General features: G+C 37.1%; 19 protein-coding genes, 3 long non-coding RNA genes and 5 pseudogenes across 49 annotated transcripts; 15 read left to right on the top strand and 12 right to left on the bottom strand.

Annotated features, from left to right (window-relative positions):
• Positions 1-5,422: 5,422 nt before the first annotated feature.
• On the bottom strand, positions 5,423-8,682 carry LOC147506687 (GDSL esterase/lipase At5g33370-like). Its single transcript, XM_086558739.1, has 5 exons — positions 8,042-8,682; positions 7,499-7,626; positions 7,148-7,390; positions 5,890-6,142; positions 5,423-5,796 (listed from the first exon to the last, which is right to left on the bottom strand). The coding sequence occupies exons 1-5, from the start codon at positions 8,286-8,288 to the stop codon at positions 5,564-5,566; spliced, it is 1,104 nt and encodes a 367-aa protein (XP_086414865.1). The 5' UTR covers positions 8,289-8,682; the 3' UTR covers positions 5,423-5,563.
• Positions 8,683-12,481: 3,799 nt separating this feature from the next.
• On the top strand, positions 12,482-20,447 carry LOC147506688 (RNI-like superfamily protein). Its single transcript, XM_086605816.1, is given in 17 exon segments — positions 12,482-12,596; positions 12,669-12,780; positions 13,008-13,078; positions 13,166-13,340; positions 13,431-13,504; positions 14,503-14,605; positions 15,274-15,316; positions 16,339-16,401; positions 16,913-17,142; positions 18,266-18,386; positions 18,465-18,568; positions 18,924-19,037; positions 19,128-19,252; positions 19,255-19,294; positions 19,404-19,550; positions 19,628-19,773; positions 20,167-20,447. Coding segments are annotated over 17 exon segments (1,884 nt in total). The 5' UTR covers positions 12,482-12,532; the 3' UTR covers positions 20,319-20,447.
• Positions 20,448-21,265: 818 nt separating this feature from the next.
• Positions 21,266-35,876, top strand: CLASP (CLIP-associated protein). Its single transcript, XM_086558740.1, is given in 22 exon segments — positions 21,266-21,696; positions 22,475-22,630; positions 23,269-23,331; positions 24,280-24,348; positions 24,473-24,638; positions 26,125-26,286; positions 26,656-26,753; positions 27,962-28,036; positions 28,111-28,179; positions 28,265-28,301; positions 28,304-28,352; positions 28,438-28,555; positions 29,149-29,247; positions 29,335-29,680; positions 29,844-31,642; positions 31,777-31,878; positions 32,851-32,955; positions 33,064-33,138; positions 33,213-33,281; positions 33,913-33,981; positions 34,891-34,992; positions 35,457-35,876. Coding segments are annotated over 22 exon segments (4,326 nt in total). The 5' UTR covers positions 21,266-21,360; the 3' UTR covers positions 35,619-35,876.
• Positions 35,877-36,884: 1,008 nt separating this feature from the next.
• On the top strand, positions 36,885-39,143 carry LOC147506690 (putative disease resistance protein RGA3). The gene is made up of 2 exons (XM_086558741.1): positions 36,885-38,828; positions 38,972-39,143. The coding sequence occupies exons 1-2, from the start codon at positions 37,183-37,185 to the stop codon at positions 38,988-38,990; spliced, it is 1,665 nt and encodes a 554-aa protein (XP_086414867.1). The 5' UTR covers positions 36,885-37,182; the 3' UTR covers positions 38,991-39,143.
• A 268-nt stretch (positions 39,144-39,411) lies between these two features.
• On the top strand, positions 39,412-46,347 carry LOC147506691 (CLIP-associated protein-like; annotated as a pseudogene). The gene is made up of 11 exons (XR_015221161.1): positions 39,412-39,605; positions 40,107-40,183; positions 40,926-41,282; positions 41,454-42,326; positions 42,450-42,580; positions 42,715-42,816; positions 43,614-43,733; positions 43,842-43,924; positions 43,999-44,076; positions 45,486-45,535; positions 45,977-46,347. The product of XR_015221161.1 is annotated as a CLIP-associated protein-like (transcript).
• A 1,021-nt stretch (positions 46,348-47,368) lies between these two features.
• Positions 47,369-49,602, top strand: LOC147506692 (uncharacterized). Its single transcript, XM_086558742.1, has 6 exons — positions 47,369-47,475; positions 47,600-47,734; positions 47,840-47,953; positions 48,059-48,164; positions 48,240-48,303; positions 48,406-49,602. The coding sequence occupies exons 1-6, from the start codon at positions 47,463-47,465 to the stop codon at positions 49,501-49,503; spliced, it is 1,530 nt and encodes a 509-aa protein (XP_086414868.1). The 5' UTR covers positions 47,369-47,462; the 3' UTR covers positions 49,504-49,602.
• Positions 49,587-52,323, top strand: LOC147506693 (large ribosomal subunit protein uL13w-like; annotated as a pseudogene). Its single transcript, XR_015221162.1, has 4 exons — positions 49,587-49,756; positions 49,840-49,946; positions 50,035-50,122; positions 51,866-52,323. The product of XR_015221162.1 is annotated as a large ribosomal subunit protein uL13w-like (transcript).
• Positions 52,324-57,150: 4,827 nt separating this feature from the next.
• Positions 57,151-79,209, bottom strand: LOC147506694 (uncharacterized). 7 transcript variants are annotated; one of them, XR_015193864.1, is made up of 15 exons: positions 78,445-79,209; positions 77,611-77,732; positions 77,459-77,527; positions 76,600-76,802; positions 65,804-65,876; positions 65,193-65,254; positions 64,206-64,274; positions 63,916-64,081; positions 62,424-62,473; positions 61,127-61,240; positions 60,816-60,987; positions 58,278-58,472; positions 58,102-58,176; positions 57,566-57,679; positions 57,151-57,411 (listed from the first exon to the last, which is right to left on the bottom strand). XR_015193864.1 is itself a non-coding variant. In XM_086558769.1 (12 exons), exons 9-12 carry the CDS (start codon positions 63,773-63,775, stop codon positions 57,282-57,284), a joined length of 372 nt encoding a protein of 123 aa, XP_086414895.1. In that variant the 5' UTR covers positions 63,776-63,803; positions 63,916-64,081; positions 64,206-64,274; positions 65,193-65,254; positions 65,804-65,876; positions 76,600-76,802; positions 77,459-77,527; positions 77,611-77,732; positions 77,809-78,092; the 3' UTR covers positions 57,151-57,281. The 7 variants fall into 7 exon arrangements, 5 of the variants coding, with proteins under 5 accessions (XP_086414895.1, XP_086414896.1, XP_086414898.1 ...); XR_015193865.1 differs by lacking the exons at positions 76,600-76,802; positions 77,459-77,527; positions 77,611-77,732; positions 78,445-79,209 and adding exons at positions 65,988-66,153; positions 66,239-66,414; positions 66,502-66,574; positions 74,617-76,046; XM_086558769.1 differs by lacking the exons at positions 57,566-57,679; positions 58,102-58,176; positions 58,278-58,472; positions 60,816-60,987; positions 78,445-79,209 and adding exons at positions 63,698-63,803; positions 77,809-78,092.
• LOC147506695 (uncharacterized) lies at positions 70,114-73,302 on the top strand. Its single transcript, XR_015193868.1, has 4 exons — positions 70,114-70,252; positions 70,763-70,874; positions 70,988-71,109; positions 73,085-73,302. It is a non-coding gene; the product is annotated as an uncharacterized LOC147506695 (long non-coding RNA).
• A 1,422-nt stretch (positions 79,210-80,631) lies between the features above and the next one.
• LOC147506696 (uncharacterized) lies at positions 80,632-81,276 on the bottom strand. The gene has a single exon (XM_086605818.1). It carries the CDS (start codon positions 81,274-81,276, stop codon positions 80,632-80,634), a length of 645 nt encoding a protein of 214 aa, XP_086461944.1.
• Positions 81,277-81,727: 451 nt separating this feature from the next.
• LOC147506697 (uncharacterized) lies at positions 81,728-89,128 on the top strand. Its single transcript, XR_015193869.1, has 4 exons — positions 81,728-81,897; positions 81,984-82,095; positions 82,209-82,330; positions 88,769-89,128. It is a non-coding gene; the product is annotated as an uncharacterized LOC147506697 (long non-coding RNA).
• An 871-nt stretch (positions 89,129-89,999) lies between these two features.
• LOC147506698 (uncharacterized) lies at positions 90,000-90,771 on the bottom strand. The gene is made up of 3 exons (XR_015193867.1): positions 90,667-90,771; positions 90,498-90,576; positions 90,000-90,365 (listed from the first exon to the last, which is right to left on the bottom strand). It is a non-coding gene; the product is annotated as an uncharacterized LOC147506698 (long non-coding RNA).
• A 464-nt stretch (positions 90,772-91,235) lies between these two features.
• Positions 91,236-94,454, bottom strand: LOC147506699 (chaperonin CPN60-2, mitochondrial-like). Its single transcript, XM_086605819.1, has 7 exons — positions 94,174-94,454; positions 93,459-93,651; positions 93,274-93,328; positions 91,814-91,891; positions 91,636-91,731; positions 91,416-91,515; positions 91,236-91,336 (listed from the first exon to the last, which is right to left on the bottom strand). The coding sequence occupies exons 2-7, from the start codon at positions 93,590-93,592 to the stop codon at positions 91,236-91,238; spliced, it is 564 nt and encodes a 187-aa protein (XP_086461945.1). The 5' UTR covers positions 93,593-93,651; positions 94,174-94,454.
• Positions 94,455-97,233: 2,779 nt separating this feature from the next.
• LOC147506700 (uncharacterized) lies at positions 97,234-98,517 on the bottom strand. Its single transcript, XM_086605820.1, has 2 exons — positions 97,782-98,517; positions 97,234-97,603 (listed from the first exon to the last, which is right to left on the bottom strand). Exons 1-2 carry the CDS (start codon positions 98,515-98,517, stop codon positions 97,398-97,400), a joined length of 942 nt encoding a protein of 313 aa, XP_086461946.1. The 3' UTR covers positions 97,234-97,397.
• Positions 98,518-101,289: 2,772 nt separating this feature from the next.
• Positions 101,290-111,917, bottom strand: LOC147506701 (CLIP-associated protein-like). Of its 12 annotated transcripts, none has more exons than XM_086558757.1 (15): positions 108,922-111,917; positions 108,711-108,834; positions 108,503-108,625; positions 108,273-108,419; positions 108,077-108,186; positions 107,679-107,912; positions 107,466-107,598; positions 106,763-106,877; positions 106,314-106,510; positions 105,133-105,288; positions 104,433-104,493; positions 103,438-103,506; positions 103,148-103,327; positions 102,918-103,035; positions 101,290-101,432 (listed from the first exon to the last, which is right to left on the bottom strand). In XM_086558757.1, the coding sequence occupies exons 10-15, from the start codon at positions 105,238-105,240 to the stop codon at positions 101,408-101,410; spliced, it is 561 nt and encodes a 186-aa protein (XP_086414883.1). In that variant the 5' UTR covers positions 105,241-105,288; positions 106,314-106,510; positions 106,763-106,877; positions 107,466-107,598; positions 107,679-107,912; positions 108,077-108,186; positions 108,273-108,419; positions 108,503-108,625; positions 108,711-108,834; positions 108,922-111,917; the 3' UTR covers positions 101,290-101,407. The 12 variants fall into 12 exon arrangements, with proteins under 12 accessions (XP_086414883.1, XP_086414881.1, XP_086414886.1 ...); XM_086558755.1 differs by having other exon boundaries at positions 105,760-106,510; XM_086558760.1 differs by lacking the exon at positions 106,314-106,510 and having other exon boundaries at positions 106,763-106,819.
• Positions 111,918-117,473: 5,556 nt separating this feature from the next.
• Positions 117,474-124,198, bottom strand: LOC147506702 (uncharacterized). The gene is made up of 8 exons (XM_086605821.1): positions 124,171-124,198; positions 123,975-124,058; positions 122,921-123,097; positions 122,116-122,180; positions 120,202-120,268; positions 119,394-119,445; positions 118,008-118,076; positions 117,474-117,899 (listed from the first exon to the last, which is right to left on the bottom strand). Exons 1-7 carry the CDS (start codon positions 124,196-124,198, stop codon positions 118,034-118,036), a joined length of 516 nt encoding a protein of 171 aa, XP_086461947.1. The 3' UTR covers positions 117,474-117,899; positions 118,008-118,033.
• An 8,581-nt stretch (positions 124,199-132,779) lies between these two features.
• LOC147506703 (chaperonin CPN60-2, mitochondrial-like) lies at positions 132,780-134,924 on the bottom strand. The gene is made up of 6 exons (XM_086605822.1): positions 134,903-134,924; positions 134,719-134,817; positions 133,333-133,412; positions 133,155-133,250; positions 132,936-133,034; positions 132,780-132,860 (listed from the first exon to the last, which is right to left on the bottom strand). The coding sequence occupies exons 1-5, from the start codon at positions 134,922-134,924 to the stop codon at positions 132,975-132,977; spliced, it is 357 nt and encodes a 118-aa protein (XP_086461948.1). The 3' UTR covers positions 132,780-132,860; positions 132,936-132,974.
• On the bottom strand, positions 134,873-233,445 carry LOC147506704 (chaperonin CPN60-2, mitochondrial-like). 2 transcript variants are annotated; one of them, XM_086558767.1, is made up of 10 exons: positions 137,930-138,106; positions 137,503-137,779; positions 137,385-137,412; positions 137,160-137,291; positions 136,606-136,764; positions 136,142-136,493; positions 135,464-135,568; positions 135,228-135,314; positions 135,028-135,113; positions 134,873-134,902 (listed from the first exon to the last, which is right to left on the bottom strand). In XM_086558767.1, the coding sequence occupies exons 6-9, from the start codon at positions 136,178-136,180 to the stop codon at positions 135,051-135,053; spliced, it is 294 nt and encodes a 97-aa protein (XP_086414893.1). In that variant the 5' UTR covers positions 136,181-136,493; positions 136,606-136,764; positions 137,160-137,291; positions 137,385-137,412; positions 137,503-137,779; positions 137,930-138,106; the 3' UTR covers positions 134,873-134,902; positions 135,028-135,050. The 2 variants fall into 2 exon arrangements, with proteins under 2 accessions (XP_086414893.1, XP_086414894.1); XM_086558768.1 differs by lacking the exons at positions 136,606-136,764; positions 137,160-137,291; positions 137,385-137,412; positions 137,503-137,779; positions 137,930-138,106 and adding an exon at positions 233,137-233,445 and having other exon boundaries at positions 136,142-136,237.
• LOC147506705 (protein PIR-like) lies at positions 137,963-146,268 on the bottom strand (annotated as a pseudogene). The gene is made up of 10 exons (XR_015221164.1): positions 145,370-146,268; positions 144,572-144,784; positions 143,809-144,020; positions 143,279-143,423; positions 141,857-142,033; positions 140,002-140,078; positions 139,791-139,893; positions 139,044-139,163; positions 138,822-138,963; positions 137,963-138,133 (listed from the first exon to the last, which is right to left on the bottom strand). The product of XR_015221164.1 is annotated as a protein PIR-like (transcript).
• Positions 163,734-181,155, top strand: LOC147506706 (CLIP-associated protein-like; annotated as a pseudogene). The gene is made up of 15 exons (XR_015221165.1): positions 163,734-163,751; positions 171,714-171,788; positions 171,863-171,931; positions 173,663-173,797; positions 174,374-174,472; positions 174,554-174,776; positions 174,851-174,973; positions 175,137-176,933; positions 177,068-177,169; positions 178,130-178,249; positions 178,358-178,432; positions 178,507-178,575; positions 179,207-179,275; positions 180,164-180,265; positions 180,732-181,155. The product of XR_015221165.1 is annotated as a CLIP-associated protein-like (transcript).
• On the top strand, positions 182,153-188,773 carry LOC147506707 (putative disease resistance protein RGA1). The gene is made up of 3 exons (XM_086558750.1): positions 182,153-185,232; positions 185,307-185,383; positions 188,669-188,773. Exon 1 carries the CDS (start codon positions 182,377-182,379, stop codon positions 185,128-185,130), a length of 2,754 nt encoding a protein of 917 aa, XP_086414876.1. The 5' UTR covers positions 182,153-182,376; the 3' UTR covers positions 185,131-185,232; positions 185,307-185,383; positions 188,669-188,773.
• Positions 185,951-189,900, top strand: LOC147506708 (CLIP-associated protein-like; annotated as a pseudogene). The gene is made up of 7 exons (XR_015221166.1): positions 185,951-186,311; positions 186,475-187,590; positions 187,725-187,826; positions 188,654-188,773; positions 188,882-188,964; positions 189,047-189,116; positions 189,727-189,900. The product of XR_015221166.1 is annotated as a CLIP-associated protein-like (transcript).
• Positions 190,444-192,945, top strand: LOC147506709 (uncharacterized). The gene is made up of 7 exons (XM_086558751.1): positions 190,444-190,592; positions 190,819-190,929; positions 191,025-191,159; positions 191,265-191,378; positions 191,484-191,589; positions 191,665-191,731; positions 191,834-192,945. Exons 1-7 carry the CDS (start codon positions 190,469-190,471, stop codon positions 192,929-192,931), a joined length of 1,755 nt encoding a protein of 584 aa, XP_086414877.1. The 5' UTR covers positions 190,444-190,468; the 3' UTR covers positions 192,932-192,945.
• On the top strand, positions 193,028-214,846 carry LOC147506710 (large ribosomal subunit protein uL13w-like). Its single transcript, XM_086558779.1, has 4 exons — positions 193,028-193,184; positions 193,270-193,378; positions 193,466-193,553; positions 214,501-214,846. The coding sequence occupies exons 2-4, from the start codon at positions 193,356-193,358 to the stop codon at positions 214,642-214,644; spliced, it is 255 nt and encodes an 84-aa protein (XP_086414905.1). The 5' UTR covers positions 193,028-193,184; positions 193,270-193,355; the 3' UTR covers positions 214,645-214,846.
• LOC147506711 (putative disease resistance protein RGA1) lies at positions 201,691-208,793 on the top strand. 5 transcript variants are annotated; one of them, XM_086558749.1, is made up of 8 exons: positions 204,602-204,762; positions 204,855-204,931; positions 205,229-205,306; positions 205,603-205,680; positions 206,038-206,142; positions 206,251-206,333; positions 206,416-206,484; positions 207,900-208,793. In XM_086558749.1, the coding sequence occupies exons 2-7, from the start codon at positions 204,926-204,928 to the stop codon at positions 206,441-206,443; spliced, it is 378 nt and encodes a 125-aa protein (XP_086414875.1). In that variant the 5' UTR covers positions 204,602-204,762; positions 204,855-204,925; the 3' UTR covers positions 206,444-206,484; positions 207,900-208,793. The 5 variants fall into 5 exon arrangements, with proteins under 5 accessions (XP_086414873.1, XP_086414869.1, XP_086414872.1 ...); XM_086558747.1 differs by lacking the exon at positions 206,038-206,142 and having other exon boundaries at positions 201,691-204,762; positions 205,586-205,680; positions 206,408-206,485; XM_086558743.1 differs by lacking the exons at positions 205,229-205,306; positions 205,603-205,680 and having other exon boundaries at positions 201,691-204,762; positions 206,408-206,485.
• LOC147506712 (uncharacterized) lies at positions 209,454-212,408 on the top strand. Its single transcript, XM_086558752.1, has 7 exons — positions 209,454-209,587; positions 209,807-209,917; positions 210,042-210,176; positions 210,282-210,395; positions 210,500-210,605; positions 210,681-210,744; positions 210,847-212,408. The coding sequence occupies exons 1-7, from the start codon at positions 209,464-209,466 to the stop codon at positions 211,942-211,944; spliced, it is 1,752 nt and encodes a 583-aa protein (XP_086414878.1). The 5' UTR covers positions 209,454-209,463; the 3' UTR covers positions 211,945-212,408.
• On the bottom strand, positions 225,759-227,662 carry LOC147506713 (putative disease resistance protein At3g14460). The gene is made up of 3 exons (XM_086558766.1): positions 226,635-227,662; positions 226,186-226,334; positions 225,759-226,094 (listed from the first exon to the last, which is right to left on the bottom strand). The coding sequence occupies exons 1-2, from the start codon at positions 227,468-227,470 to the stop codon at positions 226,304-226,306; spliced, it is 867 nt and encodes a 288-aa protein (XP_086414892.1). The 5' UTR covers positions 227,471-227,662; the 3' UTR covers positions 225,759-226,094; positions 226,186-226,303.
• Positions 233,446-239,200: the final 5,755 nt, after the last annotated feature.

The following is a 239,200-nucleotide window of genomic DNA, read 5'->3' on the forward strand; positions in this document are numbered from 1 at the left end:
TTGACTAAACAATAACGCCGAAGCTTGATAAGAGACTGCTGGCCTTGGTACGCCCTCGTGGAGCGGGCCGGATATAATCGATGAGACTGCGATCCATGTTCTCCTCACGCAAGAAATGATGTATATGTACCGCTTAAAGGAAGGCAATAAACTTGTCGATGAACCGACCAAAGATACTTGGAAAGATTACCTTCGTGGGTAGTGTACTCTTTTTTGCAACCCGGCGAATCGACCGGGCGAACCACTGAGTCACTAAAGACTTGGAGCTCTTCGACACCGAGCTGCAGCGCCATCCTTAGTCCCCTAATTAGTGCTTCGTACTCCGCTTCATTGTTGGAAGTGGCAAAGTCAATGCGAACTGACTTTTCAATCATATTTCCGTCGGGGGAAACTAAGACGACTCCGATGCCGCTTCCACCGAGGTTACTCGAACCATCCACAAAGAGAGACCAGGGTGATTTGACTCGCGTTTGCGTGTTTGGGAGCTCGGCTTCTTGTTCCCGGTTAGTCTTCGACCGAAATCATGCGAGGAAATCAAAGAACGACCGACCTTTCCGAAGAAGTGCGGGGGACGAACTCGATGTGGTGTTCTCCGAGTTCTTCGGCCCAAACTGCCATTCGAGTAGTCTTGTTTTCTTTATGAAGGACTTTCTTCAATGGAAGGTCGGTGAGAACTTTGATTGATGTGCTTGAAAGTACGGTCCTGAATTTCCGTATGAATACAACAAAGCGAAAGTACGCTCGCTCCAGAAGGAGTAATTCTTTTCGGTCGGGCGTGAGTGTCTTACTCGTGAAGTAGATCGGCTTCTCTGAATTGTTCTCCTTTTAAAGAGAACTGAAATGATGGCGAAATCGATACTGCCGATAAAGCCCCGATGTCTCCCATGTAATCGGGCTTGGCTAAGACGGAGGCGCAGGTGAGATACTCTTTGAGAGTAGCTTAATGCATGATGATGACATTGATCGCTTCCATGAGAACGGCTCGCCTTTTTGAGGTTTGTAAACGGGTCCGCGCACTTATCCGAGGCCCTTTGATATGAACCGGTTGAGCCGCGACCATTCCCCCGACAACTTCGTATCTGTTTCTTTGTGCGGATCGGGCATATCCAAGAACGCCGGATCCGGTCGATTGGCCTCGATCCCACGCCGCGACACCGATACCCTAAAAACTTCACGGAGGATTTCCAAAGAGGCATTTTTCTGGGTTCACTTCATGCCCGCACGGGCGAAGTCCGAGAGAACGCTTTGCTCGAGGTGGGTGAGGTGATCACCAGATTTTTGCTTTTGACCACCATGTCGCCAATGTAGACCTCCATGGTGTCGCTTTAACATGTCTTTGAACATGTCCGCGACTAGGCGTTGTATCGCGGCTCAGCCGTTCTTCGACCGAACGGAGGACGCCAGGTAACAATAGATCCCTTTGTTCCGCTATGAACGGTCTTCTCTTGATCTTCGCCGGCGAGCGGATTTGGTTGTACCCACCGCGTGACGATCCATAAAGGAGAGGAGTTCGCGGACCACAGGTTTGGTCGACCACGGGTCAATGCGAGGCAAAGGAAAGCTATCTTTAGGGCGCTGGCCCGATTGACATTCGTGAAATCGACACATACGTTTAACCGCCCATTCTTTTTGGGGACGGCGACAATGTTGGCAATCCACTCGGGGTAGTCTACCTTTCGATGAAACCGACTTGCTTGAAGTTTTTCGACCTCGCCATTGACGGCTTTTTGAAAGCCGCAGGATAGTCGACGAGGTCGTTGTCGAACCGGTGCCGCATTGGGGTTCACATTTAATTTGTGGCATGCGAAGTTAGGATCGATTCCGGGCACATCGATATACCACCAAGCAAAACATCTTTATTCATAGATAAGAAATTTACAAGTTGTGATCCGAAAAGGGTCGAGGTTAGCCCCTACATACACAAACTTGGGGTCGCTTCGTGCCAAGATTCACTCTTTTCTTTTTCTCGCCGAGGCTTTTACACCTGATGACGCCGGGCACCGCTTAGCAACTCGCCATCGGAGGAGATCCGAACACCGGTGGGACGACTGACCGTCACCGAATGTGGAGCGACCTTCTAAAACGCCGCCAGGGTATCCACGACACGGGGGGGCCCCGGGCCGCAAGCACATTGATGGAGCGGTTCGCGCGGACAAATTGTGGGCGGCTTGATATGAGCTGGACGATCTCAAACTTTAACCGACAAAGGTATCGACAAAGGTACCGACGCGTTGTTCGATGCTAGAGGTCCACGGCGGGCGCATCGAGGACTCGGGTGCGAAAAGTGCGGTATCGGCAAATGGAGAGAACTTCGCCTGGAAGAGCCCCCTTACGCTCGCTTTGGCGGGGTTGGACTTCGCGACTAAGTCCCGTGCTATTGTGGTAGCCGAGGGGCTCCCCAGTGGGCGGGAAGCAATTCACGAAAGCAGTGCATTCGCTGATTGGACTGGTTGCAATGGTACGCCTAAGAGTTGATTGCTCAAGCTCCATCATGCCTCGAGGTCCGGGAAACGGAGAACTTGATGTAAAGTGGATGGTACGGCCTTTGCATCCGATGAATCCAAATACGTCCCGAGGATGGCATTGTATGGATTAATTTTCGTCACGAGAACGCAGAACCGAAAGTGTTACAGGTAATCTTATCTTCACGAGATCCCACCGATACCGGTAAGATAATGTCACCAATGGGTCGGCTCTCGAGCCATTGAACCCGTAAAGCGGGGGCGATTGGGTCTACGGTGAACCGACTTGGGGAGGTTCATCTCTTGCATAGTGTGGTAAAATAGATGTCACAAGAACCGCCAGTGGTCGATCAGACGCGCTTTGATCCGTCCGGGCCGCTGATTTTGACATGAACGACCAATCGTCATTATGAGGAAGGCAAACTTTGCTTAAGTCGGCCTCGCGGAAAGTGATATCGCCGCTACCAAGCGACTGAACCACGCTGGGCGGAGAGCCTGCGAAGTAAAATGATAGACTTCCCCGGAAGAGCCCAACCCGACGCCTTTTCTCGAAGAGGTCACTTTAATCGTCCGGAAAGGTAATCACATGAATAGTGCGAGCATTGTCACGATCGGACGAAGTGCGCTTCTTCTCGCGGACGAAGATCGATCACGAACGCCCTCACCGCGAGGACGGACGAGCATTGCATTTTGGCGGTAACGGTGAGGTGGAGATCGACTACGCATTACGACGAAGCTATCAACTTATGACGCAGTCGCCATCGAATGCTAGTGTAATGTTTGATATAACCAGCTTCCACCGTGTCTTGAGATAATGCTTGAGCCCCCAAAGATGCATCGGGCCATGGCACTTTGCTTTATGAAATGCACAAAAAGGCTTGCCAGTCGATCCGCGGTCGCCCCGATGTTTGGCCGAAAAATGAGGCGCTTGATCTTATCCAAGATGTGGGGGGGAGCGAGACAATAAACTCTCTCTCACCGTTATCCGACGGGCACGAAGCCGGGTGCAAGCGACCGGAGCTTTCTTGCCCCGCGGGGAACGACCGATCCGACTTCGGGCGACCTGCGGGCTCGCTAAACCACGGAGTTTTAAGGTTTCCTCTGAACTTGATGTATTTGTCGACGCTGAAATGTAGAGCTCTGGACAAAGGTCTCTGGCGTTCCTTCATCAACGACCTAGCAAGGTCAGCCGCTCGACTCCTCGGCAAGCATTAGAAAAAGCCGCCAGTGGCGAAAAGATTCTTTCAAGCCACTTTCCATGCCCGCCAGCTCGCCTTGAACCGCCCTAGAATTCACGAATAGTTTCGCCCTCCTTGAAAGATAATTGAAACAGAAATCAAGATCGCCTTCTTCCCTCGCTGTTATAATGCATCGGCCGGGCGAACAAATCGATAAGTCGCTTCGAAGGTGTTGATAGAATCAGACTCCAATTGAGAAGAACCAATCGAGAGCGCCATCCTTTGAGGTCGGCCGGAAATAATCTGCAGATGGAGATAATCGAACTCCGGGCGAAATGTAAAGTGCCGACTTTGAATATAGCCCGACCACATACGACCCGGGCGAAATGTTTGCCGCCGTGCACATGAAAGCGTGGCTGGATAAAGTCGCGGTGGAGAGGATTTGCCGAGGACCTCTGCGGTGAACGGAGATGCGCCGATACGCCTTAAGCATCTTGTGTACAACTGCGGTCGAAGTCTTTCTTCGCAGAGGTCTGCCAATTCTTTTGGACAACTCGTTAAGCTGCTGATTAACGTCATTGATGCTGTGTTCAGCTCCGTTTCCGACTTGTTGTTGCTGATAACTATCCACCTGAGCGCGTAAGGTAGCATTTTCCTCCCTGAGCAAGGAAATGCTCTCATTCGCTATTCCCAACCGCAAAGCAAGGTTCTGAACTTGAGCTTCTATGCTAACCATGCTTCGTGGGCTGGAGAATTAGAGATGATCTCAAGTGGCTCTCCAGTAATCGAAACCACAGACGGCGCCAATGTAAAGGAGCGTTTTGGTCTTCTCCTAATTACAACTAGGGAAGAACGGGAAGCGGTTAGGATTTTGATGTGACCGAGGTCGCCGTGAAGCTTAACCGCCTACGATCTCTCTCTCGCTTTTTCCTTTTGTGGGGAGAGAAGAATCGTCCGGACGAAGTTCCAAAGAGGTGGTATTTATAGAGTTTTGAGAGAGGAGATCCTTCCGACACGGTATTCTTTTGTACAAATGTAGGGTGGAGATCGCGGATGAAAGTGTTGAATTGATCCGTTATGATTGGGGGTAGATGCGGTAGTCCCTATTTCCGGTGTTGAGATTACCACTAAGATCTTGGCAATCATTACACCTGGTGGAGTGTGTTTCTATTCGCCGCTCAGATCCGGCAAAGTGTTCGTGACTTGAGATATCTTCGATCGCACCACCTACTCGAAATGCTTCTTCGGTCGGTCTTGAGGTCGCCATTCATCTATGCCGCGACACGCAGGTCCGCTAGTAAGGCTTTGTTCTCGTGTTTGTCTTGAGGTCGATATCTTCGGTTAAGCTTATGCTCCGCGAAAAGCGATGCCCTATGAGGATATCGCTCCCCTACAATCGGTGTACTAAAAAAACAATATATATAATATATATCGGATATATCACCGATATTTTGGGCCTTGGTTCTATGAACCCACACATCCCCATTAATTATCAGAACGTCCATATTTTGTAGCCATCCAATCGTACACAGGATATTCAACTGGAATCACGTAAAAATTAGCATAATTGTACTTTCGTATATAGCTTCTCTTTTGTACATCCATTGGGTTAGAAGTTAGATTACCCAAAGGAGTTCTGTACTTTGTAAGTTTTCTATATATGGCCCATTGAGAAAACATGCCCATCTTCTTATACTTTTGCCAAGGCTTCAGAACATATTTCATGAAAATGATCCATAACATAAAATCTAAAAATCAAAGTAAGCAAAATTGAGATAATTGTTGCCCATAACATAAATGTAGACATATATTTTACTAGAGGGATCAATCAAGGAAAACATGTGTTTGCTGGTACACTAATAATTTTAGAAGAGAATGCGATCATTGAAAAAGTAATATATTAAAGGTTCCTGGAAGAATTAGTTAGGTCTTAGCGTCCAAGGCCAAAATGGTGCTGAGATTCATGGGGTGCATGTACTTGTTTGATCCAGTCATGATTTGTTGAACAATGATCCTGTTTGCTCTCTCACTTGGATGGAATGGGTCCCAAAACGCATATATGTCGCGGTTGGGGCACAAGTTTGAAGCTGCCGTGCATAGTCCAATTCCATTATATGGCCCTTGTCCACAGCATGCTATCCTTGAAGTAACAAAGCCTAACAATATACATTGAAGAAGCAAAGTGAAGCTTAGTAAGAAAAAAAAACTGTCAAGACTATTATTGGATGGCATTATAGCGCTCAACTTACCATATGCTTGAGGGTTGGAGACGAAGTTCAAGGCCATATTGTTGGTATTGGCAGCAATGAAGACAGCTGAGCCTATTTCACTGTTGATTTGGTTTATCATTTGTACAAGTTGGGGGTTGAACAGTCCCGCAGCTCTTTGTAGCTCAATTGAACAACCACCATTTGTACTTCTTTGGGCTAGTTCTGCAGGAACACAACCCATTGGCCCAGTTCCAGTCACAAGAACTCTACGGGCTCCGAGATTGTACAACCTCTGTAAACAGTAACCAAGAGTCGAATATAGTCAACAGTAATTCTAAATTTGTAATAAAATTGGACAAAATTATGTGGAAAAGCAGACCTCAGATTTGTTTGCTCTTGTTGTACATTTGGTGAACATACTAGTAAACGTAGTGCTCAATAATTTATCAAGTTCGCAATGTCAATTGCTTATGACAGTCATCCTAAGTTCCTAACTACTCTGATTGAAACAAAACCCTATATAGGTTTGAAATTATACTGTACTTTCTTATATGCATGATGCATCTCCATGCACAATGAACAGATGGTTGGTGGGTCATTTTCTCCTATTTAGATGGGGTGGATGCCACTTTTGCGTTACTTACTGTGTAGCGTTTGCATTCTTAGTTGTGCAATGCTGGTCAAATGTACTGGAAATATATGCAAACTCAAACATCAGATGGTGGTCTATCAAATTCTATCTTTTAAATGAAAGATCAGATGGTTTGTTGGGATTACAGACCAGAATGGACTAGACATAAACACGTTGTGTGCTCCCTTACTAACATGAGACACGGCGTGTGTATTGCTGGAAACAAAATTATTGTGGTCCTTAGGGTCCCTATTATTTTATTTTTTTTCAATTAAATGAAGCTCTGTCAACCTCATTAATTCATGGTTAATTGGTTATGTAAAGATTTCAATGCACACATGGAAGAATTGAATATCTCACCAACCAATCACGTTATTGTAATTTGTAAGTACGAAGTAGTAACAACTAAAACAACTGAACTTTAAGACTCTTGGTATGATGGTATCACAGTTTCCTACCCATCCATTGCCTCTGGCGTACGTTATGGACTGCATCTACTTCTATAGATGGAGAAGATAGGCTGATATGATTTACACAAGTGCTAAACTTTTAAGACGCCCAAATTACTCATGGATGCATGAAAGTTGTTCTTTAATTAATGAATTTCACTAATTAAATGCAAGTATAAAATGCAGTAAATGATAGTAACTAGAATAACCAACTTACGACTAGAACTTTTCTGTATTCGGAAATGACAAAGCGAACGTAGTCTGGGAGAGCAAACTGGCGAGATCTTGCCGAGAACGGGACCAAAAAATAGTTGTTAACAAAGTCATTTCCACCACAAGTGATGAGAACAAGTGCTTGATTCACTAGTCTCTGTGTCTGAGCAGCTCCAATGAGCCCACTTACTCTTTGCTGATACTGTTGGAAGTACTCTAATTGCCTGCCTATCCTGATTATGTTTATCTGTAGGCATTTAATTCAATAAAATTAGTCATTTCGATTAATATTTAAATCGATTAAGGTCCATCACTGTTGGGGATTAAAATTTTGGATGTGATAGAGTTGGCTTACAAATTGGATCCCAGTGTCATTGAGGACACCGATCCCAGCGGAGGCGAAGTTGGCACCAACAAGTAGTCTCTGTCCTCGGAGGTCTGGGCTAAGATATGGCAATGTGGATTCGGCACCAATTGACTGACCTGTTCCATTACAACGTACATAATTTTGATCCAGTTAGTTATAGACAATTAGACAAGCATATAAACAGTTAAACATGTTACCCTACATATGTTATAGACATAAATTTGGACCACTTGATTAATTTTAAAACAAATCGGGGCACAAATTGAAGTTTTAGCATATAGTGCCTCAACAGACAGGGCCAACTAAAACATTAGAAGTTGTTCATTACTTCATTTACAATAAATTTTCCGTGTAAAACATCCACCAAAAAAGAGAGAAGAAAAGAGTTCATGCAAAAGCGTAATATGTTTACTTCAAATTCTATCATATATTCATTTCCTATAAATTGTTATAAAGGTTATACAATCCAAATTCTTACGTTTAAATCAAAAGAACTAAAAGAAGAAACGGCAAGGGGTAGAGATATATTACTAATGAGATCTGGGATGTTGAAGCCATTTGAGAAGCGGCCAGTGGCGCGGTGAGTTGGATAGTCAATTCCGTAAGGATATGCGTCTGCGCGAGCAGTGGTGGCCAGGTAATTGTTGTTGCCATTGTCCACGAGTGAATCACCAAATACAAAAAATGCACGAGCTTCAGCTTGATGAACTACATTAATGCTCAGCACTAGAAGTAGGACAAGTACCATGGAAGCAACAAGAGCTGAAGAGCTAGCCATGAAAGATAGATAGATGTTTGAATATAGCTAGATGGTTGGTTATAGGAAACACTCTAAGAACAGTTCTATGTGTTTCCAGTTTGGCAGTTTCTCCACACCCAAGTCTGACACTGAATATATGCAAGATTAGAGGAGCGTCCTTATATAACAATTTTGGTCTTGTGAGTTGTGACACTATTTTGAACTTAATTGATTTTTTTTTTTTTTTTTTTTTTTTTTTATCTATTTTTGAGAGAGAGAATGAGATAAAGAGGTTGTTCGACTTGTATTTTTAGGCTGCCACATATGCATGAGAGTATAATTTTGGCTGTAAATATATAGGCAGATTTTTTTCCATATTGAATGGCATTCTGCAACAGCTGCCAATGCAAGCTTATGGACAACCAATTGTGTTGCAAGCTAAGCAATTTGTAAGCTGAATGAGCAAATAAACCCTATAGGGATTTGGGTCGCAATCAACTGGCATTGTACTTTTCTGCCGAGACATGATTTTCCCATTAAATGTACGTACTAATTGTGAGACTTTATGAGATACATGCATGATGGGGTTGAAATTACACTGGAGAGGACGGAGGAGGGCTGCGCTGCAAATCCTCCGACACAGTTTTGTGGATGAGATCAGGCTAAATAATCATAATATCATTCTTGTCTCTTTTATTAGCACTGGTTTGCACTTTGCACAACATACTTGCTTTGCTGAAGGATATTTCTGTTTCTGAGGTTAAATTTGTACCTTAAAAAGGATCAAATGAATGTAAGTAGTCCTAGGAGACTAAAATTTAAATAATTCAATGGCATTTACAACACCTAAAGAGAAGTTCATTTCCAATGATATAAGCATGAATCGGTACTGTTTAAGATAAAACACACCAAGGATTGTGCTTGTGGGCGCAAATTACAAACCTGTTGGGGACAAAACAACGTTTTGGTCAGGTATGGTATATTGGTATGGATGATCTGACAGAATCCTATGAAGTATGGATGATCTGTCCATTTTATCTTTTAATTTTATTTTCTATGGCGAAATTTTAAGACCTTTGCAAATCTGCAAGCATGGACTTTCAAAGATTTGATTACACTAAAAGTACATGAATTTTGTCATTTTACATGGTTTTGTGCAATATCAAAACACTGCCAATTGTTTGTTGGAACTTGGAATGCTAAATATCAAATTGGATTGGGACATATACAAATTTGACATGTAATTAAAGTGGTGATTCTTAGTGCAATTGCATGTTTTAGATTAGATAATATTTTGTAAGTGTGATATCCTAGTTGTTCTAAACCGTTTTCACAAATAAATTAAATAGTTTTTAAGTTTCTAACAGTGCACCGTGAAAAAGAACTAACGGTCTACAATAGTTTAGTTTGTTAAGTACATTCAAGCAAAAAAAAAGGTTGTTAACTACACTTCTTATTCACATTTCATAAGATCCAAGCTCAACTGCTCAAGCACACTAATTAACAAACTTATATGGTGTCAACTACCGCACTTTTTTAGTTAGGGCCCAATGCTCGTGTTTATTTTGCATTAAGAAGCACAACAATACGATACAACTTCAAATAAGAAACACTTGGTTGTAATTATCACGTACTGTAACATTTTCCCTCTAGATCGATTACTAAAACGAATCCTTACTTTTTTTTTTGCCTTGAAGAATCCTTACTTGTGTGCAAAGATTTCAAGATTTTTGTTTGTTATGCATCGACCAATGCGTGAGTGCATTGACGTCACCTCCACATTTTTATACAAAATCCAAGCCTAATGCAACAAACTATTTGACCTAAAATCAGGACCAGCTCAAGTTAGGCGAGGTCTTTATTTGCGAGGCCTTTATTTCCTAGGCCATTTATAATCACTAAAAAAATCCACTCTATCTATATTGGGAAGACAGAGATGGCAGATTCTAGCCAAGTCATTGAAATTGACTTCCATTATCCTCTCAAAACTTTAGCAAAACTCAGTTTTCAAAATCATTATCAGCAAATCCACATATTTACTATTAAATTGGCAATGAATAAATGTGTCTTGGAGAAAACATTGAATGTGATAATGACAACGAAACTGATGAAGACTGTGATCGGGTGTGCGGGTGCGCTGGCAATAGAAGAATCTAATATGTTAATACCTAAATAAAGAGGAACTAACAAAAATATTGTACGCGAGTCACTTGAACATCACCATAAACGCAATTATTTTCATCTAAATAATGTATCAAACACAGTAGCGCAGGAAGGCATGGTTCGATTGTTCGTTTATAGGATTTTGAGGGCTATAGGATTTTCATGGAGGAAACAGCCATATATTTTACTGAATGTTAATCAGAGTATGAACTTTACGTTGCTTATGGTAGATTTGTGCATGAGCTGATGAGCCTACCTAAAACATAGATCTATGACCCGTAAAATTAACATTTCGCCTAGGCTTGAAACTGACTTATTTATGAAGGTGTCAGACTTGGATAAAAGTAGGAATATGGAGCCATGTGAATAGCATAAATTTGTGACCTTGTGGGGATAAAATTTTAATGTGAGTAGATGAACTCAAAGCTGGATTTGCTTTTTCTCAAATGGTAAAAAATACAGTAAAGCTTTATGAGGTTCACTTAACACCACCTACTCCTACAACAAACCCCACACACAGGGATGAACTATCAATCAAACCAAGCAAGCACAAACACCATAATTACAACACCATCTCTACTTGTTCAGTTGTTCAGTTGTTCTTCCCTTTCACAACCAAACTATGAGGAATCTATTCAACTCGTTTCCCGGCCATTAATTCTCCACCGGTACTAGAAACTTAAAGTACTCATGACCATATGCAACTTTTTTTTTTGGTTAAGGACCATATACAACTTATATTTGCCTATACTTTACTCCCTTGACATTAAATTGACAACCTGTAACTGACACTATGGTCTTGTGCTTGCATTTATGTAAATTTAACTAGCAGAAGTCCATGGTAAATGATATGTCAATGCATTTACAGTTACATATTTCAGGGGAAACGTACGTCTAAAGTCTAAAACATCAGGAAAGAAAAATTCTATACTTTTTTTCACAAGTTTTCGCAAATGTTTTTTTTTTTCCTTTAATTTAATGCACCGAACAACCATTTCCATGCTCCACATGAAATAGATGTTGGACATAGTGGGGCAATTTAATTTTTTTAATATTTATTTTTCGCTAAGAAGTAATTGTTCGTATTGACAGCAAAAAATGAAAAAGTTAATTTGTTTTTATTTCCTTCCATGGTAACACGTTGGCTGTGAGGCTGTCAATGCATTCAACAACGAGAACTATCCCAGTGACGTCTCTCTGCTTCTTGTAGTGATAAACCATGTACAAAACGAGCATGCCTCACAAAATTCAAACCCGACCCTTAGTCCCCAGAGCATAGTCAACTTTGTAACTCTTTTATTACCCTCAAAGGTTTATATGTTTATATAGTAGAAAAACAGCACATCAACTTAAAAAAAACACATAAAAGCTTCTCGTGCAATTATGTGATGGGTATTTGGGCCTGGTGAGTCTTGGAGCTAGTGATAAGAGTGTTGCTATGATAGGTGGACCAAGGAACGAAAACAAGTGTTTATGGACAAAGTTATGATCTAGGTGGACATCGGCAAGAGCCTTCGGTAAGGGTGGAATTCGAGCTAAAAAGCCGAAGTGTTTATGGACAAAGTAGAGGTGGTTGAGTCTACTCAAAATATAGCACATCGGCAAGAGCCTTCGGGCTAGGTTCTCTTCAAGCAACGTAAGCCTTCGGGCTAGTGTCCCTCCCAACCCTCCGGAGTTGATGAGCCTTCAGTCATGTAACTGGTGTGGGTCAGCCCTCTAAATATTTGAAAAAATAAAAAAAAAAAAACCTTAAAAAAACATCAATTTATACAAATAAAAAACTTTGCAAAAATTAACTAATTTGTTTTATGTATCATAGAATTTCGCAAGTACCACTGTACCAGTAAGACATGGATATATATATTTTTTCATCAGATTACAATACTTCGAATTTGGGAGTTGGGACAAAAGAATTTAAATGACCTGATCAACAAACATTTTTGTGTCCTCTTTGCAAAGCTGTCCAAACTCTCGGGCCCTGGGCCCATAATTTGTCGGACTTGGGCCAACATAGTTATTCAATCTGGATTGGGCTGGGCTGGGCTTCATTTCACTCTAAAATACATTTTCAGAAAAATTCTCCATCCTCAAAATACAAAAAGCTCCAACACTATAAAATAATGGAGAAAGTTCCCTCTCTGGTTTCCTTGTGCATTGAAGCAGTTTCAACTCAAATCATAAATGGTAACTAATCATATACTCATTACACTAATTACCATATTAATCATGATTAGCATCATTCTGTTTTTGTTTCAGGTAATCATCATTATTATGACTTGGAAAACATATTTGAACTTCCTTCAGAGCTGTTTGATAGCTTAATTACGAAATTACCAGCATTGGGTCTTCACAAATTGCAACAACACACGTTAGTTTTCTTCTTCTTACTTAAATTTATGTTCTTTTATGTATTTAGTAGAAGAAACATAGGCAAGTGTTACATGTTTTATGTTTTTTTTTTTCAACTTTTTAGCTTGTAATAAAGAATTATGCTTTAAGGGTATCTACAAAAATGAATGATATTACAAATACATAGAGTAGATGAAGTCCTATATTCAATCTTGTTTATTGTGCTCCTATTCGTTTTATGAACAGGTCGTTGTCTACGCATTGCAATGGGCCAAGCAATGATGGATTTAAGAATGGGAGAAAACGTGGAAGGTGTCGTAGTTGTGTTTCAGTTACAAACATGCAACAATCATTCAATCCTTGTATCTTTACATGTGAACTCTCTATTGTATGAGTTTCTGTAGATATGATGATGATTTCAATATGGCATGGAAGAGGTTATTTAATATCGCGGTGGCCTGAACGTGCGAGACAGATTTATCCAGCGGATCAGTTGACGACGCAAGGAGTTGTAGGATTTGAACAAATGAGCTGTAGTTCTGAGTGGCATCAGATGTACTGGGAATCACATTTACAAGAGTATGAAAAATGTATTGAAATGAGCATTGGTCTGGTTCATTAAGTCCAGTGCGAATTCAGCTTATTTACAAGATTGTTTATTTGTAACAGATGCTTGGATCATGTGTCAGAGAAAGCAGTCCTCCCTTCTTTTGATGGACGTATTGGTGAAATAGCAATTCCAGGTAAAACTATACTAGAATAAGGTCATATACTTTGTTTTTGTTGTTGCTTGTGATGGTAGTGGTTCTGCATTTAGCATGTTGTAACTTTGTAAAGTTCTAGAGTTCAATTTCAGTTGTTCGACTTATAAAATATGTGAACTTCTGTATATATGTTCATCTTAATGGCTGAAAAACTTATTTAATTCTGGAATCTGGAGGCATACCTTCAACCAATAGGAATCAAAACGATAAGGTTGCAAGGAATGCTGGATCATTTCAGTCAGTCGTGAATATCTTCCACTAGTTTAGGGCTAAAAGTAACTGGAGTTGAGTTTATTCAATTTATAAGATGAAGTGTACATAATTTATTAATCTATATAAACTCGTCTTGCATGCTTTCAAATGGTAGGGTACACTGAACATCAATCCAATCTTGATGTTGAAAGAAAAACAAGAAGCAACTACATTAACAACCTCTTCTATTGCTGACTCCACGGAACCTAAAAGTATGTTGTGCATACTTAGGTTGACTGCTTATTGCAGGGAACCTGGTTTTTCCGTCTACTGTCAACTTTCCGCTCTTTTGCGAAATGAATGGTGAACATCTTAAGATCTATACAAAGCATACAAACAATTTGTAAAACATCCACTCTCGGAGTTATTTAGGTAGTTTGTTGTGATGTTTCTTCAGATTTATGTATAATTTGGAATGTGGATCGTGGCAATGCTGAGTTTGTTCGATAGTGGTATCATTTTTCTGTTAGGATTGATGTCGTATGATAAGTTGCACAAAGTGTAAAATTCGATTCAAGGATCTTATCAGAAGTACAAGTAACATTGATTTTTTTAGGGGACTATTATGCACTTTTTTTTAGGCCTTATATATTTATATAGAAAAACTACTTTGATAATCATCAGCAAACGATAATATGATAATTTAGTCATCAAAGTGCTTGTTTGTGTTGCCATAGTGTGCTGAAAGTGAAGGAAATCTGATCATCATATTTGATTTTCTACAGGCAGTATTATGGAGGGTATTGGTCATAAGATGTGCATGTGTGGCTCAACCTGTGATTACTCGAAACTGCATTATCATTGTCAAGAATATGTGTGCTATGCCAGGTATTTATTTATTTATATTTTATTGTGATGTACTACTCATTTTGATATTGTTTGTCTTTTAAATATGTCTTGTTCAATTGTCTAAGGATGCATGAACACATTCTTCCTAAAGTTAATCTTTTATTTGGCGGGCGACTGGGCATCACATATTGTTAACTACCACTCTGACTTAGATCTACCAGAGGCATGCACATTCTGACCTTAGGACCTAGGCAAATCTTCAATTCTTTCTCTCCAGCAACAGGATGTACCTTACTTGTAACAATAATGATTTTGAGGTCAGATCCCACCTTAAAGAAGTATAGGAGACCACTTTCTCTCACAAAACTATGTTTCATACAAAATAAGAATGATATACTCTGGTATCATCTCTACTAACCCCTGAGTGGTATTTCCCCCAATTTTGAATGTTTATTTGATGATAGACTGATAGTCTTGTACCTAGATCATGCTAAAATGCTACTAGAACTCCTGAAAAAACCATTGGAAATCCATTCACCGGAAGAAAATGAGTTTGCAAATATCCTTATTTTTTTTTGTGTGCACGTAGATGTCAAGCCGCAGAATATTTTAATTCCATAATGATTACTATCACTTTATTTCTTTACTTATGCATATGTTGTATATCTTAACAATCAATGAGTTGTGTGTTTGTTTCCTTTATGCAGATGTCTAAGACTTCAAAATGTCCTTTGTGTTTCAGAAACATGCGTAAGTAACATCTATTACACAATAACAAAATGCAAACATCGTTGTGTCATAAAGGACTACCTAACCTTACATACAAATGTTTTGGTTGGCGATCTGTCCGGTCTACAAGAAATAGGGTGTACTTTTAATTTGATGTGACTTTTATGATGCATATTTGTTTTACTTTTTTTCTAGTATTAATTAACCTGTAAAAATGGAAAAAAAAAGGGGTTAATTAGAGTCCAATATCAGTTGGTCAGTTAGGTCAGACATACAATATGAAAGTTATAAAAAGACATAAATATGAATATATTGAGGGTCCTCATATATATAGGTGGCTCCCACTAAGAGCTAAGCAGGGCCTGTTGCTAGTAAACAATTGCTCAATTGTTTTTCGGATTGAATATGTGATTCCAACGTGTGAACCTCACTATTGATGCCCAGAGTCATTTTCTTTTCGTCTCGCAACTTATTCTTGGTGAAGCCCTCAGTCTTGACATCTTTCTCAGCACTACTGTCTGAAGCTTTTATATGTTCTTCAAGTTTACTAAGCTTCCAAAACCATTTTCTTCCTGTACTTTCTAAGGTCTTTCGTCATATTCTTTTTGCAAATTTGCTCCCCAATTTTTTTTTTAATCTCTGTGCCTTCAGGGATAACATCCTTCACCTAAAACTAGCCTTTTTATTTTAAACAGAAAGTCATCACATATAACATTCTTGGTGCCATCACATACCACTGTCACTTTATGATTGCGGGCAACAGCATTAATTTGGATAATGAGAAAAGTATTACTATCATGAATGAGGAACTCGAGAAGGCATGACATAGCAACAAGAATAACAGCAAAATAGCCACTCTATGTCATTTCTGATATTGGGATAATCTGTATTGAGTGATGTGATTATGGGTGAGAATGGTGACCTGCAGATGTCTCAAAGTTAAAATGCAGGAAGGAGAGCTTAAATACGTTATTTGTGAAAATCCACTTTATATTTGCAGCCCATGCAGTTCCATTGCTAACATCCCTATCATTTCATTTCAGGATTTATTGAAGGGCAGCAAGTTGCATAGTTTGGTTCTACGCAGGATAAAGTCGCAAGAGCATGTAAGGATATCTTCTTGTTCTGTATCTGTACATATGCAAGGATATCATCTTCTTCTGTATTTGTACTTATGCAGTCAAAGGCTCACTGGCTCAGTTACCTGGCTCTAGGCTCTAGGCTCAATCAAGCATCTTGTGCTAATGTCTCCCTAGGCTCGGTCCTAGGGGTGTCTAGTGTCCGCATAGACCTCCAGACTCACCTCCAGTGCCTAGTTACCCTTTAATTGCATAGTAGACAGCTGAACATATGCTACCAATGCATTCATTAGTAACTGTTATAATAGGGTATAACCAACAATATCTTCTGATTACATATTGTTTATGCTCAACTGAATGATAATAAGAAACAATGAGAATAGAAAACCAGAACGCCTGAATGTGAAATGGAACTCCAATCAGTTGCCTGCATCTAGAAATCACATAATTTCTAATAGTAAAACTAGACGAAGTTGATAATTTTCTCAAGTTTCATTTCATGCTTGTGATTTATGAGTTTCTATATGCAATATCACAGGTTAACGGAGTGTGCAATCTTCTGAGACAGAATAGTGAAACATTGTCAGTACTAGACTTCATATATTGCAAGCTTCCTTCAAGTGCTTGGCATGCAATTTGTGATTCTCTATCCACAAGGGGCCTTCTAACACATGGGATTAAAAACTTCTCTGTCAAAGCATCACACATTCTGGAGAACCATGAAGTTTCATTGCCTTCTGGATTTCTATCTTTTCTATCATCAGGAAGGTAAATATGCTACTATTTTATTGCAGTTATTTCTTGATTAACTTGTGATTTTAATCCACCCCATCTTCTTCATAGCACACTTCAAAACAAACCTTTTCCAGTTTAGAGTTGAATGACTTCAGTGTTTTAGTTGAAAAGTAATTATTCTTGTAACTTTTTCTTATGAAAAGAGTTGTTTTCTTGTACTACATGGTTCAAAATTTTGCGGTCATTGGAAATTGTGTAAAAGCATTATTCTCTTTACTAAAGCCGTAAAGCATTCTGTTGGAATACAACTGCAGTGTAAGTAATGAACAGTGGAATATCATTCCGGAAACTGTTTGTATGGATCCAAAGGTTCTATGTTACATACTTGCCACATGTTACCAAATCCATATTGCAGATAATTGCCAATTTCCATGTCATGAATCCATGTTGGCATAAACTCAGTTCTCGTTTATAATTTTTTGTTTTCACTTAAAGTACCCTAGCTTGGTCAAACAGATGTTAGTTTCCAAACAAATAGAGGTCATGAGCTCTTCATGTCCCCGGTAAGGGACTCAAGAAGAGCAGATAATTAATGTGGTCCCTATATCTGGTATCTCATCCTATTGCTTTGTATTCTCTTATTAAGTTATTATATATATAATATTTGTATTCTCTTATTATACATATAATACATCTCTATCTTTACCGATAAAAAAAAAGAAAAAAAAAGATAAGTCTCGGCAGTAAAATCTCTAGTTGTAAATGTTTGAGTTCTAGGAGGACATCTCATGAGGGTCGGACTGTTAAAGTGCTCACAATAACTGTTAACGTGCTCACAATAACTGTTAACGTGCTCACAATAACTGTTAAAGAGTTCTATACTTGGTATAAGTTTCTCTAGCTGAGGAATATAAGGATGAAGCATTATATTATAAATAGAAATGAAAGTCTGTATAGTGCTTGTTAGAGTTCTAGGAGGACGTCTCCTGAATATTTTAGGCAGTTTCTATTATTGTAAACCCTTATTTTTCATGTATATATATAGTGAAGTGATACGAGGCCAAAACTAACAAGGCCGCATCCTCTTTTTTCAAAACATTTTCTCCATTAACAACAATACAATTTTACTGTAAACTTGCATGGTTTCTCATCTCAGGTCTTTACACTCGCTAAACCTTTGTGACAATCACTTGGGCCCAAACTTTGCGAAGTTGGTTTTTGATACCCTTCTTGGTGTTTCTTCTGGTCTTTCTATTCTTGACCTATCTGAAAACAATGTGAGTTGTGCATGCACTTGATGAGCTTATTTGTCAATATTAAGCTATAACAAGAGAAATGATTGAATATCCTTGCAGATTTCAGGTTGGCTTTCTAGTTTCACTGGGAAGTTCTCAAGCAGCATTCCTTCTTCTTCAGTGATAGGAAATTCATTGTGGTCATTACAGGTGCTTAATCTAAGGTATCAAGTAGATATATTTGGTTTTCCCTTCCATTTGCTCATTGTTACTGATGTTACTGATGTCATTGTAGTTGTTGTTTGACTATATTAAAATACAATATGTGATAGCCAACCAGAATATCTATGTATCCATTGGGCTTCTCTGCATGTTTAATTTCTTTACTGGTCCCTAGCATGATCCCCTGGTTGAAATCCACATGTTCACCAAGTTCTTCTACAGATTTAGCCTCTGTACAGATATATGACACGGTTGGCTAACATGTATACCTTTCTTTACCTTAGATACTTAGAAATGAATAATTTTTAGAGGATATTAAAACCACAGAGATGACAAGGTTGCTATTTCTTACATCAGAGGAAATAACCTACAGAAGGAAGACATAAGTAGTCTTAAACACTGCCTTCTTCACATGCCTAAGTTGGAGCGTTTGGATATCAGTGATAATCCTATTGAAGATAATGGAATAAGGTCAGTTAGCCAGTTTGGTAGTACATGTTTCTGAAACTTTTGTATGTTGATAGGCCAATGTTCTTACTTGACGTGATTGAAATGTTTCAGGAATTTAGTTCCCTATTTTGAGGAGATCTTGGAAAGAGACCTTTTATTGTTTGATTTGAAGATAGAGAATTGTAACCTTTCTTGCAATGGAGTGAGTGAACTGTTAAGAAGCCTTTCACAATTGAAGCATTTGAAAGTTTTTCAATTGCCAATAATGACCTTGGAAGGTAAATATCTCTCTGTTTTGGCAAAACGTTAATATGTGTTCCTTAGTTTTCTGTGTTTTGGAGGATTAATTCTTTCTTTCATTCTTCTTTGTCAATATTTTTATTCCAGTGAAGTAGCAATACCATTGGCAGAATTGTTGGGTGAATCTTGTCTTAGAGTTCTCAGTATTGAAGATATTGAACTTGGATCATCTGGCTTCCTGGAACTAAGCAAGGAATTACCAGAGAAAGTAAAACTAATGGAAATAAACATTAGGTTTGTATTATGATTGAAGTTCTTCTGTATGTGTGAAGCATTGTAATGGGAACTGATATGTTCATAAATTTTTACAGTAAAAATCGTGGAGGAATAGAAGCTGCAAGTTTTGTCTCAAAACTTATTTCACGATCTCCAGAACTTGTTACACTCAATGCTGGTTATAACTTTATGCCTTCAGAATCACTGGTGGCTATATGTTCTGTTCTGCAACTTTCCACAGGTAGTCATCAAATTCCATGTTGTGTTTTTTTCTTTTAAAGTTGATTTTATTGTCTTCCATTTGGTTTCGCATCCCAAGTTTATACACCCCCATCATATGTAACTATGAAACGATCTCTAAATTTCCACTTTTTATCTTTCCCAAACCCAGCACTTAATTGCCTTTTGTTTAAGGTTTTAGCTCCATAGAATTTCTCTTGTATTAAATCCATATTCAATTATTGATGTTATTTTGTCCTGAAACTAATTTTCTGGTTATGAATCATGTTGTTATGTGAAAGAAAGGAAGTGTTAGGTTTTCTGTCACTCTATTGTCTTTGGTTGAGCAACAACAATAAAAGTGAGATACAAATATATTCCTAATCCTAACTTAATCATCTGTGATATTGTTCAGGTAAATTACAGCGATTGGACTTGACCGGAAACGGTGGGTGCTACCAACCAACACATGCTTCCATGCTTGCAGAGTTCAATGTTCATGGAAGACCTATTGTGATTCTTCCATCAGTACCTGTATTAGTTACTCCACATGATGACGATCCATAACTGATCTCTCCATCATCACTTATTTTGTATATTTGTACTGCCACATGAGAAAAGATGATGATACGAGCCATGTACTTCACTCATCTGATGATCTTATCAATGTATCTCATATATATTGTTTTAAACAAACTAAAATTTATTATTATTATTTATTAATTAGTGGATAATGGCTTAGTTAAAAGAGGACAAGAATAAGAGGAAGTGGTTGGGTCAAGAAGGGAAAAGACAGTGGATCTTGGAGTCTGTTAAAACGTCAAAACCATCATCCTCAATTCCACACTAATCAATGGCATATATTAGTAAATAAACAAGAACCCAAGGGGTAAACATAGTAATTAGCAACTAAACTAAACCAAGGCCCAAAATATCGAATTTGGTGAATATTTCAATGTACTTAAAACCAACCGATATATATTGAATATATCCGATATATATTAAATATATCGGAAATATTGGAGATATATATAAATATTTTTACAAGTCAAAATTTGTTTTGTATATTGATATATTATAAATATCGTCAATTATATTGAAAATATTGTCATTATATCGGTCAAAGTCAATAATATTTGGTTAAAATCAATAATTTATATCGGATATATTATATATATCAGTCGATATATATCATTATATAGGAAATTGCGATATATATCGGGAAAAAAAAATTAATATTCGGTTAATCAAGTGAGCGGAGCGAACTATCTTGGCAGAAGGGAGATATGCGAACAAAAACCAAGTTGGTTGGTTTCTGTCATCAACTTCTCTCTCATTCCTTCTTCACCCAACTACTTTTTACTTCTTCACCCAACTCTTTTCTCAGCTCAGTTCCTTCCACTCTCCACTCCACACGCAAGATACTAATATATATCAGTGATATATTAAATATATCGGTGATATTTTGGGCCTTAAACTAAACTAATAATCAATTGGTCCCCAAACTTTACTCTCTCTAAAAAAAAAAAAAAAAAGCAGGACCAGTCTCATTTCTTCACTCCACAAAAAAAAAAATTCTCTCCACTCGGATCTAAAAAAAAAAAAAAAAATGGAAGAAGCATTGGAGATGTCGCGTTCAAAAGACACGAAAGAAAGAATGGCAGGAGTAGAAAGGCTTTATTCACTTCTAGAAGCATCTAGAAAATCACTAACATCAAATGAAGTGACTTTATTAGTAGATTGTTGTTTAGATCTTTTAAAAGATAATAATAATTATAGAGTTTCTCAAGGAGTTTTACAAGCTTTAGCTTCTGCTTCTGTTTTGTCTGGTGAACATTTTAAACTCCATTTCAATTCTCTTGTTCCTGCTGTTGTTGAAAGGTTGGGTGATGGTAAACAACCTGTTAGGGATGCTGCAAGAAGATTGCTTCTCACACTTATGGAGGTAATTTTTTTTTTTTTTTACTTGGTTCGATTTGGTTGTTGTGTTTTTGATACATTTGTGTTTGGGTAATTAGTTATATCAAGCTGGATTTATGGAAAGATAGTGGCTTTCTAGTTATTATTACTTGCACGTTTTGTTTTGAATCAAGGGTACATTGGATTTAGTGAACAACTTGTTAATTTCGCAGTTTTTGACCGTGGGTTGGATGCCAATCTGTTGAAATGTTCATTAGAAATGCCATGTCCATTTTGAGTGTGATACGCGTGCCAGTGTAGTGGTGGTAGGCATGTGCTTTAAGTCTTATTTATTGTGAAATCACCTGGAAAAGGGGGGGAAATGATTTATGGTGATGATTGTCTAGCACAGTTTGTTTGAGAGGAAAATGAATATAGTATCTTTACTTCTGTTTATCCTTAGATGATAAAATTGTGATGCATTTGTATATGTTGAAATGTTCACTTGAAATGCCATGTCCATTTTGTGTGTGATCCGCGAGCCAGTGTAGTGATTGTAGGCATGTAGCATAGATGTTGTGGAAATAATGCCGTTGTTTTTAGAACATGTGCTTTCAGTCTTATTTATTGTGAAATTACCTGGAAAAGGGGGGAAATGATTTATGGTGATGATTGTCGAGCACAGTTTGTTTGAGTGTTCAAGAGAGGAAAATGAATGTAGTATCTTTACTTTTGTTTATCCTTAGATGATAAAATTGTGATGCATTTGTATACGTTGAAATGGAAATGTTAAAGTTGGGACTAAAGTACATTTTATGATATAGGTTTCTTCACCAACAATTATTGTTGAAAGAGCCGGATCTTATGCCTGGATGCACAAAAGTTGGAGAGTCCGCGAAGAGTTTGCACGGACTGTCACGTCGGCAATCGGTCTATTTGCTTCTACAGAGCTTCCCCTTCAGAGAGTTATACTTCCTCCTGTAAGTAACTTCTCGATTTTGTATCAAACTTTTGATAAACTACTGTCAACTGTCAGCTTGAGGTTATCATGGGCATCATTATAATTAGTGGCTTTATAAAGTTACAAGGTATACATTTTTTCTCATTCACCAATGTAGGACAATATGGATTGGTGGGCTTGTATATTATTTCCAAAGGAGTGGATTTTATAATGGGGAATAGTAGGTGAATCTCTGGACTAGGATATATTTTTCTATGGTATTATCAGAAACAGTATTATCATCTGCGACGGTGGAGGAAATAGGTGATTAAATCTGATGGCCGTTTTAAAGATTCTCCCTGGATTCTCTACCACTGTTAAAACCTGTTTCAAATGAATGAAAATAGTAAAATAACCCTGCAAATAAAGTGTTTTTCTTTTCATACATGAAATGAACACACCATCCCAGATTGACAAGTTGGAAGGGAATTGGTCACGAAGATCGGTCTTGACCCAACCAACAACTGATCCCTTAGTAATTTTTGCTTCTTGAATCAATGTCACGTAAAATACCGATGAGGAGAGGCATGAAGCTCATTCATATCGTCTACAAAAATGAATTTTAAATGCTTATTACATTTGTGTATCTATGTTTATATAGTTTTTTTGTATTATCAGATTTTGCAGATGCTGAATGACTCAAATCACAGTGTAAGAGAAGCAGCAGTATTTTGTATCGAGGTGAGTGATGTGGAAATGGTTGTTTGAAGAACTAGATTACTGTAGTGATTAGTTATTTTGAACAGTACTAATAAGATCTATTCATCCCTGTTGAGTTGAAATATCTCGTGCCCTTTTTTCTCATTATATATATATTTTTTTTCTTTTGATCTAAAACTATAAAATTACTAGTAAACCCTAGGCGAGGGAGTAATCTGATGAGGACTTTGCTTGATTGTATTGTTTTCTATACCTCGTTCGTTTATGTTTTATCCGTAGGTTCCCTTGACATTCGTTGTGTATCTTATCAAATTATAAATTTGCCGACCCAAAAGAATTAATCAATTTCAAGTAAAAGGTAACCAATGTAGAAGATACAAAGCATCCTACATATGTGAGAGATTCATGTCGGCAATCTCCAATACTTTCAACTCTGAAGTTATTAGTTATTTCAACTCTGAAGTTATTAGTTATGACTTACATCCAGCGCACGACAAGAATGTTAAGAACAAACTACTTATGTTCAATCCAAGAATAAAAAAAACTACTGTATTTATAATAGGATAAAAGTTATTTGTTCCGGAATGTTACTCAAGCCTGAGCATGGCCCTTGGCAACCAAGGGAGTCTTGTACCTACTAATTTCAATTACGTTCAAGCAGTTGGTTTGTGGATTCGCCAGCAAAGTGCAATGAGTGTAGAGTAACTTACATTTTTTTTCCTGCTTCCTACCCTTTATGTGTTTGACTATCTCATTATAAGATGACACCAGACAGCCTTTGTGTCTTTGCTTTGTCTTTTAATTAAGTTGAAATTTACATAAGTAAAGTTACAAAGTTGTTCTCTAAGTTCTCTAGATGTGTATGGACTTAACATCTCTTATTGATTGAAAGGTTGCATGTTCTTACTACTATAAAACTGGGTTTGTGGGCGTATTTTATTTGACCATCTGTTTTTTTTTGCTCTTCAGGAAATGTATGCACAAGTTGGACCTCAATTTCGAGAAGAGTTGCAGCGTCACCATCTTCCCTCATCTATGGTGATCATCACTGTTCAACTTGCTTCTGCTGGTTTTAAGCATAGGATTGTCCTTTCATGAGAGAATAAACTTTATTATACCCTGCCTGTGGTGTTATTAATTCTGTTCAGATTTTGAATTTCAGGTCAAAGATATCAATGCTAGATTGGAAAAAATTGAACCAAAGATTCGATCTTCAAATGGGGCTGCAGGTCATTTTTTGCCAGGGGAGATGAAGTCTGCAAGTCTTAGCCACAAAAAGAGCAGTCCGAAGAATAAAAGCCTTACACGTGAAATCTCTCTCACTGGAGGTAACTTTGTTGCGACTTTACTATTAGTTTCTTTGTTCCCTCTTCTTCGTTTGTTGCTTTGCTTTTATAAAATCTGCTAGTAACTGGTGGTTCTGTCCTTGCTATTAGCCTATCATGTTTTTGTGGTGGGACTTTGGTTCCAGACAGTTCGTACAAAATATACATGCTTACAGACACTCTCACACATGCTCAGTTGGTTTTTGAACCCAGGTCTGTGGTAAGAACTCCCACAAACTTGAGGTGGATGGTATCCTATTCAGGAGTATCTTTAAAATGTAGGCGAGTTTTAGTGAAGTGTATTTTTGGCTCCTCTGTCACTTTAGCTAGAAACTAATAACCTAAGACAAAGAAACTGAAGTGACAACTTTACCCTTAAACTTAAAGTGTAAGTCACTTAATGAAGGGTACTTTTGACATTCACTTCAAGAAAAGACAAACTGCAATATAAGACATCTCACTTTTAACTTTTCAACTTTACCCCTAATCTTCTACATAGTTTAGGTACTTTATCTCTAAGAAAGAGCATAGTTGTTACTTCTTTTTTTTTTCAAATTAAATTGGTTACAAAAAGTCTACTTCGATTTATTCTTTTTATCACTATAATTGTCTAATGTAGTCATTGTATGTTAATAACTTAATATATTAATATTTTTCGATAAAATTGAATTATCTATGCTAATATTTTAAAGGATCTCATTGTTAAAATTTTGTTATTGGTATAATTAAGTATGATGTTGCATTACTAAATGAGATATTTTGTGGTTAAAAATAACAACACTTTTGTCAATGTGTTAGGATTAGCTAGTTAACTGTATATAAGAAAGAGGCAGGACATGCATGATCGCATAAGAAACACAAGTTTTTCTTAGCCTCTTAGGAACATGATACTAGTTTACAACGAAAGAACCCAAAGAAAGAAAAAGCAATGCAAGCACGGAGATGTAGACCATATACAACAAATAGACAAAAACGAAAAGAAAAGAAAGAAAAAAAATTTGGCATCCCAGAAAGAGCCACCAGGCTGACCGATCAACTTCCAGGGCATCACCCTCCAAGCCACCCTTTTCCCTTACACTAATCCTCCTCCATCAACTCTCATAGCCACTCTCTCCCTCTTCCTCACTTTTGATCTCTTTGGAGCATTTAAAGTTGAGTCTACCCTCTTCCTCATAGTCTTCCAGGTCATCAAAATCTTGATTGTCTTCTGTTATGATCCCATCCACCTCCTCCTTTACCTGGCATTGATTCTTCTCATCCACCAACTTCAACAACTTCCCTTTGCTCCTATCCACATTAACAGCCCATCTCTTGGACTTTTACTACTGCTTTCTTTATATGTTTTGCTAGGTATATGAACATACTATTTGGAACAGGAATAACTGGGAATGCTTCTCTTTACTTTATTACTAATTTTTGTAATCCATTTGCTTTTGTGTCTACTTCTCAATCCTTTTCGCTGAGGGAGTTCAGTCTTTTTTTCCTACAGGAGAAAGTGACGTCACAGAAAAACCTATAGACGCTGTTACAATATATTCTGAAAAAGAGCTAATCAGGGAATTTGAGAAAATTGCGTCTACTCTAGTACCAGAAAAAGATTGGTCTATCCGGATTGCTGCGATGCAAAGAGTTGAAGGTCTTGTATTTGGAGGTCCGTATATTATTATATATTTACATTTCATCTTCTGGAATATCTTTTGAATTCAGCCTCTACTTTAAACTTTATACATCAAAATTTTGCTGAATTATATGAATATTTAAAGCTGATGTGAGACTTCTGTAATTATGTCATTGAATTATTCCCTTATTTTTAATGCTTTTATATCTTCTGAAAATAGTCTCTTCTACTCTGACAAAAATTACATCTCCAATCTTTTTATGATAGAGTTTACAGTACAGTTCTCTATCACGATGGTCTAGACTCTAGAATATGAGCGCATTGTGCACACACACGAGGACACACATGGGGATATTTTATTTTCAGAAGAAATTTATTGTGTTTGATATATTCCTTTATCAGGTGCCACAGATTATCCCTCTTTTCTTTCACTTTTGAAGCAACTTGTTCCACCCCTCAGCATTCAACTTTCCGATCGACGTTCTAGTGTAGTAAAGCAGGTATGCTGCAAATTTTGGGATATGTGTTTACACCTTATTGGCGTTGGCATCATCATAATCATCAACATTATTTTATTATTATTGTTGTTGTTCCCATCCTCATCATTATCGTCATGATTATTTTACAATTTGTGTGGCTGCTGCTGCTGGGAATGTATTGACATTATGTTTGATTTGGTGAAGGTAATTTTAAGCTAGTTATGGTTATTTAGAAATAGCTTAGGGTTAGGCAGATCCTAACCTGTATTAACTTATATAAATACAAAGTTACAGTTCCATGTTTGTCTTCCCGTGTAAGAACAGACAAAGTTTGCATAAAAGGGAGCACAAAAGTACATTACACATACCTTATCTATACTAATAGATGCTAAGTAGTCTCCACACTTATTTGATTCCTGTAGGCATGAGATATGACTTTAGAACCTAATACCAAAGTCTATGTCGATTTTGGGGATTGACAACCTTGTTCCTCGCGAAGAACACCTGAGAAAACCTTTCTCTAACACTCAAACTTTACTATTCATCAACTATAACTATCTATGGCCAAAGGCCTACAACTCAAATTTTAACTTTCTACAACTTCCAAAGTAGAAACCTAGTCTAAAACCAATTCTAATCAAAATAGAAACATTAAATTCGTAGTTAAAATAACCTCAAAAATAGAAACATTAAATTCATAGTTTAAATAACCCCAAAAATAGAAATAGCCTAAAATACTCGAAAACACTAATTAGATTCAATTCCCAAAAATCCCTAAAAATACTAATATTAATAGTAACTAATTTGGGAATGATTAACTCTAGGATGCATCAAGACTTGAGCTACTTCTACCTCTTGAATCCTGTCCAATAGAATCTTGATAGATGCTTGAAGGGGTTTTAGGTTTTCGCCCAATACCATCGGGGTTCTTGTCTATCTCCAAGGATCATAATGGCTCTAAGGGAGTCAGATTATAGTCTGATGTTATCTATACTCTATACCATGTAAAATGCATTCTTTTAATCCAAGTTCATTACTGCTCATTTCTTGAACAAGAACATTCTTGTGTCTGTTAGCACCTTGAAAGGCAAACAAAACATCTGCATTAGAGTTATGTGTCTTCTCACCACACTTAAATCTGTCAACTTAAATTACTTGATCAGGTGTATTGAAAATGATTTGAACCATTTTTTCAACCAACAAACCTTTTTATCGTTTTCTCACTGTAGGCTTGCCATCTGTTGTGCTTATTATCGAAGGAGCTTCTGGGAGATTTTGAGGCATGTGCTGAGATGTTCATTCCAGTAAGTTCACCTTTTCTTGGACAAATTCTCTCTTTCTGCTATTGCTTCCACTGACATTATCATCTTACTTTCAGGTTCTTTTCAAGCTTGTCGTCATAACTGTACTTGTGATTGCTGAGTCTGCAGACAACTGCATAAAGACGGTACTACTAAATTGGTTCTATAATTTTCTAATTTCTTTTAATCTATATGTATGCTATTTTTGATAAAATAATATTCATATTTCAGATGTTGCGTAACTGCAAAGTTGCGCTGCGTGTTATCCCTCAATTGCTGATTGTGCTAAAAATGACCGCAATGCAGTGCTCCGTGCCAGGTATATTTATCTGTGCCTCTTGTTTCAGGTGGAAGGTTTTATTTATTTATTTTTAATTAATAAATAATTACATTTTATGCTGCAGGTGTTGTGACTATGCACTTCTGATACTCGAGTACTGGGCAGATGCACCAGAAATACAACGAGCGGCAGATCTTTATGAAGATCTAATAAAGTGCTGTGTAGCAGATGCAATGAGTGAGGTATTATTTTTTTGGTTGATGGGTTATGACTACAATTTTATATGAGAATTTTGAATTCTAACTAAGACTATCGGAGTGTGTCTTAGGGAGAGACGAATGCACATGCAGTTGAATAGGATTTTATATATCTTTCAATGTCATAAATCCACGTTTTGTGGAAATGAGTGTGCACACATTTATGTACACGACTTGGTTAAGAAAACCAAGTTTGTTAACACCTTTAAATTTTGGTCTTAAAGCTTTTCATTCATTTTATTTTTCCCTTTTGCATGTGGGTCTTTTTTGAACACGTTTTCTGCTGATAAATTAGTTAGAAATAAAGATCCTGGTGATTTAATGTGAATTCAACAGTTAGTGAAGCTTTACCTACGTAAAATAAGTAAAGACAAGTATTTTGGTTTATAGTTGGTTGTTTTTGCTTCCTTGGCATTTAGCTATTGACTTAATTACACATTTAAAAATTTGAATTACATCTTCTTTTACGGTAGAAAAGATGCCAATGAATAAAATATTTGTGGCAATTATTTACTGGGGAAAGTAGATATTTTAGTTTGTCAGTTAATATAAACCTAGTGGGAAATGAAACTTTGCAGGTGCGATCAACTGCGAGAACTTGTTATCGGATGTTTACAAAAACTTGGCCAGAACGTTCCAGGCGTCTATTCTCATCTTTTGATCCTGTCATTCAAAGGGTATTTGTTTCCATCTATTCATGGGATCCCTTATTGATGATATGAAAACTTAGTACTTGTACTTGATGTTGATGCATTTCCGTATAGGTTATAAATGAAGAAGAAGGTGGTGTCCACAGGAGATATGCTTCTCCTTCACTTCGTGATAGAGGGGTGCAATCATTGCGTACTCCATCCCAAACACCTACTTCTAATGTACCTGGGTACGGAACTTCTGCAATTGTTGCAATGGACAGGAGTGCAACTCTACCGTCAGGAACACCTCTCTCTTCTGGTCTTGTTTTATCGCAAGCAAAATCTTTAGGAAAAGGTACTGAGAGAAGTCTCGAAAGTGTGCTGCATGCAAGTAAACAAAAAGTTAGTGCTATTGAAAGCATGCTGAGAGGTTTGGATATCTCTGACAAGCCTTTGCGATCGACTAGCTTGGACCTTGGTACGGAATGTTTCAGCTCAACTACATACTTAATATTACACAGTAATTATTCATTCTGAATAAGTTTATCCATACAGAACTTTATTTTAACAATTTACTGCATTATGGATTTATTAACCATTTCTTTAATGTCTAAGCTTTAATCACTGTTCCCCTAGTGCAGGAGTTGACACTCCATCAGCTCGTGATCCACCATTTCCTCTTGCTGTTCCTTCTTCAAGCCATCTCATGGATTCAGTATTGGCAGATTCAACTGCCTCCAATATTTCTAGAGGTAGTAGTCAGAGCAGTGGTTTAATAACATCCGATCTTATCAGTGCTCAGGTTCATGCTTCCAAAGATCCCAGCAAGTTTTCCTACCGCAGCAGCCTGTCAACTGAACCTTTTTCATCATATACTGCCAAGAGAACTTCTGAGAGACTGCAGGATGGGAGTCACATTGAAGAAAATACTGATATGAGGATCAACAGAAGATATTTAAACACACATATGGATAGGCAGTATCTAGACACACCTTATAAAGATCCCTGTTTCAGGGATTCACAAAACAATTTTATCCCCAATTTCCAGAGGCCGCTTTTGAGAAAACATGTGACTGGACGGGTATCTGCTAACAATAGAAATAGTTTTGATGATAGCCAACTTGCAGTTGGTGAAATGCCAAGTTACATGGAGGGTCCAGTGTCTCTTAATGATGCTTTGATGGAGGGTTTGAGCTCTAGTTCTGACTGGTCTGCCAGAGTTTCTGCTTTTAATTATCTCCGGACTTTGCTGCAGCAAGGACCAAAAGGTGTCCAAGAAATTACACAGAGTTTCGAGAAGGTTATGAAGTTGTTTTTCAAACACTTAGATGATCCTCACCATAAAGTTGCACAGGCAGCTCTTTCAACACTTGCTGAGATGATTCCTTCTTGCAGAAAGCCTTTTGAAAGTTATATCGAAAGGATCCTGCCTCATGTTTTTTCAAGGTTAATCGACCAAAAAGAGTTAGTTCGCCAGTCTTGCTCAACAACTCTAGAAACTGTGAGTAAGACCTATGGTATAGATTCTCTCCTTCCTGCTTTGCTTCGTTCTCTTGATGAGCAACGTTCACCAAAGGCGAAGTTGGCTGTTATTGAGTTTGCTATCAACTCCTTCAACAAGAACTCAATAAATTCTGAAAGTTCTGGTAACAGTGGCATCCTGAAATTGTGGCTTGCTAAGTTGGCACCTTTGGTCCACGACAAGAATACAAAACTGAAGGAAGCAGCTATAACGAGCATCATAGCGGTTTATTCCCATTTCGATTCAGCATCTGTCCTGAATTTCATTCTTAGTCTGTCAGTTGAAGAACAAAATTCCTTGAGACGAGCGCTTAAACAGTTCACGCCTCGTATAGAGGTCGACCTCATGAACTTTTTGCAGAACAGAAGAGAGCGACAACGTTCTAAATCTTTTTTCGACCAGTCTGATGTTGTAGGAACTTCTTCAGAAGAAGGATATGCAGGAGCATCAAAGAAAAGTCAATTTTTCGGAAGGTATTCTGCTGGTTCCGTCGATAGTGAAGGTGGAAGGAAGTGGAATTCCATGCAGGAATCGACTCTGATCACAGGCTCTATTGGGCATGAAGGTTCAGATGATACTCGGGATCAGTTATATCAGGGTCTTGATTCTAGTTATTATCCGGAGGTTGTTACTTCCAAAAGCATGGACCTGACATCAAATGTGAATGGTGTGGTTGAAAATATGGGATTGTGGACAACCCATCTGGAAAATACTGATCCAGTCATGGGTTTAGAGAGGTCATTATCAACTCCAAGACTAGACGTTAATGGAATGGGGAGCTCTGGTCATGGAGAAGTTCCAGTATTAACGCTTGGTAACGGAAGTTCAGAACTGGACCTTAATCATGAGAATCTAACAGTTACCAAGACCAGTTCCACTCCAGACGTAGGGACTAGCATCCCTCAAATTCTGCATCAGGTAAGACCTGAAAATATCAAGCTAGAAATATATTCTTAGAGAAATGCTATTTGCTCTTGTACATGAGAATATGTGAAACTCATCACTTGTTTGGAAAACTCCTGTCTGGAATCATGTTTTGTATTTATGTGCAGATTTGCAATGGCAGCGATGAGAATGAAAGTGTTAGCAAGCGTGTTGCACTTCAGCAGCTGATTGATCTTTCAGTGGCTAATGATCAATTAGTCTGGAGCAAGGTACCATTTCCTTGCATTCAAGCACTGTTCTGATTTTATGGTAGTTCTTTTTTATTACCAGGCTACGCCGTTACGCAAATCTTCTATTCAATGTATTTTTCTCCTGTTTCGGTTCTTTCTTTCTTTTTCATCCGAAATCTTCAGTGCTTGAGTTCATTACTTCTGTTTTCCTCTTCATAATCTCCATAGGTAGAATTGAATCCTGTGTAGAAGATAGATATTCGCTCGTCATGTGTCTGTTGTTGGTGTTTAGAGGAATTTACTTCATTGTGTTACCAGTCCAAGATTGATATCCCCATTCCAAATACCTAACGAATTCTGCTCCAGAATCAATATCTTTGAAGCTTCTTATGACTGGCGAGATATTATTGAGCAATTTAATGCTACGTGATTCCACTTATCTAGAATGTAGGAACTGGGGGGGGTGTAAAATAGATTGCTTGTGGGGAAGGAGCTACAAGAGTAATCAACCCTCATAAAGACTTACCTCATAGAAGATTCAACTTGCAACATAATTGTATCACAGTTACACACATGATCATGAAACCTCATCTCCTTAAGGACGGATATAAAAACATATTGGTACATGATTACATTACAGTTGAAACAATATAATATATGTGTACAGCGTCTTAAGAGGTTCTTAAATGCATTGGTTGTCAACATTACCCTTTTAATGCTATAGAGACGTATCAAATAGTAGGAACTTATATTATTTAGAAGTGTCAGTTTATGATGGTTCTGGAACTTAGATACGGATTACATAGACTCTTAAGTGTCCAGCTCTCAAGTTCTTTTGGAATCTCTAGAATTTTCTCGTATTCCTTCTCTTTTGGTTATCATTAATTTTTCTTCGGAGTCCATGGTTTTTCAAGAGCAACAAATATTCTTTGTGACCTGAACGTACTTATCAGCACATACTATTTAATCATTACATTTCTTACTAATATTATTTAGGCCGTCTGTGGGCAGTATTTCAACCAGATTCTCACAGTTGTATTGGAGGTGCTGGATGATCCTGATTCCTCGATCAGAGAACTTGCACTTTCATTGTTAGTTGAAATGCTCACCAATCAGGTCTGTTGTTTTTTCCAGATCCGGTGCTGGATTAATTATGTTCATTTGCAAAAGTTGTTTTCACAAGACTATTAATCCTAAATATACTGTTATTCTTGATACTTTCAGAAAGATTCCATGGACGATTCTGTTGAGGTTGTGCTAGAAAAATTACTTCATGTTAACAAGGATATGGTAGCCAAGGTATGTTTTTCCTGGGATACTTCCCTATGATTTTAATACTTAAATCATACTTTGACAAATCTCTTTTTGTTCAGGTTTCTAGTGAAGCAGAGCGATGTTTGACCATTGTATTATGTCAGTATGATCCATTCAGATGTTTAACTGTAAGTCAATTGAGAAAAATTATGTTGTATACAAGTTTTTTAATATTTGTGTTGATTCCGTTTGTCATATATATGTATGTCTGAATGTAGCCTCTGATCACTGAATGCTGAACAGAAGGGTGGTTGCACGCCTTCGTTCATTATGCAAAGGACTCAATGTAGATACCCAAAAATGCTTGCAGCACAGTGTGTAACAAGTCCTTAAATACCTGTTGCAGTGTGTGTTTACACACTAGTGGTTGCCAGTGCTCACGTCAGTCCCAGCCGACCCGATAGGTCAAATCATATTTTCTACAACCCTTGTGCCTCCAGGGCATGCTTTTGTGCTTTTAAACACATCACATGCCTTTTAGAAATAAACAAAATTGTTGTTTTGAATTTGTTATTTGATAGATCTCGTGGATCACAAGTTATGACCTTAAATTAATCTGAAAAGTACATAATTTCTGTCACATGCCAATGCCTCTGTGTGTACACACTATCCCTCAATTTCACTTTTGTAGTATCAAGCTTTTCAGTTTTCCCATCATATATAATATATTTGTTTTCGTTTACTGCTTACAGTGTGCCTTTGCCTTTGTTTGATAAATTTTTCCTTTGCTCCAATTTACCCCTTTTATTAACTTTGCAGGTTATTGTTCCTTTATTAGTAAGCGAAGATGAGAAGACTCTTGTGACTTGTATCAATTGTTTGACAAAGGTATTTATATGAGAGATCATTAGAGTATGTTGCCGTGTTGTTTTGGTTATTTGATTCAATTTACTATAAAGTTAGATGTGACAAAGGGCCTTATTTTGTAGAGATTGCACAGACTCACACACCAAAAGTCCTATCACTTTTACTGATAAAGAAAAAGTCCTATCACTTTAAGGACTTCATCCAAGAATCACATACAACTTACTCATAAAACTTTGCTCCCTCTCTCTTTTTGGCTGATTGGTTCAGTTAATTATATGAGTTAATGCTTAAAAAATCCAATAACGTCTAACGTTGACTTCACATACATGCATATCACGTGATATGCACTGTCAGACGATACTTGCAGCTTAGAGCTTTTTTTTTGGATGGGCAAACCTGTTTTAAATGATATCAGTAACTCTTCGATACTGGTGGGGTTCCAGCCCAAGACCTCTGGTATCATCATCCAAAGGTTTCTTTGTACTTACAATTTTGCAATTGGTAGCAGTAACAAAGCTTAGTTTTTCTCCACTTTACATGTACTAGTCGTCCCATCACTAGCATTACCACACTAAGGAAATTTAGCTTCCTTACTTCATAAATGGATAACTTTTTCAATTTGAAGTCATGGATAAATCCCAAGTGGTTGAGTGCAAGCAGGCCGTGATGGACGACCATAGAGATAGACCGACTGTATTGCCATAATCTTGTCAGGGAAAAATGGTATGGTGTCATAGCTTCTTCAGCATGATGACTTTGGTGTTTATCTTATAGTGCTTTGGCAGTTGATGAGTTAATGTCGCAACTTAATTCAGATATCGTTAGATCCTGATCCAATTGTTCTAGCTCGAGTTTTGGAGTCGGAGAAACTTTTCAGCATTTGGTTTGTGATATTGTTATTTTTCTGTTTTCTTTTGACATGTTTTTCAGTTAGTTGGCCGACTCTCACAGGAAGAACTTATGGCACAATTGTCTTCGTTTCTGCCTGCTCTTTTTGATGCTTTTGGAAATCAGAGTGCAGATGTTCGTAAGGTACTCGTTCTCATTGATTTGTAACATTTTGCTTAATATGGGGAAGTGTTTAGCGAGTTCATTTTGTTCAATGCACATTCGAGGACAGACAAAAACCCATAAAGAGTGGGAAGTGACTCTTCATTTACTTAATCTTGAAATGTGATTGGACCTTAGCCTCTTCTGTTAAGATTTAAGGTCATAGTTTAATGAGAATGGATCACTTGATCCCAGAACCAGATCTAACCTTCTTTAAGATAACACAACATTTGCCCTTCAAATGGGGACTTCCTGATACCAGGAGTTTCCTGTGAGGTGTGCTATGTCATTTCCTAGATGTATAGATAAGAATTACCTGTGTTGTCAGTTTACTTGAGTTTTGAGTTCTGTTATTGAATTTTAGACACATGGAAGTGTTGGTCCTTTGCATATCTGTTGTCTTATTATCTGTTATCTTGATTTTTTTAAACTTTTGCATGGCACAGACTGTGGTTTTTTGTCTTGTCGACATCTACATCATGCTTGGGAAGTCATTCCTACCATATTTGGAAGGGCTTAACAGTACGCAGCTGCGATTGGTGACTATTTATGCCAACCGGATTTCACAAGCCAGGTCAGGCACCACAATAGATGCTAATCATGGATAGAGGCTTTGATCTGGTTTTGTTCTTTTGTTTATTCCTTTGTTGTGTATTTTGTATAGTGTGAAATGTGTGATTTTAGATGGGGTGATTGGTTTCTATTGTGATTTCGGTTTGTTGGCAGTGAAGTGAAGTTATGAAAGTGTACCATTATAAGCCCATTTGTCGAGTGTGGGGTGTTTATGTTTGAAAATATCATCTGTAACAAATCCAAACAATATCCCATTTCGGGTGATATGAATGAAATTTGATTTGATTTTTTCATTTCTATTATTTCTGGCTACTAAGGTTAAAATACAGTGGTACTTTTCCCAGCAGACCAGAGTTGCCACTTCACAGACGTATTGCAGATGTTCTTTCATCTGTTGCATGGAACGTATTGCTCTTACTCTGATGTTCTTTCATCTGTTGCATGGAATAACTTGCTGAAAACGAATTTCAACCTTTGTTGCCTTTGTTGCTTAATGAATCAAGCCAGCATGAATCACGAGAAATATCTTGTGGTTACTACGGAGATGATGCTGGACAGCTATGTTTGATGGATTCTCTGCTTTGAATAGAACCATCTTTGTTTTGGCGGCTTTTATTTAATGGGCTGATAACTGTACTATACTCTACACTATCTTGTGCTAAAGTTTCTATACTTTGTGGATTCTTTGTGATCCTAATATGAATGAACACATAGTACACAGTTTATTCTCATCAATGTGTGGTATCGCCCTTCATAGTCCATTCCAATGTTTGCCTTAGCTTTACTTTCCTTACTGTAGGACAGTATGCAAAAGAAAATGAACTGATACAACGAGCTTGATATGTTGCACGATTCTGTCGTTTGACTTCTTACAATATGAAGCCACGGCCTGTTGATTTATCATAAGATTGTGAGTCCAATAATCTGCATATATATAGGAATGAAGATAATAAATTTCATAAAATTGGCCCCTGTCCTGACCACCAGGCACCAGTACTTGTTCACTCACCAATTCACCATGAGGCAATTACATGGTTAAAAGCAATCATCCAAAAGTATAGTAACTACTAGCTCATTGCATTACCAAATAAAGGCTTCCTTGAGTAGTAGATAAATCAAAAAATCATCGAAAAAAACAGGAGTAGACAAATCCAAAAGACAAGTAGACCCTTAATTACCTTGTTTTTTTGTTTTTTTTTTACTCTGGCCTAAAAAATAATTATCATACATTTGTTTGGGCATTTTGAATGTAGTAGGAAATGTCAACATTTTACGCGTAATGTGATTGAAAGTTTAGAAAACATCGGCACTTACCAAAATAGAGTTACAGTTAAAACCATCGCAATGAACAAGAAACCAACAAATTAGAAAACATCATCGCGCTATTATCAGACACGTATTTTCATTGCATCCACATGCATGTTCACCTAATATCAATAATTCATTTGGCTTGGATGGTTCACATTGCATACTTGACTCCAGTGTATCTTTCCTTGATTTCGTCTTCCTATCCCATTATTAGTCTTCACACTTCAAAATCTACTAGAGCAGCCTAAGCTTCTTTGTATCTCATTTCTTCTTTGTTGATCAATAAAAAAAATGGCTGAAGCGATACTTTCTGTTGTCCTGGATCAGTTGACCTCATTCATCCGAAATGAAGTTGAACAGGAGGTGAGGTTAGTGGTTGGCGTTCGTGAAGAATTAAATAACGTCCACATTCATCTCACTTTGATCAAAGCGGTACTTGAAGACGCTGAAAAGAAGGAAATACAGGAGAATGCAGTTAAGCTTTGGTTGGGACAGCTCAAAGATGTGATGTATGATGCAGATGATGTTTTGGATGAATGGAACACACGAAATCTCATTTATGCTAATGGCTCTCATGTTTCCAACAGGGTGCGTTCCTACTTGTTATCTCTGTGTGCTTGCTTTAAACATCTTGGTGTACGCCACGACATTGCTCATAGGATTAAAGGCATAAGAGAAGGACTAGATGCAATTGCTCTCAGCAAGGATCAACTAGGCCTCGTTCAGAGTCATGGTCACAAGGAACCTCCACAACTCACTAGCTCTGTTGTGGATGTATCGGAGATATTCGGTCGGGATCAGGACAAACAAGAGATACTCAGCAAGTTGCTATGTGAGACTAGTCAACAAGAAACTCAGGTCCGTACACCTATCTTGTCAATAGTTGGAACTGGCGGGTTCGGTAAGACAACTCTTGCGCAGCTAGTGTATAACGAAGAAACTATCGCGACCACCTTTAAGCTGAAAATATGGGTTTGTGTTTCTGAACCTTTTGATCGTGAAAGGGTTGCCAGAGAAATCATTGAACAAGCTACTGGGGAGCGACCAAAAGTGGTTGGGTGGGAACTTCTACATCAGCATTTGTGCAACTCAGTAAAGGGAAAACGGTTTTTGCTCGTGCTAGATGATGTTTGGACAGAAGATTCCAACTGTTGGGAGCCATTGAAGTTATCTCTGAATGGGGGTGAGCTAGGAAGCAAAATCATCGTCACCACACGTAACGAGGTAGTTGCGAAGAAGATCGGCTCAACTTATACACACAGACTGGTAGAATTGTCAGAAGATGATTGTTGGCACATATTCAGACAAATAGCTTTTTCGGAAAGATCGGAAGAAGATTGTGAAAGACTGAAGGGAATTGGACAAGAACTCACGAAGAAATGCAAAGGTGTTCCACTAGCTGTCAAGACATTAGCAAGTCTAATGCGATGCAAACAAGCAAAAGAAGATTGGATGGGTGTATTAGAAAGTGACATTTGGAAAACACAAGAAACAGGTTTTTTACCTGCTCTTATGTTGAGCTATCACGCTTTGCCGTCAGTTTTGAAACGATGCTTTATGTACTGTGCAATCTTCCCAAAAGACCACAACATAGGGAAGGATCAGTTGGTGAAGCTATGGATGGCTCAAGGTTATCTCGGCTCTGATGGAGCAAGAGAGCTAGAGAGGGTTGGTGTGGAGTATTTTGATGCTCTGGCGATGCGTTCATTCTTCCAAGATTTTGAGAAAGACGATGATGGAAACATTGTTGAATGCAAGATGCATGATCTCGTACATGACTTTGCCGAGTTCCTCACAAAAGCTGATTGCTCTGTTTTGGTGAATAATGAGAAAATTAGCAGTCACAAGATTCGTCATTTGACAGTTGATGATGTAGAGAATCCATCTATCTATGAAGCGAAGAAGTTACGCACGCTGTTAGTAGGAAAAAAAACCAGGTCGGTACCTTCTGCATTACACCAGTTGACATGTCTCAGGACTTTGGACTTGAGTTATAAATATAGTAATCATGACTTTGAAGTACTTCCAAGTGAAGTGAGTAGATTATCACATCTTCGGTACCTTGATTTGTCGTATACAGGAGTGAAGGAATTGCCTGAGACAGTGAGAAGTCTAGTTAATTTACAAACATTGAAGCTTAACTGGTGTAAAAGTCTTTGCAAACTGCCAGAAGGAATTGGGGAGCTTTCTAACCTAAGACATCTGGAAGTTGAATACACTTGGAACCTAAAGTATTATCCGCGAGGAGGCATTGAGAGATTGAGTCAGCTTCGAACATTAAGTAAGTTTGTTGTGAGTGATGGAAGCAGCAAAGGGTCCGTGATTGGGGAACTAGGAAATCTCAATTTTCTAAAAAGAAGCCTATCTATTACGGGGTTAAGGAACGTAAAAAGTGGGAATGAGGCTAAAGAGGCACAATTGCAGAAAAAGGAAAATATTTCAAGCTTGGTGTTGAATTTCGGATATTTAGACTATGGGGGAGATATTGGACACGTCAGCAGCGAAGAGGAGATACGAAGGATGGAAGGTGTTCTTGAAAATCTGGAACCACATAAAGAAAGCTTGGAACAATTGGAAATACGAAACTATGTTGGCTCCACGCTCCCTACTTGGATGAGGATGATGTCCAATATTACATACTTGTCCCTTTCTTATTGCCCAAATTTGAAGGTGGAACCGCACTACCTTTTTCCTCCTCGGCTTGAAACTCTCTGGTTAATGTACGATGTAGGTGTTCTTTCAAAATCGTTAATGTCCCTCACCCACAACAACAACCTCAAGACTCTTTGTATCGTACATTCACCTCATTCCTCTCTCCCCCAAGGATTAAACCAACTCACGTCACTTCAACAATTGATTTTTCAATTATGCAATTCCCTTGATTTCAAGCCAGAGGAGTTGAAACCACTCACTATGCTTCACAAATTGGAAATCTTCTTTTGCTGGATTATTACTAGGAGAGAACGTAGCAGAGAGGAGGACTGGAGCATCTTAACCCACATTCCCAAGATTGTCATTGATGAGAAAGATATTAGAAGGGGCAGAAATTGAGTTAGTTCTTCTGGCGGAAAGTTCATTTTTGATTACACAATTGAACGAAACCCAATTGAAGAAGAAGAAGAGGTCCTTCCCTTTTTCTTCATTTCAGTATTCATTAATTATATTTATTTTTTCAATTAATAATAAAGCTTAATATTATCTCATTTGTCTGACAGTGAAACTTATTGGGAAATTGCAAGATGGAACTGTGTTTCTGAAGATGATGAGCTATTTGAGTTCAAGATGGATGAAGGTAATTTTTCACGTCGCTGGATTTGGCATGCTTTCTTTGTTATCATGATTAAACTTGATAGATTCAACACCGAGTCTCAGCTACGTATTTCTCCTGAGCCAGACATGCACTTTGATGAAGTTCCTAAAACCCTAAGTACAAATGCTATATCTGATTTTGATGGGAAAAACTTCAGGAATATTTTTTTGTTTTGTTAACATCTTATATTTTGGTCCTAAAGCTTTTCATTCATTTATTTTCCTTTTGCATGTGGGGTTTTTTTTTTACACATTTTCTCCGGAAAAATTAGTTAGAAATAAAGATCCTAATGATTTAAGGTGAATTCATCAGTTAGTGAAGCTTTACCTGCGTAAAATAAGTAAAGACAAGTGTTTTTGGTTTATAGTTGGTTGTTTCTGCTTCCTTGGCTATTAGCTATTGACTTAATTACACATTTAAAACTTTGAAATTAGATCTTCTTTTACGGTAGAAGAGATGCTGATGAATAATATATTTGTGTCAACTACTTACTGGGGAAAGTAGATATTTTAGTTTGTCAGTAAATGTAAACCTAGTGGGAAATGAAACTTTGCAGGTGCGATCAACTGCGAGATCTTGTTATCGGATGTTTACAAAAACTTGGCCAGAACTTTCCAGGGAGTCTATTCTCATCTTTTGATCCCATCATTCAAAGGGTATATGTTTCCATCTATTCATGGGATCCCTTATTAATGATATGAAACTCAGTGTTTGATGTGATGCATTTCCGTATGGGTTATAAATGAAGAAAGAGGCGGTGTCCACAGGAGATATGCTTCTCCTTCACTTCGTGATAGAGGGGGGCAATCATTGCGTACTCCATCCCAAACACCTACTTCTAATGTACCTGGGTACAGAACTTCTGCAATTGTTGCAATGGACAGGAGTGCAACTCTGCCCTCAGGAACACCTCTCTCTTCTGGTCTGGTTTTATCACAAGCAAAATCTTTAGGAAAAGGTACTGGGAGAAGTCTTGAAAGTGTGCTGCATGCAAGTAAACAAAATGTTCGTTCTATTGAAAGCATGCTGCAAGGTTTGGATATATCTGACAAACCTTTGTGATCGACTAGCTTGGACCTTGGTATGGAATGTTTCAGCTCAACTACATACGTAATATACTAATATTACAATGTAATTATTCATTCAGAATAAGTTTATCCATACAGAACTTTATTTTAACAATTTACTGCATTATGGATTTATTATCCTTTTCCTTAATGTCTAAGCTTTAATCACTGTTCCCCTAGTGCAGGAGTTGACACTCCATCAGCTCGTGATCCACCATTTCCTCTTGCTGTTCCTTCTTCAAGTCATCTCATGGATTCAGTATTGGCAAGATTCAACTGCCTCCAATATTTCTAGAGTTACTAGTCAGAGCAGTGGTTTAATAACATCCGATCTTATCAGTGCTCAGGTTCATGCTTCCAAAGATCCCGGCAAGTTTTCCTACCATAGTAGCCTGTCAACTGAGCCTTTTTCATCATATACTTACCAAGAGAACTTCTGAGAGACTGCAGGATGGGAGTCACATTGAAGAAAATACTGATATGAGGATCAACAGATGATATTTGAACACACATACGGACAGGCAGTATCTAGACACACCTTATAAAGATCCCTGTTTCAGGGATTCCCAAAACTTATCCCCAATTTCCAGAGGCCGCTTTTGAGAAAACATGTGATTGGATGGGTATCTGCTAATAGTAGAAATAGTTTTGATGATAGCCAACTTGCACTTGGTGAAATGCCAAGTTACATGGAGGGTCCACTGTCTCTTGGTGATGCTTTGATGGAGTGTTTGAGATCTAGTTTAACTGGTCTGCCAGAGTTCCTGCTTTTAATTATCTCCGGACTTTGCTGCAGCATGGGACAAAAGGTGTCCAAGAAATTACACAGAGTTTCGAGAAGGTTATGAAGTTGTTTTTCAAACACTTAGATGATCCTCACCATAAAGTTGCACAGGCAGCTCTTTTAACACTTGCTGAGATGATTCCTTCTTGCAGAAAGCCTTTTGAAAGTTATATCGAGAGGATCCTGCCTCATGTTTTTTCAAGGTTAATTGACCAAAAAGAGTTAGTTCGCCAGTCTTTCTCAACAACTCTAGAAACTGTCAGTAAGACCTATGGTATAGATTCTCTCCTTTCGGCTTTGCTTCGTTTTCTTGATGATCAACGTTCACTTAAGGCTAAGTTGGCTGTTATTGAGTTTGCTATCAACTCCTTCAACAAGAACTCAATAATTTTTGAAGGTTCTGGTCACAGTGGCATCCTGAAATTGTGGCTTGCTAAGTTGGCTCCTTTGGCCCATGAGAAGCTAACAGTTTCCAAGACCAGTTCCACTCCAGACGTAGGGGCTAGCATCCCTCAAATTCTGCATCAGGTAAAACCTGAAAAAATGAAGCTGAAAATATACTTAGAGAAATACTTTTTTCTCTCCTGTACATGAGAATATGTGAAACTCCTCACTTGTTTGGAAAACCCCTTTCTGAAATCATGTTTTGTATTTATGTGCAGATTAGCAATGGCAGCGATGAGAATGAAAGTGTAAGCAAGCGTGTTGCACTTCAGCAGCTGATTGATCTTTCAATGGCTAATGATCAATTAGTCTGGAGCAAGGTACCATTTCCTTGCATTCATGGTTTTATGGTAGTTCTTTTTTTTTACCAGTCTTCTATTCAATGCATTTTTTTTCCTGTTTCGGTTCTTTCTTTCTTTTTCATCCTAAATCTTCAATGCTTGAGTTCATTACTTCTGTTTTCCTGTTCATAATCTCTATAGGCAAAATTGAATCCTGTGTAGAAGATAGACATTCACTCGTCATGTGTCTGTTGTTGGTGCTTAGAGGAATTTACTTCATTGTGTTAAAGATATCCCCATTCCAAATACCTAATGATTTCTGCTCCAGAATTAATATCTTTGAAGCTTCTTACGACTGGCGAGATATTATTGAGATATCTTTGAATCCATTATTGGCGTCGCAAAGCTTAGTTACATGTGATCATGAAACCTCATCCCCTTAAGGACAGATATAAAACATATTGGTACGCGATTATATTACAGTTGAAACAATATAATATATTTGTACAGCGACTTTAGAGGTTCTTAAATGCATTGGTTATCAACATCACCCTTTTAATGCTAGTGTCAAATAGTAGGAACTTATATTATTTAGAAGGGTCGGTTTCTGATGCTTCTGGAGAGTATATATGTATTATCTGGAGACTCTTAAGTGTCCAGCTCTCAAGTTCTTCTGGAATGTCTAGAATTTTCTCGTATTCCTTCTCTTTTGATTAACATTAATTTTTCTTCACAGAGTCCATGGGTTTTCAAGAGCAACAAATATTCTTTGTGACCTGAACGTACTTATCGGCACAAACTATTTAATCATTACATTTCTTACTAATATTATTTAGACTGTCTGTGGGCAGTATTTCAACCAGATTCTCACAGTTGTATTGGAGCTGCTGGATGATCCAGATTCTTCGATCCGAGAACTTGCACTTTCATTGTTAGTTGAAATGCTCAACAATCAGGTCTGTTGTTTTTTCCAGATCCGGTGTTGGATTAATTATATTAATTTGCAAAAGTTGATTTCACAAGACTATAAATCGTAAATATACTGCTGTTCTCGATACTTTCAGAAAGACTCCATGGATGATTCTGTTGAGGTTGTGTGCCTTGTGCTAGAAAATTACTTCATGTTCACAAGGATATGGAAGCCAAGGTATTTTTTTCCCCGGACACTACCCTATGATTTTAATACTTAAATCATACTTTGACAAATCTCTTTTTGTTCAGCCATTCAGGTTTCTAATGAAGCGGAGCGATGTTTGACCGTTGTGTTATGTCAGTATGATCCATTCAGATGTTTAACTGGTAAGTCAATTGAAAAAATTTATGTTGTATTCAAGTTTTTAATCTCAGTGTCTGAATGTAGCCTCTGATCACTGAATGCTGAACAGAAGGGCGGTTGCACGCCTTCGTTCATTATGCAATGGACTCAATGTAGATACCCAAAAATACCCGCCGCACAGTGTGTGTACCAAGTCCTTAAATAACTGTTACAGTGTGTATAGGCACACGCAAATACACACTAGTGGTTGCCAGTGCCTGCGTCACTCCCAGCTGACCCAATAGGTCGAATCATATTTTCTACAAGCCTTGTGCCTCCAGAGCATGCTTTTGTGCTTTTAAACACGTCACGTGTCTTTAGAAAAAAAACTGTCGTACATAATTTCTCTCTGTCACATGACACTGCCTCTGTGTGTACAAACTATCCCTCAATTTCACTTTTGTAGTATCAAGGTTTTCAGTTTTCCCTTGTAAATAATTTTTGTTTTCGCTTACTGCTTACAGTGTGCCTTTACCTTTGTTTGATAAATTTTTCCTTTGCTCCAATTTACCCTCTTTATTAACTTTGCTAGTTATTGTTCCTTTATTAGTAAGCTAAGAAGAGAAGACTCTTGTGACTTGTATCAATTTTTTGACATATGGGAGACCATTAGAGTATGTTGCCTTGTTGTTTTGGTTATTTGATTCAATTTACTAAAAAGTTATATGTGAGTATAAAAAGTTGATTCAATTTACATCATGTGACAAAGGGCCTTATTGTGTAGAGATCGCACCGACTCACACACCAAAAGTCCTATCACTTTCACTGATAAAAAACAAATCCTATCACTTTAAGGACTTCATCCAAGAATCACATACAACTTACTCATAAAACTTCTCTCCCTCTCTCCTTTTGGCTGATTTGTTTAAATTAATTATATGAATTAATGCTTAAAAGTCTAATAACTTCTAACATTGACTTCACATACATGCATATCATGTGATATGCACGATCAGACGATACTGACTGCATTCATGTTTAGCTTAGAGCCTTTTGGTTTCTTTGTACTTGCAATTTTACAGTTGGTAGCAGTAACAAGTCGTCCCATCTAGCATTACCACTCTAAGGAAATTTAGCTTCCATATTTCTTAAATGGATAACTTCTTCAATATAAGTCATGGATAAATCTCGAGTGGTTGAGTGCAAGCAGGCCATGATGGACAACCTTAGAGATAGTCCAACCGTATTGCCATGGTTTTGCCAGGGAGAAATGGTATGGTGTCATAGCTTCTGATAGTGATTTGGGAGTTGATGACTTAATGTCGCAACTTAATTCAGATATCGCTCGATCCTGATGCAATTGTTCTAGCTCGAGTTTTGGAGTCTCAGAAACTTTTCAGCATTTGGTTTGTGATATTGCTATTTTTCTGTTTTCTTTTGATCTGTTTTTCAGTTAGTTGGCCGACTCTCACAAGAAGAACTTATGGTGCAGATGTTCGTAAGGTACTTGTTCTCATTAATTTGTTAGCAAGTTCATTTTGTTCAATGCACATTCGAGGACACTGAGACAAATACCCATACAGAGTGTGGGAGTGACTTTTCATTGACTTAATCTTGAAATCTGATTGGACCTTAGCCTCCTGTTAAGATTTATAAGTTTATAGTTTAATGAGAATGGATCACTTGATCCCAGAATCAGACCTAACCTGCTTTAAGATAACACCACATTTGCCCTTCAAATTGGGACTTCCCGACACCAGGAGTTGTTTCCTGTGAGGTGTGCTATGTCATTCCCTAGATGTATACTTGAGTTTTGACTTCTGTTATTGAATCTTAGACATGTTATTGAAGTGTTGGTCCTTTGCATATCTGTTGTCTTATTATCTGTTATCTTGATTTACTGTTGTTTTTTGTCTTGTCGACATCTACATCTTGCTTGGGAAGTCATTCCTACGATATTTGGAAGGGCTTAACAGTACGCAGCTGCGATTGGTGAGTATTTATGCCAACCGGATTTCACAAGCCAGGTCAGACACCGCCATAGATCGTAATCATGGATAGAGGCTTTGATCTGGTTCGTTGTTGTGGTTTTGGGAGCTGGCTCTTTTGTTTATTCCTTTGTTAATGTGTGATTTTAGAGGGGGTGTTTCTTTTATGATTTTGGTTTGTTAGTGGTGAAGTGAAGTTATGAAAGTGTACCATTATAAGCCCATTTGTCGAGTGTGGGGTGTTTATGTTTGAAAAACATCATCTGTAACAAATCCAAACAATATCCCATTTCGGGTGATATGAATGAAATTTTGTTTGATTTTTTATATATTCTTTTTTTATGCCCAATGATGTCGACATATATATAGATATAAGAGCATCTCTAGTTTTTTTTGTGTGTATTTTTTTGGGGGGAGGTTGTGGTGGTTAATACTACTCGTTAACCCTTTGGAATTTTGTGAAAAAGCATCTCTAGGTGGAGGCAAATGTGGAAGTATCACCTATCTATTGCAAATTTGGGGTTTTGGATGTGGATTTCGCACGTCATTGCCAATGTCACATGGGTTTTTTTTTTTACTTTTTCAATTTTGCGTGACGGGAATGTCACGTGGGGGGTTTAACTTTTTTTAACTTAGGGCAACCGTGGTAATGTCACGCGATAGTATCAATGTCACGCATGGTAGACCCTATTCTAAATTTGCGACTGATATTTGCTTTCACCTAGAGTTGGTCAAATTTTGTAGATATTTATCTCAAATTTTGGCCTCAATTAAACAGGTGATACCTCCACCACCTAGAGATGCTCTAAGATATGTCATCTCAATAAAAGTCAAAACACGATATGGACTCTAGCGTTTGACGGGCCTTAAAACGCAACCACTGGGCCCATTTATGTGTTTTTTTCCCTTAAGCCCATTTAAAGGCTCGGCCCATTAAAAGGTGGAAAATGGCGCCAAACAGCTGATCTTGTCATTCTTTGCTGACAAGAAAGCAAAAAATGAGGAGGGCGCTGAAAAAGAAAGACGGAGTAGTTGAGATTGAAACATCTCCATTTCCAAAAACATTCAACACCTTCACTTCTTCTTCTTCTTCTACCGCATTTTCTCATCAACCTTCTTCAGGTAAACGTTTTTTTTTCTTTCTCCTATCTCATAATCTCAATAAACCTGATTTTTTTTTTTTTTTTTTTTTTGCTTTTGCCCTAATTTTTACTTCATTTGATCATTAATGCGTAACAAGCAAAAAACAAATGCCCAAAATGCAAGTTATAATGATTGGCTGTTAGATACTGGCCAGTCTTCAATAGAACAGACTAATTTTTGTAAGCCGGTATTTGTTTGTAGATGCAAAGAGATTGAAAAGAGTAAGATTTGAGGAACCAGAAACACTTGCCACATTGTGTTCCAAACCTGATACTTGTTTAAGAAGTGCGCCAGGAATCATGGACCCAAATTGTAAGCTACCTATTTAAACTGATTTTATTATAAAGCTTACATAAATTTTTTACTTTTTCTTCTTGAGAATCTTCCATGTAAACAAGTCGATTTGAGGTCCCGATATGAAAAAACCAATATGCAGGTAAAGAACCAAAGACTTCTGAATACAAATTCTTTAAGAAATTTCGTGAAGAGGCTGGACGCAGTTTCCGTTCTTATCAAGTTAATAAAAAGGAGTACCAATTGGAGAAATCTGAAGTGTATAACCACACTAAAGGTACTTTCTTGATAGAGATTTCCTTGGTTATGTATAATTGGGCTAGTATTCCAATGCAGCTTAACCCGACACACAATGATGATCTCGATTACCCTTATTATGCAGAGCGGATCAAGATGGTGCAATCCAACCATGAATTTGGATCCCTGTCACCCATAGAAAAGGTCACACCTATCAACACCATGGTGCCCCTTTCACCAGGAGTCTCAATGAACTCAGGTAAACTATACTATCATAAGTCATTATAAAATAGTGTTGCTGTTAGAACATAGAACATATACGTATAGCCAATTGAGTCACTTTGTTCTAATATTAATACCACAGGACCTGAACGCCAACAGAAAGACATATTTTCTGTAAAGAGACAAAATTTAGTTCGTTTGGCTGCTAAGACTGCATCTCTTGACATGAACGAGATCTGCACAAAGGGGTCAGATACTTTCCTAGAAATGAACTCCTTTCTATTTGTCTGATTTCAGTTATTGATTGGATTGAAAATTTTCAGGTATGATTTGGTCTCAATTCTTCTTGAGCGTTTGGTCCCTGAAGGCAATGTGGTTGCAGAAACCGTATGATCCTTTACCTCTTAGTTATCTATGTAAACTTGTAGCAACATGTTATTATAACATTCTAAACTGATGTTATTTGAAACAAAAAACTGCTGTTCTCAGAGTGACGCAAGATTCAACATCGAGTCTCAGCTACGTGTTTCTCCTGAGCCAGACATGCACTTTGATGAGGTTCCTAAAACCCTAAGTACGAATGCTATATCTGATTTTGATGGGGAAAACTTCAGGAATAATTTGTTGGAGCTGTGGTCCAGTAAGTCCAGAGAGTGCATTCTGCAACAAGAGGTTGACGTGGATTTGGGCTCTCTATTGAGTTGGCACCCCAACAAAATCCACCTTGACTATGAAAGACGGCAACCTGAAGATGTAGGTAGTGAGGGTGCTTTAAGTGTACATCCTGAAGAGGACTCTGCTTTTGTTCTTCACCCAAATGAGGAGTTTTCATTTGATAGAGATAGGTATGCGGCATTGGACTACACGCCAATGCCATCGAGATTGCTTTGCTCAACCCGCAAAAACTTCCTGTTTAACTGTGAGTCCCCAGATACCTTGTTTGGTGTGAGTAGCAAATCAAGCTTCGAAGAGTTGGATGGTCTTTGTTGTCCAAATGAGCTCACCTCTGATAATGACAGAGGTGCAAAGTTTCTCGGTTGGGATACTAACATTATGGAGTATGATCAGAACTTCTCGAGTACTTGTGGTTGGGCACCGAATTTCAGTCCCACTTGGAGCACTCCATCAGAAAATAACTTGCAAACTCGGAACTGTATATTCAATGCAACCACCCCTCCTTTTGCCCAAAGCATCCGTCAGTATTCAGATTTTACTAGGAGGGGCACATGTTCAGGAAGCTATCTTATTGATCCTTTTGGAAGACAAGCTCCTGAAGACGAAGAATATCAAGTTCAGGAACCTGATCATTTCCCACTGGCTTTATGTCATAGCCCAAAATACCTTTGTCTGGAAGAACAATGCAGGTTAGGCAGAACTATGGAAGAGACAAGTATCTTTCGTTCACCACTTAGTAAGAACAGATTTATGAGCATGATCTTCAGTGAGAAATATACTCCTGCTTTGGGTACTCTCCTTCAATCCTCTGAACAGATTAATGAATCAAGCCAGCATGAATCACAAGAAATATCTTGCGATTACGACGGAGATGATGATAGACAGCTATGTTTAATGGATTCTCTGCTTTGAATGTACTAATTTCAGTACCGGTCTATATACAAATATTTCAAAACTTTCGATATTTAAAACCATCACCTATAAAATGAAAAAATAGTTCCAACCCAAAAACCCTACGTTGTGAAGAGATATGTTTATCAGGTGGACTCGTTCATCAGAAAATGAAATACCTACGTTTTTTAAGAAAGAGAATGAATACTAAACCATCTCATGGTCCTATTCATTTCCGTTCTCCTGCTAAGATTCTCTGGCGTACCATTCGTGGGTAATGTTTGTTTCAAATATATATATTTTTTTTGTTTTTTGTTTTTATGTTTGTCTTACATTTGTTGTTGTTGTGTTTTTTAGGATGATTCCTCATAAGACAAAGCGTGGCCGCAGAGATTGAAGGCTTATGAAGGAGTTCCTCCTCCTTATGATAAGGTTAAGAGGATGGTTATACCTGATGCTATCAAGTGAGTCTTAGTTCACGCATTTTAGTTTGTTAGGTTGGAAATGAGGTGGATTTATATGTTTAGTGATAAGTGTTGTTGTTGTTGTTAGGGTGTTGAGGCTTCAACCTGGACATAAGTACTGTTTGATGGGACAGCTTTCTAAGGAGGTTAGATGGAATCATTATGACACTATCAAGGTTTGTATTATGCCTGATTTGTTTTGTGTATAAATTGTTACTGCACCTTATCTTATCCAATTTTAAGTAATTGATTCTTGTAATAGTTTCTTATTTGGGAATAATTTTCTACATTGTAGTGGGTCAATTTCATAATATTTTTCTTGTTCTCTATGTTGTCTCAATTTATGTTTCTTTCGGAATCAAAAGAGAAACTACACCTAAATTTTAAGTAGCATATATGGATATTGAGAACCAGTTTGGCAAGCTAGAATTTCACATTTTCCCATGGATGGTTTAACGTCGCATGTACGTCAAGTCTACAGAGACCTCCTAATACCATATACTTGGTTATAGATTAAGATGTTCTACTCATCATTTTTTTTTAAAAAAAATATTTGAAATGCAAAGAATGCTTTGATAAAATGACAAATTGTAACTTTCTAGAGTGGTTATCAAGGTAGAATGTCATTGGGGTGAAAGTTTGAGAAATTTGGTTGACGTTTCCCTTGGTCTTTGCATGAATAAGGCCTCAGTATTTGTGAGGGGCTAAATTAACAAAAGTAGTATCAATTGAAATTCTGGGGACTAAATCACCCTCGTCACGTGAGAGAGGAAACCTGGGGAGGACAACTCTATGATGTACATTAGGCTTACTTTTGGTAAACAAACAATGCCTTGGGGGGAATGTACATAAATCCTCAAAAATTTGTGTTGGGCAATGTGTATACTCATATGGAGTTCTTGAGAAGAATCATCTGGTATGATCCTCTCCTTGGCTGTCGTGGGTATGGAATGGTGCTCTCTGAACTTGTCATTTAATAATCTTGTCAAATGGCTGGTTTCTAGCCATATCCGGATGATTATATATATATTGTTGTGTGTGGTGGGGTGGTGGTGGGGGTGGGGGTGGGGGACATCTTGAAGTTGCTCTCAATTTTAATACGAAGTCTTTTAATTTTTTTTTTTTGGGAACTACTTGGGACTTGGCTTTGTTACCACTGAGATGTTGATTAAAAGAACAAAGATTGTGTCAGATGCTTGCTTTATAGTGTTTTTCTTCTCCTGAAAAAATGTAGTTTCACTTTAGAGTTATGACCACCTCCGAGGCTCCGAGAACCTATGAAGAGGATTGCTTGACTTTTTCTGTTTTTCCTACGTCAAGGAAATTTCCCTTGTTCTTTGCATGAATAAGACCTCAGTATTTGTGAGGGGCTAAATTAACAAAAGTAGTATTAGTTGAAATTCTGGGGGATAAATCACCCTTGTCACATGAGAGAGGAAACCTGGGGAGGACGACTCTATGACTCTAGTGACTCCTACCTTTCTCGAACATCTTGAAGTTGCTCTCATTTTTAATGTGAAGTCTTTTAATTATTATTATTTTTTGGGAACTACTTGGGACTTGGTTAGGGAGCAAGAGGTCCCCCTCCCACCTCCCTCTCTAGTATCTGTGATTGGCTTCGTTACCACTGAGATGTCTTTTTGTCGATTAAAAAAACGAAGATTGTGTCAGATGCTTTTGCTTTATAGTGTTTTTCTTCTCTTGAAAAAATGTAGTTTCACTTCAGAGTTAAGACCACCTCCGAGAACCTATAAGGAAGATTGCTTGGCTTTTTCTGTTTTTCCTATGTATGTGCTCGTACTTGTTGTCCATAACTTTGTTGGATGTATATACATGCATTACTAAGAAAGTTCTCTCATGTCTCTAAGGATGGAAACAAGGGCCCAGATTTCGTTAACAATCTCTTCTGCTTTGTGCAGGAACTTGAGGAGAAAAGAAAGGATAGAGCTCAGGTTGCATATGAGAGGAGGAAGCCGCTCACCAAGCTGAGAGTCAAAGCTGAGAAGACAGTGGAGGAGCAACTTGGTCCACAACTTGAAATCCTTGCCCCGGTGAAATATTAGACATGCGATGAAAATCTGTTTTTGAGTTATGATTTTGGTTTTATCGAAATCTATGACTTCTTCATCTACAACTACCCAGCATGTTTGTTCTTGATACATTAAATTGCATCCACGAATACTATATTATAAACTTTTGGAAAGTTGACGTCTGAATTGAATTTGTACAAAGTTTATGATCATTTAAGTTTATTCATATATAGCTTTGTATGAGGTAAATAAACTAGTGACTACGCATGTGTAGTTGAATAGGAATTCAATTAAGATGTCGTTCGTGAATTATCATATATTGCTTAGTGGAAATTGAGATGAGAAAATCAGAGTATTTTGATATGTAGGAGTGTGGGCATTGTGTTTTTCCTCAGTTGCCAATTCTCAAATCTTAGCAAGCCCTAAAGTAGAGGGCAGCAGCATCCTTTTAAAGGTCTGGTTAAAGGAGAAATATAAAATGAGGGACTGATATTGAAGGGGTTCTACAGTTGCACAGTGCAGAGGTTTAAAATGAAGATCAGTTCAACGTTCACCTTAGGTCTTCTCAATTTCTCTTAAATTAAGGTGCCTGAAAGAGTACTCGAGAACAAGGGCATTATCAAGATTAAAAACCATATTAAGCCCCTTCCATGTAAGATAATCAAACATGGCAGAAGACAATTTCATTCCCTCCAGTCTTTCTAAAAAACCTTTGGACTTGCACCAAATAATAGCATTAATTTTGTAACTGACATCATTCTGAACAACTCTTGGGAACACGACTTTAATTGATAACATGTTTACATCTGATATAGCTAATGAGATATATAAGATTAATCTTAGTAATGACTCTGAAGAACAACTTTGGATCTGGACGGTGTAAAGCAAATGGTAAGTTTTTGATAAAATCTACTTATAGGTTATAACTCGTTTATGGAACTTTCTAAGCTCTTAGCACAAGAATTAAACAATTTCTAAGGCCAGTTCTAAATTATACTCTACCCACTAAACATTTCTTTTGTTAAGAGACATATTGGTGAAGATGATTCCTGTCCAAGATGCAGTCAGAATCCTGAATCCATTGATCATGCTCTGATTAATTGCCCTCGTCTGGCTGCTATATTGTTTAGTAGCTCTCTTTCACTCAAAATCGAACATACTTCAACCTTTAGGGACTTCCTAATTCAAATCATAGCTGAACCTCATGACAAGGACACTATCCTCCATAATTTGACCCATTATGCAAATCTTTCCTACTTCATATTGGTTCAATAGAAACCAACTAAATGTTCACAGTAAGTTAGTAACTACAAACCATACCATTCCTCAACTCTTAGGACAAGCTAAAGCATTTTTCTTACCTTCACAACCTCGACCAACTAGTAAATACTATATTCCAAGGAACATGAAGCTCGACTTGCATTTGTTAACAACAGATGGAGGTTTTAGTTATGATGAGATGTAAAAAAAAGGTGGTATTGGCTTTACCATTTGTAAATGGTCGCATGATATTATGGTCGCAGGCAGCAGGGGGTGTGTTGTCTGTGGAGCCAAGGAAGCAGAATTTTGAGCTCTTTGTTTAGAAAAAGCTTTGCAACTTGCAATTGACAAGATCGTGGTCATCTCATATTGCAAAAGTATGGTTGATGCAGTTAATGGTCATCTTGGGAGCTAGAACATCTCAAGTTGATGATCCTAAACATCAGGAAATCTTTTGTTTTTGTAGGATTGTGAAGTTTTGCCCTCGCAATGTAACTCATCATGCTCACTTTCTTGCTTAGGCTGGAAAAAGTCACATAGACTTGGGATGTAATTGTACTGTTGTACCTGTCGGTCGGTCGTCTGTTTAATCGAGTCAAGGATGGGTTGTAATTTATTGTAATATCTTGATTATTCATGGATCGGTTTTGTGTTTTTTAAAAAAAATCTTTACGTTGGACTTGAGTTAACCATAGTTTAGGATTTTCTATTAAATTAAGAATGCATGCATGGTTTATGTACTTGTCACAGTTCTAATTTCATTAGGAAATCAAAAAAATTATATTTCTGGTCTGATGCGTGAGTATAAGAAGCAGAGTTGGATTTGAGTTAAATAAACATAGTTTAAGATTTTATTTTCTATCAAGTTATGAATTACCCCAAAAAAAACACAAAAGATAGTAAATGTAGTAGTAAGATTTGGAGTTGGAGCAACCAAGTATTTATATCAAGTTCATTATGAATTTCACTGTTGAAAATCGAATTACTAAGATTGTGAGTAAAAGCATCAATATGGAATCAGCAATTTTGACCAGCTAAAAGAGTCCCATACAATAGATCCTGTTACTGGGCAAGAATATACTATACAGCTGGTGCCTAGAAGGTGATTTTCAAATCCTCGGTACTTAGCTTGGCCACTAAATTGCTAAGACTGATTCCTGGGGACGTCTCTCATCCACCACATGTTAATAAAGCTCCTATAATCTTTAATGGAGCTCTACATTGTTGGATGATTAATGATCAAGAATACGGGAGAGTGTTTCAGGTTTGGCCACATTGTTCACATTCTATTGTGATATTCAATATGGAATGGGAGGAATTTTCCACAATGCCACACCCAGGAAGGCAATGTGCCTCGAAAAGAAGACACCATTGTAGGGGACTCTTAGAAATGGAAGGGCACTTATGCTTTCCAGATAACTCCTCTTCCGAGGTGATACTAGACATATGGATATTAGAAGACTCTATAAAGCAGGATATGGGTTTAATCTCCCTCCCTCAGAAACCGGTACGTTAAAACCCCTCAATTCTTTTCTCACCACAAAATCTCCCTACATTTAATAAAATAAGAAACTACCCAAAATACCCCCACGTGAATAGACTCGTGAACTTACTGTTTTCTGACCACACTTTCTTATCGCTCCCATCTCTCTGGCTAGCTTTTTAGATCTGAAGCATCTTCTACTACAAATTCTCATAGTACACGAGTAAATTCTCTATTTTCTCGTCAACAAAAAAAATGAAAGCAACAAAAGAGAAAAATAAAACTCTACAATTTCGAAAAAAGCTGAAAATCAAACAAAAAAAAATCAAACCTTCAAGTTTTAGAAGAGATGGAGATGAAATTGAAAAGATTGCTGCTCCAAAAACTACGAACAAACCAAATCTTGTTAAAATCAGTTTAAGTTTTCATAGTTTTGCAATTTCAAGTTTAGATTTTTATGTTTGTGTATCTAGTAGTTTTACTATGCATTTTTATATTTTCGTAGTTGTTTTTACTCTACATTCTTAAATTTGTATAGTATTTTTTATTTGCTTTTTCATGTTTGTGTAATGTGTGGTGGTAATTATACTCTGCATTCTTAACTTTGCATAGTATTTATACTTTGCATTCTTAATTTTGTATAGTATTTTTACTCTGCATTCTTAAATTTGTACAGTATTTTTTATTTGCTTTTTCATGTTTGTGTAATGTGTGGTGGTAATTTTACTATGCATTCTTAACTTTGCATAGTAGTTTTTCTCAAGATTTTTAACTTTACATAGTATTTGTACTCTGCATTCTTAAATTTGTATAGTATTTGTACTTTGCATTCTTAAATTTGCATAGTAATACATTTATGCATTTTAAAGTTTTCCTAGATGATATTTGTTATTAATTGGTTTTCTCTTATAATGTAAACAAGAAGGTGTACAAGAAATTCAGAGCTTCTGTAGTAGGGGTCATGTTCAAGATTTTAAAGAAACTTTTAGAGATGACCATATTGTAAATTGAAGCTGAAAGAAATACCATTTGGAAAGTTGTTTATGGTGTTTCACGATGGTATAATCACAAAGACAATGTTAGAGAAGCACAACCACTACACATAATCAAAATCTTACAAACATAGTTAAATAAAAGGCAAAAATTCAAATTCGAAAAAAATAAGTGGGTGGAACTGACTCAAAGCTGAAGATAGTGGTATTCCAGTCGAGAACCATCATAACTCGGGAGTGTTCGCTTATGCTGTACTATTACTGTTAATATATTCATAGGTTAACTACTATGAAAATATAAACTTTCATACGTTATCTCAAATTTACAGACATGTTCAGTTTCAATAACTACTATGCAAATGAACTTTCATATGTAAAAAAAATAAATCATGTTAACCAACTATGTAAATTTAAATTTTTCACAGGGAAAAATCATGTTCATGTTTGTTCAAATTTAAAAATTTGGTACAGTGCCAATTGTTATTCATTTTTTATTTTCCTCTTGTAACACTACTGCATTCATTTTATTTTCCTCTTGGGCATTTCCACAAATACGTAGTGAGCATATTCAACTTCTCCCCCACCTTGAATATATACCACTCAAATTTGTACCTATAAAATATGGTTATCCATGAACCCATTTTATATCACAAGAAATCAATGTTATTTTTTTAGTGTAACGAAGAATCTTCGCTGCTTTATTGGAAAAGGTAGTTTGTCTCCAAACGATCTTGATTTATTGAAAAGGGTATAATAGGAAACCAAAAATTTAAGGGGATAAAAATTAGACCGCAAATTGCTTACAATTTCAAAAGCGAGGAGTTTATTTGGCAAGGCCTAAATAATAGGGAGGTTTTACTTATACGTTCGTGACTGAGGAGTTTATATATAACAGGATTTGATTGAGGGGGCTGAGGCCCATTTCTTGCTCTTCTATAAAGCAGGTTTGGGCCAAAAGGCATGTCGTTCACACTGCTCCAATAAAGAGTTTATGCAAGGTCGTCGGTGGAAGGACTAGGTTTACTCTATGGAAAGAAGCAGAGGTGGAAGCCATAAAGGCGACAATTTGTTATTGCGTGTGTATTATAAAAACTTGTTCCTTTACAATAAGGCTGGGTACATTTGTAAGAGTTGGGCCAATCAGTTACTTCAGAGCTAAAAACGTTATGCTGGAGATCAATTTATACATGCAGTCGTATATAGTTGATTTGATAAATGTTAAAACTCCAGCAAGGAAAATGTTGTATTTCTCTACAAACTACATCACTTGTAACTAGCAAGCAGAACTTTAATTCTCACCTTCTTGTTAGGTTAGTTTAGCAGAACTTGTGCTGGTACATACTACGTGCTCAATGCAGAAGTAATTGACATTTGATTTGTGGTACATAGATTCAAGAATAGCTATTAGATGTGCATCATACAAAACCCACAAAGATAAGTAGAGGAGAACGTTGTCGACTTAATTAAATTGAATAACTTCAATTTTCTGAAACGAACTGAAGTGATATGAATCTTCATCGGTATACTAGTATAACAAATTGTTTAATACAGTTTGCTTCATAAATGATAATTACTCATCATGAGTTACTGCACCCATTTTGTCACTCGCACAAGATGTTGGGCTGTAGAGACAGATGCGTAGATCTCCCTGGACCATTAGGTGGTGAAAATGGCTTTTGTACAAGTCCCAAAACTCATCACTGTCAAAGGAAACAACAATAGTCTATACAGTGAGGATTTCAATACAAAAAGTTTTAGGGGATGTGAAGCAGAATTAATAACACAATTACACAAGAACACAAAAAAAAACAAGGCTCGGAATTTTTTTAAATCTATAGGGTTCCATAGCTATACCTGACTTGCGGTAGAGTAAGCAATGAATAGCATTTTGCATCTGTGTGCATGTCCATCACAATCACTGATAGCCTCGAAAGCCCCAAAGCATCCACGTCAATTAACTTTTTAATCCTGTACATAACATTTAGCACTAAGTCATTAGAAGATGGAGGTGCAGCATGTGCTCAGAACATTGATGCAAGTCGTTAGAAGATCCAAAATTTGGAGTCGATTCATAAGCCGTATATGATTCAGTAAGTATGCTCGATCACTAGTTGACTTGTGATAAGTTAATTAGACGATTAACTTAATTTATTTCGCTAATTTGTAATTTGATTAAGATCTTTGCACCAACTGTCATATGCTTATGTAGCCTGTATTTTGTTGGAATAGGAAGGTTTCAAGCCTCCTCTGGTGTAGAGAAATGCTCTTTTAGAGTACTGACTACAGATTATCTCTGATAAACTAAAAAGATATAAATGAAATACAATTTATAGTATGAAGGTAAAACAAATTTCTGATGCACTGTAGGTACAATATTGTTCACGAGTTACCTGATCCTGGAGTTTCATATGTTTCGCAAAGAGCTTTGCAGCACGGCATTCTACTCTGTTAACAGTCACAAACCCCTAGCAGAGATCCATAAATTAAACTTTTCAACTATTTGTAGGGAAAAGAAAATCGTGAATTTTCTTAATCTATAAATCATAATAATTTAGACATTATGAACCTGAGAAGCTCTAGAGATCTTATAGCAGATGCACTGATAACAAGAATAGCTGGGTTCCCAGGGTTAACAGTTCCCTCTAAAAGCTTCCCTTCGAAGAGCTCTTCTTTCCATGACGTTCCAAAGGCATCCTTCATATGTGTGCTTAAAGCTCAGGATCCTGATCCAGACCCTGAGATAGCTCCAGAATACATGTATCTGGACATTACAAAAAAATCATAGGACAAATTACAGCATGAGTTGATTAGACAAAAAATGTTAAGATGCCCAATATAAATTGGATTCAGAATCATGGAATAACCACTTAGAAACTGATTGTTGGTAATAAAAAAAAAACACGTACGAAGTTCACAATTTATATTTTTTTAACTTGGGCATTTACACAGCATAGAGTGCCAGAAACAGTTTAGAGAAGGCCATCATACAAAATGTCAGGAAATTTCTCCAAAACTAGTTATGAATGAGAAAACAACATTTTACAAAATATCTACATTACTTGGTATCAAAGTATCCAGAATGAATTGTGTCTGCCAGTTGTTTAGTAAACGATATTCGCAGCAAATGGTTTTTCATATTACCAACAAAGTAGCTATACAAACACTAACAAAGAACTTTAACACAAAGAAAAAACCTTTTTCTTCCGCATTGCCCATTGCATATAACTTAATAAACCCAACATTTATAAAACATGAAAAAAAGAAAAAGAAAAGGTGGTACCTTTGAATGATTCCAACTCAAGAGAAGATAGTTTAAGACCCTGGGTAGTTAAATCGCTACTCGGTCGCTACTCGATTGGAGGTGCGAGTAGCGAGTAGGTCTACTCGGTCGGGGATTAATCGGGATTACTCGGGCGATTTTTTAAACCGCTACTCGGTCGCTACTCGGTGGAGGATGAGTAGCGAAATAGGTCTACTCGGTCGGGGATTAATCGGGATTACTCGAGATGCCTTAATTTTTATATGTTTATATGTAGCATGTACATGACGCTGGGCAATGTGGCATACAACATGGTACAAAATTTTTGCTATCAATATGCTATAGAAATGTTGACATTGTCCATAGTTATTTGACTACTAAAGTTTCAGTCACTATCATTGTTTTTTCAATCTTTTATTTTCTTTAACTTGTCATAGTTACAAATGCAAAACATGGGTCGCACATTTTTTTTTTTTTTTTTTATATTAAGTTGTCATCAAGTATTCAAGTGGGTTCTCAAAAATCATAATACACCACATAGTGTTCAGTCAAAATACACCACACTTGTTCACTGAACATATTTTGTGAAGATTATTGGGGGAAAAAAAAATCGACGTTTTGCATTTGTAAAGAGAGTGGAGAGTCGAGATTGGAGAGGAGAAGAGAGTGGAGAGTGGGCGAGTGGTAGACTGGAGAGGAGAAGAGAAAGAAAGAAAAAAAAAAAAAAAAAGAGAAGAGAGAGAGAGAGTGAGAGATAGAGAAAAAGAAAAAAAAGAAAGTGGAGAAAAAAGAAAAACATATTTGGAATTAGAGCTTGTTTTCACGGGCTGAATTGAGAGAGGCTAGAGAAGAGGTTGGAATTGAGCTTGTTTTCACGGGTGGAGAGAAGCCCTAACTTGATTTCATGGGTTAGAAAAAAAAAAAAAATCTTGGTTTTCTTTTATATACCGATTTATGGTGAGTAACTCGCCCGATTCCGATTCCTCATAAATCGACAACTCGGCCGATTACTCGGTGATTTTTGGACCCCGATCACTTACGGGGAGTAATTGGTTGGTCGGGTCGGCTAGGTACCGAGTAGCGATTCCCCACCGAGTACTCGCCGATTTAATAGCACAGTTAAGACCATTAGCAGATTGAAACCGGTTCAGAAAGAAGCTGAGATGTTCTGAAGCAGGAAGAGAAGACGATGGAACAAGAGAAGCAACTGATGTTGGGTTGTTGTCTTGTTTTTGTTTCTTGTTCTTCTTATTTTGTTTGGAAACGACTCTTTTTTGCCCAGCAGCCATTTTCTGTGTGGTGTTCTTACTCGTTAGTTCTTACACCTTTGATTTTATTTGCACCCAAAACATCTTTGAGTACACCCACACCCAAACTATATATCGATATGACACAACAGTTGGTTTCAGGGCTTCTGACAAACTTGAAAACCTGGCTTGTCCTCACATTTCAGGGCTTCTGCCACTATTGTTTTGTACTGAATTGATTTACAATTCTTGACCATTCCACTAAGTTTTATTTAGTTGTTTATATGTTGATAGGGTATCTGTTTGATGATCACAGTTCTGCAAACGGCTCGACTGCCTTTGAAAAAGAAAGGACTGATATGTCTTTCTTTTCAAATTTGTCAACTTTCTGTTTGTTGCGCATTTGTGTACGACATATTTTGGGTCTTCATATCGCCTTTCTTTTTCAAAGGCAGTGTTCTTCATATTTTGGGTCTTTTTAAAAAAGAAGTAGAGAACCCTGCTGACTTAATTGAATTGAATAACTTTAATTTTTCAGAAACGAACTGAAGTGCAATGAATCTTCATCAGTATACTAGTACAACAGATTGTTCAATACCTTTGTTTCATAAACGGTAGTTACTCATCATGAGTTACTGCACTCTTTTTGTCACACGCACAAGATATTCGAGACAGATGCGTAGATCTCCCTGGACCTTTAGGTGGTGAAAATGGCTTTTATACAAGTCCCAAAACTCTTTTTTCTTTATGGTGAATCCCAAAACTCTTCACTGCCAAAGGAAACAACAATAAAGTCTATACAGTGAGGATTTTAATACAAAAAGTTTTGATGGATGTCAAGCAGAATTAATAACACAAAAAAACCAAGGCTCGGAATTTTTTTAAATCTATACAGTTCCATAGCTATACCTGACTTGCGGAAGAGTAAGCAATGAATAGCCTTCTGCATCTGTGTGCATGTCCATCACAATCACTGATAGCCTCGAAAGCCCCAAAGCATCCACGTCAATTAACTTTTTAATCCTGGCCATAAAATTTAACACTAAGTCACATATTACAAGATGGAGGTGTACTCTAAAAGAACCAAAATTTGGAGTCAATTTTGTTGACATATAAATCACTCATTCACTTGCCATAGCCAATCTGAGGCCCTTACTTATGGTTTCCTTAATCTATTTAAAACAATTAAACGATTAACTTAATTTATTTCGCTAATTTGTACTTTGATTAAGATCTTTTCACTGATTACTTCAGTACCATCAGTTAGCCTACACCAAACAACAGAAACAAATGTGATACATTACTGAATTTTTATCACTTCTAATGGAAAGCCCTATCGCCATCAAGATCTGATAATAGATTGATCTAGGAAAGATTTTCTTTTGTAAGTAAAATTTATTAATTAGGAAGTAACAAGGATACAAATGTGAGAGAGAATCTCACTAACATGGTGCAAACCGACATCCCAAGTCCTAGTGCCCGTTCTAAAGAACTCCTTAATTAAGGCTACGCCCCTCTGACAACCCACGTACAGCTCCCAACCAACTACATTCTGAATGTTAGACAAGAGATTCCAATTTTCAAGCCCATCACTAGCAAGTAAGTCATCACTAGCTTAATAGGCTTTGATAGTTTTGGTGATGTCATCTAGATAGTATTGTTAAGATGAAAGGTCCCAGAACTTTCTTAAAGTTGAAATAGGCATGCTACTTATCACAACTAATCACAACTAGCCAAAAAGTACTCTCCAAAAGGGTTCAAGTTTTTCCCTGTACGTTTTCTTTATTTATCAAGTCCAAATTTTCCAATACGTAAGTTGGTTTTTAATTAAAGAGTGCATGCACAACTAGCAACAAGATCACTCCTCAAGCATTGAAGTTTCCCTTTTCTATCAAAGTCTACAATTCTCAATATGTAAGTTGGTTCTTAAAAAAAAAGAGTATTGACAAAGGGCCACCTCATACTTACGCACATGTTTATTAGTAAATAACTTTCTATCCAACTCTACAATCTTCAATATATAAGTTGGTTCTTGAAAAAAAAAAGTGTTGTAAAAGAGCCACATCGTACTTACAACGATGTTTATTAATTAATTGTCTTCTCAACACTATCCTGCTAAAAATTTAGTGCTTAAGGGAAATATTCCTTTTAAGGTTTGAGCCAAGGGCAACAATTGCATAAATAGTCAAAAGCTTACATTCCTTACCTGCTTGGCGTACCACTAGCAATATTTACACGGCTCTTGAGCATGGAGACCTACATCAACCAAAAAAAGAATAAGATTTCATAAATATTACTGATCCAAGATAAGTACATTTTGCACCAAAAGAAAAAAGGTAAGGAGGGTGATCTGGTATCTAAGTTGCAGAATTAGACGTTAACAAAGATAACAACGTAGTACAGGAGTTTTCCATTCAATTACATGCTTCAAGTACGTACACTAAACGAATATGTTATTCAGTGAGATGCATGACCTATGTACCAGAATATACAAGGGATGGTAGACAATGTCACCTGGAGCAAACAATTTTTAACATACAGATAAAAGTATTACAACTTGCGAACTTATTCAATGTGCCTGAATTTTTGGTCCACCGTACATGAGAGAAAACATGAAATGACAAACTGACCGTTAAGCCTCCATAGCAAAAGGACATTCTGGATCCTTCTGCTACAAGGTGGAGCTTATTTGTGGAGATAAAGCAGCTTGTTAAAAGTTATCAAAGATAAAAAGTAGCATAGCTGATTAATAATAGACACGAGGTCATGCATTTCTTCCTGAGAATGTGAAGGCGCGTGTTCGTATAACCAAAACATTACAAAGAGTCAACATTGTTGTAATAAATACCATAGTAATGAATGATGAGATACGGCTGAAATGTCTTCTGATAAATGACTACAAATAGCATAAAGGAAAATAAGTGATAGTAAAAACGCAAGAAATGCTGACTTAACTTCCCTTGAAATGGTTTTCAGTTGAATGGTGTGATACACTGATATCATGGGAATGTGTTTTAATTACAAATGCAAATCATCTATACCAGGCAGAATGGTCCGAAACCTTGTCATTTGACAATATGTTTTCCATATTTTCTAAAACTGAGCGATTTCCCATGTATCTGGGAAGCACCAACTGTCATATGCTTATGTAGCCTGTATTACGTTGGAACAGGAAGGTTTCAAGTCCTCCACTTTGGTATAGACGAATACTCTTTTAGGGGTAAAGTTGAAAAGTTAAAAGTGAGATGACTTATATTCCAGTTTGTCTTTTCTTGAAGTGAATGTCAAAAGTACCCTTCATTACGTGACTTTCACTTTAAGTTTAAGGGTAAAGTTGTCACTTCAGTTTTTTGGTCTTAGGTTATTAGTTTCTAACTAAAATGACAGAGGAGCCAAAAATACACTTCACTAAAACTCGCCTACATTTTAAAGATACTCCTGAATAGGATACCAATCACCTCAAGTTTGTGGAGTTCTTACCACAGAACCAACTGAGCATGTGTGAGTGTGTATATTTTGTACGTACTGTCTAGAACCAAAATCCCACCACAAAAACATGATATGCTAATAGCAAGGACAGAACCACCTAGCAAATTTTATAAATAGATAAATGACACAGCAAAATAATGTCTGAAAGCAAAGCAACAAACGAAGAAGAGGGAACAAAGAAACTAATAGTAAAGTCGCAACAATTTTACCTCCAGTGAGAGAGATTTCACATGTAAGGTTTTTATTCTTCGGACTGCTCTTTTTGTGGCTAAGACTTGCAGACTTCATCTCCCCAGGCAAAAAATGACCTGTAGCCCCATTTGAAGATCAAATCTTCGGTTCAACTTTTTCCAATCTAGCATTGATATCTTTGACCTGAAGTTCAAAATCTGAACAGAATTAATAACACCACAGGCAGGGTATAATAAAGTTTATTCTCATATGTAAGGACAATCCTATTCTTAAAACCAGCAGAAGCAAGTTGAACAGAGATAATCACCATCAATGGGGGAAGATGGTGACGCTGCAACTCTTCTCGAAATTGAGGTTCAACTTGTGCATACATTTCCTGAAGAGCAAAAAAAAAACAAATGGTCAAATAAAATATGCCCACAGACCCAGTTTTATAGTAGTTAGAACATGCAACCTTTCAATCAATAAGAGATGTTAAGTCCATACACATCTAGAGAACTTAGAGAACAACTTTGTAACTTTACTTATGTAAATTTAAACTTAATTAAAAGACAAAGCAAACACACAAAGGCTGTCTGGCGTCATCTTATAATGAGATAGTCAAACACATAAAGGGTAGGACGCAGGAAAAAACAAAATGTAAGTTACTCTATGCTCATTGCACTTTGCTGGCAAATCCACAAATCAACTTCTTGAACGTAATTGAAATTAGTAGGTACAAGATTCCCTTGGTTGCCAAGGGCCATGCTCAGGCTTGAGTAACATTCCGGAACAAATAACTTTTATCCTATTAGAAATACAGTAGTTTTTTTTATTCTTGGGTTGAACATAAGTAGTTTGTTCTTAGTATTCTTGTCGTGCACTGGATGTAAGTCTTACAACTTCAGAGTTGAAAGTATTGGAGATTGCCGACATGACTCTCTCATATGTAGGATGCTTTGTCCTGCTTTGTATCTTCTACATTGTATCTCCTGCTTTGTATCTCCCTCTCTCTATAATTTGGTAAGATACACAACGAATGTCAAGGGAACCTACGGATAAAAAATAAAAGAAAGAGGTATAGAAAACAATACAATCAAGCAAAGTCCTCATCAGATTACTCCCTCGCCTAGGATTTACTAGTAATTTGATAGTTTTAGTCTTTTAGATCAAATTAAAAAAATATACATAATGAGAAAAAAGGGCACGAGATACTTCAACTCAACAGGGATGAGTAGATCTTATTAGTACAGTTCAAAATAACTAATCACTACAGTAATCTAGTTCTTCAAACAACCGTTTCCTCATCACTCACCTCGATAAAAAGTACTGCTGCTTCTCTTACACTGTGATTGAGTCATTCAGCATCTGCAAAATCTGATAATACAAAAAAACTATATAAACATAGATACGCAAATGTAATAAGCATTTAAAATTCATTTTTGCAAACGATATGAATGAGCTTCATGCCTCTCCTCATCAGTATTTTACGCGACATTGATTCAAGAAGCAAAAATTACTAAGGGATCAGTTGTGGGTTGGGTCGAGACCGATCTTCGTGACCAATTCCCTTCCAACTTGTCAATCTGGGATGGTGTGACACACTGATATCACGGGAATGTGTTTTAATTACAAATGCAAATCATCTATGCCAGGCAGAAGGGTCCGAAACCTCGTCATTTGACAATATGTTTTCCATATTTTCTAAAACTAAGCGATTTCCCATGTATCTGGGAAGCACCAACTGTCATATGCTTATGCAGCCTGTTTCAAGTCCTCCACTCTGGTATAGACGAATGCTCTTGTTGAGTATTGACTACAAATTATCTCTGATAAACTAAAAAGATGTAAATGAAATACAATTTATAGTAAGAGGGTGAAACAAACTTCTAATGCACTACATCTGAGATATTGTTCACAAGTTACCTGATCCTCAACTTTCATATGTTTCGCAAAGAGCTTTGCAGCACTGCATTCTACTGTTAACGGTCGCAAACCCCTAGTAGAGATCAATAAATGAAACTTTTCAACTATTTGTAGGGAAAAGAAAATCGTGAATGTTCTTAATCTATAAATCATAATAACTTAGACATTATGAATGCAAGGGAACCTGAGAAGCTCCAACGATCTTATAGCAGAGGCTTCAATTTGTAGCCTTACATATCTTTTTGAAGCCTTACATATTTTCCAGCTTTGAATGTTACATTTCCTTCCTCTTTCTTCTTACCAGAGGCTTCAATTTTCTCAGGTGTGTTCGTGTCCCACGATTCTCTCTCCTATTGATAGAAAAGGAAAATTTAAAACTCACTCATACCAAGCACAATGCAAGAGCCGTACAAAGAGAAATCACACTAAAGATACCTTGTTAAAGGATTCAAGCTCAACTTCATAGTATAATGTGGAATTTGGGGGAACAACAACCATTTCTTGCTTGGATTCAGATGAACCGAAACCATATTCTGGAGCAATAGTTGACTCTGCAACCTCCCCTTTCTTCATTGTCATGACAGCTCTATCAAGTCCATCAATAACTTGCTCTGCAAAATGTAAAGACTACACTTCAGTATCAAGTTTAATCATGATAACAAAGAAAGCATGCCAAATCCAGCGACATGAAAAATTACCTCCATCCGTCTTGAACTCAAATGGCCCCTCAGCAATCACAGGTACAGCTGTGACGACAAGCTTGAAAAGAACCTGAAAGCAAGATGACAATGTCAGCAGCAATAGAGAGAGAGAATTTGTCCAAGAAAGCCTATTGAAAATGTACTTTAGTCCCAACTTCAACATTTCCATTTCAAGTTTTCAACGTATACAAATGCATCACAATTTTATCATCTAACGATAAACAAAAGTAAAGATACTGAAATGAAGTAAAGATACTGAAAAGCATCCAAATGACATGGCCTTGTTTCAAATAGAATAGAAGTTTTGAGTAAGTACAAATCTATATTCTCATTTACACCAACAAAGTAGTAGAACGAGAAGAAAAACACTTACCGGGAAAGCGAAACCCCAACATTATTGTTATAAATTCTAATATAACAATGTAAGCCTAAAAATCTCCCAGAAGCTCCTTCGATAATAAGCACAACAGATGGCAAGCCTACAGAGATAAAAGATAAAAAGTTTATTATTAATTGAAAAAATAAATATAATTAATGAATACTGAAATGAAGAAAAAGGGAAGGACCTCTTCTTCTCCTTCAATTGGGCTTCTGTGAAACACCGTTCAATTGTGTAATCAAAAATGGAAAATTAATTTTCCGCCACATTAAAATTAATTTCAAAATTAATTTGAATGTTGGGAATGTGGGTTAAGATGCTCCAGTCTAACTCTCTGCTACGTTCAGAGAGGCCGCTGATGTACAATTTGCGAAGCATGGTAAGTGGTTTCAACTCCTCTGGCTTGAAAAGGAATTCACAGCTACGAAAACTCAATTGTTGAAGTGACGTGAGTTGGTTTAATCCTTGGGGGAGAGAGGAATGCGGACAAAACCAGATTTGAAGAGTCTTGAGGTTGTTGTTGTTGTGGGTGAGGGACATTAACGATTTTGAAAGAACACCTACATCCCAGTATAATTCCAGAGTTTCAAGCCGAGGAGGAAAAAGGTAGTGCGGTTCCACCTTCAAATTTGGGCAATAAGAAAGGGACAAGTATGTAATATTGGACATCATCCAAGTAAGAGGGAGCGTGGAGCCAACATAGTTTCGTATTTCCAATCGTTCCAAGCTTTCTTTATGTGGTTCCAGATTTTCAAGAACACCTTCCATCCTTCGTATCTCCTCTTCGCTGCTAACGTGTTCAATATCTGTCCCATATTTTGAATCTCCGAAATTCAACACCAAGTATGAAATGTTTATCTTTTTCTGCAATTCTGCCTGCTCGGCCTCATTCCCAGTTTTTACATGCCTTAACCCCGTAATAGATAGCCTTCCTTTTAGAAAATTGAGATTTCCTAGTTCCCCAATCACAGACCCTTTGCGGCTTCCATCACTCACAACAAACTTACTTAATGTTCGAAGCTGACTCAATCTCTCAATGCATCCACGCGGATAATAAATTAGATGAGGAGTATCTTCAACTTCCAGATGTCTTAGGTTAGAAAGCTCCCCAATTTCTTCTGGCAGTTTGCGAAATTTAGGACAACGGTTAAGTTTCAATGTTTGCAAATTAACTAGACTTCTCATTGTCTCAGGCAATTCCGTCATTCTTTGTTTGCCAGACAAATCAAGGTACCGAAGATGTAATAATCTACTCACTTCACTTGGAAGTACTTCAAGGTGAGGAGGACCACCATATTCATCACTACTCAAGTCTAAGGTCCTAAGAAATGTCAACTGGTGTAATGCAGAACGTACCGAGCTGAATGTGTTTACTACCAACAGCGTGCGTAACTTCTTCGCTTCATAGATAGATGGATTCTCTACATCATCAACTGTCAAATGACGAATCTTGTGACTCCTAATTTTCTCATTATTCACCAAAACAGAGCAATCAGTTTTTGTGAGGAACTCGGCAAAGTCATGTACCAGATCATGCATCTTGCATCTGAAAATGTTTCCATCATCGTCTTTCTCAAAATCTTGGAAGAATGAACGCATCGCCAGAGCATCAAAATATTCGACACCAACCCTCTCTAGCTCTCTTGCTCCATCAGAGCCGAGATAACCTTGAGCCATCCATAGCTTCACCAACTTGTCCTTCTCCATGTTGTGGTCTTTTGGAAAGATTGCACAGTACATAAAGCATCGTTTCAAAACTGACGACAGAGCGTGATAACTCAACAGAAGAGCAGGTAAAAAACCTTTTTCTTGTGTTTCCCAAACGTCACTTTTTAATACATCTGTCCAATCTTCTTTTGCTCGTTTCAATCGCATTAGACTTGCTAATGTCTTGACAGCTAGTGGAACACCTTTGCATTTCTTTGCGATTTCTTGTCCAATTCCCTTCAATCTTTCCTGCTCTTGTTGTGTTCTTCCCCAAAAAGCTATATGTCTGAATAAGTCCCAACAGCCATCGTCGGACAACTGTGCAAGCCTGTGTATATAAATTGAACCGATCATTGTCGCAACTGCCTCGTTACGTGTGGTGACAATGATTTTGCTTCCTCGCTCACCACCATTGAGAGATAGCTTCAATGGTTCCCAAAAACCAGAATGTTCAGTCCAAACATCATCTAGCACGAGCAAAAACCGCTTTCCCTTTACTGAGTTGCACAAATGGTGATGTAAAAGTTCCCACCCAACCACATTTTTGGCAACTTCACTCCAGTAGCTTGTGCAATGATTTCTCTTGCAACCCTTTCAAGATCAAAAGGTTCAGAGACACAAACCCATATTTTCAGCTCATAGGTGGATGCTATAGTTCCTTCATTATACACTAGCTGCGCCAAGAGTTGTCTTACCGAACCCGCCAGTTCAACTATTGACAAGATAGGTGTTGAAACTCGAGTTTCTTGTTGACTAGTCTCACATAGCAGCCTACTTAGTATACTTTTGTTTGTCAAGATCCCGACCGAATACCTCTGATACATCCACAACAGAGCTAGTGAATTGTGGAGGTTGTTGAGGTTCCGCGTGACTATGACTCGGAAGGAGGTGTAGTTGGTCCTTGTTGGTGAGAGCAACCTCAGCAAGTCTTTCTCTTATGTCCTTAATCCTACGAGCAATATCATAGCGTGCACCACCATGTTTAAAGCAAGCACATGGAGATAACAAGTAGGAACACATCTTGTTGGCAACGTGAGAGCCGTCAGCAGTAAATCCCTCTATTCGTGAGATGAGAATCCGTGTGTTCCATTCGTCCAATACATCATCTGCATCATACATCACATCTTTGAGATCTTCCAACCAAATCTTTACTGCATTTTCATGTATTTCCTTCTTTTCAGCATCTTCAAGCACCGCTTTGATCAGAGTGAGCTTAGTCTCCAGTTTTTTTACTTCTTTACGAACGCCAACCACTAACCGCACCTCCTGTTCAAGTTCTTTTCCAATGACTGAGACCAACTGGTCTATGACAGCAGAAACTATTGCTTCAGCCATTTTTGTTTTTCTTTTTTGAATCAAGGAGACACAAAAAGCTTAGGGAAGGAAGACGAAAGCAAAGAGAGATACAATGGAGGTCGAATGAATTATTGATGTTAGGTTGTGGAAAAGTGGATATTTTTTGTTGTGGAGGAACCGAATATTTAAAGCCAAATGAATTATTCATTTCTCTCTTCACAAGCAATAATGACTTCAACTTCACTTCAACTTATAAACAACTAACACCTCTTAAACCCCACAACCTCAACTTTTCACAAGAACAGAATCTCATTCCCTTCCGAAACTTGGCAGTATCCCTTGCACTGACGTTTCCTTCGCTGAAAGGTACTTCAAAGTATATATTCCATTCCTTTCCTCAATTTTGCATAACCCCTTTTGATAAATGACAAAAATGTATTCTTTTCTTGTTAATAGAGAAAATAGATGATTCCCACACTTAAAAAAATTCACATGCGAATTCATGGAGGATAAACTTTGGTTTTATATATGATGCTACAGAGATGTTGCCTTGACGCAGTCTAATATTCACTATTAATTCTCCATCGATTATTGAGAACGCAATAAAAGGTAGTCTTCAATGTGAATAGAAGCAATCTTAGAATAGTGTTAGAAATCCTACACCATGCATGTACTTAGATAGAGCTATGTTATAACGCACACCATAGTTGGCTTAAGTGCTGGATTTGGTGTTTCGCTGCCGAGTCACATGGATAGAGCTATCAAATTGCCAGCAGTTTTTGCTGATCCGGTTAAATATTGTTCTGATATGCTCCACTTGTCTTTAAGTTTCTTTTAGTTTGTTCTTTACTCTGTTTCTTTGATGTTTTCTGGCAGTTATCAAATTCTCTTGCCTTGTCCATACATGGAGATTGCGGCTTCACTGATAAGGCACAAGTTGCACAGTCACGAGGTGCTGCTGGCTTACTAGTGATAAATGAAAATGAAGGTAGCCATTTATGTTAACCCGAGGCTGATTCTTCAATCACAAATTGTCAATTATTCCGCTACTATTACTCGCATGAAGTCTCTGACTGAATTTTTTGTTGTCCGTTTTGTCAGATCTTTATAAAATGGTGTGTCCTGAAAATGATACTTCTCTAGATATTAGGATTCTTGTTGTGATATGATTCCCAAGTCTGGAGGAGAAGCTATCAAGAAAGCAATGTTAGCTGGAAAGAAGAGTGAGCCTTTTCATTCTCATTATTCTTTGTGTGTATCAATTGTCATCTTTTGTTCTTGCACAAGCTTATGATGTTTGGAAAAGATTGAAAATATGCATTAGTTATCATATGAGTAGAAATTTGTGAATTGTGTAGTCAAACTCATATAAAATCTGAGATCATCACGTGAGCAGTCACGTCAAACCCAAATAAAAAAGTGGAAGAGGTTAAAATTAAATAAAGTGAGTGTAACTATTGGATAGATGAAGGTCTGACATCAATGCACAGCTGTACCTGCGTTTTTAGAGTTTTAAACTTTTTGCTTCCCGTTCATCAAACTGGTGTACGCCACAAACAATGTGTTTGTGTGACCAAGCTGTTAATGAGGTTTAATGTTATGGTATTAATGGAATGTGAATGACATTACACCTCTTTGCATCACCTATCGTTCAGCAATTAACATTACAAAATATAAACTAAATCTTTTGTTGTACACATAATTTCTGGTGTCTTTTCTTATATGTCAGCATTTAGGATTTGAAAAACCTGGATCTTAATTTGAGTGGAGCGTGCCATCACTAGATTCATAGTTAAGTGCAAAGTCTGCTTATAACTCTTATCAGTCATCGGGTAAATATTTATCGTCTATTATCTGACTTCCTTTGTTTTCTCCTTTTATTTTTCCTATTCAGTCACATACGACCTACTGGATATTTTTCCTGGAATGCCTTCTTCTTTCTTGAGGTTGCATCATTCATCAATGTTCTTGGAGAGAAACAATGCTGCTTTTATGTGAAGGCAGCATATGCCCCTACATAGACTTCTACTTTTTCTTAAGAATTGAGATGGCTCAAACAATTATAGCCTTGGGTCTTCAGCAGAAGAGGACTAACTGACTAAGAGTTTTTTTCTTTCCTAATGTGTCCCTCGTCACCTTGTATGTCACTTTTGGGGTTTTGACCTTCTTTTGGATCTGAGCCCTTGAGTGTTAACTATGGAGGGTTGGTGTACTGAGCTCACCAGTTCTTCTCTTCTAACCTATGGGAACAGCTCTCCTACATCAGGGTGTAGAGCTTCAAATCCCACACCTTCAGTGAAGTAACCTTCTAATCTACAATCGTGTGTTAAAGAGTCACCGGTTGCAAGAGGATGTAGGTTTTTAGGCTGGTTTTGGGAAAGAGTGAAATTTGGAGCTTTCCACCTGGCAAGGATCTCAATTCCTATGTATTTCAGGATTTCCTAGGAAATTTAGAAAATAGATGTACTTATTATTAAGATTGAGAATAATGGGAAAGTGTTACCGGAATTAAGTGGTTTTAAACTTCTACATTTATGGTTCTTGCAATGGCTTACTTTGTGTAGCTCCAGATCATAACTTTTGAGCCCTGCTTCTGTCGACCCTGTTTTAATCTGCAACTAAATCACCCGAGAATACGTGAAGAACGTCTATTAGCTGTGCAAAAAAATATCATCAACTTACATATTTGCAGCAGCATATTGGCTTAAAAATCAATCATCCAAGTATCTTCTTTTTTAGTTCCTAACCCAACTACCAAACTGGTTGTTCCAAGCTGCATAGCGGTCCTAAGAGAAGATCAGAGACGTCGACTTGAGTGCTCAGTTGCACCTACAGTCTCCCGACTCTAGCTTTCCTGTAGCAGTCGAAAGCAGTGCTTAATCCTTATCTGTGCTTTCAAGTAAGGTTTGGTCGGGGTCGGCAATTGTTTTATTTTTTTGGCTTGACCAAGAAGTCTGATGTCCTCTTCGGCTATGAGCCCATGAACAACAACAATAAATTGGTAAAGAGGCAGGTATTCAAAGTACAGGCGGTCCATTTCAAACAAACAAGTTCTGTCGAGTTTGGTCTTCCCCAAGTCAGTCTATGACGACCAGTGCTCGATCATATAATAGGTTGCATATTTAGTTGTTGCTAGTTTAGAAAGTGAGGTAGTTCTTTGGTTTGCATTCTATGTTTTAATTTTTTTTATTTCTGCAGAAGTTTCAGATATACTGGAAACTTTCGTGAACTTGGGACGGAGAAAACAACTTGGAGTTTAGAATCATGCACTGCATATTTTTACAAAAATCAAATTGAGGATACTATGTTTTTTATAATAAAAAAGAAGTTCACATCGTGTTGAGCAATGGTACGGTGTATCTTGGAAAGTACTAAATCTAGTTAGATATATAAAATGGAAAGACGAATTTCAGATATTAACTGAGAAAAAAACACTCCGGGCTAGCCAGCCAGATTTACTGATAATATGAACTATCATGGTTTACTCCAACATCTCAATGGTCTATTCATTTTGAAAAGTTTTGTTCGCTCGAATCATTCACAAAATCACAAGTTATTAATACTTTGTTGCAACTTATATGTAGCTAATGCAGGTGATAGATCACAAAGAATCCTTTTTCAGAATCCAGCCATGAGAACGTGGTGAGAAACTAACAATAACACAACATATGTATAATATCCTCCGCAGAGCAAATATACGTGTAGTACAATCGTCTATAGTTGCCCTTGGGCTATCCCGTATCCGGTGAACAAGTTGGGTAAAAAATGCATAATTTTGCTTCGTGACTGCTCTGGCAATACACCCAAAGCGTATAGTGCTAAACTGTTTGCATATTGCTTCGAGTTGCTTATACCTGTTTAAATTTTACTAAGTATCCTAAATACTCGATTAGTACGACATTTTTGCTCATTCTTGTCCGAAGTATCCTCGGAATGTGAAGCCCACGAAAGTTATAGCAGCACAGAGCATCTGTTTTTTTTTTTTTTTTGGTAAGTGCCCAGAGCATCTGTTAGCATGACACCAATTCATTTTTAAAGATTGTGGACAACCATGTCATCAACTGATCAAATCTAGTATTAAGCTGAACAGCAATTGAGTTATGTATAAAATTCCAAATTACTTTGAAGAATGGTGTTTCTACCCAAAGTTCCTTCCGAATAGGCTTTGGTAGTCTTGAACTCAAATGGCCCCTCAGCAATCACAGGTACAGTTATGACGACAAGCTTGAAAAGAACCTGAAAGCAAGATGACAATGTCAGCAGAAATAGAGAGAGAATTTGTCCAAGAAAGCCTATTGAAAATGTACTTTAGTCCCAACTTCAACATTTCCATTTCAAGTTTTCAACGTATACAAATGCATCACAATTTTATCATCTAACGATAAACAAAAAGTAAAGATACTGAAATGAAGTAAAGATACTGAAAAGCATCCAAATGACATGGTCTTGTTTCAAATAGAATAGAAGTTTTGAGTAAGTAGAAATCTATATTCTCATTTACACCAACAAAGTAGTAGAACGAGAAGAAAAACACTTACCGGGAAAGCGAAACCCCAACATTATTGTTATAAATTCTAATATAACAATGTAAGCCTAAAAATCTCCCAGAAGCTCCTTCGATAATAAGCACAACAGATGGCAAGCCTACAGAGATAAAAGATAAAAAGGTTTATTATTAATTGAAAAAATAAATAATTAATGAATACTGAAATTAAGAAAAAGGGAAGGACCTCTTCTTCTCGTTCAATTGGGCTTCTATAAAACACCAAATCTTTTTCATGTTTTCGTTCAATTGTGTAATGAAAAATGAAAAATTAATTTTCCGCCAGAAGAACTAACTTAGTTTCTACTTCTTTTAATATCTTTCCAGTCAATAAGGATGTTGGGAATGTGGGTTAAGATGCTCCAGTCCTTCTCTCTGCTACGTTCTCTCCTAGTAATAATAGGGCAGTCATCGATGTACAATTCGCGAAGCATGGTGAGTGGTTTCAACTCCTCTGGCTTGAAATCAAGGGAAGAGCAATACATAAGGCACAAGTATGTAATATTAGACATCATCCTCATCCAAGTAGGGAGCATGGAGCCAACATAGTTTTGTATTTCCAATCGTTCCAAGCTTTTTTTATGTGGTTCCAGATTTTCAAGAACACCTTCAATCCTTCGTATCTCCTCTTCGCTGCTGACGTGTCCAATATCTGGCCCATATACATCTGAAACTCTGAAATATAACCTCAACGTTGAAATATTTTTCTTTTTCTGCAATTCTGCATGCTTGGCCTCATTCACACTTTTTACATGCATTAATCCCGTAATAGATAGGCTTCCTTTTAGAAAATTGAGATTTCCTAGTTCCCCAATCACGGACCCTTTGCTGCTTCCATCACTCACAACAAACTTACTTAATGTTTGAAGCTGACTCAATCTCTCAATGCCTCCTCGCGGATAATAATTTATATAATCAGTGTCTTCAACTTCCAGATGTCTTAGGTTAGAAAGCTCCTCAATTCCTTCTGGCAGTTTCCTAAGACGTCTACACCTGTTAAGCTTCAGTGTTTGCAAATTAACTAGACTTCTCACTGTCTCAGGCAATTCCTTCAGTCTTGTATTGCCAGACAAATCAAGGTACCGAAGATGGAATAATCTACTCACTTCACTTGGAAGTACTTCAAGGCCACAATCACTATAGTATGCAATACTCAAGTCTAAGGTCCTAAGACATGTCAACTGGGGTAATGCAGAAAGTACCGTGAACGATTAAGCAATAGGCCATTAACAATTCTCACTCGGCCAACAAGAAAATATTTAAAGGGTGTGAAATGCAAAGTACATTTCTACAAAAGAGAATGTCCACACGACAGAAACCATTACTACATGTCTTCATGATAGTAATCCTCGTGTGTTCTGACACATGCTACCCATCTCTGGAAACTAAAAAGCCCTACAATTCCGCCATTATAAATTATACAAATTGTCTTTCCTCTTTTATAATAATTAAAAAACAAATCCTAATGAAAGAAAAGAAAAATAGAGTAATTTTACTATAGATTTTGTTATCACCACAAAGTTATTTTGAAGATTAATAACTACTACAAAACCATTCAATTTGGCTATAAGACAGACAATAGAGAGTGAAGTTTCGTATGGCACATGCAGTGAAAAATCTAATTTCAACAACTTACAGCAATAGTAATAACACCCTCCTTGCCAACTCTCTCCATTGCCTTGGCTATCAATTCACCAATTTCTCTGTCTCCATTTGCTGATATTGTACCAACCTTCTCAACAAGAAGTTCAAATCAGTCCTTGGTAGTCAATGTAATTTAAGATAAATTTTTATCTCAACCATTACATACCTCACCAAAACTTCACAATTCTGTTGAACTAAAATTCTCCTTCACAATCCTTCAAACATAGCATGACTACAAATTATCTCTGATAAACTAAAAAGATGTAAATGAAATACAATTTATAGTAAGAGGGTGAAACAAACTTCTAATGCACTACATCTGAGATATTGTTCACAAGTTACCTGATCCTCAACTTTCATATGTTTCAAGAAAGAGCTTTGCAGCACTGCATTCTACTGTTAACGGTCGCAAACCCTAGCAGAGATCAATAAATGAAACTTTTCAACTATTTGTAGGGAAAAGAAAATCGTGAATGTTCTTAATCTATAAATCATAATAACTTAGACATTATGAATGCAAGGGAACCTGAGAAGCTCCAACGATCTTATAGCAGATGTACTGATAAGTGATAACAAGAATTGCTGGGTTCCCTGGATCAACAGTTCCCTCTAAAAGATTCCCTTCGAAGAGCTCTTCTATGATGTTCCAAAAGCATCCTTCATATGTGTGCTTAAAGCCCCAGCATCCTGATCCAGATCCTGAGATAGCTCCAGATCGAATACATGTATCTGGACACAAAAAAATCATAGAACAAATTACAGCATGAGTTGATAAAACAAAAACTGTTAAGATGCCCACTATAAAATTGGATTTGGAATCGTGCAATAACCACTTAGAAATTTATTGTTGGTAAAAAAAAAATAGCATACAAAGTTCATAATTTATTTGTAACTTGCGCATTTACATAGCATAGAGTGCCAGACACAGTTTAGTTTGCCATCGTACAAAATATTAGGTAAGTTCTCCAGAACTAGTTATGAATTAGAAAACAACATTTTACAAAATATCTACATTACATTTAGAGAAATAACTAGGCACATTGGCATTTGGTGTCAAAGTATCCATAATGGATTACTGCCTGCTACTTGTTTAGTAAACGATATTCGCAGCATTTTGAGGTAGAGTATGATCAAATGATCTGCAGTGCAAATGGTTTTCCATATCTAAGAAACAAATCCCATTAATTCTCTAACTACAACTACAAGTTATCAACAATGTAGCTATACAAACACTAACAATGAACTTCAACATTAACAGTTTCCATAGAAAGAAAAACCCTTTTTCTTCCGCATTGCAAATACCCCTTACAGTGAAATCAATTTCCCAACATTTATAAAACATAAAAAAGAAGAAGAAAAGGTGCATTATTCAGACTGCAGCTTACCTTCAGAACCCTGGACTGTTTCTTTTCCTCTTCACTGAAGTAGGTGTCATATTCAATAAATTTTCCAGCCTAATTACAGGGAAATTTTCAGTGAGTTGCAATAAAATGAAATCATCTCTAAAATTATTCAATCCTACTAAAAACTCTCTTACCTTTTCATATCTTTTTGAAGCCTTGCATATTTTCCAGCTTTGAATGTTACATTTCCTTCCTCTTTCTTCTTACCAGAGACTTCAATTTTCTCAGGTGTGTTCATGTCCCACGATTCTCTCTCCTGTTGATAGAAAAGGAAAATTTTAAATTCACTCATACCAAGCACAATGCAAGAGCCGTACAAAGAGAATTCTCACCTCAGTTTCTAATTCTAGAGTGTGTTTGGCAACTAAGATTGGAAACTAATTAGGAATAGAATGGAGTAGGAAACCATTGGAATGGAATCTATTAGAATAGAATTTGATTCTAACTTACAAAATGTGTATTTGGCAAACGTTTAGAAATCACCGGAATTCAATTCCTACTTCAATGTGTTTGGTTGTCGTATAGAATCCTCTAACAGACTCCAATTTTTAGTTTATTTCTCCATTTTCGGATTAGAAATAAAAAATCGATTCCCATATTCTAGGATTCCTTTGGATTAACAGGGTCTGTCAAAGACTTAATAAAAGGAATTAGAGTCCGTTTAGAATCCAATTCTATTGGATTCTATGTCTCCAAATAGACCAAAAGTGAGTGGTCCGCTAAGGATTCTAGTTAATTCCACTCCTCAAGTCGGATTCCTGGTAAACAAACATACCCCTAAATCATTTCCCCCCTTTTCCAGGTGATTTCACAATAAATAAGACTGAAAGCACATGTTCAAAACACAGTCCCATCTTGCAATTTCCCAATAAGTTTCACTGTCAGACAAATGAGATAATATTAAGGTTTATTATTAATTGGAAAAATAAATAATTAATGAATACTGAAATGAAGAAAAAGGGAAGGACCTCTTCTTCTCGTTCAATTGGGCTTCTGTAAAACACCAAATCTTCTTCATGTTTTCGTTCAATTGTGTAATGAAAAATGAAAAATTAATTTTCCACCAGAAGAACTAACTTCGGTTTGTTTTAATATCTTTCCCTTCAATTTCAATGATGGGAATGTGGGTTAAGATGCTCCAATCCTCCTCTCTGGTACGATCAGAGCAGGCGTTGATGTCCAATTTGCGAAGCATGGTGAGTGGTTTCAACTCCTCTGGCTTGAAATCAAGGAAATAGCATCCAAAAAAATTCAATTCTTGAAGTGACGTGAGTTGGTTTAATCCTTGGGGAAGAGAGGAATGCGGAAAAAAAGAGATTTTAAGAGTCTTGAGGTGGTTGTTGTTGTGGGTGAGTGACATTAACGATTTTGAAAGAACACCTACATCGCCCTTTAATGACAGAGTTTCAAGCCGAGGAGGAAAAAGGTAGTGCGGTTTCACCTTCAAATTTGGGCAATAAAAAAGTTTCAAGTATGTAATATTGGACATCATTCTCATCCAAGTAGGGAGCGTGGAGCCAACATAGTTTTCTATTTTCAAATGTTCCAAGCTTTCTTTATGTGGTTCCAGATTTTCAAGAACACCTTCATTTCTGGCGTGTCCAAAATCCAACCCCAAGCGTGAAATGTTTTTCTTTTGCAATTCTCACCTGCTTGGCTTCATTCCCACTTTTACGTGCCTTAATCCCGTAATAGATACCCATCCTTTTAGAAAATTGAGATTTCCTAGTTCCCCAATCCTTTAACCCTTTGTCGCTTCCATCACTCACAACAAACTTACTTAATGTTCGGTCGACTCAATCTCTCAATGCCTCCTCGCGGATAATACTTTAGATTAGGAGTGCCTAAAAGTTCCGGATCTCTTAGGTTTGAAAGCTCCCCAATTCCTTACGGCAGGTTGCAAAGATTATAACAACCATTAAGCTTCAATGTTTGCAAATTAACTAGACTTCTCAATCGTCTCAGGCAATTCCTTCATTAATGAATCCGACAAATCAAGGTACCGAAGATGTAATAATCTATTCACTTCACTTGGAAGTACTTTAAGGGCAGAATCACTCAAGTCCAAGGTCCTAAGACATGTCAACTGGTGTAATGCAGAAGGTACCCACCCGGATATTTTTCTTACCAACAGCGTGCGTAACTTCTTCGCTTCATAGATAGATGGATTCTCTACATCATCAACGGTCAAATGACGAATCTTGTGACTGCTAATTTTCTCATTATTCACCAAAACAGAGCAATCAGCTTTTGTGAGGAACTCGGCAAAGTCATGTACCAGATCATGCATCTTGCATCTGAAAATGTTTCCATCAATGTTTTTCTCAAAATCTTGGAAGAATGATCGCATCGCCAGAGCATCAAAATACTCGACACCAACCCTCTCTAGCTCTCTTGCTCCATCAGAGCCGAGATAACCTTGAGCCATCCATAGCTTCACCAACTTGTCCTTCTCCATGTTGTGGTCTTTTGGAAAGATTGCACAATTACATAAAGCATCGTTTCAAAATCCCGGACAGAGCGTGATAACTTCAATGTAAGAGCGGGGAAAAAAACCTTTTTCTTGTGTTTCCCAAACGCCACTTTTAATACATCCGTCCAATCTTCTTTTTGCTTTCGTTTCAATCGCATTAGACTTGCTAATGTCTTGACAGCTAGTGGAACACCTTTGCATTTCTTTGCGATTTCTTGTCCAATTCCCTTCAATCTTTCCTGCTCTTGTTGTGTTCTTTTTCCAAAAAGCTATATATGTGCGAATAAGTTCCAACATCATCGCCGGACAACCGTGCAAGCCTGTGTATATAAATTGAACCGATCATTGTTGCAACTGCCTCGTTACGTGTGGTGACAATGATTTTGCTTCCTCGCTCACCACCATTGAGAGATAACTTCAATGGCTCCCAAAACCGAATGTTCACCCAAACATCATCTAGCACGAGCAAAACCGCTTTCCCTTTACTGAGTTGCAAAAATGGTGATGTAAAAGTTCCCACCCAACCACATTTTCTGGCAACTTCACTCCAGTTGCTTGTGCAATGATTTCTCTTGCAACCCTTTCAAGATCAAAAGGTTCAGAGACACAAACCCATATTTTCAGCTCATAGGTGGATGCTATAGTTCCTTCGTTATACACTAGCTGCGCCAAGAGTTGTCTTTTACCAACCCCGCCAGGTTCCAACTATTGACAAGATAGGTGTTGGAACCTGAGTTTCTTGTTGACTAGTCTCACATAGCAGCCTGCTTAGTATACTTTGTTTGTCAAGATCCCGACCGAATACCTTTGATACATCCACAACAGAGCTAGTGAATTGTGGAGGTTGTTGAGGTTCTGCGTGACTATGACTCGGAAGGAGGTGTAGTTGGTCCTTGTTGGTGAGAGCAACCTCAGCAAGTCTTTCTCTTATGTCCTTAATCCTATGAGCAATATCATAGCGTGCACCACCATGTTTAAAGCAAGCACACCGAGATAACAAGTAGGAACACATCTTGTTAGCAACGTGAGAGCCGTCAGCAGTAAATCCCTCTATTCGTGAGATGAGAATCCGTGTGTTCCATTCGTCCAATACATCATCTGCATCATACATCACATCTTTGAGATCTTCCAACCAAATCTTTACTGCATTTTCATGTATTTCCTTCTTTTCAGCATCTTCAAGCACCGCTTTGATCAGAGTGAGCTTAGTCTCCAGTTTTTTTACTTCTTTACGAACGCCAACCACTAACCGCACCTCCTGTTCAAGTTCTTTTCCAATGACTGAGGCCAACTGGTCTATGACAGCAGAAACTATTGCTTCAGCCATTTTTCTTTTTCTTTTTTGAATCAAGGAGATACAAAAAGCTTAGGTTACTCTAGTAGGTTTTTTGTGTGAAGACCAATAATGGGAGAGGAAGACCAAATCAAGGAGAGATACAATGGAGCTCGAATGAATTATTGATGTTAGGTTGTGGAAAAGTGGAAGTGGGGACTTGGGATACTTTTTGTTGTGGAGGAAACGAATGGCTTTTGTTTAAAGCAATAATGACTTCAACTTTAAACAAGTAACTCGTCTTAAACCCCACAACCTCAACTACAACAACTTTTCATATAACATATTGTCATTTATACATGGTTCCTCGTGCTAATAAGAAATTATATATGATGCTACAAAGAATCTAAGAGAACCGATCATGGAGGTGTCGCCTTGAGGCAATCTAATATTCACTACTAATTCTCCATCTATTATTGAGAACGCAATAAAAGGTAGTCTTCAATCTGAATAGAAGCAATCTTAGAATAGTGTTAGAAATCCTACACCATGCATGTACTTAGATAGAGCTATGTTATAACGCACACCATAGTTGGCTTAAGTGCTGGATTTGGTGTTTCGCTGCCGAGTCACATGGATAGAGCTATCAAATTGCCAGCAGTTTTTCCTGATCCGGTTAAATATTGTTCTGATATGCTCCACTTGTCTTTAAGTTTCTTTTAGTTTGTTCTTTACTCTGTTTCTTTGATGTTTTCTGGCAGTTATCAAATTCTCTTGCCTTGTCCATACATGGAGATTGCGGCTTCACTGATAAGGCACAAGTTGCACAGTCACGAGGTGCTGCTGGCTTACTAGTGATAAATGAAAATGAAGGTAGCCATTTATGTTAACCCGAGGCTGATTCTTCAATCACAAATTGTCAATTATTCCGCTACTATTACTCTCATGAAGCCTCTGACTGAATTTTTTGTTGTCCGTTTTGTCAGATCTTTATAAAATGGTGTGTCCTGAAAATGATACTTCTCTAGATATTAGGATTCTTGTTGTGAAATGATTCCCAAGTCTGGAGGAGAAGCTATCAAGAAAGCAATGTTAGCTGGAAAGAAGAGTGAGCCTTTTCATTCTCATTAGTCTTTTTGTGTATCAATTGTCATCTTTTGTTCTTGCACAAGCTTATGATGTTTGGAAAAGATTGAAAATATGCATTAGTTATCATACGAGTAGAAATTTGTGAATTGTGTAGTCAAACTCATATAAAATCTGAGATCATCACGTGAGCAGTCACGTCAAACCCAAATAAAAAAGTGGAAGAGGTTAAAATTAAATAAAGTGAGTGTAACTATTGGATAGATGAAGGTCTGACATCAATGCACTGCTGTACCTGCGTTTTTAGAGTTTTACACTTTTTTTTTTGCTTCAAGTTCTGTTGGAGGAGCTGGAGAGAAACGGGGCGAATTCTGCATCGTGCATGTCGAGGCCCAGCCGATAGAAGCGTGCTTCGTTCGAGTTCGATAGGCTAGAAGCGACCGACGCCATATGGGCGCGACCACGGCCGGACTCCAAGACGTTGGCTAGCCAAGCCCTCGAAGACCCGTGTCTAATTTCGTGGGCCTTTGTTACAGTACCCGCGAAATTTGGTTTTTGGAGATAAAAACCAAAATCAAGGTTTTGGAAAAACCTAACCAGAGAGAACCAGACAAAAACAAAGAGAGAGAAACCCAATCTTGAAAGCTATCAAGATTGAGAGATAACCTTTACAGAGATACAACCCAGTAAAAGAGATAAAGAGTGATCTAGTAAAGTGAGAGACAAATGAGAGATTGTAATCTTCCTTCCCACTTTAATAAGAACCGGCTCTTGTGGAAGTAGGCATCATTGGCGAACCACGGTAAATCTTTGTTTTGTGGTTTGTCTTTTACCGCTTTTACATTATTATTTGTTGTTGATAGTTGTTTAGCGAGTTGGGCATGTTAAGATAGGTTGTAGTTGATATTTAGATTTTGTCCCGAGTTGAATTGTGTTCATACAAGTTATCCGTGGTAATGGGGAACCGATTGGTATTGGTATAATCCCCAACAAGTGGTATCGAGCCTTGGTTAGAATAGCCAGAGTGTTATCCGAATCTTGGTCGAAGGTGTTTGACGAAAATTCCCCGAGAAGATTTGAGGTTAAATAACTTGTAGAGATGGACCATTCAAGAAACACACGCATGATGAGTCTCAATAGGAAGAACTATACCATCCGGAAAGCCAAGATGGAAGACTTGCTTTACTCGGGCAGGACTTGGCACTACCCATCGAGAATGGGGGAGTAAGACCTAAAAGACCGAGGTAGCCGAGTGGAACAAGCTTGACGAAAAGCTATTGGGTACATTCGACAATGGATAGACGCACGGTGTCTTCCACCATGTATCCCAAGAGACTACCGCTTTTTGTTTGTGGAAGAAACTAGAAGACCTCTACGAGAGGAAGTCCGGGAAAACAAAGTGCTTGTCGTTAAGAAGTTTGCGCCACGAAAGTACCAAGAAGGTTCTTTAATGTCCGAGCATCTTAATGAAGTACGAATACCATCAATCGATGCATTTGATGAAGATCAATTTGGGAGACGAAGTTGAGGCTTTGTTTCTATTAGGCTCTACCCGAAAAGGGGGAGACATTAGCGCTTCTACATGGAGCGACCAAGGATGGAATTGTTACCATGGAGATGGCTACCATGGCTTTGTTGAATGAGGAGACTAGAAGGAGTGCAAAAAGCGGCTCCTCTCACTCGTAGATCCTTTTCACGAGAAACGGGGAGAGGTCAAAACAAAAAACCATCTCATTCTGTGAGGTGATGACGGGAAGTAAAATCTAGGGGTGAAGCTAGAACTCCTAAGGCAAAGAGGCAATGTTACTATTGTGCCACCAAAGGCCACTTCGATATGAGTCTGAAAGTAACAATCAAGAGGGATGAGAAGAATAACCGTATGTACATGAAGACATGGTGCGAGGAACGGAAACACAGGCGGAGATACTACCGCACTAGTCGAGGACCCAGTGGGAATTGTGTCGACAGGGTGGTGTGTCTTTGCCTTAGTACCTCATGTCGATACGAGTGGGTGATAGATACTGAGGAGCATCCTATCATGTCACACCGCGACGGGGATTCTTCACTACCTACCTATGGTGAATATGGTATGGAGGTGAGGATGGGTAACAATGGCGTCCTCAAGATTATAGGCATTGGAGATGTTCATATAGAAACCCATGTCGGCTACACCTTGACACTCGCGGATGTAAGACATGTCCCCCGACATACGGTTAAAGCCTAATTTCGGGCCGAAATTAGATGACGATGGCTTTGTAAACTCGTTTGGTAACGGGGTATGGAAAACCGAGCGAGAGGTTCCATTGTAGCGTTGGAGGAAAGAAAACTTGCTCTCTTTACAAAACACGTGGCTAGTTTGTGTAAAGCGTTTAAGCGAATCTTGTGAAGAAGAAGAAGCTTCATCCAACCGCGGGCACAAGAGACCGTGGTCACACGGGCATAAAAGGGATGGAAGTTCTTGCTAAGCAAAAGGCCGTGCCGGACATTAAAGGTACACATTTAGATACATGTACTCATTTGTTTGGTAGGAAAGCAACACGGGTGTCTTTCCAAAGATTCCCGTCTCACGAAAAGGACAATCGCCCTTGAACTAGTGCAATACGCACTTATATGGTCCTATGAGAGTGAAGTCCCACCAGGGAGCTTCGTACTTCTTGACATTCATTGATGATGCGTTAAGAAAGATATGGGCCTATAGTCCGAAGACCAGGATGAAGTACTTGGCGTGTTTGAGAAATTCCACAAAGATGGTGGAAAGAGAGACCGGAAGTTGTTGAAGTGTATTCGCTCGGATAATGGGGGTGAGTACATTGGGCCATTTGAAGAGTATTGCCGAGTCATGGGATTCGCCATGAGCGCACCGCTCCCAAGACACCGCAAATGTAATGGAATAGCGCAGAGAATGAACCGCACCATTGTAGAGAGGATGAGATGCATGCTATTTTACTCTAAGCTACCTAGAAGCTCTTGGGTAGAAGCAATGCGCGACAAACCGTACATGTGATCAACCCGTCGCCGCAAAAAGCCTCCGAATAGTGATTATCCGGAGAGAGTATGGTCGCAGAGATGTTGATTATGGATACTGAGTGGTATTTGGGTGCGTGGCATTTGTGCATATTCCGGGGATGAGAGATCCAAGCTTGATGACAAAGCCAAGCAAAGCATTTTTCCGGGTTATGGAGATGAAAAGTTTGGTTACAAACTCTATGATCCGATTAACAAGAAGGTAATCCGAAGTCGAGATGTTGTGTTCTTAGAAGACCAAACCATAGCGGAGACTTTGAGGAAGGTGAGAAGCTACGTGGCTTTCACCAATGATCTTGTTGATTCGTAACCGTAAGTTCCTACCGGAACGTCTGCGTAAGGCATTGAGAATGCAGAGAACCATGAGTTTGAAGCTCATGATGAGAATCCTATTGCTCATGATGGGATAAAACCTATTGGTATAGAAGATGCGGATGAGATGCATGAACCACCACCGTAAGCAAGCGAAGTGCATCCTCCCCGAGGCACCCGGCCAGATGGGGCAAGGAGGTCCGACAGAGGGAGACTAGCTTCAACCAGGTATCCACCACATAATGCACGCACTACCTATCGGATGGTGGAGAACCTATGTACTATCAAGAGGCACTTGAAGGTACGCATAAAAAGAAAAGTGGTTGAAGGCCATGCATGACGAGATGGATTCTTTGCATAAGAATCACACTTATGAAGTTAGTTGAGAAACCCACGAGGAGAAAAGTTCTCAAGAATAAGTGGATATACAAAGTCAAGCATGAGGAGAAACAATCCTCACCCAAGGCACAAAGCTCGCCTTTGTTGTGAAGGGATTCGGTCAAAGGAAAGGAATCGACTTTTGATGAGATTTTCTCTCCCGTAGTGAAGATGACTTCTATCCCAGTGGTATTGGGTATGACCGCAAGTATGAACCTAGAGGTTGAGCAGCCTAGATGTTAAGACATCTTTTCTTCATGGAGACCTTGAAGAAGATGTCTACATGGACCAACCCGCAGGGTTTGAGGTCAAAGGCAAGGAGCACCTAGTATGCAAGCCGATAAAGAGCTTGTATGGGTTGAAGCAAGCACCGAGGCAATTGGTACATAAAGTTTGACTCCTTTATGGCGAAGCAAGGATACAAGAAGTCTGCTTCCGATCATTGTGTGTTTGTTCAGAGATTTCCAGATGGGGATTTCATAGTGCTATTGCTGTATGTGGATGATATGTTGATAGTTGGCCCAAACATCAACAAGATATCCAAGCTAAAGAAAGACTTGAGTAAGTCCTTTGAGATGAAGGATTTGGGTCAAGCAAAGCAGATACTTGGGATGCGGATCACTCGTGACAGAAAGAGTGGGAAGTTATGGCTTTCTCAAGAAAGCTACATTGAGAAGGTGTTGAAGAGATTCAACATGGATCAAGCCGAAACCCGCCGGTTTATCCGCTTGGGTGGCCGGTTCCGCATGACCAAAGAGATGTGTCCTAAGGGTGAGCATGAGCAGAGTCGATGGAAAAGATTCCTTATGCATCCGCAGCCGGCGCTTTGATGTATGCCATGGTGTGTACTAGACCGGATATTGCTTTCGCCGTTGGGGTTGTAAGCGATTTCACAACCGGGTAAAGAGCATTGGGAAGGTGTTAAGTGGATATTGAGATATCTCAAAGGCACTTCCAAATCGTGTTTGTGTTTTGGTGGAAGTAAGCCCTTACTGAAGCGGCTAATCGACGCAGCATATGGCGGTGATGTTGACTCGATGAAGTCCACCTCCGGGTTATCCGGGTTACTTTGCGGGGAGCAGTTTCTTGGCAATCTAAGTTGCAAAAGTGTGTTGCCCTCTACTACGTAGTTTAGCATATTGCGGCCCAATCGAAAGTGTTGCAAAGAGTTGCTATGGATGAAGAGGTTCTTCGACGAACTAGGGCTAAAGCGTAAAACAGGTTTGTAGTTCTATGTGATACGAGGCGCCATCCACTTAAGCAAGAATCCGAAGTTTTCATTCTAGATCCAAGCACATACACGCGCGTTATCATCGATTTAGAGAAGTACTTTCGAAGACAAGCATTTGTGTATCGAGAAGATCCATACCGACAAGAACGGGTCGGATATGATGACCAAAGTCTTACCGAAAGGTAAGTTTGATGTTTGTTGTGCTATTGCCTAATGGCGCACACACCTCCCGCTGATTTGGAAATTGCATGGAGGAAGCCCCCTCACCGCTCGAGGGGAGATTGTCGAGTTATCCCTCACATGAGGAGAGAAAACAGAGCCGAGAGAAAACGGGCTAATTCGCATCGTGCATGTCGAAGATACCCAGGCCAGATAGAGGCCCAAGGCCAGTTCCAAGAGGCTAGGTGCGACCAGCTCATATAAGCCACCGACCAGCGCCGAACTCGATCGTTGAGTGCGCCACAAAAAGAGGGCCACCACGCTTCAGTCTAATTTCGTGGGCCTTTGCTACAGTACCCGCGAAATTTGGTTTTTGGAGATAAAAACCAAAATCAAGGTTTTAGAAAAACCTAACCAGAGAGAACCAGACAAAAACAAAGAGAGAGAAACCCAATCTTGAAAGCTATCAAGATTGAGATAACCTTTACGCAGATACAACCCCTCAGAAAGAGATAAGAGTGATCTAGTAAGGTGAGAGACTCAAAGGAGAGATTGTAATCTTCCTTCCCACTTTAATAAGAACCTACTTTGTGGAAGTAGGCATCATTGGCGAACCACGGTAAATCTTTGTTTTGTGGTTTGCCTTTTACCGCTTTTACATTATTATTTGTTGTTGATAGTTGTTTAGCGAGTTGGGCATGTTAGTATAGGTTGTAGTTGATATTTAGATTTTGTCCGGAGTTGAATTGTGTTCATACAAGTTATCTGTGTAGTGGGAAAACCGATTGGTATTGGTATAATCCCCAACAAGTTCATCAAACTGGTGTACGCCACAAACAATGGGTTTGTGTGACCAAGCTGTTAATGAGGTTTAATGTTATGGTATTAATGGAATGTGAATAACATTACACCTCTTTGCATCACCTATCATTCAGCAATTAACATTACAAAATATAAACTACATCTTTTGTTGTACACATAATTTCTGGTGTCTTTTAATTTGAGTGGAGCGTGCCATCACTAGATTCATAGTTAAGTGCAAAGTCTGCTTCTAACTCTTATCAGTCATCGGGTAAATTGGATCTTAATTTTTTTTTTTTGGCTTGACCGAGAAGTCTGATGTCCTCTTTGGCTATGAGCCCATGAACAACAACAATAAATTGGTAAAGAGGCAAGCATTCAAAGTACAGGCGGTCCATTTCAAACAAGTTCTGTCGAGTTTGGTGTTCCCCAAGTCAGTCTATGACGACCAGTGCTCGATCATATAATAGATTGCATATTTAGTTGTTGCTAGTTTAGAAAGTGAGGTAGTTCTTTGGTTTGCATTCTATGTTTTAATTTTTTTTATTTCTGCAGAAGTTTCAGATATACTGGAAACTTTCGTAAACTTGGGATGGAGAAAACAACTTGGAGTTTAGAATCACGATGATAATTGCACTGCATATTTTTACAAAAATCAAATTGACGGTGCATCTTGCAAAGTACTAAATCTAGATATATAAAATGGAAAGACATATTTCAGATATTAACTGAGAAAAAAGCTGAAAGAAAGGAATTAGTTAAATCCAACTACAGTCCAGTATTTTTTTCGGACTAGCCAAGTGCTAGCCAGCCAGATTTACTGATAATATGAATTATCATGGTCTACTCCAACATCTAGCCAAGTGCTAGCCAGCCAGATTTACTGATAATATGAATTATCATAGTTTACTCCAACATCTCAATGGTCTATTCCCTTGATTATGAAACGTTTTGTTCGCTCGAATCATTCACAAAATCACAAGTTATTAATACTTTGTTGCAACTTATATGTAGCTAATGCAGGTGATAGATCACAAAGAATCCTTTTTCAGAATCCAGCCATGAGAACGTGGTGAGAAACTAACAATAACACAACTAATGTATAATATCCTAGCACAACAGAAACACCGAAGGAACATACAGAAAATGCAAGCAGCAATTCAGCAAATAGACGTGTAGTACAATCGTCTATAGTGAACAAGTTGGGTAAAAAATGCATAATTTTGCTTTGTGACTGCTCTAGCCATATAGACAAAGCTTATAGTGCTAAACCAGTTTAAATTTTACGAACTTCTCTTTCTTTGTTGGAGTGAAAAGAAAGACCACGAAAGTTATAGCAGCCCAGAGCATCTGTTAACGTGACGCCAATTCTTTTTCAAAGATTGTGGACAACCATGTCATCAAATGATCAAATCTAGTATTAAGCTGAACATCAATTGAGTTATGTATAAAATTCCAAATTACTTTGAACGGTGTTTCTACCCAAAGTTCCTTCCGAAAAGCTGCAAAATACAAGTAAAATTCTCACTTCAGACACACCAGCTAAGTTCTCACTAATTTTGCATCCCTTCTTTCAAGTAAGTTTTGAGGGTGATATAGTTTTGGCTCCAGTTTCCATGGAAACAACTACATGCATACGAGCCACCTTATTTTCATTATCAATTCCAAATCTAATAAACATTTTACAGCGTGGCCTAGTGAACAAAAACCTTTTTTAAACATTACCTATTATATGTTCAGTAAAATTTTGCCTCAAATCTGAGAATCAATGAGTAGTAAATCAACGGAGGTGAAACAACCAACTATTATAGAACAAACGTCCCCATGAGCTAGTACTCGAGTCTCTCACTATGAATACATCCTGCCTCTTGACATGACAAGGGAAGAAACATTTTTTCCAAAGCAGAGATTTATCAAATCATATTGGAATATCAAAATTAAATCGAAAAAATGACTCGATTGATTTTCAATGCTCTCTCCAATTTAATGTCACTCATCAAAAGAGAGGGATACATGTCAGGTCCACGAGAACCTTCAATAATCCATGCCTCCCATGCCACCCATACCACCACCCATTGCTGAAGCACTGATGTTCTCTTCCTTTGGAAGCTCAACTACAACAGCCTCAGTTGTGGTCATCAAAGATGACACACTGTACAAAAAGAAATAAAAAACTCAGTCAACCAATCGAAAAGATAGGACCAACTATAATCTATGAATCAAGAGGAAAATCTGAAAATGTGCCTGAAGAGAATCAGCATTTTACAGAATGGATTAAAATTACCTAGCAGCATCCACCAATGCGGTTCTTATTACTTTCAAAGGATCAACAATTCCAGCCTTAATCATGTCCACGTATTCACCTGATCCCCAAAGCAGCAGGGAATAAAAGTTAAAATCAGATCAAACATCTAACAGTGAATCAAACTAAAACTACAAAACAAATTAGAAACCTTTGGCTGCATCATATCCAAGATCGGTATTATCCTGCTCCAACAGCTTGCCAACAACCACAGCCCCTTCCACACCAGCATTGGAAGCGATCAGATGCACAGGGTCTGAAGAAAAAAAAAATCCCCCCAAAAAGTCATGTATAGAGTAAACAGCAGTGATCAGGCACGACAAATAAACGGATGACAGCTTAACTTCACTTGGCATCTTTTGTACAGTGATTGCAATTTAAGAATCAGCTAAGTATGATCACAATCGCATACACACTTCATGTAACACAACTGACATATCCCAGTGGGGTCCAAGAACGATTACATAATGAATATGGACACTTCAAGAAGGTTTTGACGTATTAAAGTTGGAAGAACATTTACGCTAGCACGCTACAAAGCATGGGTATAATCACAGATACCAATACATTGGGATTACTTAATTGATAGTGTAATGAAGTATCATGATCAAGTATCTCCTTATGCTGGCTAGAAAACTGAGCCAACACAAACTCTTCCTTTTAAAACAAAACTTGAGAAACAAATTGCAACAGAAATATGGCAGTGTTTAGTATTTACCTTCAGAGCATTCTGATTATCTGAACCCCAATTTTCTGGTCAAAATTGGCTGTCTGCAGCTTGTCCAGCTCCCTTGATGCATAAAGAAGAGCAACGCCACCACCTGAAAAAAAAAAAAATTTAAGGATCCCACTGTACTGTAGAAACAAACTATGGAAAACAGAGAAATAATTAAAAATTACCTGGCACAATACCCTCTTCAACAGCTGCCTTAGTTGCATTTAGAGCATCAGTAACCCTATCCTTCTTTTCACCAACTTCAGCTTCACTAGCTCTACCAATCTGCAAAATAGTTAGCACAACTGAAAGTCAGTTCTTATGGACTTGCAAGCATCATGAATCTGATATCATCTGAATGAATGGAAATTAAGTATATCATTGACCAGGAAGAGGGAACTATACTTTTAAAACTGCAACACCACCAGAAAGCTTTGCCAGCCTTTCTTGTAGCTTCTCTTGGTCATATTCGGAAGTGCTTGATTCAATTGTAGACCTAAGCTGTCATCACAAAGACAACAAAATCAATTATAAAGGCTACTATAGGTCTCACGTTGACATTGAGTGATGAAATGCAACATACCAGCTCACATCTTTCTTTGATGGCTTTCTTGTCACCTGCCCCATCAAGAACAACTGTTTCATCTTTTGAGATTGTTACCTACATATTGTCATTAGAATTCTCAATCACTGTGAACATCAGTACAAATCACAGATTCACAAATATCTAGATAGTGCTCTAAGTTCGAGAACCAGCCCCCGATATGACACTATATTGATTTGTTCGATTATAAAGGATAAATGGCACAAACACCAATAGAAGATGATAGACAGAAGCATCTTTTGCTAGATGTGGAGAACTCCCACTGAGAGCATTCCCAATGCAAGGTAGCCTTACGAGGTGAGCAACTCTACTACCTAGGTGGGCAAAAAAGAGTGTCCCAATGCAAGGGTACCTCTGAACTTGGTAGCTCTATTTACCAAGAAAGCTACCAAGTTTACAAAACTTAAACTTCCCGCACAGAATGAAAGAATCCGTCCGACACTCTTTGCAATTTTTCTTTCTTTATTTAAAATGCAAATTGATTGGTGGGATTTTGTATTAAAATGCTCAAACAGAATGAAAGAATTCGTCCAAAAACAGAGCTACCTTCTGCATTGGGACTATTTTGTTGGTCACTATGTCCTAATGGCACCCATGTGCACTGGGAATGCTCTGATGAGAGAATTGCCAATGATGTAAGAGAACGACAGCAACAGGTAATTACATCCAAATGAGTAACTTCAAAAACTCTCTACAACCTTGTTCAGGAGTTCATTTTTATGCATCTAACAAGTCACAGTATAGAATTCAACTGACCAAGTAACTTAGTTACTTTTGTTCTGTTGTGGAACAGGATAGAAGATTATTGATATAGCTCCAAGAATGTTATTAAGAAAAGAAATTCCTTGAGAAAAACACGTCTGGACTACAGAGATCAAATCAAAAGTCACTCAGAAGGCACTTTAGTCAAGAATTAAGGTGGCAAGTAGATGCCATAAGTTGCACAGCAAGATCAGTGAGACAATGAATTTTAGAAAGATCAAACATAAAATGGGAATACTAGTCTATCAATATTCAGCATCAAAAACAATGAGTTTCTTGTAATCCTGTAAACCGTATCACCCAAATAGATAGTATCCTACAGACTACTGAAGCACATAGCTGTGGTTTAGATACAGACTGATTTATGGAGAAGGCGAATTTTTCAAATCCTCGGTACTTAGCTTGGCCACTAAATTGCTAAGACTGATTCCTGGGTACGTCTCTCATCCACCACATGTTAATAGAGCTCCTATAATCTTTAATCCACCACATGGCCACTAAATTTTGTTGGAATAGGAAGGTTTCGAGCCTCCTCTGGTGTAGAGAAATGCTCTTTTAGAGTACTGACTACAGATTATCTCTGATAAACTAAAAAGATATAAATGAAATACAATTTATAGTATGAAGGTAAAACAAATTTCTGATGCACTGCAGGTACAATATTGTTCACGAGTTACCTGATCCTGAGTTTCATATGTTTCAAGAAAAAGCTTTGCATCACGGCATTCTAATCTGTTAACAGTCACAAACCCCTAGCAGAGATCAATAAATTAAACTTTTCAACTATTTGTAGGGAAAAGAAAATCGCTAATGTTCTTAATCTATAAATCATAATAACTTAGACATTAGGAACTAAGGGAACCTGAGAAGCTCCAGAGATCTTATAGCAGATGTACTGATAACAAGAATTGCTGGATTCCCTGGGTCAACAGTTCCCTCTAAAAGCTTCCCTTCGAAGAGCTCTTCTTTCCATGACGTTCCAAAGGCATCCTTCATGTGTGCTTAAAGCTCAGGATCCTGATCCAGACCCTGAGATAGCTCCAGAATACATGTATCTGGACATTACAAAAAAATCATAGGACAAATTACAGCATGAGTTGATTAGACAAAAAACGTTAAGATGCCCAATATAAATTGGATTCAGAATCGTGGAATAACCACTTAGAAACTGATTGTTGGTAATAAAAAAAAAAAGCATACGAAGTTAACAATTTATATTTTTTAACTTGGACATTTACACGGCATAGAGTGCCAGAAACAGTTTAGAGAAGGCTATCATACAAAATGTCAGGAAATTTCTCCAAAACTAGTTATGAATGAGAAAACAACATTTTACAAAATATCTACATTACTTGGTATCAAAGTATCCAGAATGAATTGTGTCTGCCAGTTGTTTAGTAAACGATATTCGCAGCAAATGGTTTTTCATATTACCAACAAAGTAGCTATACAAACACTAACAAAGAACTTTAACATACAAAGAAAAAACCTTTTTCTTCCGCATTGCCCATTACATATATAACTTAATAAACCCAACATTTATAAAACATGAAAAAAAGAAAAAGAAAAGGTGGTACCTTTGAATGATTCCAACTCAAGAGAAGATAGTTTAAGACCATTAGCAGATTGAAACCAGTTCAGAAAGAAGCTGAGATGTTCTGAAGCAGGAAGAGAAGACGAAGGAACAAGAGAAGCAACTGATGTTGGGTTGTTGTCTTGTTTTTGTTTCTTGTTCTTCTTCTTTTGTTTGGAAACGACTCTTTTTTGCCCAGCAGCCATTTTCTGTGTGGTGTTCTTACTCGTTAGTTCTTGCACCTTTGATTTTATTTGCACCCAAAACATCTTTGAGTACACCCACACCCAAACTATATATCGATATGACACAACAGTTAGTTTTAGTTTAAATAAGATGAATACTCAAATGATAAAATGATTATTTCATTTACCTAATTGTTCATTACAATGTGTTTCCTATTTATACAAAACTACAAAACTGTTACAATCAGTTACAACCTGAAAATGAGCTGTTAGTCTGTTACAGAGTTTGTTTTAGAATTCTTATGTGTCCTTGCTTGACTAGTCTTTATGTTGACTCAGTCGAGTGCTCTTCAGATACGTTATTACCCCCCTTCAAACTGAAAGGAGATGGAATCACAGAAAGCTTGGATAATAGCATATTGAACCTCTGTGTAGATAGACCCTTGGTAAAGAGATCAGCTAGCTGATCTCTTTACCAAGGGTCTATCTACACAGAGGTTCAATATAGCTGATCTTTGGTGCATAAGTACTGTAAATCCACAACCTTGTTGATGACAAGTTCCCTAATGTAATGATAACCTATTTCCACATGCTTTGTTCTAGCATGAAAAACAGGATTATTGGCTAAAGCAATTGCAGAAATATTGTCACAATGAATTAAAGGAGGATGAGATAGAGAAATATGTAAGTCCTTTAAGAGTATACAAATCCAATAAAGTTCTGCAGCAGTGTGAGTTAGAGAATGATACTCTGCTTCAGTGCTTGAACGAGCTACTGTGTGTTGCTTTTTTTGCAGACCAAGAGAGAAGGTTGTTACCTAGAAATACACATAGTCCAGTGACTGATCTTCTGTCTACAGGACAAGCAGCCCAATCAGCATCTGTGTATGCATGTACACTGAAGTTTCCTTTGGTAAACCATACTCCATAGCTTATAATCCTTTTGACTGCTGCAAGATGCGATACTCTTGGACAATGCATGAATTGACACACCAAGTTAACAGCAAAAGAAATGTCAAGTCTTGTCCAAGTTAAGTATTGCAATGCACCCACTAGAGATCTATAAGCACTAAGATCTGACAAGAGTTCCCCTGAATGTGAATCTAATCTGCAACTAGATGAAACAGGCGTAGGAGCTGGCTTTGCATTAACCATGTTTGCTTTTTGCAGTAGATCATATGTGTACTTAGTCTGACATAAGAAAAGCCCTCTGTTACTCCTCTAAACTTCTAGGCCCAAGAAATAATGAAGAAGACCTAAGTCCTTCATTGCAAAAATTGAACTGAGTTGAGATATAACATCTGAATAGATTGCTTTTGAACTTCCTGTAATCAAGATGTCATCTACATAGACCAGAATGTAGGTGACTGACTTTGAGTCTCTCTTTATAAATAAAGAGTGATCAGCTTCAGAAGTAGTAAAACCAATGGACAGTAAAGCGTGAAAAAGTTCTTCATACCAAGCACGAGGTGCTTGTTTGAGGCCATAAATAGACTTTAACAGCTTACACACATAATGAGACTTGGTAGGATCAACAAATCCTTGTGGCTGTTTCATAAATACTTGTTCCTTCAAGTGGCCATGTAAAAAGGCATTTGATACATCCAGTTGCCTTATCTCCCAATCATAATGTACAGCAATAGAAAGAATTAATCTGATGGTTGTTGGCTTTGCCACAGGGCTGAAAGTTTGTAAATAATCCACTCCATATTGCTGATTAAACCCTTTGGCTACTAGTCTTGCTTTTATGTTTGTCAATAGTACCATTTGGCTTTGTTTTGAGTTTAAAAACCCATTTGTTATCCACTAAATTCTGAGATGGAGATGGTGGAACTAAAATCCAAGTATTATTCTTGAGTAAAGCATTAAACTCACTGACCATTGCATCTTTCCAGTTTGAAACTTTAATAGCTTGTGAAAAGCAAGTAGGGGTTGGAGGAAGTGAAGATAAGGTCGTTTGAAGAGCATGAGGTAATGGATGTTTAAAAGTTTGAAGAGCTTTAGGTTTGAAAATGCCATGTTTGGCTCTTGTTTGCATGGTGTGTGTGTTAGAAATGGAAGGAATTTGGTCAGTGGAAGGATTGGAAGTGTCATGACTTTCAGAAGTTGAATTAGAATTATGAGAAATGGATGTATCATGATTTTCAGATGTTGATACAGAGTTATGAATGAAAGGTTGTGGCGCAAAAGTAGAATTTAAAGTAACTTGTCTTGTAATGGAAGATGGAAAACTGGAAGTAGAATGGGGATTTAAAGATTTAAAAGGAAACTCAGTTTCATTGAATATGACATGCCTGGAGATGTAGACTCTACCAGAATTAATATGAAGACATCTATAACCCTTATAATTTAGAGAATAACCTATGAACACACAAGATTTAGACTTTAATTCCAACTTATTGGAAGTGTAGGGTTTTAACCGGGGTAACAAAATTTGCATCCAAATATTTTAAGCATAGAGTAGTTGGGTTTTCTCGTGAAAAAGTTTCTCCCATGGTGAAATAAAGTTCAAGGAAGATGAAGGTAATCTGTTTATGAGATATATTGCTGTAGAGAAAAGATCAACCCAATATTTTGTAGGAATGAAGGATTGTGAAATCAGAGTTCTAGACATGTCTAAAATGTGTCTATGTTTCCTTTCCACCACTCCATTTTGTTCTGGAGTGTGAGGACAAGTGAACTGATGAGAAATACCATAAACATATAGAAAATTTTCAAATTTATCACTAACAATTCCCCTCCATTGTCAGTTCTGACTATTTTGATTTTGTAGGATAAGAAGTTTTCAATAAAAGATTTGAAAGATTGGAAGACATGACAGAATTGAGATTTTGTTTATAAGGGAAAGAACCAACAGTATTTAGTGTAATCATCCACAATAGTAGCAAAAAATCTATTTCCACTAACATAAATAATAGGAGATGGACCCCATAAATCCATATGAAGTAACTGTAATGGAATAGTAGATTTACAGGTTGACAAAGTAAAAGGAAGTTTTGTTATTTTGCCTATAGCACAATCAGTACAAAAGGACTTCTTTGAATTTAAATGAACATCAATGCATTTTTCTTGAATGAGTTGGTGTAAGATAAGAGCAGCAGGATGACCAAGTCGACCATGCCATGTAGAACTTGAGGCTTTATTTGACAAAAATGCAGTAGGAGAAGATAGGCATTGACTTGAGAAATGCAAAGGATATAATCTATTCTCAATTTGTCCTTGAAAAAGCATCTTCCCCGATGCCATGTCCCTAACAAAAAAGGCATTGGGAGTAAAAATCAAAACACAGTTGTTATCAGAAACAAATTTGTGGACACTAAGCAAATTGTGTTTGATGTGAGGGACATGCAATATGTTTCTAAGATGAAATTTATGAGTAGAATTTGAAACATTGAATATAGTAGAACCAGTGTGTAAGATGGGCAAACCTTGTCCATTGCCAACCAGCACCTTATCAGATCCTTTATAATCAGTGTGAGCAGCTAGATTATTGATATTAGCAGTAAGATGATTAGAAGCTCCAATATCACCATACCAGCAAGAGTCATTTGGCTGCTGAGATGTTGAGGCTTGATTGGATGTATTAGAACCAGAAAAGTGAGCTTCATAGTATTGTGAGTCATTACTCTGATCAACAGAACCAGTGTCATTGAAGCTAGCTAACATAGCAAGTTTTGCAGGTGGAATCCTTCCAACATAACTGTGATTCATTCTATTGTGACAATCTAAGGTAATATGGCCAAACTTGTTACATATTTGGCATTGTGGTCTTGAAGATCCTCCATTGTTGTATCCTGAATTCTTGTAATGAGTACCACTGTTATTAAAACTACCACCATTTCCAGAATTGTAGCCTTGATAACCATTTCCAGAATTGTTATAGTCATTTCCAGAATTGGTATGACCTGAAGACTGTCCTTGATTATAACTTTGATAATTGTTTCCTCTTCCTCTATAATATCCATTTCCTCTGCCATTAGGATTTCCTCGTCCACCATTTCTACCAAAACCTCTATTTGAACCATAAGCACCTCTATTTGAAATATTGAAGGTTGCAAAAGCTTGATGTATCTGTTCAGTATTAAGTATTCCTTTATTTCTCTGCTCAATGGTAAGTTCCTCATTTAAAAGGAAACCATGTAATTCTTCAGTTGAACTGATCATTAATGCATCTTTGTACGGATTGATGTAGTGAAGGAATGATAATCTGTAGGTAGCCCTCTTAAAGTGTGATAAATGAGATCACCATCACCAACAGGAGAGCCAGATGCAGCTAAATTATCAGATATCATTTTAATCTTCTGAAGATATTCAGCCATAGTTGAATCACCTTTCTGAATTTCTTGTAACTGTGATTTCAACTGAATAACATGTGCTACTGAAATCTTACCCAACCTCTTTTCTAAAGTTAATCATAATTCCCTTGAAGTAGATACTCCAACAACATAAGGAAGTAATTATTCTGACAATGTTGCATTAATCCTATTAAGAGCATCTGATCACTTTTAACCCATACTACATATTGAGGATTAACAACAGTTGAATAGATTCCAGCATTATTCATAAGAAACTTGGGTGGCCGGACAAATATTAGTACCTTCAATAAAACCCATCAGACCATGTGTTTTGATAAGTGGTAGAAAGACTTGCTTCCACATCAAGTAGAATTAGGGTTTAAAGAAGGTAGATTAGTTTGATTTGTTCTCGTTATTGAGAATGATCAAAGAAAGAAGATGAACTGATGAATTTGATGAGGATTGAATGAATTTTGATTTGATCTCAAAGTTGTCGGATGGTACTATGAAACTATTTAAGAAGTCCTTTGGTTTGAAGGAGAAGTGCATACATACAAACAAATTAGGAAATTTGTGGAGAAATGATATGATTTATATAGTTATTATGCTATGTGGTACATAGTAATCACTGAGAACAATAGGTCATATGTTTTCTTGCCCCCTGTTAACTAGGCTAATTTTTGTGATGTAACAAGAAGGCGGAAGCAAATTCTGTTGAATTACACCATTAAAATAATTGAAATAAAGACCCAAAACTAGGGTTTCAATAGAAAAATGAATTTCACTAACTAAATCAACCGAAGTACAATGAGACTTCTAACCTCTATTTCTAAATCTAATACTAGTTCTAAATCTAATTTAATTGGAATAGGAAACTACCAATAACCTAATAACCTATTGTAAATAGAGACTAACTAAAACAATGCTAATCAATTAAAGGTAATTAATGATTGCTTCTTTGCTCCTGCATCATTTTGTTTCTTGGTAAAGAACAAAAGTTTGAAATGCCCATAAAACTGTTGAAGTGCTCTATAGTTGCTATAAGTCTCTATAGCCGAGGAGGATGAAGCATTATATTTTAAATGGAAATGAAATGTATAGTGCTCTATTGTTTCACTGTATCTTTTATGGGTTCACTTGGTTTATGTAGATATGACAGAAAAAGTAAGAAGAGCATCTTCAATGTATACATTTTGTGGTTGGTGATTGGTTATGGACTTGGTGAGTCTCAATTCAGCAGAATTCCTGAAAATCTGTTTCTGAAATAATTCCCACCTGTCCTCTCTCATTCTGAGTACAATAATCTCAAAATGCGCTTTGGGTTTCCTTTTCTCTGTAGTTATTTATATATCCATTTGTGCATTTATTAACAGAGGGTTTTTTTTCTACCTATTGCATGCAGGTCTCTTCCTTACATATCTTGGTCTATACTTGATGGATGGGCATGGCCAACCTGCACTCCTCTGCCTTGTTCCATGTACGTTAGGTATTGAAATGCTAGATGCCATTTGAAGTTGTTTTTTATTACAGACTACAATTTTTTATTTTGATCCTATGATGCACGGAAAAGGATACGGAAACCGATACAGAGACACGGGTACGGGGTAGGACACAGGACTTTCATGATCTGTCATACTGTGACGAACTCACTCACTGTATGTATCTCTTTGTGCCTTTGCACTACTTTTTAATAAAGATTACTTATCCACTAAAAAAGACTTAAGCATACAGTACATGGATTCAGATGAGAATTCGTTGATTAAAATCTTTTCACTTATTACTTCGGTACCATCAGTTAGCCTACACCACACAACAGAAACAAATGTGATACATTACTGAATTTTTATCACTTCTAATGGAAAGCCCTATTGCCAAGATCTGATAATAGATTGATCTAGGAAAGATTTTCTTTTGTAAGTAAAATTTATTAGTTAGGATGTAACAAGGATACAAATGAAAGAGAGAATCTCACTAACACGGTGCAAACCGACATCCCAAGTCCTAGTGCCCGTTCTAAAGAACTCCTTAATTAAGGCTACGCCCCTATGACAACCCACGTACAACTCCCAACCAACTACATTCCGAATGTTAGACAAGAGATTCCAATTTTCAACCCCATCACTAGCAAATAAGTCATCACTAGCGAATAGGCTTTGGTAGTTTTGGTGATGTCATCTAGATAGTCTTGTTAAGATGAAAGGTCCCAGAACTTTCTTAAAGTTGAAATAGGCATGCTACTTATCACAACTAATCACAACTAGCCAAAAAGTACACTCCAAAAGGGTTCAAGTTTTTCCATGTACATTTTCTTTATTTATCAAGTCCAAATTTTCCAATACGTAAGTTGGTTTTTAATTAAAGAGTGCATGCACAATTAGCAACAAGATCACTCCTCAAGCATTGAAGTTTCCCTTTTCTATCAAAGTCTACAATTCTCAATATGTAAGTTGGTTCTAAAAAAAAAAGAGTATTGACAAAGGGCCACCTCATACTTACGCGCATATTTATGAGTAAATAACTTTCTATCCAACTCTACAATCTTCAATATGTAAGTTGGTTCTTGAAAAAAAAAAGTGTTGTAAAAGAGCCACATCGTACTTACAACGATGTTTATTAATTAATTGTCTTCTCAACACTATCCTGCTAAAAATTTAGTGCTTAAGGGAAATATTCCTTTTAAGGTTTGAGCCAAGGGCTACAATTGCAGAAATACTCAAAAGCTTACATTCCTTACCTGCTTGGCGTACCACTAGCAATATTTACACGGCTCTTGAGCATGGAGACCTACATCAACCAAAAAAAGAATAAGATTTCATAAATATTACTGATCCAAGATAAGTACATTTTGCACCAAAAGAAAAAAGGTAAGGAGGGTGATCTGGTATCTAAGTTGCAGAATTAGATGTTAACAAAGATAACAACATAGTACAAGAGTTTTCCATTCAATTACATGCTTCAAGTACGTACACTAAACGAATATGTTATTCAATGAGATGCATGACCTATGTACCAGAATATACAAGGGATGGTAGACAATGTCACCTTGAGCAAACAATTTTCAACATACAGATAAAAGTATTACAACTTGCGAACTTATTCAATGTGCCTGATTTTCGGTCCACCGTACACGAGAGAAAACATGAAATCACAAACTGACCGTTAAGCCTCCATAGCAAAAGGACATTCTGGATCCTTCTGCTACAAGGTGGAGCTTATTTGTGGAGATAAAGCGACTTGTTAAGTTATGTTGAGTTCTTTCCAACTTAAAAGTTATCAAAGATAAAAAGTAGCATAGCTGATTAATAATAGACACGAGGTCATGCATTTCTTCCTGAGAATGTGAAGGCGCGTGTTCGTATAACCAAAACATTACAAAGAGTCAACATTGATGTAATAAATACCATAGTAGTGAATGCTGAGATACGGCTGAAATGTCTTCTGATAAATGACTACACAGCATAAAGGAAAATAAGTGATAGTAAAAACGCAAGAAATGCTGACTTAACTTCCCTTGAAATGGTTTTCAGTTGAATGGTGTGATACACTGATATCACGGGAATGTGTTTTAATTACAAATGCAAATCATCTATACCAGGCAGAAGGGTCCGAAACCTCGTCATTTGTCTATGTTTTCCATATTTTCTAAAACTGAGCGATTTCCCATGTACCTTGGAAGCACCAATTGTCATATGCTTATGCAGCCTGTATTTCGTTGGAACAGGAAGGTTTCAAGTCCTCCACTCTGGTATAGACGAATGCTCTTTTTAAGTATTGACTACAAATTATCTCTGATAAACTAAAAGGATGTAAATGAAATACAATTTATCGAAAAATATTAAGTTATTAAGTTATTAACATACAATGACTACATTAGACAATTATTGTGATAAAAAGAATAAATCAAAGTCGATTTTTTGTAACCAATTTAATTTGACAAAAAAAAACAAAAAAGGTAACAAATATGCTCTTCTCAGAGATGAAGTACCTAAAGGATGTAGAAGATTAGGGGTAAAGTTGAAAAGTTAAAAGTGAGATGACTTATATTCAAGTTTGTCTTTTCTTGAAGTGAATGTCAAAAGTACCTTTCATTAAGTGACTTTCACTTTAAGTTTAAGGGTAAAGTTGCCACTTCAGTTTTTTGGTCTTAGGTTATTAGTTTCTAGCTAAAATGACAGAGGAGCCAAAAATACACTTCACTAAAATTCGCCTACATTTTAAAGATACTCCTGAATAGGATACCATCCACCTCAAGTTTGTGGGAGTTCTTACCACAGAACCAACTGAGCATGCGTGAGTATGTCTGTAAGCGTGTATATTTTGTACGTACTGTCTGGAACCAAAGTCCTACCACAAAAACATGGTATGCTAATAGCAAGGACAGAACCACCTAGCAGATTTTATAAATAGATAAATGACACAGCAAAATAATGTCTGAAAGCAAAGCAACAAACGAAGTAGAGGGAACAAAGATACTACTAGTAAAGTCGCAACAAATTTACCTCCAGTGAGAGAGATTTCACATGTAAGGTTTTTATTCTTCGGACTGCTCTTTTTGTGGCTAAGACTTGCAGACTTCATCTCCCCTGGCAAAAAATGACCTGCAGCCCCATTTGAAGATCGAATCTTCGGTTCAATTTTTTCCAATCTAGCATTGATATCTTTGACCTGAAGTTCAAAATCTGAACAGAATTAATAACACCACAGGCAGGGTATAATAAAGTTTATTCTCATATGAAAGGACAATCCTATTCTTAAAACCAGCAGAAGCAAGTTAAACAGTGATAATCACCATCGATGAGGGAAGATGGTGACGTTGCAACTCTTCTCGAAATTGAGATCCAACTTGTGCATACATTTCCTGAAGAGCAAAAAAAAAACAAATGGTCAAATAAAATATGCCCACAGACCCAGTTTTATAGTAGTTAGAACATGCAACCTTTCAATCAATGAGAGATGTTAAGTCCATACACATCTAGAGAACTTAGAGAACAACTTTGTAACTTTACTTACGTAAATTTAAACTTAATTAAAAGACAAAGAAAAGACACAAAGGCTGTCTGGCGTCATCTTATAATGAGATAGTCAAACACATAAAGGGTAGGACGCAGGAAAAAACAAAATGTAAGTTACTCTACGCTCATTGCACTTTGCTGGCGAATCCACAAACCAACTGCTTGAACATAATTGAAATTAGTAGGTACAAGATTCCCTTGGTTGCCAAGGGCCATGCTCAGGCTTGAGTAACATTCCGGAACAAATAACTTTTATCCTATTAGAAATACAGTAGTTTTTTTTATTCTTGGGTTGAACATAAGTAGTTTGTTCTTAATATTCTTGTCGTGCACTGGATGTAAGTCATAACTAATAACTTCAGAGTTGAAAGTATTGGAGATTGCCGACATGACTCTCTCATATGTAGGATGCTTTGTCCTGCTTTGTATCTTCTACATTGTATCTCCTGCTTTGTATCTCCCTCTCTATAATTTGATAAGATACACAACGAATGTCAAGGGAACCTACGGATAAAACATAAAAAGAAAGAGGTATAGAAAACAATACAATCAAGCAAAGTCCTCATCAGATTACTCCCTTGCCTAGGATTTACTAGTAATTTGATAGTTTTAGTCTTTTAGATCAAAATTAAAAAAAATATACATAATGAGAAAAAAAAGGGCACGAGATACTTCAACTCAACAGGGATGAGTAGATCTTATTAGTACAGTTCAAAATAACTAATCACTACAGTAATCTAGTTCTTCAAACAACCGTTTCCTCATCACTCACCTCGATAAAAAGTACTGCTGCTTCTCTTACACTGATTTGAATCATTCAGCATCTGCAAAATCTGATAATACAAAAAACTATATAAACATAGATACGCAAAATGTAATAAGCATTTAAAATTCATTTTTGCAGACGATATGAATGAGCTTCATGCCTCTCCTCATCGGTATTTTTTACGCGACATTGATTCAAGAAGCAAAAATTACTAAGGGATCAGTTGTTGGTTGGGTCGAGACCGATCTTCGTGACCAATTCCCTTCCAACTTGTCAATCTGGGATGGTGTGTTCATTTCATGTACGAAAAGAAAAACACTTTATTTGCAGGGTTATTTTACTATTTTCATTCATTTGAAACAGGTTTTAACAGTGGTAGAGAATCCAGGGAGAATCTTTAAAACGGCCATCAGATTTTATCACCTATTTCCTCCACCGTCACAGATGATAATACTGTTTCTGATAATACCATAGAAAAATATATCCTAGTCCAGAGATTCACCTACTATTCCCCATTCTAAAACCCACTCCTTTGGAAATAATATACAAGCCCACCAATCCATATTGCCCTACATCGGTGAGTGAGAAAAATTTATATCTTGTAACTTTATAAAACCACTAATTATAATGATGCCCATGATAACCTCGAGTTGACAGGTGACAGTAGTATATCAAAAGTTTGATACAAAATCGAGAAGTTACTTACAGGAGGAAGTATAACTCCTTGAAGGGGAAGCTCTGTAGAAGCAAATAGACCGATTGCCGACATGACAATCCGTGCAAACTCTTCGCGGACTCTCCAACTTTTGTGCATCCAGGCAGAAGATCTGGTTCTTTCAACAATAATTGTTGGTGAAGAAACCTATATCATAAAAATGTACTTTAGTCCCAACTTTAACATTTCCATTTCAAGTTTTCAACGTATACAAATGCATCACAATTTTATCATCTAAGGATAACAAAAGTAAAGATACTATATTCATTTTCATCTCTTGAACTCTCAAACAAACTGTGCTCGCCAATCATCACCATAAATCATTTCCCCCCTTTTCCAGGTGATTTCACAATAAATAAGACTGAAAGCACATGTTCAAAACAACAACATTATTTCCACAACGTCTAGTGAGTGAGTAAACAAAATCATCAGATTACACACAAAATGGACATGGCATTTATAGTGAGTGAGTAAACAAGAATGAAACAATTCCAAGGTCAACTATTCTATTTAAACATTTAAACATATTGGCATCCGACCCACAGTCGCAATGACTTGAAGAGACTTGAGGTGGTTGTTGTGGGTGAGGGACAATAATGATTTTGAAAGAACACCTACATCTAGAATAATTCCAGACTTTCAAGGCTGAGGAGGAAACAGGTAGTGTGGTTGGGCATCTAAATTGTTAAGTTACTAGTGAATGCCCGTGCCAGTCGGCACTCTAGACACATTGTTTTTGAACAAACACCCCAAGAGACCATCTCTATGATAGATCTTAATCGATGATATAACCATTTCCAACAGTTTTATACTTCATAATTATTTCATGCGCATAGTCAAGTGAGTTTAATTATTGCAATTCTATACATTTCATTTCTCACAAACCAACTCAACACATATCAGAATGAGAATGAGGAAAATAAAGAGAGAGAGTCTTCAATTAAAAACATCGTCATTTTAAAAAAAAAAATTAAAAATCCAGCAGAATCTCCTTTGTATTTTCAACATTTCAAAAACCTAAATCTTGTCATAACCTGAAAATCAAACAATACAATTCTGATAGATCAACCATACCAAAATATATAACTTCATATTTATACATAACACAAATTACTTCTAAAACTAAAAGACAACTCATTAAACATTAAATAAGACTTTACATAATTTTTCACCTGGGGCTAATTCTAGTAACGAAAGGGAAAAATAAAATAAAATAAATACTCCAAGCCTACTGATCGAGTTCCTCATTTCTCTCATTCTCCCCTCTATGCATACTGCTCACACCATTCTGCTATCCTATGGATAAATGTGCCATGGAGCAATGACTGCAATCATGTCGCTGAAAAATTCTAGCAATTTAACTTGGTACCTGCAAGCAAACCACATACACATGATTTTTTTAGACTTGATACATTTAAACAAAAAATTCAAATACTGCCTAAAAAAATGGTGTTGACTAATAACATGAAGTAAAACAGTTTGCCAAATCTATGTTTTTTTTTTTTCTATTCAGGTTTGATAAATAATTGACAAATATCTAACGAAAGCAGTACCAATATAAAGCAGTCCAAAGCAATAAATAAATATATAAAGTAATGGTAGATATTGAGAAGAAGCGTACCCGAAAAGACTTGTTAGGTGTATACTGAGAGAATCAAGCTAGCTACGAAGTACGAACCTAAGCCGGGTAATCACAACATCATTTTTAACCTTCTTTGCTCGACCACCTAGTAAATCTATTCACATCTAAATATATAACAAAGAATATGTGACCGATAAAATCAAAAGTTTTTAATCGAGTAGATAAGGGGAGTTTGAGTGCTCGACGATGAGGTGAGAAGATGGGTATAAAACCCCAGTGAGAAATGGTATAAAACCCACCAGCAAAAAGGTAGAAAAGAAAACATTTAATGACATCAATCACTTGAGATAAAACTCAATATTCAACACCAACGATATAAAGAAGAATATAAATCAACTTATGCTAGCACTTGGGATAAAATACAATATATTTAACACCAATGATCTGAAGAAAACTATAAACCAACTTATGCAAATAATAAAAGTGATATTTCATCAGAAAGAATTTTGGACTGCAAGCTCCCAACCCCGGGTTACATCACATAAAGCTAAAAGCTTAGAAGATCAGTGAGTCCCACTCGACTATTTCTTCACTATTAAAGGGAGCGGCAAACAACAATACCTCCTGGATCAATCAACCTAGTAACAATGTAATCAACTTATTTTTATGCCCAAAAACTTTCCAAACTTATTAGTCCTTAACCATTCCAACTAATTTAACCTATAGCTCAATGAGACTTTACCAGTAATGGCGAAGTAATGGGCTTTTCGACAGCAAGCACAACACCAATGAGACTTTAACAGTAATGGCGAAGTAATGCGCTTTTCGACAGCAATCACAACACCTTCTTTAGTCTTCAAACCAATTGTACCCAACTACATAAAAGACATATAAAAATCATAATTTGACACAACTCCATTTCTTAAACAATGAAAATAAAGTAAGTTATATATACCTTGATTGCTTCAAGTGTTTTCCTTTTGATTTTCGAGAGAGATGAGAGATGAGAGATGAGATTTGGTTTCAAGGGTTTAATTTTCGAGAGATGAGATTTGGAGCAGAGTAGATTTGGTTTCAAGGGTTTAATTAGAAGTGACGACGGTTAGGGTTTTCAGGGAAGGTAATTGGTTGGTAGAGTTAATTTCCCAAAAAAATAAAATTTCGCATACGGTGAGTTGAACCCGCGACCCTGGCGTGAACAGTAGCCGTTAGATTTTCCTCAAACAGATTTGGACCGTCCTTTATTATAATTTTGTCTTTTAGTGAAAAAAACAAACCCTATCTTATTAGATAGATAGAGAGACATTGGACATCAATGAGTTAGCCGGTACAATAAAAAGGAACAATACATACCTGTTGTTGGGATCAATTTCCAATGCAACAAGGTCCAAATCGGCCAGCTGAATGTAACCTTGGGCTCGTCTATAGAGTGCCTTAACATTCGTACTCTCAAGTTCTAGCACCTACAAAATTATTATCGCAACATTAATCCTCAGGCCCCTTGGCTTGATGTGATTTGAGTTGTAGGTATAAGTTAATCCGCAGTTACCTTTGAGCAAAGCTTCTCTACTTGTTTGTAGTCCTTTAGCTTCAGCTTGCAAGCTGCATTATTCATATTGCAGCTTACCTTTAGAACCTTGGACTATTTCTTTTCCTCATCACTGAAGTTGGTGTCATATTCAATAAATTTTCCAGCCTGATTACAAGGAGATTTTCATGCAGTTGCAATAAAATGAAATCATCTCTAATATTATTCGATCCTACTAAAAACTTTCTTACCTTTTCATATCTTTTTGAAGCCTTAGCATATTTTCCAGCTTTGAATGCTACATTTCCTTCCTTTTTCTTCTTACCAGCGGCTTCAATTTTTTCAGGTGTGCTCATGTCCCACGATTCTCTCTCCTAATGATAGAAAAGGAAAATTTTAAACTCACTCATACCAAGCAAAATGCAAGATCCATACAAAGAGAAATCACACTGAAGACACCTTGACAAAGGATTCAAGCTCAACTTCATAGTATAATCTGGAATTTGGGGGAACAACAACCATTTCTTGCTTGGATTCAGATGAACGAAACCATATTCTGGAGAAATCACAACAGATGGCAAGCCTGCAGAGATAAAAGATAAAAAGGTTTATTATTAATTGAAAAAATAAATAATTAATGAATTACTGAAATGAAGAAAAAGGGAAGGACCTCTTCTTCTCCTTCAATTGGGCTTCAGAAAACACCAAATCTTCTTCATGTTTTTAGTCCAATTGTGTAATGAAAAATGATAAATTAATTTTCCGTCGGAAGAACTAACTCCATCTTCCAATTTCAATGATGGGAATGTGGGTTAAGATGCTCGATCGTCCTCTAAACTATATTTTCTCCTAGTAATAATAGAAAGCGATTACAAGATGTACAATTTGCGAAGCATGGTGAGTGGTTTCAACTCCTCTGGCTTGAAATCAAGGAAAGAGCAAAACAAAAGTTTCAAGTATGTAATATTGGACATCATCCTCATCCAAGTAGGGAGTGTGGAGCCAACATAGTTTTGTATTTCCAATCGTTCCAAGCTTTCTTTATGTGGTTCCAGATTTTCAAGAACACCTTCCATCCTTCGTATCTCCTCTTCTCTGCTGACGTGTCCAATATCTTGCCCATTTTCTTTATATCCAAAATGCAACTCCAAGCTTGAAATTTTTTCCTTTTTCTGCAATTCTGCCAGTTTAGCCTCATTCCCACTTTTTACATGCCTTAACCCCCTAATAGATAGGCTTCCTTTTAGAAAATTGAGATTTCCTAGTTCCCCAATCACGGACCCTTTGCTGCTTCCATCACTCACAACAAACTTACTTAATGTTCGGTGACTCAATCGCTCAATGCCTCCTCGCGGATAATAAATTAGATTAGGAGTGTTTTCAACTTCCAGGTGTCTTAGGTTAGAAAGCTCCCCAATTCCTTCTGGCAGTTTGCAAAGAAAACCACAACGGTTAAGCTTCAATGTTTGCAAATTAACTAGACTTCTCACTGTCTCAGGCAATTCCTTCAGAGCTGATCCCGACAAATCAAGGTACCGAAGATGTAATAATCTACTCACTTCACTTGGAAGTACTCCAAAGGTAAGCACAACTACTCAAGTCTAAGGTCCTAAGACATGTCAACCGTGTAATCTGCGAAGGTACCGACACGGATGCTTTTACTACCAACGGTGTGCGTAACTTCTTGGCTTCATAGATAGATGGATTCTCTACATCATCAACCGGTCAAATGACGAATCTTGTCATTGATAATTTTCTCTTTATTCACCAAAAGCGAGCAATCGGTTTTTGTGAGGAACTTCGGCAAAGTCATGTACCGGATCATGCATCTTGCATCCGAAAAATGTTTCCATCATCGTCTTTCTCAAAATCTTGGAAGAATGAACGCATCGCCCGAGCATCAAAATACTCGACACCAACCCTCTCTAGCTCTCTTGCTCCATCGAGCGAGATAACCTTGAGCCATCCATAGCTTCACCAACTTGTCCTTCTCCATGTTGTGGTCTTTTGGAAAGATTGCACGATTACATAAAGCATCGTTTCAAAATCGGCGGCAAAGAGTGATAGCTCAACGTAAGTCGCGTAAAAACCTTTTTCTTGTGTTTCCCAAACGTCACTTTTTAATACATCTGTCCAATCTTCTTTTGCTCGTTTGAATCGCATTAGACTTGCTAATGTCTTGACAGCTAGTGGAACACCTTTGCATTTCTTTGCGATTTCTTGTCCAATTCCCTTCAATCTTTCCTGCTCTTGTTGTGTTCTTCCGCAAAAAGCTATTTGTTTGAATATGTGCCAACAATCATCGTCGGACAACTGTGCAAGCCTGTGTATATAAATTGAACCGATCATCGCCGCGAAATCGCCTTCGTTACGTGTGGTGGTGACGATGATTTTGCTTCCTCGCCACCACCATTGAGAGATAGTTTCAATGGCTCCCAAAGACCGGAATCTTCAGTCAAACATCATCTAGCACAAGCAAAACCGCTTTCCCTTTACCGAAGTTGCACAAATGCGATGTAAAGTTCCCACCCACCACATTTGGTGGCTTCCCTCCAATAGCTTGTTCAATAATTTCTCTTGCAACCCTTTCAAGATCAAAAGGTTCGAGACACAAACCCATATTTTCAGCTCATAGGTGGATGCTATAGTTCCTTCATTATACACTAGGCTGCTTAAGAGTTGTCTTACCGAACCCACCAGTTCCAACTATTGACAAGATAGGTGTTGGAACCTGAGTTTTCTTGTTGACTAGTCTCACATACCACCGCTTAGTATACTTTGTTTGTCAAGATCCCGACCGAATATCTACGATACATCCACAACAGAGCTAGTGAATTGTGGAGGTTGTTGTGGTTCCGCGTGACTATGACTTCGGAAGGAGGTGTAGTTGGTCCTTGTTGGTGAGAGCAACCTCAAAGAAGTCTTTCTCTTATGTCCTTAATCCTACGAGCAATATCATAGCGTGCACCACCATGTTTAAAGCAAGCACATGGAGATAACAAGTAGGAACACATCTTGTTGGCAACGTGAGAGCCGGCCAGATAAAATCCCTCTATTCGTGAGATGAGAATCCGTGTGTTCCATTAGGTCCAATACATCATTTGCATCATACATCACATCTTTGAGATCTTCCAACCAAATCTTTACTGCATTTTCATGTATTTCCTTCTTTTCAGCATCTTCAAGCACTGCTTTGATCAGAGTGAGATTAGTCTCCAGTTTTTTTACTTCTTTACGAACGCCAACCACTAACCGCACCTCCTGTTCAAGTTCTTTTCCAATGACTGAGGCCAACTGGTCAATGACAACAGAAACTATTGCTTCAGCCATGTTTCTTTTTCTTTTTTGAATCAAGGAGATACAAAAAGCTTAGGGAAGGAAGACGAAAGCAAGGAGAGATACAATGGAGGTCGAATGAATTATTGATGTTAGGTTGTGGAAAAGTGGATATTTTTTGTTGTGGAGGAACCGAATATTTAAAGCCAAATGAATTATTCATTTCTCTCTTCACAAGCAATAATGACTTCAACTTCACTTCAACTTATAAACAACTAACACCTCTTAAACCCCGCACCCTCAACTTTTCACAAGAACAGAATCTCATTCCCTTCTTCTCATGATCCGAAACTTGGCAGTATCCCTTGCACTGACGTTTCCTTCGTTGAAAGGTACTACAAAAGTTCAAAGTATATATTTCATTCTTTCCTCAATTTTGCATAACCCCTTTTGATAAATGACTAAAAATGTATTCTTTTCTTGTTAATAGAGAAAATAGATGAATCCCACACTTAAAAAGTCACATGCGAATTCATGGAGGATAAACTTTGGTTTTATATATACTAGTAAACGGGCACGTGCGTTGCACGTGCTAGGAAAGAAAATTGGGATGGAAAAAATCAAAGGAATGAACACAAACTAATTTAACAAAAAAAATAGGTACTAAGAAAAATGCTAGTGTTCTTCATAAAAAAAAATTGTTACACTGATATTAAAAACTCTAATATTGCTTGCAATAGACAGAACTTCTATATGTAAAAGGTGGTATGTTTAATAAAAACCTCATCTACAAAATTGGGGTGGAAAAATAAAAGGAATGAACGCATGTAATTAAATTAGAATAGTAACATATTACATTTGTTTGAATGAATTATGTAAAATGTTTTAGAATAATACAGGCTTAGGTATGACAAAAACTTCAATAAGAAAAAATAACACTTCAATACGCTTAGTTGTATTCTTTGTTCGATTCGATTTTTGCCCCCTCGCCATGTTGCTTTGCGGATAAATATATTCGAAAATGTATTTAACCAACTGTAATTTAGTCAATATATAATTATTAGTGCATATGTCACAAACTAATTTAACAAAAAAATATGTATTAATTATGTTAATGAAGTTAACCTTTGTGCTACTAATTGTGTAATTATCTTGTCGAGCATTTATATGTGATTGAGGAACATTGTTGGATTCATATGAGTGTACTACCTGTAAGATATAAGAATATTATATCATGGTGTGCAACATAATTGTTATTCTACATTGGAGAAAAAAATATCTAAAAAAAATGCAAGAAGAACAACTTTTTTTTTATCATTGTCTTCAAAATGATCTAGCGAATCCATCAACTCTTTTTTTGGTCGGTTTAAATAAGTAGGTAGCTTGGACAGAGAAAGAATTTGTAGCTAGCTAACAAACGCAATTTTGTTTTTGTTTATTATTTAGAAACGATCACATTGGGAAACAATTAGAAAAATGCATTGGACACTTTGTTAATATTTGTTCTATAGATCTATTAAGTCGGATATAATATGTGGAGTAAATTGAATATGTGTAAATAATAGCTTTTCGAAGATGGCTATGTGGCAAGATTACAATTTAAAAGCTTTCAATATAATGTGGATCTTATTTTATGTGTATGGAGATTGAATGATTCAAATGATGGAGTGTTGATTTTTTTTCAAACCATCTGTATGGAGGTGACAAAAAGAAGAAATTATGGATGCCAAAATAGAATTTAAAAAAACCAAAATAGAATTTAAAAGGACACTTTGACATTCCCAATTGACTGCAGTAGTTCCTCCAGTTAAGGCTTTAGTGACACATTGAATGTCTCCAAATAGGTGTACTTGTTGCAGTCCTAGGCATTGTGTAGTGTTTATGTATAGCTAGATTTATATATAGCTTTTGGGCACGCTCGTTGAGCATGAACTGGTGAGGTGGTTTTGAATAATTGCTTCTATTTGACTGAGGACGTTAGCTCTGGTATTTCGCAACATTGATCTGTTGACATGATGACATGTGCTGGAGAACGTAAACATAACCAAAAATTTGAATTTTTAAACAAAATCTTCCTTGTGTATCTCAAATACATGGTAGCAAATTAAAAAATGACAAAGATATGTTGGCAAATACTCCGAGCAAGTAATATGGCACTTGGAGTAGCGTTAAAGAGAAGCACAAATTTATATATTTGATCACCACGATCCAATATGTTAACTATTTGACTTGCCAAAGCAATGGCACCAATCCCAAATATAAGAAGCACTAAAAGCCTTGCAAGTGATATACAAATTGTTGTTTTTATTCCAAGTTTACAATCTTTTGGCCATTCAGCAAGCATGCTTGCAAGAATTAGAATCACTGAAGGTACGATGCACCACTCAAAATTTCTAGACTATATGTGAAGAAGGATAGAGAAGCATCATATCCAAAATAGATCCTTTAGTGGTAACAGAGATGCTATAGTTGGGGGGTTGAAGGATATGTTGTATAGTCCAAACACGTTTTACGCTTTATTCAAACCTTCTGAAATAGCCCACCAATGTTTAACACTATATCTTCTGTAATGTTTTACGTTTTACGCTTTGCCCAGTGCCCGATTAATTCAGAATGGGTAAAAAATCGGGCCAAAATCCAGTCTTGGCCTATTCAAATTCCGGGCACCCATGTGCCACGTCCAAGTTTGGAGGTTGACCCAAAATTACAATGGAATTTTTTGAGCTGGTTCATTGCACTACCTTCAGTCTTCACAGTTCACTCTCTCCCTCTCCCTAAAAACATTGAAGTATACAACAAAATTGGAGATAAGTTAAATTAGTTAATGTATTGTTTCTTGAAGCGTAAGCCTTCTAAATGGATTTGATTTTTCGGTTTGCAAGAATAATGATGAAATAATGTATAGAACAAAACATAGCCATCTCGAAAAGAAGAAATAAAAAAATTCATTAATCTTCGGTTGACTTGAGGGTTTATCTCTAGCTAGCAATCTCTTTTGTGCAAAATGCAGATTCCGTGATTTTAATCCTAGTCCAGAACTCATCACCCCTTTCGTGGATCAAACCGGGTGTCACTGGATTATAGAGGTCCGGTTGTACGACGATGGGCGACCACGAGAGAAGAGCATTCTTTGGAATAGGATATTCATCTCTCCATGATTCAACAAAGCAGTAGACTTCGAAGATGGAACTGCTTGACCCAAGTACTGAGATGAGCCCGTCTTCACCCTTATGTTCCACATACCAACATTATCCCAACCCACGTAAATTGCATTCCATGACTTCGGATACACCTGCACGAAGAAGTAATAACAAAAATGAATAAAAATGTTGGGTTATAGGCCATGACTAAAAAGGCTTACATAATCTCCTTAAAATAGTTTTGGTTGGAGTCCAAGCAGAACACCATCCTCCAATGGGAATGTATATACATAACCTATCCTTCCATATGAACATTTTAAAAACTAATGGATACCATGTTCTGCAACTCATGGGCCATGCTCAGGAATGTGGGCAGTCAATGCGTACTGAGATCCATTCAATATTTGTATCGCATTGTGATTTGCCAAAAAAACAGTGAATAAACTTCCCTCCTTGTTGAGCTGGTTCATGCGATGTACGTGTTATGAAAATAGTTAATTTTTTTATTTGAGAGATGTCAATGTCAATAATTGCACTAGCAAACAGAAAGGCAGAATAGTTCAGTAAAAATATTTGAGTTTGAAAATGAGTTTGAATTCATCTTTACATAAAAATGCTTTGTTTGGAAATGAGTTTGAATTCTGGAACAGTATATGTAAACAATAGAATTGGTTTAATTAAGAATGAGACAGGGGATATAAAAAATGAAGAAGTAACCACATGGCTTAAAAGTTATATAGGAACAAAAGTAAAAATATAATTGAAAAGGTATTTAACTATTTGTTTTCATTCAATGGAAGAAAATGAGTACATTGCAACTAATAAATCAAATGCAAACTGAAAATCCAAAAGAAGTGAAAGCAAGAGAATAAAAGTATTCTCATTCCAATCCAATCAAGAAATAACAGGTGAAGATGACTTATGCGTCACTTTCATACTCTTCCAATCTAGAATTAAAACAAAGGTGGGGGCTGGATTGTCAAATGATACTTCTATTATCAATATGAAACCTTCATTCTGTGATAGTCTTTGAGTTGTTTTTTGACCATATTATGATTGATTTAGTCATTCTGCGGCAAACGGGTGCAACCTAGGATATTGAGGAACATAAGATAAGATAATGGGTGTCATTCTTAAACCCATCAATGCATTTCTCCACAAAAGCACTAAGTTTAACATATCCATATCCATAAGTCTATTGATCCATTAACTAATCCATATCCATATCTAAACTAAATCATATCCAATAACAAATACATATCAATTAACTAATCCATTGTTTTTAGAATTTGTTTTTTTAAAACAAATAATGAAATAATGCGTATCAGCATAACACATGAAAGGACAATTTTAATTTATATTAAATTAGAGAGCGTGCCAAATTCAGGGTTAGTTTGGTAAGAAGGTAAGTAATTATTTTTCAAATGGACTATTTTAAAAACTTTGCTGATGTTGCATCTTGGGAGAAACAGATATTAATATAGTGTAGGTCAATATCAATGCATTTCTCCACAAAAGTTTTAATAAAAAGAAACCATGGTTACATTATGAAAACAAATCACACATATGAGAACTTGGACTTACATTGCCTTTAGCATCAAATCAGGAGGCCATAAAACTGTTTACTATAAAACAGGTAATAAAACTGTCAACTTAGCAAGCCCGTTTACTATTCGATTTATAAAATTATGTGTTCAAAACGTTCACTCGAATTGTCTTGCTAAAATCATGAAGGCATCGGAGGTCATAAAACTGTTATATCTGACACCAAATGCCCAACCATTTACTAAGGCCATTGGATTCAATACATGAGAAGCTGAACTAACAATTCAGACCCATAATGCTTTCTTGTTTATGCCAAAAAACACATTAATATCACTCCAACAACTTTGGCTCTGCATACCTCCCACGTCTCCAACTCTGTAAGTCTATAAGAATCCGAGTACTTGTCTTCATCCTCGATAAACAAAATTAGACTTACGCCTTAGATATCATTTTATATCTGCAGATCCTGCACTATTCATCTTATCTTTGAATTCCACCAAGCCATGGCACCACGCAATTGGTTCATCGTCGTTTTCATAGTCACTCTGTCCCGTTCAAGCATTGATGTCACCTTAGCGCACGTCGTCTTTTGGCTCCAACATTGCCCACTTTTCCAACAATTCCTGGTTTCACCATGCCCACATTTCCATTTCCTACAATGCCAGTGGGTTCATCTCCATTTCCTACGTTGTCAGGAGGTTCAATGACGCCTTGGGGTCCAACTATATTTCCTACATTGATGCGGGGTTCATTGAGGTCCCTTCCGAGGAACCGAATTGCCTAATCTCTCTACTCCTCGTCTTTGGACTCATCCTTGGCAACTACGCCCACAATCCCTACCATCCCAACCATCCCCACAATTCCTACCATTCCCACCATCCCGACTATTTCCACAATCCCTCACTCTCCTTAATCTATGAACTGTTATAAATAATTATATCTCACGCGCAGAATAGTTGTCTTTACTTTATTTGGATTGTGTATAGATAGTGTGTTTAATTTGGTTTCTACTTAGTGAAGACTCGTGTGTGTGACCGAGGCTACTTGGCGTATCCAAAACACATTTCCTAAAGTCATTTTCTACACCAAAAACCAAACAGAGAACACAACACGATGGAACACATAAATTTCTAACAATCATGCCTGGTGGAGTACTTTGTATTACTATAGAGTTTTTGTGATAAGAGAACGCTCACCAAAAAACAATCATGCCTGGTGGAGTACTTTGTATTACTATAGAGTTTTTGTGATAAGAGAACGCTCACCAAAAAACCATGTTTCACATATTGAAATTTCATAGCAACTTCGAAGGAAGGATGTTTAAGCTTCAAGGCTATTCATGCTTCCATTACTATATCTTTTTCTTTGGGAGGCACAGAAGCCTTAGCACGTAAATGTCATTCATGAATGGGTAGAACTTTCATGTTTTTTGTTGTTGGTGACACATCTTCACATTTTGAGACGATGTGAACTTTCAACAGTGCATCCTCAATCAGTTCAAATTCACAAATATCCCTTCTTCAAGGTTGTTTCCTTTTACGAACTTTGGCCAACCTTTACACATATGAATGATCGTACACTTAAAACTGATCCATCCAACAACCTACTTACGCCCATTTGGCAACTTAAGTATTAAACTCCTCGAGCCATTTTTTAGATATCTGCTGAAAAAGCTTAATGGCACTGGCTACAAAACAAAAAAACTTAGTATGCAATTTATAATATTACATAAGAGCATGTATAAGACGGAATCCAAGTTTTGAGGGATAAGCTAATTAGTTTTTCACATAAAGACCTTTTCCTTGAAATATCAGGATGAATTCAAATAGTCCTTAGAACACCCTCCTGGCTCATCTGTCTAATGCTAAAATAAACAAAAAATTCCCAAATTATTTAAAATAGGTGTTGTGACGGAGTCATTTTCAACAAAGAGTTAAATTCCTAGTACATGCAGTTTTGGGGCATCCTACCATCTGCTAGTATCGTATAACAACAATATAAAGAACAACACAATAAAGATACTATTTATGATATATGAAAAGATATGAGGTTTTGGACCCTTTTGTGATTTGGAACCATATGCTTATAACTCCACAGTTCATACTATTTTCCAGCGGTAGGCAATTATCGACTATCAAAAGTAACAAATAAGGGTATAAATGGGACATCTGCCTGTTAAGATGAAGCTTATAAGTCACTTAAATACTACGAAAGGTTTAGTGCCGTTACATTGTTGTGTACTTGTGTTGATGAAGTTATAGAAGGGATTCACGGTTTCACCTTTAACTGAAGCTACTGGCTAGGCATACTATATAGAACGTTACTACTTAAATGAACTCTATCAGTTCATTACTTCATTGTACATATGTAATCTAATTTAACACCCCAACCTTCTTTTTGGGTTATCACCATATACTATAAATGATAATTAAAAGAATTTTGACAATAATAAGAATATAAGATGATGAAAAATTGCTTGAAAATCCTATAAGAATATGAGTTAAAGAAGGCCACACTGATATGCGACTGACTGTGGTTCACTTTAGCAAACGACTTTAGGAATCCTAGAAGGGAAGTCACCCGTCCTTACGATATGGATCTAATAAATAAGGAGCGGATGACTCCAAGGGGCAAACTATATTTTTGAAACATTGCATCTGTGCTGTTCATATGCACACTAAGCAAAATCATAACTAACATTAAAAATCACATAAGGTATTGACGTATTGTAGAAAAAATTCGGATCAAAACCATCCTTCTTTCCTTAGTTCCTTAAGTGCCCCATGTTATACTTACCCTATCAGTCAGGGACAGCTAGCCGACCACTATTAGAGTAGTAATGGGGCCGGGACTAGTGTAGCCTCAAGTAATGGTCATTTCTATTCCATAACGCCGTTAGCTGCGATAGTGTTGTGTGTTGTTTGAGGTAGCTCTTTAGCTGCCGATACGATGATACCTATTAGAATAAGTGAGCATTGGGATCCATAAAAAACAATAGCTATTTCAAGATACTCCATTCTATAGTAAGGCCTATGCAAAATCAAACACAAAACAATAACAGACTGTGTTTACTTCCAATTTCATAGGTGTTTGCACTTGCACGGAATATCTAAAGTACAAACAATGAACAATGAGCACAACACAATTATAGCCAATAAAGCAAGTATGCTTTCATCCTTACCAAATACTCGATGTAGAAAATGACATAGTCATCATCAAAACCTTCGAATTCCCTGCCATTGGAACATGCAGTTATCAAAAATATATCAAGTTTGACATATGACCTACTGTGCCAACGAATAAAAATGAAGCTTCGAATCAGAGAAATTAACACACATTGTAGAGTTTCTACAATCTTACACACACACCTTTCTTGCTGAAAATGTAACCATAAGAAAGCATAATAAACAATAATAAAGGGATTATAAAACAAAGGAAAAATTCAATTTGAACTCTACAGGAAATAGAGAACATGATCAAACAAAATAGATAGAATAAAGAGAGAAGTGATAGTAATACTGACCTGAGAAATGTGAGAGCAAGTGGGGACATTCATGACCGGCTGGGGAACATATCCGTTAGGCTATCCCCACCAAAATCTCCCCGAAATATAACTTTTCAATTTATTAGCTTAATAGATAAGGATGAGCTATTTAAATGATTCTGGCAAAGACAATGACTTACTTAACCTCCATCAATATAAAAAAATGGGTTTCTTGTAAATAGAGGAAATTAGAGAGCAAAAGAACGAAATAGTGAAAGATAGAGAGACAGGAAGACCTGAGTGCAATGCATTCATTATAGAGGGGTATGTGAGAAAGCCAGAGAGTGCAAGAGATGAGAACCCCACCATGCCTCTCCTATTTTCGGTTCTGATGAGAACCCCACCATGCAGGTGTAGAACAACAATAAAAGCAATGTTGTGTTAAGAAAACCCATAAAATTGTACCTATTTGAGCCGATACATGCTTAAAATTTATTTAACGAACCTGTTTTCATCCTAAAAAAATTCGAACTTCCTAGATCATAAAGCCAACAAAGCAACTCTAGGATTCCCTACAAAATAGTTAAACATGTGTAAGCAATAATATGCTGATAATAAGATTAAATATCGGTAGAGGCCAAAATATACTACTGAAAGGGCTTAAACGAAACTGAAAACAATATACTACTGAAAGGGCTTAAACAAAACTGAAAACAAATTACCTACACCCTCTTCTCACATCACGAGGAGGCTCATAGTACAAAATAGAAAAGTAGAACATCAAATGTTAGCAACAAATCCCCAAGAAAGCTTAATAAACCTCAATGATCACTTCACTTGTACATCATTGACGTTCAAAGCAAGTGAAGTCACATTCATCACGACCAAAGTAATTAACTTGCCCGACCTAAATCCTTTAAGTATGACTGAGTGACCCGCAAGAATGTACATGTTAAAGTTTTAAAAGAACTAAACACAAAATGTAGTAACTCAACAGGCTAAACCAATGTCTTACATCCAAAACCACCACAACAGCATCAGTGACAAACCTATTCCTAGAGCAACATGGGAATAGTTAGAAGTATATCCCATTTGAGAAGGTAAATAGTTTGGAAATAGGGAAACATAACATGTATAACTCCACCATAAAGGCTACCAAATAGATTGGTTATGCAGCTCTACGCAGATTAAATGATTCTGATTTAAAAACTCTCATCCATTACCATCGTTGCAAAAATTTGAAATGCATTGCCACCAAACCATCAAACTATAGCAATAGAAGTGATAGCAGTGAAGTCAGAAGATTTTATATAGGCTCAATAATTGGTTTTCTCAGAGTCATGTATGTGTTTTTTGCATCATCATCTAGCTACCAGTTGTAGAAAATCCAAGGCATTCTTAGAAATTACTTGACATAAACAAACATGGCTCGGTAAAGTAACACAACACACGCAACAATAATACACGTTATCCGTGACATTAGAAAAATATTAAGAAATACACATTAAAAAGAATATTGGAGGAGTGGATGGAGTTAAGAGGAAGAAGATCCTTTTGATTGGACTCGTCCTCATAAACCTTGAACATACACCAAGACGCCAACAAAGAGGAAAATCAGAGTACATTGGGAATTGAACTGAACTGCAATTGTTTACCGTGAAATGCAGTTTGAACGATCTGAACAAACTATAAAATGCATGGCAGATGGTTGAAAATGGACAAAATGTGAATTCCGTTTGAAATTATTGATGAGACGTTAAAAATGTTCCCATTGGCTGCCTTTTTTCAAAAAAAAAATTACAACCTTGTGTACGGAAACTAAGCCTGACATAATACTACATACAATAACTTAGACAACAATTTAGTCTGAACAATAGCATCGCTAAACATAAATGTAAAAGTGAATGGCCATAAACGAAGGAAAAAGTTAAATAGGCTACGAAGCACCTAACTATAAAAGGTAAAGAAGGGGAGAACTTTTTGGCTACGATGCATTTAAGATTGGTAAACTGAAATGATGTCAAAAGTAATGCATCCACCAAAGAGATGTCTTATTACATTGTGAGTCAACACTTAAAGAGATATACAAAGACCCACAAAAGAATGGTATGAAGCAGACACCCTAGTGAAGATTAATCTTATATTAAACAAATAATCCAGATACCATAATTTTATATATAGAGCACACTAAAATCATTCCTAGCAAAAAGAATATTATTATTTGGGGGAAACAAAATAGCAACATGTAACATAATGAATGATACCAACTATAAAACGAAAAACATAAGCAACAACAGTATGGCAATCCATTCTGATTCACACGGAATCAGTCCTAATAATAAATTAGTAGTACTTATTTATTAAGAATGCACTAAACTCTCGAGATAATCACCAAGGACGAAAATTGAATGGAACACACCTGAAAAATGGGAGTCGCAAAACACACTCCTGGATTAATTGTTGATAGCCTGATAGTGCTGCAATCTGAAAGTACAACAAAATCACTCTAAATGAATGAAAATCTATTGCAATCTGGATAAACGAATGAAAATGTGAAATAAAAAACTATGGGGCAGTCACGTACTAAGAAAAAAATGGAATACATATATTGAAAGGCACCATAATTCTGCAAGCGGAGGATATATGTAAATATAAATATATATACAATTTAACTCAAATATATATATTTGCTACTAATTTTTTCTTCATTATTTGAACTCGGATACAAAATGACTATTAAAAGTAAGGGAAGCATCAGTGAACTAATCTCAAAGTACTGTAGTGAAGGAGAAACATGCCAATTCTTGGCGGTAATGCCACATCATAGACCAGTTTTCATGCAGAAACAATGTACGAACACTTATCTCTGATAGAGTAGCAATAACAGTCACGAAAACAAAGACTCCTTGGCAAGACACCAAATTTACTCATGATGCCGTGTCTAGCATCGCATGTTGTCTACATAACTGAATCAACAAAATTCTATGAGTGACTACTCCACAAAAAGTTTTCTATAACTAACATTAACATAATAGGCTGTATCCGTAGAAATAGAGCACAATTACGCAACAAAGCTCACATTTCCCTCATGTGTTGCAACAAAAACTTGGTGCCTATTGCGAGAGTATTTGTTTCATGTGCCAATATAGCTTTTTGCATTTTTATATAGACCTATGTTGGCATCAGATCACGTGACCCTAGATATCTATATTTGTGACTATTACCTGCAAACCCACTGTCTCTGACAATATAGCCACTTCGTTGTATCCTTGCTGCAAATGAAGTGGTTGCGCTACACACAAAAAAAAAAATCGTGTGGAACATGAAAGTGATGAAGACGACAACGAAGACAATGAAAACGGGAGAAAAAAAAAAGCGAACCTGTTTTTTTCTGTGATTGCCTGCAAAAGAAAATCAATATAATTGAAAGTGGTTTCTGTGAAAAACATTTAATTCCCTTTCCTTCTTCCAAAAGTTTTGAAATAGTTTTGGAGGAGGGAGACGATGAAACGACAGTTTTGTAGGAAATCGGCAGAATCAGTGGAAGAAGCGCATGTAATTGGGAAAAAATTTCAATCTTCAATGACTTTTTTCGTTTGAAGAATGGAATACACTGGACGGAAATTGCGATTTTGGTATTTGGTGGAGGAGATGCACTGTTTTTTTTTCACGTACTGTTTGGATTATAAACGGTTGCAAAAAAATAACTGTTGTACATAGAATGACCAACATACCCTTTCACTTAAAGCTTTTTAAAAATTTAGAGGGTGAAACTTTAGGGTATCCTTTTGATTTAAAAGTTTGGTCTAAAACAGGTAATACGGGGCCTAATTGAGGAAATCAGGTTTTCCCATTATATATAAGATATTTTGGGATATATATATCTTATTTACTGTTTTCTGTTTGCTTAAAGTGTTAATAGTAGTTAGATAATGCCTATACATGGTTCCTCGTGCTAATAAGAAATTATATATGATGCTACAAAGGTGTCGCCTTGACGCAGTCTAATATGCACTATTAATTCTCCATCTCTTATTGAGAACGCAATAAAAGGTAGTCTTCAATGTGAATAGAAGCAATCTTAGGAATAGCGTTAGAAATCCTACACCATGCATGTACTTAGATAGAGCTATGTTATAACGCACACCATAGTTGGCTTAAGTGCTGGATTTGGTGTTTCGCTGCCGAGTCACATGGATAGAGCTATCAAATTGCCTGCAGTTTTTGCCGATCCGGTTAATTGTTGTAGTAAATCGTCTGTTAAGGCCATTCTCTTACCTTTGTCTATATTTCCATACATAGCTGATATTGTTGCGCAAGTTCTTAGTTCATGCCAAGTATTTTGCCTAAAATCCTGGTTAGCTGTTTATGAATGTTAGGCGTTAACGCTATTCACAGTAATCATTGTTCCCAAAGTCGGTTACATTTTGTTGGACAGGACTTGACACATATACACTTTTGAGCTACGGCTTACCCTGGCCCTCTAAGGATTTGAACCTCATTCTTTGATTTCATTTGTCCTACTGAATGCTTTATCACCTTACTAATCTGTCTTTAGTTTGGTTATTGAACACCATGTCTATTCATTTGAAGAAATGGAACGTTTAATGATGTGCATGGTAACTGTGAGGGAGTGATATTCTCCTTCAGGTATATCAGGCACGTGCTCAGCATGGTGGAAATACCGCACCGATCTTAGATACACCTCGACGACCTGTGTCACCAGCTCGCATCAACACGCTACGAGATCGCTCCAAAAACAGTTTCAGATCATCATACGCAGACCGATCTATAGCGTGACTCATCTTATCTTCTAGAAACAATCATGAAGGAATCTACAAGTACGTAAATCACTGCCGCCAGCTACTGACCACTGCCGCAAGCTATTAAGCCAGGCTACTAATCCCCATCATTACAGCAGACCTATAAGCACAGTTCTCACACGCCTCCGCAATCTTGGCCCTACATTTGTGTTGCTCTTTACACGTGTTGGGTGAGGATTCACTTGGATCACCTATAAATACTCTCCATATGAACTACGCCAGACCTGATTCTTCTCTCCCCCAAAATCGAGAGCAAGATATCGTGGCGATTAAGCTCCCGTGATCTAACTCGGGTCTCTACCATAATTAATCCCATTTTTCCTCCCCACCTTGTATGTAAAGGAAAGATTAAACGCTCCTTTACATTGGCGCCGTCTGTGGTCTCGATTACTTGAGAAACCAAACCACTTTCACATAAATCAGTAACCAAAAACCAAAAATCTCAAGCCCACGGCATGGCAAGCCTCGGCTCAAGTCCAAAGCCTCACAAACCAACTAGGTCTACAAAATGAGAGCATTTCCTTGCTCAGCAGAAAAAACGCCGCTCTGCGGGCACAAGTGGACGACAACAAAAACTAACCGATGGGTAACGTTGCTGAGAATGGCATCAACGGTTAATCAACGATTAACGAACTATCACAAAAAGATCGGCGAGCGCTTGATTTAAAAGACGCAACCCAAATCGCTCGAAAATGCTCAAAACATACCGCGCATCCCCTTCACTTGCCGGGTACTTAGCAAACCCCCCCAAGATTTCGTTCGACCACGCTTTCCGATGTATGATGGCAAAGACGCGTGCCCGGTCGACGCGGGCTCGCTACATTCAAAGCTTGGCACTCTACAGTGCACCTGAGTTTGATCATGTCCATTGTCGTCTATTTCCCGCCAGTCTCAAGGATGGCGCACTCGATTGGTTTTTCTCACTCGAGTCTAACTCGGTCAAGACCTTCGAGCAGCTCACTGATCTCTTCGCTAGTCAGTACGTCCACAATAGACGTAAAAAAGCAGATCTTGACTCACTCTTCCAGCTATCATTTGGCGAAGACGAAACCATTCGCCAGTTCCTAGGTCGCTTCAAAGCCGAACTGCTAGGCATGGAAAGCGGCCTTAAGGAGTCTTTCGCCACACTGGCATTCTCCAATGCCTGTCGAGTGCGTAACACAGATGTCTCCAGATCGCTGATGAGATCACGCCGGAAACGCTGTCCGAGCTATACGCTCGAGTCGACAAATATATTAAGCAGCAAGAAGAGGAAGTGGCAGCCATCTCCGATGAGCCCCCAGCTTCAAAAAAGCAACAAGCTACCAAAATTAAAAGGCCGGCCACACTAAATCGAGCAAAGAGGTCGCCATTTTCAATTCAGGTTATATTTCCAGGCCCAGGAAGGGTGCGAATTGTCGTGCTGAAAAAATCAAATACGATCAGTCAATCAAAGAAATGCTCGTTCATGGAATCGGTACATGAAAGATAAGTTATTCTATTATCACTACACATTTATGATCGAGCTGGCCTCGCCAAAAGATTTGAGCGACCTAGTTTCTTACTCAAGATCTTCATTTTGATCCTCTAGCTATCTCTGATCAACATCTTAGTTTTCTTTGATCTTGAAATCTTGTTGTTTCAAGATGGAATCACTGAAATCACTGATCTTGAAATCTATGATCTTTGATATCAACATCTTGCATCTTGCTTTGATCGCATCCTATATCTTGCATCACTAATTACATCTTGCATCTGGCTTTGCATCTTGCATCACTGATCTTGAAATCTTTGATATTTGATCTCAACCTTTACATCAGACATATCATTATTAGCCTGATCTTTGCGCATCACAATGTGATTTGCATCTCGTCTTACCTGTGACATTTATATGATCATTTCAACCTGCTTATTTCACATATCAGGGTGTTTGAGACTATGACGTCTGGCAACCAAAAATATTGTTAATTTCGAGGACTCCCTGCCTCTTTTATTAGGATCTCTTTTGTATAAATGTCAACCTGTTTATAAGAGGTCAATATGCTCACAAATTGATGTATCGATGAAAAGGTCGAATGTTGTGGACAACAACACCAGATATGAGTCTCCTATCTGCACAAACTCACATGAATAGGTAGAGTCATGAGCGACTTCCCAGTTGTTTTGGAACACATTAAAGGCATGAGGGATACTTAGTTGGTCTCCCCGACAGAGTGTATTGCTTTGCTTGCTTGAGTCAGAGCAACCCAAGAATTTCTCACTCTGTTCTCTAAGCCGCAAGGAAAGAGCTCTAAACCACAATGAATATATACCTCAATTATTTTTGTGGAGTTTGGATGATATACCAAGGAATGTTGACATTGATGTCCAAGCTTTCCTCCCCTCAGTACTTCATGTGATGCGATTGGAGCAATGTACAATCTATCTTGGTCCATCATCCGCTTACTTTTGTTTGCCATTCTCTTACACTTTCTCTGGCAAGATTATTCCTTTGGTCCAATCTATCTTCTTTTGTTAACAAGTCATGACTTCGGAGAAACTTCTAGCGGATCGTGCACACATTTCGCCCAATGTCGGTCAAGGCTAGCAACAAATATCGCCCTAACGGGATTGCGGGATCTCTACGCCAATGGGCATGGGTTCGACTAAAATCTCAACCTTGCATTCTACTACTAATTTCTATATCTACAGCTTGACTTACTGCAGGTCGATTACACTCCGAGCTGGGGCTAGCTATAGCGATAAGCGCAACTCTAGAACCGTCAATCAAGCTCCTAATCGGGGCCGACCCAAGGCATTCTCCTCGGATTAGGGGCTAGTCTACCATAACAATCTCCGAACTGGGGCTGGCTACAGCCACAGGGGAACGTTCAATCCACTTGATTTATTACAGGCCAATCTCCGAACTGGGACTACTCAGGGCAATTAAAACTTCAAAAATAAACTGGGGCTAGCTATTGACGATGATCTCCAAATCAGGATGCCCACACTCCCTCGGGTCACGACACCCAGTTGAGTATAACGCTCACTCGAGCTCAAACACTACATAACGTCACCACTTCTCTCCTGTTATAAACACCCCAGAGGTCGTCCCAGCTCCTGTTGACAATACCCCAGAGGTCGCCTCCACTCCTGCTCTCAAGACCACAGAGGTCGCCCCAACTCCTGTTGACAAGACCCCAGAGGTCGCCCCAGCTCCTGTTGACAAGACCCCAGAGGTTGCATCCGCTCCTATTGTCAAGACCCCAGAGGTCGCCTCCGCTCCTGTTGTCAAGGCTAGTTATCAACTGCGATCTCTGTGAGCAATACGCCTTCAGAGGCTAGATACGCTCTCAGTGAGCCACACGCCTTCAGAGGCTAGATACGCTCTTCGCGAGCAGCACGCTCTCATGAGCATACAGGCTCACAGCCTCTCCAATTTTCACTAAGTTGAGGACCTATACTTCTAGGATCAACTCAATGAAAACGTTCTCGATGAAGCGATGCGCGCCGGCTAGAAACGCCTCGATGGAGCGATGCCCGAGGCTAGAAACGCCTCGATTGAGCGATGCGCTTCAGAGGCCAAATACGCTCTTCGAAAGCGAAAGACACTCATAAGCTCCGCGGGCTCACAGCCTCTCCAATTTTCACTAAGTTGAGGACCTATACTTCTAGGATCAACTCAGTGAAAACGCTTTCAGTGAGCAGTACGCCTTCAGAGGCTAGAAACGCCTCTCGATGAAGCGATGCGCCGGAGGCTAGAAACGCCTCGGTGAAGCGATGCGCCTTCGAGGCTAAATACGCCTCTCGGTGAAGCGATGCGCCCTCATAGTCTAAATACGCTCTCCGGGCGCAGTACGCTTTCATAAACTAACACGCTCTCCGCGAGCAACGCTCTCTCTTGAGTTTACAGGCTCCATAACCTCTCTAATTCTCACTAGTAGAGGACCTATAATTCTAGGATCAACTCAGTGAGATCGCTCTATTGCGCAATACTTAACGAGCAAAACGTTTTCTTAAACTAAATCTCAGGCTCCATAGCCACTATACACCACAAGCAACTAAACGAACGACCTAACAACTTAATATCTAAGAGCAAGAACGTAGCAAAGAGCAGAAGATCAACAATGGTAGAAAACTAACCTGAAAGAAAACTGGGTAGTAGAGGTTTTTTCGCAGAGCCGCAACAACAAAATGGTGTTTCAGAGGGCCAACGTAGTTTTTGTATAATCGCCCCTCCAGTTCCCAAGGCGTTATGATGGCACCCTAGCCCTAGCCGCACACAGCTTCCAACAAGCTGTCTTGTCTTTTCAAATCCCGAAAAATGGGGAGGCACGTTTTCTCTGCAACTACTCAGATCCGCTCACGTGTTGTCCACGTGTTAGATGTTTTCGCCCATCAGATCACCAGATAGCACGGAGCGACCCCCACAGTTCGTTGGGTATTTCCACTTCCACCAGCTTCTCTCTTTCGCCATGCTCCACACGCGCTAATGTATTCTCTCAGCAACTCGCTTCAATGAGCGGCGCGACCTACTGAGAGGGGGCTGTGTGAGGGAGTGATATTCTCCTTCGAATATCGGTGCGCACGCTTCGGCATGGTGGAAATACCGCACCGATCTCAGATACACCTCGACGACCTGTGTCACCAGCTCGCATCAACACGCTACGAGATCGCTCCAAAACAGTTCGTATCATCATACAGGCCGATCTATAGCGTGACTCATCTTATCTTCTAGAAGCAATCATGAAGGAATCTACACGTACGCAAATCACTACCGCCAGCTACTGACCACTGCCACAAGCTATTAAGCCAGGCTACTAATCCCCATCATTACAGCAGACCTATAAGCACAGTTCTCACACGCCTCCGCAATCTTGGCCCTACATTTGTGTTGCTCTTTACACGTGTTGGGTGAGGATTCACTTGGATCACCTATAAATACTCTCCATATGAACTACGCCAGACCTGATTCTTCTCTCCCCCCAGAGTCGAGAGCAAGATCGTGGGCGGTTAAGCTCCCGTGATCTAACTTCGGTCTCTACCATAATTAATCCCATTTTTCCTCCCCACCTTGTATGTAAAGGAAAGATTAACACTCCTTTACAGTAACCAATTTCAAGTTGTTGGGGAGCACTTTGCAATTTGCTAATCATAGGTCTTGCAAAGGTGAGAGCCCATAAAAGTTTGATCGGTTAAGATAGATGAATCTCTGACTGAATTTTTTGTTGTCCGTTTTGTCAGATCTTTATAAAATAGTGTGTCCTGAAAATGATACTTCTCTAGATATTAGGATTCTTGTTGTGATATGATTCCCAAGTCTGGAGGAGAAGCTATCAAGAAAGCAATTATAACACCTGGCTATTTCTATTTATTATTTTTATAATATATGATTAATATTAATAATAAGAATAAATAAAATAAAATAAAAAGGATAATTATTAGAAAGAGATAGGGTAAAGAGGATAAACCCAATTTCCTATTTTTGAGGGGTTTTGAAAAAAGAAAAAGGGGAGGAGGAGTTTTACTGAGAGGAAAAAAGGGGGGCTTCTTACTGGAGATACGGAGAGCGTATAACGGTTTTCTATGATTTGTTGGGTTTAAGGGTGTTTACACGAAGTGGCTAGGTTGTTGGACTTGGGGATCTGCTTCATAAGCGTTACTGGTTCTTCATGGCATATATTCCACGTACAAGCGATATAGCGATACACTGTCATAGATGTTACAGATCTTCTATTAATTTTGGCTCTCAAGGTGCAAGGCAAATACCTAGTGAATTGTCACAAAGGAATTTAACGTTGTTTCGTGATGTTATACCCCGTTGGCAAAATATTCACCTGATTCGATTTTCGATTTTAGTGATTGGTTCTAACCCGGCTGATGCATTGACTCATGTTTACTGAGTTACAGTGTTAAAGCTTCCATTTTCAAGTTGTATATAAATCACGAATCACTGTAGAGATTCTTTGGTTTTAACTTTACCTTGTGAGCATTCATCATCTTTGACGGTCCAGATACTTAAATGATTAGCTAATCAAAGTATAGGTGTATGTGTGCCATCCACATCTGATTGGTTGTTTTGAATTTTGCTGAAAACGTAAAAAGAAAACTGAGTTCCAAACAACCAACCTGCTATTGAGGTCAACATCACATGCCTTAGGAAGGTGAACAGATTCGGACCATGATTTTACTTCTAAGTTTCAAGTTAACGAATTGCCACCACTGCTCATATGTTATACTTTATGTTGATGGTCTCCGAGTTTGCAAGTCATTGTTTCATTGAAACATACATGGAGTTTGGTACCCAATGGATTTTCGTCTCACTTATGGGTTTCCTGCTAACCGTGTGATTGGGTCGGGTACAAATTTTGATTCTTCGAGGTTTCGGTTTCTTATTGTTGATCAGCTTGATGTAAATGCCCAGGATGTTCAGGTACGTTTTAAATTTATTATATTTAGTTGATTATTTTTTTCTAAGTGCAAGATAGTGATTATTTTTTTCTAAGTGCAAGATAGTGATTATTAAAATTTGTTAAAAGTATATATTACTGCTGAATGTTGCCTTCGCTTTAGGTTGACTATGCTATGTAGTCCGTATATGAATTTGCCATATGCTCAGCACAACGAAACGTATTGGTGAAAATTCTATGCGTCAGAAATTCTATTCGTCAGAAAATAGTTTTCTGCATAGGATTTGATCACAAATTGCATAAAGCTAGGGGGAGAGTTAGAGTTTTTGTAAAACATGAAAAAGTGAGCTTTATGAGTCTTCTTTCTAACTCAATTTGCCTTGTCCAATTCCGAGTCCTGTGGAGACAACTATGATGTCTGGAAGTTTGGTTGACAGAAAACAGTGTGGCAGAATTCAGTTTCTGCGCAGTGTGTTCGAGTCCAGTTTTCATATAGTTAGAGTGAGAGTTAGATTTTTTGTAAAACATAAGAAAGTAAGTTCTGTGTGTTATCTTTTCAACGCAAAAAGCCTCGATGCATTTGGACACCTGTGGAAAATGTTGTGTCATTCGGAAGATAGTCCGTCAGAAATCTAGTTTGCTAAAAATTAGGATTTTACCGCTTTCAACTTAAGTTTTCTTCTAGATAGGCTGAGGTAGTCTCACATAGCAACTTGTTGAGTATCTCTTGTTTGTCCCGATCCCCGACCGAATATCTCCGATACATCCACAACAGCTAGTGAATTGTCGAGGTTCCTCATGACTATGACTCAACGAGGCCTAGTTGATCCTTCCCGAGCAATCACATCTAGTCCTTCTCTTATGCCTTGAATCCTATGAGCAATGTCGTGGCGACACCAAGATGTTTAAAGCAAGCACAAGGAGATAACAAGTAGAAACGCAGACCCCGCTGGTGGCAACGTGAGGCCATTAGCGTAAAATGAGAATTTGTGGTGTTCCATTCATCCAAAACATCCTCGCATCATACATCACATCTTTGAGCTGTCCTAAACCAAACCTTAACATGCATATCATGTATTTCCTTCTTTTCAAGCACCGCTTTGATTTTGATTGAGTTGATCGTCAAGTTTTTTTCTTTACGAACGCCAACCACTAACCCCGACCTCTGTTCAAGTTCTTTTAAAAAGACTGAGGCCAACTGGTCCATGACAGTAGAAACTATTGCTTCAGCCATTTTTTTTATTGATCAACAAAGAAGAAATGAGATACAAGAAGCTTAGGCTGCTCTAGTAGATTTTGAAGTGTGAAGACCAATAATGGGAGAGGAAGACCAAATCAATGAGAGATACAAAGAAGAGAAGAAAGCAGATACAAGAAGCTTAGGCTCCTCTGGTAGACTTTAAAGTGTGAAGACTAATGGGAAAAGGAAGACTAATCAAGGAGAGTTTTTTAAGTCAATTCCACAACCAAATGAATTATGGAAGTGGGGACAACAAAAGTTGGTTTAATCTCTCTTTTTTAATTAATTTTATATTTCTATCGTGGGGTCCAAGAACTGACATATCCCAGTGGGGTCCAAGAACGATTACATAATGAATATGGACACTTCAAGAAGGTTTTGACGTATTAAAGTTGGAAGAACATTTACGTTAGCACGTTACAAAGCATGGGTATAATCACAGATACCAATACACTGGGATAATGTGATACCAATACACTTTGGGATTACTTAATTGATAGTGTACAAATATCATGATCAAGTATCTCCTTATGTTGGCTAGAAAACTGAGCCAACACAAACTCTTCCTTTTTAAACAAAACTTGAGAAACAAATTGCAAATGTAAATATGGCAGTGTTTAGTATTTACCTTCGTGAGCATTCTCGATTATCCAACCCCAATTTTCTGGTCAAAATTGGCTGTCTGCAGCTTGTCCAGCTCCCCTTGATGCATAAAGAAGAGCAACGCCACCACCTGGAAAAAATCTTTAAGGATCCCACTGTACTGTAGAAACAAACTATGGAAAACAGAGAAATAATTAAAAATTACCTGGCACAATACCCTCTTCAACAGCTGCCTTAGTTGCATTTAGAGCATCAGAACCCTATCCTTCTTTTCACCAACTTCAGCTTCACTAGCTCTACCAATCTGCAAAATAGTTAGCACAACTGAAAGTCAGTTCTTATGGACTTGCAAGCATCATGAATCTGATATCATCTGAATGAATGGAAATTAAGTATATCATTGACCAGGAAGAGGGAACTATTCTTTTAAAACTGCAACACCACCAGAAAGCTTTGCCAGCCTTTCTTGTAGCTTCTCTTGGTCATATTCGGAAGTGCCTAATTCAATTGTAGACCTAAGCTGTCATCACAAAGACAACAAAATCAATTATAAAGGCTACTATAGGTCTCATGTTGACATTGAGTGATGAAATGCAACATACCAGCTCACATCTTTCTTCGATGGCTTTCTTGTCACCCGCCCCATCAAGAACAACTGTTTCATCTTTTGAGATTGTTACCTACATATTGTCATTAGAATTCTCAATCATCGCGGAACATCAAGATAAATCACAGATTCACAAATATCTAGATAGTGCTCTAAGTTCGAGAACCAGCCCCCGAAGACACTATATTGATTTGTTCGATTATAAAGGATAAATGGCACAAACATCAATAGAAGATGATAGACAAAAGACATCTTTTACTAAATGTGGAGAACTCCCACTGAGAGCATTCCCAATGCAAGGTAGCCTTACGAGGTGAGTAACTCTACTACCTAGGTGGGCAAAAAAGAGTGTCCCAATGCAAGGGTGGGTAGATCTGAACTTGGTAGCTCTATTTACCAAGAAAGCTACCAAGTTTACAAAACTTAAACTTCCCGCACAGAATGAAAGAATCCGTCCGACACTCTTTGAAATTTTTCTTTCTTTATTTAAAATGCAAATTGATTGGTGGGATTTTGTATTAAAATGCTCAAACAGAACGAAAGAATTCGTCCAAAAACAGAGCTACCTTCTGCATTGGGACTGTTTTGTTGGTCACTATGTCCTAATGGCACCCATGTGCACTGGGAATGCTCTGATTAGAGAATTGCCAATGATGTAAGAGAACGACAAAGAATGTAATTACATCCAAACGAGTAACTTCAAAACTCTCTACAACCTTGTTCAGAGTTCATTTTATGCATCTAACAAGTCACAAGATAGAATTCAACCGACCCAAGAGCTTATTTACTTTTGTTCTTTGTGGAACAGATAGAAGATTATTGATATAGCCAAGAATGTTATTAAGAAAAGAAATTCCTTGAGAAAACACGCCCGACTACGAGAGATCAAATCAAAAGTCACTTTAAGGCATTTTAGTCAAGAATTAAGGTGGCAAGTAGATGCCGTGGGGACAAAGAGAGCTTCCCTAGCACTTGTCGACAACTCAATCCATACATGCTTTGTGTTTTAGTTTCATTTTTGTTTCCTTTTGTCTTTTCCTACTTGGCTTTTGACTTGTTACTTTTCCCATCCTACTTTTCTAAAATTAGTCCTTTTCCTAATACAGTCCATTGACTCCATTCACATCAACCAAAGAACACACAACCCATTACAATTAGAAGTTTTTAAGAGAAGAAAACGCATAAGTTGCAGTAAAGAAGATCAGTGAGACAATTAATTGTAGAAGATCAAACATAAAAAGGAATAAGTCATCGAACTAGTTTATCAATATTCAAAGATCGAAAAACAATGAGTTTCTTGTAATCTTGTAAACCGGGATCACCCAAATAGATAGTATCCTACGACTCATCAAGCACATAGTCTGGGGTTTAGATCTGCACCTTTTACATGTGCCTAGCATCTCCAGTTCTACCTTCTCTAGGTCCATACCAAGTTCTTCAGTTATGAGCTGCAACCCAAAAGTAGGGAGAATTTTTTCAACTGTTCATAATTTTAAGGAACAAATGGGAATTAAAATGTACAGAACTGCAAAATGTCCAAACCCAGGCGCTTTAATCGCACAAACCTATATTAGATTCACATGGCATCCGTGAAAAAGGTTCAGAGAGTGGTTACACCCCAAAAGATTATGTATCCAGAATAATGAAGGAACAAACATTCCATTGTCTATGCTGGCAACAACAAGTTCACCTTGATTCCAAGTCGAAGCTAATTTAAAACAAGGCTAGTACTTCACTTTCCAGATCTTCAGCAACAATCAACAAGGGCCTTTGCTTCTGCAAATGCATAATGATTTGAATGGAAAAAAAGAATTAATTTTGTTCAGATTCCCACGCCCTAAAAACTATCAAGTGGAAGAAATTTATCATAAGAAATGCTTAGGTGCTTACCTTTAGGCCCAACTCAAGAACTTTGACCACAGCATTTAAGCTTGAAATTTTCTTCTCGTGAACTAAAATGAGTGGATCATCTAATTCCTGCACGATTAAATAATATCCAATGACGCTCACTAAAAGAAATAAATGGTTGACTAATGCAAATAGAAATTATACCAATAATCCCCAAATTAACACTAAACTTATGTGGGAAATATGTTATTAACCCATCTCAAAGGCTAGAGGCATACACATTTCTGGTTCTTCTGGTTAGTGATGAAGTAGGGGGATATATAGCCTCTGTCCAGCTTCATTCCCTCAACAACTTCCAATTCATTGTACAGGGTCTTCCCATCCTGCAATAGTTTGAGAGGAAGATTGGGTATCAACAATTATTTGCTACAAACGAATCAATATAATATACTGGGTCCTCCCATCCTGGAATAGTTTTATAGACAGACTAGGTACCAACAATTATATGCTACAAACTCGCGAACATATTTACTGAGCAATAGGCCATTAACAATTCTCACTCGGCCAACAAGAAAATATTTAAGGGGTGTGAAATGCAAAGTACATTTCTACAAAAGAGAATGTCCACACGACAGAAACCATTAATACATGTCTTCATGATAGTAATCCTCGTGTGTTCTGACACATGCTACCCATCTCTGGAAACTAAAAAGCCCTACAATTCCGCCATTATAAATTATACAAATTGCCTTTCCTCTTTTATAATAATTAAAAAACAAATCCTAATGAAAGAAAAGAACAATAGAGTAATTTTACTATCGATTTTGTTATCACGACAAAGTTATTTTGAAGATTAATAACTACTACAAAACCATTCAATTTGGCTATAAGACAGACAATAGAGAGTGAAGTTTCATATGGCACTTGCAGTGAAAAATCTAATTTCAACAACTTACAGCAATAGTAATAACACCCTCCTTGCCAACTCTCTCCATTGCCTTGGCTATCAATTCACCAATTTCTCTGTCTCCATTTGCTGATATTGTACCAACCTTCTCAACAAGAAGTTCAAATCAGCATGTGGAAAAAAAAACAGCAATGATACAAACAGTTGGAACTACGGAATGTAGTAATGAACTATTTCTTCAGATGTGCTGATCATCCTTGCGCTGGCTTTCAAGCTTGTGATTACTGAGTCAATGGCCATCGTGATCCCACGTCTAAGGTCCATCGCGTTCATTCCAGCAGCTACCGACTTGCAACCTTCTGAAAATATTGCACGGGTAAGGACTGTAGCACAAGTAGTACCTGCAAACCATCAAAAAGAGTCTGGTCAGAATCAAACAAACAAGAAAAAATCAAATTGACATGGATACGAACGTCAACTATTAACAAGGCCAGCCATGTAATAGAGCCTTACCATCACCAGCAACATTATTAGTTGCATTTGCAACTTGCTTCACAAGGCTTGCACCAACATTCTTAATTTTGTCCTTGAACTCAATGCTCTTTGCAACGGTAACACCATCTTTTGTTACCTTGGGTGAACCATAGCTTTGTTCGATTATGACATTACGTCCTTACAAAAAACCAAAACAAAAAACATTTGTCAAATCATGTGAAAGTCAGAAGAAAACAAGTAACCTGGCAGACTTCTTACAAGCAGAAGAAACAACAATCTTGATTAACCCGATCGAAAACCAAAACAAAACAAAACACCTATCCTTGGTCCTCTTTTTAGAGAGAGAACCTACCTCCTACAAATTTGTATCTTTCGGATCTCTTTTGTTATACACTTGCTAGTTACCCTAAACAAACAGCATTCAAAGATTTCATGTCACTTTTTCTTCTGAAACTTATTGTACTACTATTTCTATAGACACTACAACTACATAAAATTAAGATTGCATCATGTACTACAAAACTCAAAGTACAGTAATCAAGAGAGATCATATAAAAAGATGCAAAATATACCTTGGGTCCCATTGTAACTTTAACAGCATCAGCAAGTTCCTCAACACCTCTAAGCATCAAAGCACGAGCATCAACTCCAAATCTAATATCTTTCGCAGCATAGTTTCTACTCCAACTCAACCTACTACCAACCTAAAACTCAAAAACAAAGAATAAAAAACCAATCTTTAGAAGAAAAAAAAATGTAACAAATTCCCATTTAATGAAAAAAACCCAACTGCTTACCAGATTAGTATTGCTCCTGCTAGCAATCCTACAATGCAGAAAACAAAAGGAAACATAAATAGATTGTACAATGAAATGAAATAAATAGTACTGAGATGAGTAAAGTTAGAGATCTTGCCTAGGTTTGGAAGCAAGATTTGCAACGACAAATATCACCTGATTCACCTCGAAGACAAAGAAAGAAAGGATTTAGTGGTTTCAGGCACCTTTCTGTGGCAGGATTTCAAAAGCTGAGACAGTGTTCTCGAATTTGATCCGATGCAATGGGGCACCACTTTGCTTGATTGCACAAGACGTTTTGTCCTCTAGTGGGCAACGTGCTCTCTCAGCATTGAGAAAACATGATTGTTCAACCTCCTCTCTCTTTTCATAACTTCCAACAGGTTTTCACGCCCCTACATGGAAATTTAATGTCAATTTTCTGAGGGGACAAATGCACCTTCCATAAATAAATGATGCAGTAATGATTTCAGACAAAATTTGGGAAAGTATGAGGAAAAGGGAAACTTCAATCATCACACAGTTTTCTGTGGTACTGGTAAAACCTGCATATAGTTTGGATTTCTAAGAGCCAAAGTTTATGCAGTTTCCACTTCTGCAACTTTGAGTAGTTGATAGGAAAAATCAAATAACTCAAAATGTAGCTGCTGCCCGAGCAAGTATATTATAGTACAACCCCCCCTAGCAACTGAATCACCCAACACTTCGTGATGGTTTGGCGGTAACTGGACAGATTCCTCAAGGTAGCCCTGCAATTCGAGGCGACTCACAAGATCATCAACAAAACGATTATCAAAGGCCTCATGTATCTAGTATGACTCTATGACTAATGTTGGCACGAAATTGCATTGCAGCGAGGTCAACTTTGAACATGTATATTTGGTATCTCAACAAGAAACAAACAAATAATATCGACATAAATCAGAAATACCAGTAAATCCCTATCAGTTCGTCATCCATGGTAAATTACTACTATGAAGATTATGTTTCTCTTTTTGTCTTTTCATTCTTTAGCGAATAAGATTGGAAAGATTTTATTTATGACCCAACATACCCAAGACGCACCCGCATGCACACACTAGCCCATGGTGAGAAAGGCATTTTTCTAATAGACTCTCATGACGATGAAAAATGGTCCCCGCTTACTTCGAGGTGAAGCACATACATACACATCATAAGACACAAAAACGCATAAAGGAAAGCATATTTATAAATATCAACAAGTTGATACAACGTGAAAACTCTGCTATCTGTAAAGAATCATTTTTTTTTCTTCTACTGTAGGATCTTTCTCACACAGAAGGTTAAAGTCATCTGAGAAACTGAGAATTAATATGACGAAATGTATAATGAGTTGGGCGAGCATAGGACTATCACAAAATACTATGAATTACGAGCAATAAGGTAGAACTATAAATAACTTCGAAGAGGCCAAACCTGAGAAGCAAGACGACTAGAAAATGAGACGAGATATATTTTCTAGCATCTCATTCAACATTAGAGTGAATGAATCTACTGAAAGCTCTTCTGACAGCAACTCATGCGAGTGTTTTAAAACATCTAGGAGCTTCTCCAACTCCTGGGGATACATCTTCATTAGAATCGACCAATGACAAATGACTAATATATAAAAGCTAGATATGGGTAACAGCTACTTACCACAACAGCACATAAATCCTGCAACTCAAAGCGGTCAATAAGAAACTCAAGGTTCTCTCTAAACATTTTATTCATCCGTTCAGCGATTAGACTCCTAAAGTTGATAGTCCTCGCAAGTAGCTTCATATCATACAGAAATTTGTCAGTCTGTTTATGGATTAAATCTAGAACAAAAACAAGAGTAAATTATGTAGCTGGTACGTTGCTGGTGAGAAATAGGAATATATCACTTATGTAGTTTTTGCTTTTCCAAATATTTGAATTTGTATCTCGAAAACGTTAAAAATAACAGTATATCCTAACCAACTGCCACAAAGATCCAAGATCAATTTCACAAATTTAGATTACAATCTTCGAGTATCCTGAATCTATAAGAGTAACATAGACATCTTGCAAACAACCTCCAGTTCATACAAATCATTTGCTGCAATGAAATTCTTTGATTTGAAGATCTCATTAGTGTTATTATTCCACTAACCAAACACCCCAGAGTGAAAATTATTTTTGGTGTGGGTGTGGGATTGACAGTATCACGACTTCAATTATAAACAATATATCGCCAAAATACAACATTCACTTTTCACAATACTATCTACCTATAAATATTTTAGCATGAATTGTTGCCACAAATCCTCATTTGGAAAAGTATTTTGCAATTTTTTTGCAAGTATTATAAGTATTAAAGCATATATGACTTGACCAAAAGCATATTTAAAATAAAGTTACCTATGATATAGCATTACTCACCTTTACTCTTGTTATTCTAAATAACACACTGAATCTCATTGGTCGGATAGAATATTTTTCACCATTATCCAAGGCAAAGAGGAATGACGGATCAAGTAGCTCACTGCAGGAAAAATAACAACAGTCAAATATTATATGAATGAATCGTGATAAAACTATATCTGAAAAAGCAAACTAAAACTATCTTGCAGTACATGAGAAGAAACTGTACCTGGCTGTCCAGCTTTTGTAGTATGTGAAAATAGTCTCACTTAATTTCAGAATGAGCTGATCAAAGCAAAGATCTACCTACAAAATAAAACTATCGCTCAAGAAACAAATGAAAACGTTTTGAATCAAATCACAAGAACATCTGCGACAAAATACAAAATGTTCTATGAAAGTAGTAGCACCTAGAACACATTCAATAAAAAACACTGACAACAGTGTTGTTGGGTATGATCCCACCACGTAGCATTGTTAGGTATGCCGCCCCTTGTTAGGCCTAAATCCCTTTGACAAACCTAGTTGTCCCTTTTTCTAACAGCTCAGGCTTTTGGAGCCAACTGCTAGTCAACATCGTATCACTGTATCAGGTTCAAGAATTCTTTCCACTGATAGCACTAAAGATTAATAAGGGTATATACACGCACACCCCCAGTTTGGTGTTAGGCGCCTGCTTGCCTTCTCGTACACCAAATGATCCTTTGAAACAAAGAGTCGAGTGTTTCTATAATAATTCGGGGAATTTGAGAACTGTGGTACTTGACCAAAAAGAAAATTCAAACAGAACAGTTTACCGCAACGAATATGGTCAAAACAACATTTAGAAACAGATTTGGTGGCACTTCAATAGTCAGTTTGGATTGCACGCTGCTGTTTGAGGTCTTATTGCTTTTCAATTTCTGCTGTATGAATCATGTCATAATCGTCTCGTTGCTTTGAAGAACTTGCACATTGGATTGATTAAGGTGTCCATGGTAGAAGTTAAAGAGGTACAAAATTCTAAATGCAAACAATTTCTTATTCATGAGAACAGTGACGGATCCACAATTGGGATTGGTTTTGGACTGACATATTCCTGTGTTGAAGTTTTGCAACACAATCCCGTTGATATTTTAGTCCATGTACAAAGCAATGGAACCACTCATGTTTTCTTGAGAAGAAACAGGTACGTTAATTCTTCCTTCCAGACAACTATGAATCAATGGCCTTTTAACATTGTTGGGGCTGGTGTCCAGCCCATGCTAGTTGTTGTTTCTAAAGGAGTGGAGAATCAGCTTGCTCCAAAGAAAATTTTGCCCCAGGTCTGCCGATGCTATGATAAAAGTTCATCAAGGATGTTTGCAAATTATTCCAAACTCTAGGGTGTATGGAATTTGACTCCTTTTCCTAGTGTGATTACATTGTCGCGGGGTACTGTATTCAGCGAATATGTCGACCCTTATTTGGTATATCACGATCAAGATTTTTCTCCGTTGACATACACAATTCTTCTGCGCATATTTCATGGATTGGAACCTTCCCATCTATTTGTTGAATGGCAAAACATCAACATTGTGCATCACTATTGATTTTAAGAGTAAATATTTAGGCAAAATTCGCAATAGAATTTTCTGCAACCAAGGGAGGTGACAGACACGACTATGTAGAGCTTTAATGCATTCATGGATTTTCATAACAACAAACTCGAGGACTAGTTTCTTTCAAGCAGGGGAGTATGATGCAGGAGCATGGACTGAAATTAGTATTATTATTAATCAATAATAGGTTCTTGTTATTAGTTTCCTTATTGTTTTAGAATTAGGTTAATTAGCAAGGTTTCTATTTTCGAGTCCAACTAGAATTAGGAATATGCTTTATTGTTATATAAAGGCATCTAGGCCTTCATTGTTGAGAATTAAGGTACCAAAATACAGGAGTTGAGCAGAGAAACAAAAGAGAAAAGGAAGAGAAAGAGTAGAGTCGGCTTCACATTGTAGCTGGGTCTCTCATATATTATTAATATTATAATAGATATGTGTAAAGACAAAATTGCCCAAGTACACCCTAATAATATCTCCAACAGTTATTAACATAATACTAACCTGTATGGCTGTATAGTCCAAAATATGAAGGAAAAAGCTAAGCTTGTAAAAGAAAGTCTCCAACTGCTTCAGATCACTAACAGAATGCTCAGAACCAGTGTTCCCAAAGAGCCCACCAGGCTTCCATAAATTACCACCAGAGACGAGGTCATATATCAGGAACTGCAAGCAATGGATCTGCGAAAAAGGAAAAAGAAAATATATTCACTAAGTTATACATCAAACTTCTACTCAATAAAGCATCAAATTAGCTCTATCCAAGTTTACTATATCACATCTGTAGTGACTCCCTTAAATGCCAAGAACTCTCAAGATAATATTAGTGCTAATGCTATACATGGACCATCTGGCTGGAAGAAATCATTTTTTTTTAGTAAATGTTATTTGTAATTGCAAATGTGTACTTTGGGGATGGGTATCTCATCGTCATACTGTTAGGAATGTGAGGCTTGATTTTATTGACCCTCTCACACAATGATATATTAATGAAACCTTGTTTTGTCGGCCAAAAGAAAATGCCAAGAACATCTAGAGAAGTAGAGATATAATTGGTTTATTGTAATACCCCAACTCCCCAAGGGAGGACGCTGAAAAGGTGTCTGTTATGTCTCAATAAAGACCTGGGATTCTTACGAGACAATCAGTAAGGGGCTTTCCATCAATAGTGAACTCTCCTTGTCATGTATACACTATACAATATGGAAAGCATGTATTTAAGAAAATATCATGTAACAAATGTAAAGTCCAGATATAACCTTTTAGTAAAATACATAGTGATACGTGAGCATGGATTAATTAATTAATTATTAGTTTCTATTTTCCTTGGTTTCCTAATTTAATTAGGAATAGGATTTATGATGGTTTCCTATTTGGAATCCAATTAGATTTGGTAGTTGAGTTTATTATATAAAGGCGTCTAGGCCTCCATTGTTAGTTTGGTTATTATTGAATATTAATTCTTTGAGAATTGTTCTTCTTGTTTGAAGGTATAAACCCTAGTTTTAGGTGTTTGTTCTATTAATCATAATTGTGTTTATCGATTGTTGAAGCTTCTGCCAACAAGTTACATCAGATAGACATGAGATATGTAATTGGATAAAGTGGAACAAATTAAATACTTATATAAAAGTGCACAAAAAAAAAGAGAAAAGGTAACATCATTAATATTTTATCTGAAAGTACATCGACAAGCATTTGGGACCGAAAATAGTGTGGAGTAGTATCTTATGTTACATGAATACATCTTGGACAGGGACCAAGCACAGTCCATCTTAAAGTTTCCATGCAACACAGTATGAAGGAAAGAAACTCACAAGGAGAAGTGAATGACCTTCTAACATTGTTTAAAGCTACAGCCTACAAGACAAACAAAACTAAGAATAGCTGAATTGGGACAAAAACGCAGGAAGAAGTCAAACTAACCTGAGCTGCTGTCGGTGCAACTGGCCTTGGATAGAAAAAGTTTCCCTTGCTTTCTTCCCCACCATGTGAAGAGTGCAATTCAGGTTCAGGTTTGCTTGTATTTGCCATCCAATCTGCTGAAAGGGTTTGCATATCAGATAATATCCTGAAAGTTTGAAAACGGATATAGAACATAAGCAATTAAGAAAGATTGGATTTGTGTTAATACGAACAGAAAAGAAAGGGATGATGCGCATAGCTTGGCAGGTTTAGCAGACACTTAACATCACATCAAATTATAACCACCGACCATATGAAGATGTTATTGGATCCAAATGGAGATGAATTTAGGGTAATCTCAGAGAAGATGATATTCTCAAGATGGAAACTAATCACCTAAAGGTTATGCTATTTTCTAACCATATTGAGTATGGTCCAAATTTTAAACATTACAATTCGCTTTTGCCATGCTCAGTGTGACTTTTGGAGATGATATCCCAAATAAGTCTTCTAGGAAAGTAAATAAATAAACAGGTGTAATACATATGCACCTAGAGAGATCTTTCTTCTTTCGAAATGTGGTTCGAAGCATAATGGCTAACTTGTTCTGCACAAAATCTTGGACCTCAGCGTGGATAATCTCCCATAAAGCATCCGCTACTAAGGTATCACATTTTTGCATCATCAAACCAATGCTTTTGATGTAACTAACAAGCTCTACCAATGCCTTTCTTTCCTCTGCAGTGTAATTCAGTCGTACCACCTGCAGGATTGAAAAATAACATGCATCAATAAATGCCAAAAAAGAGGGGTCAATGCAAAGATGAGCATGATATATTCTTGAGTTAAAAATACATAATCAAATTCAAGTGAGCGTTAACATAATCCGTTAAAGTTCTAAGGGACATCTCCCGCGGGGCTATGCCCGAACCCCTAATAGACCACCCGCACATAACGAAAGAAGCCGTGTGGAGATGTCTCCCGAGCCCCAAGGGAGATGTCCCTTAAAACTCTGACATTATCCATTCGTTCTTATTTATTTTTATTATCTCTTTTTCATCGATGAGCCAAAATATCCCAAGAGATATAGGTAAAGCATGCCTACATGACGTCAGGTACGAGAAAAGTCGTAATATATATTCCTGGAGTATTTTATTTACAGCAGCAGGCAAGCAGCCAAACCACTTACCAATTCTTAATCAATAGAGAGTGTATAATGTGGAACCTTTAGCATTAGATGTTCCAAATTGAAAAGAAGTAACTGGAATATAATACACATATTTGAAAAGGGTTATATTAATAAAGAGTAAAGACCTTTTCATAATCAGAAAATAAAGAAGTTTCTTGAGAGTCTGTGAGCGCTGCATCTTTGCAGGGACGAGAGAATTTCCAAGCACATTGCTCCCAAATACGCCCTGTCCATCGGCTTAGAAGCTGAAAACCTTCGACTACCATAGCATACATATTTCCCTTCACTTCATTGCACCACTCACTATCTGCACCATCCGTTGATTTCACTAATATAATCTGCATGCGAAGAAAAGCACCATTACACCCAGCAAGATTTATTCATAATTTATTATGTCTTTCAGATTAGGCCTCTCAATAGTAAACTTGTCTCTGTCTAGTGACTAGTGGTGTGAGACTTCCAGCAGATATTTGCATAAATACAAGAGTCTCTGTTGAGATTCATCGATCCAAAAGAAAAAACAAAACAAAATAAAAAACTTAACAAATCTGTTGAGATCTATTACTCCTCCCTGGTCTAGGTGTGCCCAACTATGTTCAATCCCCTGGCCTCTTCTTGAATTTCATGTAACTCCACCTTCTCTACAAGCTCGAGTTTTGGAGTAAATGGGGATTTAACATGGTATTGGAGTTTTGGTCTAAAAAGGCTGTGGATGCCTTCTCCAGCAAATTTCCTCTTGGAGGGAGTATCAAAATTTAATAATCCTCCCTGCTTCTGGGTGTGTCCCACCTATGTTCAATCGATGACCCTCCTCTTGAAATTTATAAAATTCCTCTCTTTAGAACCTCGAGCTTTTGGAGTAAATGGGGATCTAACAATTACAAACATAAAACCATCAAGTATTTGGCAGGATGAGTGAGTACCTGATTCATTGATGAAGCAAAGCGAATTGCAAAATCATCATGTTTGTTTTATCAGAGTTGATGGTCAACTATGTTTGTTTTCTATTCTAGAAGTATGCTACATCACTTCTCACCATCCATCATCCACATTTTCTAACAGCTCAGACTCGTCAACCAACCTAACCAAAGATTTGCAATAAAACTTGTATGATGTCTGAAAGTAATCATAGTTGACATTTTTCTCTTTTTTACTTAATAGGTTTCAACTTGTCTTTTTCTTGCACCACAAGTGCCAAACACAAAACAAAAGAATGTCCATTGACAATTATACTCGTAAATGAAATTAAAACACGCCCTCATCTTCAGAACAAGTAATAGTGCAAAATGTTACACAAACAACTGTCAGCATTTGTATGCTTATTGTGCATAAGCTCATAGATTTATGGGCATTACGTGATGATCTGCTGAACTCAACCCAGCAGTCCTCACCTAACCACACCTCACTAGAGGTGTAAGTTTGACTCAAAAGGCCTCTGTCGTCTGTACTAAGTAGAGAGCCATCAGCACATGAGAACCCCGAGTCTTGGACGGAGCCTAACTGATGTGGGACTAAACTACTGGCGCAACCTTCACCTCAAGGCTAGGTACCTTTCCAGCACACACTCATCCCTCACTTTTAGGATAGGCAAGTCCACGGCTCTAATACTGCTTTGTGACAAACTGGTCTACTCTTCTTGATACCTATAATGATTTTTTAACAATCATGTGAGACTGTGTATGCAATGCCAAAATGCCAACTACCAATAAAGATGCATATACCAGAGAAATAAGGGACTTCATAAAAATTGGTGCTCATTGATGCTGAACAAGGTATTTATAGATCATATTCTTGTGTCTCTCGAGGTGGGAGCTCATGCGGAGTTGGAAGCGTGAGAAAGCGGATTTCAATTGAGAACTTTTGAAAGTACGTTGATTATATATACACATCACATTTTACTGATAATAATAAAAAAAAAAAAAAAAAAAAAATCCAACTCCAGAGACTCAACACAGAATATTATGAGAACCTGAAGAATGTCTTCTACACTACCATTGAGTCAAGGACATCACATATGGCTAGAAATCCAAGAAAGGGAAAGGCATAGAGTATGTGAAGCTGATATCTAAGAGAGAAATGGGCTTGAAGCCCAGTGTTCCAATTTAATTACGGAAAAAAGACACAGACTTTTCTAATTTTGTCAAAAACCCACCCGTTCTATTTGCTTGTAATATTACAAATTTGTCTCTTAAACAGAAATCAAAATTAGACTGATAGATAAAAAAAGAAACTCTAGTTCCCCCAAATTAAACCCAAATTTCAAAATGAATAATTACAATGAAAAAAAAAGTAACGATTCAAGTGATCATGTGCAAGCAAACACAAAATCAAATTCAAAAAAAGGACAATCAGACAGCAAAAAAGTTAGAACCCAAATTTCATTGATAGTTTCACCATTTTGATATATAGCATTTTCATTTTATGAAAAATTGGAAATAAATTAGTTAAAACATGTTGAATGTACTCACTGCAACATGAGTGTTGCATCGAATATACTAGGGTTGATTTGCACTATCACTTACCAATGCAACATGGATGTTACAGTGTCAAATCCGACTTCAACATGAGTGTTTGGATCGAATGTAATATGAGTGTAGTTTGAGGTTTAAATTGGTGATGTTTCTTTGAGTTTTGAGACATGTTTTCCACTGAAACATCTATATTACAGTCAAAAAAGCACTACAGCATGAATGTTACCGTGGAAATTTGTTGAAACAAACTACTAAATCATTAATTTTCTTTCGGGTTATGCTGCAAGGGAAGGTCGATGTTGTTGGAAATTCTAAATCTAAACTGAGCCTTCCCAAACGAAGTAAGGATACAACTACCTCAACAAGTGTAAACCCAAAAACAAAAGGCAAATAAAAGGTAGAGGAGAAGGGTAAACAAAATTTGGTGAAAAGTGAGTTGTTGAGTTATAGGTCCAGTTTGAAGTCAATGGTTGAGATTGTGGATTTGATTAGAGGCGACATAACGGAAGTGCATAAGGAAAAAATGATAGATATACCGTTTGCAAGTCTTTTTAGTGTTTTTATTGATAATAGATTGAATGTTAAGGCTACAATAAAAGCAAATATTGATGTTTGTTCAGTTTTGGAGACATACTCGGGAGTACGTAGATGATGAGTTTTGTGTTGGGGGTAAGATTGTTAGATTTATCCCGCCCCGAAGACGTTGCATTGATTTTTGGGTTGCCTTTGAAAGGGCAAACTGTCGTGTTGTATCCAAAAAGTGTACGAAAGAGTAACAAGTCGGAGTTTATGAAGACCTACTTTGGAAGAGAGAATGAAATCAAATTGTTAGGAGTAGAGAATGAGATTACAAGTATTGTAAAGAAAATTGGGATGGAAGACATTTTGTGAGGTTGATGTCCCTATACTTGACTACGATAATCTTCTTCCCAAACCCAACAAGAATCAATTGGTCCTTTGTTCCACATATCGAAGATTTGAATGGGATGAGAAGAACCTCATGGCCGAAAGTAATCCATGCAGAGTTGATGGATCAGATACGACGCAAAAGGAACAAGCTTTCGACGGTTTCTGGTTGTGTGGTTGGACTTTTGGTAGGTTTCATTTTGTTTTGCAAATGAATTTTATTTCTAATTCAATCCCTTTTGCTAATACTTTTGTTTCAAATTGCAATATTGGTTATGTGAGCATATAAATATAATCACACCAATAGATGGATTTGATTCTGCCGAGCCTAGAGTTTGTAAGTAGAGCTTGGACGTACTCCGAGAAGCAATGGAGAAGTGCCCTCTAAAGGATATGGGACCTAAAAATATAAGTCTCATGGTTTTGTCTAATTCCACTAGTACTGTGAGTTACTACAACAACATGGATGTTGCAATGTCAAATTCCACTGCAACATGGATGTTGCACTGTGGGTTACTACAGTAACATGGATGTTACAGTGTCAAACGTCACTGCAACATGGATGTTGTTGCAGTGTCAAATATCACTGCAACATGAATGTTGCACTGTAAACTCTCACTGCAACATCCATGTTGCAATGTAAACTCTCATTGCAATATGAATGTTGCACTGTCAAATTCCACTACAACATGGATGTTGCACTGTCAAATTGACATCAAATAAATGAGATTGCATGTTAGTTTTGAATTTTAATTGTGTTTTTTGTGCACTATCTTCAGGTATTAGTCAAATTGAGCACTAAATCAAGCAAGGAGGAAAAATTGTTAGATCTCAACTTCAAAGTTGAAAGATAAGTTGTTTCAAACGAAGAAGCCATGCGAATTGAAAATGAAAACATGAAAAGGTTAATTGATGAATTGAGATATAATCAGAAGAAGGACAAGGAAGAGATCGAAAATCTCAAGAAAGAGGTCTGATATTCACCTTTTGATACTTTAATTAAACAAAAGTGCGAATTCAAAGTTTCCTTACTCACCATCTTCGTATTCGTAAAGTTGAAGTAAAGATTCGAACTAACCTAAAGTCTATGACAAACTACAACTTGGTTCTTACTCTTAGGGAACTAGTGAGTAAGTTTAGCTAAGAGATTTCATTAATACTAAATACATACTTGGTTTATTTTTAAATGCACAAAATAAACAAACTTAAATTACGTAACATGCAACTAAGACAAAATACAGTTTACTGAAAGAAAAGGTGGAGAGTTAATCCTCCTCATGTGAAGATAACTTTTGTTGTTGATTTTAATAAGTTCATTTTATTCTTCCTAGAACTCATAGACAAGTCTAATAGAAGAAAACTTGATCCCTAACATGCATGGCTCATCTCTAAGCTCATACATGCTAGCAAGTGGAACCAAAGCAATGACTTATCTCTAAGCTCATCACTTTGATCCCTAACTAAACACTACACCAACTATCATTTTGGGATAGGATGCAGGTCTAGTTGTTGTTCCTAAACAACTTACCAATTTCAACAGCAAAGATTTTCCCTCACATGAGTTTTATTAACTCCCCAAAAGGGAAGTTAGCTCATGATCCTTGGGAGAAAACTAAAATAAATGGGGAATGTAAAAGAGAGAGAGAGAACAAGGGAAGAAAAACTATTTATAAAACTCACTTGCATTTAGATTTTTTTAGAAGAAAACCAAAGTTTCCTTCATTAAAACTATTACAAGCTTTTGTTCTAAAACTAAAACTAAATAACAACTCATGCTAAGGAACTAAAATATTACATTGTAAAGGAAAAGAAGTCAAGGGAGTAAATGGAGTGTCTCCCCCCTTGTTTGTTTTCTTCCTTCCTTTTTCAATTCTTCTCCCTCATCCCACGTGAAATACCAAACCATATTTACTTCACTTTTATCCATCACATTAAAACAAAGTCACACCTTGTTTTTTTTTCACTATTAACACCTAATCTAATTAATGGCATGCAAGGTGTCAACTTTGCACCAATAATTTGTACCCAATCTTATCTAACCTTATTAATTACATGCAAGGTGTCACTTTTGCACCAACTATTTGCACCTTTGTCTTGACTTGCATGATGACTCATCAAATCTTGTGGGCCCGCCTAGTGGGTCTGTGTACAGTGTCCAGTGGCAGTCCGGTCTTTTGACATTTTTACAACATCCCACCTATTCGTAGAGTTCGTTGCACTGATCGTCGGGGCAGCTCACTCGTCGCATTAGGAGTCCTGGTTCAAGAGATATGAGCTTCGGAAGTTTGACGCTTTTGTGCACGTAATCCCGTTTCTGACTAGATTCTGTACTGTTTGAGTCTTTGGGCTTCAATCCGGATTTTGTTGGGCTTTACATGGCTGATTTGGAAGAATTCATATATACGTCGTTTCCCGTGGTTTACCGCAGGTTTAACCAATATTTTCATGTTTACTGCGAATACCTGCAAAAGTATGAAAATATACTTATTTCATTATTATTAAACACACCATTAACCAAATTTATATGTCCCAATGGGGTTTCATAATACACTTTTGGGTGCTTATCAAGGTCCAAGTTTTGGATGAGGAGAATACGAGGTTGAAGGAGGAGAAGAGCGAGTCGTTCAATGATACTTTTATAGATGATGATAAGCAATTAGAGATTGTGCGGTACGATGATAGCGTGCAAACTAAATAAGAAAATTAGATTAGCAAAAGAGGCCCGAAAACAAAAAAGAATTGAGAAATAGGTCCATCGGTCAAAAGGGTAAAGAAGAGAACAATGTTGGAAACAAGAAAGTAGAAAAAACCTGGGGGCGGTGATAACAAGAGCCCCAAAAAAAGGAAAAAGGCATAGAAAAAAGAAGTGGATGCCAAACCTATAACTGTGGATGACTGGCCTACTCCAATAGTCGACCCAATGTTATTAAAAATGCTTGATGTCACTACAAGCATGCCATGGCCTTATTAGGAGAAAAAAAAGAATAAGGTGGTTAAGCAATTTTTCAATATTGCAAAACCAGAGTAAGTAACAAAGCTTAATAATTATTGCTTTTGTTGATGTATTATATTGGTGCGTGCGACACTTAATAAATTGTTTTTCTTTCATTTTTGTTTATTTCGTAGTACTATAGTGTGGGAAGATAAGTAGAAAGAGTTAACACTCAGTGCAGCGATGGTTATGGACCTCATGTTGGGGAGATTCGTAGATAGTCAGGTAATGTTAACAATTATAGCCTCACTACTAGCTTAAATTTGATTAGGCTCAATAGCAAACACGTAGATGAGTTTTGTTTTGCACTAGATATCCCAATGCAACATGAATGTTGCTCTGCTACTCACATGGTAACATGGTTGTTGCACTGTTACAGTGGCATCAAATTAATGAGTGTAATATGATAATTAGATGTTAATGATTCTTAGTTTTTCTCTGCAGATCATTAATTGGTATGGTCGATATTTGCAAAAAAATGTCAAGGGAGCTGAAAAAGAGACATTTTTCTTCAATTCTTGTCTTTGGGTAAAGTTTGAACTTGTACTATCATTTATTCTCTCCAAACATTATTTTATGAGGAGTACGTCTAACTTCATACTTTCATTTGTATTCAAGACCTATGTAAGAGACAATCTCACTGCAAGTGTGGAATCACACTTGATTTCCGAGATAGAGTCTTTGGGTGACGATGTTATCTTATGCTTTTTCCCTATGATTCATGGAAAGTACAGGAATGAAAAAGTGGGAAATCATTGGACTCTACTCGTTTATAACATAATCTCAGACAAATGGGCTTACTACAATTCAATACTTCCAAGAAACAAAGAAGACATTTGCTTACAAGATGCAGAACAATTGGTGAGTTAAACTTAAATTTTGAAATATAAAGTTGAATTGTGTTATCTAGTATCTAAATGATTAATTTCACTTATATTGCACCAAATCCGTGTGATGCAAGTGATCAATGACAAAAGGCGTATGGAATGCTTAAAATTAATTAACTCTAAGCCAACGATAAAGTATGCAATTTGCACACAACAAGATCTAGAGTCGTAAGTGACTGATGAATTACTTGGCTTACTTCTATTGTTAAATTTTGATGTGGAGCCCTGGAGTAGTATGAATGTTGCAATAATCTGTTCTTTTTTTTTATGTGGCGGGGTTTGATCGCAAGACTCTACGTGTGTCTCTTCATGGAAACTTTGGCAACCAAGGGACAAATGCCACATGCAGTAGAAAATGAAGCTATGCATCGCGATTGAGCGTCCAAGGCATACAAAATTTTGTCTGACAAACCATGTTAGGTGCCGAAACACTAATGCAACATGAATGTTGCATTGTTAACTCGTAGTTATTTTGATCTTGTTGTTAGCAAGCTAGTATCGTAGTTATCGTAGTTATGTAAAATTTCTTATTAGTGCTATCAGTTTGATGTTACTCCTGTACCACTGGCACATTGCAAGTCTTTAATACACAAGAGCTTCTACCTTTAAAGGTTCTATCTTTTGTTGCTCTTGTAAATTTGTTACCACATTTTCAGTTATATTAATTTGTCCCCAACTATTGTAAGATATAGTGAATAATCCTCTATTATGAATCATGTGTATCTATTGTAAGATATTGTCTTTGGAATTATGTACTCATAATCAGGTGGTAGCTTGTTCTTAAACGCTAGTATCCAATGTATGTTCATGCTGAATACCTTATCAGCCAGTTGCTTCCTAAATTCCAAGTTTCTAACAAATGGGTTTAGCTTTGTCTGTATTATGAGTACATGATTCAAAAGACAAAAACACCAATTTAAAAGGAAACATCAAACTATGTAGTTGTAGTACATAGCATGACACCTGTAAAATGGAGAAGTCGATCTCCTTTAAAAGAGATGGGTTCAGTAAGTCTCATGCATTACGACTGCATGCAACATGAATGTTTCACTCTCAATTACAACTGCAACATGAATGTTGCACTTTCAATTACAACTGCAACATGAATGTTTCACTCTCAATTACAACTGCAACATGAATGTTACACTCTCAATTACGACTACAACAGACTGTAACAAGAATGTTGCACTCTCAATTACAACTGCAACATGAATGTTGCACTCTCAATTACGACTACAACAGACTGCAACAAGAATGTTGCACTCTCAATTACAACTGTAACATGAATGTTGCACTCTCAATTACGACTGCAACATGAATGTTGCACTATCAATTACGACTGCAACATGAATAATTTTACATACTATAAATTTCATTATAACAAATGAAAAATAAAACAAACCGACTAGCAAATAATCTCAAATGAGTATCAACATTCCATAAAAGTATACAATGAGTATCAATTTCTCATTAATAAATGTCAGAATGAATACCAAACTTAAAAATCTCAATTAAGATAACTAAAAACATATGGTTTGCCGAGAACATCAAAACTGATCACAAACTAACGAATCACACTGGTGCTTTCAATTATTTTCTTCTTGGGTCTACCAGGACCAATCTTCGGACTACACAGATAAACCGCAGGAGAATCAGGCATACGTCTTGGCATAGAACCATTCGGAACTGGTTTGATAGAATGTGAGTAACATTGCCTAAACGTGATCACCGTATATCCTTCATCAATGTAGGCATAAAATGAATCCCCCTTACTACCAATACAGGCGATAGCATGTATGCAAGGGAAATTATAGATACGCCAATAGTTACAAGTACATGTTCTATTCATCAAATCAATTAAATGAATAACGTCGCTATGAACTAGAAACTGGTTTTCATTGGATCTAACCACCCTCAAAGTCCTTGCAGCTCAATTAAATGAATAGCTTCAACCTTGCTAGCCAGTGCTATCTCTATTTTTTGACATAAAACAGAATTCCATTTCATAGACTCCTCCAATCTTTTCCAACTCATTTCCATCATCTTTTCCATGATTCCAAAAAGCATAGAAGTAATAGGCAGGAAGCGCTCCTTAGTGATCCATGCATTGAAACATTCAACTAGTGTCGAGCACATTCCACCGTATCTAGCACCGCGAAAGTATGCATTCACCCAATTTTCCAATCTAATATCTGTCAAAAACCTTTACACAGGAAGACCACCATATTTCTTTAACTTTTCAGCACAAGTAAAAAATTCATGATGAGAAGCTGCATAAGCACAATCAGAAAATAGCTTCACAACATATTTCCTTAACTTGTTATCTTTCCGTATAGCATAACCAACATTGTTCTTCAAGTGCCAAAGACAATACGAGTGAAATGACCCCGGAAACACAATTGGAATATTTTTAACCAGTTCAATATGCTGATCACTCAAAAATATCAAAATTCTATCACTTGAAATAACAAGTTTCAATTGTTCTAAGAATCAAAACCAATTTGCATCAGTTTCACTAACCACTATGGCAATGACCAACGGAAAAATCCCTTCAAGAATAACCAAAATAGAAAATAAAAATAAAAATAAAAATGGTTAGTCTCATATGCATTAACAAACATTATTGCTAGCTGGTAAGCTTCTCAATAACAATCTAATACTATTTCATGTTTATATAGATAACAAATAATCAATGCATTTTAAATGATATACTACGTTATCTTGATTTCTATTTTTGGCGGTTACAGCTAACAAACATCCTTTATGCTTATTCTTTAAACAAGTACCATCTAAGTACACTATAGGACGACAATGGTTAGAACCATAGCTAGAAGCCTCAAAACATATGAACATTCTTTCAAACTTTTTCGTAGAGTCAATATCCAGAATAACGTGACTTTCAGGATTACTTTCTACGATTGCATTCTTCAACCATTTCAACTGGTGAAAACACAGTCCATCTATACCATGAATCTCCTCCAAAGCCATCCTTTTAGCCGTGTACGCATAGTAATATGTAATGTCAAGCCCGTAGTCAGTCTTCAACATAGTCATCAAATCTCTTGGCTTTACCAAAGACATACCGCACACAATCTCTAAAATAAGATTTTCCACTAGCTTGCTCGACATCAAACAACTATTAACATCTTTGTAGACGAATCCACAAGAGTGCTCAGAATGCATAGTTTTTATCACAAAAGAGTCCAACTCAACAACTACATGTACACGCCACAAACAACCAGTACTCTCCTTCTTAGCACAATAAATCGTAACTCTCTCCGGATCATTCTTTGAAAACTGATATTTGTACCCAGTCTCAATAGAATACTGCAATACTTTAAGACGGAAATCATTAACATCAACAAATGTCTGACCAACATGTTTGAGATTAAAAGCCCATAATCTTCTCCTAAATTCTTTAATAGGCACTATTTCACTACCAGAAGCACAAGAGCTACCATAAGAATTAAAAAGAATTATCACCAGATGTACTACTCTCACCTACTCCATAAAAACACAACATACTAGCAAGTTTCAAAGAGACATCAATGTTAACTATATAAAAGCCCTTTGCAAAGCTGTAGCACGCTAAAGATTGAAGCTCTGCATAATTTTCTATAACAAATGACTAATTTCCATCGCGAGTGAAAGAAATATCAAAGCATGATGGATTTAACTCAGGCCAATTTATCGAAATCTCATTTTTGAAATCGATAATGGAAGAAGACGGACCAATACGACTTGCGAGAGTAAAATTTTTGTAGGATATAACTCCAAGAACAGTAAAATCCATCGTACAACACAAAATTTCTTTCACTCGAGTTAAATCACGATATGAGAAATCATCATGACTAATAAAGACTGGAGTCAGGGTTTTGAAACTAGTTTTATAGATATCTAAATTAACCTAAGGGAGTGCTTTGACGCAACTTCTATATGTATGTAACGGATGCCATCTCCTACCCCTATTGGATAAGAATGTTACGCATGTGTTTCAAAATAATCCATCAAATGCTTCGACTAAAGCCAAAATAAGAATGTTCTGCATGTGTTTTAGGAAATGTATGCACAAGTTGGACCTCAATTTCGAGAAAAGTTGCAACGTCACCATCTTCCCTCATCGATGGTGATCATCACTGTTCAACTTGCTTCTGATGCTTTTAAAAATAGGATTGTCCTTTCATATGAGAATAAACTTTATTATACCCTGCCTGTGGTGTTATTAATTCTGTTCAGATTTTGAACTTTAGGTCAAAGATATCAATGCTAGATTGGAAAAAATTGAACCAAAGATTATATCTTCAAATGGGGTTGCAGGTCATTTTTTGCCAGGTGAAATGAAGTCTATAAGTCTTAGCCACAAAAAGAGCAGTCTGAAGAATAAAAGCCTTACATGTGTAATCTCTCTCACTGGAGGTAACTTTGTTGTGACTTTAGAGCATTCCCAATCACAGTCACTATGGAGGGAAATTGACAATTTTCACTGTTTTTTGGGAAAAACCCCTTTCCCAATGCAAGGGTGACAAAGTCGGTCAGTTGTGACTAAGTGAAAACGAGAGTAGCAGTTGCTACCGAGAAAGTAGCTGAGTTGTGAACTTCGGACGAGATGTTTGATTCCGTCTGAATTACAAAACACATCAGATGGAATCAAATATCCCGTCTCAATATATTTATTTTTTTCCAGACGGAATCAAACATCCCATCCGGAGTCCTAACGGCTATATCCAACAACGGTCAGAAAGTCATAATGGTAAAAAAACGGTCAAAAATTAAAACTTTGGTATATATACAACATTTGTTCCATTTCAACTCACACTTCCAACAATCATATTTCTCTCAAAATCAGTTATTCAAAAAAAAAATCTTCAAAATCAGTTGAATTACTTTCAAATGGCATCTCAAGCAACTCAAAGAAGTGGTAGCACTCAATCAAAACCAAATAAGACATTGACTCACTTTAGATGCCCGAAGATCAAGCTCTATGTCTTGCTTGGATAAAAATTAGTGAAGACTCCGTTATTAATGCTTTCCAAAATGCAAAAAGATTTTGGAATCGTGTAACAAACGAGTTCAATCAAACGTGTGGGTCTGATAGGTCTTCCGATTCAATTTGCGGTAGATGAAAATATATTTCGAAAATGATGAACAAGTTTGTTGCAATTGTAAATGCGGTGGAGGCTCGAAATGCAAGTGGTACTACAATACAAAACCGGGTAATTACAATTTCGTCAATTTGTCAATTTATAAATTTCGTTTATGATTATCTTAGTCTAATTCTTGTTTTTTTTTTAGTTGTTTGAGGCAAGGATGACGTATCAACAACAAGAAAAAGTGTGTTTTTCACTTGATCATTGCTATGTTATACTCAAGGATAATCCAAAGTGGAGTAGCATTTTTGAGACAAGGTCAAGCCGCCCCACAAAGGGAAAAGGTCGCAAAAGTGATGGTGAAGATTCAATTTCTAATTCACCAAGTGTTGGTGGAGTTGAATTGGAGGGTTCTTAAGAAATTGAGTGTCCTCAGATCGAAGAAAGCCAAGTCCAAGAGGAATTAAGAAAAATCAGTTGGTATGTTGGAGGGTTTCTTTACACGTTTAGAGGATACATTTGCAAAGGATGCAGTTGACACACAAAAGTACACAAAGCTTAGGGAAAGAGAGCTTGCACATGGTCAAAGAACTGTGATAGCAAGAGAAGAAAAAAATCGGCTTCAAATGGAAAAAAAAATCGGCTTCAAAAGATGCAATATGAAGCTAAGATTTTAGCTACCAATACAAGTATCCTCCATCCCGACACCGCTTTTATAATAGAGCAACAACAAGCTGGAATACGTGATAATGGGCAAAGGCTAGAGGTGGTTCTAGCTCTAACTAAGCTTATGTAATATCTAGTATTTTATTTTAATTAATACTAGAGGTGGTTCTAGCTCTAACTAAGCTTATGTAATATCTAGTATTTTATTTTTATTAATGCAATATGTATTTTAATTTCAATGTATTTTTAATTAATGAACTATGTATTTTAAGTTCACTGTCTTTTTAATTAATAAACTATGTATTTTAATTTAACTATATTTTTTAACTAATGAACTATGTATTTTAATTTCACTGTTTTTTTAATTAATGCACTATGTATGTTCTTTTCAATGTATGTATAATTAATGACTTGAAATATGCACTATGTTTAATTAATCAATATAATTATTTTCATAGAAATACAATTACCAATAAAATTAAAATACATTGTAATATAGTTCTTTAAAACCCAACTCATAAAACACATAGGAACTTCATAGTTCACTTTTGGAAATACATAGGAAATACATCACACTTTGGAATTTCATAGTTCACTTTTGAAATTACATAGGAAATACATCACACTTATTTGGAACTTCATAGTTCGCTTTTGGAATTACATAGGAACTACATCACACTTTGGAACTTCATAGTTCACTCACTTTCATTTCTATTTTCCCCTCATTCTCCCTCTGTATCATCCGACCAATTTGGATTTTAAATTGGTACTGGTGTTTTTTCAATACCAATCCAATTCCACACATGCTCAACTAAGTCCTTTTGAAGATTAGTATGTATAACTTCATTTATGATTTTATTTCTTGTTTGAATCATCTGACAGACAAAATGATAACCATCATCTTCTTAAAAGAGCTCAGGTATTTTTTTCTTTCCTCTGACATTTCCAATTCCACACTCCACTTTCACGTTCATTCTCAACAATCATATTATGCATTATAATGCATGCCTTCATTATGTCTCCAAGAACAACAACACTATAACAACGCGCATAAGCCTTAAGAATATATCATCTTGCCTGCAAAACTCCAAACGTCCTTTCAATATCTTTTCTTGCAGCTTCTTGACATTGACTAAAAATCTTTTCATGCTTATTTCTTAGATAACGAATGGATTAAACAAATGTGCCCCATTTTGGGTAAATACCATCAGCAAGATAATATCCCATATCATAGGCATTACCATTCACATTAAAACTAACAGTAGGACCCTCACCTTGCTCTAATGATTCAAAAACATGAGAACGGTGAAGCACGTTAATGTTATTATGCGAACCTAGTAAGCCGAAGAAGCAATGCCAGATCTAACAGTGTTTGTCTGCAATGGCTTCAAGTACCAAAGTTGGTTTCTTCTTGTACCCCACATGTTGTCCAGCCCATCCAGTTGGACAATTCTTCCACACCCAGTGCATACAGTCGATTGATCCAAGCATTCCTGAAAAACCCCTTTCTGCATTTTCAGCTAATATCCTAGCCGTAATCCGCTTTCGAGTTGGTCGTCTCAAGTACTCTTCCTCAAACGCCGTGATTATTAAAACAAGACTAACACTTCATAGATACAAATTTCATGTGGAATCTCCAATTTGAAAATACTGATCCGTTGAATCAGATGAACAACTAGTTGCTAATTGTTCAACTGCAGCTAATCCCTTCTGCAACCTAGAAGTTGCTTGCCGACCCAATCCATCCACCCCGTCTTGGAAGTAGTCGTCGAATGCTGCAACAGTTTTCAACGTATACGTAAAAAGCTCTCTTTGCATCTTGTACCTTCGCCTAAACTTATGAGGAGGCTGATAAGTACCCAAAACTGTGTTTTAAACCCCATAGAGACATTACATTTGAGTCAATTATGTGTTTAGTAAATATAAATTAATTGTATTTTCATGTTTTCACAAGTTTCAACAACCAACGATAAAATACACACAGAACCTGGGTTTTAGCATGAAATACAGCCGAATAAAGCTTGGACTTGAAATCTTCAATATCAGCTCATTTAAAACTCCAAACTGCCAGCAAAGCTCATGGACTCAGAGAACCATGAAACAAGTTGAAGAATCCAAACTTGAGTCCCTAAGCCAGCTAAAGAAGATATTTTGGTCAAACTAACCTAAATCAGCCCGAAAGTCAGGAGAAAACTTCAAACGGCGATATCTTCCGTCTCCTAACTCTGATTCAAGTATTTGACCAGCTAAAATGATCAGCGCAGAAAACTCTACATAACGATATCTAGCTTCCAAAAAATGGTCGTACAGTTTGGAATATGAAGATAAAGCCAATGCCTGTTACTATTTAGTCCAAGCCCATTACTATTCCCTAAAATATTTCTAGAATATTCCCTAGAATATTTTTAGAATATTCCTTGGGATATTATATTTTATTTGTAACCGTTAGATTTAGATTAGATGGATTGAATCTAGACCGTCAGAAAAACTATAAATAGAAGGGTCTAGTTTTAGTTTTTCTCATGGAATGGTTAGCATTCCATCAGTAGGAGTAAAGTAGTTTACTGCTTTCCTAGTGTAATGAATAATTTAATTTCCAGATTTTAATTAAAATATTTTTAATTCAGTTTTATTTTCTGTTAATTAGAATAACAATTTAGTTTATGTGATTTCGGAGTAGAAATTCTGCCCAAGTGAGGATTATATCCGTTATGGAGGGTGTTTCGATATCTATAATGATTAGGAACCGAGTAAGTTCACCCAAAGATGGGGTTCTGAATCGATTCCACGCGCTAATAACGCTCGTTCAGAGATGAAGAGTCGTTATTAGGGATAAAAAATTGAGACTAACTCTTTTAACGGAGATATGATTCGCTCAAACGGATTTTCTATATTCGAAATCAAAGTCTATTTTATTTAATTTTCATCAATTTCTCACCTAAATCCATTTTCACAAACATCACGTGATTGAATTAGTTATTGTTTATAAATAAACATTTGCAATTTTATTGAAATGCGAACGAAATGACAAACCCGACCGCTATTTTACAGACAGATCAGAGGCCACCTACAAGGTGTTGTAAAGTAATCCTTCAGTATCTATGTTGTTTACGTTATGAGTCTCATTCTTTTGCAATGTCTTCAACACAGGATGCATTACACAAAAATATTCATACCACCAATACTAAATCAATAGATAAAATACAATATCAACATAAATATAAACCTGTCAACATTAATAACTAGATAAATAAATGAGATGAAACAATAACTTAATAAATAAGACTTACCAGTATAATCCAAACAAAGCCGCACAAATTGCCTTTAGCTGCTTTAGTCTCAACTGTGAGGTCTAGTCAATGGTAAAGGTACGCTAAGATCGATTGACCCCAGTCATAATCCCACATCCTCTCTACGTTTAAGACAACGGCCATCCACTCGATACGGAAGAAACTATCAAAGTATCCAAATAGTACCGCAACAATAAAGTAAAAGAGGAAGGCACATACATATTATTCGATCGACTCAATGCCAATATGATAGTCTATCGTCTTCTCCTTTAGCCTATTCAAGTATCTCGAAGTAAACCAACTCACATTTATAGCTCCTCCCTTAAAGTGCTCAGCCAATAATCTCAAGAACACGTCTTCCTCATCATCTTCTACCATATCAAAATCTTGAAAGAAACTCATTGCAGTAGTAAAAACCTTCAAATTTTCATAAAAAGGAATGACATCTCCATAACCAGTAGGGATACCCGTGAGCATGGTGAAATCAAGAGGGGTAATCCCAAGCTCACCCCATGAGATATGGAATGTATGGCTGGGTAGATTTCCACCACCGCTCAACTATCCCAAACAACAATGCTTGATCATTTTGTCCCAAATTTGAATTTAAAAAGTTCTCAAATGGTGTGGCGGCTATAATGTTAGTAACCGTGACAAAATTAGGGTTCGTTTTTTATCTCAAACAACGCCACCATGATACGACATTTGAAAGTGCACAACGCACTTTCTATAGGTGTATTGCCTACATTCATATTACACGCAATACAACAAACTATTCAACACGATATAATTTCAACTCAAATTTTTTTAACACAATGCAACAAATTCAAACTAATTACACAACAACAAACTTGATATAAACTAACATAAATAATAATAATTAACATAAAAAAAATCTAAAACTTACTTGAGACGCCGCCACTCTATTTGCTACGTGTTGGGCGGATGTTGACGCTAATGGTGGGTGTTGGTCGATTTCACAATGTGGTGGAAAGTTAAACCCAAGTTCAATTTCATCCTCCTCGTCCACATTTTAAGTTGTTGATGATGATTCTTTTTGCCCTTTTTTTTTTTGAAATTTTGTAATTTCCAAACCATATTCTACGCTCTTGGTGTGGTGAGGCAGTTGGGGAATTATTAATTGGGAGGTGGAGAAGTCATTAGGAATTCAAGAAATTGAAAAAAATCGCAATGGAGGCGCAATGGAAGAAACTGAAAGTGGCCTGTTTCGCGTCTGTTATATTAGACTTACCAGACGGGATGTTTCATTCCGTCTCGTTATAAAATACCAGACGGGATGTTTCATTCCGTTTCGGGTAAAATATCAGATGAAATGTTACATTCCGTTTCGAACAAAATGCATCCAGACAGAATCAAACATCCCGTCTGAGATTCAAACTCACCTTTGCATTGGACAACCTCACTTTGCTTTTCACCAAAATGGTAGGAAACAAGGGAAATAGGAAACAAGTGAAAAACTCTCGCCTGCATTGGGAATGCTCTAAGTATTAGTTTCTTTGTTGCTTTGCTTTTATAAAATCTGCTAGTAAATGGTGGTTTTGCCCTTGCTATTAGCTTATCATGTTTTTGTGGTTGGACTTTGGTTCCAGACAATTCGTACAAAATATACACGCTTACAGACACACTCACACATGCTTAGTTGGTTTTTGAACCCAGGTCTGTGGTAAGAACTCCCACAAACTTGAGGTGGATGGTATCCTATTCATGAGTATCTTTAAAATGTAGGTGAGTTTTAGCGAAGTGTATTTTTGGCTCCTCTTTCACTTTAGCTAGAAACTAATAACCTAAGACAAAAAAAAACTGAAGTGACAACTTTACCCTTAAACTTAAAGTGAAAGTCATTTAATGAAGGGTACTTTTGCATTCACTTCAACAAAAGACAAACTGCAATATAAGGGTGCGTTTGTTATGAAGGAAAGACTATGGAAAAGAAAGAAAAATAGATGTGGTCCACCTTTTCCATAGTTTTTTGGCTGTTTGTTTGCCCCATAGAAAAGAATAGGTCATTCCATATGGAAACAAAACTAGGGAAACGAAAATGATTTTGTGTCCGTTCCTACCCTAAAAAAAAAATGAAAAGGAAAGGAAAAATAAACAAAAAAAAAAAAAAGGCCGAACCACTTCAAAAAAATCTCAATTGGGATAAACGCTATACTGTTGAAATCTCAAGCCACCACACCCTTTTTCTTCTCTTCTCATCTCTGACACCACTCAAACGCTATACTGTACTTTCTTCCTATCCTGTCTTTCTCTTTGTGGGATAAACATATTTTTTAAATCTACAATTTTTTTCTTATTATTAGTAATTAATTAACTTGATAGGACCAATCATTTCGATATCACAAACATTTTTATGTTAGTTAATATTATATATGTTGTTCTTAATATTTATATGTTAATTAATTGTATTAATATTAACTCCTTGGTAATATTATATGTTTATCTGTTAATTAATTGTAACTCTGTTGATCGACTGTCTTAGGAATATGGATGACTACGAAATAGCTGCAGTCTTTTGTGTAATTGCTGCATATTTTATGGATGACTACGATTAATTGTAACATAGTCATTAGTGCCCAAGATAAGATTTTATGTTCCTTTAATTTTGTGACAAATAATATAGTGTGTAAGCAGTTTTTGTTGGTTTAATTTCTGGTGTTGGTTCAGAAGATTCTTGAAAAATCGTGCTTGAGAATTTAGTCTCGGGGCTTGAATAAGATTTTTAGATCTGCGAGTCTGCTTTCCAATACAATTGGATTCATCTTGTTTTGATATTTGCACAATAAGTTACGACTGTTTTAGTACATAATGGTCAGCCTGGATTTTTCTGATGAAGTTCTGTGTTTGGTGGCGTTATGTGCATTTTCTGTTGGGAACCTCCTTTCATGGCCTGAAAGTTAGTTGTATACAATTTAGTTTAGTTTCATACCCAATTTACCTTGTACTAATCCGAGTTATACAAATAAAGTTATGACAGTTTTAGTGCAGGTAGGTCAAGCAAGATTTTTCTGACAAAGTTCTGTGTTTGGTGGCGTTCTGTGCATTTTCTGTTGGGAACCTCCTTTCATGGCCTAAAAGTTAGTTGTAGACAATTTAGTCCTGAAAGTTAGTTGTAGACAATTTAGTGTAGTTTCATACCCAATTTACCTTGTACTAATCCGAGTTATACAAATAAAGTTATGATAGTTTTAGTGTAGATTGGTTCAATATTTTTTTTTTGAAATCCAACAAATATTTTTTTATGTCGCAGGCAAACCCGAAAAGGAAGACCTATAAACGTAAGTAAATACCTAGGTTGTTGGAGTGGGTTGAAGTGTCATATAAGTGTCTATTATTATTGTTAGAAAATATTATATATGAGTTTGCAGGTGTCATACAAGTGTTTATACTCCTAAAATAGGGTAGTTTTTGTCAAATTTTTTTTCCGGTTCTATATGCTAAATTCATTTTAATTTACAAGTTTCATGTATATATCAACGAAATGAAAAAGGTCATGCCATTTGTTTTTTTTTTTTTTTTTTTTTTTTTTTTTTTTTCCAAGAGCAATGAGTTTTGGAGAAAAATGATAAGTAATATGGATGAATTATTCATGTTTACAACTTTCTTTTCCTTTCCACAGCTTTTGCATAACAAACAGGATTATTCTTTTCCTCAGTCTTACTTTCCTTTCCACAGTTTACCAAACAGACACTATACTTAAAACTCTTTCCATTCCATTCCATTCCTTTCCACAGTGGACCATTTTCTTTATTTCATTTCTTTTCCATTAGTAAAATTTTAACAAACACACCCTAAGACATCTCATTTTTAACTTTTCAACTTTACCCCTAATCTTCTACATAGTTTAGGTACTTTATCTGTGAGAAAGAGCATAGTTGTTACTTCTTTTTTTTCAAATTAAATTGGTTACAAAAAGTCTACTTCGATTTATTCTTTTTATCACTATAACTGTCTAATGTAGTCATTGTATGTTAATAACTTAATATATTAATATTTTTTGATAAAATTTAATTATCTATGCTAATATTTTAAAGGATAAAATGTTGTTATTGGTATAATTAAGTATGATGTTGAATTACTAAATGAGATATTTTGGGTTAAAAATAACAACACTTTTGTCAATGTGTTAAGACTTAAGATTAGCTAGTTAACTGTATATAAGAAAGAGGCAGGACATGCATGATCGCATAATACTAGTTTACAACGAAAGAACCCAAAGAAAGAAAAAGCAATGCATGCACGGAGATGAGATCGTATACAACAAAAAGACGAAAACGAAAACGAAAAGAAAGAAAAAAAAAATTGGCATCCCAGAAAGAGCCATTAAGCTGACCGATCAACTCCCAGGGAATCACCCTCCAAGCCACCCTTTTCCCTTACACTAATCCTCCTCCATCAACTCTCATAGCCACTCTCTCCCTCTTCCTCACTTTTGATCTCTTTGGAGCATTTAAAGTTGAGTCTACCCTCTTCCTCATAGTCTTCCAGGTCATCAAAATCTTGATTGTCTTCTGTTATGATCCCACCCACCTCCTCCTTCACCTGGCATTGATTCAACTGAGAAAACCTTTCTCTAACACTCAAACTTTATTATTCATCAACTATAACTATGGCCAAAGGCCTACAACTCAAATTTTAACTTTCTACAACTTCCAAAGTAGAAACCTAGTCTAAAACCAATTCTAATCAAAATAGAAACATTAAATTTGTAGTTAAAATAACCTCAAAAATAGAAACATTAAACTAGATTTTGGACTCGGGCATACGCCCGGTATCTATTAAATATTTTGTGTGCTGAAAAGGCTTTACAAAATGTCTCACACAAATTTTCGAATCGGAATATATTTTTATTAAAAATAAGTTGTAAATACATTAATGCCCAAATGATTATGGTGCATAAGTACTTGAAATTAAGGGATCAAATTAAGATAGCCTCTTACTTTGTGGTTTAGGATATTAATTAAGTAATTTTTAAATAGAATTATCTTAAACTCGATCTAATTTCAGATAATAGTTTTCTTAGATTTATGGTGATTTAGCGGCAAATTTTCGAATAAGAATATATTTTTATTGAAAATAAACCGAAATACATTAATGAGCAACGATTATAGTGCATAAGAACTTGGAAACTAAAGGATCAAATTGAGATAGCCTCTTCACATTGTGGTTTAGAATATTAATCCGTAATTTTTAAATGAAATTATCTTAAACTTGATCTAGCTTGTATAATAGTTTTATTAGATTTATGGTGATTTGCGGTAAATCATCACCATTCGGCTTACGTAATGTGTACAAATCACTAAAACAGATTGATTGTTTCCATATCCTCAAAGAATACACTACTCCCACTTGAAAAAGATTTATCACGTGAGGCGTGTCCTACTTAGCAGTGTCATTATATTAAATTATTCTAAAAAAATATTAGCAACTATGCATAGCTATGAGATATGAAAATTATATTAATTACTCATTGAAATTTCTTGACCACTCTCTATAAAAAGGAAGTACCAAATATTGATAAAACTCATCGATTTCTTTTTATTGTTAAGTTTAATAATAGAAGTTTGATTGAAGTTTTGTGAGAATGCCCAATATAACGAAGATAATATTGAAGCTACTTGAATAGCAAGGCATTCCCAATCACAATAAAAGAATTATAATAAATACTATTTAAAATGCAAAACTATATTTGTCGAGACATTTATTCCCCCTACATATAATACAAATATGTTTTAGGGTTATTAGTTCAATGCATTTGCATCAATTTTTTTTTTATTTTCCATTAATTATTCTTTGAAGTTAGTTTAATGTAGTACGTTGCATATAGTTTCCAATTTCTCATTAATTATTCTTTGAGGTTAATTCAATGCAGTTGCATCAAGTTTCCGATTTCCCGTTAATTATTATTTGAGGTTAGTTCAGTGCAATTGCATCCACTTATTTATGATTTTTCGTTAGTTATTCATTAAGGTTAATTCAGTACAGTTGCATCCAGTTTTCGATGTTTCGTTAATTAGTCTTTGAGATTAGTTCAGTGTATTTGCATCCAGATTCCAATCTCCCGTTAATTACTCTTTGAGGTTAGTTCAATACATCTGCATCCAGTTTCCGATTTTTCGTTAATTGCTTTTCTAAGTTAGTTCGATAGTTTACAATTTGTTTGCATACATGTAAGAGTCTGTTTTTATAAACTCACTTTTGTTTTGGGTTCCTAATTACTCATAATTACTAATGTGAGAAGGCTAAAAAAGTGGACATTTATGCTTTAAGGTCAGTGCGATGCAGTTACATACGACTTCCGATTTTTAGTTAACTGTTTTTTGATATTATTTCAATACATTTGCATCCAATTTCTAATTTCCCGTTAGTTAATTTCTTATTTAAGTTTAATGCAGTTGCATCCAGTTTTTGGTTTTCCGTTAATTATTCTTTGAGGTTAGTTCAATGCAGTTGCATCCAATTTCCGATTTTATGTTAATTGTTCTTTGAAGTTAGTTCAATGCATTTGTATCAAGTTTCTGATTTCCCTTTAATTATTTTTTGAGGTTAGTTTAATGCAGTTACATCAAATTTATAATTTCCCGTTAATTATTCATTTAGGTTAGTTCAGTGTAGTTTCATCCATTTTTCAATGTTTCGTTAATTAGTCTTTGAGATTAGTTCATTGCATTTTGATCCAGTTTCCGATTTCTTATTAATAACTCTTTAAGGTTAGTCTAATACATCTGCATCTAGTTTCTAATTATTTATGTTTTGAGGTTAGTTCGATACAATTATATCCGGTTTATGATTTCCCGTTAACTATTCTTTGAGGTTATTTCAATGCATTTGCATTTAATTTCCGATTTCCCACCAATTATACCAATTATTCTACCAATTATACCAATTATATCCGGTTTATGATTTTCCGTTAATTATTGTTTAAGGTTAGTTCAATGAGTTTGCATTCAGTTTCCGATTTCCGGTTAATTATTTTTTAAGATTAGTTCCACACATTTGCATTATGTTTCCAATTTATAATTAATTTTTCTTTGAGGTTAGTTCAATGCAGTTACATCTAGTTTCCGATTTTCCGTTAATTTAATCTTTGAGGGTTAGCTCAATGCATTTGCATCCAGTTTTCAATTTTCTGACAATTATTTTTTTATGTTAGTTTGATATATTTGCATCCAAGTTTTAATTTTCCGGTAATTATTATTTGAGGTTAGTTTAATGCAGTTCTATCCATATTCTGATTTTCTATTAATTACTTTTTAAGATTAGTTTAATGCTTGCATTTGCATCCAGTTTCTGATTTCCCGTTAAATATTATTTGATATTAGTTCGATGCATTTGCATCCAATTTTCGGTTCCCCATTAATTGTTACGTTTTTTTACGTTAGTTTCAATCAGTATTATATATATTTTAAAATATTTGTCATTATTGCTTTGCCGGTATTTTTTTTTTTAAATTTTCTATTATATATTTTGTGATGTTATTTTTTGTATAATAGGATATATTCGAAATAAGTCGGTGCTTTATCATAGACACTAAAATTGTATGATTTGTAATAGGGAATTAGTTTCTACAAATCACTTATTTTTTACCAATTTTTTTTATTTGATCAAATATATAATAATTAGAACACTAAAAGTGTTTGATTCGTAATAGGAAATTACTTTTTACAAATCACCTATTTTTTAGCAATTTTTTTTTATTTGATCAAATATATACGTATTAGAAATACACTCAAACTATCCAAAGAGGTTCAATGTACGTGGGATTATAGGCTATTAGAAAATACTATCTTTCATATTAAAGTGCCACATAAGATAAAGAAAAGGCTAACTCTCATATTAGAGTGCCACATAAGAAAGATAAAATCTTCCTTTAAAGGTCTCTGTTTTAGTATAGTTCAATGCAGTTGCATTCGGTTTTTGATTTTCTGCTAATTATTTTTTGAGTTAAGTTCAATGGATTTGCATCCAGTTTCCGGTTTCCCATTAATTATTATTTGACGTTTGTTTGATGTATTTGCATACCGTTTCCGATTTTCCGTTAAATATTTTGTAAAGATTTATATCCAACTTTTAATTTCCCATTAGTTATTCTCTGTCATTAGTTTAATGCAATTTGCATAAAGTTTCCAATTTCCTGTTAATTACTCATTGAGCTCAGTTATGTATTTGAATCCAGTTTCCGATTTTCTTATAATTATCCAATATGGTGTGTAATACCAACTTCTACTGATCCATCTATAGTGTCCTTGCAAACATGACATAAAAAGTAAATTATGCTTAATTTACTATGTGGGATCATCGAAGATTATCCAGTTCCCGATTTCCCGTTAATTATTCTTTAAATTATGCATGACTCATTATGTGGAATCTTCAAAGATTATCTACGAACGGGTGCTGTTATATTAATTATTCTGAAAAATATTTGCAAATATGCAAAACTATTATATATTGATATTATATTGATTACTCAACCAAATTTCTTATAACGTGAAAACCAAAACACAACTCGCCTTTGATAAAACCTTTCAACTTCATTTTGCTGTTTAATAATAGAAGTTTGATTGAAGTTTAATGAGATTGCCTAATAAGGAGAAGTTCATATATATTGAAGCTACTCGAATAGCAAGGCGTTCTCAATCATACAGAAAGACATAATATAAACACCATTTTAAATGCAAAACTATACTTATCGAGACATTCCCACAACATATAACCCAACTATGTTTTGAGGTTAGTTCAATGCATTTGTATCCAGTTTCTAATTTCCGTTATTTATATTTTGAGGAGGTTAGTTCAATCTGATTAGATCCAATTTTCAATTCCGTTATTTATTTTTGAGATCGGTTCAATGCGGTTGCATTTACGTTTTCGATTTCGTTAATTATTCTTTTCGGTTAGTTCAATACATTTGCATCCAATTTCCTGTTAGTTGTTCTTTGAGGTCAGTTCAATGCATTTGCATCCAATTTCTGATTTCCCGTTAATTATTCTGTGAGATTAGTTTAATGCACTTGCATCTAGTTTCCAATTTTTCGTTTATTATTTGATAAAGTTGCGTTTGCATATAGTTTCCGATTTCTCGTTAATTATTGTTTAAGGTTAGTTCAATGAATTTGCAACCAGTTTCCGATTTCCCGTTAATTATTTATTGAGGTTTTGCATCCAGTGTATTTTTTTAGATTATTTCAGTGCTGTTGCATCCGGTTTTCGATTTTCCGTTAATTATTTTTTAAGATTAGTTCCACGCATTTGTATTATGTTTCCAATTTATAATTTTTTTTTTAGGTTAGTTTAATGCAGTTGCATCTAGTTTCCGATTTCCCGTTAATTTAATCTTTGAGGGTTAGCTCAATGCATTTGCATCCAGTTTCTGATTTTCCGACAATTATTTTTTGATGTTAGTTTGATATATTTGCATCCAAGTTTTGATTTTCCGTTAATTATTCTTTGAGGTTAGTTTAATACAGTTGTATCCATATTCCAATTTTTTATTAATTACTTTTTAAGATTAGTTTAATGCTTGCATTTGCATTCAATTTCCGATTTTCTATTAATTATTATTTGAGGTTAGTTCGATACATTTGCATCAAGTTTTCGGTTCCCTATTAATTGTTTGTTGACGTTAGATTTATTCAGTATTATACATATTTTAAAATATTTGTCATTATTGTTTTGCCGTTATTATTTTTTTTTTCATTTTCTATTATATATTTTGTGATGTTATTTTTTGTATAATTGTTTTTAACTATGTTTTGAGGCCGTGTTAAGGATATATTTGAAATAAGTCAGTGATTTATCATAGGCACTAAAATTGTATGATTTGTAATAGGGAATTAGTTTCTGCAAATCACCTATTTTTTAGCAATTTTTTTAATTTGATCAAATATATAAAATCAGTAACACTAAAAAGTGTTTGATTCGTAATAGAAAATTATTTTCTACAAATCATTTATTTTTTAGCAATTTTTTTTATTTGATTAAATATATAAGAATTGGAAATACACTCAAACTCTACAAATATAATAATTAGAAATACACTCAAACTCTCCAAAGAAGTTCGATGTAGGTGGGATTGTAATTTATTAGAATATATTATCTTTCATATTGGATCACACATGGGATAGGAAAAAGTTTAACTCTCATATTAGAGTCTTGCCATGGGAGAGAAAAATTTTTTAAAAGTTTACGCTTTTAAGATATAGATAGTAGATTCATAGTTTAAATAACCCCAAAAATAGAAATAGCCTAAAATACTCGAAAACACTAATTAGATTCAATTCCTAAAAATCCCTAAAAATACTAATATTAATCCGTGAGCGGAGCGAACATTTTGGGAGAAGGGGGGGTTATGCAGACAAAAACCAACTTGGTTGGTTTCTGTCTGTCCTCATCTCTTCCTTCTGTTTTTTCTCTGTCTCTCTCACTCTCCCTTTTCCTCTCCCTCTCCTTCTCCATCCCCACTCCTCCATCTTCCTCTCCCACTCCGCTCACCCCCACTGCTTAGCAGTATACTAGTAGTAACTAATTTGGGAATGATTAACTCTAGGATGCATCAAGACATGAGCTACTCTACCTCTTGAATCCTGTCCAATAGAATCTTGATAGATGCTTGAAGGGGTTTTAGGTTTTCACCCAATACCATTGGGGTTCTTGTCTATCTCCAAGGATCATAATGGCTCTAAGGGAGTCAGATTATAGTCTGATGTTATCTATACTCTATACCATGTAAAATGCATTCTTTTAATCCAAGTTCATTACTGCTCATTTCTTGAACAAGAACATTCTTGTGTCTGGTAGCACCTTGAAAGGCAAACAAAACATCTGCATTAGAGTTATGTGTCTTCTTACCACACTTAAATCTGTCAACTTAAATTACTTGATCAGGTGTATTGAAAATGATTTGAACCATTTTTTCAACCAACAAACCTTTTTATCGTTTTCTCACTGTAGGCTTGCCATCTGTTGTGCTTATTATCGAAGGAGCTTCTGGGAGATTTTGAGGCATGTGCTGAGATGTTCATTCCAGTAAGTTCACCTTTTCTTGGACAAATTCTCTCTTTCTGCTATTGCTTCCACTGACATTATCATCTTACTTTCAGGTTCTTTTCAAGCTTGTCGTCATAACTGTACTTGTGATTGCTGAGTCTGCAGACAACTGCATAAAGACGGTACTACTAAATTGGTTCTATAATTTTCTAATTTCTTTTAATCTATATATATGCTATTTTTGATAAAATAATATTCATATTTCAGATGTTGCGTAACTGCAAAGGCGCTGCGGTGTCCCTCGAATTGCTGATTGTGCTAAAATGACCGCAATGCAGTGCTCCGTGCCAGGTATATTTATCTGTGCCTCTTGTTTCAGGTGGAAGTTTTTTTTTTAATAAATAAATTACATTTTATGCTGCAGGTGTTGTGACCATAGATGGAGACAGGGGGGGGGGGGGCGGAGGTCGCCCCCCTTAAAGGTTTTGAAGAACCATTATGTTCTATATATTATCAGTATGAAAATTTATGAATGCATAGAGGTTCACCCCCCTTCAAAATAAGTTTTACTACCGCCCTCTCAAATTTTTTGACTATGTTTTTTAAACGTGAAGCCACATCATAGTCTTCTTATAATAGGTGTAGGAGCATCATATCAAACGCCAATGTTTTATCATTAATCTACCCTTAGAGAGTATAAAGGGACGAGACCGATAATAGAAATAAGTCAAGTAACACACAATTAAGTCGAGCAGAAAATCCTTGCAAAGTCACGGCTTACTTGCTCTCTCTAAATATCAAAAAATAAAGCCTTATTAGAGCATGCCCAATGCAAGCAATTTTTTTTCACCTCCACATAGGACTATATCCCCTCTATTTCCCCTCTTTGCTACTTTGTGGTGAAAAACAAGAAAATGTTGTCCAATGCAGAGGTGACTTTAAACCTCGGACGGAATGTTTGATTCCATCTGAATGTAAAAATCGAAAAAATGCACCGGACGGAATGAAACATCCCGTCCGAAATTTTAAAAAAAAATCGAAAAAAGTCGAAAAAACAGACAGGACGGAATGTTTCATTTCGTAAAAAAAAACCGAAAAATTTAAAAAAACACACGAGACAGAATAAAACATTCCGTCCGAAGCTCACAACTCAGTGAAAATCTCGGTAACAACTGCTACTCTCGTTGTGACTTAGTTAGAAGTCACCAACTTTGTCACCCTTGCGTTGGGCAAGGGTTTTTTGCTCTAAAGGGGTGAAAACTCTCAATTTCCCATCATACTCACTTGCATTGGGAATGCTCTTATACCATTTATTTATACACTTTTTTTTAATAAGGTCCTATTCTGTTTTTACTCTTCACTTTACCTTTCTGAGTTTTGAAAAAAAAAAGGGAGAAATCGCTCATTTTAATCCTTCCATAACTTTTTAAACCAATTTATTTCAATTCACAGTAAGGATTTGCCAATTCTGATGGAAATGGTGTTAGAAGAAGATGTAAGCATTTTAAAACCTTAATATTAAACTATTTTTTTCAATTCAACGATTTGGCTGAGATTTTTGGAGACGAAAAAGCTCAGAGTGCACATAATATATGGAACATACCTCTTAAAATAGTCTATATAAATGACTGTGGGGAGCTTAAAAAATGTCCAATTCTTTGTTTTCTCCTAGTCCGCCTTGATTGTTCCTTTTCGAGATCCATGTGGTATATTCATAATTTGAATGCTTTACTTCATCTACTAATACGTTTTGTTATATATCCCTTGTTAATTACATGGTCAAAGTGATAAACACGCTTCATGCTATTTCATTTTCTAAAATAGTATAACCACTCCCCCCAGGTCAGATTTCTGGCTTCGTTAAGCCGTTCATGTATTTTGACTATGTGTATATACTCGCCCCCCTAGGTTAGATTCCTAGCTCCGTTCCTGGTTGTGACTATGCACTTCTGATACTCGAGTACTGGGCAGATGCACCAGAAATACAACGAGCGGCAGATCTTTATGAAGATCTAATAAAGTGCTGTGTAGCAGATGCAATGAGTGAGGTATTATTTTTTTGGTTGATGGGTTATGACTACAATTTTATATGAGAATTTTGAATTCTAACTAAGACTATCGGAGTGTGTCTTAGGGAGAGACGAATGCACATGCAGTTGAATAGGATTTTATATATCTTTCAATGTCATAAATCCACGTTTTGTGGAAATGAGTGTGCACATTATGTACACGACTTGGTTAAGAGAACCAAGTTTGTTAACACCTTTAAATTTTGGTCTTAAAGCTTTTCATTCATTTTATATTTCCCTTTTGCATGTGGGTCTTTTTTGAACACGTTTTCTGCTGATAAATTAGTTAGAAATAAAGATCCTGATGATTTAATGTGAATTCAACCTACGTAAAATAAGTAAAGACAAGTATTTTGGTTTACAGTTGATTGTTTTTGCTTCCTTGGCATTTAGCTATTGACTTAATTACACATTTAAAAATTTGAATTACATCTTCTTTTACGGTAGAAAATATCCCAATGAATAATTTATTTGTGGCAATTACTTACTACTGGGGAAAGTAGATATTTTAGTTTGCCAGTTAATATAAACCTAGTGGGAAATGAAACTTTGCAGGTGCGATCAACTGCGAGAACTTGTTATCGGATGTTTACAAAAACTTGGCCAGAACGTTCCAGGCGTCTATTCTCATCTTTTGATCCTGGCATTCAAAGGGTATTTGTTTCCATCTATTCATGGGATCCCTTATTGATGATATAAAAACTTAGTGCTTGATGTTGATGCATTTCCGTATAGGTTATAAATGAAGAAGAAGGTGGTGTCCACAGGAGATATGCTTCTCCTTCACTTCGTGATAGAGGGGTGCAATCATTGCGTACTCCATCCCAAACACCTTCTTCTAATGTACCTGGGTACGGAACTTCTGCAATTGTTGCAATGGACAGGAGTGCAACTCTACCCTCAGGAACACCTCTCTCTTCTGGTCTTGTTTTATCGAAAGCAAAATCTTTAGGAAAAGGTATGGAGAGAAGTCTTGAAAGTATCTTTAGGAAAAGGTACGGAGAGAAGTCTTGAAAGTATCTTTAGGAAAAGGTACGGAGAGAAGTCTTGAAAGTGTGCTGCATGCAAGTAAACAAAAAGTTAGTGCTATTGAAAGCATGCTGAGAGGTTTGGATATCTCTGACAAGCCTTTGCGATCGACTAGCTTGGACCTTGGTACGGAATGTTTCAGCTCAACTACATACTTAATATTACACTGTAATTATTCATTCTGAATAAGTTTATCCATACAGAACTTTATTTTAACAATTTACTGCATTATGGATTTGTTAACCATTTCTTTAATGTCTAAGCTTTAATCACTGTTCCCCTAGTGCAGGAGTTGACACTCCATCAGCTCGTGATCCACCATTTTCTCTTGCTGTTCCTTCTTCAAGTCATCGCATGGATTCAGTATTGGTAGATTCAACTGCCTCCAATATTTCTACAGGTAGTAGTCAGAGCAGTGGTTTAATAACATCCGATCTTATCAGTGCTCAGGTTCATGCTTCCAAAGATCCCAGCAAGTTTTCCTACCGCAGCAGCCTGTCAACTGAGCCTTTTTCATCATATACTACCAAGAGAACTTCTGAGAGACTGCAGGATGGGAGTCACATTGAAGAAAATACTGATATGAGGATCAACAGAAGATATTTAAACACACATATGGATAGGCAGTATCTAGACACACCTTATAAAGATCCCTGAAACAGGGATTCACAAAACAATTTTATCCCCAATTTCCAGAGGCCGCTTTTGAGAAAACATGTAACTGGACGGGTATCTGCTAACAATAGAAATAGTTTTGATGATAGCCAACTTGCAGTTGGTGAAATGCCAAGTTACATGGAGGGTCCAGTGTCTCTTAATGATGCTTTGATGGAGGGTTTGAGCTCTAGTTCTGACTGGTCTGCCAGAGTTTCTGCTTTTAATTATCTCCGGACTTTGCTGCAGCAAGGACCAAAAGGTGTCCAAGAAATTACAGAGTTTCGAGAAGGTTATGAAGTTGTTTTTCAAACACTTAGATGATCCTCACCATAAAGTTGCACAGGCAGCTCTTTCAACACTTGCCGAGAGGATTCCTTCTTGCAGAAAGCCTTTTGAAAGTTATATCGAAAGGATCCTGCCTCATGTTTTTTCAAAGTTAATCGACCAAAAAGAGTTAGTTCGCTAGTCTTGCTCAACAACTCTAGAAACTGTGAGTAAGACCTATGGTATAGATTCTCTCCTTCCTGCTTTGCTTCGTTCTCTTGATGAGCAACGTTCACCAAAGGCGAAGTTGGCTGTTATTGAGTTTGCTATCAACTCATTCAACAAGAACTCAATAAATTCTGAACGTTCTGGTAACAGTGGCATCCTGAAATTGTGGCTTGCTAAGTGGGCACCTTTGGTCCATGACAAGAATACAAAACTGAAGGAAGCAGCTATAACGAGTATCATAGCGGTTTATTCCCATTTCGATTCAGCATCTGTCCTGAATTTCATTCTTAGTCTGTCAGTTGAAGAACAAAATTCGTTGAGGCGAGCGCTTAAACAGTTCACGCCTTGTATAGAGGTCGACCTCATGAACTTTTTGCAGAACAGAAGAGAGCGACATCATTCTAAATCTTTTTTCGACCAGTCTGATGTTGTAGGAACTTCTTCAGAAGAAGGATATACAGGAGCATCAAAGAAAAGTCAAATTTTCGGAAGGTATTCTGCTGGTTCTGTCGATAGTGAAGGTGGAAGGAAGTGGAATTCCATGCAGGAATCGACTCTGATCACAGGCTCTATTGGGCATGAAGGTTCAGATGATACTCGGGATCAGTTATATCAGGGTCTTGATTCTAGTTTTTATCCAGAGGTTGTTACTTCCAAAAGCATGGATCTGACATCAAATGTGAATGGTGTGGTTGAAAATATGGGATTGTGGACGACCCATCTGGAAAATACTGATCCAGTCATGGGTTTAGAGAGTTCATTATCAACTCCAAGACTAGACGTTAATGGAATGGGGAGCTCTGGTCATGGAGAAGTTCCAGTATTAACGCTTGGTAACGGAAGTTCAGAACTGGACCTTAATCATGAGAATCTAACAGTTACCAAGACCAGTTCCACTCCAGACGTAGGGACTAGCATCCCTCAAATTCTGCATCAGGTAAGACCTGAAAATATCAAGCTAGAAATATATTCTTAGAGAAATGCTATTTGCTCATGTACATGAGAATATGTGAAACTCATCACTTGTTTGGAAAACTCCTTTCTGAAATCATGTTTTGTATTTATGTGCAGATTTGCAATGGCAGCGATGAGAATGAAAGTGTTAGCAAGCGTGTTGCAGTTCAGCAGCTGATTGATCTTTCAGTGGCTAATGATCAATTAGTCTGGAGCAAGGTACCATTTCCTTGCATTCAAGCACTGTTCTGATTTTATGGTAGTTCTTTTTTATTACCAGGCTACGCAAATCTTCTATTCAATGTATTTTTCTCCTGTTTCGGTTCTTTCTTTCTTTTTCATCCGAAATCTTCAGTGCTTGAGTTCATTACTTCTGTTTTCCTCTTCATAATCTCCATAGGTAGAATTGAATCCTGTGTAGAAGATAGATATTCACTCGTCATGTGTCTGTTGTTGGTGTTTAGAGGAATTTACTTCATTGTGTTACCAGTCCAAGATTGATATCCCCATTCCAAATACCTAACGAATTCTGCTCCAGAATCAATATCTTTGAAGCTTCTTATGACTGGCAAGGTATTATTGAGCAATTTAATGCTACGTGATTCCACTTATCTAGAATGTAGGAACTGGGGGGGGGGTGGTGGTTGTGTAAAATAGATTGCTTGTGGGGAAGGAGCTACAAGAGTAATCAACCCTCATAAAGACTTACCTCATAGAAGATTCAACTTGCAACATAATTGTATCACAGTTACACACATGATCATGAAACCTCATCTCCTTAAGGACGGATATAAAAACATATTGGTACATGATTACATTACAGTTGAAACAATATAATATGTGTGTACAGCGTCTTAAGAGGTTCTTAAATGCATTGGTTGTCAACATTACCCTTTTAATGCTATAGAGACGTATCAAATAGTAGGAACTTATATTATTTAGAAGTGTCGGTTTATGATGGTTCTGGAACTTAGATACGGATTACATAGACTCTTAAGTGTCCAGCTCTCAAGTTCTTCTGGAATCTCTAGAATTTTCTCGTATTCCTTCTCTTTTGGTTATCATTAATTTTTCTTCGGAGTCCATGGTTTTTCAAGAGCAACAAATATTCTTTGTGACCTGAACGTACTTATCAGCACATACTATTTAATCATTACATTTCTTACTAATATTATTTAGGCCGTCTGTGGGCAGTATTTCAACCAGATTCTCACAGTTGTATTGGAGGTGCTGGATGATCCTGATTCCTCGATCAGAGAACTTGCACTTTCATTGTTAGTTGAAATGCTCACCAATCAGGTCTGTTGTTTTTTCCAGATCCGGTGCTGGATTAATTATGTTCATTTGCAAAAGTTGTTTTCACAAGACTATTAATCCTAAATATACTGTTATTCTTGATACTTTCAGAAAGATTCCATGGACAATTCTGTTGAGGTTGTGCTAGAAAAATTACTTCATGTTAACAAGGATATGGTAGCCAAGGTATGTTTTTCCTGGGATACTTCCCTATGATTTTAATACTTAAATCATACTTTGACAAATCTCTTTTTGTTCAGGTTTCTAGTGAAGCAGAGCGATGTTTGACCATTGTATTATGTCAGTATGATCCATTCAGATGTTTAACTGTAAGTCAATTGAGAAAAATTATGTTGTATACAAGTTTTTTAATATTTGTGTTGATTCCGTTTGTCATATATATGTATGTCTGAATGTAGCCTCTGATCACTGAATGCTGAACAGAAGGGCGGTTGCACGCCTTCGTTCATTATGCAAAGGACTCAATGTAGATACCCAAAAATGCTTGCAGCACAGTGTGTGTAACAAGTCCTTAAATACCTGTTGCAGTGTGTGTTTACACACTAGTGGTTGCCAGTGCTCACGTCAGTCCCAGCCGACCCGATAGGTCAAATCATATTTTCTACAACCCTTGTGCCTCCAGGGCATGCTTTTGTGCTTTTAAACACATCACATGCCTTTTAGAAATAAACAAAATTGTTGTTTTGAATTTGTTATTTGATAGATCTCGTGGATCACAAGTTATGACCTTAAATTAATCTGAAAAGTACATAATTTCTGTCACATGCCAATGCCTCTGTGTATACACACTATCCCTCAATTTCACTTTTGTAGTATCAAGCTTTTCAGTTTTCCCCTCATATAATATATTTGTTTTCGTTTACTGCTTACAGTGTGCCTTTGCCTTTGTTTGATAAATTTTTCCTTTGCTCCAATTTACCCTTTTTATTAACTTTGCAGGTTATTGTTCCTTTATTAGTAAGCGAAGATGAGAAGACTCTTGTGACTTGTATCAATTGTTTGACAAAGGTATTTATATGAGAGATCGTTAGAGTATGTTGCCGTGTTGTTTTGGTTATTTGATTCAATTTACTATAAAGTTAGATGTGACAAAGGGCCTTATTTTGTAGAGATTGCACAGACTCACACACCAAAAGTCCTATCACTTTTACTGATAAAGAAAAAGTCCTATCACTTTAAGGACTTCATCCAAGAATCACATACAACTTACTCATAAAACTTTGCTCCCTCTCTCTTTTTGGCTGATTGGTTCAGTTAATTATATGAGTTAATGCTTAAAAAATGCAATAACGTCTAACGTTGACTTCACATACATGCATATCACGTGATATGCACTGTCAGACGATACTTGCTGCATTATTGTTTAGCTTAGAGCTTTTTTTTGGATGGGCAAACCTGTTTTAAATGAGATCAGTAACTCTGGTATCATCATCCAAAGGTTTCTTTGTACTTACAATTTTGCAATTGGTAGCAGTAACAAAGCTTAGTTTTTCTCCACTTTACATGTACTAGTCGTCCCATCACTAGCATTACCACACTAAGGAAATTTAGCTTCCTTACTTCATAAATGGATAACTTTTTCAATTTGAAGTCATGGATAAATCCCAAGTGGTTGAGTGCAAGCAGGCCGTGATGGACGACCTTAGAGATAGACCGACTGTATTGCCATAATCTTGTCAGGGAAAAATGGTATGGTGTCATAGCTTCTTCAGCATGATGACTTTGGTGTTTATCTTATAGTGCTTTGGCAGTTGATGAGTTAATGTCGCAACTTAATTCAGATATCGTTAGATCCTGATCCAATTGTTCTAGCTCGAGTTTTGGAGTCGGAGAAACTTTTCAGCATTTGGTTTGTGATATTGCTATTTTTCTGTTTTCTTTTGACATGTTTTTCAGTTAGTTGGCCGACTCTCACAGGAAGAACTTATGGCACAATTGTCTTCGTTTCTGCCTGCTCTTTTTGATGCTTTTGGAAATCAGAGTGCAGATGTTCGTAAGGTACTCGTTCTCATTGATTTGTAACATTTTGCTTAATATGGGGAAGTGTTTAGCGAGTTCATTTTGTTCAATGCACATTCGAGGACAGAGACAAAAACCCATAAAGAGTGGGAAGTGACTCTTCATTTACTTAATCTTGAAATGTGATTGGACCTTAGCCTCTTCTGTTAAGATTTAAGGTCATAGTTTAATGAGAATGGATCACTTGATCCCAGAACCAGATCTAACCTTCTTTAAGATAACACAACATTTGCCCTTCAAATGGGGACTTCCTGATACCAGGAGTTTCCTGTGAGGTGTGCTATGTCATTTCCTAGATGTATAGATAAGAATTACCTGTGTTGTCAGTTTACTTGAGTTTTGAGTTCTGTTATTGAATTTTAGACACATGGAAGTGTTGGTCCTTTGCATATCTGTTGTCTTATTATCTGTTATCTTGATTTTTTTAAACTTTTGCATGGCACAGACTGTGGTTTTTTGTCTTGTCGACATCTACATCATGCTTGGGAAGTCATTCCTACCATATTTGGAAGGGCTTAACAGTACGCAGCTGCGATTGGTGACTATTTATGCCAACCGGATTTCACAAGCCAGGTCAGGCACCACAATAGATGCTAATCATGGATAGAGGCTTTGATCTGGTTTTGTTCTTTTGTTTATTCCTTTGTTGTGTATTTTGTATGGTGTGAAATGTGTGATTTTAGATGGGGTGATTGGTTTCTATTGTGATTTCGGTTTGTTGGCAGTGAAGTGAAGTTATGAAAGTGTACCATTATAAGCCCATTTGTCGAGTGTGGGGTGTTTATGTTTGAAAATATCATCTGTAACAAATCCAAACAATATCCCATTTCGGGTGATATGAATGAAATTTGATTTGATTTTTTCATTTCTATTATTTCTGGCTACTAAGGTTAAAATACAGTGGTACTTTTCCCAGCAGACCAGAGTTGCCACTTCACTTGTGACGTATTGCCTTACTCTGATGTTCTTTCATCTGTTGCATGGAACTTCATGAAAGTAAAAGGGGACTCTTGCCTCTGGGGTACTTGATTAAATTTTTGAGAAATGCCAGGTGATGTGAATTAGATATAGGGGAACAATCCGCTTTCCTGTTTCCTGGAGATTTAAGTGAGAGGTACATAGTCAACTCAAGTAACACAGAAGTTCAAACTCAACTTGCTGAAAATGTAGGGACTGGTTTCAACTTCACTTTCAAGAATTCATGGAATAAGGAATTTCAGCCTTTGTTGCTTAATGAATCAAGCCAGTGGACAGCTATGTTTGATGGATTCTCTGCTTTGAATAGAACCATCTTTGTTTTGGCGGCTTTTATTTAAGGGGCTGATAACTGTACTATACTCTACACTATCTTTTTTTTCGATAATATACTCTACACTATCTTGTGCTAAAGGACAGTATGCAAAAGAAAATAAACTGATACAACAGCTTGATATGTTGCACGATTCTGTCGTTTGACTTCTTACAGTATGAAGCCACGGCCTGTTGATTTATCGTAAGATTGTGAGTCCAATAGTCTGCATATATATAGGAATGAAGATAATAAATTTCATAAAATTGGCCGCTGTCCTGACCACCAGGCACCAGTACTTGCTCACTCACCAATTCACCGTGAGGCAATTACATGGTTAAAAGCAATCATCCAAAAGTATAGTAACTACTAGCTCATTGCATTGCCAAATGAAGGCTTCCTTGAGTAGTAGACAAATAAAAAAATCATCAAAAAAAACAAGAGTAGACAAATCAAAAAGACAAGTTGACCCTTAATTATCTTGTTTTTTTGTTTTTTTTTACTCTGGCCAAAAAAATAATTGTCAGACATTTGTTTGGGCATTTTGAATATAATAGGAAATGTCAACATTTTACGCGTAATGTGATTGAAAGTTTAGAAAACATCGGCACTTACCAACAAATTAGAAAACATCATGTTCACCTAACATCAATAATTCATTTGGCTTTGCATACTTGACTCCAGTGTATCTTTCCTTGATTTCGTCTTCCTATCCCATTGTTAGTCTTCACACTTCAAAATCTACTAGAGCAACCTAAGCTTCTTTGTATCTCATTTCTTCTTTGTTGATCAATAAAAAAAAATGGCTGAAGCGATACTTTCTGTTGTCCTGGATCAGTTGACCTCATTCATCCGAAATGAAGTTGAACAGGAGGTGAGGTTAGTGGTTGGCGTTCGTGAAGAATTAAATAACCTCCACACTCATCTCACTTTGATCAAAGCGGTGCTTGAAGACGCTGAAAAGAAGGAAATACATGATAATGCAATTAAGGTTTGGTTGGTACAGCTCAAAGATGTGATGTATGATGCAGAGGATGTTTTGGATGAATGGAACACACGAATTCTCATTTCTGCTAATGGCCCTCACGTTGCCAACAGGGTGCGTTCCTACTTGTTATCTCTGTGTGCTTGCTTTAAACATGTTGGTGTACGCCACGACATTGCTCATAGGATTAAAGGCATAAGAGAAGGACTAGATGTGATTGCTCGCAGCAAGGATCAACTAGGCCTCGTTCAGAGTCATGGTCACAAGGAAGCTCCACAACTCACTAGCTCTGTTGTGGATGTATCGGAGATATTCGGTCGGGATCAGGACAAACAAGAGATACTCAGCAAGTTGCTATGTGAGACTAGTCAACAAGAAACTCAGGTCCGTACACCTATCTTGTCAATAGTTGGAACTGGCGGGTTCGGTAAGACAACTCTTGCGCAGCTAGTGTATAACGAAGAAACTATCGCGACCACCTTTAAGCTGAAAATATGGGTTTGTGTTTCTGAACCTTTTGATCGTGAAAGGGTTGCCAGAGAAATCATTGAACAAGCTACTGGGGAGCCACCAAAAGTGGTTGGGTGGCAATCTCTGCATCAACTTTTGTGCAACTCAGTAAAGGGAAAACGGTTTTTGCTCGTGCTAGATGATGTTTGGACAGAAGATTCCAACTGTTGGGAGCCATTGAAGTTATCTCTGAATGGGGGTGAGCTAGGAAGCAAAATCATCGTCACCACACGTAACGAGGTAGTTGCGAAAAAGATCGGCTCAACTTATACACGCAGACCGGTAGAATTGTCAGAAAATGATTGTTGGCACATATTCAGACAAATAGCTTTTTCGGAAAGATCAGAAGAAGATTGTGAAAGACTGAAGGGAATTGGACAAGAACTCGCGAAGAAATGCAAAGGTGTTCCACTAGCTGTCAAGACATTAGCAAGTCTAATGCGGTGCAAACAAGCAAAAGAAGATTGGATGGGTGTATTAGAAAGTGACATTTGGAAAACACAAGAAACAGGTTTTTTACCTGCTCTTATGTTGAGCTATCACGCTTTGCCGTCAGTTTTGAAACGATGCTTTATGTACTGTGCAATCTTCCCAAAAGACCACAACATAGGGAAGGATCAGTTGGTGAAGCTATGGATGGCTCAAGGTTATCTCGGCTCTGATGGAGCAAGAGAGCTAGAGAGGGTTGGTGTGGAGTATTTTGATGCTCTGGCGATGCGTTCATTCTTCCAAGATTTTGAGAAAGACGATGAAGGAAACATTTTCAGATGCAAGATGCATGATCTCGTACATGACTTTGCCGAGTTCCTCACAAAAGCTGATTGCTCTGTTTTGGTGAATAATGAGAAAATTAGCAGTCACAAGATTCGTCATTTGACAGTTGATGATGTAGAGAATCCATCTATCTATGAAGCGAAGAAGTTACGCACGCTGTTAGTAGGAAAAAAAACCAGGTCGGTACCTTCTGCATTACACCAGTTGACATGTCTCAGGACTTTGGACTTGAGTTATAAATATAGTAATCATGACTTTGAAGTACTTCCAAGTGAAGTGAGTAGATTATTACATCTTCGGTACCTTGATTTGTCGAATAATGTAAATCTGAAGGAATTGCCTGAGACAGTGAGAAGTCTAGTTAATTTGCAAACATTGAAGCTTAAATGGTGTGAAAGTCTTTGCAAACTGCCAGAAGGAATTGGAGAGCTTTCTAACCTAAGACATCTGGAAGTTGAACGCACTAATCATCTAAAGTATTATCCGCGAGGAGGCATTGAGAGATTGAGTCAGCTTCGAACATTAAGTAAGTTTGTTGTGAGTGATGGAAGCAGCAAAGGGTCCGTGATTGGGGAACTAGGAAATCTCAATTTTCTAAAAAGAAGCCTATCTATTACGGGGTTAAGGAACGTAAAAAGTGGGAATGAGGCTAAAGAGGCACAATTGCAGAAAAAGGAAAATATTTCAAGCTTGGTGTTGAATTTCGGATATTTAGACTATGGGCGAGATATTGGAGACGTCAGCAGCGAAGAGGAGATACGAAGGATGGAAGGTGTTCTTGAAAATCTGGAACCACATAAAGAAAGCTTGGAACAATTGGAAATACGGAACTATGTTGGCTCCACGCTCCCTACTTGGATGAGGATGATGTCCAATATTACATCCTTGTCCCTTGATTATTGCCCAAATTTGAAGGTGGAACCGCACTACCTTTTTCCTCCTCGGCTTGAAACTCTGGTATTATGGAGAGATGTAGGTGTTCTTTCAAAATCGTTAATGTCCCTCACCCACAACAACAACCTCAACCTCAAGACTCTTTATATCATAGAATCACCTCATTCCTCTCTCCCCCAAGGATTAAACCAACTCACGTCACTTCAAGAATTGAATTTTGTAGACTGCCCTACCCTTGATTTCAAGCCAGAGGAGTTGAAACCACTCACCATGCTTCGCGAATTGGACATCGGCGGCTGCTCTGATCGTACCAGAGAAGAGGATTGGAGCATCTTAACCCACATTCCCACCATTGAAATTGAAGGGATAGATATTAAAAGGGGCAGAAACTGAGTTAGTTCTTCTGGCGGAAAGTTCATTTTTGATTACACAATTGAACGAAAACATGAAGAAGATTTGGTGTTTTACAGAAGCCCAATTGAAGGAGAAGAAGAGGTCCTTCCCTTTTTCTTCATTTCAGTATTCATTAATTAATAATAAAGCTTAATATTATCTCATTTGTCTGACAGTGAAACTTATTGGGAAATTGCAAGATGGAACTGTGTTTCTGAAGATGATGAGCTATTTGAGTTCAAGATGGATGAAGGTAATTTTTCACGTCGCTGGATTTGGCATGCTTTCTTTGTTATCATGATTAAACTTGATAGATTCAACACCGAGTCTCAGCTACGTATTTCTCCTGAGCCAGACATGCACTTTGATGAAGTTCCTAAAACCCTAAGTACAAATAAGGTGAATTCATCAGTTAGTGAAGCTTTACCTGCGTAAAATAAGTAAAGACAAGTGTTTTTGGTTTATAGTTGGTTGTTTCTGCTTCCTTGGCTATTAGCTATTGACTTAATTACACATTTAAAACTTTGAAATTAGATCTTCTTTTACGGTAGAAGAGATGCTGATGAATAATATATTTGTGTCAACTACTTACTGGGGAAAGTAGATATTTTAGTTTGTCAGTAAATGTAAACCTAGTGGGAAATGAAACTTTGCAGGTGCGATCAACTGCGAGATCTTGTTATCGGATGTTTACAAAAACTTGGCCAGAACTTTCCAGGGAGTCTATTCTCATCTTTTGATCCCATCATTCAAAGGGTATATGTTTCCATCTATTCATGGGATCCCTTATTAATGATATGAAACTCAGTGTTTGATGTGATGCATTTCCGTATGGGTTATAAATGAAGAAAGAGGCGGTGTCCACAGGAGATATGCTTCTCCTTCACTTCGTGATAGAGGGGGGCAATCATTGCATACTCCATCCCAAACACCTACTTGTAATGTACCTGGGTACGGAACTTCTGCAATTGTTGCAATGGACAGGAGTGCAACTCTGCCCTCAGGAACACCTCTCTCTTCTGGTCTTGTTTTATCACAAGCAAAATCTTTAGGAAAAGGTACTGAGAGAAGTCTTGAAAGTGTGCTGCATGCAAGTAAACAAAAAGTTCGTTCTATTGAAAGCAAGCTGCGAGGTTTGGATATATCTGACAAACCTTTGCGATCGACTAGCTTGGACCTTGGTATGGAATGTTTCAACTCAACTACATACGTAATATTACAATGTAATTATTCATTCAGAATAAGTTTATCCATACAGAACTTTGTTTTAAAAATTTACTGCATTATGGATTTATTAACCTTTTCCTTAATGTCTAAGCTTTAATCACTGTTCCCCTGGTGCAGGAGTTGACACTCCATAAGCTCGTGATCCACCATTTCCTCTTGCTGCTCCTTCTTCAAGTCATCTCATGGATTCAGTATTGGCAAGATTCAACTGCCTCCAATATTTCTAGAGTTACAAGTCAGAGCAGTGGGTTAATAACATCCGATCTTATCAGTGCTCAGGTTCAGCTTCCAAAGATCCCGGCAAGTTTTCCTACTGTAGTTGCCTGTCGACTGAGCCTTTTTCATCATATACTACCAAGAGAACTTCTGAGAGACTGCAGGATGGGAGGCACATCGAAGAAAATACTGATACGAGGATCAACAGATGATATTTGAACACACATACGGACAGGCAGTATCTAGACACACCTTATAAAGATCCTTGTTTCAGGGATTCACAAAACAATTTTATCCTCAATTTCCAGAGGCCGCTTTTGAGAAAACATGTGACTGGATGGGTATCTGCTAATAGTGGAAATAGTTTTGATGATAGCCAACTTGCAGTTGGTGAAATGCCAAGTTACATGGAGGGTCCAGTGTCACGTAGTGATGCTTTGAGATCTAGTTCTGACTGGTCTGCCAGAGTTTCTGCTTTTAATTATCTCCGGACGTTGCTGCAGCAAGGGCCAAAAGGTGTCCAAGAAATTACAGAGTTTCGAGAAGGTTATGAAGTTGTTTTTCAAACACTTAGATGATCCTCACCATAAAGTTGCACAGGCAGCTCTGTCAACACTTGCTGAGATGATTCCTTCTTGCAGAAAGCCTTTTGAAAGTTATATCGAGAGGATCCTGCCTCATGTTTTTTCAAGGTTAATTGACCAAAAAGAGTTAGTTCGCCAGTCTTTCTCAACAACTCTAGAAACTGTGAATAAGACCTATGGTATAGATTCTCTCCTTTCGGCTTTGCTTCGTTTTCTTGATGATCAACGTTCACTAAAGGCTAAGTTGGCTGTTATTGAGTTTGCTATCAACTCCTTCAACAAGAACTCAATAATTTTTGAAGGTTCTGGTAACAGTGGCATCCTGAAATTGTGGCTTGCTAAGTTGGCTCCTTTGGCCCATGAGAAGCTAACAGTTTCCAAGACCAGTTCCACTCCAGACGTAGGGGCTAGCATCCCTCAAATTCTGCATCAGGTAAAACCTGAAAAAATGAAGCTGGAAATATACTTGGAGAAATACTTTTTTCTCTCCTGTACATGAGAATATGTGAAACTCCTCACTTGTTTGGAAAACCCCTTTCTGAAATCATGTTTTGTATTTATGTGCAGATTTGCAATGGCAGCGATGAGAATGAAAGTGTAAGCAAGCGTGTTGCACTTCAGCAGCTGATTGATCTTTCAATGGCTAATGATCAATTAGTCTGGAGCAAGGTACTATTTCCTTGCATTCAAGTGCTGTTCTGATTTTATGGTTTTATGGTAGTTCTATTTTTTTACCAGTCTTCTATTCAATGCATTTTTTTTTCCTGTTTCGGTTCTTTCTTTCTTTTTCATCCGAAATCTTCAATGCTTGAGTTCATTACTTCTGTGTAGAATCCTGTGTCTTCATAATCTCTATAGGCAAAATTGAATCCTGTGTAGAAGATAGACATTCACTCGTCATGTGTCTGTTGTTGGTGCTTAGAGGAATTTACTTCATTGTGTTAACGATATCCCCATTCCAAATACCTAATGATTTCTGCTCCAGAATTAATATCTTTGAAGCTTCTTACGACTGGCGAGATATTATTGAGATAACTTTGAATCCATTATTGGCGTCACAAAGCTTAGTTACATGTGATCATGAAACCTCAACCCCTTAAGGACAGATATAAAACATATTGGTACGCGATTATATTACAGTTGAAACAATATAATATATTTGTACAGCGACTTTAGAGGTTCTTAAATGCATTGATTATCAACATCACCCTTTTAATGCTAGTGTCAAATAGTAGGAACTTATATTATTTAGAAGGGTCGGTTTCTGATACTTCTGGAGAGTATATACGTATTACCTGGAGACTCTTAAGTGTCCAGCAGCGCTCAAGTTCTTCTGGATTGTCTAGAATTTTCTCGTATTCCTTCTCTTTTGATTAACATTAATTTTTCTTCACAGAGTCCATGGTTTTTCAAGAGCAACAAATATTCTTTGTGACCTGAACGTACTTATCGGCACAGACTATTTAATCATTACATTTCTTACTAATATTATTTAGACTGTCTGTGGGCAGTATTTCAACCAGATTCTCACAGTTGTATTGGAGCTGCTGGATGATCCGGATTCTTCGATCCGAGAACTTGCACTTTCATTGTTAGTTGAAATGCTCAACATTCAGGTCTGTTGTTTTTTCCAGATCCGGTGTTGGATTAATTATATTAATTTGCAAAATTTGATTTCACAAGACTATAAATCGTAAATATACTGCTGTTATCGATACTTTCAGAAAGACTCCATGGATGATTCTGTTGAGGTTGTGCGCCTTGTGCTAGAAAATTACTTCATGTTCACAAGGATATGGAAGCCAAGGTATTTTTTCCCCCGGACACTACCCTATGATTTTAATACTTAAATCATGCTTTGACAAATCTCTTTTTGTTCAGCCATTCAGGTTTCTAATGAAGCGGAGCGATGTTTGACCGTTGTGTTATGTCAGTATGGATCCATTCAGATGTTTAATTGTAAGTCAATTGAAAAAATTTATGCCGTATTCAAGTTTTTAATCTCCGTGTTGATTCCGTTAGTCATATATATGTATGTCTGAATGTAGCCTCTGATCACTGAATGCTGAACAGAGGGGTGGTTGCACGCCTTCATTCATTATGCAAGGGACTCAATGTAGATACCCAAAAATACCCGCCGCACAGTGTGTGTACCAAGTCCTTAAATAACTGTTGCAGTGTGTATAGGCACACACAAACACACACTAGTGGTTGCTAGTGCCTGCGTCACTCCCAGCTGACCCAATAGGTCGAATCATATTTTCTACAAGCCTTGTGCCTCCAGGGCATGCTTTTGTGCTTTTAAACACGTCACGTGTCTTTAGAAAAAAAACTGTCGTACATAATTTCTCTGTCACATGACACTGCCTCTGTGTGTACAAACTATCCCTCAATTTCACTTTGTAGTATATCAAGGTTTTCAGTTTTCCCTTGTAAATAATTTTTATTTTCGTTTACTGCTTACAGGGTGCCTTTACCTTTGTTTGATAAAATTTTCCTTTGCTCCAATTTACCCTCTTTATTAACTTAGCTTCCTTATTTCTTAAATGGATAACTTCTTCAATATAAGTCATGGATAAATCCCGAGTGGGTGAGTGCAAGCAGGCCATGATGGACAACCTTAGAGATAGTCCGACCGTATTGCCATGGTTTTGCCAGGGAGAAATGGTATGGTGTCATAGCTTCTGATAGTGATTTGGGAGTTGATGACTTAATGTCGCAACTTAATTCAGATATCGCTCGATCCTGAATAAAAAGCCCGGGCGACACTCGAACTGACGCCTGAGTGAAATAATTTTTCAGACGTCACTTGGAGTAACGTCCCTTTCTAATTCTAAAGTAATTTTTTAACTCGGACGTCACTTAAATTTAAATTAAATTGGGACGTCACTTTAGTGACGTCCGAGTTTAAAATCTATTTTTTTTTTACACTTCTCCATTGGGGAGTATAGAGAGTAGATATTTATGGACTCTATAATAGTATACAATTAGAGGTGTAAAATCCTAATGGCACTTACGTGGAGCCTAAGTGGAGGTGTAATTTTACACCCCCCATTAGAGATGCCATTACCTCAAATTTTGGCCTCAATAAAGCAGGTGATACCTCCACCACCTAGAAATGCTCTAAGATGTCTTCTCAATAAAAGTCAAAGCACAATCTGGACTCTAGCGTTTGACGGGCCTTAAAACGCAACCTTTGGGCCCATTTATGTGTTTTTTTCCCTGCCCATTTAAAGGCTCGGCCCATTAAAAGGTGGAAAATGGCGCCAAACAGCTGATCTTGTCATTCTTTGCTGACAAGAAAGCAAAAAATGAGGAGGGCGATGAAAAAGAAAGACGGAGTAGTTGAGATTGAAACATCTCCATTTCCAAAAACATTCAACACCTTCACTTCTTCTTCTTCTTCTACCGCAGTTTCTCTTCAACCTTCTTCAGGTAAACGTTTTTTTTTCTTTCTCCTATCTCATAATCTCAATAACCTGATTTTTTTTTTTTTTTTTTTTTTTTTTTTTTTTTGCCCTAATTTTTACTTCATTTGATCATTAATGCGTAACAAGCAAAAAACAAATGCCCAAAATGCAAGTTATAATGATTGGCTGTTAGATATTGGCCAGTTTTCAATAGAACAGACTAATTTTTGTAAGCCGGTATTTCTTTGTAGATGCAAGGAGATTGAAAAGAGTAAGATTTGAGGAACCAGAAACACTTGCCACATTGTGTTCCAAACCTGATACTTGTTTAAGAAATGCGCCAGGAATCATGGACCGAAACTGTAAGCTACCTATTTAAACTGATTTTATTATAAAGCTTACATAAATTTTTTACTTTTTCTTCTTGAGAATCTTCCATGAAAAAACCAATATGCAGGTAAAGAACCAAAGACTTCTGAATACAAATTCTTTAAGAAATTCCGTGAAGAGGCTGGACGCAGTTTCCGTTCTTATCAAGTTAATAAAAAGAAGTACCAATTGGAGAAATCTGAAGTGTATAATCACACTAAAGGTACTTTCTTGATAGATATTTCCTTGGTTATGTATAATTGGGCTAGTATTCCAATGCAGCTTAACCTGACACACAATGATGATCTCGATTACCCTTATTATGCAGAGCGGATCAAGATGGTGCAATCCAACCATGAGTTTGGATCCCCTTCACATATAGAAAAGGTCACACCTATCAACACCATGGTGCCCCTTTCACCAGGAGTCTCAATGAACTCAGGTAAACTATACTATCATAAGTCATTATAAAATAGTGTTGCTGTTAGAACATAGAACATATACGTATAGCCAATTGAGTTGCTTTGTTCTAATATTAATACCACAGGACCTGAACGCCAACAGAAAGACATATTTTCTGTAAAGAGGCAAAATTTAGTTCGTTTGGCTGCTAAGACTGCATCTCTTGACATGAACGAGATCTGCACAAAGGGGTCAGATACTTTCCTAGAAATGAACTCCTTTCTATTTGTCTGATTTCAGTTATTGATTGGATTGGAAATTTTCAGGTATGATTTGGTCTCAATTCTTCTTGAGCGGTTGGTCCCTGCTGAAGGCAATGTGGTTGCAGAAACCGTATGATCCTTTACCTCTTAGTTATCTATGTAAACTTGTAGCAACATGTTATTATAACATTCTAAACTGATGTTATTTGAAACAAAAAACTGCTGTTCTCAGAGTGACGCAAGATTCAACATCGAGTCTCAGCTACGTGTTTCTCCTGAGCCAGACATGCACTTTGATGAGGTTCCTAAAACACTAAGTAGGAATGCTATATCTGATTTTGATGGGAAAAACTTCAGGAATAGTTTGTTGGAGCCGTGGTCCAGTAAGTCCAGAGAGTGCATTCTGCAACAAGAGGTTGGCGTGGATTTGGGCTCTCTATTGAGTTGGCACCCCAACAAAATCCACCTTGACTATGAAAGACGGCAACCTGAAGATGTAGGTAGTGAGGGTGCTTTAAGTGTACATCCTGAAGAGGACTCTGCTTTTGTTCTTCACCCAAATGAGGAGTTTTCATTTGATAGAGATAGGTATGCAGCATTGGACTACACGCCAATGCCATCGAGATTGCTTTGCTCAACCCGCAAAAACTTCCTGTTTAACTGTGAGTCCCCAGATACCTTGTTTGGTGTGAGTAGCAAATCAAGCTTCGAAGAGTTGGATGGTCTTTGTTGTCCAAATGAGCTCACCTCTGATAATGACAGAGGTGCAAAGTTTCTCGGTTGGGATACTAACATTATGGAGTATGATCAGAACTTCTCGAGTACTTGTGGTTGGGCACCGAATTTCAGTCCCACTTGGAGCACTCCATCAGAAAATAACTTGCAAACTCGGAACTGTATATTCAATGCAACCACCCCTCCATTTGCCCATAGCATCCGTCAGTGTTCAGATTTTACTACGAGGGGCACATGTTCAGGAAGCTATCTTATTGATCCTTTTGGAAGACAAGCCTCTGAAGACGAAGAATATCAAGTTCAGGAACCTGATCATTTTCCACTGGCTTTATGTCATAGCCCAAAATACCTTTGTCTGGAAGAACAATGCAGGTTAGGCAGAACTATGGAAGAAACAAGTATATTTCGTTCACCACTTAGTAAGAACAGATTTATGAGCATGATCTTCAGTGAGAAATATACTCCTGCTTTGGGTACTCTCCTTCAATCCTCTGAACAGATTAATGAATCAAGCCAGCATGAATCACAAGAAATATCTTGCGATTACGACGGAGATGATGCCAGACAGCTATGTTTAATGGATTCTTTGCTTTGAATGTACTAATTTCAGTACCGGTATATATACAAATATTTCAAAACTTTCGATATTTAAAACCATCACCTATAAAATGAAAAAATAGTTCCAACCCAAAAACCCTACGTTGTTAAGAGATTTGTTTATCAGGTGGACTCGTTCGTCAGAAAATGAAATACCTACGTTTTTTAAGAAAGAGAATGAATACTAAACCATCTCATGGTCCTATTCATTTCCGTGCTCCTGCTAAGATTCACTGGCGTACCATTCGTGGGTAATGTTTGTTTCAAATATATTTTTTTTTTGTTTTTTGTTTTTTTTGTTTGTCTTACATTTGTTGTTGTTGTTGTTGTTTTTAGGATGATTCCTCATAAGACAAAGCGTGGGGCCGCAGAGATTGAAGGCTTATGAAGGAGTTCCTCCTCCTTATGATAAGGTTAAGAGGATGGTTATACCTGATGCTATCAAGTGAGTCTTTTACTTTACGCATTTTAGTTTGTTAGGTTGGAAATGAGGTGGATTTATATGTTTAGTGATAAGTGTTGTTGTTGTTAGGGTGTTGAGGCTTCAACCTGGACATAAGTATTGTTTGATGGGACAGCTTTCTAAGGAGGTTGGATGGAATCATTTTGACACTATCAAGGTTTGTATTACAGCAAGTGAAATGTTCTTTTTCTTTTGTGTATATATTGTTTATCTTATCCAATTTTAAGTAATTGATTCTTGTAATAGTTTCTTATTTGGGAATAATTTTCTACATTGTAGTGGGTCAATTACGTAATATTTCTTGTTCTCTATGTTGTCTCAATTTATGTTTCTTTCGGAATGAAAAGAGAAACTACACCTAAATTTTAAGTAGCATATATGGATATTGAGAACCAGTTTGGCAAGCTAGAATTTCACATTTTCCCATGGATGGTTTAACGTCGCATGTACGTCAAGTCTACAGAGACCTCTTAATGCCTTGTACTTGGTTATAGATTAAGATGTTCTACTCATCATTTTTTTAAAAAAAAAATATTTGAAATGCAAATGAATGCTTTGATAAAATGACAAATTGTAACTTTCTAGAGTGGTTATCAAGGTAGAATGTCATTGGGGTGAAAGTTTGAGAAGTTTGGTTGACGTTTCCCTTGGTCTTTGCATGAATAAGACCTCAGTATTTGTGAGGGGCTAAATTAACAAAAGTAGTATCAATTGAAATTCTCGGGACTAAATCACCCTCGTCACGTGAGAGAGGAAACCTGGGGAGGACAACTCTATGATGTACATTAGGCTTACTTTTGGTAAACAAACAATGCCTTGGGGGGAATGTACATAATTCCTCAAAAATTTGTGTTGGGCAAAGTGTATACTCATATGGAGTTCATGAGAAGAATCATCTGGTATGATCCTCTCCTTGGCTGTCGTGGGTATGGAATGGTGCTCTCTGAACTTGTCATTTAATAATCTTGTCATATGGCTGGTTTCTAGCCTTATCCGGATGATTATATATATATATATTGTTGTGTGGTGTGGTGGTGGTGGTGGTGGTGGGGGTGGGGGTGGGGGTGGGGGTGGGGGTGGGGACATCTTGAAGTTGCTCTCAATTTTAATGTGAAGTCTTTTAATTATTATTTTTTTGGGAACTACTTGGGACTTGGCTTCGTTACCACTGAGATGTCGATTAAAAGAACAAAGATTGTGTCAGATGCTTGCTTTATAGTGTTTTTCTTCTCCTGAAAAAATGTAGTTTCACTTTAGAGTTAAGACCACCTCCGGGAACCTATGAAGAGGATTGTAATATCTTGATTATTCATGGATCGGTTTTGTGTTTTTTTAAAAAAAATCTTTGCGTTGGACTTGAGTTAACCATAGTTTAGGATTTTCTATTAAATTAAGAATGCATGCATATATAGTTTATGTACTTGTCACAGTTCTAATTTCACTAGGAAATCAAAAAAATTATATTTCTGGTCTGCTGCGTGAGTATAAGAAGCAGAGCTGGACTTGAGTTAAATAAACATAGTTTACGATTTTATTTTCTATCAAGTTATGAATTACCCCCCAAAAAAAAACAAAAGATAGTTAATGTAGTAGTAAGATTTGGAGTTTAATTAGGAAATGAAGGATTTGTTCTTTTTTTCTTAAGAAGAAGAAGAATGAGAGTCTAAAATCCTCCACCAACTCTGACTTCTGACATGCTTGTGTTATTTTTCGAGGCGACAAATCAAGGTTGAATTTGCTCTTTTACATTACCCCTATTAATTGATTATTCCAACTTCAACCAGCAAGAATTTTGATTCCAAGAATTTTACATTGTGCTGTTCGTTTTTATATAGGTATAGGTATCCTAAGAAGGTTTCTTTGCTAGGTGTGCAGGCGTATTTTGACACAAATTGGTAGTACTGTTTCTTAACATGATACCTGGGTTGATTTCTGTTTGCAGACATTATGAAGAATATAATAACACGATACTTACCCTGGGTTCAATCTCGCCATGGTGAAAACGAGACTGAGAATGGAGATTCTCCCTTCTGATATAATTGCCGACATTCTTAGTAGACATCCCCCGAGCGTATACATCATCTCATTAGTGCCAATTCCATATATTAATTATTGACATGCATCTCCATCGAGCTACTCCTGTTATTGCTTTCCATAGGATTAAGATGTTTCCAGTTGGAGCAACCAAGTAGAGAATTGCTAGCGTCCTGACCCATTAAGGGGGTAGGACGGTCCTGACCTGGTAAATGACATAAAATCTTAACTGTTAACCTTTTAAACAAGTTTCTATTAACATAATGAGTTGACTCGGTCATCTCTTCAGATCCAAATAACAGCCACAGTTCCAAACTCCACCAACAATTCTCCACCACCGGCGATTGCACAGATCTGATCTTGGTAAGTAGTAGCTTCACGGCGCCATCCATGAAACAAATAACTCAGTAACTCTGTCGATTTTCGGATCTGGCCATGGGTTGCACGACCCTCTTCCATATGCTATTAATTTCAAAAGGAAAAGATGGGTGAGAGATGAGAATGTATAAGATCATCAAACCAAGTCTTGCATCAAGAAAAACAAAGTGGAAGAAAACAAGTTATTTTTGGAATCAACTTAGTTAAAAATATCAACCCAATTTTAGTATATTTTGTTTGGGTTCAAATAAATATTCAAGATTCTTCTTTTTAACATGTATGTATTGATGCTAAAGTTGATAGACTTATATATTGGGTTTGCACGGCTTTTTTTTTTTTCTGTGGGGATGGTGAGCATATATATTTCCGATGAATTAAGACTGGTTGAGATTCTGTATACCAAGAAAGAACGAAGGAGAGAGAGCCTAAAATTATTAAGTGACTGGTCAAGTCATTCTCCATTCAGTTTATTTTGTCATTTACTAGGTCAGGACCGTCCTACCCCCTTAATGGGTCAGGACGCTAGCAATTCTCAACCAAGTATTACTAAGATTGTGAGTAAAAGCATCAATATGGAATTAAGCAATTTTAACTAGCTAAAAGTTTCTATGCCACGAGTTCATAGTTCTTGCAATGGGTTTCTTCTGATAAAAAAATCATGCATAGATCCAAACATATTTCTTTGGAATCCTGTTACAGTGTTACTGGACAAGAATATACTATACAATTGGCGCCTAGAAGGCGATCTTCAACATACTTCTGTATGTGGGTTTTTCTTTCACCCAAAGGCTAGGGAGTACAGAATTATTTTCATTTATGGAGAAGGCGAATTTTCCAAATCCTCGGTACTTAGCTTGGCCACTAAATTACTAAGACTGATTCCTGTGGACGTCTCTCATCCACCACATGTTAATAGAGCTCCTATAATCTTTAATGGAGCTCTACATTGGATGATTAACGATCAAGAATACAGGAGAGTGTTCGAGGCTTGGCCACATTGTTCACAATCTATTGTGATATTCGATATGGAACGGGAGGAATTTTCCACAATGCCACACCCAGGAAGGCAATGTGCCTCGAAAAGAAGACACTATTGTATGGGACTCTTAGAAATGGAAGGGCACTTATGCTTTCCAGATAACTCCTCTTCCGAGGTGCTACTAGACATATGGATATTAGAAGACTCTATAAATCAGGTTTGGGCCAAAAGGCATATCGTTCACACTGCTCCAATAAAGAGTTTATGCAAGGTCGTCGGTGGATGGACTAGGTTTACTCTATGGAAAGAAGCAGAGGTGGAAGCCATACAAGAATACGGGGACAATTTGTTATTGCGTGTGTATTACAAAAACTTGTTCCTTTACAATCTAAGGCTGGGTACATTTGTAAGAGTTGGGCCAATCAGTTACTTCAGAGCTAAAAACGTTATGCTGGAGACAATCAATTTATACATGCAGTCGTATATAGTTGATTTGATAAATGTTAAAACTCCAGCAAGGAAAATGTTGTATTTCTCTACAAGCTACATCACTTGTAAGTTGTAACTAGCAAGCAGAACTTTACCGCCAATTCACACCATCACCTTCTTGTTAGTTACGTTAGTTTAGCAGAACTTGTGCTGGTACATACTACGTGCTCAATGCAGAAGTAATTGACATTTGATTTGTGGTACATAGATTCAAGAATAGCTATTAGATGTGCATCATACAAAACCCACAAAGATAAGTAGAGGAGAACGTTGTCGACTTAATTAAATTGAATAACTTCAATTTTCTGAAACGAACTGCAGTGATATGAATCTTCATCGGTATACTAGTACAACAAATTGTTTAATACAGTTGGCTTCATAAATGATAATTACTCATCATGAGTTACTGCACCCATTTTGTCACTCGCACAAGATGTTGGGCTGTAGAGACAGATGCGTAGATCTCCCTGGACCATTAGGTGGTGAAAATGGCTTCTGTACAAGTCCCAAAACTCATCACTGTCAAAGGAAACAACAATATAGTCTATAGTCTATACAGTGAGGATTTCAATACAAACCCTAGGAAATATCCTCTCTTGTCTAACCCTAGGAAATATCCTCTCTCTTTTATTTATTTTTGTTTCCTGATCAAGTAAAAGCATATCAACTGTCAGGAAAGGTTACAATGTTGGTTGAGAAAGATTATAATTCTCTCCATCTGTTCAGACCGGCGCTTCCTAATAATACAAGCTAGGTTACATGGACACGCCATATTTTGAAAAAAATCTGTGTCGGATACGTATCCACGTGTCTGTGTCGGACACATATTGTATTTAATTTACCTCGAATTTCTGATTTACCATCTAATTTAATAAATTTATAATTATTAAAAATTAATTAATTATTCTTATCCGTGTCCCCGTGTCGATCTTCAACTGCTCGCCATATCCGACACCCGTATCCGTGTCGGACACCGTGCCCCGTGTTAATGTAACCTAGAATACAAGCTTTCCTATACTTCTAGTAAATTTCTTTTGCACACAACACCTAGAAACTAGAGCAATTCCTCGTCTCTGAACCTTCTCTTACAGTGGCTGCACAAGTCATTCATCAATTTCCATGCGAGTGCTGAAGTTTTTGGGTGTATACATTTCTGCCAAACAAACTTGTGCCAATTAAGTTACTTGATATGTAATTTAGAAACATGTTCTCACTCTTGATTTGTAAGTTCATAGTTCATTACTCAATCGTGTGCTCACATGTTGTGATGCTGTAATGTAGGCTTATTAAGAGGTGGAGGCATCAGTCATAACATAGATCAGTGACGAACAGGAAATCCTACACTATATTTCTCCGTTCCTACTGATCGCAGCCTCCTTACCATTTAGAGCATGTCTACTAAATACCAATCTCTTGATCAATCATCTTTTCGTCTGTATCCCTACCATACATATGAGCATATATCAATCCCAAAGTAGCTTTGTGAAGAATGCACCGACCTCTATACCCTTAATTTGAAAGGTAATTTAAGTTATTATTGAACAAGGGCCCTAGCTTCTACTTTGAAAGGAATGACATGATCGGATTTATGTTGTAAGCTTTAAGTTTCTTATTATGTTTTCTACCGAGCTTATTCAACAGATTCTATTGAGTGTTGACAAGACATTGACAGCCGCTTAGTACAATGTCGGTAGGCCTTAAGCTTAGCGCAGCACTACTACACACGAAAATTCGTGAACGGATAGCTAGCTGTGTTTGGGATGGTGTCACAGTGCACATTTCTTATGGCGATCACAAGATCCAAATCTTGTTCAGATCACAGCGAGGCTAATCATAATTCAGGGCTTCCTGCTGAGTGGATTCTTGCACTTATTCTTTAAATTCTTAGGACATATCATCAGCTAGTACAGGCAAGGGAAGATCGTATACATAGAAGACATTTTTAGCAAAGGCCAAGAAAATGGTTGTGGATTTTGGATTTTATGTAACTTTAGCGTCTTCACTAGAATTTACTACATTTGCATAGAAGAAATTTAATCTACAATAATATGGCTTCTTTAATACTTGCGACTATTTATGGGTCAGTCACACTTTGTTTGTTGATTAAATAGTGTCCGGTGTTGGCTGATATTGCATTCCATTCTTATCAGTCAATAAGTTCACATATCAATGTAAGTGCAGTACAATGACACTGTTTTTCGGACAACTCATGCATAATTTTTCTTGATCCAAGACTTACTAATGAATTTTCCTTTGCAGTGTAACTTTCATGATGTCAGCAATGACATCCTTGCATATTTCCAGGAAGTTTTGTATGCTTTTCATCTGTGCTCAGCTTGTTTAATTTAATGGTTTAATGCCCTACATAACCCCAGGCCAGAAACAATTATTTTAACAGATTATAAAATGGGCACTTGCAGTCGTTGCAGAGTCAGAGTGGTTCCATAACCTTTGAATATCAAGTCGTAATGCACAAGTCAGCAACCTTGTCTGATCACACATTCACACCACAACCATCTAATTGCACATTTGCATTGAAAGTGCTTTCATAACACGATAACCATCTCATTAAAAGGAACACGTTATTTGGTACATGGCCTAGTTTTAGTCACAGAGTGAAATGGGGATGAAAACGGAAGGGTATAGATAGATTACACCGTAAATGAGGATGTTACCAACAAGAGTTCTTTGCTCTTGAAGTATAACCCAGTTTATCACAGAAAGTTTCATTTCTTGTGCATGGTGGAAAACCAATTGCGGAGTCTGAGGCTGATGTTCTGTGTTTCGTATGGTTCCACGTGCATTTGCAAATACAGTGTAGGAATTGTATTTGTCTTGCATCTGTCCCTCTCTTTAGCCCTATATACCTGAGATCAGATAAGAGCTTTGTAACAGGTTCTATCCCAGGCTTGCATGCATTTTGCATCTCTCTGTAGAATATATATAGTCCAAATTCCAAGTGCATATTCATTAACATATATGGAGATAAAATAGGTAGAGCAAACAGGCTAAGAGTAGTAGATCATATCACACTCATAGTAAACACATCAATAAGAGACTAAGAAGTCTCTGTAACAAAGATGCATAAATGTAAACAAAAACTGTAGTATCCAAGTTTCAAGCACCCCTTTGACTATTAGTCTGAAAGAACATATATATTCTTGTTGAGGCCGTTCATTGCTCTAGGACGCCGCCGCTATTCTTTTTAATGATTGATGGAGTTGGGACAGAGGAGCGAATCTGGACTCGATAGTTTCGTCCACCACTCCAAATTATTCCACCAATCAGGAGGAGATGAATTGCAATCGGTTCTGGCCACTATCTGATTGAAGTGGTAGTCTCCTTAGACTTAGGCACTTATACATGACTTCATTCACTTGATGGAAGGGAAATGCAAGGCACTTTTACATAGGCAAAAATGCAGTTTTCACCCTTGAACTTGGCGCGTTTTACCACTTATCTCCCAAACTTCACTTTAGACAATTTTACAACTATGTTTGATGGATTCTCTGCTTTGAATAGAACCATCTTTGTTTTGGCGGCTTTTCTTTAAGGGGCTGATAACTGTACTATATTCTACACTATCTTGTGCAAAAGTTTCTATACTTTGTGGATTCTTTGTGATCCTAATATGAATGAAGACATATTACACAGTTTATTCTCATCAATGTGTGGATCGCCCTTCATAGTCAATTCCAATGTTTGCCTTAGCTTTACTTTCCTTACTGTAGGACAATATGCAAAAGAAAAATAAACTGATACAACGAGCTTGATATGTTGCACGATTCTGTCGTTTGACTTCTTACAATATGAAGCTGCGGCCTGTTGATTTATCGTAAGATGGTGAGTCCAATAATCTGCATATATATAGGAATGAAGATACTAAATTTCATAAAATTGGCCGCTGTCCTGACGACCAGGCACCAGTACTTGTTCACTCACCAATTCACCATGAGGCAATTACATGGTTAAAAGCAATCATCCAAAAGTATAGTAACTACTAACTCATTGCATTACCAAATAAAGGCTTCCTTGAGTAGTAGATAAATCAAAAAATCATCGAAAAAAACAGGAGTAGACAAATCCAAAAGACAAGTAGACCCTTAATTACCTTGTTTTTTTGTTTTTTTTTTACTCTGGCCTAAAAAATAATTATCATACATTTGTTTGGGCATTTTGAATGTAGTAGGAAATGTCAACATTTTACGCGTAATGTGATTGAAAGTTTAGAAAACATCGGCACTTACCAAAATAGAGTTACAGTTAAAACCATCGCAATGAACAAGAAACCAACAAATTAGAAAACATCATCGCGCTATTATCAGACACGTATTTTCATTGCATCCACAAGCATGTTCACCTAATATCAATAATTCATTTGGCTTGGATGGTTCACATTGCAACTCCAGTGTATCTTTCCTTGATTTCGTCTTCCTATCCCATTATTAGTCTTCACACTTCAAAATCTACTAGAGCAGCGAAGCAGCCTAAGCTTCTTTGTATCTCATTTCTTCTTTGTTGATCAATAAAAAAAATGGCTGAAGCGATACTTTCTGTTGTCCTGGATCAGTTGAACTCATTCATCCGAAATGAAGTTGAACAGGAGGTGAGGTTAGTGGTTGGCGTTCGTGAAGAATTAAATAACCTCCACACTCATCTCACTTTGATCAAAGCGGTGCTTGAAGATGCTGAAAAGAAGGAAATACATGATAATGCAATTAAGGTTTGGTTGGGACAGCTCAAAGATGTGATGTATGATGCAGAGGATGTTTTGGATGAATGGAACACACGAATTCTCATTTCTGCTAATGGCCCTCACGTTGCCAACAGGGTGCGTTCATACTTGTTATCTCTGTGCGCTTGCTTTAAACATCTTGGTGTACGCCACGACATTGCTCATAGGATTAAAGGCATAAGAGAAGGACTAGATGTGATTGCTCGCAGCAAGGATCAACTAGGCCTCGTTCAGAGTCATGGTCACAAGGAACCTCCACAACTCACTAGCTCTGTTGTGGATGTATCGGAGATATTCGGTCGGGATCAGGACAAACAAGAGATACTCAGCAAGTTGCTATGTGAGACTAGTCAACAAGAAACTCAGGCCCGTACACCTATCTTGTCAATAGTTGGAACTGGCGGGTTCGGTAAGACAACCCTTGCGCAGCTAGTGTATAACGAAGAAACTATAGCGACCACGTTTCAGCTGAAAATATGGGTTTGTGTTTCTGAACCTTTTGATCGTGAAAGGATTGCCAAAGAAATCATTGCACACGCTACTAGTGAGAAGCTACCAGAAAATGTAGTTGGGTGGGATCTTTTACATCAGCATTTGTGCAACTCAGTAAAGGAAAAGCGGTTTTTGCTCGTGCTAGATGATGTTTGGACTGAAGATTCCAACTCTTGGGAGTCATTGAAGTTATCTCTGAATGGTGGTGAGCGAGGAAGCAAAATCATCGTCACCACACGTAACGAGGTAGTTGCGAAGAAGATCGGCTCAGCTTATATACACAGGCTGGTAGAATTGTCAGAAGATGGTTGTTGGGACTTATTCAGACATATAGCTTTTTGCGGAAGATCAGAAGAAGAGTGTGAAAGACTGAAGAGAATTGGACAAGAACTCGCGAAGAAGTGCAAAGGTGTTCCACTAGCTGTCAAGACATTAGCAAGTCTAATGCCATGCAAACAAGCAAAAGAAGATTGGATAGGTGTATTAGAAAGTGATATTTGGAAAACACAAGAAACAGGTTTTTTACCTGCTCTTCTGTTGAGCTATCACGCTTTGCCGTCAGTTTTGAAACGATGTTTTATGTACTGTGCAATCTTTCCGAAAGACCACAAAATGGAGAAGGATAAGTTGGTGAAGCTATGGATGGCTCAAGGTTATCTCGACTCTGATGGAGAAAGAGAGCTAGAGAGGGTTGGTGTGGAGTATTTTGATGTTCTGGCGATGCGTTCATTCTTCCAAGATTTTGAGAAAGACGATGATGGAAACATTGTTGAATGCAAGATGCATGATCTCGTACATGACTTTGCTGAGTTCCTCACAAAAGTTGATTGCTCTGTTTTGGTGAATAATGAGAAAATTAGCAGTCACAAGATTCGTCATTTGACAGTTGATGATGTAGAGAATCCATCTATCTATGAAGCGAAGAAGTTACGCACACTGTTGGTAGGAAAAATATCCGGGTGGGTACCTTCTGCATTACACCAGTTGACATGTCTTAGGACCTTAGACTTGAGTGGTTCATATGAGAAGAATGGTGACCTTGAAGTACTTCCAAGTGAAGTGAGTAGATTATTCCATCTTCGGTACCTTGATTTGTCTCACAATACAAGACTGAAGGAATTGCCTGAGACAGTGAGAAGTCTAGTTAATTTGCAAACATTGAAGCTTAACTGGTGTACAAGTCTTTGCAAACTGCCAGAAGGAATTGGGGAGCTTTCTAACCTCAGACATCTGGAAGTTGAAGACACTGGTGATCTAGAGTATTATCCGCGAGGAGGCATTGAGAGATTGAGTCAGCTTCGAACATTAAGTAAGTTTGTTGTGAGTGATGGAAGCAGCAAAGGGTCCGTGATTGGGGAACTAGGAAATCTCAATTTTCTAAAAGGAAGCCTAGATATTACGGGATTAAAGCATGTAAAAAGTGTGAATGAGGCCAAGCATGCAGAATTGCAGAAAAAGAAAAATATTTCAAAGTTGAGTTTATATTTCGAATATAAGCGAGATATTGGACACGTCAGCAGCGAAGAGGAGATACGAAGGATGGAAGGTGTTCTTGAAAATCTGGAACCACATAAAGAAAGCTTGGAACGATTGGAAATACTGAACTATGTTGGCTCCACGCTCCCTACTTGGATGAGGATGATGTCCAATATTACATACTTGCTCCTTTATTATTGCCCAAATTTGAAGGTGGAACCGCACTACCTTTTTCCTCCTCGGCTTGAAACTCTGAAATTATGGTTCGATGTAGGTGTTCTTTCAAAATCGTTAATGTCCCTCACCCACAACAACAACCTCAAGACTCTTATAATCTTCAAATCACCTCATTCCTCTCTCCCCCAAGGATTAAACCAACTCACGTCACTTCAACAATTGAGTTTTTTGGGATGTGAATCCCTTGATTTCAAGCCAGAGGAGTTGAAACCACTCACCATGCTTCGCAAGTTGTACATCTTGGGCTGCCCTATTATTACGAGAGAACGTAGCAGAGAGGATTGGAGCATCTTAACCCACATTCCCACGATTAAAATTGATGACGAAAATGTTAAAACCCAGGTATTAAGGGCTGCCCGATTGTTTACACAATTCCTAACATCTTAACCACATTCCTAACATCCGCATTGAAAGATATTGAAAGAAGCAGGAACTGAGTTAGTTCTTGTGGCGGAAAATTAATTTATCATTTTTGATTACACAATTGAACGAAAACATGAAGAAGATTTGGTGTTTTACAGAAGCCCAATTGAAGGAGAAGAAGAGGTCCTTCCCTTTTTCTTCATTTCAGTATTCATTAATTATATTTATTTTTTCAATTAATAATAAAGCTTAATATTATCTCATTTGTCTGACAGTGAAACTTATTGGGAAATTGCAAGATGGAACTGTGTTTCTGAAGATGATGAGCTATTTGAGTTGAAGATGGATGAAGGTAATTTTTCACGTCGCTGGATTTGGCATGCTTTCTTTGTTATCATGATTAAACTTGATAGATTCAACACCGAGTCTCAGCTACGTATTTCTCCTGAGCCAGACATGCACTTTGATGAAGTTCCTAAAACCCTAAGTACAAATGCTATATCTGATTTTGATGGGAAAAACTTCAGGAATATTTTTTTGTTTTGTTAACATCTTATATTTTGGTCCTAAAGCTTTTCATTCATTTATTTTCCTTTTGCATGTGGGTTTTTGATCTTATATTAATAATAAAGCTTAATATTATCTCAAGATGGAACTTATTGGGAAATTGCAAGATGGAACTGTGTTTCTGAAGATGATGAGCTATTTGAGTTCAAGATGGATGAAGGTAATTTTTCACGCCGCTGGATTTGGCATGCTTTCTTTGTTATCATGATTAAACTTGATAGATTCAACACCGAAGTCTCAGCTACGTATTTCTCTGAGCGGACATGCACTTTGATGAAGTTCCTAAAACCCTAAGTACAAATGCTATATCTGATTTTGATGGGAAAAACTTCAGGAATATTTTTTTGTTTTGTTAACATCTTATATTTTGGTCCTAAAGCTTTTCATTCATTTATTTTCCTTTTGCATGTGGGTTTTTGATCTTATATTAATAATAAAGCTTAATATTATCTCAAGATGGAACTTATTGGGAAATTGCAAGATGGAACTGTGTTTCTGAAGATGATGAGCTATTTGAGTTCAAGATGGATGAAGGTAATTTTTCACGTCGCTGGATTTGGCATGCTTTCTTTGTTATCATGATTAAACTTGATACTGAAGTGCTAGTGTCAAATAGTAGGAACTTATATTATTTAGAAGGGTCGGTTTCTGATGCTTCTGGAGAGTATATATGTATTATCTGGAGACTCTTAAGTGTCCAGCTCTCAAGTTCTTCTGGAATGTCTAGAATTTTCTCGTATTCCGTCTCTTTTGATTAACATTAATTTTTCTTCACAGAGTCCATGGGTTTTCAAGAGCAACAAATATTCTTTGTGACCTGAACGTACTTATCGGCACAGACTATTTAATCATTACATTTCTTACTAATATTATTTAGAAATGCGTGGGCAGTATTTCAACCAGATTCTCACAGTTGTATTGGAGCTGCTGGATGATCCAGATTCTTCGATCCGAGAACTTGCACTTTCATTGTTAGTTGAAATGCTCAACAATCAGGTCTGTTGTTTTTTCCAGATCCGGTGTTGGATTAATTATATTAATTTGCAAAAGTTGATTTCACAAGACTATAAATCGTAAATATACTGCTGTTCTCGATACTTTCAGAAAGACTCCATGGATGATTCTGTTGAGGTTGTGCGCCTTGTGCTAGAAAATTACTTCATGTTCACAAGGATATGGAAGCCAGGGTATTTTTTTCCCCGGACACTACCCTATGATTTTAATACTTAAATCATACTTTGACAAATCTCTTTTTGTTCAGCCATTCAGGTTTCTAATGAAGCGGAGCGATGTTTGACCGTTGTGTTATGTCAGTATGATCCATTCAGATGTTTAACTGGTAAGTCAATTGAAAAAATTTATGTTGTATTCAAGTTTTTAATCTCAGTGTCTGAATGTAGCCTCTGATCACTGAATGCTGAACAGAAGGGCGGTTGCACGCCTTCGTTCATTATGCAAGGGACTCAATGTAGATACCCAAAAATACCCGCCGCACAGTGTGTATACCAAGTCCTTAAATAACTGTTACAGTGTGTATAGGCACACGCAAATACACACTAGTGGTTGCCAGTGCCTGCGTCACTCCCAGCTGACCCAATAGGTCGAATCATATTTTCTACAAGCCTTGTGCCTCCAGAGCGTGCTTTTGTGCTTTTAAACCGTCCACGTGTCTTTAGAAAAAAACTGTCATTACATAATTTCTCTCTGTCACATGACACTGCCTCTGTGTGTACAAACTATCCCTCAATTTCACTTTTTGTAGTATCAAGGTTTTCAGTTTTCCCTTGTAAATAATTTTTGTTTTAAACACTGCTTACAGTGTGCCTTTACCTTTGTTTGATAAATTTTTCCTTTGCTCCAATTTACCCTCTTTATTAACTTTGCTAGTTATTGTTCCTTTATTAGTAAGCTAAGAAGAGAAGACTCTTGTGACTTGTATCAATTTTTTGACATATGGGAGACCATTAGAGTATGTTGCCTTGTTGTTTTGGTTATTTGATTCAATTTACTAAAAAGTTATATGTGAGTATAAAAAGTTGATTCAATTTACATCATGTGACAAAGGGCCTTATTGTGTAGAGATCGCACCGACTCACACACCAAAAGTCCTATCACTTTCACTGATAAAAAACAAATCCTATCACTTTAAGGACTTCATCCAAGAATCACATACAACTTACTCATAAAACTTCTCTCCCTCTCTCCTTTTGGCTGATTTGTTTAAATTAATTATATGAATTAATGCTTAAAAGTCTAATAACTTCTAACATTGACTTCACATACATGCATATCATGTGATATGCACGATCGAACGATCTTCGACTGCATTCATGTTTAGCTTAGAGCCTTTTGGTTTCTTTGTACTTGCAATTTTACAGTTGGTAGCAGTAACAAGTCGTCCCATCTAGCATTACCACTCTAAGGAAATTTAGCTTCCATATTTCTTAAATGGATAACTTCTTCAATATAAGTCATGGATAAATCTCGAGTGGTTGAGTGCAAGCAGGCCATGATGGACAACCTTAGAGATAGTCCAAACCGTATTGCCATGGTTTTGCCAGGGAGAAATGGTATGGTGTCATAGCTTCGATAGTGATTTGGGAGTTGATGACTTAATGTCGCTAACTTAATTCAGATATCATTTCGATCCCCTGATGCAATTGTTCTAGCTCGAGTTTTGGAGTCTCAGAAACTTTTCAGCATTTGGTTTGTGATATTGCTATTTTTCTGTTTTCTTTTGATCTGTTTTTCAGTTAGTTGGCCGACTCTCACAAGAAGAACTTATGGTGCAGATGTTAAGTAAGGTACTTGTTCTCATTAATTTGTTAGCAAGTTCATTTTGTTCAATGCACATTCGAGGACACTGAGACAAATACCCATACAGAGTGTGGGAGTGACTTTTCATTGACTTAATCTTGAAATCTGATTGGACCTTAGCCTCCTGTTAAGATTTATAAGTTTATAGTTTAATGAGAACGGATCACTTGATCCCAGAATCAGACCTAACCTGCTTTAAGATAACACCACATTTGCCCTTCAAATTGGGACTTCCCGACACCAGGAGTTGTTTCCTGTGAGGTGTGCTATGTCATTCCCTAGATGTATAGATAAGAATTACTTGTTCTTGTTAGTATACTTGAGTTTTAACTTCTGTTATTGAATCTTAGACATATGTTATTGAAGTGTTGGTCCTTTGCATATCTGTTGTCTTATTATCTGTTATCTTGATTTACTGTTGTTTTTTGTCTTGTCGACATCTACATCTTGCTTGGGAAGTCATTCCTACGATATTTGGAAGGGCTTAACAGTACGCAGCTGCGATTGGTGAGTATTTATGCCAACTGGATTTCACAAGCCAGGTCAGGCACCGCCATAGATCGTAATCATGGATAGAGGCTTTGATCTGGTTCGTTGTTGTGGTTTTGGGAGCTGGCTCTTTTGTTTATTCCTTTGTTAATGTGTGATTTTAGAGGGGGTGTTTCTTTTATGATTTTGGTTTGTTAGTGGTGAAGTGAAGTTATGAAAGTGTACCATTATAAGCCCATTTGTCGAGTGTGGGGTGTTTATGTTTGAAAAACATCATCTGTAACAAATCCAAACAATATCCCATTTCGGGTGATATGAATGAAATTTTATTTGATTTTTTATATTCTTTTTCTTATGCCCAATGATGTCGACATATATAGATATAAGAGCATCTCTAGTTTTTTTTGTGTGTATTTTTTTGGGGGGAGGTGGTGGTGGTTAATACTACTCGTTAACCATTTGGAATTTTGTGAAAAAGCATCTCTAGGTGGAGGCAAATGTGGAAGTATCACCTATCTATTGCAAATTTGGGGTTTTGGATGTGGATTTCGCGTGTCATTGCCAATGTCACATGGGTTTTTTTTTTTTACTTTTTCAATTTGGCGTGACAGTGGGAATGTCGCGTGGGGGGTTTAACTTTTTTTAACTTAGGGCGACCGTGGTAATGTCACGCGATAGTATCAATGTCACGCATGGTAGACCCTATTCTAAATTTGCAACTGATATTTGCCTTCATCTAGAGTTGGTCAAATTTTGTAGATATTTATCTCAAATTTTGGCCTCAATCAAACAGGTGATACCTCCACCACCTAGAGATGCTCTAATATATGTCATCTCAATAAAAGTCAAAACACGATATGGACTCTAGCGTTTGACGGGCCTTAAAACGCAACACTAGGCCCATTTATGTGTTTTTTTCCCTTAAGCCATTTAAAGGCTCGGCCCATTAAAAGGTGGAAAATGGCGCCAAACAGCTGATCTTGTCATTCTTTGCTGACAAGAAAGCAAAAAATGAGGAGTGCGCTGAAAAAGAAAGACGGAGTAGTTGAGATTGAAACATCTCCATTTCCAAAAACATTCAACACCTTCACTTCTTCTTCTTCTTCTACCGCAGTTTCTCGTCAACCTTCTTCAGGTAAACGTTTTTTTCTCTCCTATCTCATAATCTCAATAACCTGATTTTTTTTTTTTTTTTTTTTTTTTGCTTTTGCCCTAATTTTTAGTTCATTTGATCATTAATGCGTAACAAGCAAAAAACAAATGCCCAAAATGCAAGTTATAATGATTGGCTGTTAGATACTGGCCAGTCTTCAATAGAACAGACTAATTTTTGTAAGCTGGTATTTCTTTGTAGATGCAAAGAGATTGAAAAGAGTAAGATTTGAGGAACCAGAAACACTTGCCACATTGTGTTCCAAACCTGATACTTGTTTAAGAAATGCGCCAGGAATCATGGACCCAAATTGTAAGCTACCTATTTAAACTGATTTTATTATAAAGCTTACATAAATTTTTTACTTTTTCTTCTTGAGAATCTTCCATGTAAACAAGTCGATTTGAGGTTCCGATATGAAAAAACCAATATGCAGGTAAAGAACCAAAGACTTCTGAATACAAATTCTTTAAGAAATTCCGTGAAGAGGCTGGACGCAGTTTCCGTTCTTATCAAGTTAATAAAAAGGAGTACCAATTGGAGAAATCTGAAGTGTTTAACCACACTAAAGGTACTTTCTTGATAGAGATTTCCTTGGTTATGTATAATTGGGATAGTATTCCAATGCAGCTTAACCCGACACACAATGATGATCTCGATTACCCTTATTATGCAGAGCGGATCAAGATGGTGCAATCCAACCATGAGTTTGGATCCCCTTCACATATAGAAAAGGTCACACCTATCAACACCATGGTGCCCCTTTCACCAGGAGTCTCAATGAACTCAGGTAAACTATACTATCATAAGTCATTATAAAATAGTGTTGCTGTTAGAACATAGAACATATACTATAGCCAATTGAGTCACTTTGTTCTAATATTAATACCACAGGACCTGAACGCCAACAGAAAGGCATATTTTCTGTAAAGAGACAAAATTTAGTTCGTTTGGCTGCTAAGACTGCATCTCTTGACATTAACGAGATCTGCACAAAGGGGTCAGATACTTTCCTAGAAATGAACTCCTTTCTATTTGTCTGATTTCAGTTATTGATTGGATTGAAAATTTTCAGGTATGATTTGGTCTCAATTCTTCTTGAGCGTTTGGTCCCTGAAGGCAATGTGGTTGCAGAAATCGTATGATCCTTTGCCTCTTAGTTATCTATGTAATCTTGTAGCAACATGTTATTATAACATTCTAAACTGATGGTATTTGAAACAAAAAACTGCTGTTCTCAGAGTGACGCAAGATTCAACATCGAGTCTCAGCTACGTGTTTCTCCTGAGCCAGACATGCACTTTGATGAGGTTCCTAAAACACTAAGTAGGAATGCTATATCTGATTTTGATGGGAAAAACTTCAGGAATAGTTTGTTGGAGCCGTGGTCCAGTAAGTCCAGAGAGTGCATTCTGCAACAAGAGGTTGACGTGGATTTGGGCTCTCTATTGACTTGGCACCCCAACAAAATCCACCTTGCCTATGAAAGACGTCAATCTGAAGATGTAGGTAGTGAGGGTGCTTTAAGTGTACATCCTGAAGGGGACTCTGCTTTTGTTCTTCACCCAAATGAGGAGTTTTCATTTGATAGAGATAGGTATGCGGCATTGGACTACACGCCAATGCCATCGAGATTGCTTTGCTCAACCCGCAAAAACTTCCTGTTTAACTGTGAGTCCCCAGATACCTTTTTTGGTGTGAGTAGCAAATCAAGCTTCAAAGAGTTGGATGGTCTTTGTTGTCCAAAAGAGCTCACCTCTGATAATGACAGAGGCGCTAAGTTTCTCGATTGGGATACTAACATTATGGAGTATGATCAGAACTTCTCGAGTACTTGTGGTTGGGCACCGAATTTCAGTCCCACTTGGAGCACTCCATCAGAAAATAACTTGCAAACTCGGAACTGTATATTCAATGCAACCACCCCTCCATTTGCCCAAAGCATCCGTCAGTATTCAGATTTTACTAGGAAGGACACATGTTCAGGAAGCTATCTTATTGATCCTTTTGGAAGACAAGCTCCTGAAGATGAAGAATATCAAGTTCAGGAACCTGATCATTTCCCACTGGCTTTATGTCATAGCCCAAAATACCTTTGTCTGGAAGAACAATGCAGGTTAGGCAGAACTATGGAAGAGACAAGTATCTTTCGTTCCCCACTTAGTAAGAACAGATTTATGAGCATGATCTTCAGTGAGAAATATACTCCTGCTTTGGGTACTCTCCTTCAATCCTCTGAACAGATTAATGAATCAAGCCAGCATGAATCACAAGAAATATCTTGCGATTACTACGGAGATGATGATAGACAGCTATGTTTAATGGATTCTTTGCTTTGAATGTACTAATTTCAGTACCCGTATATATACAGATATTTCAAAACTTTCGATATTTAAAACCATCACCTATAAAATGAAAAAATAGTTCCAACCCAAAGACCCTAGTGACAAAAAAAGAGCAGCAAGCTAAAACGAAGAGAGAGAGAGAGATGGTTTCAGGGTCAGGAATATGTGCTCGAAGAGTGGTGATAGACGCACGGCACCACATGCTTGGGAGTTGGGAGGCTCTCTTCAATAATAGCAAAAGAAGTTTTAAATGGACAGAAAGTAGTAGTGGTACGTTGTGAAGAGATATGTTTATCAGGTGGACTCGTTCGTCAGAAAATGAAATACCTACGTTTTTTAAGAAAGAGAATGAATACTAAACCATCTCATGGTCCTATTCATTTGCGTGCACCTGCTAAGATTCTCTGGCGTACCATTCGTGGGTAATGTTTGTTTCAAATATCTTTTTTTTTTTGTTTTTTGTTTTTTTGTTTGTCTTACATTTGTTGTTGTTGTTTTTTTTTAGGATGAATCCTCATAAGACAAAGCATGGGGCCGCGGCACTTGCGAGATTGAAGGCTTATGAAGGAGTTCCTCCTCCTTATGATAAGGTTAAGAGGATGGTTAGACCTGATGCTATCAACTATCAAGTGAGTCTTTTACTTTACGCATTTTAGTTTGTTAGGTTAGAAATGAGGTGGATTTATATGTTTAGTGATAAGTGTTGTTGTTGTTGTTGTTGTTGTTATTAGGGTGTTGAGGCTTCAACCTGGACATAAGTATTGTTTGATGGGACAGCTTTCTAAGGAGGTTGGATGGAATCATTATGACACTATCAAGGTTTGTATTATGTCTGATTTGTTTTGTGTATAAATTGTTACTGCACCTTATCTTATCCAATTTTAAGTAATTGATTCTTGTAATAGTTTCTTATTTGGGAATAATTTTCTACATTGTAGTGGGTCAATTTCATAATATTTTTCTTGTTCTCTATGTTGTCTCAATTTATGTTTCTTTCGGAATCAAAAGAGAAACTACACCTAAATTTTAAGTAGCATATATGGATATTGAGAACCAGTTTGGCAAGCTAGAATTTCACATTTTCCCGTGGAAGGTTTAATGTCGCATGTACGTCAAGTCTACAGAGACCTCCTAATGCCTTATACTTGGTTATAGATTAAGATGTTCTACTCATCATTTTTTTTTAAAAAAAAAATACTTGAGATGCAAATGAATGCTTTGATAAAATGACAAATTGTAACTTTCTAGAGTGGTTATCATGGTGGAATGTCATTGGGGTGAAAGTTTGAGAAATTTGGTTGGCGTTTGTTTCCCTTGGTCTTTGCATGAATAAGCAGACCTCAGTATTTGTGAGGGGCTAAATTAACAAAAGTGGTATCAATTGAAATTCTGGGGACTAAATCTCCCTTGTCACGTGAGAGAGGAAACCTGGGGAGGACAACTCTATGATGTACATTAGGCTTACTTTTGGTAAACAAACAATGCCTTGGGGGGAATGTACATAAATCCTCAAAAATTTGTGTTGGGCAATGTGTATACTCATATGGAGTTCATGAGAAGAATCATCTGGTATGATCCTCTCCTTGGCTGTCGTGGGTATGGAATGGTGCTCTCTGAACTTGTCATTTAATAATCTTGTCATATGGCTGGTTCTAGCCATATCCGGATGATTATATATGTATTGTTGGTGGGGATGGGGGTGGGGGACATCTTGAAGTTGCTCTCAATTTTAATGTGAAGTCTTTTAATTATTATATTTTGGGAACTACTTGGGACTTGGCTTTGTTACCACTGAGATGTTGATTAAAAGAACAAAGATTGTGTCAGATGCTTGCTTTATAGTGTTTTTCTTCTCCTGAAAAAATGTAGTTTCACTTTAGAGTTAAGACCGGCCACCTCCGAGAACCTATGAAGAGGATTGCTTGACTTTTTCTGTTTTTCCTACGTCAAGGAAATTTCCCTTGTTCTTTGCATGAATAAGACGTCAGTATTTGTGAGGGGCTAAATTAACAAAAGTAGTATTAGTTGAAATTCTGGGGGCTAAATCACCCTTGTCACATGAGAGAGGAAACCTGGGGAGGACGACTCTATGACTCTAGTGACTCCTACCTTTCTCGAACATCTTGAAGTTGCTCTCATTTTTAATGTGAAGTCTTTTAATTATTATTATTTTTTGGGAACTACTTGGGACTTGGTTAGGGAGCAAGAGGTCCCCCTCCCACCTCCCTCTCTAGTATCTGTGATTGGCTTCGTTACCACTGAGATGTCTTTTTGTCCATTAAAAGAACGAAGATTGTGTCAGATGCTTTTGCTTTATAGTGTTTTTCTTCTCTTGAAAAAATGTAGTTTCACTTCAGAGTTAAGACCACCTCCGAGAACCTATAAGGAAGATTGCTTGGCTTTTTCTGTTTTTCCTATGTATGTGCTCGTACTTGTTGTTCATAACTTTGTTGGATGTATATATATGCATTACTAAGAAAGTTCTCTCATGTCTCTAAGGATGGAAACAAGGGCTCAGATTTCGTTAACAATCTCTTCTGCTTTGTGCAGGAACTTGAGGAGAAAAGAAAGGATAGAGCTCAGGTTGCATATGAGAGGAGGAAGCAGCTCACCAAGCTGAGAGTCAAAGCTGAGAAGACAGTGGAGGAGCAACTTGGTCCACAACTTGAAATCCTTGCCCCGGTTAAATATTAGACTTGCGATGAAAATCTGTTTTGAGTTATGATTTTGGTTTTATGGAAATCTATGACTTCATCTACAACTACCCAGCATGTTTGTTCTTGATACATTAAATTGCATGCACGAATGCTATATTATAAACTCTTGGGAAGTTGACGTCTGAATTGAATTTGTACAAAGTCAATGAGGAATTAGCAAAAGTAATAGTTTATGATCATTTTTAAGTTTAAACAATTTGTAAGGCCAGTTCTAAATTATACTCTACCCACTAAACATTTTTTTTGTTAAGAGACATATTGGTGATGATGATTCCTGTCCAAGATGCAATCAGAATCCTGAATCCATTGATCATGCTCTGATTAATTGCCCTCGTCTGGCTGCTATATTGTTTAGTAGCTCTCTTTCACTCAAAATCCAACATACTTCAACCTTTAGGGACTTCCTAATTCAAATCATAGCTGAACCTATCCTCCATAATTTGACCCATTATGCAAATCTTTCCTACTTCATATTGGTTCGATAGAAACCAACTAAATGTTCACAGTAAGTCAGTAACTACAAACCATACCATTCCTCAACTCTTAGCACAAGCTAGAGCATTTTTCTTACCTTCACAACCTCGACCAACTAGTAAATACTATATTCCAAGGAACATGAAGCTCGACTTGCATTTGTTAACAACAGATGGAGGTTAGTTATATGAGATATTAAAAAAAAAAAAGGTGGTATTGGCTTTACCATTTGTAAATGGTCGCAGGCAGCAGGGGGTGTGTTGTCTGTGGAGCCAAGGAAGCAGAATTTTGAGCTCTTTGTTTAGAAAAAGCTTTGCAACTTGCAATTGACAAGATCGTGGTCATCTCAGATTGCAAAAGTATGGTTGATGCAGTTAATGGTCAGCCTGAATGCTCATCTTGGGAGCTAGAACATCTTAAGTTGATGATCCTAAACATCAGGAAATCTTTTGTTTTTGTAGGATTGTGTAGTTTTGCCCTCGCAATGTAACTCATCATGCTCACTTTCTTGCTGAGGCTGCAAAAAGTCGCATAGACTTGGGATGTATTTGTACTGTTGAACCTGTCGGTCGGTCGTTTGTTTAATCGAGTCAGGATGGGTTGTATGATGTAATTTATTGTAATATCTTGATTATTCATGGATCGGTTTTGTGTTTTTTTAAAAAAAAATCTTTACGTTGGACTTGAGTTAACCATAGTTTAGGATTTTCTATTAAATTAAGAATGCATGCATGGTTTATGTACTTGTCACAGTTCTAATTTCATTAGGAAATCAAAAAAATTATATTTCTGGTCTGCTGCGTGAGTATAAGAAACAGAGATGGACTTGAGTTAAATCAACATAGTTTAGGATTTTATTTTCTATCAAGTTATGAATTACACCAAAAAAACAAAAGATAGTTAATGTAGTAGTAAGATTTGGAGTTGGAGCAACCAAGTATTTATATCAAGTTCATTATGAATTTCACTGTTGAAAATCGAATTACTAAGATTGTGAGTAAAAGCATCAATATGGAATTAAGCAATTTTGACCAGCTAAAAGAGTCCCATACAATAGATCCTGTTACTGGGCAAGAATATACTATACAGCTGGTGCCTAGAAGGTGATTTTCAAATCCTCGGTACTTAGCTTGGCCACTAAATTGCTAAGACTGATTCCTGGGGACGTCTCTCATCCACCACATGTTAATAAAGCTCCTATAATCTTTAATGGAGCTCTACATTGTTGGATGATTAACGATCAAGAATACGGGAGAGTGTTTGAGGTTTGGCCACATTGTTCACTTTCTATTGTGATATTCAATATGGAATGGGAGGAATTTTCCACAATGCCACACCCAGGAAGGCAATGTGCCTCGAAAAGAAGACACCATTGTAGGGGACTCTTAGAAATGGAAGGGCACTTATGCTTTCCAGATAACTCCTCTTCCGAGGTGCTACTAGACATATGGATAATAGAAGACTCTATAAAGCAGGTTTGGGCCAAAAGGCATGTCGTTCACACTGCTCCAATAAAGAGTTTATGCAAGGTCGTCGGTGGAAGGACTAGGTTTACTCTATGGAAAGAAGCAGAAGTGGAAGCCATAAAGGCGACAATTTGTTATTGCGTGTGTAGTACAAAAACTTGTTCCTTTACAAGCTAAGGCTGGGTACATTTGTAAGAGTTGGGCCAATCAGTTACTTCAGAGCTAAAAACGTTATGCTGGAGATCAATTTATACATGCAGTCGTATATAGTTGATTTGATAAATGTTAAAACTCCAGCAAGGAAAATGATGTATTTCTCTACAAACTACATCACTTGTAACTAGCAAGCAGAACTTTACCGCCAATTCACACCATCACCTTCTTGTTAGCTACGTTAGTTTAGCAGAACTTGTGCTGGTACATACTACGTGCTCAATGCAGAAGTAATTGACATTTGATTTGTGGTACATAGATTCAAGAATAGCTATTAGATGTGCATCATACAAAATCCACAAAGATAAGTAGAAGAGAACGTTGTCGAATTAATTAAATTGAATAACTTCAATTTTCTGAAACTAACTGAAGTGATATGAATCTTCATCGGTATACTAGTATAACAAATTGTTTAATACAGTTTGCTTCATAAATGATAATTACTCATCATGAGTTACTGCACCCATTTTGTCACTCGCACAAGATGTTGGGCTGTAGAGACAGATGCGTAGATCTCCCTGGACCATTAGGTGGTGAAAATGGCTTCTGTACAAGTCCCAAAACTCATCACTGTCAAAGGAAACAACAATATAGTCTATAGTCTATACAGTGAGGATTTCAATACAAACCCTAGGAAATATCCTCTCTTGTCTAACCCTAGGAAATATCCTCTCTCTTTTATTTATTTTTGTTTCCTGATCAAGTAAAAGCATATCAACTGTCAGGAAAGGTTACAATGTTGGTTGAGAAAGATTATAATTCTCTCCATCTGTTCAGACCGGCGCTTCCTAATAATACAAGCTAGGTTACATGGACACGCCATATTTTGAAAAAATGCAGGTCGGATACGTATCCACGATAATGCGTAATGGGACACATATTGTATTTAATTTACCTCAATTTCTGATTTACCATCTAATTTAATAAATTTATAATTATTAAAAATTAATTAATTATTCCTATCCGTGTCCCCGTGTCGATCTTCAACTGCTCGCCATATCCGACACCCGTATCCGTGTCGGACACCGTGCCCCGTGTTAATGTAACCTAGAATACAAGCTTTCCTATACTTCTAGTAAATTTCTTGCTAATAGAATAATTGCAGCTACAACTAATAACTGCAGATGACCTACCTGATAGTGCGTGCTATCGTTTTTACTGCAACATTCTTATAAACAAGGCATACCAGCTTGAAGGTACAACAACCTTTGAACCGTTACTGCTGTGTATATCCTATCCTTTTTCTTCCTGAATTAATTGATTAATCCGTTTTTGCTTGAAATTGCTCCGAAATTTTCAAGTGAGCTTGCGGTCACTTACCGTCTTATATAGAAAGATCAAAATGAAGATGATGGGGGTGAGGAAGATAAGTTGTTTTGAAACATCTTGTTCAACTCAAGTACACATGTTTACTTAAGTGTATTTTTAATTTTGTCATTATCAAAAATTGTACATTGATCTTCTCATCAGAATCCCTTATTGTTTGATACTTTGATCATAAATATGATATGAGCAGTACAATGTGATGTATATATACGCAATTTAAAGTTGGGAACGGTTATATGAACTCCACCTTATAGTGACTCCAAAGTTACTCCACTCCTAAAAGTGGACTTACGAGATGAATTGACGGCTAATTTTTTGCGGAGGTATACATCACATGATAGAGAACACCCCCACAAAAAATCAGCTCAATTGAATATGTTTAACCTTGTCAAAAGTTGTTATGAAATAAAAAAATTCTAAGCCGTTTGATAATTTCATAACATTCTAAACGATTTTTGACGAGGTTGTACATCTTCAAATGAATTGATTTTTTGTGAGGATGATCTCTATTGTGTGGAGAACATCTCCACCTAAAATCTGTTTCTAATTCATTGTATTTAGTGGTGGAGTAACTTTAGAGTCACTTTAAGTGGAGTTCATATAACCATCCCCTTTAAAGTTTAAACTAAAACTGTGCATTGTTGATACTGGTGCATACATGGCTCAAATGCATCCTCTGAAATTGTGGTATTTCTATCGTTTCCCTCTTTATTTCTGTACATCTTGATCCACAAACTTAGGTTTAATGCTTAGTTACCGCGTTTGAATCAAACGTGTTATGAGGATCACAGCGCCAGTTACTTCTTGGTTTTATCATCCCTACGGGCCCTGAATAGCCTCCCAAGGCCTTCGGCAAGAACGACACAAGGATCAGAGTACCTTACTGTTTGGCCTTATCATCCCTCCTAAGCCTGCACCCCTTAAGAATCACATTTATTAGGACCTTTATCATCCCTCATGTCTTTTTATGTCTCCTTTCTTTCACTGCTTGTATTGCACAAGCACGCTGTACGCCACCTTGTTTCTGATCAATTTTCTCTGCCATGTTATTGTACAACTCTGTATACTTGGAGGTTTAAATATTGTCCACCAATTGCACTTCCAGGTTGTTATTGAACCTGATTCTCAACTTTTGATGATGGCTGTCAATAGGAAGGTAATGAATCTAAAACAAGCTTTCACACCCCAGATTTTAGTACCTCAATGTCTTGTATCCTCATGTAGTCTTTTGACAGATGTCCTGCACATATTAGTTGCCTTCTCACATAGCTCTGACAGAAATTTAGGATGTTGTTACAGTCTTCAAAGTGCACCTTGTTCCTATGCAGCCATAAGCTCACCATGCCTCCAATAATAGCAGCCTGCCATAACTTCTTCAGTATTGTACTCCTATTTTGTATTGCCCCCATGGCACTCTGGAAGCTCTGAATGCTGCATCTGTTCTTGAACCTACTTGTTGTCCACCTCCATAGCTGTTTAGCAAAAGGACATGACCAGAGTATATGATGTAGGCTTTCAGATTTCTTTTGCACACAACACCTAGAAACTAGAGCAATTCCTCTTCTCTGAACCTTCTCTTACAGTGGCTGCACAAGTCATTCATCAATTTCCATGCCGAGTGCTGAAGTTTTTGGGTGTATACATTTCTGCCAAACAAACTTGTGCCAATTAAGTTACTTGATATGTAATTTAGAAACATGTTCTTACTCTTGATTTGTAAGTTCATAGTTCATTACTCAATCGTGTGCTCACATGCTGTGATGCTGTAATGGGCATGTAGGCTTATTAAGAGGTGGAGGCATCAGTCATAACATAGATCAGTGACGAACAGGAAATCCTACACTATATTTCTCCGTTCCTACTGATCGCAGCCTCCTTACCATTTAGAGCATGTCTACTAAATACCAATCTCTTGATCAATCATCTTTTCGTCTGTATCCCTACCATACATATGAGCATATATCAATCCCGAAGTAGTTTAATTGTGAAGAATGCACCGACCTCTATACCCTTAATTTGAAAGGTAATTGAAGTTATTATTGAACAAGGGCCCTAGCTTCTACTTTGAAAGGAATGACATGATTGGATTTATGTTGTAAGCTTTAAGTTTCTTATTATGTTTTCTACCGAGCTTATTCAACAGATTCTATTTAGTGTTGACAAGACATTGACAGCCGCTTAGTACAATGTCGGTTGGCCTTAAGCTTAGCGCAGCACTACTACACACGAAAATTAGTGAACGGATAGCTAGCTGTGTTTGGGATGGTGTCACAGTGCACATTTCTTACGGCGATCACAAGATCCAAATCTTGTTCAGATCACAGCGAGGCTAATCATAATTCAGGGCTTCCTGCTGAGTGGATTCTTGCACTTATTCTTTAAATTCTTAGGACATATCATCAGCTAGTACAGGCAAGGGCAGATCGTATACATAGAAGACATTTTTAGCAAAGGCCAAGAAAATGGTTGTGGATTTTGGATTTTATGTAACTTTAGCTCACACACCCTCTCGCCACCATTCTTATATATTTTGTTTTGCACCCCTCCATTCGCCAACTTCTATACTGAGTGGTGTACTATTTAGTGTCTTGACTTCACTTTATAAGATCCTCTTAGTCACCACTTGTACTCGATCAAATTTGTGCTTCTATCCTTGCGTCTTCACTAGAATTTACTACATTTGCATAGAAGAAATTTAATCTACAATAATATATATGGCTTCTTTAATACTTGCGACTTATTTATGGGTCAGTCACACTTTGTTTGTTGATTAAATAGTGTCCGGTGTTGGCTGATATTGCATTCCATTCTTATCAGTCAATAAGTTCACATATCAATGTAAGTGCCAAGTACATTGACACTGTGTTTTTCGGACAACTCATGCATAATTTTCTTGATCCAAGACTTACTAATGAATTTTCCTTTGCAGTGTAATTTTCATGATGTCAGCAATGACATCCTTGCATATTTCCAGGAACTTTTGTATGTTTTTCATCTGTGCTCAGCCTGTTTAATTTAATGGTTTAATGCCCTACATAACCCCAGGCCAGAAACAATTATTTTAACAGATTATAAAATGGGCACTTGCAGTCGTTGCAGAGTCAGAGTGGTTCCATAACCTTTGAAGTTTGAATATCAAGTCGTAATGCACAAGTCAGCAACCTTGTCTGATCACACATTCACACCACAACCATTCTAATTGCACATTTGCATTGAAAGTGCTTTCATAAGACAAATTTCTCATATAAAAATTAAATCACTTATATCTATAGCTCGGTTACTGAAGCCTCCGTAGGAGTATAGAAGCCCCTTCCATGTAAGATAATCAAACATGGCAGAAACACAAGGATCCGGGAAGACAAATTTCATTCCCTCCAGTCTTCCTAAAAAACCTTTGGACCTGCACCAAATAATAGCATTAATTTTGTAACTGACATCATTCTGAACAACTCTTGGAACACGACTTTAATTGATAACATGTTTACATCTGATATAGCTAATGAGATATATAAGATTAATCTTAGTAATGATTCTGAAGAACAACTTTGGATCTGGACGGTGTAAAGCAAATGGTAAGTTTTTGATAAAATCTACTTATAGGTTATAACTCGTTTATGGAACTTTCTAAGCTCTTAGCACAAGAATTAAACAATTTGTAAGGCCAGTTCTAAATTATACTCTACCCACTAAACATTTTTTTTGTTAAGAGACATATTGGTGATGATGATTCCTGTCCAAGATGCAGTCAGAATCCTGAATCCATTGATCATGCTCTTATTAATTGCCCTCGTCTGGCTGCTATATTGTTTAGTAGCTCTCTTTCACTCAAAATCGAACATACTTCAACCTTTAGGGACTTCCTAATTCAAATCATAGCTGAACCTCATGACAAGGACACTATCCTCCATAATTTGACCCATTATGCAAATCTTTCCTACTTCATATTGGTTCGATAGAAACCAACTAAATGTTCACAGTAAGTTAGTAACTACAAACCATATACCATTTCTCAACTCTTAGCACAAGCTAGAGCATTTTTCTTACCTTCACAACCTCGACCAACTAGTAAATACTATATTCCAAGGAACATGAAGCTCGACTTGCATTTGTTAACAACAGATGGAGGTTAGTTATGATGAGATGTAAAAAAAAGGTGGTATTGGCTTTACCATTAGTAAATGGTCGCATGATATTATGGTCGCAGGCAGCAGGGGGTGTGTTGTCTGTGGAGCCAAGGAAGCAGAATTTTGAGCTCTTTGTTTAGAAAAAGCTTTGCAACTTGCAATTGACAAGATCGTGGTCATCTCAGATTGCAAAAGTATGGTTGATGCAGTTAATGGTCAGCCTGAATGCTCATCTTGGGAGCTAGAACATCTTAAGTTGATGATCCTAAACATCAGGAAATCTTTTGTTTTTGTAGGATTGTGTAGTTTTGCCATCGCAATGTAACTCATCATCCTCACTTTCTTGCTGAGGCTGCAAAAAGTCGCATAGACTTGGGATGTATTTGTACTGTTGTACCTGTCGGTCGGTCGTTTGTTTAATCGAGTCAAGGATGGGTTTTATGATGTAATTTATTGTAATATCTTGATTATTCATGGATCGGTTTTGTGTTTTTTTTAAAAAAATCTTTACGTTGGACTTGAGTTAACCATAGTTTAGGATTTTTTATTAAATTAAGAATGCATGCATGGTTTATGTACTAGTCACAGTTCTAATTTCATTAGGAAATCAAAAAAATTATATTTCTGGTCTGATGCGTGAGTATAAGAAGCAGAGTTGGATTTGAGTTAAATAAACATAGTTTAAGATTTTATTTTCTATCAAGTTATGAATTACCCCAAAAAAAACACAAAAGATAGTAAATGTAGCAGTAAGATTTGGAGTTGGAGCAACCAAGTATTTATATCAAGTTCATTATGAATTTCACTGTTGAAAATCGAATTACTAAGATTGTGAGTAAAAGCATCAATATGGAATTAAGCAATTTTGACCAGCTAAAAGAGTCCCATACAATAGATCCTGTTACTGGGCAAGAATATACTATACAGCTGGTGCCTAGAAGGCGATTTTCAAATCCTCGCCACTAAATTGCTAAGACTGATTGCTGTGGACGTCTCTCATCCACCACATGTTAATAGAGCTCCTATAATCTTTAATGGGGCTCTACATTGGATGATTAACGATCAAGAATACAGGAGAGTGTTTGAGGTTTGGCCACATTGTTCACATTCTATTGTGATATTCAATATGGAACGGGAGGAGTTTTCCACAATGCCACACCCAGGAAAGCAATGTGACTCGAAAAGAAGCAGACGTGGAAGCCATACAAGAATACGGCGACAATTTGTTATTGCGTGTGTATTACAAAAACTTGTTCCTTACAATCTAAGGCTGGGTACATTTGTAAGAGTTGGGCCAATCAGTTACTTCAGAGCTAAAAACGTTATGCTGGAGAATCAATTTATACATGCAGTCGTATATAGTTTTTTTTTTTTTTTTTATAAGCCAGTCGTATATAGTTGATTTGATAAATGTTAAAACTCCAGCAAGGAAAATGTTGTATTTCTCTACAAGCTACATCACTTGTAACTAGCAAGCAGAACTTTACCGCCAATTTACACCATCATCTTCTTGTTAGCTACGTTAGTTTAGCAGAACTTGTGCTGGTATATACTACGTGCTCATTGCAGAAGTAATTGACATTTGATTTGTGGTACATATATATTCAAGAATAGCTATTAGATGTGCATCATACAAAACCCACAAAGATAAGTAGAGGAGAACGTTGTCAACTTAATTAACTTTAATTTTCTGAAACGAACTGAAGTGATATGAATCTTCATCAGTATACTAGTACAACAAATTGTTTAATACAGTTTGCTTCGTAAATGATAATTACTCATCATGAGTTACTCCACCCATTTTGTCACTCACACAAGATGTTGGGCTGTAGAGACAGATGCGTAGATCTCCCTGGACCATTAGGTTGTGAAAATGGCTTTTGTACAAGTCCCAAAACTCATCACTGTCAAAGGAAACAACAATATAGTCTATACAGTGAGGATTTCAATGCAAAAAGTTTTAGGGGATGTGAAGCAGAATTAATAACACAATTACACAAGAACACAAAAAAAACCAAGGCTCGGAATTTTTTTAAATCTATAGAGTTCCATAGCTATACCTGACTTGCGGAAGAGTAAGCAATGAATAGCCTTTTGCATCTGTGTGCATGTCCATCACAATCACTGATAGCCTCGAAAGCCCCAAAGCATCCATGTCAATTAACTTTTTAATCCTATACATAACATTTAGCACTAAGTCATTAGAAGATGGAGGTGCAGCAGGTGCTCAGAACATTGACGCAAGTTGTTAGAAGATCCAAAATTTGGAGTCGATTCATAAGCCATATATGATTCAGTAAGTATGCTCGATCACTAGTTGACTTGTGATAAGTTAATTAGACGATTAACTTAATTTATTTTGCTAATTTGTACTTTGATTAAGATCTTTGCACCAACTGTCATATGCTTATGTAGCCTGTATTTTGTTGGAATAGGATGGTTTCAAGCCTCCTCTGGTGTAGAGAAATGCTCTTTTAGACTACTGACTACAGATTATCTCTGATAAACTAAAAAGATATAAATGAAATACAATTTATAGTATGAAAGGTAAAACAAATTTCTGATGCACTGCAGGTACGATATTGTTCACGAGTTACCTGATCCTGGAGTTTCATATGTTTCCCAAAGAGCTTTGCAGCACGGCATTCTACTCTGTTAACAGTCACAAACCCCTAGCAGAGATCAATAAATTAAACTTTTCAACTATTTGTAGGGAAAAGAAAATCGTGAATTTTCTTAATCTATAAATCATAATAATTTAGACATTATGAATGCAAGGGAACCTGAGAAGCTCCAGAGATCTTATAGCAGATGTACTGATAACAAGAATTGCTGGGTTCCCTGGGTCAACAGTTCCCTCTAAAAGCTTCCCTTTGAAGAGCTCTTCTTTCCATGACGTTCCAAAGGCATCCTTCATATGTGTGCTCAAAGCTCAGGATCCTGATATAGCTCCAGAATACATGTATCTGGACATTACAAAAAAATCATAGGACAAATTACAATATGAGTTGATTAGACAAAAAATGTTAAGATGCCCAATAAAAATTGGATTCAGAATCGTGGAATAACCACTTAGAAACTGATTGTTGGTAATAAAAAATAAACGCATACGAAGTTCACAATTTATATTTTTTAACTTGGGCATTTACACAGCATAGAGTGCCAGAAACAGTTTAGAGAAGGCCATCATACAAAATGTCAGGAAATTTCTCCAAAACTAGTTATGAATGAGAAAACAACATTTTACAAAATATCTACATTACTTGGTATCAAAGTATCCAGAATGAATTGTGTCTGCCAGTTGTTTAGTAAACGATATTCGCAGCAAATGGTTTTTCATATTACCAACAAAGTAGCTATACAAACACTAACAAAGAACTTTAACATACAAAGAAAAAACCTTTTTCTTCCGCATTGCCCATTACATATAACTTAATAAACCCAACATTTATAAAACATGAAAAAAAGAAAAAGAAAAGGTGGTACCTTTGAGTGATTCCAACTCAAGAGAAGATAGTTTAAGACCATTAGCAGATTGAAACCAGTTCAGAAAGAAGCTGAGATGTTCTGAAGCAGGAAGAGAAGACGAAGGAACAAGAGAAGCAACTGATGTTGGGTTGTTGTCTTGTTTTTGTTTCTTGTTCTTCTTTTGTTTGGAAACGACTCTTTTTTGCCCAGCAGCCATTTTCTGTGTGGTGTTCTTACTCGTTAGTTCTTACACCTTTGATTTTATTTGCACCCAAAACATCTTTGAGTACACCCACACCCAAACTATATATCCATATGACGTACAACGCCGATCATATCAATGCTAGACCTTAATGCTTCATATCAAATTTAAATTTAAGACTTAGAAATGGTCTTTAGAAATCAAACTCAACAAAGAGATACTAGCGTAACAAAACTATAACTGACCTCAATATCACTTCTACCAAGGATCCTGAAGCCTTCTTGTTCCTCTTCGAATTCCAGACTTGCTGACCTTGAGACTCCTGTAGACAGCAATCAGCCTAGCATGCACAACATTCTGCAATCAGGCCGTGCCTATGGTGGTGTTGTTTGACCTGCATTATAAACGTTCGTTGTCAAAAAAATTCATTAGTTCCAAATCCAAGTTCTATGAAATTGAAACAAAACCTCTGTAAAGAAGTGAATATTCTGAATGAACAACAAACTTTAGAGCATTATGCAATGGTTCAATGAAGTGCTATGAAATATTAGAAAGGTTAAGAGTTCAAAAGCCAAATGTAGCAAACATATATCACATATGTAAAATTAAACATAATAATTGTCACCTGTTTTTGATAGATGAGGCTGCATACAAATGAACTCTCCGCAAAAGAACTAATTCACATTTAATTCACCTTTTGAATGAACAAGTATCGGCTTTAATGACAATGTTGGGAATGTGTGTTAAGATGCTCCTGCCCTCTCTGCTACGTTCACTCATAATAGGGCAAATGCCGATTTGCAAATTACGAAGCATGGTGAGTGGTTTCAACTCATCTGGCTTGTAATCAAGGAATTGGCATTCTCCAAAAAACAATTCTTGAAGTGACGTGAGTTGGTTTAGTCCTTGGGGAAGAGAAGAATGCGGAAAATCTAGAATTTCAAGAGACTTGAGGTTGCTGTTGTGGGTGATGGACATTAATGAGATTGAAATAACACCTACATCTTTCCATAATTTCAGACTTTCAAGCTGAGGAGGAAATAGGTAGTGTGGTACCACCTTCAGTTTTGGGCAATTACTAATCGTTAGGGTATTGAGATGGGGCATGATATTAGTGTTATTACTTGTTGGGACATCATGCTCCTCCTCCTCCCACTCTGGCAATCCTTTCAATTCAAGCAATCTCAATTTTGGAAACAACACCACTGACGATGACAACGAAGACATTGAAGCATCATTTCCAACCCTCAAAATATCCGCGCCCAACTGTTTCACAGCAATTAGATCTAGTAGATGGAGCCGTTCAAGAAATTGTAATTTGCCTAGAGCGGGCAACACCTTCAAATTTGGGCACCGGAAAAGTATCAAGTGGATAATATTGGACAATACAGATTGGACTGAGAACATCCAAGGAGGGAACGTGAAGCCAACATAGCTTTGTATTACCAATTCTTCCAAGCTGCTTTTGTGTGGTCCCAGATTTTCAAGAACACCTTCCATCCTTGTGGGACTTTCAAGAACACCTTCCATCCTTAGTATGTACTCTTCGCTGACGTCACTTACATCTTCATTTTCTTCCCAGAAGTCCTTATCTCCAAAATTCAACTTCAACTCTGAAATGTTTTTCTTCTTTTGCAATTCTGCCTGCTTAGCCTCATTCACATTTTTTACATGCCTTAACCCCGTAATAGCTAGTCCTCCTTTTAGAAAAATTGAGATTTCCTAGTTCCCCAATCAAAGTCAAGAGATTACTAAGCACCGGCGACTTGGATAGCGAAGATGGAATCCTTGAGATGATAGACCTTTAGTAAAGATATCTCGCTATCTCGATCCTCGTGTACAAAGATATTGAATATCCACTACTTTATTAACAACCAACTCTCTTATATAGTGATAATCAATTTCTACATGCTTAGTGCGAGCATGAAAGATAGGATTATTGGCTAAGGCTATAGTAATATTGTCACATAATATGAGAGGAGGTTTCAGGTATAGTAATATGTAAGTCTTTCAATAGTAAGCAAACCCAATAGATATCTGCAGCTGTGTGTGCTAGAGATCGATATTGACTTTGACTTGAGGCGTGCACAAGATATCTTTGCTTTTTGACCAAGAAAGAAGATTACTCCCCAAAAATACACAGAATCCAGTCGTAGATCTCCTATCAATAGGACATCCATTAATCTGCATCGGTATGCTTGAATAATGAAGGAACTCTTTGCAAACCACACTCCATAATCAATTGTACCTTTCAGATATCTGATGATCCTCTTGACTACTGCTAAATGAGTAGACCTAGGAGAGTGCATGAACTGACATACTAAATTAACAGCAAAAGAGATGTCAGGCCTAGTCCAAGTAAGATATTGTAATGCTCCCACTAAGGACCTATAAGATGTAGGTTATGCTAACAACTCTCCTGAATGAGAATCCAATTTACAACTTGATGAAATAGGTGTTGAAATTTGGTTTAGCATCAATCATGTTAGCTTTTTTGTAATAAATCATAAGTATACTTTGTTTGACAAAAAATATACCCCTTGAATCTCTTTGAGCCTCTAGTCCCAAAAAAATAATGAAGTAAACCTAGATCCTTCATAGCAAATGTAGAACTTCACTAAGCGTGATGACTTGCGGATAATACTCAACTTTAGAACTTCCTGTAATAAGGATATCATCCACATAAACTAGAATGTAAGTAATAGACTTCTGACCTTTTTTAATGAACAAGGAATGATCTGCTTCAGATGTAGTGAATCCAAGTGCCAATAAAGCTTGAAATAACTCCTCATACCAAGCACGAGGGGCTTGTTTAAGTCCATAGATGGATTTCAGAAGTTTACAAACATAGTGAGGCTTCAGAGGATCAATGAACCCTTGTGGTTGCTTCATAAAGACTTGCTCCTTTAAGTGACCATGCAGAAAAGCATTGGAGACATCCAACTGCCTTATTTCCCAATTGAAACTGACTGCAAGTGATAAGATGAGTCTTATAGTAGTAGGCTTGACAACAGGACTGAAAGTTTCTAAGTAATCAAATCCATACTGCTGATTGAAGCCTTTGGCAACTAACCTTGCCTTGTGTTTATCAATAGACCCATCTGCTTTTTGCTTCAACCTAAAGACCCATTTATTATCAACTATATTCTGAGCTGAGGAAGGAGGAACTAAAATCCAGGTTCTATTTTTAAGCGGTGCATTAAATTCAGAAACCATGGCATCTTTCAAAGCGAGTCCTTAATAGCTTGAGTATAACATGTTGGAGTTGATGGAATTTCAGAAAGAATAGTGTGTAAAGCATGAGGTAAGGGATGTTTAGTTGTATGAAACACCTTTGGTTTGAAAATACCTTGTTTGGCTCTTGTTTGCATGTTATGAGTGTTGGATGAAGATGGTAAAACCTGAGAAAGAGTGGATGATTGAGGGACCGATAATTGTTGGAACTGTGTTGATAGATTGAGATTGAGAAGAGGTTGTATTGATAGTCTTACGTTGAGAAGAAGTTTGAAGAGGTGATATTGAAGTGGATTGTTTTAGAAACTATTGAGGAATATCAAGTGGAGAAGTCAGTGAAGAAGAATGGCCTTTAAAAGGAAACTGATTTTCATTGAAGATAACATGCCTTGAAATGAAAACTCTACCAGACTCAATATGAAGACACCTGTAACCTTTTTGATTTAAAGAATAGCCAATGAAAACACATAGTTTGGACCATAACTCTAACTTGTTATTAGTATAAGGTCTCAACCATGGAAAACAAGTGCAACCAAAAACTCTGAGTGTAGAGTAAGTAGGTTTTCTGTTAAAAAGTTTTTCCCAAGGTGAGATGAAAGGAAGAGAAGAAGATGGTAATCTATTTATAAGATAGACTGAAGTCGAAAAAAGGTCTACCCAGTATTTTGAAGGAAAGCAAGACTGAGAAATGAGAGTTCTAGACATATCCAAAATGTGTCTATGCTTCCTTTCCACAACTCCATTTTGCTCTGGAGTATGTGGACAAGTGAATTGATGAGCAATCCCAGATTTATACAGAAAACTTTCAAGAGCATCACTAACAAACTCTCCACCATTATAAGATCGTACTATTTTTTTATTTTATGAGAGAAAATTTTCAATAAAGGATTTAAAGGATTGGAATCTGAGAATAGAATTGAGATTTAAGGTGTAAGGAAAAGAACTAACAATACTTTGAAAAATCATCGACAATAGTAGCAAAAATCTATTGCCACCCATGCGGAAACAAGTGGAGATGGACCCCAAAGATCCATGTGTAACAATTGTAAAGGTGTAGTAGATTCACAAACTGAAGATGTAAAGGGAAGTTTTGTAATCTTTCCTACAACACAATCATTACAAAAAAAACGTCTTTGATGACTTTGAACATCAATGCATCTTGTTTGAAGAAGCTTGTGAAAGATAGGAGTGACAGGATGTCCAAGTCTACTATGCCAAATTGAACTTGATGCTTTATTAGAGAGAAGAGTTAGGGATTGAATGGTGATGGGACTGTGATGATAGATGCAAAGGGTAGAGACCATTCTTAGTTTGTCCTTGGAAAAGAATCCTCCCCGATGCCATGTCCTTGATAAAAAAGGCAAAGGGAGTAAAAATAAGCATACAATGATTGTCAGATACAAACTTATGAACACTAAGAAGATTGTGTTTTATGTTAGGAACATGTAAAATCTTTTTCAGATGAAGAGTATTATCAGTATGAGGGACACGAAATAAAGTAGATCCAATGTTAAGAATTTGCAAACCTTAGCCATTTCCAACAAGTACTTTGTCCTTTCCTTTGTACTCTGCATGAGATGACATGTTATTTAGATTAGCAGTGAGATGGTTTGATGCTCTAGTATCAGCAAACCAACATGAATCATTCTGCTGAGAAGTGGGTATGAAGTCATTCTGCTGAGAGTTCTAAAACTGATAAGAATTATCATGCTGCTGAGGATTCTGAAACTGATAAGAATCATCATGCTGCTGAGAATTCTGAAACTAATAAGAATCATTCCGCTGAGTATTAAATTGAGAATCATTAAATTGAGGATTTGTATCATTGAAACTTGCCAGCATGGCAAGTTTTGCAGGTGGCATCCTTCCAATGAAACTATGATTCATCCTGTTGTGACAGTCCAAAGCAATATGACCAAACTTATTACAAATTTGGCATTGAGGTCTGGATGATCCAGAAGATGACCCAAAAGAATTGTTATAACCACCTTGATTGTAGCCACCACCATTATTATTATATGAACTATTATAATAACCACCACCATTATTATTATATGAACTATAGAAGATCCATTTGCTCTACCAGTCCAGTTTCCTCTATTATTTCCTCTGCCATAATTTCTACCATTTCCTCTGTTAGAATCATAAGAACCTCCGCCAAAGAAGATTAAAAGCTGCAAATGCTTGATGAATCGCCTTTTAATTGATTACGCCTCTGTTTCTTTGAATTAAAGTGATCTCTTCATTCAATAATAAACCATGTAACTCTTTGAATAAACATGATCATTAGTTGATTTGGTTCGATTGAGGTAGTGAATGATTTATACTCTTCGTGTAATCCTCTCAAGGCATGATATATCAAATCAGAATCTACAACGGGTGATCCCGATCTTCGCAAGAGTATCGGCTATTATTTTGATATTCTTCAAGTATTCAGCCATAGACAACTCTCCTTTCTTCAGATCTTGTAACCCGATTCTTTAATTGCATGACATGAGCGTTTCGTAAAACTGTAAAAGCCAAAAATCTCTTGCAGGTTGGCAATCCCACCACATAAGGCAAAATTTCCTCGGATAAAGTAGAATTTATCCAAATCAACAACACTTGATCTCTTTTAATCCAAGCAATATATTCGGATTAATAGTATTTGTGATACTTCCATTTTACTCATAAGAAACTTAGAAGGACAGAGATCAAGTACCTTCAATAAGATCCATTAGATCATAAGTTTTCAAAACTGGTAAGAAAAGTTGCTTCCACATCAAGTAATTCTCCTTTTGAGCTTGGAGGAACCATGTTGGAGATGTTCTCGGAAGGAATAAGACGTAGTTGACGGTGGAACAACCATTGGAGCATTAAAGCCCGTGAAATTATAACTTGGAGTAGGAATTGAATTATAAGAACCTTGATAACCTTGAGGTTCTTTGATTGAATTGAGAACTTTGATATTGTTGTTGAAATCTTTGATTTTGTAGAAAAAATGAATGAGAATTCGGATTTTGTTGTTGAAATTGAAGTGTTGATGCTGAATTTTTGAGCGCAGTACCAAGATTATGAATTGAATCTTGATTCCGAACGAAATAGCCGGAAGAACAGCCCGGCGACATTGTTTTGAAAGAATTAGCGGAAGAACAAAGATCGGCATTGGTTTGATGATTAACCCCATTACTTTGATCGGTAATTTGATGAAAAGCTTGATTTTCAGCTCCATTTGAATTAGGGTTTGATGGCAGAGAAGTTTGATTTGTTTTGCCATTTGGATTGATTGATTGGAATTGATAAATGAGGATTAGGAATTTTATTGATGGATCGATGAACGCCTCAAGGCGATTTTCTTGCTCTCATACCAAAATAGATTTACTGAAACTAATGTTTTTATTGATTTTTTATCAAGTTCTTACATCCTGTATTTATACTATTCATTACACAGAAAACACAAAAACGGTTACAAGTCTGTTTCAAGATAATGAGCTGGCACTGACTTCTCTTGTCTCTAGCTTTGACTGAAGTCTTCCTTAATATAAAGGGTGTTGTACTTTTTGTCATAGTGGCTTCCACTTTTCTGTTGCTATTGTATTTTTTCATGTCGTCGCGATTCATTTGGATTCTAATCGTACTTTTTTGCATTGGTGGTTCCCAGAATCCCAGGTATAAATTTTTCCAGATTTTCTTGTGTATTTCATACTTAGTCTCATACTTGTGTTTTATGTTATCTTTATGAATACAAATGGTTGCTTGAAATAGAGATGAGCAGTATCAAGCTTCAAATTGCAACTTAAATATAATAAAAATTGTAAAAGCACCTTTAGTTGTTTGCTTTGGAATAATAGATGAGTATATCGTGACAAACATATCCTCACATAATATGTGATTCATGCATGCCATGGTAATGGTGAAAACCATCCGTCCTTGGTAGTCAATAATGTAATTTAAGATAAATTTTTATCTCAACCATTACATACCTCACCAAAACTTCACAATTCTGTTCTTCATCCATGTTTGTTTCATAACAGAGATGAAACAGATACAAATGTACTTACCTTGCACTATTGTAAAGGGCCTCCTAAGGTGATATTTCACTTTATCCAACAATTTCTCTGTTTCCTTGTAGTCCTGAGTTGAGTTTTAGAATTTCAAAATTCGAACTATTTGAGGCCACAGTGAAAACCTATGGTTTGAATGGAATCATATAGTTCATTCTCATTACTACGACTCAAACAAGCATAAACATATGCTTCCATTTTCGTCCGTAGGCCAAATCAGATCGAGTTGGAGAACTAGTTTCAGGATTATACTGTATTATAATGAAATATCCTTTCCATACTATTTTAACAACAATGATCAAGAGAAATATGTTTGGACTAGGTTGATTGTTTTTGCCCCTACCCCCAACTTAGGCTTCTATACTCCTACGGAGGCCAAATCAGATACGTAGCTGGAGAACTGTTTTCAGGATTATGCTGTATTATAGTGAAATATCTTTTTCATACGCTTTTAACTATGAGGATCAAGAGGATTATGTATGGACTAAGTTTGTTTCCCTCCCCTAACACACACACACACAAACACAAACACAACTGAACTTCTATCTAATGCTTATTTGAATCTTTTTCGTTTTTCCTGTTCTCAGGGAATGCTTAACTGTGTGGTCGCTCTGAATTTCAAGGTTGTCCAGGATAAAAATGTTATACACTTAGGTTTGCCGTTTGCCAAATATCTCTTTCTTCATTTCCTTTGTTCGCTTGTCCTTTTTTGCTCTGACCATGGTATGCAAAAATTGTGGTCGCAAGTCTTTATCCCTTCCCATTCTTGGGGAGGTTTCGGTTCTTTCAGTTGCAGTGTTACCTTTTGTTGGAAATGTGAATGAATTTGTGTCCTCATGGGTTTGAACCCATGACCTTTTGTATCTACTACACTCTAATGTGGGGGGCTTTAGTCCCACATTGCTTACTAAACTTAAGACTCTTAAGTTTATATTGGTTGTGTCCTTATGGAGGGATAGTGTAGAGAGATATAAGGAGGTGCTCGCGCGCACACAAGGCCTCCTTGGTTTGGGGGCTCTCGGGGGTGCTTGTGCGTGTGCCACACACACGCCAAGCAGTGCAAATCCACCCAATTGGGCTTCTGCGTGGAGCGAAAGTCTTCGGGCTTGTTTTTGGTCTTCTTTCCAAAACTCAAAGAAATCATTTTTTGGTCTTCTTTCCAAAACGGTAACAGTTACAAAATCTCTTTCCTTGATTCGAGTCAAGGCAATGATGAGGAGTCGTGACTCTAGCCTGAAGTTGCGTTTTTTTCAGATCTATAACCTAAGGTCTCTCCTGTTTTAACGAACACGAAAAACACAACATTATTTTCCTCTGTTTTAAAAATTGTCTGGAGTATGCTGAGAGTTCTTGCAGAGCTGGTCATTGGCTGGTGACACGCTCATCCATCGGCCAGATCCCGGGAGACGACGCTTTGAGGTCGGCAAAGAACCAAACCGGGCGTTTTTGCCTTAAGGAAATTGTGCCGAAAGCACAATCCTCATTGATAAGTTTTACTTCCTTTCTTATTACTGTTTTTCGATACTAGATTATTACAATCTTAAGACGAAAAAACTCGATCTGTTATTATCTAGTATTGTGTACGCATCGCTTGAATTGTGGAATTTGCTTGATAAGAAGTATGCTCACGAAGATGCGAGGTTCTAAGAAGTTTCTTGTAGGAAAGTTTACGGAATTCAAGATGGAAGATGGGAAATGTTGTTTCTCAGTGGAGGAGCCGCAAATAATCATTCATGAGATTTTGCGGGAAGGTTATAAAATCTGCAAAGGTTTCGTGTTGCTTCCATAATTGAGAAACTCCCTTCCTCGTGGAAGGAGTACAAAAAAAGATCTCAAACATAAGAAGAAAGAGATGACCTTAGAAGATCGATCGTCAACCTTCGGATCGAGGAGGATAATGAGGAAGGTGAAATCAATGTGGAGACTTGAGTAAATGAAGGCTAAGGCTAACCCGGTTGAAGGTAGCCGCTAGTTCTTCTAAGTCTAAATCAACTAAATTCCCGTCAAAAAGAAACCATATGCGAACAAGAATAAATAATCCCAACCTCACTTTAAAAGAAACCTTACAATCGAAATTCATTGCTATGTGTGCGGATCTCGAGGTCATATAGCCCCGGATCAGAATTCAAAAAGGTCCGAATGATGGGAAGAAAGACAAGGCACAAGCAAATGTAGTTCGGGATGGTAACTTTTCTCACGGGTGGGTTCGAGGTTAACTTGGTGAGTAACATGATCGACCGGGTGGGTAGACACCGGGCTACCAAACACATCCGTGGCACTAAGAGTGCATTTAAGGCCCTTCACTCCTCCGGGAGAAGGAGAAAGTCTGTTCATGGGTAACTCCATCCGGCCGCTAGAGTTGAAGGAAAAAGGACCATTAATTTGAAGTTCACTTCTCGGAAATGTTCTTAATTTGAAGGATGTTCTTTATGTTCCCGATATTAGGAAAAATCGGTTTCGGTTCCCTTTTAAGTAAGAAGGGGTTCAAACTTGTCTTTGAGTCGGACAAATTTGTTCTCGACTAGGGGGGAACCTTTGTGGGTAAAGGTTATTTAGATGAAGGCTTGTTTAAGCTCAATGTAACCTGATTTTGAATTTAATAAAGCATCTACTTCTTCTTATATGGTTGAGTCATTTGATCGTGGCATAGTAGACTTGGACACGTTAATAATGTTTCAATTAAAAACCGATGCATCTAGGTAACATATCCAAGAATACTATTTCTGAAAATAAGAGATGTGAAGTATGTGTAGAATCTAAATATGCTAGGAAACCTTTCAAAAGGTAGAAAGAAACACCGAAGTTGTTGGCATTGATTCACACCGACTTATGTGATCTTAAAGGTTACATGACTAGAGGAGGTAATAAATATTTTGTTACATTCATTGATGATGCTTCACGTTTCATCATATTTATCTTCTTAAGAGTAAGGATGATAGTTTAGCTAAATTTATTTCCTTTAAAACTGAAGTTGAGAACCAGTTAGACAAGAAAATAAAAATAGTTAGGTCCGATAGAGGAGGTGAATATTCGTCCTTTCAATAAATTTTGTGAAAATAATGGTATTGTACATGAGACCATCGCCCTTTATGCTCCCCTAATCCAATGGGATAGCAGAGAGGAAAAAATAGGACTCTCAAAGATATGATCAATTCAATGATCAATAGCTCTGGGGCTTCTATGAACCTATGGGGGGGCTTTGCTAACGGCCTGTTATATTACGAATAAGATACCTTTTAAAGACACAGGATAAAACTCCATATGAGATGTGGAAAAATAGGACAACCAACTTATAGATTCTTTAAAGTGTGGGGTGTTTGGCTAAGGTATCTATACCAACACCCAAGAGGACTAAACTTGGCCCTAAAACTGTAGATTGTGTCTTTATTGGGTATGCCTGAGAATAGCAAAGTGCCCTCTGTGTTTTAGTTTTCAAATCTAAAAATAGATTTGTTGATGATAATACCATTATTGAGTCTAGGGATCTTTGTCTTTTTGAGGATAAATTCCCATTTATTGAGAGATCGGGGAGGGACTCGAAGTTCTTCTACACTTGCTCCTAGAGTTCGAGAAGATTCTTCTGCTGAAGATGAAATTGAACTCAGGAGGAGCAAGAGACCTAGGACTAACACCTCTTTTGGACCTGATTTCCTTACTTTCTTGGTAGAAGATGATCCTCAGACCTATATAGAGGCAATGTCATCTTCTGATGCCATTTTTTGGAAGGAGGCCATTCTAAGTGAATATGAGTCCATTATAACCAATAACACTTGGGAGCTGGTTGAGTTGCCCCCTGGTAGTAAAACTATTGGAAATAAATGGTTATTTAGAAAGAAACTTAAGGCAGATGGATCCATTGATAAATATAAAGCGAGATTAGTAGCAAAAGGCTATAAACAGAGAGAAGGGTTTGATTTCTTTGATACTTACTCTCCGCGTGACAAGGATTACATCTATCGTAATGTTAATAGCCTTTGCTTCTATTTCAGAATCTCGTAATTCACCAAATGGACGTTAAAGCGGCATTTCTAAATGGGGAATTACAAGAGGAGATATATATGGATCACCTGGAAGGGTTTGTGTTAGAAGGCCTTGAGAGAAAAGTTTGTAGGCTAAAAGAAATCTCTTTACGGTCTCAAACAAGCTCCTAAACAAATGGCATGAGAAATTTGATAGTGTGCTAATCTCTAATGGTTTTAATATTAATGAGGCAGATAAATGCATTTATTGTAAATTTGAGAAAAACAATCTGGTGTAATTATCTGTTTATATGTGGATGACATGTTGATCATTGGAACCAGTTTTAGAGACCGTCAATAAGACTAAATCTTTTTGAGTAAGCATTTTGACATGAAAGACTTGGGTATCACTGATGTCATTCTTGGCATTAAGATAGTGTATAATTTCGATGGAATTACTTTGTCTCAATCTCATTATGTAGAGAAAATGCTTAAAAGATTTAATCAATTTGATTTGTGTAATACTGCCGAGAACACCATATGATCCTAGTATACATTTGACAAAAAATTTGGATTAGGTGTATCTCCTTTTAGAGTTTTCTAGGGTTATAGGTAGTCTCATGTATCTTATGAACTGCACTAGACCGACATAGCTTACCGTAGCAAACTTAGTAGATACACCATAAATCCCAAAGAATGAGCATTGGGATGCTCTTATCGGTATTGAGATATTTGAAATATACTTTGAATTATGGTGTTCATTATGGCAGATATCCAACCGCGGGTTGAGAGGGTACAAAGTGATGCCAATTGGATTGCCGATTCTCGGGAATCTAAATCCACTAGTGGTTATGTGTTCACTATGGCGGGGTGTGCGTTGTCTTGGAAATCATCTAAGCAAACTTGCATTGCCCGTTCCACTATGGAATCTCGAGTTTATAGCTTTAAACAAAGCTAGTGAGGAAGCAGAGTGGATCGGGAATTTTTATGGATATCCCGCTTTGGCCTAAACCTGTTCCCTGTCTCTATTCATCGTGATAGCCAAGCTGCTATCTTGAGGGCAAAAATACTTCCTATAATGGGAAATCTCGACATATTCGTCGAAGACATAACACTGCGGCGACAGCTTGTTAAGAGATGGGATCATAGCTATTGACTTTGTGAGGTCTAAAGAAAATTTAGTCGATCCTTTAACTAAAGGCGGCTAGAGAGCGGGTTTTTTAGTACATCGAGGGGATGGGGCTAAAGTCTATTAAAGACTAATTGCCTATTTAATTAAATCACCGATAACCCACACCCAACCTTCGCGGAATGGAGATCCCGGGATCAAGGTTCAATGGGGAAACAAGTTATATCTGCGTGATTTGTGGGGGTACTACACCTAGAGTGAAAACTCTGTACCCATCCCTATGATGTAGTAGTACCTTCTGTATCTTTTAAAGGATGAGTGAATACTCTTAATGCTTTCTATAGCTGGTTTTTCCAGTGGGGTGTAATGATACAGTACACTCCTGATAGAGGCACCTATATGAGTGAGGAAGTAAAAGCCGCTTCCTATGAGAACTTATAGGCTTGTTCTCTAGAGCACTCATGAAACCTGGGAAGCTCATGGCTATACGAGCACAACTGAGGGAACTCTATGATGATTTTTGAAGTTATGTGTGTTACCTGTTGACTAGGCTTACATATAGGTTGAACAGTTCAAGACTAAGGTCACTGGTCAACTAGTAATCCCGACAGACAAACACCAAGCGAAGGTTCAAGTCGTATGACACCTTCAGCCCATTCATAACTTCTTCATACTCCAGACATTCTTGTTTTGTTTTTTCTTTTCTTCTGTTTCTTAATAATTCCATTCATGTGGGGGATTGTTGGAAATGTGAATGAATTTGTGTCCTCATGGGTTTGAACCCATGACCTTTTGTATCTACTACACTCTAATGTGGGGGGCTTTAGTCCCACATTGCTTACTAAACTTAAGACTCTTAAGTTTATATTGGTTGTGTCCTTATGGAGGGATAGTG

The sequence above is a fragment of the Coptis chinensis genome, chromosome 4 (assembly GCF_015680905.1).
Source record: "Coptis chinensis isolate HL-2020 chromosome 4, ASM1568090v1, whole genome shotgun sequence".
Lineage (NCBI taxonomy): Eukaryota > Viridiplantae > Streptophyta > Magnoliopsida > Ranunculales > Ranunculaceae > Coptis > Coptis chinensis.

Coding starts and splice junctions, on each gene's coding strand:
- LOC147506687 (XM_086558739.1), bottom strand. CDS start 8,288: ATGGCTAGCTCTTCAGCTCTTGTTGCTTCCATGGTACTTGTCCTACTT. Junction 7,627..8,041: donor CAACATCCCAGATCTCATTA/GTAATATATCTC, acceptor GTAATGGAACAG/GTCAGTCAATTGGTGCCGAA. Junction 5,797..5,889: donor CTCCAACCCTCAAGCATATG/GTAAGTTGAGCG, acceptor GTATATTGTTAG/GCTTTGTTACTTCAAGGATA.
- LOC147506690 (XM_086558741.1), top strand. CDS start 37,183: ATGGCTGAAGCGATACTTTCTGTTGTCCTGGATCAGTTGACCTCATTC.
- LOC147506692 (XM_086558742.1), top strand. Junction 47,954..48,058: donor AGGAGTCTCAATGAACTCAG/GTAAACTATACT, acceptor TTAATACCACAG/GACCTGAACGCCAACAGAAA. Junction 48,304..48,405: donor GCAATGTGGTTGCAGAAACC/GTATGATCCTTT, acceptor TGCTGTTCTCAG/AGTGACGCAAGATTCAACAT.
- LOC147506694 (XM_086558769.1), bottom strand. CDS start 63,775: ATGTTTTTGTGGTGGGATTTTGGTTCTAGACAGTACGTACAAAATATA. Junction 62,474..63,697: donor CATGCTCAGTTGGTTCTGTG/GTAAGAACTCCA, acceptor TGGTTGATGTAG/GTCTCCATGCTCAAGAGCCG. Junction 61,241..62,423: donor GCTAGTGGTACGCCAAGCAG/GTAAGGAATGTA, acceptor TTTTATGGCCAG/GATTAAAAAGTTAATTGACG.
- LOC147506696 (XM_086605818.1), bottom strand. CDS start 81,276: ATGGCTGAAGCAATAGTTTCTGCTGTCATAGACCAGTTGGCCTCAGTC.
- LOC147506699 (XM_086605819.1), bottom strand. CDS start 93,592: ATGAAGGATGCCTTTGGAACGTCATGGAAAGAAGAGCTCTTCGAAGGG. Junction 93,329..93,458: donor AGATCTCTGGAGCTTCTCAG/GTTCCCTTAGTT, acceptor GACTGTTAACAG/ATTAGAATGCCGTGATGCAA. Junction 91,732..91,813: donor TCAAAGAAAGATGTGAGCTG/GTATGTTGCATT, acceptor TTGTGATGACAG/CTTAGGTCTACAATTGAATC.
- LOC147506700 (XM_086605820.1), bottom strand. CDS start 98,517: ATGATCAGTTCAACTGAAGAATTACATGGTTTCCTTTTAAATGAGGAA. Junction 97,604..97,781: donor GCTGGTTGGCAATGGACAAG/GTTTGCCCATCT, acceptor CTTTTTTGTTAG/GGACATGGCATCGGGGAAGA.
- LOC147506701 (XM_086558763.1), bottom strand. CDS start 105,240: ATGCACAAAAGTTGGAGAGTCCGCGAAGAGTTTGCACGGATTGTCATG. Junction 103,507..104,432: donor CAGCAGTACTTTTTATCGAG/GTGAGTGATGAG, acceptor TTTGCTCTTCAG/GAAATGTATGCACAAGTTGG. Junction 103,036..103,147: donor TGAAATCTCTCTCACTGGAG/GTAAATTTGTTG, acceptor AAAATCTGCTAG/GTGGTTCTGTCCTTGCTATT.
- LOC147506702 (XM_086605821.1), bottom strand. CDS start 124,198: ATGAGGTTCAAATCCTTAGAGGGCCAGG. Junction 122,181..122,920: donor CAGAGACAGTGGGTTTGCAG/GTAATAGTCACA, acceptor TTGTACTTTCAG/ATTGCAGCACTATCAGGCTA. Junction 120,269..122,115: donor TTGCGACTCCCATTTTTCAG/GTGTGTTCCATT, acceptor ACTATTTTGTAG/GGAATCCTAGAGTTGCTTTG.
- LOC147506703 (XM_086605822.1), bottom strand. CDS start 134,924: ATGCCATGTGAATCTAATATAG. Junction 134,818..134,902: donor GCCATGTGAATCTAATATAG/GTTTGTGCGATT, acceptor AATTATGAACAG/TTGAAAAAATTCTCCCTACT. Junction 133,413..134,718: donor GATGCTAGGCACATGTAAAA/GGTGCAGATCTA, acceptor ATGACAATATGT/AGGTAACAATCTCAAAAGAT.
- LOC147506704 (XM_086558768.1), bottom strand. CDS start 136,180: ATGGAGAGAGTTGGCAAGGAGGGTGTTATTACTATTGCT. Junction 135,315..135,463: donor ACCAGAAGAACCAGAAATGT/GTATGCCTCTAG, acceptor TTAATCGTGCAG/GAATTAGATGATCCACTCAT. Junction 135,114..135,227: donor TTCTTGAGTTGGGCCTAAAG/GTAAGCACCTAA, acceptor ATGCATTTGCAG/AAGCAAAGGCCCTTGTTGAT.
- LOC147506707 (XM_086558750.1), top strand. CDS start 182,377: ATGGCTGAAGCGATACTTTCTGTTGTCCTGGATCAGTTGACCTCATTC.
- LOC147506709 (XM_086558751.1), top strand. CDS start 190,469: ATGAGGAGGGCGATGAAAAAGAAAGACGGAGTAGTTGAGATTGAAACA. Junction 191,160..191,264: donor AGTGTATAATCACACTAAAG/GTACTTTCTTGA, acceptor CTTATTATGCAG/AGCGGATCAAGATGGTGCAA. Junction 191,732..191,833: donor GCAATGTGGTTGCAGAAACC/GTATGATCCTTT, acceptor TGCTGTTCTCAG/AGTGACGCAAGATTCAACAT.
- LOC147506710 (XM_086558779.1), top strand. CDS start 193,356: ATGGTTATACCTGATGCTATCAA. Junction 193,379..193,465: donor GTTATACCTGATGCTATCAA/GTGAGTCTTTTA, acceptor TGTTGTTGTTAG/GGTGTTGAGGCTTCAACCTG. Junction 193,554..214,500: donor ATCATTTTGACACTATCAAG/GTTTGTATTACA, acceptor TGCTTTGTGCAG/GAACTTGAGGAGAAAAGAAA.
- LOC147506711 (XM_086558747.1), top strand. CDS start 201,811: ATGGCTGAAGCGATACTTTCTGTTGTCCTGGATCAGTTGAACTCATTC.
- LOC147506712 (XM_086558752.1), top strand. CDS start 209,464: ATGAGGAGTGCGCTGAAAAAGAAAGACGGAGTAGTTGAGATTGAAACA. Junction 210,177..210,281: donor AGTGTTTAACCACACTAAAG/GTACTTTCTTGA, acceptor CTTATTATGCAG/AGCGGATCAAGATGGTGCAA. Junction 210,396..210,499: donor AGGAGTCTCAATGAACTCAG/GTAAACTATACT, acceptor TTAATACCACAG/GACCTGAACGCCAACAGAAA.
- LOC147506713 (XM_086558766.1), bottom strand. CDS start 227,470: ATGGAAGGTGTTCTTGAAAGTCCCACAAGGATGGAAGGTGTTCTTGAA. Junction 226,335..226,634: donor GATACTTGTTCATTCAAAAG/GTGAATTAAATG, acceptor TTTATAATGCAG/GTCAAACAACACCACCATAG.